This window comes from Capricornis sumatraensis, chromosome 15 (genome assembly GCF_032405125.1).
Source record: "Capricornis sumatraensis isolate serow.1 chromosome 15, serow.2, whole genome shotgun sequence".
Classification (NCBI taxonomy): domain Eukaryota; kingdom Metazoa; phylum Chordata; class Mammalia; order Artiodactyla; family Bovidae; genus Capricornis; species Capricornis sumatraensis.
Window position 1 is genome coordinate 77,138,085 of NC_091083.1, and position 288,358 is coordinate 77,426,442.

The window sequence follows — 288,358 nt, forward strand, 5'->3', positions numbered from 1 at the left end:
GTTGTTTCTAGAGACACCACATATTTGGTGTCAAGGAAACCCAACTCACTCTCCCTTGTGCTTTGGGAGCTCAGGGGATTGCTGGGCCAGGAGAGTAATGAAAGTGGGACACTGCACCCAGAAGCTGTTACCAGTTACCAGTATTTTCAGAGTTCCAGGCAGAATAGGATAGTATATCAAGTGGGTTGTGACAGGGTGTATCTTGTTTGGACCTTTTCACCCTCATACCATGTGTCCTCTGGCAAGTCATCTATAGTCCTCATCTGAACAGCAGATAAGTGCTGCATGAGTTCTTTGAACATGAAGTAAAGTTTCTTCAGTCGTGTCCAACTCTTTGCAACCCATGGACTGCTAGGTTCCTCTGTCCATGAGATTTTTAAGGCAAGAATCTGGAGTGGGTTGCCATTTCCTTCTCCACTGAACATATTATCAGTCATAAATATAAGCAGTTTATTCACATTTCAGGGCCATGTTTGGTCATTTTCCACAAGGATATGTTCATGAAATATTTCTCTACCTACTTACTTGGGGCCAGAAAGAAAGAATATTTATGGTCAAATAATGATTATCCCTCTGTTTAAAAATTAATCACACAGACCCTGACCACTCAGAAATGGAACTGCTGGGAAAGGATGAACACCAGCCCTTGGCTCATGGGACCAAGGCTTGAACAATATTAGCAAATTGTCCAGGCCTTCTCCTTTCTCCACTTTTCCCTATCATTTTATTTTTCATATGTGAATGTTGTTCTTGTTCATGGTCCAATAGTTGTGAAAATTTTGAAATGTTTGTCTTCCTTAGGTACCAAGATTTTCGGAAAAGGAGCCAGTATATTAACAGGATTGGCTGAAATAGTCAAGAAAGCACTTAAAGGTTAGAACTTTCTGCTCTTCTGGGGAGAGAGGAGGGCACTGAGCCTGAGGTCAGTCACCACTGGCTGACGATTCAACACATATGCCTATTGAGTGAAACTTCAATACAAATCCATAAATATTGGCTCAGAGAGCTTACGACATGGGAAGAAATGGTCATGAGGTGAGGGTGCTCTGCTCAGGAAGGCATGGAGACTCCGTTCACCTCCACTCCTCCCATGTCCAAAATATCTCCTCCATTTCATGGTTTCTGAGTTTTTTCCTGTACATTACTCTAAGAACAGTGATTAAGAGTCTTCCCGAGTTTGTTCGCTGGTTCAATTGACTTTTTGAGCATGGAGGTGGAGTCATGGAAATTTCGAGTTTTAATCACTTGGTCAGAAGCATGATAACTTGAGAACACATGGCTGGCATCTGCAGTCAGGGCATTCTTGATACCTCAACCTGTGGCATCGGCCCTGACTCCACAGATATGATATCAGAAGTCAGTGGACAGTGGGAGGGCTGTTGGGTGCTGGGAATTAGATGGTTGGTGGAAAAACCATGTATTTGGTGTCAGGAAAAATAGACTCAGCCAGGCTTACCCTCCCCTGTGATGTGAGGGCTCAGGTGAGGCTTGGGGAGAGGTGAGTAGTAAAAGTAAGACCCTGGACCTGGAAACGCTCACCCGTCATTTGTATTGTTGAATTCCTAGCCAATCAATTGTGTATCAAATGTGATGTGACATGACAGCATCTTGTCCTGACCAGGCCAGCCACATGCTTGTTTCCTGGGGCAAATAATCAGCAGTTTCCTCATGTGTATAGGGGAAACATGTTACATTAGTTCTTAGAAGAGATGACGAGTTATAAATAGAAAGACTTTATTCACATGTCGTGAACAGATTTGTCCATTTTCCATCAGAGTGTTTTAATCTGAAAAACGATTGCCTACCTTCATATTTTGGCCAAGCAAAAGTATTTCTCTATCAAATAATGTTTATTCCTGTGTTTTTAAGAGTAATCAAAAAATGTCGAACCACGGAGGAGGGCCACTGCAGGAAAAGCAAGAAACAGCCTTTGTGGGGTAGCCTGTGGGAGGAAGGCTGATACAATATAATGAAAGTCTCCAGGCCCTTTCCCTTGTTGTCTTTTGACTGGTATTATCTTATCCATGTTTGATCGTTTTCCTGTTTCATGGACCAGGCCTCCTGAAAGTCTTGAAATTTACTCTCCTTCATAGGTCAGGTGATGATTTCCCGAATCCAGTTTGAAAACCATATGCCAGAGGAATTGCCAACACTCAATATGGAATACTCAACAATCAATGAGGAGAATAAAGGTTTGTATTTTCTGGACCTCGGGGAAGAGGGAATGGCACTGAGATTCAGATCAATGACCAATGACCAATGATTCCTTCAATAAGCCTATTTATTGAAACCTGAACAGTGCATAAGTATTTGTGTTCAGAGAGTTTTCTGGGTGGTCAATACCATTGTGAGGTGCTGTACTCACTGGGGAATGGAGGCTCCACACACTTCCACTGCCCCCTGGCCCCACTCCTCTCCTCCATTTCACTGCGATGTTTCATGTATATTCATCTGGGAACAGTAGGTAAGTGTTGTCCAAAGTTTAGTCATCATTAACACTCAGCTGTTGAACATGGAGTTGGGATCATGGACCTCTCCATTTTAACCATTTGGTCATAAGCAAAACTAAGTGGGGACCTAAAGTGAGGACAGTCTTGGGTGCTCAACCTGTGGGATCTGCAGTAACTGCATAGATTTCATATCAGACATCAATTGACTGGGGAACACCCAGTGGGTGTCTGGAGAATTGCTTAATGTTGGTAGAGACACCACATATTTGTGATAGGATAAATCCAGGCTCAGTCTGCCCTTTGATTTGGGGGCTTAGGTTACCTTATGTACAAGGAAGTAATGAAAGTAGGTTGCCAGCTGCGGAAACTCTTATAAGTAAACCGTGTTTCCCGAATTCCTGGTAGAATCATATATTATATCAGATGCATTGTGACAGCATAGTAACTTGTTCTGACTCTACCATCCACAGGCTCTGTTTCATGGGAAAAGTTATCTTCAATTTCCTCATCTGAAGAGGGGAAATATATTACATACATCCTTTGAACAGAGTTCCAGTCATAAATATAAAGAATTTATGCCCTGCCTCCTTAGTGTCTCTAGCGTTTGAAAGTCGAGTGTCCTGACAAGGAACTGAACCTAGGACTACTTAATTGGAATACAGATTCTTAACCACTGGACCACCTTGGAAATCTTATAGATGTTCTTCAGCTTATCAAAGGCATTATACCTATCTTTCTTAGAAGACTTCATGATGAGATATACATTTGTAAATGGTTACTATATCATGTCATCCCTAGCAACATTCATATTCTGTCCCAGAAGGGGTGTTTTCAAATGGACATTTCAATTTGACCACATGCCACAACTTTAACATTCTCTCTTGCAACAAACCGGTGGTTCTAGTTGTCGTCTTTGTACAGAGCAGTGATGACCATCCTCATAACTGAGCCATTGCCTCTCTAGTTTCCCCAGCTTTTATGCCTGCTTTCTGCATGGAGCCTAAATTTGTGGGTGTCTGCAATGGCTCGATGACCAGGTACTTCTACAATGCCCAGACCGGACACTGTGAGATGTTTGTATACGGCGGTTGCGGAGGAAACGAAAACAACTTCCAAACATTGGAGGAGTGCATGAAGACCTGCTATCCAAAGGCAGGGTCCCTATGGTAAGACAGGGGGCAGGGCACAGGGGGAGGGGAAGGGCTGGGGAAAGGGGCGGAGCTCAGGGGGCCACACACCATTCACCCTGCACAGTGTCTTCCTCCTCCCTGCTGCCAAGAGAGGCTGCAGTGTCCTGTGAAACCACACACTGAGCGAGTTCTCCAGGGAGAAAATGGCAGAAGGTCAACCCCAGAGGCCTCTTTGTGATCATCTGAGCCTGATCACATGCTCCTCTTTCTCAGCTGGGAACACTGACTCAGCCACCCTCCAGGGCAGGTCTGCAGTGCTCCTAAGTGCCCCACCTAGGCTTGGAAAATTCATTTCCTTTTTGTTCGTGATTCGGGAATGTGGGTCCATATTTTTTTGAAAATATGGGATCTATTAAGTTGAACATTGTCTAGGTCTGGGGCTACACTGATGGCACTAACAAGTTCCTTTCTTTTTGCAGAGGACATGCGAAGAGTAGCCCCTGAAACTCTGATGTCCGAGGAGGACTCCTGCAGGATGGGCTGTGTCTACATCTGAACCTCTTCCGTCTCCTCACAGTCCTTCCCTCCCTACCCTCCTCGGCAGAGCCTGCCTATTTCCTTTCCTCATGTCTAATTCTATTCTATCCAGGTGGCTCTCATCACAGTGAGAGCATGTCTTCTTTTACCCCTAGCACTTCACACAGTTCCTGACACCAATGAGGCTGTTTATAATTATTTGAGTAAGGAAGGAGTAAGGTAGGAACACATTCCTCATGACCACATTAACTCAGAGCCTGCAGTGCAACACAGGATTTTTGTTTTCACCCCCATCCTCACGACATCTTCACCTTCATCCCTGACCCCACCATCACTGCCCTCCTTGTGGATGTCCAAGGTGGTATTTCCAGCATCCAGTTCTGAGCGTGAGTCACGAGAGAAGAGTTTCATTTACAAATGTTTCTGGACTGTACAATGATTTGTAATTTTCATTTCTGTAGCCTCAAGCACTATGGGTTATATTTTAATAAATACACATTCAAAATTATACTGACTGGAGTGGAGTCTGTTGTTTGTAACTACAAACCTTAACCAATAGGGTCCATGGAAATGGTGATCCTTTTCACTGTTCTGCAGACAGTGAGCACCTCCACTTTCCCTTTCCACAGACTGTGCTCTACCGGGTATAAGAAGCAAACTTATTATGTTATCAACGACTTCTTAATAGCTGCACAAGTTACACAGAATCCTGGGAGATACACACATCAACATGACAGCTTTTCTTCCTTACTTCTAAGTTCAGTCAAACTGGGGTGCAGGTTGTCCTTCTGACTTTCAGAAGGAGAATGGGCGTGAAATTCAGTTGTCCACTTTTCTAAGAAATCCGATTCCTTGAGGTCACACGTGGGGAGGGGGCTTCTAACTTCAGGTAAAGAAAGGGCAACTACCGTTTAGTATCCCTGGCTCTGTATTAGCATTTTGCCTGCATTTTTCTATTCATCATGCTAAGAATCCTTCAAGGGAGGAAATGGAGACATAGAGATGGCACTTAGGTGCTGTATTCATTTCCTAACATGGCAGGGAATCCCACTATCCCAAGCAGAGGGTCTTTGATGATGCTTTCTTGCTCAGCATCTTGGAAGATTTAGAATGGAGGCAACTTTGGAAACAGACAGTATCTGTTTCACTATGTCACAGAGACCAGAGCAAGTATTAGTATTTGAATAAAGGAGAATACACAGGGTGTTGGTGCTATTTTTCATAGCTTTCCAGTCCTGAGAAAACTGTCAACATCTCTGAGCTTTGCTTTCTTTATAAAAATAAGGAGAAGGCTTGTACTTATCAATGTTTCTAACCAGAGAACACTAAAATACTCCCGTTTCTAGTTGAACTCGTTGGGTTTATTACTCACTGCAGCAAGGAAGTGGTATTATCTTGGAAAACAATATGCAGTCCTCTTAAGACAATGTTAAAAAAAACTTATAAGATGTGGGCTTCTGAGTTGAATTTGGGGAAGATTTCAGATAGCTGGCTTTGTCTGGATGGATGATATTTAGGAAGTGTGATAGTTCTCTGAGTATCTTAATCTTAACTCTAAGACGCAAAGACTAGATAGGGTTAGAGTTGTACTTGGCCAAAATCTAACAGTCACTCAAGATAGGAAGGTGTTTGGTCATATTGATGGTTTGCGTAATGTTTCCTTTGCTCAGTGCTCAAACATGATTATCCAATGTCCTATTTTTGTGTAGATCTTTCACCAATCCAGAATGGTCTCATTGATGTGGAAGCATTGTAAAATGTTTATGTTGAGCAGGAGAAAAGAAGAGCCATTGTGGTACCAGCTCAGGTCTTGGAACTCAGAGATTGCTTTTCTCTTTTTCTATCAATCTCAAAGTGTTGTGATGAGAGTGAAAGAGATGCATTTGTTAAATGCTTTGTTCAAGTGTTATCAGAGTAACCGCTTGATGAATGTCAGACATGATAATAGTGATAGTAATACTATGTTGTTGCTGTTATTGTTGTTCAGTTACCGAGGCATGTCCCACTCTATGCAACCCCATGGACTGTAGCATGCCAGGCCTCCCTGTCCCCCTCCCAAAGTTTGCCCAAGTTCATGTCAGTTTCATCAGTTTTGCCATCCATCCATCTCATCCTCTGACACTCTCTTCTCTTTCTGGCCTCAATCTGTCCTAGTATCAGGGATTTTTCCAATGAGCTGGCTGTTCACATCAGATAATCAAAATTCTGGAACTTCAGCTCCAGCCTTACGCTTCCAATGAGTATTCAGGAATGATTTCCCTTAAGATTGACTAGTTTGATCTCTTTGCTGTCCAAGGGATCTACAGGAGTGTTCTCCAGCATCACAGTTTGTAAGTATCAATTCTTCGGGCCCCGCCTTCTTTCTGGTCCAGGTCTCAGAACCATACATGACCACTGAGAAGGCTTGAGTATATGGACCTTTTTGGGCAGAGTAATGTCTCTGCTTTTCAACACACTCTCTAGGTTTGTCATAGTTTTCCTAACAAGAAGCAATCATCTTCTGATTTCATGGCTGCAGTCACCATCCACAGTGGTTTTAGAGACAAATTAGAGGAAATCTGTCACTACTTCTGCATTTTCCCCTTCTATTTGCCATGAAGTAATGGGGCCAGATGCCATGATATTAGTTCTTTCAATATTTAGTTTAAGCCAGCTCTTTCATTCTTCTCCTTCACCCTCATCAAGCAGCTCTTTAGTTGCTCTTTTGCTTTCTACCATTAGGCTGGTATCATTCACATATCTGAGGTTGTTGATGTTTCTTTCATCTGTCTTGATTCCAATTTGTAACTCACCCAGCCTGGCATTTCTCATGATGTGTTCAGGGTATAGGTTAAACAAACAGGGTTACACCAGACATAGTTGATGAAACAGAGATACATAGTTTTATGAAATTCCCGTGCAATCTCTGTTATCCAGTGAATGTTGGCAATTTGGTCTCTGGTTCCTCTGCCTTTTTTAAACCCAGCTTGGACAGCTGGAAGTTATTGGTTCACATAACACTGAAGCTCATCATGCAAGATTTCAAGCATGACTTTACCAGCATGGGAGGTAGGTGCAATTGTCCGACAGTTAGCATATTCTTTAGCACTATCCTTTTTGGGGATTGGGATGAGGATCAACCTTTTCCTATCCTGTGACCACTGCTGAGTGTTCCAGATTTGGTGACATGTTGAATGCAACAGCTTGATTGCATCATCCTTTAGGGTTTTGCATAACTACTGGAATTCCATCGCATCCGCTAACTTCATTAACAGCAGTGTTTCCTAAGGCCCACTTGACTTGGCAGTGCGGAATGTTTGGCTCTGGGTGTCTGACCACACCATCATATTAATCTGGTTCATTAAGATATTTTTTATACAGTTCTTCCGTGTATTCCTTCCATCTTTTCTTGATCTCTTCAGCATCTACTAGGTCTCCACCTTTCTGTCTTTTATTGTGCCCATCTTTGGGTGAAATGTTCCCTTGATATTTCCAGTTTTCCTGCAGAGATCTCTGGTCTTTCTCCTTCTCTTGTTTTCTTCTAGTTTTATGCACCGTTCATTGAAGAAGGCCTTCTTGTCTCTCTGTGCTGTTCTTTGGAACTGTGTATTTAGTTGGATATACCTTTCCCTTTCTCCCTTGTTTTTTGTTTCTCTTCTTTCTTCAGCTGCTTGTAAAGCCTCCTCAGATAACCACTTTGCCTTCTTGTTTTTCTATGGAATAATTTTGTTTGCTTCCTCCTGTACAATAATAGGGAGGGAGCTCTGTTCACAGTTCTTCAGGCACACTGTTTGCAAGTTCTAATCCGTTGAATCCATTTGTTACCTCTGCTACATATTCATAATGGATTTGATTTAGTCAGATCTGGTTGGCCTAGTAGTTTCCCCTGATTTCTCTAGTTTAAGCCTGATATTTTCTATGAGAACCTGATGGTCTGAGCCACAGTTAGCTCCGGGTCTTGTTTTTGCTGACTATACACAGCTTCTCCATCTTTAGCTATAAAGAATGCAACTGGTTTGATTTCAGTACTGACCATTTGATGATGTTCATGTGTAAAGTTGTCTCTTGTGCTGTTAAAAGAGGGTGTTTGCTATGACCAATGCATTCTCTTGGCAGAGTTCAGTTAGACTTTGACTTGCTTCATTTTGTTCTCCAAGGCCAAACTTGCCTGTTACTCCATGTATCTTTTGACTTCCTATATTTGCATTCCAATACCCAAAGATGAATAGAACATTTTGTGTGTGTGTGTGTGTGTGTGTGTGTGTGTGTGTGTGTGTGTGTTAGTTCTAGGAGGTCTGTGATTGTGGTTTTCGTTCTGTCTGCCCTCTGATGGATAAGGATAAGAGGCTTCTGGAAGCTTCCTGATGGGAGAGACTGACTGTGGGGGAAACTGGGTCTTGTTCTGATGGGCGGGGCCATTCTCAGTAAATCTCAACTCAATTTTCTGTTGATGGGAGGGGCTGTGTTCCCTCCCTTTTTTTGACTTGAGAGTAAACTATAGTAGGGGTAATAAAGATAATGTGACCTCCTTCAAAAGGTTGTGCACACACTGTTGTATTCAGTGCCCCTGATCCTGCAACAGGTCCCTGTCAACCCATACCTCCACCTTAGACTCCTGGACACTCCCAGGCAAGTCTGGGTCAGTCACTTGTGGGGTCACTGCTCCTTTCTCCTGGGTCCTGGTGCACACAAGGTTTTGTCTGTGCCCTCCAAGAGTCTGTTTTCCCAGTCCTATGTAAGTTCTATAATCAAATCCCACTGGCCTCCAAAGTCAAATTCCCTGGGGATTCTCAGTCCATTTGTCAGACCCCCAGATTGAGAATTCTGTTACGGGTCCTAGAACTTTCTTAATAGTATAAGAATCTATTTGGTATAATTGTTTTGCAGTTTGTGGGTCATCTGTTCGGCAGCTGTATGGTGGGGTTAATGGTGACCTCCTCCAGGAGGGCTTATGCCACATGCTCTGTGACCCAGGTCTGCTGTGCACAGAGCCCTTGCCCCTGCAACAGGCCACTGTTGATCTGTGCCACCGCAGGAGACACTCAAACACTCGAAGAGGCCTGGCGCATTCTCTGTGGAGTCTCTGGGTTCTGGTGCACAAAAGGTTTAGTTTGAACCCTCCAAGTATCTCTAGTGGGTATGAAATTTGATTCTAAATGTGATTTTGCCCCTCCTATCAGGGAAAACTGCTAGACCATTCAGGTATGACCTAAATCAAATCCCTTATGATTATACAGTGGAAGTGAGAAATAGATTTAGGGGACTAGATCTGATAGAGAGAGTGCCTGATGAACTATGGAATGAGGTTTGTGACATTGTACAGGAGACAGGGATCAAGACCATCCGCATGGAAAAGAAATGCAAAAAAGCAAAATGGCTGTCTGAGAAGGCCTTACAAATAGCTGTGAAAAGAAGAGAAGCAAAAAGCAAAGGAGAAAAGGAAAGATATAAGCATCTGAATGTAGAATTCCAAAGAATAGCAAGAAGAGATAAAAAAGACTTCTTCAGCAATCAATGCAAAGAAATAGAGGAAAACAACAGAATGGGAAAGATTAGAGATCTCTTCAAGAAGATTAGAGATACCAAGGGAAGATTTCATGCAAAGATGGGTTTGATAAAGGACAGAAATGGTATGGACCTAACAGAAGCAGAAGATGTTAAGAAGAAGAGGTGGGAAGAATACACAGAAGAACTGTACAAAAATATCTTCATGACCCAAATAATCACTATGGTGTGATCACTCACCTAGAGCCAGACATCCTGGAATGTGAAGTCAAGTGGGCCTTAGAAAGCATCACTACGAACAAAGCTAGTGGAGGTGATGGAATTCCAGTTGAGATATTTCAAATCCTGAAAGATGATGCTGTGAAAGTGCTGCACTCAATATGCCAGCAAATTTGGAAAACTCAGCAGTGGCCACAGGACTGGAAAAGGTCAGTTTTCATTCCAATCCCAAAGAAAGGCAATGCCAAAGAATGCTCAAACTACCACACAATTGCACTCATCTCACATGCTAGTAAAGTAATGCTCAAAATTCTCCAAGCCAGGCTTCAGCAATACGTGAACTGTGAACTTCCCGATGTTCAAGCTGGTTTTAGAAAAGGCAGAGGAACCAGAGATCAAATTGCCAACATCCAGTGGATCATCGAAAAAGCAAGAGAGTTACAGAAAAACATCTATTTCTGCTTTATTGACTATGCCAAAGCCTTTGACTGTCTGGATCACAATAAACTGTGGAAAATTCTGAGAGAGATGGGAATATCAGACCACCTGACCTGCCTCTTGAGAAATCTGTATGCAGGTCAGGAAGCAACAGTTAGAACTGGACATGAAACAACAGACTGGTTCCAAATAGGAAAAGGAGTACGTCAAGGCTGTATATTGTCACCCTGCTTATTTAACTTCTATGTAGAGTACATCATGAGAAACACTGGACTGGAAGAAACACAAGCTGGAATCAAGATGACCGGGAGAAATATCAATAACTTCAGATATGCAGATGACACCACCCTTATGGCAGAAAGTGAAGAGGAGCTAAAAAGCCTCTTGAAAGTGAAAGAGGAGAGTGAAAAAGTTGGCTTAAAGCTCAACATTCAGAAAACGAAGATCATGGCATCCGGTTCCATCACTTCATGGGAAATAGATGGGGAAACGGTGGAAACAGTGTCAGACTTTATTTTGGGGGGCTCCAAAATCACTGTAGATGGTGACTGCAGCCATGAAATTAAAGATGCTTACTCCTTGGAGGAAAAGTTATGACCTACCTAGATAGTATATTCAAAAGCAGAGACATTACTTTGCTGACTAAGGTCCATCTAGTCAAGGCTATGGTTTTTCCAGTAGTCATGTATGGATGTGAGAGTTGGACTGTGAAGAAGGCTGAGCGCTGAAGAATTGATGCTTTTGAACTGTGGTGTTGGAGAAGATGCTTGAGAGTCCCTTGGACTGCAAGGAGATCCAACCAGTCCATTCTGAAGGAGATCAGCCCTGGGATTTCTTTGGAAGGAATGATGCTAAAGCTGAAGCTCCAGTACTTTGGTCACCTCATGTGAAGAGTTGACTTATTGGAAAAGACTGGGAGGGATTGGGGGCAGGAGGATAAGGGGAAGACCGAGGATGAGATGGCTGGATAGCATCACGGACTCGATGGACGTGAATCTGAGTGAACTCTGGGAGTTGGTGATGGACAGGGAGGCCTGGCGTGCTGCGATTCATGGGGTCGCAAAGAGTCGGACACAACTGAGCAACTGAACTGACTGACTGAACTCACTGATCATCTTGCTGGGGCTTTTCCTTTGCTCTTGGATTTGGGGTATCTTTTTTTGGTGAGATCCAACATTCTCCTGAGTCACAGAAAACCACAGTCACAGAAAACTAATCAAATAGATCACATGGACCACAGCCTTGTCTAACTCAATGAAACCATGAGTCATGCTGTGTAGGGTCACCCGAGACAGGCAGGTCATAGTGGAGAGTTCTGACAAAACACGGTCCACTGGAGAAGGGAATGGCAAACCACTTCAGTATTCTTGCCTTGAAAACCCCATGAGCAGTATGAAAAGACAAAAGGATATGACACTGAAAGATGATCTCCCCAGGTTTTTAGGTGCCCAGTATGCTACTGGAGAAGAGTGGAGAAATATTTCCAGAAAGAATGAAGAGACAGAACAAAAGCAAAAACAATGCTCAGCTGTGGATGTGACTGGTGATGGAAGTAATACCTGATGATGTAAAGAACAATATTGCATTGGAACCTGAAATGTTAGGTCCATGAATCAAGGTAAATTGGAAGTGGTGAAACAGGAGATGTCAAGAGTGAACATTGATATTTTAGGAATCAGTGAACTAAACATGGTAAATTGGAAGTGGTCAAACAGGAGATGGCAAGAATGAACATTGACATTTTAGGAATCAGAGAACTAAAGTGGACTGGAAAGGGTGTATTTAATTCGGATGCCCATTATATCTACTACTGTGGGCAAGAATCCCTAGAAGAAATGAAGTAGCCCTCATAGTCAACAAAAGAGTGTGAAATTCAGTACTTGGTTGCAATCTCAAAAATGACAGAATGATCTCTGTTTGTTTCCACAACAGATCACTCAGTATCACAGTAATCTAAGTCTATGCCCCAAGCACTGATGCCAAAGTAGCTGAAGTTGAATGGTTATGTGAAGACCTTCAAAACCTTCTAGAACTAACACCAAAAAGATGTCCTTTTCATCATAGGGGACTGGAATGCAAAAGTAGAAAGTCAAGAGATACCTGGAGTAGCAGGCAAGTTTGGCCTTAGAGTACAAAATGAAGCAGGGAAAAGGCTAACAGAGTTTTGCCAAGAGAATGCACTGGTCATAGCAAACAGCCTCTTCCAACAACACAAGAGAAGACTTTACACATGGACATACGAGATGGTCAATACCAAAATCAGATTGACTGTATTCCTTGCAACCAAAGATGGAGAAGCTATTTACAGTCAGCAAAAACAAGACTGGGAGCTGACTGTGGCTCAGATCATGAACTCCTTATTGCCAAATTCAGATTTACATTGAAGAAAGTTGGGAGAACTACTAGACCATTAAGTTAAGACCTGAATCAAATCCCTTATGATTATACAGTGGAAGTGACAAATATATTCAAGGGATTAGATATGATAGAGTGTCTCAAGAACTATGGACAGAACTTTGCGACATTGTACAGGAGGTAGTGATCAAGACCATCCCCAAGAAAAAGAAATGCAAAATGAGGAGGCTTTACAAATAGCTGAAAAAAGAAGAGAAGCTAAAGGTGAAGGAGGAAAAGAAAGATATATCCATGCAGAATTCAAAGGAATAGCAAGGAGATATACGAAAGCCCACTTAGTGATCAATGCAAATAAATAGAGGAAAACAATAGAATGGGAAAGGCCTGGGATCTCTTCGAGAAAATCAGAGTTACCAAGGGAACATTTCATGAAAAGATAGGCACAGTAAAGGGAAAAAATGGTATGGACCTAAGAGAAGTAGAAGATATTAAGAAGAGGTGGCAAGAATACACAGAAGAACTATAGGGAAAATCTTTTAACGACCTAGATAACCATGATGCTGTGATCACTCACCTAGAGCCAGACATCCTGTAATGTGAAGTCAAGTGGGCCTTAGGAGGCATCACTATGAACAAAGCTAGAGGAGGTGATGGAATTCCAGTTGAGCTATTTCAGATCCTAAAAGATGATGCTGTGAAAATGCTGCACTCAATATGCCAGCAAATTTGGAAAACTCAGCAGTGGCCACAGGACTGGAACAGGCCACTTTTTATTCCAATCCCAAAGAAGGGCACTGCTAAAAATGTTTGAACTACCACACAATTGCACTTATTTCACAAGCTAGTAAAGTAATGCTCAAAATTCTCCAAGCCAGGATTCAGCAGTATGTGAACCAAGAACCTCCAGATGTTCAAGATGGATTTAGAAAAGGCAGAGGCACCAGATATCAAATTGCCAACATCCATTGGATCACTGAAAAAGAAAGAGAGTTCCAGAAAAAAATGTCTACTTCTGCTTTATTGACTATGCCAAAGCCTTTGACTGTGTGGATCATGATGAACTGTGGAAAATTCTTCAAGAGAGGGGAATACCTGACCACCTGAGCTGCCTCCTGAGAAATCTGTGTGCAGGTTAGGAAGCAACAGTTAGAACCAGACATGAAACAAGAGACTGGTTCCAAATTGGGAAAGGAGTACATCAAGGCTGTATATTGTTGCCTTGCTTATTTAAATTCTATGCAGAGTACATGATGTGAAATGCTAGGCTGGATGAAGCACAGGCTGGAATCAAGATTTCCAGGAGAATTATCAATAACTTCAGATATGCAGATGATGTCACCCTTATGGCAGAAAGTGAAGCACTAAAGAGTCTCTTGATGAAAGTGAAAGAGGAGAGTGACAAAGTTGGCTTACATTCAACATTCAGAAAACTAAGATCATGGCATCCAGTCCCATCATTCATGGTAAATAGATGGGGAAACAATGGAAGAAGTGACAGATTTTATTTTGGGGGGTTTCAAGATCACTGCAAACGGTGAAATTAAAAGCCATGAAATTAAAAGATGCTTGCTTCTTGGAAGAAAATCTATGACTTATGTAGACAGCATATTAAAAGGTAGAGACATTACTTTGCCAACAAAAGTCCATCTAGTGATCGCTATGGTTTTTCCAGTAGTCATGTATGGATGTGATAGTTGGACTATAAAAAAAACTGAGCACTGAAGTATTGATGCTTTGAACTGTGGTGTTGGAGGAGACTCTTTAGAGTCCCTTGGACTGCAAGGGGATCAAACCAGTCAATCCGAAAGGAAATCAGTCCTAATATTCATTGGAAGGACTGATGAAGAAGCTGAAACTCCAAATTTGGCCACTTGATGTGATGAACCTTAGAAAAGACCCTTATGCTGGAAAGATTGAAGGCAGGTAGAGAGGGAGGTGACAGAAGATAAGATGGTTGGATGGTATCACTAGCTCAATGGATGTGAGTTGGTGATGGACAGGGAAGCCTGGCACACAGCAGTCCATAGGGTTGCAAAGAGACAGACATGACTGAGCAACTGAACTGAACTAGGTGGTCTTCCAGGTCTTCATAGAACTGATTAACTTCAGCTCCTTCAGCATCGATGGAAGGGGCATAGACTGGAATTACTGTAACATTAAATGGCTTTCCTTGGAAACAAACTGAGAACAGGCTGTCATTTTTGAGGTTGCACCCAATTACTGCATTTCAGACTCTTTTGTTAATTATGAGGGCTACTCCATTTTTTTCTATGGAATTCTTGCTTATACTAGTAGATACATTGGTCTTCTGAATTAATTATGCCCATTCCCATCCATTTTCATTCACTGATTCCTAAGATGTCAAAGTTTATTCTCATCATCTCCTGCTTGACCGTGTCCAATTTACCTTGCTTCATGGACCTAACATTCTAGGTTCCTATGCAGTACTGTTCTTTGCAGCATCAGAATTTACTTTCATCAACAGCCACATCCAAAACTGAGTGTCATTTCTGCTTTGGCCCAACCACTTCATTCTTTCTGGGGCTATTAGTAGTTCTCCTCTGCCCCTTCCCAGTAGTATATTGGACACCTTCTGGCCTGGAGGACTCATCTTTCAGTGTCATAGGCTTTTGTCCTTTTATATAGTTCATGAGGTTCCATGGCAAATATACTGGGGTGGTATGCCATTTCCTTCTCCAGTGGATCACGTTTTCTCAGAACTCTCCACTATGGCCCGTCCATCTTGGGTGGCCCTACACGGCATGGCTCATAGATTCTTTGAGTTACAAAAGCCCCTTTGCCACAACAAGGCAGTGATCCAAGAAGAGCAGCCATACTATATGTTATTTAATGTTTAATAATTACTATTTTGTAACTGTGTAATGAAAATGATTTGATATCAATGAAAAAAGTTTGGCTTCCGTAGCTCACTGTGTTTTGTGATCTTAGGCAAGTCATTTCATCTCCTTGCAACACAGATTCTTTTTTAGTAAAAAGAGGAAGATGTATCTGCGTTAAGAAATGCCCAGATTTGGGTACTTTGAGAGCCATGGTGACTTTGTTGCTAATGTATTTGAACACCTCAGACTAAAACGAAATTTCTAGAAGCACAGAATTATATTTTCCTCTGTTCCTGACTGTTCTTTAAACGTGCTGTCAACTGTAATAAAGAGAGTAGGAAATAAAATTGACTGTAGTAGTGTCATCTTCTAGAATTTCACCCTCAGGAAACTGCCTCAGTGATAGAGTGGGGTCATCGTCCCAATTCCAATCAGGTCTCCTTCTTTCTCAGAGGTAAGCAAAAGCCCTCTTGTTTCACTGATTGATCTCACCCACGTCCAGCTCTTTTCCCACTCCTTCTTGTATTTATTTGACTTTATTTATTTAAGTGTCAATTATCATAATTATTCATTATTATTATTTCAAAGGACTTTGATTTTGCAGGGAGAAGAATATATATCTAGGGCCTCTAATGATTTAGAACAGCCCCAGGATATGAGCAACATGCTATCACATTACAAGTGAAGAAGAGGGTAATTTCCAGCCTCAGGTCACATTGTTAGGAAAAGGAAGAACTGAGACTTAAACTGAGTTCCTCTGTTCCAAAAAACACTAAAGTTGAGTTCCAAGTTGTAGTGGGTGTATATGGGTGGTAGGTAATCTTCCAAGATCCCTGAGATCCACACTAGTCCCTGAGGTTCACTGTGGCAGATAGGTCTCCTGTTGGTGAAACTAGGTGAGGGGTAGTGGGTGGTCATGCTCTGGAGATGTGTTTATGTGTTTACTTCCCTTCTGCCCACTCCATTTACTTTAGTTCTACCCAGAATATCAGCGTTTGTGCCACAGATGGTGCTGCTCTTCCCCAGCTCAAAATCTCTTTGAACCAGTGCCAGAAAAGAGCTTGTGTGTTCCAGTAGAGATGCTGCCACAATGGTTGCAGGAAGCTTACCTGTGTCACACCTGTCTTCTGAAGCAGGTGGAGCTAATGTGAGAGGGAGAGCACTTACAGGTATATATGAAGCCTCCTCATGTGGATGTAAAGGAGGACCTGGGCTAACACACTGCTGGTCACCTAGCAGTCTTTGATCAGCTCTCATCCACCCATGGACTATCCATCATGTGCCATGCAGTGCTCTAGGTGCTGGAATGCCCCTTGAGTGACCATACTGGACAAAATTCCACATGGAGAATCACATTCTGTCTTCTCACAAGACCACAGACAGAGTCAAGTTTAGAATCATACTTCCTGGGCATCCTCACCAAAGCAGACAGAAGCAGGACAGAGGAACCTGGTGGTCTACAGTCCATGGGATCTCAAAGAGTCAGATCAGACTGAGTTACTGAGGAGACACACACATATAGGCAGAAGCAGGACAATAGAAGGTGATGAGATTACACATTGCACACAGCTGACCCCAAATCCTCCATTTCCACACTCCCTTTTTCGCGTTTATTCTTACCCACCAGCTGGGGTGTAAACATATCTGTCAGCACCCTTCTCTTCATAAATGCCATTCTTAAAGGCCAAAAACATGAGCACACTCTGACTTTCTGCAGCTCTTCTCGTCCTGCTGGGGACCCTTCTGGCTGGCATTCTGGGGGGTGAAAAAAGCAACTGGGTCTGAGGTATGTCCCAGCTCACCTGTCCTCTACAGACTGGAGGGAAAGGAGGGGAGTGCATGGAAGGGGCAGGAAGAGGAGTGTGGTGGATGCTGCCAGCCCTCTGAGGATTTCTTCTGGGAAGTGAGCAGTTGAACTCCAAGGACATTTCTTGACTCTCAGAAGTATCATTATGTGTTCTGCTTTAAAAAAAAAAATCCCACCTCATTTTACAAAATCATGAATTTCATCTCTGAGACTGTCTATTCCTGGTTTCTTCCTTTTCCCTAAACTCCACTTTGGAATAGTAAAAAGATCCAGTTTGATCCTTATCCTGGTTCATGCCCGAGGATGCTGGAAACTCTTGGAATTTATTGTCTTACTTTAAGCATTGAAATCTCTGAAGGAAAAAAAACTTAGATAGTATCTGTGTATGGCTGGACTCCAGAAATGCCATCAGATGTTTAGAGGGTTAGAATTATCAGTCCCCCTGGGGAGAAGAGAATAAATTCTGAATTCCGCCAATAATGGCCAAAGATTCAATCAAACTGAACACACCAAACCATCAATTAAAACCCAAGAACACTGGATTTAGAAAGCTTCAGAGGGTTGATAACATCAAAGGTTTGTAAGGGAGGAGTGTCTGGAGATGGTGTAAATGCTTGGCAATTCCTACTCCCTCTTTGCCTTATGCTTTTCCTCTCTCTAGCTGTCTCAGAGTTTTATAGTTTATAATAACTGGGACCATAAGTAAAGGGTCCCCAGTTCTGTGAGTGGTTCTGAATATTTGGAACTTGGTTAAGGACTCTCTGAATTGACAGCCAATTGGTCACACATGTAAGTGATCCTAGGACTTGTGATCAAAACTTGAAGGGTGGGCTGTGTTCACGGATGGACCCTCACCCTATAGGGTCTGGATCACCTCTGCAGGTTTAGTATCAGAAGTGAACAGACTCCTGGATGTCCAGTGGGTGTTGGAGGAACTGGTTGCTGTTGGCAAAGACCCCACATGTTTGGTGTCAGGGACAACACCCAGACTTACACTTTTCTTCCATTTCTGTCTGGGGTGAGGCTCAGGGACAGTTGACCATATTATGTTGAACAGAGCACTCAGAACCCCTCAGTAGTTTTCTGCATTTTCAGAATTCTTAGCAGAATCAGGGGCTTGATAAAATGGGTTCTGACAGATTGTGTCTTGTCCTCATCCTACCACCTACATGCTGTGTCTCTGGGGATATTCCCACCTACAGCTTTTTGATGAGAGCAGGGTCACCACGTTTCTAGAGATTTTTGAAAGGATTACTAGTCATGAGGACAAAGAATTTACACCTTTGTGGCCAGTGGTTTCCATTTTCCCCCAAAGCATTTTCATCTGAAAGACTTGTCAACCTACCTACGTTTACTTCTCCATGACATATGCAAAAAAACAAATGTGTCACAAAATGATCATTTCTTTGTGATGAAATTAATCAGAGAGTTGAGTGTCAGTGGAGAGTCATCAGTTCAGAGGCAACTGTAGGCAGAGCAAGAAATGAAGTACTTTGTTGAGTTTGCTCTTGGGGCCAAGACTGTTTTCCCAGGCTGGTATGATCTTAGTAAAGACTCAATGCCCTTCCTTTTGCTCACATATCAGACTATATTTTATCATTATACAATGATATTGATGACAGTTGCATTCATAATTATATAGATAGGCCTCATGATCATAGAGACTAATAGGAATATTACTCTATTGACTCTCTACAATGATGATGTACTTGGCATGAGTATGAAATATGAGTTATTTACTTGAGGATTATTTATCAAAATGGATTTTTCTGATTTGAGGGCATCGTTTTTTTTTAAGTAAGGAAACAGCTATAAACAAAATACAGTAAAATAATATACACATTAAGGAGGGAAACACACAATGAAGACTTGGGAATATCCTATGCCAGCTACGATGGGTGCTGTGAAGAAGGAGTTTTGGGGATTAGGAGTGTGGCAAGGGTCAGGGAAATACTCTGTGATAAGGAAGCTTTGGACAGAGCTGTGCAAAAAAGTGCCTGAGTGTTAGAGCTGCAACCAGGAACAGAGTGGCTGAGGCTGAGAGGGTTGAGCGGCAGGGGAGTGGACGGGATGAGACAGAGAGGGCCCGGGGACAAGTCATGAAGAGGCTTGTAGAATTTTAAGAATCAGAATTTAACTCTTAGAAAGCTAGGGGTTCACTGAGGGAATGGTCATGGGAGCCAGCGGAGAGGATTCGCTTTGAAATAGAACCACTGTGGCTGTAGTGTGGAGAGTGGCCTCTAGGGGGCGATGGGCAGAGACAGAGGCCCCTGGGCAGGCTGTTGTATTTTTCAGGGGAGCCATGATGAAGTGTGTATCCATATTGTTGCCTGGATTGATCTCACTTCATTAGAATAACATAAATAACTTGCTCTATTGAGACTTCTGTGGTAGCTTCATCACAAATCAGGATTCATTAAATCTTTAGGCATTTGTGATGTATTTACCCTTAAAACTCTCAACTCTCTGTGAGGTTTGGGGTCAGGGAAAAGCAGAAAGTGGGAACTAAAACCTGTATCTGTCACTGACTCATGTTGATGATTCACAGAGAATAACAAAATTCTGTGAAGCAATTTCCTACAAATAAAAAAATGTATAAATTTAAAAAAGCAAAGTACTCAACCACCAAATCAGGTGTTGGTTACCCAGGCAACAAACCTCCATTCTAAGGTTAGATTGAGGTTTTGCTAGTGACCTCCCTCACATTATGAAAGACTCCCTTGGTTCTGTCATCTCTTAGGAAAGCCAATCGTTTTAAAGCTCGTTTCCAAGAATGGTTAAAAGACCAATTAATACTTCTTATATAAGTCAAAGTATCAATATACCATCAATATTCCTTAATTCCAGTGTCCATTATGTGAACACAGTGGGGGATTTTCTTCCAAGTCTTCCTCCATTAAATCATAATGCCTTCACACTTTCTTTTTTTATACTGGAAGCTTTCAGCTACATACATGTACAGATATTAGTATTATAAACTCATGGACCAATGTCCAGCTCCAGTCATGATCAACATATGGAGAATATTCTTAATATGTATCTTTTACTCCTGGTCTATTAGCAGCTAATCAGTTGCAACATTCCAATTCGTGTAAAAACATCAGTAATGATATGAAATTATTTATATTACCCTGTCGATCTGAAGCCTAAAAACATGAATAATAATGTCCTACAAAGCAGGATATGAAACAGCCTTTCACATGCACCCCTACCAGTCTTTATTGCAAACAATATTTTCTGTATTGACCGTTTAGACCCACCTGTGATGACCATCTTCCTATTTCACTGAGATCCTCCCATCCCTACAGCCCTGTGGCTTGACGTGTGCCTGGAGCCTCCATACACAGGTCCCTGCAAGGCCAAACTAATTAGACACAGTTACAACGCCAAGTCCAGCTTCTGGGATATTTTTGTATATGGTAGCTAAAATGATAAGAATAAAGATTACAGTGGGGACCAGGCTGTGATAAGAGTGGGTGCTATCCTATCCTGAGTAAGATAGCAGGCATAGAATGGGGAAAGGGAAAGGGCTGGGAAAGAGGTGGAGCCCACGAGGGTACACACTTCTCAAAATCGCCCACAGTGACTATTTTCCTTGCTACCTCCTGGGAGAAGTGGCTGCAGTGCCCTTAGAAACCGTGTGCTGAGCGTGTCCTCCAGGTGCCAACTTGGCAAAAGATCAGCCCTAGAAGCACCATCCTGATAATCTGAGTTTACTCATTTTCCCTTCTTGCATGGGAAGAGTAAGTCTGCCATGCCGCAGAGCAGGTCTATAGTTCGACCCCTCCTCAGCTTGAACATTCACTTCCTTTGTGGTTGTCACTGTGATACTGAAAGCACTGTGGTTGCTCATCTCCAGGATGGCTTAGGTCCTGTCCAGGTACATAGTGTCCAGGTCTGGGGCTTCCGGGATTTAATCATCAAGTTCCTTTCCTTTTACAGAGGCCATGAGAACTGGGCTCCCCTGAGAAGCTGAAGTCCAAGGAGGACCGAGTCAGGGCTGAGCTCTGGCAGTTTAATAATCAGCCTTTCCCTCTTGCTTCTCAACCCTACCTTCCTCAGCAGAAATCTGCCTCTATCCTCTCTCTCCTATGACTACTTGTTTTGCTCCTGCCTCATCCAGTTGGCTCTATGCCCCATGAGAGCAGGACTTCCCTTTATCTATAGAACTTTGCACAGTTCCAGGTACATAGGATAGTCAACAAATATTTAAGGATGGAAAGAGTGCAGGAGAAAAACTCGTGAAGCAGTGAAAGTAGAGCCTGGGATGGGAATTCCTGATTCTGCTGTAGTCATCTTCCTCACTGTATCCTCACCTCCATCCTCCACCCATCAGCACTTCGAGAGCCTTGGGAACGTGGCTGCCTGAATGCTGCCAGAGAGGCTGGAACACCTCTTATTCTCGTAAATATGATGTGAACTCATGAAGTTATGTCCAATACCTTTGATGCATCATCTGTGTAATATCAAATAGATATGCATGGGTTGTGTTCATTTGTTTGTGTATTGTTGAAATTGAAATATCTGAAAACACATGAAAAACAGGCAAGTATCTTCCTCCTGATTTTCATCTGTTTGTCTTCCAGAAAGTCGCTTTTCCATAGCTGAGGTTCAGTATCTTCATCTCTAAAAAAGGACTAATGATACTTAATTGATAAGATTGTTAAAGAAGGGCAAGGTATCTTTTTGGCAACACTTACTGTGGGCCCACATCTCAGGTCACAATTTTAAATTCCCTCCAGGACAGGTGAGTAATGTAAATGGAAGTTCGGAGTGAGTGTGGAGGCAGGCGGACAATAAGGAATGGTGGAGATTATGGAAACTGAGAGAATGCTCCCTTCCTGAGAAGAGGGTTGCTCTTCTTAGCTTAGTTCATGGTTTTCAAAGTGTGGCCCCTTGAGCAGCACCCTCAGCACCTTGGGAACCTTGTTGGTGCAGCTATGCAGGTCCCAACCTTGACCTCCTGAATTGAAACTCTGAGGATGAGGATCTCAAATCTGTGTTTGACCAAATGACTAAGGAATTCTGATGCTCACTCACATTTGAGACCCATGGTCCTTGCTAAATACCAGGACTGTAATGCCAGTTTGTTTACTTGTCTTACATTGATAGAAATTTTTTAAATGAGATGTCCCACTGTGAAATCTTATAAATTCCTAAAATTGTAAAATGAACTCTGCAGTTAATGATTAATATATTTTAGCCAGATGTGCATACTGTGATTATACTCCCTTTTAATCTTCAATATAATCTGGAAAAAGATACTACAGGGTTCAAAAAGTCAGGTGCTCGTTTATCATGTAGCAGAAAGTAATCAGCCATTACTCGGATATGAACATACCTCTCTGATGGCACAGCATCTCAAGTACCTAAACATCTTCTGTCTGCCCCAGGTGCATTCCATCCATTTGAACATGTGACCTTTGATACCAAGGAGTCAAAGGTTCTCATTATTCAGATGGAGATACTCAGGAACAGAAGCAGAGTATGACCTGGGGTCCCAGAGGGTTGGGGTCACGTGTCTTCATCCAGTACACAGCAACTGTTTGTTCCTGTTCTTCAATTTCTCTAAAGAGGCCTGCAGGGGCCAGGGCGGTTTCTAATTAGAGACCAGACATCCATGAACACGGAGAGGGGAGCTGGAGTGAGAACTGGCCCATCAGAAGGCTTGTGGACCTGGGAGGCCTGTAATTAGGGCAAGAGTGAGGAGGATCAGGAGGGGAGGGTATTGGGAGAGAAAGACAGACTGATGAGAGATGAGAAGAGAGGAAAGAGGAGTTTTTTGTGGGGAGAGTCTCAGCTACTCCCTGGTCTCAGATGCAGAGATTGACTCAGAAAGAGGGGCAGGGCTGGAGCACCTCCTGAATACGACTCCTTGTTTTACCATCAACAGGTTGTGTGTCTTTAGTAAGTGGCTTTACCTCTGACTTCTGCTTTCTGCTTGACACAAAGGGCGAGAATCCCAGATGTAGGATTGACATGATGCTTAATGAAATCATGCACGTGGAATGTCTTAGAAGAGAGCAGACCCTCGACTCACAGTGGCTTGTTTTGTGAGTAACCCACTCTGATGCACACGTGTACTTAGCCAGCTTGGTACTGAGAGTGCCCGCCATCCTCAGCAGTGCTCTATGTTTGTAACTATAAGTGATAAACAAGAGTGACTGAAGGGCTGGTGGGTGTGGCGTGTGTGCACTCTAATTTACAGCTTGCAGTGCAGCAGAGTGCATGTACACAGACTCTAAGTCAGATCGCTAGGCCCAAATCCTCTCTACAAGCTATGATCTAAGCTAATTGCTTTATTTCTTTATACCTCGGGTCCCTCCTCAGTAACACGAGGATATGTCAACAGTTTCTCCCCCTTTCTTTAAAGACTTTTTAGGATTATCATTACCATCTTTCTAAATTTCATATATATGTGTTAGTACACTGTATTGGTGTTTTTCTTTCTGGCTTACTTCACTCTGTATAATAGGCTCCAGTTTCAGCCATCTCATTAGAACTGATTCAAATGTATTCTTTTAATGGCTGAGTAATACTCCATTGTGTATATGTACCACAGCTTTCTTATCCATTCATCTGCTGATGGACATCTAGGTTGCTTCCATGTCCTGGTATTGTAAAGCAAAATAAAGTAAAAATAAAAATTAAAAAAAAAAAAGATTTTTTAGGATTAGATGAACTACATATTTCACCTGTCTAGGATAATGCCTGTTATAATAAAGAATTGAAGTTTTGCCTGGAGAAGTTACTCATTACTGTTTTTATCACTACTAGAAAGGATTTGCCTTCTAGGGAGGAGGAACATATGCCTGTTGCATCCATTGCTTCCATGGCAACCACATGGGTACATAGCACATGTCTCATGTGACTCCTGAAGACACGGGGTTCTGAGAGGTTTAAATCCTCAGGCTAAAAGGTAGGACAATGCAGAGCTGGTACCCAAACTGAGGTCCTATGGCCCCATCGACAGAGAGGGAGAGAGCAGGAGGAAGTGGGTGGCCATGGTGTTCCGAGGTCTCCTGATGTCCACTCAGGGAGACCGCTCTCCTGTTGGTGAAACCAGGTGAGGGGTGACTGCTCGACATGCTGTGGAGAGAGATTCTGCTCCCTGTTTCCCCTCAGCCACCCTCCATTACTCATTTTTTGATGCATAAAGACGGTTATTTCCCAGGACAACATCACCTTCACCAGCTAAGCCCCTTCCTGGACCAATGTCTGGAAAAGTGCAAGTGTCCATCCACCAGAGAAGCTGTGGCAATGGCTGTAGGAAGGTGACCTGTGTCACAGTTGCCATCTGAGGTAGGGGAGGGGGGTCAGGACACTGAGGTCCAGGTGAGATGACACCTGCAGGAGGCTGGAATGGAGGACCTGGTTACCACACCGCTGGTCACTGATCTGTCCTCTGATCTGCCCTCATCAACGTACTTATCGTTCATCACATGCCAGGCACTGCTCTAGGGGCTGGGATGCTCCCTGACTGTCCATATAGGACACACTCCAGCTCTCTGATCACAATCTGTGTTTACAGGCATCATCAAGTGAGAAGTGCTCTTACTGGGCTTTTGAGCCCTGCAGACAGACGCAGGAGGCATGGTTAGGTAGGGAGATTACGCAATAAACAGGACTGACCCAACTCCTCCCCTTGCCCACTCCCCTCCTCATCACCTGATCCCACCCCTCAGCCAGGATATTAAAAGCTCAGTGTGTCCGTCCTCAGCATCCTCAGGAGCCCTCCTGCAAGGCCACCAAGATGAGACGGCTCTGCCTCTCTGCAGCCCTTCTCGTCCTCCTGGTTATCCTGGTGGACAGCACCCCGCTGAATATACACCATATCCAGGATGAAGGTAGGTCCAGCCTCACCTCTCCTCTACAGCTTCTGGGAAAATGACAGAAGTCCATGGAAGGGGGCGGGCAGGTGTGGAGTGGGTATTGCCAAGCATTTCTAGATATCTCCTGTCATGTTGGTCAGGATTACTGTCTGTTTCTTTGGTTTTGGCAGCATCGGTCTTCCTCCCATGAAAGGATATTCTCTAGTTCTGTGGTCTGCTCTCTGGTTGTGGTGTGTGGGCTTCTTGTAGGAGTGGCTTCTCTGGTTGCAGAGCAAGGGCTCTAGGAATTTGGGCTCATAAGTTTCAGTTTACCTTCTTAGTGGCCACAGGGCACCTGGAATCTTCCTGACCAGGGAGAGAACCCATGTCCCCTGCCTTAGCATGTGCTTTCTTATCTACTGGACCATCAGGGAGGACTTAAAGTTCAAAGATTTGACTCCACTGATATGTTGACTATCATGAGGATATATATTACAATTTTATTATATTTTATTACACACACACATATATATATGATATATATATATATATATCAGTTCGTTCAGTACAGTTTCTCAGTCATGTCTGACTCTTCACGACCCCATGAACCACAGCATGCCAGGCCTCCCTGTCCATCATCAACTCCGGGAGTTTACCCAAACTCATGTCCATTGAATCGGTGATGCCATCCAACCATCACCCCCTCTGTCGTCCCCTTCTCCTCCTGCCTTCAATTTTCCCAACATCAGCATCTTTTCAAATGAGTCAGCTCTTTACATCAGGTGGCCAAAATATTGGAGTTTCAGCTTCAACGTCTGTCCTTCCAATGAACACCCAGGACTGATTTCCTTTACGTTGGACTGATTGGATCTCCTTGCAGTCCAAGCGACTCTCAAGAGTCTTCACCAACACCACCACCAGTTCAAAAGCATCAATTCTTCGACACTCAGCTTTCTTTATAGTCCAACTCTCACATCCATACATGACTACTGGAAAAACCATAGCCTTGACTAGATGGGCCTTTGTTGACAGAGTAATGTCTCTGTTTTTTGAATATGCTATCTAGGTTGGTCATAACTTTCCTTCCAAGGGGTAAGTATCTTTTAATTTCATGGCTGCAATCAGCATCAGCAGTGAAATTGGAGCCCCCCAAAATAAAATCAACCACTGTTTCCACTGTTTATTCATCTATTTGCCATGAAGTTATGGGACTGGAGACCATGACCTTTGTTTTCTGAATGTTGAGCTTTAAGCCAACTTTTTCACTCTCCTCTTTCACTTTCATCAAGAGGCTGTTTAATTCTACTTCACTTTCTGCCATAAGGGTGGTGGTGTCATCCCCATATCTGAGGTTATTGATATTTCTCCTGGCAATCTTGATTCCAGCTTGTGCTTCTTCCAGCCCAGCATTTCTCGTGATGTACTCTGCATATAAGTTAAGTAAGCAGGGTGACAATACTTGCATATAAGTTAAATAAGCAAGGTGACAAGCCTTGATGTACTCCTTTTCCTATTTGGAACCAGTCTGTTTTTCCATGTCCAGTTCTAACTGTTGCTTCCTGACCTGCATATAAGTTTCTCAAGAAGCAAGCCAGGTGGTCTGGTATTCCCATCTCTTGTAGAATTTTCCACAGTTTATTGTGATCCACACATTCAAAGGATTTGGCATTGTCAATAAATCAGAAAGAGATGTTATTCTGGAATTCTGTTGCTTTTTCAATGATCAAGCAAATGTTGGCATATTGATCTCTGGTTCCTCTGCCTTTTCTAAAACCAGCTTGAACGTCTGGAATTCCATGGCTGACGTATTGCTGAAGCCTGGCTTGGAGAATTTTGAGCATTACTTTACTAGTGTGTGAGATGAGCACAGTTTTTCAGTAGTTTGAGCATTCTTTGGCATTGCATTTCTTTGGGATTGGAATGATTTTCCAGTCCTGTGGCCACTGCTGAGTGTATATATATATATATATATATATATATATATATATATATATGTATATATATATATAATAATTCTGCCAGATCAGAGTCCCCATTTCTGAGACTCTTTTCCTGTTCCCTGCTATGCCCCTGAACCTCGCTGAAGTGTAGTAATAAAATAAGTAAAGTGAAAGGCACTCAGTCGTGTCCAACTCTTTGCGACCCCTTAAACTGCATAGTCCATGGAATTCTCCAGGCTAGAATCCTGGAATGGGATCCCTTTGCCTTCTTCAGGGGATCTTCCCAACATAGGGATCAAACTCAGGTCTCCCACAAGGCAGGTGGTTTCTTCAACAGCTGAGCCACCAGGTAAGCCTTGCATAGTAATAGAAAGCCTCAAATTTGTACCATCTCTTAGTTAATGGCCTAGGTCTCCTAAAACTGTTGGAGTTTCCTGCTGTTAGATGTTATGAGATGAGACGAGGCAACTCAAGGGAACTTCAAGATGTGGTTGGTGTCCAAGAAATGACAAGCATGCCTTTACTGTTTACAGTTTTCAACAGCTGTCATTCCAGCACCTCTGAGGAGAAGGGAGGGAACTGAGAGTGAGATCAATCACAGTGACTGATAATCCAACCAACATGCTTGCTTAATGAACCCTAGGGAGAAACACATACAAACTGGGCTCAGAGAGCTTGTGGGTTGGTGAATACAGGAGGTTGAAGTGAGGGTGCTGTGCTCACTAGGGCGCAGAGGCTGGGCGCACCTCCCTCCTTCTTTGCCGGCACATCTCTTCTATTTTTCTGCCTTGAGTTCTATTTTGGGAATATAAGCAATGGTTTAGCCACTGGTTCTATTGAGTTGTTGAATTTGAAGATGGGGTCATGGACCCACAACCCCCTAGTTTAGTTATTTGGTCACAAGCATGATTGACTTGGAACCTCAATGCTGGCATCTGACCCTGCAGAATCTGCAGGAGCTCCATCAATTCCCATCACATGTAAATGGATTTGTTGCACATCCTGTGGCTGTTTGGGGAATTGAATGCTGTTGGTAGAGACACCACATATTTGGTGTCAGGGAAAAACACAGAATCACTCTCCCCTGTGATTTGGGGCTCAGGTGATGCTCCAAAAAGGAGGAGTAATGAATGTTCACATTGCAGCCAGAAACTGTTCTCAGTTGTCTGTATTTTCAGAGTTCCTGTGAGAATCAGGGAGTGTATCAAATGGGTTGTAACATGCTAGTATCTTGTCCTAGCCCTGCCACCCACATGCCTAGGGCAGGTCATCCACAATTTTCTTCTCAAACAGGGGATATGTGTTACATGGGTTTTGAACCCATTACCATTCGTATGTATAAGGAGGTGAATCAAATTTCATGCTGAATTTTGTACATTTTCCACCAATATGTGTTAATCAGAAAAATCTGAAAAAATTTACTTTACTACTTACTTTGGGCAAGAAAGAATATTTGCATGTCAAATAATGAGTGTTCTTCTATCATGAAAACTAATCAGAAAGACCTGCAATGAATGTGCTGTAGGGAATGTAAGAAAGAGCCCTCTGTAGGCTGACCAATGGATCAAGGGTGAGACAATATTAGGAAAGTGTCCAGGCCCTTTCCCATGTCTTCTTTGACTATAGTCAATTATCCATATTTGATTTCTTCCTTGTCCACTGTTGACTACTATTTCATTTGCATATTTCATCCTTACTTGCTTCATGCCCCAGGCTTGCTGAAACTATTGGAATTTCCTGTCTTTCATAGGTCTGGAGACAAGCCATAGAAGGGGACCTGAGAAGCGTTCAGTAATAGATGTGGCTACAAGTATCATCGACGGTATCGATACAGGTGTGAACTTTCTGCTACTCTGGGGAAGGAAGAGAGCACTGAAGTGGAGATTAGGCCCCGTTGGATAATGACTCAATCAAAATGCCTGTTTAGTGAAACCTCAAGAAGAATCCATCAACATGGCCATTCAGGGAACATTTGGGGTGGTAGCACACGGCAGGGTGTGTGTTGTCTAGGGTGTGGAGTCTCTCCACACATATACTTCCACTTTGCCCTGCAAACCTCACTCATTTCCTGTGCCTGGATTTATCCTTTTTGACAACGTGATATCCTGATGTGAGTGGGGTTCCTGAGTATGGTCATCATATTTGCTGAGTTATTGAACAAGGAGTGGGGTAATGGAAGTTCCCAGTTTTAGACACTTTGTCAAATCAGGAGTGACTCGGGAAAACATGGCTGGCATCTGAACTGACGACAGTTCTGAGCCCTCAGCTGGCACAATCATACTAACTCCCTGGGTTGGCTGTCAGAAATAAATTGCCCTGTTGGACACCCAGGGGGTGTTGGAGGAATTGGATATTGTTTCTAGAGACATCACAGATGTGGTGTTAGGGAAATCCAGCCTCAGTCTCCCTGTGCTTTGGGAGCTCAGGTGAGTCCTGGGGACAGGGAAGTAATGGAAGTAGGACACCGCACCCAGAAGCTCTCAGCATTTATCCATATTTTCAGTGTTCCTGGCCAAATAGAACAGTATATCAAGTAGTTTTTGACAGGGAAGTGTCTTTTTCGGAACCTATCATCCCCATGCCATGTGTCCGAAGTCAAGTCATCTATTGTCCTCATCTGAACAGTAGATCAGTGCTAAATGAGTTCTTTGAACCTTTACCAGCCACAAAAAGAAACTGCTCCTTCACATTTCACATCATGTTTGGTCATTTTCCTTTGGGATAGATTCATGAAAACATTCTCTACCTGCTTCCTTGGGCTTGTGGGACCAAGGCTGGTACAATATTAGCAAATTTTTCAGGCCTTTGCCTTTGTCCACTTTTTAAAAAAATATAAATTTATTTATTTTAATTGGAGGCTAATTACTTTACAATATTGTATTGGTTTTGCCATACATCAACATGAACCCGCCATGGGTGTACACTTTTGCCTATGACTTTATTTTCCATATTTGAAACTTGTCCTGGTTCATGGTCCAATATACCTGAAAACTTGAAATCTGTTCTTTCATAGGTACCAAGATTATCAAAAAGGGAGCTGGTATACTAACAGGATTGGCTGAAACAATCACTAAAGCCATTAAAGGTTTGAACTTTCTGTACCTGTGGGGAGAGAGGAGGGCACTCAGTGAGACTGAGATCAGCACCACCAGCTGAAAATTCAGTACTTATGCCTGTTGAGTGAAACCTCAGCACAAATCCATCAATATTGGCTGAGAGAGCTTAGGAAGGGGGAACAAATGGTCCTGAGGTGAGGGTTCTCTGCTCAGGAGGGCATGGATGCTCCACCTACTCCACTCCTCCCGTACCCTAAAAATTTCTCGTCCATTTCACTGTTTCTGAGTTTTCTCCTAGACATTAATTTGAAAACTTTGATTAAGAGTTTTCCTGAGTTTGGTCACCTGTTCCACTGAGTGTTTGAGCGTGGAGGTGGAGTCAGGGAATTTTCAAGTTTTAGTCACTTGGTCAGAAGCATGATAACTTGAGAACACATGGCTGGCCTCTGAAGTCAGGGCATTCTTGATACCTCAACCTTGGCATTAGCTCTGACTCCACAGGTATGGTATCAGAAGTTAGTGGGCAGTGGGCGGCTGGTTGGGTGTTGGGAACTGGGTAGTTGGTGTAAAAACCATCTATTTAGTGCCAGGAAAATAACCCAGACTCACCCTCTCCTGTGATTTGAGGGCTCAGGTGAGGCTTGGGGAGAGGTGACTAGTCAAAGTAAGACCCTGGACCTGGAAACTCTCCCCAGTTCTCTGTGTTGTTGAGTTCCTAGCCAATCAATAGTGCATCAAATAGGTTGTGACATGACAGTATATTGTCCTGACCAGGCCACCCACAGGCTTGTGTCCTGCAGCAAGTCATCTGCAGTTTCCTCATCTGAACAGCAGAAACATGTACATGAGTTCCTAGGACAGATGATGAGTTTATGAACCAAAAGACTTTATTCACGTGGCACAAACAGATTTCTCCATTTTTCACCACAATGTTTTAATCTGAAAATAGTTGTCTACCTACTTGCTTTGGCCGAGTAAAAATATTTCTTTATGAAATCATGTTTATTCCTGTATTATTAACAGTAATCAAAAGATGTGGAACCACGGAGGAGGGCAATTGCAGGGAAAGCAAGAAACGCAGCCCTTGTGGGGTAGCCTGTGGGAGGAAGGCTCCAGGCCCTTTCCCTTGTTGTCTTTTGACTGTTATTATCTTATCTATGTTTGATCCTTTTCCTGTTTCATGGACCAGGCCTCATGAAACTCTTGAAATTTACTCTCTTTCATAGGTCAGGTGATGATTTCCAGAATACAATTTGATAACCATACACTAGAGGAATTGCCAACACTCAGCATTGAATACTCAACACTCAGTGAGGAGAATAATGGTTTGTAATTTCTGTACCTCGGGGAAGAGGGAAGGACACTGAGGTTCTGATCAATGACCAATGCTTCAATCAATAAACCTATTTCTTGACACCTCAACGGCGCATAAATATTTCATGGTGAATTTTGTGCATATTTTTCCAAGGTGTGTTCATCTAAAATTTTTTCTTTAACTAGTTACTTTAGACAGGAAAGAATATTTAGGTGTCAAATAATGAGTATTCCTTTTTCATTAAAAATAATTAGAAATACCTGGGATGAATGTTCTGGAGGAATGTAAGAAAGAGCCCTGTGTAGGATGACTCCTGATACCAAAGCTGAGACATTATTCAGAAAGTTTCGAGGCCCTTTCCCATGTCCCCTTTTGATTATTATTTATTATCCATATTTGTTCCCTCCCTTGTTCACAGTAGACTACGATTTAATGTGCATATTTGATCCTTACTTGGTTCATGTCCCAGGCTTCCTAAAACTGTTGGAATTTCCTGTCTCTCGTAGGTGTGGAGACAAGCCACAGAAGGGGACTTGAGAAGCGTTCAGTAATAGATGTGGTTACAAGTATCATCAACGGTGTGGCTACAGGTGTGAACTTTCTGCAACTCTGGGGAGAGGAGAGAGCTGTGAGATTGAGAACAGGCACCACTGGGCTATGAATCAATCCCAATGCCTATTTAATGAAACCTCAATAAGAATCCATGAATGTGGGCATTCAGAGAGCGTTTGGGGTGGTAACACATGGCGGTGATGTGAGGGTCCTGTGGTCTCTAGGGCATGGAGCCTCCCCACACCTCCACTTCCACTTTGCCTTGCACTACTCATCTCTCTGTGGCTAGATTTATCCTTCATGAAAACATGACATTCTTAGGTGAATGGTCTTCCTGAGTATGGTCATCAGATTACTGAGTTGTTGAACATGGAGTTATTGAACATGGTAATGGAACTTCCCAGTTTTAGACACTTTGTCAAATCAGGAGTGACTCGGGATAACATGGCTGGCATCTGAACTGAGGATAGTTCTGAGCCCTCCACTTGCACAATCTATACTAACTCCCTGGATTTGCTGTCAGAATTAAACGGCCCTGTGGGGCACCCAGTGGGTGTTTGGAGGAATTGCATGTTGTTTCTAGAGACACCACAGATTTGGTGTCAGGGAAGCCCAGACTCAGTCTCCCAGTGCTTTGGGAGCTCAGGTGAGTCCTGGGGACAGGGGAGTAATGAAGGTAGGACACCGCACCCCGAAGCTCTCAGCATTTATCCATATTTGCAGAGTTCCTGGCCGAATAAGATAGTATATCCAGTGGGGTTTGACAGCGAAGTGTCTTTTTCAGACCCTATCATCCCCATGCCTTGTGTCCTCAGTCAAGTCATCTATTGTCCTCATCTGAACAGTAGATCAGTGCTAAATGAGTTCTTTGAACCTTTACCAGCCACAAAAAGAAACTGCCCTTCGCATTTCAGGTCACGTTTGGTCATTTTCCTTTGTGATAGATTCATGAAAAGATTTCTCTACCTGCTTCCTTGTGCTCGTGGGACCAAGGCTGGTACAATATTAGCAAATTTTCCAAGCCTTTTCGTTTGTCCACTTTTTCCTATGATTTTTTTCCCCTTATTTGAAACTTGTTCTGTTTCATGGTCCAATGTTTCTGAAAATTTTGGCATCTTTTCTTTCATAGGTACCAAGATTGTCGAAAAAGGAGCCGGTATACTAACAGGATTGGCTGAAATAATCAATAAAGCAATTAGAGGTTTGAATTTTCTTTACCTATGGGGAGAGAGGAGGGCGCTGAGACTGAGATCAGTACCACTGGCTGATGATTCAATACTTATGCCTATTGAGTGAAACCTCAGTAAAAATCCATAAATGTTGGCTCAGAGAGCTTATGAGGTGGGAACCCATGTTGACGTGAGGGTGCTGTGCTCACCAGGGCATGAAGGCTCCTCTCACCTCCACTCCCCCTTTGGCCTAAACGTCTCCTTCATTTCACTGTTTCTGATTTTATCCTGTAACTTAAAGTGAGGACAGTGAGTAAAAGATTTCCTGAGTTTGGTCGCTGGTTCTACTGAGCTTTTGAGCATGGAGTTGGGGTGACGGAAAGTTCAACTTTCAGTCACTTGGTCAGAAGCATGATAATGTGAGACCACATGGCTGGCATCTGAATTCAGAACAGTCTTTGTAACTCAACCTGTGGCATTGGCACTAACCCCACAGATATGGTATCAGATGCCAATTTACAGCGGGCTGCCCCTTGGCTGTTGGGAATTGGATGGTAGGTGGAAAAACCAAGTATTTGGTGTCAGGAAAAAGCTGAGACTCACCCTCACATGTGATTTTAGGGCTCAGGAGAGCCTTGGGGAGAGGTGAGTAATGAAAGTAAGACCCTGGACCTGGAAATTTTCACCATTTCTCTGTATTTTCAAGTTCTTAGCCAATCAGTAGTGTAGCAAATGGGTTTTGACATGAGAGTAATTTGTCCTGACACGGCCACTCACAAGGCTGTGTCCTGTGGCAAGTCATCTGCAGTTTCCTCATCTGTATAGTGGAAACATGTTACATGAGTTCTTCGAATAGATGACGAGTTATGAATGGAAAGACTTTATTCATGTGTCACGACCAGATTTGTCCATTTTCCACCCAATGTGTTACTTTGACAAAATTTCTGTGCCTACCTACTTGCTTTGGCCAAGTAAAAATATTTCTTTATCAAATAATGTTTATTCATGTATTATTCAATGTAATCAAAAGACTTTGAACCACAGAAGAGGACAAATGCAGGGAAACAAGGAACAGAGCCCTTGAGCGGTAGGATGTGGAACGATGGCTGAGGCAATATTACAAAAGTTTCCAGGCCCTTTCCCTTGTTGTCTTTTGACTGTTATTATCTTTCCCATGTTTGATCCTTTTCCTGTTTCATGAAGCAGGCCTCCTGAAACTCTTGAAATTTACTTTCTTTCAAAGGTCAGGTGATGATTTCTGGAATACAATTCGATAACCATACACTAGAGAAATACCAAACACTCAAGATTGAATACTCAGCACTCAATGAGGAGAATAAAGGTTTGTAGTTTCTGCCCCTCGGGGAAGAGGGACAGGCACTGAGATTCAGATCAATGACCAAACACCAATGCTTCAATCAATAAGCCTGTTTCTTGAAACCTCAACAGTTCATAAATATTTGGGTTCAGAGAGCTTTCTAGGTGGTGAATATGATTGTGAGGGTGCTGTGCTCACAAGGGAATGGAATCTCCATACACACACACACCCTTTGCCCTACACGTCTCCTCCATTTCACTCTTTGTGAATGTTTCATGTATATTCATCTAAGAACATCAAGTAAGTATTTTCCTCAGTTTGGTCATAAGTAACTGTCAGTTACTGAAAATAGAGGTGAGGTCATGGACTTCCCCATTCTAGCCATTTGGTCACAAGCCAAAGTAAGTGGGGACCACATGTCTGGCATTAAACTGGGGACAGTCTTGAGTGCTCAACCTGTGGGGTCTGTACTGACTGCTTGGTATTCATGTCAGATGTCAGTTGGGTGGGGGAAGCCCAGGGAATATTGGGGAATAGGTTGATGGTAGAGACATCACAGATTTGTGTTAGGAGAAACCCAGGCTTACTCTGGCCCATGACTGGGAGCTATTGTTACCTTGGGTACACGGGAGTGATGAACGTAGGACACTGACTCCAGATACTCTTACAAGTGCGCTGTATTTTCCGAATTCCTGGTAGAATCAGATATTGTATTAGATGGGTTGTGACATCATAGCAATTTGTCCTGACTCTACCACCCACATGCTCTGTTCCTGGGAAAGTTATCTGCAGTTTCCTCATCTGAAGAGGGGAAATGTGTTACATGCATCCTTTGAACAGGTTACCAGTCATGAATATAAAGAATTTATGCCCTGCCGCCTTAGTGTCTACTGCACTAGAGAGTTTAGTTTCCTGACAAGGGATTGAATCTAGGACTCCAGTACTGGGAGCCAGATTCTTAACCACTGGACGGCCTTGGATGCCTTACAGATGTTTTAAGGCTATTCAGGCACTGTACCAAACCTCCTTAGAAGACTTCATGAGGACATACACGTTTGTACATGATTACTATATCATGTCACCCCTGGCAACATTCATGATTCTGTCCCAGAAAGGAGGTTTTCAAATGGTCTTTTCAATCTGGCATTCCTCCACAACCTTAACATTCTCTATGGCAGACAAACTGGGGATTCTAATTTTTGTCCTTGTATGGAGCTTGATGAGCATCCTCATAACTGAGCCATTGCCCCTCTCCTTCCAGCAGCTTCTAAGCCTGCCCTCTGCCTGGAGCCTAAAGTTACAGGTGGCTGCAATGCCACGATGACCAGGTACTTCTACAACGCCCAGACTGGCCTCTGTGAGCAGTTTGTGTACGGTGGCTGTGAAGGGAATGGAAACAACTTCGAAAAGTTAGAGGACTGCATGAAGACCTGCTCTCAAGAGGCAGGGTCCCTGTGGTAAGACAGGGGCAGGGCACAGGGGGAGGGGAAGGGCTGGGGAAAGGGGCCAGAGCTCAGGGAACTACACACCATTCACCCTGCATGGTGTCTTCCTCCTCGCTGCTGCCAGGAGGAGAGGCTGCAGTGTCCTGTGAAAGCCACCCTGAGCGAGTTCTCCAGGGAGAGGATGGCAGAAGGTCAACCCCGGAGGTCTCTTTGTGATCATCTCAGCCTGATCACATGCTCCTCTTTCTCACTTGGGAACACTGACTCAGCCACCCTCCAGGGTGGGACTGCACTGCTTCTGAGTGCCCTATGTAGGCTTTGAAAATTCACTTCCTTCTTGTTCCGTACTTTCTTGAAAATATGGGGTCTATTAAGTTGGCCATCCTCATCTGGGGCTATACTGATGGCACTCAACAAGTTCCTTTCCTTTTGCAGAGGACATACAAATAGTGAATTCGGAAACTCTCAAGTCCGAGGAGGACCCCTGCAGGGCTGGGCTGTGGCTGCGTCTGAACCTCTTCAGTCTCCTGACAGTCCTTCTCTCCCCGACCATCCTTAGCAGAGCCTGCCTTCTCCTTTCCTCCACTGGTCAGCATGCCTAATTCTGTCTCATCCAGCTGGTTCTCAGCACCATGAGAGCATGTTTTCCCTTTACCCCTAGCTCTTCACACAGGACCCGACACCAATGAGACAGTTCAAATTTATTTGTGCAAGGAAGAAATGTAGGAACACATTCCTCATGACCAGAGTAACTGCAGAGCCTGCCGTGTAACACAGGATTTTTGTTTTCACCCTAATCCTCAAGGCATCCTCACCTTCATCTTCCTGCCCACCATCACTGCTCCCCTTGTGCATGGCCAAGGTGGAATATCCAGCATCTAGTTCTCAACAGTGTAATGAGAGAAGAGTTTGGTTTAAAAAGCCCCCCTTTCCACTCAATGATGTAGCAATTTTCATTTCTGTAGCTTCAAACACTATAGTTTATATTTCAGTAAATGTATATTCAAAATTAAACTGAAAGAAGTTTCTGTTGTTTGTAATTACAAACCTTAACCAATAGGGTCTATGGAAATCGCTGTCCTTCTAACTGTTCTGCAGACAGTGGGCACCTCCTGTTCCCCTTTCCAGAGACTGTGCCCTAATGGGTATAGGAAGCAAACCCACTATATCGTCATCAACTCCTTAATCACAACACAAGCTACATAGAATTCTGGGTGATACATACGTCAACATGACAGCTTTTCTTCCTTCCTTCTAAGTTCAGTCAAACCGGGGGGCAGGTTTTCCTCCTGGGCCTCAGAAGGAGAATGGGTATTAGAGTCAGTTGTCCACTTTTCCAAGAAATCCACATCCTTAAGGTCACATGTGGGGAGGAGGCTTCATATTTCAGTTAAAGAAATGTAAGCTACTGTTTAGCATCCCAAGCTCTGAGTTAGCATTTTGCCGACATTTTTGGATTAATTATGTTTAAAATCCATCAAGGGAGGAAATGGAGGCATAGAGATGGCACTTAGCTGCTGTATTCACTGCCTAACACAGCATGTCCTGGTTTCCCAAGCAGAGGAACTTTGATGATGCTTTCCTGCTCTGCTTCTGGGAAGATTGAGAATGGAGGCAAATTTGGAAACCGACAGTATCTGTTTCACCACAGATTAGTAAAGTTTGGCATGGAGACCACAAAAGTATTAGTATTAGTATTTGAATTAATGAGAATACACAGGGTGCTGGTGCTCTTTTTTCATATTTTTCCAATTGTGGGCAAATTCTCAACATCTCTGAGATTTGCTTTCTTTAGTATAAAATAAGGATAAGGCTTGTACTTGTTAATGTTTTCAGCCAGAAGTCACTGAAATACTCCCCTTTTCCTTCTTGCTTTTCTTTTTCTTTGGAGTAGTTTACTTTTCTGCTTCCTGTACAATATTGTGGATCTCTGAACACAGGTCTTCAGTCACACTGTTAGCAAGTTCTAAGCCTAATCTATTTATTACCTCCACTATGTATTCATGTGGATTAGATTTAAGTCACATGTGGTTCAGTTCAGTTTAGTTGCTCAGTCTTGTCCAACTGTTTATGACCCTGTGGACTACAGCATTCCATGCCTCTCTGTCCATCACCAACTCCCAGAGCATACTCAAACTCATGTCCATTGAGGTGGTGATGCCATCCAACCATCTCATCCTCTGTTGTCCCCTTCTCCTCCTGCCTTCAGTCTTTTGCAGCATCAGGTTCTTTTCAAATGAGTCAGCTCTTCGTATCAGGTGGCCATAGTATTGGAGTTTCAGCTTCAAGATTTGCCCTTGCAATGAACACTCGGGACTGATCTCCTTTAGGATGGACTGGTTGGATGTCCTTGCAGTCCAAGGGACTCTCAAGAGTCTTCTCCAACACCACAGTTCAAAAGCATCAATTCTTCAGTGCTTAGCTTTCTTTTTATTTTATTTTTTTAATTTTTATTTTTACTTTATTTTACTTTACAATATTGTATTGGTTTTGCCATATGTTGACATGAATTCACCACGGGTGTACATGCGTTCCCAAACATGAACCCCCCTCCCACCTCCCTCCACATAACATCTCTCTGGGTCATCCCCGTGCACCACCCCAAGCATGCTGTATCCTGCATCGGACATAGACTGGTGATTCGTTTCTTACATGATAGTATACATGTTTCAATGCCATTTTCCCAAATCATCCCACCCTCTCCCTCTCCCTCTGAGTCCAAGAGTCCACTCTACACATCTGTGTCTCTTTTGCTGTCTTGCATACAGGGTCATCATTGCCATCTTTCTACATTCCATATATATGTGTTAGTATACTGTATTGGTGTTTTTCTTTCTGGCTTACTTCACTCTGTATAATCAGCTCCAGTTTCATCCATCCCATTAGAACTGATTCAAATATATTCTTTTTAATGGCTGAGTAATACTCCACTGTGTATATGTACCACAGCTTTCTTATCCATTCATCTGCTGATGGACATCTAGGTTGTTTCCATGTCCTGGCTATTAAGCAAGGTGAAAAGACAGCCTTCTGAATGGGAGAAAATAATAGCAAATGAAGCAACTGACAAACAACTAATCTCAAAAATATATAAGCAACTTATGCAGCTCAATTCCAGAAAAATAAAAGACCCAATCAAAAAATGGGCCAAAGAACTAAATAGACATTTCTCCAAAGAAGACATATGGATGGCTAACAAACACATGAAAAGATGCTCAACATCACTCATTATTAGAGAAATGCAAATCAAAACCGCAATGAGGTACCACTTCACACCAGTCAGAATGGCTGCGATCCAAAAGTCTGCAAGCAATAAGTGCTCAGCCTTCTTTGTAGTCCAACTCTCACATCCACACTTGACTACTGAAAAAACCATAGCCTTGACTACATGGACCTTTGTTGGCAAAGTAATGTCTCTGCTTTTTAATATGCTGTCCAGGTTGGTTATAACTTTTCTTCCAAGGAGTAGGCATATTTTTATTTCATGGCTGCAGTCACCATCTGCAGTGATTTTGGAGCCTAGAAAAATAGTCAGCCACTATTTCCACTGTTTCCCCATCTATTTGCCATGATATGATGGGACCAGATGCCATGATCTTAGTTTTCTGAATGTTGAGCTTTAAGCCAACTTTTTCACTCTCTTCTTTCACTTTCATCAAGAGGCTCTTTAGTTCTTCACTTTCTGAAATAAGGGTGGTGTCATCTGCATATCTGAAGTTATTAATATTTCACTCAGCAATCTTGATTCCAGCTGTGCTTCTTCCAGTCCAGCATTTCTCATGATGTACTCTGCATATAAGTTAAATAAGCAGGGTGACAATATACAGCCTTGATGTACTCTTTTTCCTATTTGGAACCATCTGTTGTTCCATGTTCAGTTCTAACTGTTGCTTCCTAACCTGCATACAGATTTCTCAAGGGGCAGGTCAAGCAGTCTGGTATTTCCATCTCTTGAAGAATTTTACAGTTTGTTTTGGTCCACACAGTCAAAGGCTTTGGCATAGTCAATAAAGCAGACGTAGATGTTTTTCTGGAACTCTCTGGCTTCTTTGATGATCCAGTTTCCCCCAGTTCTTCTGGTTAAGCATGAATTTTGGTATGGCATCCTGATGATCTGAGCCACAGTCAGTTTCAGGTCTTGTTTTTACTGACTCTACTAAGCTTCTCCATCTTCGGCTACAAAGAACACAACTGATTTGATTTCATTATTGACTATTTGTTGATGTCCATGTGTAAAATCATCTCTTATGTTGTTGAAAAAGGGTATTGTTTATGGCCATGCATTGTCTTGTCAGAATTCATTTAGTCTTTGCTTTGCCTCATTTTGTTCTCCAAAGCTAAGCTTGCCTGTTACTCCACGTATCTCCTGACTTCCTACTTTTTGAATTCCATTCTCCAATGATGAACAGAACATTTTTTTTTTGTTGTTGTTAGTTATCAGAGGCCTTCTAGGTCTTCATAGAACTGAACAACCTCAACTTCTTCAGCAAAGGTGGTAGGGGGATAGACTTGAATTACTGTGATATTGAATGGCTTGCCTTGAAAACGAACCAGTTACAGCTGTCATTTTCAAAGCTGCAACCAAGTACTGCATTTCAGACTCTTTTGTTGATTTTGAGGGCTATTCCATATCTTTTATGGGATTCTTGCCCACAGTAGCAGATGAAATGATCATCTAAATTAAATTCAAACTTTTTTTTTTCCATTTCAGTTCACTGATTCCTAAGATGTCAATGTTTATTCTTACCATCTCCTCCTTGACCATGTCCAATTAACCTTGATTCATGGACCTAACATTCAGGTTCCTATGCAGCACTACTCTTTGCATCATCAGATTTTACTTTCATCACCAGACACATCCACAGCTGAGCATCATTTCTGCTTTGGCCCAGTGGCTTCATTTTTCTGGGGATATTAGTAGTTCTTCTCTGGTCTTCCCCAGTAGCATATTGGACAGTTTCCAAACTGGTAGGCTCATCTTTCAGGGCCATATCTTTTTGTCCTCTAATACAACTCGTGAGGTCCTCCTGGCAAGTATACTGGGGTGGTATGCCATTCCCTGCTCCAGTCGATCACGTTTTGTCAGAACTCCCCACTATGACCCATCTATCTCGGGTGGCCCTACATAGCATGGCTCATAGATTCATCGAGTTACACAAGCCCCTTTGCCACAACAAGGCAGTGACTCATGAAGAGGAGTAATGCTATAATACATGTTATTTAATTTTTAATAATTATTAGTATAACAGTGTAATGAAAATGACCTGATATTAATGAAAAGAGTTTGGCTTCAGTAACTCACTGTGTTTTGCCATCTTGGGCAAGTCATTTTATCTCCCTGAGATACAGGTTCTTTTTTAATAAAAAGGGGAAGGTGATATCTACATTAGAAATGTCCAGATTTGGGTACTTTGAGAACCATGGTGAACACTGTGCTAATGTGCTTTGACCAGTACAGACTAAAATAAATTGTCTCGAAACACAGCATTTTATTTTCTTCTGCTCCTGACGGCTCTTTAAATGTGCTGTCTACTGTAATAAAGGAAGGAGGAAAGAACACTGAGTATAGTAGTGTCATATTCTAGAATTTCACCCTCAGGAAATGGCCCCAGTGCTAGAGTGGAGTCATCGTCCCAATTCCAATTCGGTCTCCTTCTTCCTCAGAGGTAGCCGAAAGCCCTCTTGCTTCAGTGATTGATCTTACTCTAGTCCAGCCCTTTTCCCACCCCTCCTTGTCTTTATTTGACTCTCTGGACAATGTAGTTAAGTGTGAATTATTATAATTACTCATCATTATTATTTCAAAGGACTTTAACTTTGCAGGGGAAGAGTTGTGGTGGGGTTGGATGGGTAGTAGGTAATCTCCCAAGGTCCCTGAGGTCCACTCTGGCAGGTGGCTCTCCTACTGGCAAAACCAGGGAGGGACAGTGGGTGGTCATGGTCTGGAGATGTGTTTATGTCTCTGCTTCCCTTCTGCCCACTCCCTTTGCTTTATTTCTACCCAGAATATCAGGCTTTGTGTCCCAGATGGAGATGCTCTTACCCCAGCTCAACAACTGCCTGGGCCAGTGACAGTTAAAGAGCTTGTGTGTTCCAGTAGAGATTCTGCCACAGTGGTTTCAGGAGAGTTACCAGTGTCATACCTTCTTCTGAAGTAAGTGGGGCTAATGTGAGAGGGGGCGCATTGACACGAAGGTATGAAGACCCGTGAATGAGGCTGTAAAGGAGGAACTGGGCTAACACATGGCTGGTCACCTAGCAGTCCTTTAGTCTGCTGTCATCCACCCTTGCACCATCCATAACGTGCCGTGCATGGCTCTGGCTGCTGGGATGCTCTTTGCGTGACCATATCGGACAAATTTCCACCTGTAGCATCACATTCTGTGTTTTCACAAGAGCACTGACACAGTCAAGTTTGAGGACTGAAATCACTGGTCATTTTCCCTGAGCAGACAGAACCTGGACAGAGGAGCCTGGCATGCTACAGTCCATGGGGTCTCAAGGAGTCAGACCACACTGAATGACTGAGCAGGCACACAGGCAGAAGCAGGAAATGGAAGGTGGGGAGATTACCCATTGTACATGACTGACCCCAAATCCTTCTTTCCTCACTCCCCTCCTCCCCTGCTCTTACCCATCAGCTGGGGTGTAAACAGATCTATCAGCAACCATCTTTCTATAGACGCCCTTCTTACAAGGCCAAAAACATGAGCAGACTCTGCATTTCTGCAACCTCAGTCATCCTCCTGGGCACCGTGGTGGCTGGCATTCCAGGGGTCAAATCCAGCAACAGGCCCAGAGCATGGTCTAGCTCATCTCTCCTTTGCAGACTGGTGGGAAAGGAAGTGAGTCCATGGAAGGGGCAGGAAGAGGGTGTGGTGAATGCTACCAGCCCTCTCTGGATTTCTTCTGGGAAGTGAGCAGCTGGCCTGCAGAGACATTCCTTGACTCTCCAAAAGTGTCATTATGTGTTCTGCTTTTAATAAAAATATCCCACTCATTTTACAAAGCCATTAACTTCATCTCTGAGATTGTCTGTTCCTAGTCTCTATCTTGTCTCTCAACATCACTTTAGAATAGTAAAAAGATCCATATTTTATCCTTGTCCCGTTTCATGCCTGGGACTCTGGAAACTCTTGGAATTCATTGGCTTTCTATACATAATGAACTCTGTGAAGGATCAGACCTTAGATAGCCTTTAAGTGCACCTGGACTCCAAACATGCCATCAGATGATTAGAGAGTTAGAATTATCAGTCCCTTGTCCCTCTGGGGAAGAGAGAGTGGACACTGAGTTCCATGAAGAATGGCCAAAGTCAGTCAAAGAGACTACCTCAAACCCACAAATAAAACCCATGAAAACTGGATTCAGAGAGCTTCAGATGGTTTATAAATCAAGTGTTTGTAAGGGAGGAGTGTCTTGAGATGGCATGGAGGCTCAACATTTCCTATTCCCTCTTTGCCTTATGCTTTTCCTCACTTTTGCTATATCAGAGTTTTATCCTTTTTAATAACAAGGGACCATAATTAAAGTTCCCCAGTTCTGTGTCTGGTTCTGATAACTGGTTCAACATGAGAGCTGGTTAAGGAATCTCTGAATTTACATCGAGCTGGTTACACGTGTAAGGTATCCCAGAGTTGTGATCAACACTCGAATCATGGGCCATCTTCAGGAATGGAACCCTCACCCTGTGGGGCCTGGTCACATCTGCGGATTTAGTGTCAGAATTGAATTGACTCCTGGATGCCCAGTGATAGTGTGGGAACTGTTTGCTGTTGGCAGAGAGCCCACATGTTAGGTGTCAGGGACAAAACGCAGACTTACTCTTTTCCTCCATTTGTATCTGGGGTGAGGTTCAGGGACAGAGGCTTATATTATGTTGAACAGGGCTCTCAGAAGCCTTCAGTAGTTCTCTACATTTTCAGCACTCCTGGCAGAATCATGGACTTGATTAAATGAGTTGTGGCAGAATGTGTCTTGTCCTCATCCTACCATGTACATGCTGTGCTTCCTGGATATTCCCATCTACAGCTTTTTCATGAGGGCAGGGGCACCAGGTTTCTCTAGTTTTTTGAAAAGATTACCAATCACGAGTGCAAAGAATTTACACATTTGTAATCAGTGGTGTCCATTTTCCACCAAAACATTTTAGTCTGAACGACTTGCTGACCTACCTACATTTCTCCATGACATACCAGCAAAAGAGACACAGATGTATAGAACAGTCTTTTGGACTCTGTGGGAGAGGGCGAGGGTGGGATGATTCGGGAAAATGGCATTGAAACATGTATAATATCATATATGAAACGAATCACCAGTCCAGGTTCAGGGCATGATACTGGATGCTTGGGGCTGGTGCACTGAGATGACCCAGAGGGATGGTATGGGGAAGGAGGAGGGATAGAGGTTCAGGATGGGGAACACATGTATACCTGTGGTGGATTCATGTTGATGTATGGCAAAACCAATACAATATTGTAAAGTAATTAACCTCCAATTAAAATAAATAAATTTATATTAAAGAATAAAATAAAGAAAAAAAAGAAATCCATATATATCAAAAACTGATCATTCCTCTGTGATGAAATTAATCAGAGAGTTGAGTGACAGCTGAGGGTCTTCTCTTCAGAAGCAACTGCAGGCAGAGGAAGAAATGAAGTATTTTGATGAGGTTGCTCTTGGGGCCAAAACTGCTTTTCCCAGGCTGATATGATATTAGTCGAGTCAATGCCCTTCCCCTTGCTCCCCTATGAGAGTACATTTGAATTTCCTATAATGATATAAATGACAGTTACACCCATAATTATATAGACAGGACTCACCATCATAGCAACTAACAGGAATTTTAGTCTATCCACTCTCTTCAATGATGGTTCACTTGGCATAAATACAAAATAGGAGAGTCATTTACCTGAGACATATTTTTCTAAATGTCTTTTGGAAATATATTTGGAGATATATATCCAAATATATTTGGAGATATATTTTTTCAAAATATATCTTTTTGATACTGAGAGCATAGATTTTTTTTTTTAAGTAGGGAAACAGCTCTAAAAATATATAGTAAAATAATATACACACAATAAAGGAGGGAAACACAACAAGGTTGGGGAAAATCCTATGCCAGGTTTTTGAGTGTTGTGAAGAGAGAAAGCGATAGGGATATAGGTGGCTGGCAAGGGTGAGGGAAATGCTCTGTGATAAGGAGGTTTTGAGCAGAGTCTTCAAAAACTGTGCCTGAGTGTCTGAGCAGCAGCCAGGACCAGAGTGGCTGAGGCTGAGAGGGTTGAGGGGCAGGGGAGTGGAGATGAGACAGAGAGGCCCTGGGGACAAGTCAGGAAGAGGCTTGTAGAATTTTAAGAATCAGAATTTGACTCTCAGAAAAGCTAGGGGTCACTGTGGGAGCCATTGGGTATGTTTCACTCTGACACAGGATCCTGTGGCTGTAGTGTGGAGAATGGCCTCTAGGGGGCATGGGCAGAGACAGAGGCCCCTGGGCAGGCTGTTGCATTATTCAGGTGAGCCTGATCTCAGTTCGTTAAAGCAACATGAATAACCTGCTGTGTTGAGACTTCTGTGGCGGCTTCATCACAAATCAGGATTCATTAAATCTTTAGCCATTTGTGAGGTATTCACCCTTCAAACCCTAGCCTGTTTTGAGATTTGGGGTCAGGGAAAAGCAGAAGGTGGGAATTAAAACCTATATCTTCAGCCAATTCTTGTGGAGGTTTGACAGAAAACAAGAAAATTCTGTCAAGCAATTATCCTTCAATTAAAAAATATATAAATTTAAAAATAAAAAACACTCAACCACCAAATCAGGTGTTAGTTACCCAGGCAACCAACCTGCATTCTAAGTTTAGATTGAGGCTTTGCTAGTCACCTCCCTCACATCATGAAAAACTCTCTTGCTGCAGTTAACTCTCAGGAAATCCAATAGTTTTAGGTGCTCTGGTCCAGAAATGGCTAGAAGACCAAATTAATAGTTGTCATATAAGTCATGGTATCATTATTCCCTCAATACTCCTTTATTCCTGTGTGCATGACATAAACAAAGTAAACACAGTGGGGATTTTCTTCCAAGCCTCCTCCATGAGTTCATGGTGGCTTTACACTTTCTTTTTTATGCTGGAAGCTTTGGTGGCTCAGACGGTAAAGTATCTGCCTACAGTGTGGGAGACCAAGGTTCAATCCCTGGGTTGGGAAGATCTCTTGGAGAAGGAAATGGCAACTCACTCCAGTATTCTTGCCAGGAAAATCCCATGGATGGAGGAGGCTGGTAGACGACAGTCCATGGGGTTGCAAGGAGTTGGACATGACTCAGCGACTTCATGTTTTCCTTTTCAACTACATACATGTACAGATATTAGTATTATAAACTCATGGACTAATGTCCAGGTCCAGTCATGATCAACATATGGATAATATTCTTAATATATATCTTTTATGCTTGTTCTATTTGCAGCTAATCAGTGGCAACATGCCAATTCATGTATAAATATCCATAATGTATAGAACTATTACCCTGTCAACCTGAAGCCTAACAACGTTAATAATAATGTCTACAAAGCAGACTATCAAAGGGACCTTCCATTCACATTCCTGCACCCGTACCACTCTCTATTGCAAACAAACTGGTATTTTCTGTATTTTACCTTTTAGACTCAGCTGTGATGACCATCTTCCTATTTCACTGAGATCCTCCCACCCCTAAAGCCCTGTGGCCTGATGTGTGCCTGGAGCCGCCATACACAGGTCCCTGCAAGGCCAAAATAAGCAGAGACAGATAAAATGCCAAGTCCAGGTTGTTGGAGACTTTTGTATATAGTAGCTAAAATGTTAAGAACAAAGACTACAATGTTGGCTGTGCTGCATTAAGACCCCTGCTGGTGGTATCCTATCTTGAGTTACACAGTGTCAACTACAAATTGGCACTTACCAAGGGCATTGCCAATGAGTGAACATCAAAGGCATTTTCTGTCTGCTTCTAGGGAGATTGAACCCCATCCTTCTACAACTGTTGACCTTCAATAACCCTGAAGGGGGTTCAGGGTGTAGTGAGACCATCTATGCTCCAGGGAATCTGGTGCGATAGGCCTGTAGATAGTTGGATATTTTTAGGAACAGATTGTATGATGTCAATCCTTGCATCTCTTCATATCTAGAGCACTGAATCTGTTCATGGGGACATCAGATCCTCATGACTAACATAAAGATCTTTTGTAAAATGAGACCTTTAGGGTCTTGACCTCCCCCTTCACTCAAACCTTGTATATTGACCTTTCCCCACTGCCACTTTGGAGCAGTCTCTCAGAGCTATGTGAGATGCTGCCTCCCAGGCTGCAGTCCTCATTTTGCCCCAAATTAAGCTTAACTTGCAACTCTCAAGTTGTACAACTTTTTAGTCAACAGTTATGGCAACCAGCAACCCATAGTGGACTTCCTTCCTTTGACTGGACTTGATGAGGCACCAGAGCTTTGGTACCAGCAGTGACGCCTTGCACCCATCCGCTCCTCGGGGAGTGCAGGCAAATTTGGGTAAGTCTCTCCTGGTTCTTGAATTTCCTGTATTGGTTGAGATTCTGAGTTTTATTTGGCGGTGGAGCAGATTACCTGCCCCCTCCCAGTAGGAAAGATACTGGTGGGTGGGGGTAGAGAGTAGAGCATCCAGGGCATACCCAGTCATGATCTAGATGCTGAGAGGGGCTCAGTTGAAAGATACCGAGAAATTACCACCCAGTCAAAAGATACTGGGTGGGTGGGAAGGGGCATGGCTGAAAGATGCCAGGGGACTAGCCCACCCAGTGGAAAGGTACTGGCGGGGAGGGCTCGACAGGGAAAAAATTCGAGGAATACCTGGGGCTTGGCTGAATGAGGCCAAGGTCACTCTGTTTCAGGGGACTGAAGGGTCTTGGCTGAGTGGTTAGGTAAGAGACTGATCTGACACTTTTCCTTAATTTGACTGCCATTATCGATTTGTCAAGATAAAAGTGAGTAGGGTATATGGGAGCTTTGCTTTGAAGTAAGGTGACAAGACTCCTCCTGGCTGGTTTCCATTTTATCAGGTGATAGAGAAATTGATGGGAGTGGTGGAGGCCTAGTCCTCATTCCGTGCAGTGGTCCCATAGGGAAACCCACTCACTAATTAAAATACTTGCTCATCTGGGGTTTGCACATAAGAACTGGCCATGCAGCTACCTGAGCAGCCACGGTGTCTTAGATTGCTGGAGGCAGAATCCGAGACATGTAAGACAAGCTGAAACAACTCTGGGATAACTCCTGGAGGAGTTAAGCTCACAAATAGCACATTGGCCCACTATGCAAGTTAACTGGTGATTTTTACCCAGCTTAAAATGGAAACAGAATCTCTGAAAAACAGAAACAAAGGGGTATTAGGAAGCCAGCCTCTGACTAACTCTGCAACCAGATTCTTGTACAATATGTACGGAGCTCATACTTGTAAGTACCTAATTAATTGGAGAAATTATACTAAAAGAGATCTCAACCTAAAATGGCCAAATCAGGGTTCTTTTGATATTCCAAAACTGACATTTTGCACACACAATTAGAAAAGGCCGGCCGTGCTTACTTTGACTTGTATCTAGAAACTTTTAAGAGAGAAAATGATTGAGTAACTTCTTTGCAGGAAACCAACAAGAAATTGCCTGAAACTATATCATCAGTAAAAAAGGCTGCTAACGTTGACTCTGCCAGGTCTCAGGATTAGTGGACCTGGGAAGTCATGTTTGGCATTTATTCCGTTTGGCTTTTGATTTCTGGGTATCACTTTACCATCTTTTGGGGGACACTCTTGCCACTTGGCTTTTGATTTCTGGGCATCTCTTTGCCTTTTGTTTCATTTCAAGTTTGACTCCTGGCTGGTGAGGTTTTGGTTCCGTTTGGTTTGAGTGTACAGACAACTGGTGCAAACCGCTCGAACTAACATGGGAAGTGCTCACTCTAAGCTTCCACACCCCACTTTGGAACCCCTTGGGGAAAAACAAATTTTTTTTTGGACTGGTCAATCTATTGCAAATCATCCAATGACAAGAAAAATGGCCTAAAAATATTAGATCTTTATTGACATAGGATAGGAAAATGTACTGAAGTTCCCTTATGTCCAGGACTTTCTTCTGTAATCAATAGCCTGGAGCTGATCAAACTAAGACCCCCACTTCCACAGAGGGACAATCCCTGCTGGGACCAATCTTCCTTTGTTATCAGAGCCAAGCTGAGTACTATTTTTGCTATAAAACTATTATCACAGAAAAATACAATTTTTGACAACATGGTCACAATATTCTTTCAGTTCAGTTCAGTCACTCAGTCATGTCCAACTCTTTCTGATCCCATGGACTGGCAGCACACCAGGCCTCCTTGTCCATCACTAACTCCCAGAACTTACTCAAATTCATGTCCATCAAGTCAGTGATGCCATCCAACCATCTCATCCTCTGCATTTTTTCCAAAGAGTTAGTTCTTTGCATCAGGTGACCAAAATAGTGGAGTTTCAGCTTCAGCATCTGTCCTTCCAATGAATATTCAGGACTGATTTCACTTAGGATATACTGGTTGGATCTCCTTGCAGTCCAAGGGACTCTCAGGAGTCTTCTCCAACATCACAGTTCAAAAGCATCAGTTCTTTGGCTCTCAGCTTTCTTTATGATCCAACTCACATTTGTGTACGTGACTGCTGTAAAAACCATAGCTTTGTCTAAGTGGACCTTTGTTGGCAAAGTAGTGTCTGTGCTTATTAGTATGCTGTCTAGCATGGTCATAGCTTTTCTTCCAAGGGGCAAGCGTATTTTAATTTCATGGTTGTAGTCACCGTATGCAGTGATTTTGGAGCCCCCCAAAATAAAGTCTCTCACCATTTCCATTGTTTCCCCATCTACTTGCCATGAAATGATGGAACAGGATGACATGATCTTAAATTTTCTGAATGTCAAGTTTTAAGCCAATTTTTTCACTCTTCTCTTTCACTTTCATCGAGGCTCTTTAGTTCTTCTTCGCTTTCTACCATAAGGGTGGTGTAATCTGTGCATCTGAGATTATTGATATTTCTCCCAGCAATCTTGGTTCCAGCTTGCACTTCATCCAGCCCAGCATTTTACATGATGTGCTCTGCATAAAACTTAAATAAGCACGGTGACAATATACAGCCTTGATGTACTCCTTTCCTGATTTGGAACCTGTCTGTTTTTCCATGTTCAGTTCCAACTGTTGCTTCCTGACGTGCATATAGATTTCTCAAGAGGCAGGTCAGGTGGTCTGATATTCCCATCTCTTTCAGAATCTTCCACAGTTTATTGTGAACCACACAGTCAAAGGATTTGGCATAGTCAATAAAGCAGAAATAGATATTTTTCTGGAACTCTCTTGCTTTTTCCATGATCCAGCAGCTGTTGGCAATTTGATCTCTGGTTCCTCTGCCTTTTCTAAACCAGCTTGAACATCTGGAAGTTCACAGTTCACGTTGAAGCCTGGGTTGGAGAATTTTGAGAATTAGTTTGCTAGCCTGTGAAATGAGTGCAATTGTGTGGCAACTTGAACATTCTTTGGCATTGCCCTTCTTTGGAATGGGAATGAAAACTGATCTTTTCCAGTCCTGTGGCCCCTGTTGAAATTTCCAAATTGGCTGGTATATCGAGTGCAGCAATTTCACAGCATTATCATTTATGATTCGGAATAGCTCAACTGGAATTCCATCCCCTCCAGTAGCTTGGTTCCTAGTAATGCTTCCTAAGACCCACTTGACTTTGCATTCCAGGATATCTGGCTCTAATCCAGTGATCACACCATCATGGTTATCTGGCTCATGAAGATCTTTTTTGTACAGTTCTTCTGTATATTGTTGAGACCTCTTCTTACTATCTTCTGCTTCTGTTAAATCCATACCATTTTTGTCCTTTATTGTGCTCATCTTTGCATGAAACATTCCCTTGGTATGTCAATTTTTCTTGAAGAGAGAGGCGGTCCTAAGATGGCAGAGGAATAGGACGGGGAGACCACTTTCTCCCCAACAAATTCATCTAAAGAACATTTAAACGCTGAGTAAATTCCACAAAACAACTTCTGAATGCTGGCAGAGGACATCAGGCACCCAGAAAAGCAGCCCATTGTCTTTGAAAGGAGGTAGGAAAAATATAAAAGACAAAAAGAGAGACAAAAGAGGTAGGGATGGAGATCTGTCCCAGGAAGGGAGTCTTTAAAAGAGAGAAGTTTCCAAACACCAGGAAACACTCTCACTGCCGAGTCTGTGGCAAGCCTTGGAACCCCAGAAGGCAACATAACTGGGAGGAAAAATAAATAAATAATTAAAACCCACAGATTACATGCCCAGTGGTAAATCCCCCAAAAGAAAAGCAGTGCAGACACCTGCACCTGCCACTAGCAAGCGGGGGCTGGGCAGGGAGGTGTGGGCTGCATTGCTTATAGTAAGGACCAGGCCTGAATGCCCTGATGGCAATCTGAGGGAACTAACTTGGGCTAGCAAACCAGACTGTGGGACAGCTACCACGTGAAAAGCCCTAACCTAAGACACCCCCAGGCCTGCTCACAGAACAAAGGACTGAATAAAACTAGCCGGCTAGACCATTCCCCTTCAGTGACAGGCAGCCAGAGCCAGAAGGGGGCAATCACGGCCCCAGAGAGGTATTATCTACCAAACTGCAAGCAGGCTTCTTTGCTAACCAAGACTTCTTGGGGTTCTGGACGGTCAACATCTGCCTGAGAAGGCACGCTGGTTGTACACCCAGAAAACCGAGTGGCAGGGATGGGGGAGTAGATAAGTCGCAGTCACCACGCTCGCCAAACACCTCATCACCTCAGCTGCTTGGACCTGGGAAAGGCACAAAACGCAGGCCCAACTGAGTCTGTGCCTCTGAGGACTACCCGAGTGCCTGAACCTGAGCGGCTTAGACCTGGGATGTGCATGCAGCCCAGGGCTGGCCTTGGATGGTTCCTGGCAGAGCAACCTAGAGCCTGAGCAGTGTAGGCAGGGAGGGCACACACGCCATGAGTGGGGGAAGGCCCAGTGTGGCTGAGACACTGCGAGCACACGCCAGTGTTATTTGTTTGCAGCATCCCTCCCTCCCCACAGCACGACTGAACAAGTGAGCCTAAAAAAGTGTCCACCACCGCACCCTTGTGTCAGGGTGGAAATCAGACACTGAAGAGACCAGCGAAGAGAAGAAGCTCAAACAGAGGGAACTGCCTTGGAAGTGACAGGTGCAATAGATTAAAACCCTGTAGTTAGCACCGACTACATAGGAAGGGGCCTATAGATCTTGAGAAGTATAAGCCGGACCAAAGAACTAGCCAAAAATGAGCTGACCTGACACTGCCCACAACAACACTAGAGATAGTCCTAGATATATTTTTACATATCATTTTTAAAAATTTTAAAGTCCTCTATTACTCCTTTAATTTTCATTTTTATAACCTACTATTAGTTTGCAAAAAAAAAGACCCTATTTTTTAAAGCAAACTTCACATATATATGTATTTTTTATAATTTTTGTGGCTTTTTTTTTTGCTTTTCGTTTTTTCTGTTCTTTAATATTGTATTTTTGAAAATCCAACCTCTTCTCTAGATTTTTAATCTTTGCTTTTTGGTATTTGTTATGAATTTTGTACCTTTAAGAACCCAATCTTCAGTACCCATTTTTACTTGGGAGCAAGATTACTGGCTTGACTGCTCTCTCCCGCTTTGGACTCTCCTTTTTCTCCACCGGGTCACCTCTATCTCTTACCTCCCCCTTCTCTTCTCTACCCAACTTTGTGAATCTCTTTGTGTGTTCCAGACAGTGGAGAACACTTAGGGAACTGATTACTGGCTGGATCTGTCTCTCCCCTTTTGATTCCGCCCCCCCCCCTTTATCCTCCTGGCCAACTCTGTCTCCTTCCTCCTTCTTATCTTCTCTGTATAACTCCATGAACATCTCTGAGCAGTCCAGACTGTGCAGTGCACATAAGGAAGTGATTACTGGCTAGCTTGTTCTCTCCTCTTTTGATTCCACCTCATCTCATTCGGGTCACCTCTAACTCCCTCCTCCCTCTTCTCCATGTAACTCTGTGAACCTCTCTGGGTGTCCCTCACTGTGGAGAAACTTTTGATCTTTAACCTAGATGTTTTATCAATGATGCTGTATAGATGGAGAAGTCTTGAGGCTACTGTAAAAATAAGACTGAAAACCAGAAGCAGGAGGCTTAAGTCCAAATCCTGAGAACACCAGAGAACTCCTGACTCCAGGGAACATTAATTGACAAGAGCTCATCAAACACCTTCATACCTACACTGAAACCAAGCACCACCCAAGGGCCAACAAGTTCCAGAGCAAGATATACCACACAAATTCTCCAGCAACACAGGAACACAGCCCTGAGCTTCAATATACAGGCTGCCCAAAGTCACTCCAAACCCACTGACATCTCATAACTCATTACTGGACACTTCATTGCACTCCAGAGAGAAGAAATCCAGCTCCACCCACCAGAACACTGACACAAGCTTCCCTAACCAGGAAACCTTGATAAGCTACCCATACAACCCCACCCACAGCAAGGAAACTGCACAACTAAGAGAACTCTACAAACTGCCAGAATACAGACAGGCCACCCCAAACACAGCAATATAAACAGGATGAAGAGACAGGAGGTAAAGGAACAGGATAAATGCCCACCAAACCGAAAAAAAGAGAAAGATAGGGAATCTACCTGATAAAGAATTCCTGATAAAGAATCTACCTGATAATGATAGTGAAAATGATCCAAAATCTTGAAATCAAAATGGAATCACAGATAAATAGCCTGGAGACAAGGATTGAGAAGATGCAAGAAAGGTTTAACAAGGACCTAGAAGAAATAAAAAATAGTATATATTGAATAATGCAGTAAATGAGATCAAAAACACTCTGGAGAGAACAAATAGTAGAATGATGGAGGCAGAAGATAGTATCAGTGAAGTAGAAGATAGAACAGTGGAAATAAATGAATCAGAGAGGAAAAATGAAAAATGAATTAAAAGAAATGAGGACAATCTCAGAGACCTCCAGGACCATGTTAAATGCCCCAACATTCAATCATAGGAGTCCAGAAGAAGAAGACAAAAAGAAAGGCCATGAGAAAATACTTGAGGAGATAATAGTTGAAAACTTCCCTAAAATGGGGAAGGAAATAATCACCCAAGTCCAAGAAGGCCAGAGAGTCTCAAACAGGATAAACTCAAGGTGAAACACCCCAAAGACACATATTAATCAAATTAACAAAGATCAAACACAAAGAACAAATATTAAAAGCAGCAAGGGAAAAACAACAAATAACACACAAGGGGATTCCCATAAGGATAACAGCTGATCTTTCCATAGAAACTCTTCAGGCAGGCCAGGAGGGAATGGCAAGACATACTTAAAGTGATGAAAAAAATAACCTATAGCCCAGATTACTGTACCCTGCAAGAATCTCATTCAAATATGAAGGAGAAATCAAAAGCTTTCCAGACAAGCAAAAGCTGAGAGAATTCAGCACGACCAAACCAGCTCTCCAACAAATGCTAAATGATCTTCTCTAGACAGGAAACACAGGAAGGGTGTATAAACTCAAACCTAAAACAACAAAGTAAATGGCAATGGGATCATACTTATCAATAATTACCTTAAATGTAAATGGGATGAATGCCCCAACCAAAAGGCAAAGACTGGCTGAATGGATACAAAAACAAGAACCCTATATATATTGTCTACAAGAGACCCACCTCAAAACAGGAAACACATACAGACTGAAAGTGAAGGGCTGGAAAAAGATATTCCACGCAAATAGAGACCAAAATAAAGCAGGAGTAGCGATACTCATATCAGATAAAATAGACTTTAAAACAAAGGCTGTGAAAAGAGACAAAGAAGGACACTATATAATGATCAAAGGATCAGTCCAAAAAGAAGATATAACAATTATCAATATATATGCACCCAACATAGGAGTACCACAATATGTAAGACAAATGCTAACAAGTATGAAAGGGGAAATTAACTATAACACAATAATAGTGGGAGACTTCAATACCCCACTCACACCTATGGATAGACCAACTAAACAGAAAATTAACAAGGAAACAGAAATTTTAAATGATACAATAGACCAATTAGGCCTAATTGACATATATAGGACTTTTTGCCCCAAAACAATGAATTTCACCTTTTCTCAAGTGCACACAGAACCTTCTCCAGGATAGATCACATCCTGGGCCATAAATCTAAACTTGATAAATTAAAAAAAATCGAAATCATTCCAAGCATCTTTTCTGACCATAATGCATTAAGATTAGATCTCAATTACGGAGAAAAACTATTAAAAATTCCAGCATATGGAGGCTGAACAACATGCTGCTGAATAACAAACAAATCACAAAAGAAATCAAAAAAGAAATCAAAATATGCATAGAAATGAATGAAAATGAAAACACAACAACCCAAAACCTGTGGGACACTATAAAAGCAGTGCTAAGAGGAAAATTCATAGCAATACAGGCATACCTCAAGAAACAAGAAAAAAGTCAAATAAATAACCTAACTCTACAACTAAAGCAACTAGAAAAGGAAGAAATGAAGAACCCCAGGGTTAGTAGAAGGAAAGAAATCTTAAAAATTAGGGCAGAAATAAATGCAAAAGAAACAAAAGAGACCATAGCAAAAATCAACAAAGCCAAAAGCTGGTTCTTTGAAAGGATAAATAAAACTGACAAACCATTAGCCAGACTCATCAAGAAGCAAAGAGAAAAATCAAATCAATAAAATTAGAAATGAAAATGGAGAGATCACAACAGACAACACAGAAATACAAAGGATCATAAGAGACTACTATCAGCAGTTGTATGCCAATAAAATGGACAACGTGGAAAAAATGGACAAATTCTTAGAAAAGTACAATTTTTCAAAACTGAACCAGGAAGAAATAGAAAATCTTAACAGACCCATCACAAGCACGGAAATTGAAACTGTAATCAGAAATCTTCCAGCAAACAAAAGCCCAGGTCCAGACGGCTTCACAGCTGAATTCTACCAAAAATTTAGAGAAGAGCTAACACCTATCCTACTCAAACTCTTCCAGAAAATTGCAGAGGAAGGTAAACTTCCAAACTCATTCTATGAGGCCACCATCACCCTAATACCAAAACTTGACAAAGATGCCACAAAAAAAGAAAACGACATGCCAATATCACTGATGAACATAGATGCAAAAATCCTCAACAAAATTGTAGCAATCAGAATCCAAGAACACATTAAAAAGATCATACACCATGACCAAGTGGGCTTTATCCCAGGGATGCAAGGATTCTTCAATATCTGCAAATCAATCAATGTAATACACCACATTAACAAATTGAAACATAAAAGACATATGATTATCTCAATAGATGCAGAAAAGCCTTTGACAAAATTCAACATCTATTTATGATTAAAAGAGCTCTCCAGAAAGCAGGAATAGAAGGAACATTCTTCAACATAATAAAAGTTATATATGACAAACCCACAGCAAACATTATCCTCAATGGTGTGTGAAAAATTGAAAGCATTTCCCCTAAAGTCAGGAACAAGACAAGGATGCCCACTCTCACCACCACTATTCAACATAGTTCTGGAAGTTTCGGCCACAGCAATCAGAGCAGAAAAAGAAATAAAAGGAATCCAAATTGGAAAAGAAGTGAAACTTTCACATTTGCAGATGACATGATCCTCTACATAGAAAACCCTAAGGACTCCACCAGAAAATTACTAGAACTAATCAATGAATATAATAAAGTTGCAGGATATAAAATCAACACACAGAAATCCCTTGCATTCCTATACACTAATATTGAGAAAATAGAGAAATTAAGGAAACAATTTCATTCACCATTGCAACAAAAAAGGATAAAATACTTAGGAATATATCTACCTAAAGAAACTAAAGACCTATATATAGAAAACTATAAAACACTGGTGAAAGAAATCAAAGAGGACACTAATAGATGGAGAAATATACCATGTTCATGGGCCGGAAGAATCAATATAGTGAAAATGAGTATACTACCCAAAGCAATCTATAGATTCAATGCAATCCCTATCAAGCTACCAACGGTATTTTTCAAAGAGCTAGAACAAATAATTTCACAATTTGTATGGAAATACAAAAAACCTCGAATAGCCAAAGCAATCTTGAGAAAGAAGAATGGAACTGGAGGAATCAACTTGCCTGACTTCAGGCTCTACTACAAAGCCACAGTCATCAAGACAGTAAGGTACTGGCACAAAGACAGAAATATAGATCAATGGAGCAAAATAGAAAGCTCAGAGATAAACCCATGCACCTATGGACACCTTATCTTTGACAAAGGAGGGAAGAATATACAATGGAGAAAAGACAATCTCTTTAACAAATGGTACTGGGAAAACTGGTCAACCACTTGTAAAAGAATGAAACTAGAATACTTTTTAACACCATACACAAAAATAAACACAAAATGGATTAAAGATATAAATGTAGACCAGAAACTATAAAACTCCTAGAGGAGAACAAAGGCAAAATACTCTCCAACATAAATCACAGCAGGATCCTCTATGACCCACCTCCCAGAATATTGGAAATAAAAGTAAAAATAAACAAATGGGACCTAATTAAAATTAAAAGCTTCTGCAAACAAAGGAAACTCTAAGCAAGGTGAAAAAACAGTCTTCAGAATGGGAGAAAATAATAGCAAATGAAGCAACTGACAAAGGACTAATCTCAAAAGTATACAAGCAACTCCTGCATCTCAATTCCAGAAAAATAAACTTATAATAAAAAAGTAATAAATTGAAAAATATATAAATGAGATATGAGCTTTTAGATAAACTCTATTAAGATTCATTATGCTTTAGGAATATCTATCTAAAGTAGTCTCTCCAGATTTGGAAAACTTGAATTTCTAAGGGTTGTGCTAAACTAAGTGTTGGAAGTCTACTGAATAGCTAGGTCATTTCCAAATAAAATAAGATTTTGGAACATTTTTTACTGAACACTAATCGCCTCTTACAGAAAAATAAAGAGATTTGGGACTAAAAGTGAATGATGTCTGGTGCCATCCTAAAATGTGCTCTCTAAGAAAGCAAAGGTTTTAAAAACTATCACCGGTATTTATGCTCAGTTCAGTTCAGTTGCTCAGTCCTGTCTGACTCCTTGGGACCCCATGAATCACAGCACGCCAGGCCTCCCTGTCCATCACCAACTCCTGGAGTTCACTCAAACTCATGTCCATCGAGTCAGTGATGCCATCCATCCATCTCATCCTCTGTCATCCCCTTCTCCTCTTGCCCCCAATCCCTCCCAGCATCAGGGTCTTTTCCAATGAGTCAATTCTTTGTGTGAGGTGGCCAAAGTATTGGAGTTTCAGCTTCAGCTTCAGTCCTTCCAATGAACACCCAGGACTGATCTCCTTTAGGATGGACTGGTGGGATCTCCTTGCAGTCCAAGGGACTCTCAAGAGTCTTTTCCAACATCACAGTTCAAAAGCATCACTTCTTCAGCACTCAGCTTTCTTTATAGTCCAATGCTCACATCCACACATGACCACTGGAAAAACCATAGCCTTGACTAGATGGGCCTTTGTTGGCAAGGCTTTTTAATATGCTGTCTAGGATGGTCATAACTTTCCTTCCAAGGAGTAAGCATCTTTTAATTTCATGGCTGCAATCACTATCTGCAGTGATTTTGGAGCCCAGAGAAATAAAGTCAGCCACTGTTTCCACTGTTTCCCCATCTATTTCCCATGAAGTGATGGGACTGGATGCCATGATCTTCGTTTTCTTAATGTTGAGCTTTAAGCCAACCTTTTCACTTCTCTTTCACTTTCATCGAGGCTCTTTAGTTCTTCACTATAAGGGTGGTGTCATCTGCATGTCTGAGGATATTGATATTTCTCCCAGCAATCTTGACTCCAGCTTGTGCTTCTTCCAACCCAGCGTTTCTCATGATGTACTCTGCATATAAGTTAATAAGCAGGGTGACAATATACAGCCTTGATGTACTCCTTTTCCTATTTGGAACCAGTCTGTTGTTCCATGTCCAGTTCTAACTGTTGCTTCCTGACCTGCATATAGGTTTCTCAAGAGACAGGTCAGGTGGTCTGGTATTCCCATCTCTTTCAGAATTTTCCACATTTTATTGTGATCCACACAGTCAATGGCTTTGGCATAGTCAATAAAGCAGAAATAGATGTTTTTCTGGAACTCCTTCGCTTTTTCCATGATCCAGCAGATGTGGGCAATTTGATCTCTGGTTCCTATGCCTTTTCTAAAACCAGCTTGAACATCAGGAAGTTCATGGTTCATGTTTTGCTGAAGCCTGGCTTGGAGAATTTTGAGCATTACTTTACTAGTGTGTGAGATGAGTGCAATTGTGTGGTAGTTTGAGCATTCTTTGACATTGCCCTTCTTTGAGGTTGGAATGCAAACTGACCTTTTCCAGTCCTGTGGCCACTGCTGAGTTTTCCAAATTTGCTGGCATATTGAGTGCAGCACTTTCACAGCATCATCTTTCAGGATTTGAAATAGCTCAACTGGAATTCCATCACCTCAACTAGCTTTGTTCGTAGTGATGCTTTCTAAGGCCCACTTGACTTCACATTCCAGGATGTCTGGCTCTAGGTGAGTGATCACACCATCGTGATTATTCGGGTCATGAAGCTCTTTTTTGCATATTTCTTCTGTGTATTCTTGCCCCCTCTACTTAACATCTTCTGCTTCTGTTAGGTCCATACCATTTCTGTCCTTTATTGAGCCCATCTTTGCATGAAATGTTCCCTTGACATCTCTAATCTTCTTGAAGAGATCTCTAGTCTTTCCCATTCTGTTGTTTTCCTCTATTTCTTTGCATTGATCACTGAGGAAGGCTTTCTTATCTCTCCTTGCTATTCTTTGGAACTTTGTGTTCAGATGCTTATATCTTTCCTTTTCTCCTTTGCTTTTCGCCTCTCTTTTCACAGCTATTTGTAAGGCCTCCTCAGAAAGCCATTTTATACTCACCAATCTATAAAATGCTAATATAAAATTCAGATAATCCTATCTGATTGAGTGTTCTAAACCTTTTTGATATTTGTTAACCAAACTTCCTAAATCATCCTAATAACCAACTTGATTTCTAGCTAATTTTGGGATGCTTCAGAAGGAGGCATCCTGAAACATCTAAAGGGGTATATTACACTAATTAAGTTCATTTTGTTACAGAATGACATGGGAAGTGTCGTCAAGTGAGTAATAAGTCTCATGTTATACTGTGTGGTAAATATTACTAATATAGGTATCCTGGAAACTGTATGGAGTTCTTAAAATTCTGATGTGTTTGAGTAAAATGTTATCAGGCATAATTCTAGTTACTATCTCAAAATATTGTCACAGCATGAACCAAGTTTCACAAAAATGCTTCCTCCTCAAGAAGAGGTATAGAAAGGACTTTGGGATAAAAACCAGTTTCTGAACTGGGTAAGAATTCTAATGGAAAACCTGATGGCTTCAAAAAGGTTAACAAAAGGACTGAATGAACTGGTAACATGCTTATAACTTTTATGGGTTTTAATCTGAAAAACTACTGATTTGAATCTGTGTTTTCCAGGTATAAGATAAAAATCTTCCCTTCAAACTAATTTTGACAGTAATTTGGTAAAATTATATTTAGTAAACAAATTAAAACATTTATCTTCTCTCTCTATCTGAGTCCTCCAGAGATTGGAAACTCTTTGTTTCCAGTAACTTTATAAGATAAGTTAGGTAGGTTATCCCTCTCACCAGTACAGACATCTGGGAATTCACTCAGATCTGTTAGGCAAAATATGTGATAAGCCTGTGGCTCGACTTTCCTAGCCTTGAAAGGTTTTATTTTAAAAGTTCAGTCTTAGACTCTATAAAAAGTTTCAGCAAAGCAAAAAGATCTATGATCAATTATGACTGTATAATCATCAGGCCAAGTCTATTGATGCCAGATCTATGTCACAAACAAGTGATAATTTGGTTCTATTTAGTAAAAAAATGATGATGATTTTAGAGAGAAAAAGCAGTTTCAATGAATGTTAAACCCCACTTCGTTAATGGAAGTCTGTATCTACTAACACTCATTTCCTGGACAGTTCTTTGCTGTTAGGGTCTGGTGCTGCTGCTAAGTCGCTTCAGTCATGTCTGACTCTGTGCGACCCTGCAGACGGCAGCCCACCAGGCTCCTTCATCCCTGGAATTCTCCAGGCAAGAACACTGGAGTGGGTTGCCATTTCCTTCTCCAATGCATGAAAGTGAAAAGTGAAAGTGAAGTTCCTCAGTCGTGTCCGACTCCTAGCGACCCCATGGACTGCAGCCCACTGGGCTCCTCCGTTCATGGGATTTTCCAGGCAAGAGTACTGGAGTGGGTTGCCATTTCAATGCAAAATGTAATTGAGTTATTAAAGGACACTGTAGGTTTGTTTCTGAAGGTTATGTCAGTAATCTGTCTTTGGATGAAGATCGGATGCCTCACGCATGACCTGCAGCCAAGACTGGAAAAAGACAGAATTTAAGAAAGTGCCTCCAACCTAGATGGAAGGACCTTTCTATCAGGTACTCTTGACTAATTCATGCCCAGTGAAATTGAAGGGATATTAACTTCCAAAGACCCTGAAGCTGGACTGGTCTATAAAGAGGCCTGCTGACCTCAAAGTCACCTTAAAACAATGCCCAAGAAGAGGAAACTGCACTACACTGGAACGAGAAGATGACATCAAAAGTAGACAGCTGCCCAAGATGCTGGATCAGATTCATATGATCAATTATAATATTTTCTTGATTCCTTGGACCTGTACCTATCAATCAAATGTTTTATATTATAGACACGATTCTATGCTAGTTTAAAACTCAATCCAGTTGTTGGGTTGTGACCAATTACCTGTGTCTAGTACCTCTGGGTTACCTTGATGGATTTCCTTCCTTCATGGCTCTGATTGGATACCCCTAAGAAATTTATTTTAGATGAGTGTTCAGTCCTGTTCTCTCTATTCATGATATTACTAGTTGGGATCCTCTCACTAGGTCAATTAATAATACCTGTTTTGATGCTGGCCATAGATTCAAGTTTTCTCTTAGGGTTATTCAAACTCAATCAGAGTGACAAGCTAAGTCACAATAATAATTTTAAAAAGTTAGTCTCTCATCTTTAAAAGGAAAACTCCTACAATTATGGGATGGATCTATATGGTTAACACCAGGCTATAGTCATTTAAGTTTACAAGCTCCTTTTTGTTAGGATCAATTAAATCATACTGATAATGATCAACTTGGTAATATTGAGACAAGGCTGGGTGCTTTATGAACTATGCCTAATATTACCCTTAGAGAGAATGATTGGTATGAAACTCAATGGATTTGTGACACTAATTTATGGCCTTGACATCTACAGGGATGAATACAAAGGTGCAGCCTGGGATTCCCATGAACTTAAGGTCATGCATGTTAGCAAATTAGAGGTGATCACAACCAATCTAACTTTGGTATGATCCCAACGTGTCAAAGATCTGTATTCTACTGGTATGGCCATTTAGAAGCTTGTGTGTGTGTGCATGCCTTCAGTGGGGTTGGAGGATGTAACTGACCGTATTGAAGCCTTAGCAACTTTCATAAGCTTTAAACAATAGTAACCAGGCTATTAGCCTATTGAAATCTGAAATCTCTATAATGAGAAAGGCAGTGCTATGCAACTGCAAGGTGTTTGACACCTTATAGAATCTCAAGGAGCTATCCGTGCTCTAATTCCAACTGAATGGTCTATTTTCATACCTGATAAATTCTTAAATGTAACACACTTGATGAACCACATGAAAAATCAGATTTCTGATTTAAAGGACTCATTCCCCAGTCTTGATGATCTTTCTTTTTAAAGAAAAAAAAAAACTGGTTTGGTGCAGTAGGCACATGGCTAAAATATTTACTTTTAATTCCACTAATGTTATTAACTATACTCTGTATTTTGCCTGTTTCAAAGATCACTGCTTCTTGTATTACCAAGTGTATGACTGAGCCTCCAATGAAAATAATGATGACTAGACTTAAAGCAGTTGATGAAATGTATATCTCTCTATATGATCAATGATTGTGATAGTGTAACTCTATATATGGGAAGGTGCAACGAAGGAAATACTTTTCTGGGCCATAAGAGAAGACAGGTGTCCAGAGATCTTTGACTATGAAGACCTACTCCAGTAATAGCACATTGAGTGGCCTATCAGCAAAAACCTTCCTCAGACCTGGGAACGAACCTTCCCAGTAACGCCAGAAATTTGGTCATAAAATACCCCTCTCCAAAGTATGGTCAGATTGATGACCACAAGGGGGCTGTGTCAACTACAAATTGGCACTTACCAAGGGCATTGGGAACGAGTGAACAACAAAGGCATTTGCCATCTGCCTCTACGGAAACTGAACCCTATGCTGCTTGCTGTAGCTGTTGACCTTCAACAAACCCAGAGGGAGTTCAGGGTGGAGTGAGGCACTCTTGGGCTCCAAGATCACTGCAGATGGTGACTTCAGCCGTGAAATGAAAAGACACTTGCTCCTTGGAAGAAAAGCTATGACTGACCTAGACAGAATATTAAAAAGCAGAGTCATTACTTTGTTAACAAAGGCCTGTCTAGTCAAAGCTATGGTTTTCCCAGTAGTCATGTACACGAATGTGAAAGTTGGATCATAAAGAAAGCTGAGTGCTGCAGAACTGATGGTTTTGAACTGTGATGTTGGAGAAGACACTTGAGAGTCCCTTGGACTGCAAGGATCCAACCAGTCAATCCCAAAGGAAATCAGTCCTGAATATTCATTGGAAGGACTCATGTTGAAGCTGAAACCCCAATACTTTGGCCACCTGATGTGAAGAGCTGACTCTTGGAAAAGACCCTGATGCTGGAAAAGATTGAGGGCAGGAGGAGGGTATGACAGAGGATGAGATGGTTGGATGGCATCACTGACTCGATGGAGATGAGTTTGAACAAGCTCTGGGAGTTGGTGATGGCCAGGGAGGCTTGGTATGATGGAGCCCATGGGGTCGCAAAGAGTCAGACAAGACAGTGACTGAATGGAACTGAACTGAGTCACTCTGTGCTCCAGGGAATCTGGTGGGACAAGTCTGTAGATAGTTGGATGTTTTTAGGAACAGATTGCATGATCTCAATCCTTGCATCTCCTCATATCTAGAGCAATAAATCCCTTCATCTGATCCTCATGACTAACAAAAAAACATTTTGTAAAATGAGCTTTTCATGGTATTGAACTCCTCCTTTACCAAAACATTGTATATTGACCTTCCCCTACATCACTTTGGAGCAGTTTCTCAGAGCTATCTGAGATACTGCCTCCCAGGCTGCAGTCTTCATTTTGCCCCTAATAAAACTTAACTCACAACTTTCAACTTGTACACCTTATATAGTCGACAGCATCAGCCTGGGCATGGGGACATGGGGGAAGGGCTGAGGAAATAGGTGGAGCTCAGGAGGGTACACACTCCTCAAACTGCCCAAAGTGACTGTTTTCCTCGCTGCCTCCTGGGGGAAATGGCTACAGTGTCCTTGGAAATAATGGGTTGAGCATCTTCCAAGAGCCAGCTTGACAAAAGTTCAACCCTAGAAACACCATCCTGATCATCTGAACTTACTCTCATGCTTCCCTTTCTTAGGTGGTAAGAGTAAGTCAGCACTCCACAGAGCAGGTTGGTAGTGCTACTGAGTCCCTCACCTTGACTTCAAAAATTCACCTCCTTCTTGGTGGTCATTGTGATCCTGAGAGCACTGTGGTTGCTCATTTCTAGGAAGGTCTAGGTCCTGTCCAGGTACCCAGTGTACCGGTCTGGGGCTTCAGAGATTCAATAAGCAAGGTCATCTCCTTTTGTAGAGGCCATAGGAACTGGGCTCCCCTGAGAGGTTGAAGTTCAAGGGGCACCCAGTCAGGGCTGAGCTCTGGCTGCTTGTGATAATATTATAACATAATTCAATAACATTGAACCCAGTTATTGAACATGTCATTTAACTCCTCATTTTATCCATTTGGTCACAAGTAAAAGTAAGTGAGGACCACGTGGCTGGCACTAAATTGAGGACCGTCTTGAGTGCTCAGCCTGTGGGATCTGCCCTAACTGCATGGATTTCCTATCAGACATCAGTTGACTCAGGGATGCCCAGTGGGTGTCTGGGAAATTGATTGAATTTGGTAGAGACGTCACGTATTTGTGTTAGGATAAACCCAGACTCACTCTGCCCTGTGAATTGGGGGCTTAGGTTACCTTGGGTACAAGGTAGTAATGAAAGTAGGACACTGGCTCCAGAAATACTTGCAAGTAAATTGTTTTTTCTGAATTCCTGGTAGAATCAGATATTGTATCAGATGTGTTTTGACATCATGGAAACTTGTCCTGACTCTACCACACACGTGCTCTGTTTCTTGGGGAAAGTTATCTGCAGTTTCCTCATCTGAAGAGGGGAAAAATGTTCCATGCATTCTTTGAACAGAGTACCAGTCACAAATATAAAGAATTTATGCCCTGCAGCCTTAGTGTCTACAGCATTTGGGAGTTCATCTCCCTGACAAGGTATTGAACCTATGACTCCTTTATTGGAAGGTGGTTCTTAACCACTGGGCGTCCTCAGATCTTACAGACATTTTAAGGCTTATCTATGGCATTATAACAATCTTTCTTAAAAGACTTCATGAGAAGGTATACATTTGTACATGATTATATATCATGTAATCCCTAGCAACATTCATAATTCTGTCCCAGCAAGGAGGTTTTCAAATGGTCTTTTCAATTTGACCATCCTCCACAATCCTAACAATCTCTACTGCAAACAAACTGGCAGTTCTTGTTGTTGACCTTGTATGGAGCTGTGATGACCAGCCTCATAACTGATCCATTACCCTTCTCATTCCAGCAGCCTCCTGGAGCCTAAATTAACAGGTGGCTACAATGCCATGATGACCAGGTGCTTCTATGACACCCAGACTGGCCTCTGAAGAGAGTTTTTGTATGCTGGCTGTTAAGTGAATGAACATAACTTTGAAAATTAGTGGACTGCATGAAGACCTGCTCTCAAGGGGCTAGTTCCCTGTGGTAAGACAGGGGGCAGGGCACAGGAGGAAGGGAAAGGCTGGGGAAAGAGGTGGAGCTCAGGGGACCACACACCATTCACCCTGCATGGAGTCTTTCCTCCTTGCTGCTGCCAAGAGAAGAGACTGCAGTGTCCTGTGAAACCCACACTGAGAGAGTTCTCCAGGGAGAGAATGGCAGAAGGTCAATCCCGGAGGCCTTTTTGTGATCATCTGAGCCTGATCATGTGCTCCACTTTCTCAAATGGAACACTGATCAGCCACGCTCCACGCAGATCTGCAGTGCCTCTGATCACCACATCTAGGCTTGGAAAAGTCACTTCTTTCTTGTTGGCCATTCCAGTCATTGGGACTACAGTTCCATATTCTTTTAATATAAATTTATTTATTTTAATTGAAGGTTAATTACTTTACAATATTGTATTGGTTTTGCCCATACATCAACATGTATCCACCACAGGTATACATGTGTTCCCCATCCTGAACTCCCTCCTCCCCCCCCTGTACCATCCAGATGAGTGGATAAGAAAGCTGTGGTACATATACACAATGGAGTATTACTTGGCCATTAAAAAGAATGCATTTGAATCAGTTCTAATGAGGTGGATGAAACTGGAGCCTATTATACAGAATGAAGTAAGTCAGAAAGAAAAACACCAATACAGTATACTAACGCATATATATGGAATACAGTTCCATATTTTTTTTGAAAACATAGGGTCTGTCAAGATGATGGGTGGTGCACTGGGACAACCCATAGGGATGGTACAGGGAGGGAGGAGGGGGGTGGTTCAGGATGGGGAACACATGTATACTTGTGGTGGATTCATGTTGGTGTATGGCAAAACAAATACAATATTGTAAAGTAATTAACCTCCAATTAAAATAAATAATTTATATTAAAAAAATCATATTATGATCAGGTCTTCATCCATAGGCCGCAATGATTATTTTAATAAAGCACCTAAGTTACATTAACTTATTTCAGGAAATAATTTGACAATGGTTTACTTAGCTTGCAAAAAAAAAAAAAAGATGATGGATGTCAAGGTCTGGGGCTGCAATGATGGCACTCAACAAGTTCCTTTCTTTTTGTAGAGGACGTGTGAAGAGTGATTCCTGGAAACTCTGAAATCCGAGGAGGACTCCTGCAGGGCTGGGCTCTGGCTGCATCTGAACCTCTTCAGTCTCCTCACAGTTCTTCTCTCCTCTACCGTCCTCAGCAGAGCCTGCCTGTTTCCTTTCCTTTATTGGCCAGCTTATCCAGCTGGCTGTCAGCACCATGACAGCATGTCTTCCCTTTACCCCTAGCACTTCGCACAGCTTCTAGATGCATGAGATAGCTTATAATTACTTGAGGAAGGAAGGAAGGAATGTAGGAGCACATTCCTCATGACCAGATTAACTACAAGGCTGCGGTGCAACACAGGGTTTTTGTTTTAACCTCCATCGCCATGGCATCCTCACCTTTATCACCCTTTGCAACATCTCTACTCCCTGTGGGTGTCCAAGGTGGAATTTCCAGCATCCAGTTCTCAGCATCAGTCATGAGAGAAGAGTTACTTTTATAAAAGCTTCTTGACCACACAATAATGTTGCAATTTTCATTTTTGTAGCTTCAAAGACTATGGCTTATATTTAAATAAATGTATACTCAAAACTCAACTGACTGGCGCAGCGTCTGTTGTTTGTAATTACAAACCTTAAACAACAGGATCCATGAAAATTGTGGCCCTTCTCATTGTTCTGCAGATAGTGGGTCCCTCCCCTTTCCTTTTCCAGCAACTGTATCCTACCGAGTATAGGAAGCAAACCCATTATATCATCATGGACTCCTTAATAGCAACACAAGTTACACAGAAACCTGGGATTTACACATGTCAACATGACAGCTCTTCTTCTTTACTTCTAAGTTCAGGCAAACACGGGGCAGGTTATCCTCCTGACTCTCTGAAGAAGGGGTTGGAGCCTCAGTTGTCCAGTCCTCTAAGAAATCCGATTCCCTGAAGTCACAGGTGGGGAGGGGGCTCTTACTTCAGTTTAAAAAGTACAACTACTGTTTAGTATCCCTGGCTCTTTGTTAGCATTTTGCCACATTTTTGGATTAATCACACTAAGAATCCTTCAGGGGAGGAAATGGAGACGTAGAAATGGCACTTAGCTGCTTTATTCATCGCCTAACATGGCAGGTCCTTGCTCTCCCAAGCAGAGGGACTTTGATGAGGCTATAATGCTCTGCTTCTGGGAAGAGTTAGAATGGAGGCAACTTTAGAAATAGACAGTATCTGTTTCACACAGATTAGTCAAGTTTGGCATGGAAGCCACAGAAGTATTAGTATTTGATTGAATGAGAATACACAGGGTGTTGATGCTCTGTTTCATATCTTTCCAGTCTTGGGCAAATTCTCAACATGTCTGAGATTTTTTTTCTTTAGTATAAAATAAGGATAAGGCTTGTACTAGTTCATATTTCCAGCCAGAGATCACTAAAATCCTCCGCTTTACCTCCTTGCTTTCCTTTTTCTTAGGAATAGTTTTGTTTGCTGTCTCCTGTACCATATTACAGACCTCCACGCAAAGGTCTTCAGGTGCATGTTTACAAGTTCTAATCCCTTGAATCTATTTGTTACCTCTGCTACATATTCACAGTGGATTAGATTTAAGTTGTAGCAGTTTTAAATTGGATTAGTTTTAAGTTGTAGTAGTTTCCACCTTTCTTTAGTTTAATCCTGAATTTTGCTACGAGAACCTGATGATCTGAACCACAGTCAGCTCCTGGTCTTGTTTTTGCTGACTCTACACAGCTTTTCCATCTCTGCTACAAAGAATGCCACCAATATGATTTCAGTATTGACTGTTTGGTGAGGTTCATATGTAAGTCATTTTCTGTGTAGTTGATAAAGGGTATTTTACTATGATCAGTGCATTGTTGGCAGAATTCAGTGTGACTTTGCCTAGCTCTGTTTTGTTCTCCAAGGCCAAACTTGCCTGTTACTCCAGGTATCTCTTGACTTCCTACTTTTGTATTCCAATGCTCAATGATGAGTAGAACATATTTTTTTGGTGTTAGTTCTAGAAGGTCTTCTAGATCTTCACGGAAATGATCAACAGCAGCTTCTTCAGTATTGGTAGTAGCGGGATAGGCTTGAATTACTGTGATGTTGAATGGCTTGCTTTGGAAATGAACTGAGAACACGTGTTCATTTTTGAGGTTGCAACTAAGTACTGCATTTCAGACTGTTATGTTGAATATGAGGGTTACTCCATTTCTTCAATGGGATTCTTGCTCACAATAGTAGATAAAATGGTCATCTGAATTAAATTCACTCATACCCTGCCATTTAGGTTCACCAGTTCCTAAGATGTTCATGTTTATTGTTTCCAGTCCTGCTTGACCACATCCAATTTACCTTCATTCACCGACCTAACATTCCAGGTTGCAATGCAGTACTGTTCTTTGCAGCATCAGATTTTACTTTTCTTAACTGACACATCCGCAACTGAGCGTTGTTTCTGATTAGGTCCAGCTGCTTCATTCTTCTGAGGTTATTAGTAGCTCTTCTCTGCTCTTCCCCAGTAGCGTACTATTCAGCTTCCGACTGGGGGACTCATCTTTCAGGGTCATATCTTTTTGTCCTTTAATACAGTTCATGAGGTTCTCATGGCAAGTATCCTGGGGTGGTTTGCCATTCCCTGCTCCAATGGATCACATTTTCTTAGAATTCTCCATTATGACCTGTCCTTTTTGGATGGCCCTAAACGGCATGCCTCATAGATTCACTGTGGTACAAAGTCCCTTTGCCACGACAAGGCAGTGATCCATAAAGAGGAGTCATACTATAAATATATGTCATTTAATTTTTAATCATTCTTAGTTTATTACAGTGTAATTAAATGATTGATATTAATGAAAAGGGTTTGGATTCAGTAACTCAGTGTGTTTTTTGGTCTTGGGGAAGTCATTTAATCTCCCTAGAGACACAGATTCTGTTTTCCTAAAAAGAGGAAGATGACATATGCATTAAGATATGCCCAGATTTGGGTACTTTGAGAACCAGGGTGATTTCAGTGCTAAAGTGCTTTGAACATGACAGACTAAAGCAAATCATCTAGATTCACAGAGTTTTATTTTCCTCTCTTCCTGCCTGCTCTTAAATGTGCTGTTGACTGGAGTAAGAAGGGAAGAAATAACATTTACTGTGTTCGCGTAATCTTCTAGAATTTCACCCTCAGGAATCTCCCTCAGGGCCAGAGTGGAATCACCATCCCAATTTCAATTAGGTGTCTTTCTTCCTCAGCGATTACTGAAAACTCTCTTGCTTCAGTGATTGATCTCACCCAGGTCTATTCCTTTTCCCCGTCCTCCTTGTCTTTATTTGATTCTCTGGATAATGTAGTTAAGTTCTTGGTGCAGTTCAGTTGCTCAGTCTTGTCAGACTCTTTGCAACCCCATGCACTGTAGCATGCCAGTCCTCCCTGTCCATCACCAATGCCCGGAGCTTATTTAAACTCATGTCCATCGAGTCAGTGATATCATCCAATCATCTCATCCTCTGTCATCCCCTTCTCCTCCCACCTTCAGTCTTTCCCAGCAACAGGGTATAAACCAAGGAATCAGTTCTTCACTTCAGGTGTCCAAAGTATTGGAGTTTCAGCTTCAGCATCTGTTCTTCCAATGAATATTCAGGACTGATATCATTTATGAGTGACTGGTTGGATCTCCTTGCAGTCCAAGGGACTGTCAAGAGTCTTCGCCAACACCACAGTTTAAAAGCATCAATTCTTCAGTGCCATGCTTCTTTATAATCCAACTCTCACATCCATACATGACGACTGGAAAAACCATAGCTTTCAGTAGACGGAACTTTATTGCCAAAGTATGTCTCTGCTTTTTAATATGCTGTCTACATTGGTCATAGCTTTTCTTCCATGGAGCAAGCATCTTTTCATTTCATGGCCGAAGTCACCATCTGCAGTGATTTTGAAGCCCCCTCAAAATGAAGTCTCTCACTGTTTCCACTGTTTCCCCATCTATCTGCCATGAAGGGATGGGACCGGATCCTATGATCTTAGTTTTCCAAAGGTTGGTTTTAAGCCAACTTTTTCACTTCCTCTTTCACTTTTATCAAGAGACTCTTTAGTTCTTCTTCGCTTTCTGCCATGAAGGTGGGGTCATCTGCATATCTAAGGTTCACATTTCTCTGGGCAATCTTGATTCCAGCATGTGTTTCATAGAGCCTGGCATTTTGCGTGATGTACTCTGTATATAAGTTAAATAAGCAGGGTGACAATATACAGCCTTATGTACTCCTTTCCTAATTTGGAATCAGTCTGGTGTTCAGATCCAGTACTAACTGTTGCTTCTTGATTTGCATACAGATTTCTCAGGAGACAATTAGGTGATCTGCAATGCCCATCTCTTGAAGAATTTTGCACAGTTTGTTGTGATCCACACAGTCAAAGACTTTGGCATAGTCAGTGAAGAACAAGCAGATATTTTTTCGAACCTGTTGCTTTTTTGATGACCCAGTGGATGTTGCCAGTTCTATCTCTGGTTTGTTTGCCTTTTCTAAGTCCAGCTTGAACATCTGGAAGCTTACAGTTCACATACTGTTGAAGCCTGGCTTGAAGAATTTTAAGCATTACTTTGCTAGCCTGTGAGATGAGTGCAATTGTGTGTTAGTTTGAACATTCTTTTGTATTTCCTTTCTTTGGGATTGGAATGAAAACTGACTGTTTCCCATCCTGTGGCCACTGGTGAGTTTTCCAGTTTCGCTGGCATATTGAGTGCAGCACTGTCACAGCCTCGTCTGTTGGGATTTGAAATAGCTCAACTGGAATTCCATAGCCTCCACCAGCTTTGTTCATAGCTTGACAAGGTCCACTTGACTTCACATTCCAGGATGTCTGCTCTAGGTGAGTGATCATGCCATTGTGGTTATCTGGGTCATGAAGATCTTTTTTGTACTGTTCTTCTCTGTATTGTTGCCACTTCCTCTTAATATCTCTTGTTATGTTAGGTCCATACCATTTCTGTTCTCTATTCTGCCCATATTTGCTTGAAATGGTCCGTTGGTATCTCTAATTTTCTTGAGGAGATCTCTAGTCTTTCCCATTCTATGGTTTTCCTCTATTTCTTTGCATTGATCACTGAGCAATGGTTTCTTATCTCGCCATGATATTCTTTGGAACGCTGCATTCAAATAGGTATATCCTTCATTTTCTCCATTGCCTTTCCCTTCTCTTCTTTTCTCAGCTATTTGTAAGGCCTCCTCAGACAACCATTTTGCCTTTTCACTTTCTTTTTCTTGGGGATGATCTTGATCACTGCATCCTGAACAATAGGTTTTCAGGCTCTCTATCAGATAAACCTTGAATCTACTTGTTACTTCTGCTGTATAATCTTAGGGCTTAATTTAGATTATACCTGAATGGTCTATTGGTTTTTCCTTACTTTCTTCAATTTAAGTCTGAATTTGGCCATAAGGAGTTCATGATCTCTTCCCAGTTCGAGTCTTGGTTTTGCTGACTGTATAGAATTTCTTCAGCTGCAGCTGCAGATAATATAATCAATCTGATTTCAGTATTCATCATATGGTGATATCCATGTATAGAGTCTTCTCTTGTGTTGTCCCAAGAAGGTGTCTGCTATGACTGCCATAATGCCAAAGCTTAGTTAAGTGTTGTCCTAATTACTGATTATAATTATTTCAAAGCACTTTGAGTTTGCACAGATAAGAATATATGTCTATGGCCTCTAATGATTCAGAGAAGTCCCAGGATATGAACAACACGATATCATGTTACAAGTGAAGAAGAGGGTAATTTTCCACCCCAGGTCACATAGTTAGGAAATGGCAGAGCTGAAACTCAAACTGAGCTCCTCTGTTCCCAAAACCAGTAGTGGAGAGTTCAGAGCTGTGGTGGGGGTATATGGTAGGTAATCTTGCAAAGTCCCCGAGATCCACTCTGGCAGGTAGTTCTCCTGCTGGTGAAATCAGGTGCAGGGCAGTGGGTGGTCATGCTCTGGAGATGTGTTTATGCCTCTAGCTCCCTTCTGCCCACTCACTTTACTTTATTTCTACCCAGAATATCAGGGTTTGTGCCCCAGATGGACTTGCTCTTCTCCAGGTCAACATCTCTTTTGGCTAGAGCCAGGTTAAGAGCTTGTGTGTTCCAGTAGAGATGCTGCCACAATGGTCGTAGCAAGCTTACCTGTGTCATACCCGTCTTCTGATGTAAGTGGAGCTAATGTGAGAGGGGGAGCATTGATAGATAGATTGAAGTCTCCTCATGAGGATGTAAAGGAGGACCTGGGCTAACACACTGCTGGTCACCTAGCAGTCTTTGATCAGCTGTCTTCCACTCATGGACCATCCATCATGTGTCATGCAGTGCTCTAGGTGCTTGAATGCCCCTTGAGTGACTGTACTGCACAAAATTCCATACATAGGATCACATTCTGTTTTCTCAAGAGACCACAGACAGAATCAAGTTTGAGAATCCTACTTCCTGCATATCCTCACCAAAGCAGACAGAAGCAGGACAGAGGAATCTGATGGTCTAGAGTCCATGGGGTCTCAAAGAGTCAGATGAGACGGAGTTACTAAGCAGACACACACGCACAGGCAGAAGCAGGGCAATGGAAGGTGATGAGATTACACATTGCACATGGCTCACCCCAAATCCTCCACTTCCACACTCCCCTCTTCGCGTCTATTCTTGCCCATCAGCTGGGGTGTAAACATATCTGTCAGCACCCTTCTCTCCATAAATGCCATTCTTCACAGCCAAAACCATGAGCACACTCTGACTTTGTGCAGCCCTACTTGTCCACCTGGGTATTGTTCGGCTGGCATTCTGGGGGGTGAAGTCAGCAACCAGGTCCAGATTAAGTCCCAGCTCGCCTGTCCTCTACAGACTGGAGGGAAAGGAGGTGAGTGCCTGGAAGGGGCAGGAAGAGGGGTGTGGAGGATGCTGCCAGCCCTCTCTGGATTTCTTCTGGGAAGCGAGCAGTTGAACTCCAGGGACATTTCTTGACTCTCAAATATATCATTATGTGTCTGCTTTTAATAAAATTATCTCACCTCATTTTACAAAATCATGAACTTCATCTCTGAGACTGTCTATTCCTGGTCTCTATCTTGTCCCTAAACCCCACTATAGAATAGTAAAAAGATTCATATTAGATCCTTGCCCTGGTTCATGCCCCAGGACGTCAGAAACTCTTGAAATTTATTGTCTTTCTTTAAGCACTGAAATCTCTGAAGTATCAGAACTTAGAGAGTATCTGTGTGCAGCTGGACTCCAGAAATGCAGTCAGATGATTAGAGGGTTAGAATTATCAGTCCCTCTGGGGAGAAGAGAAAATAGATTCTGAGTTCTGTCAATAATGGCCAGAGATTCAGTCAAACTGAACATATCAAACCGTCAATTAAAGCCCTTGAACACTCGATTCAGAAAGCTTCAGAGGGTTGATAACATCAAGGGTTTGTAAGGGAGGAGTGTCTGGAGATGGTGTAGATGCTTGGCAATTCCCTCTTTGCCTTATGTTTCTCCTTTCTTTTGCTGTCTGTGAGTTTCATAGTTTATAATAACAGGAGACCATAAGTAAAGGGTCCCCAGTTCTATGAGTGGTTCTGATAACTTTTTCAACATGGGAATTGGGTCAAGGAATCTCTGAATTGACAGCCAGTTGGTCACACGTGTAAGTGATCCCAGGACTTGTGATCAAACTTGAAGGGAGGGTTGTGTTCACAGATGGAGCCCTCACCCTATAGGTTCTGGATCACCTCTGCAGATTTAGTGTCAGAAGTGAATTGACTCCTGAATGCCCAGTGGGTGTGGAGAAACTGGCTGCTGTTGGAAGATACCCACATATTTCGTGTCAGGGACAACACCCAGACCTACTCTTTTCCTCCATTTGTGTCTGGGGTGAGGCTCAAGGACAGGGAATATATTATGTTGAACAGAGCACTCAGAACTCCTCAGTAGTTTTCTGGCATTTTCAGAATTCCTAGCAGAATCTGGGACTTGATAGAATGGGCTGTGACAGGTTGCGTTTTGTCCCCATCCTACCACCTACATGCTGTGTGTTCTGGGATATTCCCACCTGCAGCTTTGTTATGTGTGCAGGGTCAGCACGTTTCTGAGGTTTTTCAAAGGATTGCTAGTCATGAGTATAAAGAATTTACACCTTTGTAGTCAGTGGTTTCCATTTTCCCTGAAAACCTTTTCATCTGAAGGAACTGTCGACCTACCTACATTTATTTTACCATGACATATGCAAAAAAAATATGTCAAGTAATTTTTGTTTCTTTGTGATGAAATTAATCTTCTCTTCAGAGACAACTGCAGGCAGAACAAGAAATGAAGTCCTTTGTTGAGTTTGCTCCTGGGGCAAAAACTGCTTTTCCCAGGTTGGTGTGATCTTAATAAAGACTCAATGCCCTTCCCTATAGCTCACCTATCAGACTATATTTTGTTTTCCTATAATGATATAGATGACAGTTGCACTCATAATTATATAGTTAGGCCTCATCATTATAGATGCCCTGGAGAAGGAAATAGCAACCCACTCCAGTACTCTTGCCTGGAAAATCCCATGGGCAGAGGAGCCTGATAGGCTGCAGTCCATAGGGTCGCGAAGAGTCTGACACGACTGAGAGACTTCACTTTCAATTCCAGTACTCTTGCCTGGAAATTCCCATGGATGGAGGAGCCTGGTAGGCTACAGCCCATGGAGGGGCAAAGAGTCAGATATGACTGAGCAACTTCTCTTTCTTCTTTCTTTCATCATCATAGAGAATAATAGGAATTTTACTCTATCCACTCTCTACAATGATGGTGCACTTGGCATAAGTATGAAATAGAAGAGCCATTGACTTGAGAAATATTTATCAAAATGTATCCTTCTGACTCTGAGAGCATAGCTTTTTGAGTAGGGAAACAGCTCTAAACAAAATACAATAAAAAATATACACATTAAGGAGGGAGGCACACAATGAAGACTGGGCAATATCCTATACCAGATATGATGAGTGTTGAGAAGAAGGAGTGTTGGGGTTTAGGAGGGTGGCAAAGGTCAGGGAAATACTCTGTGATAAGGAAGCTTTGGACAGAGCTGTGCAAAAATGTGCCCAAATGTTAGAGCAGCAACCAGGACCAGGGTGCCTGAATCTGAGAGAGTTGAGAGGCAGGGGAGTGGATGGGATGAGACAGAGAGGGCCTGGGGACAAGTCATGAAGAGGCTTGTAGAATTTTAAAAGTCAGAATATGACTCTCAGAAAACTAGGGGTTCACTGAGGGACTGGTCATGGGAACCATGTGATATGATTCACTTGGAAACAGGATCATAATGGCTGTAGTGTGGACAGTGGTCTCTAGGGGGTGAAGGGCAGAGACAGAGGCCCCTGGTCAGGCTGCTGCATTTTCCAGGTGAGCCATGACGATGTGGGTATGCATACTGTTGCCTGGATTGATTTCAGTTCATTAGAATAACATGAATAACTAGGTGTATTGAGACTTCTGTGGAGGAATCATCACAAATCAGGATTCATCAAATCTCTAGCCATTTGTGATGTATTCAGCCTTGAAACCCTCAAGTCACCGTGAAGTTTGGGGTCAGGGAAAAACAGAAGGTGGAAATTAAAACCTATACATATATCACCGATTCATGTTGATGTTTGACAGAAAACAACAAAATTTTGTAAAGCAATTATCCTACAAATAAAAATTGTATAAATTCAGAAAAAAAGAACGAACTCAACCACCAAATCATGTGTTGGATACCCAGGCAACCAATCCCCACTTTAAGGTTAGACTGAGGCTTTCTAGTCACTCTCTCACACCATGAGAGGCTCTCTTGGTGCTCTCCTCTCCTAGGAAATCCCATCCTCTTAGGAGCTCAGTTCCAGGAATGGTAAAAGACCAATTATATTTCTTATATAAGCTAAAGTATCAAAATTCTCTCCATATTCCACTATTCCAGTGCCCATGATGTAAATAAAGTGAACACAGTGGGGGATTTGCTTCCAGCCTTCTTCCATTAAATCATGATGGCTTCACACTTTCTTCTTTTTACTGAAAGCTTTCAGCTATATACATGTACAGATATTAGGATTATAAACTCATGGACCATTGTCCAGCTTCAGTCATGATCAACATACGGAGAATATTTTTATTATGTATTTTTAATTTTTGTTCTATTTGAAGCTAATCAGTGGCCACATGCCAATTCATGTATAATTATCAGTTCAGTTCAGTTCCATTGCTCAGTCATATCCAACTCTTTGCGATCCCATGAACTGCAGCATGCCAGGCCTCCTTGTCCATCACCAACTTCCAGAGTTTACTCAAACTCATGTCCATTGAGTCGGTGATGCCATCCAACCAACTCATCCTCTGTCATCCCCTTCTCCTCTTGCCTTCAAACTTTCCCAGCATCAGGGTCTTTTCTAATGAGTCAGCTCTTCACATCAGGTGGCCAACATATTGGAGTTTCAGCTTCTACAACAGTCATTCCAATGAACACCCAGGACTGATCTCCCTTAAGATGGACTGGTTGGATCTCTTTGCAGTCCAAAAGACTCTCAAGAGTCTTCTCCAACACCACAGTTCAAAAGCATCAATTCTTCTGTGCTCTGCTTTCTTTATGGTCCAACTCTTGCATCCATACATGACTATTGGAAAAACCATAGCCTTGACTAAATGGACCTTTGTTGACAAAGTAATGTCTCTGCTTTTTAATATGCTGTCTAGGTTGGTCATAACTTCCTTCCAAGGAGTAAGAGTCTTTTAATTTCATTGCTGCAATCACCGTCTGCTGTGATTTTGGAGCCCCCACAAATAAAGTCAACCACTGTTTCCATTGTTGAATACAAATATCAGTAATGATATGCAATTATTTACAATATTAGCCTGTTGATCTGAAGCCTAACAACATGAATAATAATGTCCTACAAAGCAGGATATGAAAGGGCCTTTTCACATGCACCCTTACCAGTCTCTACTGCAAACAAACTGGTATTTTCTGTATTTTACCTTTTTAGACTCAGCTGTGATGACCATCTTCCTGTTTCACCAAGATCCTCTCATCCCTACAACCCTATGTCCTGACATAGACCTGGAGCCTCCTTTCACAGGTCCCTGCAAGGCCACACTAAGCAGACACAGCTACACCAGTCCAGGTTCTGGGAGATTTTTGTGTATGGTAGCTAAAATGTTAAGAACAAAGACTACAATGGGGGCCAGGCTGTGTTAAGATCCCTGCATGTGTTATCCTATCCTGGGGAAGATAGCAGGCACAGTATAGGCAGAGCAGAAGGTCTGGGAAAAGAGTTGGACCTCAGGAGGATACACACACCTGTAAACCACCCATAGTGACTATTTTCCTTGCTGCCTCCCTGGAGAAGTGGCTGCAGTGCCCTTAGAAATCATGGGCTGAGCATGTCCTCCAGGTGCCAACTTGGCAAACAGTCAGCCCTAGAAGCATTGTCCTGATAATCTGAGCTTACTCTCATGCTCCCCTTTGTTACATGGGAATAGAAAGTCAGCCACGCCACAGAGCCGGTCGGTAGGTCTAATGAGCCCCCCATCTCAGCTCAAAAATTCACTTCCTTTTTGGTGGTCATTCTGATATTGAGAGCACTGTGGTTGCTCATTTCTAGGATGGTTTATGTCCTGCCCAGGGACTCAGTGTCCGGGTCAGGGCTTCAGAGATTCAATTAGCAAGTTCCTCTCCTTTGCAGAGGCCATGGGAACTGGTTTCTCCTGAGATGCTGAGGTCCAAGGAGAACCCAGTCAGAGCTGAGCTTTGGCTGTTTGTGATAATATTCAGCCATTCTATCTTGCTTCTATACTCCACCTTCCTTCGCAGAAATCTACCTCTTTCCTCTCTCCCATCTGACTGCTTGCTTTGCTCCTGCCTCATCCAATTGACTCTAAGCACCATGAGAGCAGGACCTCCTTTTATCCCTAGAGCTTTGCACAGCTCCAGGCACAGAGGATAGTCCATATATATTTAAGTAAGGATGGCAACTGTGCAGGAGAAAAGCTCCTCATGACTGCAGTGAAAGTAGAGTCTGGGATGTGAATTCCTGATTCTTGCTGTAATCGTCTTCCTCACTGCATCCTCAACTTGATCCTCAACCCACCAGCACATCAAGAGCCTTGAAATGTGGCTGCCTGAATGGTGCCAGAGAGGCTGGGGCCACCTCCTAGTCTTGTAAATATGATGTGAACTCATGAAGTTACATCCAATACCTTTGAGCATCATCTGTGTTAGTATCAATAGTTTTGCATGGGTTGTGTTTGTTTGTGTACTAGTGAAACTGAAACATCTGGGAACACTTGAAAAACAGGTGTCTTTCTCCTGATTTTCATCTGTTTGTCTTCCAGAAAGTCTGTTTTTCATAGCTATAGTTCAGTATCTTCACCACTAAAATAAGAATAATGGAACCTATGTGATAAGATTGTTAAAGAAGAGCAAGGTATCTTTTTATCAACACTTACTGTGGGCCCTCATCACAGGTCACAATTTTAAATGCCCTCCAGGACAGCTGAGCAATGTAAATGGAAATATTCAGAGTGGATGGGGAGGCAGGCAGACAACAAGGAATGGTGGGGATTCTGGAATCTGGAGAGAATGCTCCCTTCCCGAGAACAGGGTTGCTCTTCTTAGCTTAATTCATGGTTTTCAAAGGGAAGTCCATTGAGAAACACCCTCAGCACACTGGGAACCTTGTTGATGCAGCTGGTCAGGTAACCAACCTGTGCTACTGAATCAAAATTCTGGGGATGAGGATCTCAAATCTGTGTTTGACCAAATGACTAAGGAATTCTGATGCTCACTCACATTTGAGACCCATGGTCCTTGCTAAATACCAGGACTGTAATGCCAGTTTATTTACTTGTCTTATGCTGATAGAAAATTTTTTTAACGAAATGTCCTACTGTGAAATCTTATAAATTCCTAAAATTGTAAAATGAACTCTGTATTTAATGATACATATGTTGTAGCCAGATGTGCATCCTCTGGTTACACTCCTTTTTAATTCTGAAAATGATCTGGAAAAAAGATACTGCAGGGTTCAAAAAGTCAGGTGCTCTTTTATCATGTAGCAGAAAGTAATCAGCCATTACTCGGATATGAACATACCTCTCCGACGGCACAGCATCTCAAGTATCTAAACATCTTCTGTCTGCCCCAGGTGCATTCCGTCCATTTGAACATGTGACTTTTGATACAAAGGAACCTAAGGTTCTCGTTATTCAGACGGAGATACTGAGGAACAGAAGCAGAGATATGACCTGGGGTCCCAGAGGGCTGGGGTCACTTGTCTTGTTTTACCATCAGCATATCGTGTGTCCTGAGCAAATGGCTTTACCTCTGAGCCTATGCTTTCTGCTTAACAGAAAAGGCGAGAATCCCAGATGTTGTAGGATTGACATGATGCTTAATGAAATCATGCACCTGGAATGTCTTAGAAGAGAGTAGACCCTCGACTCACAGTGGCTTGTTTTGTGAGTAACCCGCTCGGATGCACATGTGTACTTAGCCAGCTTGGTACTGAGAGTGCCCGCCATCCTCAGCAGTGCTCTATGTCTGTAACTACAAGTGATAAACAAGAGTGAGTGAAGGGCTGGTGGGTGTGGCATGTGTGCACTCTAATTTACAGCTTGCAGTGCAGCAGAGTGTATGTGCACAGACTCTAAGTCAGATCGCTGGGCCCAAATCCTCTCTACAAGCTATGATCTAAGCTAATTGCTTTATTTCTTTATACCTCAGGTCCCTCCTCAGTAACCTGAGGATATGTCAACAGTTTCTCCCCCTTTCTTTAAAGATTTTTAGGATTAGATGAGTGACGTATCTCACGTGTCTAGAATAATGCTAGTTACATTAAAGAATTAAAGTTTTGCCTGGAGAAGTTACTCATTACTGTTTTTATTACTACTAGAAAGGATTTGCCTTCTAGGGAGGAGGAACATATGCCTGTTGCATCCATTGCTTCCATGGCAACCACATGGGTACATAGCACGTGTCTCATGTGACTCCTGAAGACACGGGGTTCTGAGAGGTTTAAATCCTCAGGCTAAAAGGTAGGACAATGCAGAGCTGGTACCCAAATTGAGGTCCTATGGCCCCATCGACAGAGAGGGAGAGAGCAGGAGGAAGTGGGTGGCTACGGTGTTCTGAGGTCTCCTGATGTCTACTCAGGGAGACCACTCTCCTGTTGGTGAAACCAGGTGAGGGGTGACTGCTGGACATGCTGTGGAGAGAGATTCTGCTCCCTGTTTCCCCTCAGCCACCCTCCATTACTCATTTTTTGATGCATAAAGATGGTTATTGCCCAGGACAACATCACCTTCACCAGCTAAGCCCCTTCCTGGACCAATGTCTGGAAAAGTGCAAGTGTCCATCCACCAGAGAAGCTGTGGCAATGGCTGTAGGAAGGTGACCTGTGTCACAGTTGCCATCTGAGGTAGGGGAGGGGGGTCAGGACACTGAGGTCCAGGTGAGACGACACCTGCAGGAGGCTGGAATGGAGGACCTGGTTACCACACTGCTGGTTACTGATCTGTCCTCTGATCTGCCCTCATCAACGTACTTATCGTTCATCACATGCCAGGCACTGCTCTAGGGGCTGGGATGCTCCCTGACTGTCCATATAGGACACACTCCAGCTCTCTGATCACAATCTGTATTTACACGAGACCTGCAGGCTTCAAGTGAGAAGTGCTCTTACTGGGCTTTTGAGCCCTGCAGACAGATGCAGGAGGCATGGTTAGGTAGGGAGATAACACAATAAACAAGACTGACCCAACTCCACCCATTGCCCACTCCCCTCCTCATCACCTGATCCCACCCCTCAGCCAGTATATTAAAAGGTCAGCCTGTCCATCCTCAGCATCCTCAGGAGCCCTCCTGCAAGGCCACCAAGATGAAATGGCTCTGCCTCTCCGCAGCCCTTCTCGTCCTCCTGGTTATCCTGGTGGACAGCACCCCGCTGAATATACACCATATCCAGGATGAAGGTAGGTCCAGCCTCACCTCTCCTCTACAGCTTCTGGGAAAATGACAGAAGTCCATGGAAGGGGGCGGGCAGGTGTGGAGTGGGTATTGCCAAGCATTTCTAGATATCTCCTATCATGTTGGTCAGGATTACTGTCCGTTTCTTTGGTTTTGGCAGCATTGGACTTCCTCCCATGAAAGGATATTCTCTAATTCCGTGGTCTGCTCTCTGGTTGTGGTGTGTGGGCTTCTTGTAGGAGTGGCTTCTCTGGTTGCAGAGCAAGGGCTCTAGGAATTTGGGCTCCTAAGTTTCAGTTTACCTTCTTAGTTGCCACCAGGCACATGGAATCTTCCTGACCAGGGAGAGAACCCATGTCCCCTGCCTTAGCATGTGCTTTCTTATCTACTGGACCATCAGGGAGGACTTAAAGTGCAAAGATTTGGCTCCACTAATATGTTGACTATCATGAGGATATATATTACAATTTTATTATATTATATATGTATAAACTGTACCAGATCAGGGTTCCCATTTCGGAGACTCTCTATTCCTGTTCCCTGCTATGTCCCTGAACCCCACTGTAGTGTAGTAGTAAAAGTAAATAAAGTGAAAGTTTCTCAGTTGGGTCCAACTATTTGTGACTCCATGAACTATATAGTCCATGGAATTCTCCAGGCTGGAATCCTGGATTGGGATCCCTTTGTCTCTCCAGGGGGTCTTCCCACCACAAGGATTGAAGCCTGGTCTCCAGCAATGCAGGTGGTTTCTTTACCAGCTGAGCCACCAGGAAAGCCCTGCATAGTAGTAGAAAGCTTCAAATTTGTACCATCTCTTAGTTAATGGCCTAGGTCTCCTAAAACTGTTGGAGTTTCCTGCTGTTAGATGTTATGAGATGAGATGAGGCAACTCAAGGGAACGTTAAGATGTAGTAGGTGTCCAAGAAATCACAAGCATGCCTCTACTGTTAACAGTTTTCAACAACTGTCACTCTAGCACTGAGAGTGAGATCAACTACAGTGGCTGCTAATCCAACCAACATGCCTGCTTAGTGAACCCTAGGGAGAAATAGATATGAACTGGGCTCAGAGAGCTTGTGGGTTGTTGAATACAGGAAGCTGATGTGAGGGTGCTGTGCTCACTAGGGCACAGAGGATGGGCAGAGCTCCCTCCTTCTTTGCTGGCAATCTCTTCCATTTTTCTGCCTTGAGTTCTATTTTGGGAATATAAACAATGGTTTTCCGAAGTTCAGCCACCGGTTCTATTGAGTTGTTGAATTTGAAGATGGGGTCATGGACCCACAATCCCCCTATTTTAATTATTTGGTCACAAGCATGATTGACTTGGGACCTGATGGCTGGCATCTGAACTGAGTTTTCAGCCCTCAACCTGCAGAATCTGCAGTAGCTCCATCAATTCCCATCACATGTAAATGGACTTGTTGCACACCCTGTGGGTGTTTGGGGAATTGAATGCTGTTGGGAGAGACACCATGTATTTGGTGTCAGGGGAAAACCCAGAATCACTGTGCCCTGTGATTTGGGGCTCAGGTGATGCTCCAAAAAGGGGGAGTAATGAATGTTCACATTGCAGCCAGAAACTGTCTGTATTTTCAGAGTTCCTGGGAGAATCAGGGAGTGTATCAAATGGGTTGTAACATGCTAGTATCCTGTCCTGGCCCTGCCACCAACTTGCCTGGGGCAGGTCATCTGCAATTTTCTTCTCAAACAGGGGATGTATGTTACATGGGTTTTGAACCAGTTACCATTCATATGTATAAGGAGGTGAATGACATTTCATGCTGAATTTTGTACATTTTCCACCAATATGTGTTAATCAGAAAAAATCTGAAAAATTTACCTTATTACCTACTTTGGATAAGAAGGAATATTTGCATGTCAAATAATGAGTGTTCTATCATGAAAACTAATTAGAAAGACCTGCAATGAATGTGCTGCAGGGAATGTAAGAAGTAGCCCTCTGTAGGCTGACCAATGGACCAAGGCTGAGACAATTAGGAAAGTGTCCAGGCCCTCTCCCATGTCCCCTTTTGACTATTCCTCATTATGCTTCTTTGTCTTCTCCCTCATCCACTGTTGACTACTGTTTTATTGACATATTTGATCCTTACTTGCTTCATGCTCCAGTTTGCTGAAACTGTTGGAATTTCGTCTTTAATAGGTCTGGAAACAAGCCATAGAAGGGGACCCGAGAAACGTTCAGTAATAGATGTGGTTACAGGTATCATCAACGGTGTGGCTACAGGTATGAACTTTCTGCTACTCTCGGGAGGGAAGAGGACACTGAGATTGAGATTAGGCAACACTAAATAATGATTCAATCAAAATGCCTGCTTAGTGAAACCTCAGTAAGAATCCATAAATATGGGCATTCAGGGACCATTCTGGGTGGTAATACACAGCGGTGATGTGAGGGTTGTGTGTTGTTGAGGGTGTGGAGTCTCCCCACACTTCCACTTTGCCTTGCAAATCTCACTGATTTTGCTGTGCCTAGATTTATCCTTATGATAACATGACATCCTGATGTAAGTGCTCTTCATGAGTATGGTCATCAGATTTACTGAGTTGTTGAAAATGGAACTTCCCAGTTTTAGACACTTTGTCAAACAGGAGTGACTTGGGATAATGTTGCAGGCATCCGAACTGAGGACAGTTCTGAGCCCTCCACTTGCACTATCTCTACTAACTCCCTGGATTTGCTGTCAGAATTAAATGGCCCTGTGGGGCACCCAGCAGGTGTTTGGAAGAATTGCATGTTGTTTCTTTCTTTTTCTTTTTTTTTAATTTTTACTTTATTTTACTTTACAATACTGTATTGGTTTTGCCATACATTGACTTGAATCCTTAAAAAATTGCAAATTGAACTGCCTTATGACCCAGCAATCCCACTGCTTGGCATACACACCGAGGAAACCAGAATTGAAAGAGACACACGTACCCCAATGTTCATTGCATGTTGTTTCTTGATGCATCACAGATTTGGTGTCAGGGAAACCCAGACTCACCCTCCCTGTGCTTTGGAAGCTCGGGTGAATCCTGGGGACAGGGGACTAATGAAAGTAGGACACTGCACCCAGAAGCTCTCAGCATTTATCCATATGTTCAGAGTTCCTGGCTGAATAGGATAGTGTATCAAGTGGGTTTTGACAGGGAATATCTATTTTGGACCCTATCAGCCTCTTGCTATGTGTCTTCAAGCTAGTCATCTATAGTCCTCATCTGAACAGTAAAGAAGTGCTAAAGGAGTTCTTGGAATGTTTACCAGTCATAAAACTAAACAGCTTATTCTCTTTCATGGCCAAGTTTGGTCATTTTCCACCAGGATAGATTCATGAAAAGATTTCACTACCTGCTTCCTTAGGCTCATGGGACCAAGACTGGTACAATATTAGCAAATTCTTCAGGCTTTTTCCTTTGTCCACATTTGCCTATGATTTTATTTTCCATATTTGAAACTTGTCCTGGTTCATGGTTCAATATTTCTGAAAATTTGAAATCTGTTCTTTCATAGGTACCAAGATTATCGAGAAGGGAGCTGGTATACTAACGGGATTGGCTGAAATAATCACTAAAGCCATTAAAGGTTTGAACTTTCTGCACCCTTGGGGAGAGAGGAGGGCCCTGAGACTGAGATCAGTACCACTGGCTGACAGTTCAATACTTAGGCCTGTTGAGTGAAACCTCAGCACAAATCCATAAATATTGGCTGAGAGAGCTTAGGAAGGGGAAACAAATGGTCCTGAGGTGAGGGTGCTCTGCTCAGGAGGGTGTGGACACTCTGCCTACTCCACTCCTCCCTTGCCCTAAAGATCTCATCCATTTCACTGTTTCTGAGTTTTCCCTTAGACATTAATTTGAAAACAGTGGTTGAGTTTTCCTGAGTTTGGTCACTTGTTCCAGTGAGTGTTTGAGCATGGAGGCAGAGTCAGGGAAATTTCGAGTTTCAGTTACTTGGTCAGAAGCATAATAACTCGAGAACACATGGCTGGCCTCTGAAGTCAGGGCATTCTGGATACCTCAGCCATTGGCCCTGACTCCACAGATACGGTATCAGAAGTCAGTGGACAGTGGGCGGCCCACTGGGTGTTGGTAATTGGATGGTTGAGGGAAAAACCATGTATTTAGTGCCAGGAAAACCCCAGATTCACCCTCTCCTGTGATTTGAGGGCTCAGGTGAGGCTTGTGGAGAGGTGAGTAGTAAAAATAAAATCCTGGACCTGGATACTCTCCCTAGTTCTCTGTATTGCTGAGTTCCTAGCCAATCAATAGTGCATCAAATGGGTTGTGACATGACATTATCTTGTCCTGACCAGGCCACCCACAGTCATCTGCAGTTTCCTCATCTGAACAGCAGAAACATGTACATGAGTCTTAGAAAAGATGAATAGTTATGAATAGAAAGACTTTATTCACGTGTCACGACCAGATTTGTTCATTTTTCACCACAATGTTTTTTCTGAAAATAATTCTCTACCTACTTGCTTTGGCAGAGTAAAATTATTTCTTTATCAAATAATGTTTATTCCTGTATTATTTACAGTAATAAAAAGATGTGGAATCACAGAGGAGGGCAATTGCAGGGAAAGCAAGAAACACAGCCCTTGTGGTACAGCCTGTGGGAGGAAGGCTGATACAATATAACGGAGGTCTCCAGGCCCTTTCCCTTGTTGTCTTTTGACTGTTATTATCTTATCCATGTTTGATCTTTTTCCTGTTTCATGGACCAGGCCTCCTGAAACTCTTGAAATTTATTCTCTTTCATAGGTCAGGTGATGATTTCCAGAATTCAATTTGATAACCATACACTAGAGGAATTGCCAACACTCCAGCTTGAATACTCAACACTCAGTGAGGAGAATAATGGTTTGTAGTTTCTGCACCTTGGGGAAAAGGGAAGGACACTGAGGTTTTGATCAATGACCAAGCTTCAATCAATAAGCCTATTGCTTGAAACCTCAGCAGTGCATAAATATTTCATTGTGAATTTTGTGCATGTTTCACCAAGATGTGTTCATCTAAAAAAATGTCTTTAACTATTTATGTGGGAAAGAATATTTGGGTGTCAAATGATGAGTATTCCTCTTTCATGAAAAATAGAAATACCTGGGATGAATGCTCTAGAGCAAATGTTAGAAAGAGCCCCGTGTAGGAACTCCTGATACCAAGGCTGAGACATTATTAGGAAAGTTTCCAGGCCCTTTCCCATGTCCCCTTTTGACTATTGTTTATTATCCATATTTATACCCTCTCTTGTTCACAGTAGACTACCATTTAATATGCATATTTCATCCTTAGTTGGTTCATGCCCCAGGCTTGCTGAAACTGTTGGAATTTCCTGTCTCTCACAGGTCTGGAGACAAGCCATAGAAGGGAACTTGAGAAGCGTTCAGTAATAGATGTGGTTACAAGTATCATCAACGGTGTGGCTACAGGTGTGAACTTTCTGCAACTCTGGGGAGAGGAGAGGGCACTGAGATTGAGAACAGGCACCATTGGCCAATGATTCAATCCCAATGCCTATTTGATGAAACCTCAATAAGAATCCATAAATAAGCGATTCAGAGAGCGTTTGGGGTTGTAGCACATGGCGGTGATGTAAGGGTCCCGTGCTTTCTAGGGAGTGTAGGCTTCTCAAACTCCACTACCACCCTGCCCTGCACTTCTCACTCATCTCTCTGTGCCTGGATTCATCCTTCATGAATACAAGACATCGCTATGTGAGTGGTCCTCCTTAGAATGGTCATTAGATTTACTGAGTTATTGCATATGGGGTGGGGTAATGGAACTTCCCAGTTTTAGACACTTTGTCAAATCAGGAGTGACTCAGGATAACATGGCTGGCATCTGAACAGAGGACAGTTCTGAGCCCTCAACTTGCACAATCTATGCTAACTCCCTGGATTTGCTTTCAGAATTAAATTGCCTAGTTGGACACCCAGCGGGTGTTTGGAGGAATTGCATGTTGTTTCTTGACACATCACAGATTTGGTGTCAGGGAAACCCAGACTCACCCTCCCTGTGCTTTGGAAGCTCGGATGAATCCTGGGGACAGGGGACTAATGAAAGTAGGACACTGCACCCTGAAGCTCTCAGCACTTATCCATATGTTCAGAATTCCTGGCTGAATAGGATAGTATATCAAGTGGGTTTTGACAGGGAATATCTATTTTGGACCCTATCAGCCTCTTGCTATGTGTCTTCAGGCTAGTCATCTATAGTCTTCATTGGAACAGTAAAGACGTGCTAAAGGATTCTTTGAACATTTACCAGTCATAAAACTAAACAGCTTATTCTTATTTCATGGCCAAGTTTGGTCATTTTCCACCAGGATAGATACATGAAAAGTTTCTCTACCTGCTTCATTGGGCTCGTGGGACGAAGGCTGGTACAATATTAGCAAATTCTTCAGGCCTTTTCCTTTGTCCACATTTGCCTATGATTTTATTTTCCATATTTGAAACTTGTCCTGGTTCATGGTTCAATATTTCTGAAAATTTGAAATCTGTTCTTTCATAGGTACCAAGATTGTTGAAAAGGGAGCTGGTATACTAACAGGATTGGCTGAAATAATCACTAAAGCAATTAAAGGTTTGAACTTTCTGCACCTGTGGGGAGAGAGGAGGGCACTCACTGAGACTGAGACAGTACCACTGGCTGACAATTCAATACTTATGCCTATTGAGTGAATCCTCAGCACAAATCCATAAATATTGGCTGAGAGAGCTTAGGAACGGGAACAAATGGTCCTGAGGTGAGGGTGCTCTGCTCAGTAGGGCGTGAACGCTTTGCCTACCTCTACTTCTCCTGTGCCCTAAAGATCTGCATTTCACTGTCTCTGAGTTTTTTCTGTACATTAATTTGAGAACAGTGATTAGGAGTTTTCCTGAGTTTAGTCACTTGTTTGATTGAGTGTTTGACCATGGAGGTGGAGTCACAGAACTTTTGAGTTTCAGTCTCTTGGTCAGAAGCATGAGAACTCTAGAACACATGGCTGGCCTCTGAAGTCAGGGCATTCTTGATACCTCAACGTGTGGCATTGGCCCTGACTCCACAGGTACGGTATCAGAAATCAATGGACAGGAGGCCTGTTGGGTGTTGGGAATTGGATGGTTGGGGGAAAAACCACATATGTGGTGTCGGGAGAAAACCCAGACTCACCCTCTCCTGTGATTTGAGGGCTCGGGTGAGGCATGCGGAGATGTGAGTAGTGAAAGTAAGACCCTGGACCTGGAAAGTCTCCCCAGTTCTCTGTATTGTTGAGCTCCTAGCCACCAATAGAGCATCAAATGGGTTGTGACATGACAGTATCTTGTCCTGACCAGGCTACCCACAGGCTTGTGTCCTGAAGCAAGTCATCTGCAGTTTCCTCATCTGAACAGCAGAAACATGTACATGAGTTCCTAGAACAGATGATGAGTTATGAATAGAAAGGCTTTATTCACGTGTCACGACCAGATTTGTCAATTTTCCACCACAATGTTTTAATCTGAAAATAATTCTCTACCTACTTGTTTGGCCAAGTAAAAAATTTCTTTATCAAATAATCTTTATTTCTGTATTATTGACAGCAATCAAAAGATGTCAAAGCACAAAGGAGGGCAATTGCAGGGAAAGCAAGAAACACAGCCCTTGTGTACCGCCTGTGGGAGGAAGGCTGATACAATATAACAAAAGTCTCCAGGCCCTTTCCCTTGTTGTCTTTTGACTGTTATTATCTTATCCATGTTTGATCTTTTCCTGTTTCATGGACCAGGCCTCCTGAAACTCTTGAAATTTATTCTCTTTCATAGGTCAGGTGATGATTTCCAGAATTCAATTTGATAACCATACACTAGAGGAATTGCCAACACTCCAGCTTGAATACTCAACACTCAGTGAGGAGAATAAAGGTTTGTAGTTTCTGCACCTTGGGGAAGAGGGACAGGCACTGAGATTCCGATCAATGACCAATGATTCAATCAATAAGCCTATTTCTTGACACTTCAGCAGTGCATAAATATTTCATGGTGAAAATTGTGCATGTTTCACCAAGATGTGTTCATCTATAATTTTTTCTTTAACTTTTTACTTAAGGCAGAAAAGAATATTTAGGTTTCAAATAATGTGTATTCCTTTTTCATTAAAAATAATTAGAAACACCTGGGATTAATATCTGGAGGAAATGTAAGAAAGAGTCCTGTGTAGGATGACTCCTGATACCAAAGCTGAGACATTATTCAGCAAGTTTCCAGGCCATTTTCCATGTCCCCTTTTGACTATTATTTATTATCCATGTTTGTTCCCTCCCCTATTCACAGTAGACTACTATTTAATGTGCATATTTGATCCTTACTTGGTTCATGTCCCAGGCTTCCTAAAACTGTTGGACTTTCCTGTCTCTCATAGATGCGGAGACAAGCCACAGAAGGGGACTTGAGAAGCGTTCAGTAATAGATGTGGTTACAAGTATCATCAACGGTGTGGCTACAGGTATGAACTTTCTGCAACTCTGGGGAGAGGAGAGGGCACTGAGATTGAGAATGGGCACCACTGGCCAATGATTCAATCAAAAAGCCTGATGGATGAAACCTCTATAAGAATCCATGAATGTGGGCATTCAGAGAGCGTTTGGGGTGGTAACACATGGCGGTGATGTGAGGGTCCTGTGGTCTCTAGGGCATGGAGCCTCCCCACGCCTCCACTTCCACTTTGCCTTGCACTACTCTCTCATCTCTCTGTGCCTAGATTCATCCTTCACAAAAACCTGACAGTCTTAGGTGACTGGTCTTTCCGAGTATGGTCATCAGATTACTGAGTTATTGAACATGGAGTGGGGTAATAGAACTTCCCAGTTTTAGACACTTTGTCAAATCAGGAGTGACTCGGGATAACATGGCTGGTGTCTGAACAGAGGACAGTTCTGATCTATACTAACTCCCTGGATTTGCTGTCAGAATTAAATGGCCTTGTTGGACACCCAGTGGTGTTTGGAGGAGTTGCACGTTGTTTCTAGAAACACCACAGATTTAGTCTCAGGGAAGCCCAGACTCAGTCTCCCAGTGCTTTGGGAGCTCAGGTGAGTCCTGGGGACAGGGGAGTAATGAAGGTAGGGCACTGCACCCCGAAGCTCTCAGCATTTGTCGATAGTTTCAGAGTTCCTGGCCGAAGAGGATAGTATATCAAGTGGGTTTTGACAGGGAAGTGTCTTTTTCTGACGCATCATCCCCATGCCATATGTCCTGAGTCAAGTCATCCATTGTCCTCATCTGAACAGTGGATCAGTGCTAAATGAGTTCTTTGAACATTTACCAGTCATAGAAAGATTCTGCTTATTCGCACTACATGGGCAAGTTTGGTCATTTTCCATCAGGATATATTCATGAAAAGATTTCTCTAGCTGCTTCCTTGAGCTCCTGGGACCAAGGCTGGTACGTTATTAGCCAATTTTCGAGATCTTTTCCTTTTTCCACTCTTGTCTGTGACTTTACTTTCCATATTTGAAACTTGCCCTGGTTCATGGCCCAATGTTCCTGAAAATTTTGAAATCTGTTCTTTCATAGGTACCAAGATTGTTGAAAAGGGAGCCGGTATACTAACAGGATTGGCTGAAATAATCACTAAAGCAATTAGAGGTTTGAACTTTCTGCACCTATGGGGAGAGAGAAGGGCCCTGAGACTGAGATCAGTACCACTGGCTGACAATTCAATACTTATGCCTATTGAGTGAATCCTCAGCACAAATCCATAAATCTTGGCTGAGACAGCTTAGGAAGGGGGAACAAATGTTCTTCAGGTGAAGGTGCTGTGCTCAGGAGGGCGTGGACACTCTGCCTAACTCCACTTCTCCCGTACCCTAAAGATCTCCTGCATTTCACTGTTTCTGAATTTTTTCTGTACATTAATTTGAGAGCAGTGATTAAGGGTTTTCCTGAGATTAGTCGCTTATTTGATTGAGTGTTTGACCATGGAGGTGGAGTCACAGAATTTTTGAGTTTCAGTCACTTGGTCAGAAGCATGAGAACTCTAGAACACATGGCTGGCCTCTGAAGTCAGGGCATTCTGGATACCTCAACGTGTGGTATTGGCCCTGGCTCCACTGATACGGTATCAGAAATCAGTGGACAGTGGGAGGCCTGTTGGGTGTTGGGAATTGGATGGTTGGGGGGAAAACCACATATGTGGTGTTGGGAGAAAACCCAGATTCACCCTCTCCTGTGATTTGAGGGCTCAGGTGAGGCATACGGAGACGTGAGTAGTGAAAGTAAGACCCTGGACCTGGAAAGTCTCTCCAGTTCTCTGTAGTGTCATGTTCCTAGCCAATCAATAGTGTATCAAATGGGTTTGGATGTGACAGTCTTGTCTTGACCAGGCCACCCACAGGCTTGTGTCCTGCAGCAAGTCATCTGAAGTTTCCTCCTCTGAGCAAGGGAAACATGTACATGAGTTCTTGGAACAGATGATGAGTTATGAATAGAACGACTTTATTCACGAGTCATGACCAGATTTGTCGATTTTCCACCACAATGTGCTAATCTGAAAAAAATTCTCTACCAACTTGCTTTGGCCAAGTAAAAATATTTGTTTATCAAATAATGTTTATTCCTGTATTATTAAGAGCAATCAAAAGATGTAGAACCACAGAGAAGGGCAACTGAAGAGAAACCAAGAAATAATGAAAATGTCCAAACCCTTTCCATTGTTGTCTTTTGACTATTATGGGGTCACAAAGAGTCGGACACGACTGAGCGACTGAACTGAACTGAACTGATCTTATCCATGTTTGATCCTTTTCCTGTTTCATGGACCAGGCTGCCTGAAACTCTTGAATTTTACTCTCTTTCATAGGTCAGGTGATGATTTCCAGAATACAGTTTGACAACCACACACTAGAGGAATTGCCAACACTCAGTATTGAATACTCAACACTCAGTGAGGAGAACAAAGGTTTGTAGTTTGTGCACCTCAGGGAAGAGGGAAGGGCATTGAGATTCTGATCAGTGATTCAGTTGATAAGCCTATCTCTTGAAACTTCAACAGTACATAAAAATATCATGGTAAATTTTGTGCTTGTTGCGCCTAGATATAGTAATTTTAAAAAATTCTTTACTTACTTTAGGCAGGAAGGAGTATTTAGGTGTTAAATAATGAGTATTCCTCCTTCATGAAAATAATCAGAAAAACCTGGGATGAATGTTCTGGAGGGAATGTAATAAAGAGCCCTGTGTAGGTTGAATCCTGATACCAAAGCTGAGAGATTATTAGGAAAGTTTCCAGGCCCTTTGCCATGTCTCCTTTTGACTATTGTTTATTTTCCTTACTTGTTCCCTCCCTTGTCCACTGTTGACTATTTTGTTTGCATATTTGATCCTTACTTGGTTCATGTAACAGGCTTCTTGAATCTGTTGCAATTTCCTGTCTCTCATAGGTGTGGAGACAAGCCACAGAAGGGGACTTGAGAAGCGTTCAGCAATAGATGTGGTTACAAGTATCATCAACGGTGTGGCTACAGGTGTGAACTTTCTGCAACTCTAGGGAGAGGATAGGACACTAGATTGAGAATGGGCGCCACTGGCCCATGATTCAATCAAAGTGCCTGTTTAGTGAAATCTCAATGAGAATCTATTAATATGGGCATTCAGAGAGCATTTGGGTGGTAACGCACGATGTGATGTGAGGGTCCTGTGTGGTCTAGGACATGGAGCCTCCCGACACCTCCACTTCCACTTTGCCCTGCACTTGTCACTCACTTTGCTGTGTGTAGGTTTATCCTTTATGATAGCGTGACATCCATGTGGAGTGGTCATCCTCGGTATGGTCATCAGATTTACTGAGTTATTGAACATGGAGTGGGGTCATAGAACTTCCCAGTTTTAGACACTTTGTCAAATCAGGAGTGACTCGGAATAACATGACTGGCATCTGAAGTGAGGACAGTTCTGAGCCCTCAACTTGCACAATCTATACTAACTCCCTGGATTTGCTGTCAGAATTAAATGGCCCTCTGGGGCACCCAGGGGGTGTTTGGAGGAATTGCATGTTGTTTCTAGAGACACCACAGATTTGGTCTCAGGGAAGCCCAGACTCACTGCCCCTGTGCTTTGGGAGCTCAGGTGAATCCTAGGGACAGGGGAGTAATGAAAGTAGGACACTACACCCCGAAGCTCTCAGCATTTATTGGTATTTTCAGAGTTCCTGACAGACAAGGATAGTATATCAAGTGGGTTTTGACAGGGAAGTATCTTGTTCAGACTGTATCACCCTCATGCCATGTGTCCTCAGGCAAGTCATCTATAGTCCTCATCTGAACAGTAGATAAGTGCTAAATGAGTTCTTTGAACATTTACCAGTCATAAAAATAAACAGTTTATTTGCATTTCATGACCACATTTGGTCATTTTCCACCAGGAGAGATTTAAAAAGATTTCTCTAGCTGCTTCCTTGAACTCCTGGGACCAAGGCTGGTACATTATTAGCCAAATCTTGAGGCCTTTTCCTTTGTCCACATTTGCCTATGATTTTATTTTCAAATTTGAAATTTATCCTGGTTCATGGTCCAATATTTCTGAATATTTTGAAATCTGTTCTTTCATAGGTACCAAGATTGTTGAAAAGGGAGCCGGTATACTAACAGGATTGGCTGAAATAATCACTAAAGCCATTAAAGGTTTGAACTTTCTGCACCTCTGGGGAGAGAGGAGGGCACTCACTGAGACTGAGATCAGCACCACTGGCTGACGATTCAATACTTATGCCTGTTTAGTGAACCCTCAGCACAAATCCATAAATGTTGGCTGAGAGAGCTTAGGAAGGGGGAACAAATGGTCTTGAGGTGAGGGTGCTCTGCTCAGGAGAGCGTGGACGCTCCCCCTAACTCCACTCCTCCCATGCCCTGAAGATCTCCCCAGTTTCACTCTTTCTGATTTTACCCTGTACCTTAATGTGAAGATAGTGAAGTAAGCGGTTTCCTGAGTTTGGTCGCTGGGTCGACTGAGTTTTTGAGCATGAAGTTGGGGTCATGGCAAGTTCAACTTTCAGTCACTTGGCAGAAGCATGATAACATGAGACCACATGACTAGCATTTGAAGTGAGAACAGTCTTGATAACTCAACTTGTGGCATTGGCACACACTCCACAGATATGGTATCAGAAGAAAATTGACAGTGGTCTGCCCCTTGACTGTTGGGACTCGGATGGTTGGTGGAAAAACCACATATTTGATGTCAGGAAAAAACCCAGACTCACCCTCCCATGTGATTTGAGGGCCCATGTGAGGCTTGGGGAGAGGTGAGTAGAGAAAGTGAGACCCAGGACCTGGACACTATCACCAGTTTTCTGTATTTTTGAGTTCCTAGCCAATCAATAGTGTATCAGATGGGTTGTGGCATGACTGTATCTTGTCCTGACCAGGCCACACACATGCTTGTGTCCTGGGGAAAGTCATCTTCAGTTTCCTCATCTGAACAGGGGAAACATGTTACATGAGTTCTTTGAATAGAGGACGAGTTATGAACAGAAAGACTCTATTCACGTGTCATGACCAGATATGTGTTACTCTGAAAGAAGTTCTCTGCCTAATTGCTCTGGCCCAGTAAAAATATTTCTTTATCAAATAATATTTACTCCTGTATTATTAAAAGAAATCAAAAGACGTTGAACCATGGAAGAGGGCAATGGCAGGGGACCAAGCAACAGCACTTATGAAGGAGAATGTGGGATGAAAGCAGAGAAAACTACAAAAGTCTCCGGGCCCTTTCCCTTGTTGTCTTTTGACTGTTATTATCTTTCCCATGTTTGATCCTTTTCCTATTTCATGAAGCAGTCCTCCTGAAACTCTTGAAATTTACTCTGTTTCATAGGTCAGGTGATGATTTCCGGAATACAATTTGATAACCATACACTAGAGGAATACCAAACACTCAAGATTGAATACTCAACACTCAGTAAGGAGAATAAAGGTTTGTAGTTTCTGCACCTCAGGGAAGAAGGACAGGCACTGAGATTCAGATCAATGACCAAACACCAATGCTTCAATCAATAAGCCTGTTTCTTGAAACCTCAACAGTTCATAAATATTTGTGTTCAGAGAGCTTTCTAGGTGGTGAATATGATTTTGAGGATGCTGTGCTGACAAGGGAATGGAATCTACACACACACACACACACACACACACACACACACACACATCCCTTTGCCCTACACGTATCCTCCATTTCACTCTTTGTGAATGTTTCATGTATATTCATCTAAGAACAGCAAGTAAGTATTTTCCTCAGTTTGGGCATAAGTAACTGTCAGTTATTGAAGATGGAGGTGAGGTCATGGACTTCCCCATTTTATCCATTTGGTCACAAGCCAAAGTAAGTGGGGGCCACGCGTCTGGCACTAAATTGAGGACAGGCTTGAGCACTTAAAGTGTGGGGTCTGCACAGACTGCATGGATTTCATATCAGGCAAATAAATGGGGGACGCCCAATGGGTGAAGGGGAATTGGTTGATGGTAGAGACATTGTGTTAGGAGAAACCCAGGCTTACTCTGGCCCGTGATTAGGAGCTATTGTTACCTTGGGTACACGGAAGTGATGAACATAGGACACTGACTCTAGATATTCTACAAGAGAACTATATTTTCCAAATTCCTGGTAGAATCAGGTATTGTATCAGATAGGTTGTGACATCATAGCAATTTGTCCTGACTCTACCACCCACATGCTCTGTTCCTGGGAAAGTTATCTGCAGTTTCCTCATCTGAAGAGGGAAAATGAGTTACATGCATTTTTTGAACAGGTTACCAGTCATGAATACAAAGAATTTATGCCCTGCCGCCTTAGTGTCTACAGCACCGGAGAGTTTAGTTTCCTGACAAGGGATTGAACATATGACTCCAGTACTGGAAGCCAGATTCTTAACCACTGGACGGCCTTGGATGCCTTATAGATGTTTTAAGGCTATTCAGGCACTGTACCAAACCTCCTTAGAGGACTTCATGAGGAGATATACGTTTGTACCTGATTACTATATGATGTCACCCCTGGCAACATTCATGATTCTGTCCCAGAAAGGGGGTTTTCAAATGGTCTTTTCAATCTGGCATTCCTCCACAACCTTAACATTCTCTACAGCAAACAAACTGGGGATTCTAGTTGTGGTCCTTTTATGGAGCTTGATGAGCATCCTCATAACTGAGCCATTGCTTCTCTCCTTCCAGCAGCCTCTAAGCCTGCCCTCTGCCTGGAGCCTAAAGTAACAGGTGGCTGCAATGCCACGATGACCAGGTACTTCTACAACACCCAGACTGGCCTCTGTGAGCAGTTTGTGTATGGTGGCTGTGAAGGGAATGGAAACAACTTTGAAAAGTTAGAGGACTGCATGAAGACCTGCTCTCAAGAGGCAGGGTCCCTGTGGTAAGACAGGGGCAGGGCACAGGGGGAGGGGAAGGGCTGGGGAAAGGGGTGGAGCTCAGGGGGCCACACACCATCCACCCTGCATGGTGTCTTCCTCCTCGCTGCTGCCAGGAGGAGAGGCTGCAGTGTCCTGTGAGAGCCACACTGAGCGAGTTCTCCAGGGAGAGGATGGCAGAAGGTCAACCCCGGAGGTCTCTTTGTGATCATCTCAGCCTGATTACATGCTCCTCTTTCTCACTTGGGAACACTGACTCAGCCACCCTCCAGGGCCGGTTTGCAGTGCTTCTGTATATCCCACATAGGCTTGGAAAATTCCCTTCCTCCTTGTTTGTTATTCGAAATGTGATTCCATATTTTTTTGAGAATATTGGATCTATTAAGTTGATCATTGTCCAGGTCTGGGCCTACACTGATGGCACTCAACAAGTTCCTTTCTTTTTGCAGAGGACATGTGAAGAGTGGATTCAGAAATTCTGAAGTCCGAGGAGGACTCTTGCAGGGCTGGGCTGTGGCTGCGTCTGAACCCCTTTAGTCTCCTCACAGTCCTTCTCTCCCCGACCATCCTCAGCAGAGCCTGCCTTTTCCTTTCCTCCATTGGTCAGCATGCCTAATTCTGTCTCATCCAGCTGGTTCTCAGCACCATGAGAGCATGTTTTCCCTTTACTCTTAGCTCTTCACACAGGACCCGACACCAATGAGACAGTTCATAATTATTTGAGGAAGGAAGGAAGGAATGTAGGAGCACATTCCTCATGGCCAGAGTAACAGCAGAGCCTGCGGTGTAACACAGGACTTTTGTTTTCACCCCCATCCTCAAGGCATCTTCACCTTCATCCCCATTCCTTCCATCACTATTCTCCTTGAGAGTGTCCAAGGTTGAATTTCCATCATCCAGTTCTCAACATCAGCAATGAAAGAAGAGTTTGGTTTAAATAAGCTCCTTTCCTACACAACAATGTTGCAGTTTTCATTCCTGTAGCTTCAAACACTATGGTTCATATTTCAATAAATATATATTCACAATTAAACTGACTCGAGTGGAGTCTGTTGTTTATAATCACAAACATTAACAAATAAGGTCCATGGAAATGGTGGTCCTTCTAACTGTTTTGGAGACAGTGGGCACCTCCTGTTCCCCTTTCCAGAGACTGTGCCCTACTGGATATAGGAAAACCCATTACACCATCATTGACTCCTTAATAGCAACACAAGCTACAGAGAATCCTGAAAGATACACACATCAACGTGACAGCTTTTCTTTGTTACTTGTAAATTCACTCAAACGGTGGGGGAGGGGGGTGTACAGGTTGCTAAGACATCAATGTTTATTCTTACCATCTCCTACTTGACCACGTGCAATTTACCTTATGCAGGACTATTTTGCAGCATCAGATTTTACTTTCATCACCAGACACATCCACAACTGAGCATCGTTTCCGCTCATTCTTTCTGAGGCTATTAGTAGAAGGCGATGGCAGCCCACTCCAGTACTCTTGCCTGGAAAATCCCATGGATGGAGGAGCCTGGTGGGCTGCAGTCCATGGGGTCGCTAGGAGTCGGACACGACTGAGCGACTTCATTTTCACTTCTCACTTTCATGCATTGGAGAAGGAAATGGCAACCCACTCCAGTGTTCTTGCCTGGAGAATCCCAGGAATAGGGGAGCCTGGTAGGCTGCCATCTATGGGGTTGCACAGAGTCGGACACGACTGAAGTGACTTAGCAGTTCTTCCCAAGTAGCATATTGGACAGCTTCCGACCTGGTGGGTTCATCTTTGGGGATCATTTCTTTCTGTCCTTTAATACAGTTCATGACGTTCTCATAGCAAGTGTACTGGGGTAGTACACCATTCCCTGCTCCAGTGGGTCACGTTTTGTCAGAACTCGTCAATATGACCTGTCCATCTTATGTGGTCCTACACGGTATGGCTCACAGATTCATCAAGTTACACAAGCCCCTTTGCCACAACAAGGCAGTGATCCATGAAGAGGAGTAACGCTATAATATATGTTATTTAATTTTTAATATTTATTAGTTTATAACAGTGTAATGAAAATGACTTGATATTAATGAAAAGAGTTCGGCTTCAGTAACTCACTGTGTTTTGTGATCTTGGGCAAGTCATTTTATCTCCCTGAGATACAGGTTCTTTTTTAATAAAAAGAGGAAGGTGATATCTACATTAAAAATGCCCAGATTTGGGTACTTTGAGAACCATGGTGAACCCTGTACCAGCACAGATTAAAACAAATTGTCTAGAAACACAGTGTTTAATTTTCCGCTGCTCCTGACTGCTCTTTAAATGTGCTGTCTACTGTGTTAAAGACAGGGGGAAATAACACTGACTGTAGTGGTGTCATCTTCTAGAATTTCACCCTCAGAAAACGGCCCCAGTGCTAGAGTGGAGTCATTGTCACAATTCCAATTCGGTCTCCTTCTTCCTCAGAGGTTACTGAAAGCCCTCTTGCTTCAGTGATTGATTTTCCCCAGTCCAGCCCCTTTCCCACCCCTCCTTGTCTTTATTTGACTCTCTCGACAATGTAGTTAAGTGTGAATTATCATAATAACTCATTATTATTATTTCAAAGGACTTTAACTTTGCAGGGGAAGAGTTGTGGTGGGGTTGGATGGGTAGTAGGTAATCTCCCAAGGTCCCTGAGATCCACTCGAGCCCTGAGGTCCACTCTGGCAGGTGGCTCTCCTACTGGCGAAACCAGGGAGGGACAGTGGGTGGTCATGGTCTGGAGACATGTTTATGTCTCTGCTTCGCTTCTGCCCACTCCCTTTGCTTTATTTCTACCCAGAATATCAGGCTTTGTGTCCCAGATGGAGATGCTCTTTCCCCAGCTCAACAACTGCCTGGGCCAGTGACAGTTAAAGAGCTTGTGTGTTCCAGTAGAGATTCTGCCGCAGTGGTTTCAGGAGAGTTACCAGTGTCATACCTTCTTCTGAAGTAAGTGGGGCTAATGTGAGAGGGGGTGCATTGACACGAAGGTATGAAGCCCTGTGAATGAGGCTGTAAAGGAGGACCTGGGCTAACACACGGCTGGTCACCTAGCAGTCCTTTAGTCTGCTGTCATCCACCCTTGCACCATCCATAACGTGCCGTGCATGGCTCTGGCTGCCAGGATGCTCCTGTGTGACCATATCGGACAAATTTCCACCTGTAGCATCACATTCTGTGTTTTCACAAGACCACTGACACAGTCAAGTTTGAGGACTGAAATCACTGGTCATTTTCCCTGAGCAGACAGAACCTGGACAGAGGAGACTGGCATGCTACAGTCCATGGGGTCTCAAGGAGTCAGACCACACTGAATGACTGAGCAGGCACACAGGCAGAAGCAGGAAATGGAAGGTAGGGAGATTACCAATTGTACATCTGATGCCAAATCCTCCTTTTCCTCACTCCCCTCCTCACCTGCTCTTACCCATCAGCTGGGGTGTAAACTGATCTGTCAGCAGCTGTCTTTCTATAGATGCCCTTCTTGCAAGGCCAAAAACATGAAGGGATTCTGCATTTCTGCAGCTTCGCTCATCCTCCTGGAAACAGAAGTGGCTGACATTTCAGGGGGTAAAACCAGCAAGAGGCCCAGTGTACAGCCTAGCTCACCTCTCTTTTCAGATTGGAGGGAAAGGAGTTGAGTCCATGGAAGGGGTGGGAAGAGGGGCGTGGTGGATGCTGCCAGCCTTCTCTGGATTTCTTCTGGAAAGTGAGCAGCTGAACTCCATGGACATTTCTTAACTCTCCAAAAGTATCATTACATGTTCTGCTTTTAATAAAAATATTCCACTCATTCTACACTTGTTCTCTGAGACTGTCTATTCCTAGTCTCTACCTGGTCCCTAAACCCCACTTTAGAGTAGTAAAAAGATCCATATTTGATCCTTGTCCTTGTTCATGCCCCAGGACTCTGGAGACTCTTGGAATTCATTGGCTTTCTCTAAGTAATGAATTCTGTGAAGGATCAGACCTTAGATAGCATCTGCATACACCTGGACTCCAGAATATGCCATCAGATGATTAGGGAGTTAGAATTATCAGTCCCTAGTTTCACTTTCATGCATTGGAGAAGCAAATGGCAACCCACTCCAGTACTCTTGCCTGGAGAATCCCAGAGACAGAGGAGCCTAGTGGGCTGCCATCTATGGGGTCGCACAGAGTCGGACACGACTGAAGTGACTTAGCAGCAGCAGCAGCAGTCCCTCTGGGGAAGAGAGAGTGGATACTGAGATTTCATAAAGAATCAAATTGACTACCTCAAACTCACAATTAAAACCCATGAACACTGTATTCAGAAAGCTACAGAGGGTTGATAACATCAAATGTTTGCAAGGGAGGAGTGTCTTGAGATGGCATGGAGGCTCGGCATTTCCTATTCCCTCTCTGCTTTATGCTTCTCCTCCTTTTTGCTGTCTTGCAGTTTTATCCTTTAAAATAACAAGGGACCATAATTAAAGGTCCCCAGTGCTGTGAGTGGTTCTGATAACTGGTTCAACATGAGAGTTGGGTTAAGGAATCTCTGAATTTACATTGAGTTGGTCACACGTGTAAGGGATCACAGACTTGTGAAAAACACTTGAATCGTGGGCTGTCTTCAGGAATGGAACACTCACCCTGTGGTTTCTGGGTCACTTCTGCAGATTTTGTGTCAGAAGTAAATAGACTACTGGATGCCCAGTGATAATGGAACTGTTTGCTGTTGGCAGACACAGTGCATGTTTGGTGTCAGGGACAGACTTACTCTTTTCCTCCATTTGTATCTGGGGTGAGGTTCAAGGACAGAGGGTTATATTATGTTGAACAGGGCACTCAGAAACCATCAGTTCTCTGCATTTTCAGAATTTCTTTCAGAATCAGGGACCTGATTAAATGAGTTGTGACAGATTGCATCTTGTCCTCATCCTACTGCTTACATGCTATGTATCCTGGAACTTTCCCATCTACAGCTTTTTCATGAGATCGGGGCACCATGTTTCTAGAGATTTTTGAAAGGATTGTCAATCATAAGTGCAAAGAATTTACACCTTTAAGATCAGTGGTGTCTATTTTCCACCAACACATTTTAGTCTAAAAGACTTGCTGACCTATTTACATTTCTCCATGACTTTTCAAAAAAAAAGGTGTCAAATACTGATCATTTCTCTGTGATAAAATTAATCAGAGAGTTGAGTGACAGCTGAGGGTCTTCTCTTCAGAGGTTACTGCAGGCAAACAAGAAATGAAGTACTTTGTTGAGTTTGCTTTTGGGGCCAAGACTGCTTTTCCCAGGCTCATATGATATTAATCGACTCAATGCCCTTCCCCTTGCCCTCCTATCAGAGTATATTTTAATTTCCTATAATGATATAAATGACTATTATATTCATAATTATGTAGACAGGCCTCACCTTCATAGCAACTAACAGGAATTTTACTCTATACACTCTCTTCAATGATGGTTCACTTGGCATGAGTACGAAATAGAATCATTTATTTGAGAGATATTTGTCTAAAGATATCTTTCTGATTCTGAGAGCATATTTTTTTTTGAGTAGGGAAACAGCTCTAAACAATATATAGTAAAATAATATAGACGCAGTCCCTTGGACTGCAAGGAGATCCAACCAGTTCATCCTAAAGGAGATCAGTCCTGGGTGTTCATTGGAAGCACTGATGTTGAAGCTGAAATTCCAGTACTCTGGCCAACTGATGCGAAGAGCTGACTCATTTGAAAAGACCCTGCTGCTGGGAAAGGTTGAGGGCTGGAGGAGAAGGCCATGACAGAGGATGAGACGGTTGGATGGCATTACCAACTCAATGGACATGGGTTTGGGTGGACTCTGGGTGTTGGTGGTGGACAGGGAGGCCTGGCGTGCTGTGGTTCATGGTGTTGCCAAGAATTGGACGATTGAGTGACTGGACTGAACTGAACTGAAGATCTGATGCTTTTGAACTGTGGTGTTGGAGAAGACTCTTGAGAGTCCCTTGGACTGCAAGGAGATCCAACCAGTAAATCCCACAGGAAATCAGTCCTCAATATTCACTGGAAGGACTGATGTTGAAGCTGAAACCCCAATACTTTGGCCACCTGATGCAAAGAGCTGACTCTTTGGAAAAGACCCTGATGCTGGGAAAGATTGAGGGCAGGATAAGGGGACGACAGAGGATGAGATGGTTGGATAGCGTCACCGACTTGATGGAGATGAGTTTGAGCAAGCGCTGAGAGTTGGTGATGGCCAGGGAGGCCTGGCGTGCTACAGTCCCTGGGGTCGCAAAGAGTTGGACAGGACAGTGACTGGGTGGAACTGAACTAAGTCACTCTGTGCTCCAGGGAATCTGGTGGGACAGATCTGTAGATAGTTGGATGTTTTTAGGAACAGATTGCATGATCTCAATCCTTGCATCTCTTCATATCTAGAGCACTAAATCCCTTCATGGTGACATCAAATCCTCATGACTAACAAAAAAAACATTTTGTAAAATGAGCTTTTCATGGTATTGAACTCCTCCTTCACCAAAACATTATATATTGACCTTCCCTAACTGTCTCTTTGGAGCAGTCTCTCAGAGCTCCCTAAGATGCCCCCAGGCTGCAGTCGTCATTTTGCCCCTAATAAAACTTAACTCACAACTTTCAGGTTGTACATCTTTTATGGTCGACAGCATCAGGCAGTCCACAGGGACAGGGGGAAGGGCAGGAAACGAGGTGGAGCTCAGGAGGGTACACACTTCTCAAAACCGCCCAAAGTGACTGTTTTCCTCGCTGCCTCCCGGGGAAAATTGCTACAGTGTACTTGGAAATCATGGGTTGAGCATCTTCCAGGAGCCAGCTTGACAAAAGGTCAGCCCTAGAAGCACCATCCTGATCATCTGAGCTTACTCTCATGCTCCCCTTTCTAGATGGGAAGAGTAAGTCAGCACCCCACAGAGCAGGTCGGTAGTGCTACTGAGTCCCCCACCTTGACTTCAAAAATTCACTTCCTTCTTGGTGGTCATCGTGATCCTGAGCATGGTTGTTGCTTCTTTCTCGGAAGGTCTAGGTCCTGTCCAGGTACACAGTGCCCAGGAGTGGGGCTTCAGAGATTCAACCAGCAAGGTCATCTCCTTTTGCAGAGGCCATGGGAACTAGGCTCCCCCGAGAAACTGAAGTCCAAGGGGCACCCAGTCAAAGCTGAGCTCTGGCTGCTTGTGATAATATTAGCCTCTCCATCTTGCTTCTCAACCCTTTCTTCCTCAGCAGAAATCTGCCTCTTTCCTTTCTTCCATACGACTGCTTGCTTTATCCTGTCTCATCCAGTTGGCGCTAAGCACCATGAGAGCATGGCTTCCCTTTATCCCTAGAACTCTGCACAGCTCCAGGCACAGAGGATACAGTCCATAGATACAGAGGTAAGGATTGAAACAGTGCAGGAGAAGAGCTCCTCATGACTGGAGTGAGAGTAGAGCCTGGGATGCGAATTCACAATTTTTCTGTAATCTTCTTTGTCTGCATGGAAACCAACTTCCTCCACCCCACCAGCACTTCGATAGCCTTTAGAATTTGGCTGCCTGGATGCTGCCAGAGGCTGGAACCTCTTCCTGTTCTTGCGAATATGACGTGACATTCATAATGTCATGTACAAAATCTTTGATGCTTCTTCTGTGTTAATATAAAATAGATTTGCCTTACTCAAAACAGTAAGGAAGTGTTTTCCTAAGTTTGGTGATCAGTAACACTCAATTGCTGAACATGGAGGTGGGTCATTTACCTCTCCATTTCATCCATTTGGTCACGAGTAAATGAAAGTGAGGACCACGTGGCTGGCACTAAAGCTGGCCCTTCTCATTGTTCTGCAGACAGTGGGTTCCCTTCCCTTTTCCTTTCCAGCAACTGTACCCTGCCGGGCATAGGAAGAAAACCCGATATATCATCATCAACTCCTTAATAACAACACAAGTTACACAAAAACCTGGAATTTATGCACGTCAGCATGATAGCTTTTCTTCTTTTTTTCTAAGTTCAGGCGAACAGGGGGCAGGTTATCCTGCTGACTCTCTGAAGAAGAAGGGATTGGAGCCTCAATTGTCCAGTCCTCTAAGAAATCTGATTCCCTGAAGTCACAGGTGGGGAGGGGGCTTCTTACTTCAGTTAAAAAAGTACAACTACCATTTAGTATCCCTGGCTCTTTGTTAGCATTTCGCCTACATTTTCGGATTAATCACGCTAAGAATCCTTCAGGGGAGGAAATGGAGACGTAGAAATGGCACTTAGCTGCTTTATTCATCGCCTAACATGGCAGGTCCTTGCTCTCCCAAGCAGAGGGACTTTGATGAGGCTATCCTGCTCTGCTTCTGGGAAGAGTTAGAATGGAGGCAACTTTAGAAATAGACAGTATCTGTTTCACATAGATTAGTAAAGTTTGGCATGGAAGCCACAGAAGTATTAGTATTTGATTGAATGAGAATACACAGGGTGTTGGTGCTCTGTTTCATATCTTTCCAGTCTTGGGCAAATTCTCAACATGTCTGAGATTTTTTTTCTTTAGTATAAAATAAGGATAAGGCTTGTACTAGTTCATATTTCCAGCCAGAGATCACTAAAATCCTCCGCTTTACCTCCTTGCTTTCCTTTTTCTTAGGAATAGTTTTGTTTGCTGTCTCCTGTACCATATTACAGACCTCCATGCAAAGGTCTTCAATCACTGTTTAAAAAATTCTAATCCCTTGAATCTGTTTGTTACCTCCAGTAACATATTCACATATTTACAGTGCATTAAGTTTAAGTCTTAGCTGGATGGCCTGGTAGTTTCCAACTTTCTTTAATTTAAGCCTGAGTTTTGCTATGCGAACCTGATGATCTGAGCCACAGTCAGCTCCTGATCTTGTTTTTACTGACTCTATACAGCTTTTCCATCCCTGCTATAAAGAATGCCACAAATATGATTTTGGTATTGACCATTTGGTGAGGTTCATGTGTAAGTCGTCTTTTGTGTTGTGGATAAAGGGTATTTGCTATGACAAGTGCATTCTTGGCAGAATTCAGTGTGTCTTTGCCTTGCTTTGTTTTGTTCTCCAAGGCCAGGTTCACCTGTTAAGCCAGATATCTCTTGACTTCCTACTCCTTCCAATGCTCAATGATGAGTAGAACATATTTTTTTGGTGTTAGTTCTAGGAGGTCTTCTAGATCTTCACAGAAATGATCAACATCAGCTTCTTCAGCATCGGTAGGGGGGAGATAGACTTAAATTACTGTGATGTTGAATGGCTTGCCTTGGAAATGAACCGAGAACACGCTTTCATTTTTGAGGTTACAAGTAAGTACTGCATTTCAGACTGTTATGTTGATTATGATGGTTACTCCATTTGTTCAATGGGAACCTTGCCCATAGTAGTAGATAAAATGGTCATCTGAATTAAATTTGCCCATTCCCTCCCATTTAGGTTCACCAATTCCTAAGATGTTCATGTTTATTGTTTCCAATCCTGCTTGACCATGTCCAATTTACCTTGATTCTCTGACCTAACATTCCAGGCTCCAGTGCAGTACTGTTCTTTGCAGCATCAGATTTTACTGTCATCAACCGACACATCCACAACTGAGCGTCATTTCCAATTAGGTCCAGCCTCTTCATTCTTCTGAGGCTACTAGTAGTTCTTCTCTGCTCTTTCCCAGTAGCATATTGTTCAGCTTCCAACCTGGCGAACTATCTTTCAGGGTCATATCTTTTTGCCCTTAACAGTTCATGAGGTTCTCATGGTAAGTATACTGGGGTGCTTTGCCATTCCCTGCTCCATTGTATCACATTTTGTTAGAATTCTCCATTATGACCTGTCCTTTTTGGATGGGAATCCCAGACCACCTGACCTGCCTCTTGAGAAACCTATATGCAGGTCAAGAAGCAACAGTTAGAACTGGACATGGAACAACAGACAAATGGGAAAAGGAGTACGCCAAGGCTGTATATTGTCACCCTGCTTATTTAACTTCTATGCAGAGTACATCATGAGAAACGCTGGGCTGGAAGAAGCACAAACTGGAATCAAGATTGCCGGGAGAAATATCAATCACCTCAGATATGCAGATGACACCACCCTTATGGCAGAAAGTGAAGAGGAACTAAAAAGCCTCTTGATGAAAGTGAAAGAGGAGAGTGAAAAAGTTGGCTTAAACCTCAACATTCAGAAAACTAAGATTGTGGCATCTGGTCCCATCACTTCATGGGAAATAGATGGGGAAACAGTGTCAGACTTTATTTTGGGGGGCTCCAAAATCAATGCAGATGATGATAGCAGCCATGAAATTAAAAGATGCTTGCTCCTCGGAAAGAAAGTTATGACAAACCTAGATAGCATATTCAAAAGCAGAGACATTACTTTTCCAACAAAGGTCTGTCTAGTCAAGGCTATGGTTTTTCCAATATTCATGTATGGATGTGAGAGTTGGACTATGAAGAAATCTGAGCACAGAAGAATTGATGCTTTTGAACTGTGGTGTTAGAGAAGACTCTTGCAAGTCCCTTGGACTGCAAGGAGATCCAACCAGTCCATTCTAAAGGAGATCAGTCCTGGGTGTTCTTTGGAAGGAATGATGCTGAAGCTGAAACTCCAATACTTTGGCCACCTCAAGGAAAGAGTTGACTCATTGGAAAAGACTCTGATGCTGGGAGGGATTGGGGGCAGGAGGAGAAGGGGACGACAGAGGATGAGATAGATGGATGGCATCACCGACTCGATGGACATGAGTTTGAGTGAACTCTGGGAGTTGGTGATGGACAGGGAGGCCTGGTGTGCTGCAGTTCATGGGGTCGCAAAGAGTCAGACACGACTGAGTGACTGGACTGAACTGAACTGAAAACAGCATGGCTCATAGATTCATTGTGGTACACAAAGTCCCTTTGCCACAACAAGGCAGTGATCCATGAAGAGGAGTCATACTATAAATATTTGTTATTTAATGTTTAATCATTCTTAGTTTATAACTGTGTAATTAAATGATTGATATTAATGAAAGGAATTTGGCTTTAGTAACTCACTGTGGTTTTTGATCTTGGGGAAGTCATTTCATCTCTAAAGACACAGATTCTGTTTTCCTAAAAAGAGGAAGATGGCATATGCATTAAGATATGCCCAGATTTGGGTACTTTGAGTACCAGGGTGATTTCAATGTTAAAGTGCTTTGAACACCACAGACTGAAGCAAATCGTCTAGATTCACAGAGTTTTATTTTCCTCTCTTCCTGCCTGCTCTTAAATGTGCTGTTGACTGGAGTAAGAAAGAAAGAAATAACATTTACTGTATTAGCATTATCTTCTAGAATTTCACCCTCAGGAATCTCCCTCAGGGCCAGAGTGGAGTCACCATCCCAATTTCAATTAGGTGTCCTTCTTCCTGAGCAGTCATCGAAAGTCCTCTTGCTTCAGTGATTGATTTCACCCAGGTCTATCCCTTTTCCCAGTCTTCCTTGTCTTTTTTTTGACTCTGAATAGTGTAGTTAAGTGTTCAGTTCAGTTGCTCAGTTGGGTCCAACTCTTTGTGACCCATGGACTGCAGCATGCTGGGCCTCCCTGTCCATCACCAACTCCTGGAGTTTATTTAAACTCATGCCCATCGAGTCAGTGATACCATCCAACCATCCCATCCTCTGTTGTCCCCTTCTCCTGCCCTCAATCTTTACCAGCAGCAGGATCTTTTCAAATGAGTCAGCTCTTCGCATCAGGTGTCCAAAGTATTGGAGTTTCAACTTCAGCATCAGTTCTTCCAATGAATATTCAGGACTGATTTCATTTATGAGTGACTGGTTGGATCTCCTTGCAGTTCAAGGGACTCTCAAGAGTCTTCTCCAACACCACAGTTCAAAAGCATCAATTCTTCAATGCCATGCTTCTTTATAGTCCAACTCTCACATCCATACATGATGACTGGCAAAATCATGGCTTTCACTAGATGGAACTTTATTGCCAAAGTATGTCTCTGCTTTTTAATGTCCTGTCTACATTGGTCATAGCTTTTCCTCCATGGAGAAAGCATCTTTTAATTTCATGGCTGAAATCACCATCTGCAGTGATTTTGGAGCCCCCCAAAATAAATTCTCTCACTGTTTGCACTGTTCCACATGTATCTGCCATGAAGGGATGGAACCAGATCCCATGATCTTAGTTTTCTGAATGTCAGTTTTAAGCCAATGTTTTCAGTCTCCTCTTTCACTTTCATCAAGAGGCTCTTTAGTTCTAGTTTGCTTTCTGCCATGAGGGTGGTGTCATCTGCATATCTGAGGTTCACGTTTCTCTGGGCAATCTTGATTCCAGCTTGTGTTTCATAGAGCCTGGAATTTCGCATGATGTACTCTGCATAAAAGTTAAATAAGCAGGGTGACAATATACAGCCTTGATATCCTGATTTGGAACCTGTCTGTTGCTCCATGTCCAGTTCTAACTGTTGTTTCTTGACCTGCATACTGATTTCTCAGGAGGCAGGTCAGGTGGTCTGGTATTCCCCTCTCTTGAAGAATTTTCCAGTTTGCTGTGATCCACATAGTCAAAGGCTTTGATGTAGTCAGTAAAGCAGAAGTAGATTTTTTTTTTTGAATTTTCTTGCTGTTTTGATTTTCCAGTGAATGTTGGCCACTTGATCTCTGGCTCCTCTGCCTTTTCTAAAACAGCTGGAACATCTGGAATTTCACAGTTCACGTATGTTGAAGGCTGGCTTGGAGAATTTTGAACATTACTTTGCTAGCCTGTGAGATGAGTACAATTGTGTGGTAGCTTGAACATTCTTTGGCATTGCCCTTCTTTGGGATTGGAATGAAAGCTGATCTTTTCCAGTCCTGTGGCCCCTGCTGAATTTTCCAAATTGGTTGGCATATTGAGTGCAGCACTTTCACAGCATCATCTTTTGGGATTTGAAATAGCTCAACTGGAATTCCTTCCCCCACTCTAGCTTTGTTCATAGTGGTGCTTCCTAAGGCCCACTTGACTTCACATTCCAGGATGTCTGGCTGTAATCCAGTGATCATACCATCGTGGTTATCTGGGTCATGAAGATCTTTTTTTGTATATTCTTCTGTGTATTGTTGCCACCTCTTCTTAATATCTTCTGCTTCTGTTAGGTCCATACCAATTCTGTCTTTTTTTCTGCCCATCTTTGCATGAAATATTCCCTTGGTATGTCAAATTTTCTTGAAGAGATCTCTAGTCTTTCCCATTCTATTGTTTTCCTCTATTTATTTGCATTGATCACTGAGCAAGGGTTGTTTTTTTTTTGTTTGTTTGTTTTCTAATATTTCTTTGCTGTTCTTTGGAACTCTGAATTCAAATGGGTATATTTTTCCTTTTCACCTTTGCCTTTAGTTTCTCTTCTTTTCTCAGCTATTTGTAAGGCCTCCTCAGACAACCTTTTTGCCTTTTTCTTTTTTTCTTCAGGGGATGGTCTTGATCCCTGCCTTCTCTACAATACCAAGAATCTCCGTTCATAGTTCTTCAGGTACTCTTATATCACATCTAATTCCTTGAATCTATTTGTCACTTCCATTGTATAATCATAAGGGATTTTATTTAGGTCATACCTGAATGGTTTAGTGGTTTTCCCTGCTTTCTTCAATTTAAGTCTGAATTTTGCAATATTGTTTAGACTGGAGAAAAAGCTTGAAGGAAAAAAATTATCTCTTTAAGAATTCATGCCCTAAGGAAATAACTCCTCCTATACCTTTAAACCAGAGCTCTCTGGATCACGTATCTAGACTATCTCTAATTCCTGAAACCAAAAGGGAAATAAAGGGGAAAGAGCCTTTTAAAATCTTATTCTGGTCATTATTTACAACTAGTGAGTTTTGTATTGTGATATCTGATTCATAACTAAGTTTGGAAAACAAAGCTATAGGATCTCTTGTGCCTATTTGGATATATGAATGTCTGTGTGTCTTTGTTTTCTGGATAATATTGCTGAATGCTGAGATCAGTTTGTAAATGAGCCCTAATCTAATTGTCCTGGGGGTGGGTGGGAGGAAACAACAGCTGTAAGCACTTACAAACCCAATAATTCTAAATAGAAAAGAAATTAACCGAAATGAATTTCAGGTTCATGTGAACTGGGAAATAATCAGTATTAAATACCTAATATTAATGTCTGTTGATCTGGCTAATACATACATGTCTTAGTATAATTAACATTAAGTAGAATATTTTCATTTTACCTAGGTTTAATACTAGTTCAATATTATTATATCTGTTACAAGTTTGTCAACAAGGAAATTATCTTGAGTAACTTCTAAAAAATATAAATGAGATATGAGCTTTTAGGTAAGCTCTATTATGAATCATTATGCTTTAGGAATGTCTGTCTAAAATAGTCTCTCCAGATTGGGGCAACTTGAATTTCTAAGGGTTATGTTAAACTAAGGGTTGAAAGTCTATTGAATAGGTAGGTCATTTCCAAATAAAATAAGATTTTGGAACATTTGTTACTGAACACTAATCTCATCTTACAGTGAAATAAAGAGATTTGGAACTAAAAATGAACCATGTTTGGTGCCATCCTAAAATGTGCTGTCTAAGAAAGAAAGATTTTAAAAATTGTCACTGGTATTTATGCTCACAAATCTATAAAATGCTAATATAAAATTCAGATAATCCTATCTGACTGAGTGTTCTAAAGCTTTTTGATATTTGTTGACAAAACTTCCTAAATCAACCTAATAACCAACTTGATTTCTAGCTAATTTTGGGATGCTTCAGAGGGCCCCTGAAACATCCCAAAGAGAGATATTACACTAACTAGGTTCATTTTGTTACAGAATGACATGGGAAATATTGTCAAGTGAGTAATAAGTCTCAGGTTATATTGTATGATTAATGTTACTAATCGGAGAAGGCAATGGCACCCCACTCCAGTACTCTTGCCTGGAAAATCCCATGGATGGAGGAGGCTGGTAGGCTGCAGTCCATGGGGTCGCTAACAGTTGAACACAACTGAGCAACTTCACTTTCACTTTTTACTTTCATGCATTGAAGAAGGAAATGGCAACCCACTCCAGTGTTCTTGCCTGGAGAATCCCAGGGACAGGGGAGCCTGGTGGGCTGCTGTCTATGGGGTCACACAGAGTCGGACACGACTGAAGCGACTTAGTAGTAGTAGTAGTAGTAATGTTACTAATACAGGTATCCTAGAAACTGTATGGAGTTCTTAAAATTCTGATGTGTCTGGGTGAAATGTTACCAGGCATAATTTTACTTACTATCTCAAAATATTTTCATAGCACAAGCCAAGTTTCACAGAAATGCTTCCTCTTCAAGAAGATATATAGAAAGGACTTTTGGATAAATACCAGTTTCTGAACTGGGTAAGGATTCTAATGCAAATCCTGATGGCTTCACAAAGGTTAACAAAAGGACTGAATGAACTGGTGATACACTTATAACTCTTGTGGTTTATAATCTGAAAAATCACTGATTCGAATCTGTGTTTTCCGGGTATAAGATAAAAACCTCCCCTTCAAACTAATTTTGACAGTAATTTGGTAAAATTATATTTTGTAAACAAATTGAAACATTTATCTTTTCTCTCTATCTGAGCCCTCCAGAGTTTGGAAACTCTTTATTTTCAGTAATTTTATTAGATAAGTTAGGGAGGTTATCTCACTCACAGGTACAGACATCTCAAGGAATTTTGGAGACCTTAAGAAGGGAGGAATTCACTCAGATTTGTCAGGCAAAATATGTGATAAGCCTTTGGCATGACTTTCCTAGCCCTGAAATGTTTCATTCAGTCTTAGACTCTATAAAAAGTTTCGGCAAAGCAAAAAGGTCTATGATCAATTATGGCTGTATAAATCACCAGGGCAAGTCAAGCGAGGCCAGACATATATCACAAACAAGTCTTAATTTGGTTCTGTTTTGTAAAAAATGATGATGATTTTAGGGAGAAAAAGAAGTTTCAATGAATGTTAAACCCCACTTCGTTAATGGAAGTCTATATCTACTAAGACTCATTTCTTGGACAGTTCTTAGCTGTTCAGTTCAGTTCAGTTCAGTTCAGTCACTTGGTCGTGTCCGACTCTTTGCGACCCCATGAATCACAGCACGCCAAGCCTCCCTATTCATCGCTATCTCCCGGAGTTCACTCAGACTCACGTCCATCGAGTCAGCTGTTTGTTAGGGTATATCAATGCAAAATTTAATTGAGTTATTAAAGGACACTGTAGGTTTGTTTCTGAAGCTTATCTCAATAATCTGTCTTTCAATGAAGATCAGATGCCTCATGCATGATCTGCAACCGAGACTGGAAAAAGACAGTTTAAGAAACTGTCTCCAACCTGGATGGAAGGACCTTTCTATCAGATACTCTTGACCAACTCATGCCCAGTGAAATTGAAGGGATAGTGACTTCCAAAGACCCCTAAGCTGGACTGGTCTATAAAGAGGCCTGCTGAACTCAAACTCACCTTAACAATGCCAAAACAGAGGAAACTGCACTACACTGGGATGAGAAGAAGACCTCAAAAGTAGATAGCTTGCCCAAGGTACTGGAACTGATTTGCATAATCAATTATAATATTTTCTTGATTCCTTGGACCTGTGTCTATTGATCAAATGTTTTCCATTATGGACATGATTCCATGCTAGTTTAAAACTCAATCCAGTTTTTGGGGTGTGACAAATTACCTGTATCTAGTATTTCTGGACAGTATTTCTGATAGTATTTCTACCTTTATAGATTTCCGTCCTTCAGGGCTCTGATTAGATACCCCTAGGAAATTTATTTTAGCTAAGTGTTCAGTCATGCTCTGTCTGTTCATGATATTACTAGTTGGGATCCTTTCACCCGGTCAGTTAATGATACCTGTTCTGATGCTGGCCATAGATTCAAGTTTTCTCTTATGGTCATTCAAACTCAGAGTGACAAGCTAAGTCACACACACACACACACACACACACACACACAAGCTAACCTCTTATCTTTAAAAGGAAAGCTCCCACAATTATGGGATGGATCTATATGGTTACCACCAAGAAGGCGATGGCACCCCACTCCAGTACTCTTGCCTGGAAAATCCTATGGACGGAGGAGCCTGGTAGGCTCCATGGGGTCCATGGGGTCGCACAGAGTCAGACACGACTGAGCGACTTCACTTTCACCTTTCACTTTCATGCACTGGAAAAGGAAATGGCAACCCACTCCCGTGTTCTTGCCTGGAGAATCCCAGGGACGGGGGAGCCTGGTGGGCTGCTGTCTCTGGGGTCGCACAGAGTCGGACATGACTGAAGTGACTTAGCAGCAGCAGCAGCAGCATAGTAATTTAAGTTTAAAAGCTCCTCTATATTGGGATCAATTAAATCAAACTAAAAATGATTAACTTGGTAATATTATGAGACAAGGCTGGGTGCTTTATGGACTATGCCTATTATTACCCTTAGAGAGAGTGATTGGTATGGAACTCAGTGGATTTGTGGCACTAATTTATGGCTTTGACATCTACAGGTATGGATACAAAGGTGTATCCTAGGAGTCCCATGAATTTAAGGTCATACATGTCAGCAAATTAGAGGGCATCACAACCAATCTACCATTCATATGATCCCAGTGGGTCAAAGATCTGTATTCTATTGGTATGACCATTTAGCAACTTGTGTGTGTGTGCATGTCTTCAATGGGGTTGGAGGATGTAATTGGCTATATAGATGCCTTAGCAACTTTCATAAGCTTTAAATGATAGTAACTGGGCTATTAGCCTATTGAATTCTGAAATCTCTATGATGAGAAAGGGGGTGCTATGCAACTGCAAGGCCTTTGACACCTTAGAATCACAAGGAGATATCTGTGCTCTCATTCAAAGTGAGTGCTCTATTTTCATACCTGATAAATCCTTAAATGTAACACATTTGATGAACCACATGAAAAATCAGATTTCTGCTTTAAATGACCCATTCCCCAGTTTTGATGATTAAAAAACAAAACAACAAAAACTGATTTGGTGTGGGAAGCACATGGCTAAAATATTTACTTTTAATTTCACTAATTTTATTAACTATACTCTTTGTATTCTGCATATTTCACAAGATTATTTCTTCTTGTATTACCAAGAGTATGACTGAGCCTCCAATGAAAATAATGATGACCAGACTTAAAGCAGTTGATCAAATGTATATCTCGATATGTGATCAATGACTGTGATAGTGCAACTCTAGATATGGGAAAGGGCAATGAAGGAAATACTTTCCTGGACCATAACTAGAAGATCTTTGTCTATGAAGACCTACTCCAGTAACAGCACATTGAGTGGCCTATCAGTAATAACCTTCTTCAGAACTGGGAACGAGCCTTCCCAGCAAAGCCAGACAAAATGGTCATGAACTGCCCCCAGGTTGGTCAGATTGATGACCACAAGGGGGCTGTGTAAACTACAAATTGGCACTTATCAAGGGCATTGGCAATGAGTGAACAACAAAGCCATTTGCCATCTGCCTCTATGGAGACTGAACCCCATGCTGCTTGCTGTAGCTATTGACCTTCAACAAACTCGGTGGGAGTTCAGGGTGGAGTGAGGCACTGTTGGGCTCCAAAATCACTGGAGACGGTGCCTGAAGCCATGAAATGAAAGACACTTGCTCCTTGGAAGAAAAGCTATGACCAACCTAGACAGCATATTAAAAAGCAGTAGAAGGAAATAAATCTCTAAAATTAGGGCAGAAATAAATGCAAAAGAAACAAAAGAGACCATAGCAAAAATCAACAAAGCCAAAAGCTGGTTCTTTGAGAAGGTAAATAAAATTGACAAGCCATTAGCTAGACTCATCAAGAAACAAAGGGAGAAGAATCAAATCAACAAAATTAGAAATGAAAATGGAGAGATCACAACAGGAAACACAGAAATACAAAGGATAATAAGAGAGAACTATCAGCAATTATATGCCAATAAATTGGACAACTTGGAAGTAATGTACAAACTCTTAGAAAAGTACAACTTTCCAAAGCTGAACCAGAAAATCTTAACAGACCCATCACAAGCACAGAAATTGAAACTGTAATCAGAAATCTTCCAGCAAACAAAAGCCCAGGACCAGACGGCTTCACAGCTGAATTCTACTGAAAATTTAGAGAAGAGCTAACACCTATCCTACTCAAACTCTTCCAGAAAATTTCAGAGGAAGGTAAACATAGAACACCCTAAAGACTACACCAGAAAATTACTAGAGCTAATCAATGAATAAGATAAAGTTGCAGGATATAAAATTAGCACACAAAAATCCCTTGCATTCCTATACACTAACAATGAGAAAAAATAAGATAAATTAAGGAAACAATTCCATTCACCATTGTAATGAAAAGCATAAAATACTTAGGAATATATCCACCTAAGAAACAAAAGACCTATATATAGAAAACTATAAAACAATGGTGAAAGAAATAAAAGAGGACACTAATAGATGGAGAAATATACCATGTTCATGGAGAAAATGAGTATACTACCCAAAGAAATCTATAGATTCAATGCAATCCCTATCAAGCTACCAATGGTATTTTTCACAGAGCTAGAACAAATAATTTTACAAATTGTATGGAAATACAAAAAACCTCGAATAGCCAAGCAATCTTGAGGAAGAAGAATGGAACTGGAGGAATCAATCTGCCTGACTTCAGGCTCTACTACAAAACCAGTCATCAAGACAGTGTGGTACTGGCCCAAAGACAGAAATATAGAACACTGGAACAAAATAGAAAGCCCAGAGATAAATCCACACACCTATGGACACCTTGATTAGACAGACCTTCATTGGCAAAGTAATGTCTCTGCTTTTGAATATGCTATGTAGGTTGGTCATAACTTTTCTTCCAAGGAGTAAGCGTTTTTTAATTTCATGGCTGCAGTCACCATCTGCAGTGATTTTGGAGCCCAGAAAAATAAAGTCTGACACTGTTTCCACTGTTTCCCCATCTATTTCCCATGAAGTGATGGGACCAGATGCCACGATCTTAGTTTTCTGAATGTTGAGCTTTAAGCCAACTTTTTCACTCTCCTCTTTCACTTTCATCAAGAGGCTTTGTAGCTCCTCTTCACTTTCTGCCATAAGGGTGGTGTCATCTGCATATCTGAGGTGATTGATATTTCTCCCGGCAATCTTGATTCCAGTTTGTGTTTCTTCCAGCCCAGCGTTTCTCATGATGCACTCTGCATATAAGTTAAATAAGCATGGTGACAATATACAGCCTTGACGTACTCCTTTTCCTATTTGGAACCAGTCTGTTGTTCCATGTCCAGTTCTAACTGTTGCTTCCTGACCTGCATACAGATTTCTCAAGGGGCAGGTCAGGTGGTCTGGTATTCCCATCTCTTTCAGAATTTTCCACAGTTTATTGTGATCCACACAGTCAAAGGCTTTGGCATAGTCAATAAAGCAGAAATGGATGGTTTTCTGGAACTCTCTTGCTTTTTCCATGATCCAGCGGATGTTGGCAATTTGATCTCTGGTTCTTCCTGTGGTCATGTGTGGATGTGAGAGTTGAACTGTGAAGAAGGCTGAGCGCCAAAGAATTGATGCTTTTGAACCGTGGTGTTGGAGAAGACTCTTGAGAGTCCCTTGGACTGAAAGGAGATCCAACCAGTCCATTCTGAAGGAGATCAGCCCTGGGATTTCTTTGGAAGAAATGATGCTAAATCTGAAACTCCAGTACTTTGGCCACCTCAAGCAAAGAGTTGACTCATTGGAAAAGACTCTGATGCTGGAAGGGACTGGGGGCAGGAGGAGAAGGGGACCACAGAGAATGAGATGGCTGGATGGCATCACTGACTCAATGGACATGAGTCTGAGTGAACTCTGGGTGTTGGTGATGAACAGGGAGGCCTGGCGTGCTGTGATTCATGGTGTTGCAAAGAGTCAGACACGACTGAGCAATTGAACTGAACTGATGGACACCTTATCTTCGACAAAGGAGGCAAGAATATACAATGGAGAAAAGACAATCTCTTTAATAAGTGTTTCTGGGAAAACTGGTCAACCACTTGTAAAAGAATGAAACTAGAATACTTTCTAACACCATACACAAAAATAAACTCAAAATGGATTAAAGATCTAAACCTAAGACCAGAAACTATAAAACTCCTAGAGGAGAACATAGGCACAACATTCTCCCACATAAATCACAGCAGGATCCTCTATGACCCATCTCCCAGAATATTGGAAATAAAAGCAAAAATAAACAAATGAGACCTAATTAAATTTAAAAGCTTTTGCACAACAAAGGAAACTCTAAGCAAGGTGAAAAGACAGCCTTCAGAATGGGAGAAAATAATTGCAAATGAAGCAACTGACAAATAATCTAAAAAATATGCAATTAACTCCTATAGCTCAATTCCAGAAAAATTAATGAACCAATCAAAAAATGGGCCCAAGAACCAAACAGAGAGTTCTCTAAAGAAGACATAGGGATGGCTAACAAACACATGAAAAGATGCTCAAGATGAAAACATTACTCATTATCACAGAAATGCAAATCAAAACCACAATGATGTACCATTTCAAGCCAATCAGAATGGCTTCTATCCAAAAGTCTACAAGCAATAAATGCTATAGATGGTGTGGAGAAAAAGGAATCCTCTTACACTGTTGGTGGGAATGCAAACTAGTACAGCCACTATGGAGAACAGTGTGGAGATTCCTTAAAAAACTGGAAATAGAACTGCCTTATGACCCAGAAATCCCACTACTGGGAATACACACTGAGGAAAACAGAATTGAAAGAGGCATGTGTATCCCAATGTTCATCACAGCACTGTTTATAATAGCCAGGACATGGAAGCAACCTAGATGTCCATCAGCAGTCGAATGGATAAGAAAGCTGTGGTACATATACACAATGGAGTATTACTCAGCCATTTAAAAGAATACATTTGAATCAGTTCTAATGAGGTGGATGAAACTGGAGCCTATTATACAGAGTGAAGTAAGCCAGAAAGAAAAACACCAATATAGTATACTAACACATATATATGGAATTTAGAAAGATGGTAGTGATAACCCTATATGCAAGACAGCAAAAGAGACACAGATGTATAGCACAGTCTTTTAGACTCTGTGGGAGAGGGAGAGGGTGGGATGATTTGGGAGAATGGCATTGAAACACGTATATTATCATATGTGAAACAAATCGCCAGTCCAGGTTCGATGCATGAGACAGAGTGCTCAGGGCTGGTGCACTGGGATGACCCAGAGGGATGGGATGGGGAGGGAGGAGGGAGGGGGGTTCAGGATGGGGAACACATGTACACCCATGGCTGATTCATGTCAATGTATGGCAAAACCAATACAATATTGTAATGTAATTAACCTCCAATTAAAATAAATAAATTTATATTTTTAAAAAAGCAGAAACATTACTTTGCTGACAAAGACCCATCTAGTCAAAGCTATGGTTTTTCCAGTAGTCATGTATGGATGTGAGAGTTGGACCATAAGGAAACCTGAGTGCTGAAGAATTGATGCTTTTGAACTGTGGTGTTGGAGAAGTCTCTTGAAAGTCCTTTGGACTGCAAGGAGGTCCAACCAGTCAATCCCTAAGGAAATCAGTCCTGAATATTCACTGGAAGATCTGATTGAAGTTGAAACTCCAATACTTTGGCCACCTGATGTGAAGAACTAGCTCCTTGGAAAGACCCTGATGCTGGGGAAGATTGAAGGTGGGAGGACAAGGGGACTCCAGATATGAGGTGGTTGGATGGCATCACCGACTCAATGGAGATGAGTTTGAGCAAGCTCTGGGATTTGGTGATGGACAGGGAGGCCTGGTGTTCTGCAGTCCATGGGGTTGTAAAGAGTTGAACTGAACTGAGGCACTCTCTGCTCCAGGGAATCTGGTGGACAGGTCTTTAGATAGTTGGAAGTTTTTAGGAATAGTTCGCATGATGTCAATACTTGCATCTCCTCATATCTAGAGCACTAAAGCCCTTCATCAGATCCTCATGACTAAGAAAAAAACCTTTTGTAAAATGAGTGCTTCATTGCATTGAACTCTTCCTTCACTAAAACCTTGTATATTGACCTTCCCCCACTGTCGCTTTGGAGCAGCCACTCAGAACTATTTGAGATGCTGCCTCTTAGGCTGCAGTCTTCATTTTGCCCCCAATAAAACTTAACTCACAACTCTCAATTGTACATCCTTTATACTCAACAGCAGCAGGCAGGGTATGGGGGAAGCGTTGGGAGGATACACACTTCTCAAAACCACCCAAAGTGACTGTTTTCCCCACTGCCTCCCAGGGGAAATGGCTGCAGTGTCCTTGGGAATCATGTTAAGCATATCTTCCAGGAGCCAGCTTGATGAAAGGTCAGCCCTAGAATAATCTGAGCTGACTAACTTTAATCTGAGCTAACTTTAATGCTCCCCTTTCTTAGATGGTAAGATAAGTCAGCACCCCACAGAGCAAGTTGGTAGGGCTACTGAGTTCCCCACCTTGACTTCAAAAATTACTTCCTTCTTGGTGGCCATTATGATCCTGAGAACACTGTGGTCGCTCATTTCTAGGAAGGTCTAGGTCCTGTCCAGGTACCCAGTGTACCGGTCTGGGGCTTCAGAGATTCAATCAGCAAGTTTCTCTCCTTCTGTAGAGGCCATGGGAACTGGGCTCCCCTGAGAGGTTGAAGTCCAAGGAGCACCCAGTCAGGGCTGAGCTCTGGCTGCTTGTGATAATATTCAGCTTTTCCATTTTGCTTCTCATCCCTACCTCCCTCAGCAGAAATCTGCCTCTTCCTCTCTCCCAAAAGAGTATGTGCTTTACTCCTGTCTCATCCAGTTGGCTCTAAGCACCATGAGAGTAAGAATTCCCTTTATCCCTAGAACTATGCACAGTTCCAGGCACAAAAGATACAGTCCATAAATATAGAAGTAAGGATGGAAACAGTGCAGAGAAAGAAAAGCTCCTCCAGGAGAGCCTGGGATGTGAATTCATGATTCTTGCTGCAATCTTCTTTGTCTCTGCATCACGACCTTCATCCTCCACCCCATCAGCATTTTGAGAGCCTTTGGAATTTGGCCTCCTGGATGCTGCCAGAGATGCTGGGATCCCCTCCTATTCTTGCGAATACACCCATGATGTCATATCCAAAATCTTTGATGCTTCTTCTGTATTAATAGATTTGCCATACTGAAAACAGTAAGGAAGTGTTTTCCTGTTCAGTAACACACAGTTATTGAACATGGAGGTAGGGTCATCTTCATCCCCATTTTATCCATTTGGTCACAAGTAGAAGTAAGTGGGGGCCACGTGGCTGGCATAAATTGAGGACAGTCTTGAGTGCTCAACCTGTGGGATCTATACTAACTGCATAGATTTTCTATCAGCCATCAATTGACTGGGGGACGCACAGTGGGTATCTGGAGAATTGCTTGATGTTGGTAGACACCACATATTTGGGTTAAAATAAACCCAAGTTCACTCTGTCCTGTAAATTTGGGGCTTAGGTTTTCTTGGATACAGGTAGTGTTGAAAGTAGGACACTGGCTCCAGAAACACTTGCAAATAAATTGTATTTTCTGAATTCCTGGTAGAATCAGAAATTACATCAGATGTGTTTTGACATCATGGGAAACTGTCCTGACTCTCCACACATGTGCTTTGTTTCCTGGGGAAAGTTATCTGCAGTTTCCTCCTCTAAAGAGGGGAAAAAAATGTTCCATGCCTTCTTTGAACAGAATACCAGTCAAGAATATAAAGAATTTGTGCCCTGCCACCTTAGTGTCTACAGCACTTGGGAGTTCATCTCCCTGACAAGGTATTGAACCTATGACTCCTTTATTGGAAGGTGGTTCTTAACCACTGGGCGTCCTCAGATCTTACAGACATTTTAAGGCTTAGCTATGTCATTATACCAATCTTTCTTAAAAGACTTCATGAGAAGATATACATTTGTACATTATTATTATATCATGTCACCCCTAGCAACAGTCATAATTCTGTCCCAGAAAGGAGGTTTTCAAATGGTCTTTTCAATTTGACCATCCTCCACAACGCTAACATTCACTATTGCAAGCAAATTGGCTGTTCTCATTGTCCTTCTACAGAGCTGTGATGACCATCCTCATAACTGAGCCATTGCTCCTCTCCTTCCAGCAGCTTCTAAGCTTCTCTTCTACTTGGAGCCTAAATTAAAAAGTGGCTGCAATGCCATGATGACCAGGTACTTCCATAATACCCAGACCAGATTCTGCAAGCAGTTTGTGTATGGTGGCTGTGAAGGGAGTGAAAGTAACTTTGAAAAGTTAGAGGATTGCATAAAGACCTGCTCTCAAGGGGCTGGTTCCCTGTGGTAAGACAGGGGCAGGGCACAGGAGGAGGGGAAGGGCTGGGGAAAGAGGTGGAGCTCAGGGGACAATACATACACCATTCACCCTGAACACTTTCTTCCTCCTCGCTGCTGCCAGGAGAAGAGGCTGCAGTGTCCTGTGAAACCACACACTGAACGAGTTCTTCAGGGAGAGAATGGCAGAAGGACAACTCCAGATGCCCTCTTTGTGATCATCTGAGCCTGATCACATGCTCCTCTTTTTCAAATGGAACACTGATTCAGCCATGCTACAGGGCAGGTCTGCATGCTCCTGAGCACCACGCCTAGGCTTGAAAAATTCACTTCTTTCTTGTTGGCCATTCGAGTCATGGGGACTACAGTTCCATAGTTTTTTGAAAACATAGGGTCTGTCAAGATGACGGGTGTCCAGGCCTGGGGCTACAATGATGGAACCCAACAAGTTCCTTTCTTTTTGCAGAGGACATGCAGAGAGTGGTTCCCGGAAACTCTGAAATCCGAGGAGGACTCCTGCAGGGCTGGGCTCTGGCTGCATCCGAACTTCTTCAGTCTCCTCACAGTCTTCTCTCCCCTACCCTCCTCAGCAGAGCCTGCCTGTTTCCTTTCCTCTATTGGCCAGCATGTCTAATTCTGTCTTATCCAGCTGGCTCTCAGCACCATGACAGCATGTCTTCCCTTTACCCCTAGCACTTCGCACAGCTTCTAGATGCATGAGATAGCTTATAATTACTTGAGGAAGGAAGGAAGGAATGTAGGAGTACATTCCTCATGACCAGATTAACTACAAGGCTGCGGTGCAACACAGGGTTTTTGTTTTAACTCCCATCGTCATGGCATCCTCACCTTTATCACCCTTCCCAACACCTCTACTCTCCTTGTGGGTGTCCAAGGTGGAGTTTCCAGCATCCAGTTCTCAGCATCAGTCATGAGAGAAGAGTTTCTTTTACAAAAGCTCCTTAACTGCACAATGATGTTGCAATTTTCATTTCTGTAGCTTCTAAGACTATGGTTTCAGTTCAGTTTAGTTCAGTCACTCAGTCGTGTCCGACTCTTTGCGACCCCATGAACTGCAGCACGCCAGGCCTCCCTGTCCATCACCAACTCCTGGAGTTCACTCAGACTCACATCCATCGAGTCAGTGATGCCATCCAGCCATCTCATCCTCTGTTGTCCCCTTTACCTCCTGCCCCCAATCCCTCCCAGCATCATACTCTTTTTCAATGAGACAACTCTTCGCATGAGGTAGCCAAAGTACTGGACTATGGTTTATATTTCAGTAAATGTATATTCAAATTTAAACTGACTGGAGCGGAGTCTGTTGTTTGTAATTACAAACCTTAACCAACAGGAACCATGGAAATGGTGGCCCTTCTCATTGTCCTGCCTATAGTGGGTCCCTCTGCTTTCCCTTTCCAGAGACTGTACCCTACCTGGTGTAGGAAGCAAACCCAATAAATCATCATGGACTCCTTAATAGCAACACAAGTTACACAGAAACCTGGGATTTACACACGTCAACATGACAGTTTTTCTTCCTTACTTCTAAGTTCAGGCAAACAAGGGGGCAGGTCATCCTCCTGACTCTCTGAAGAAGAAGGGGTTGGAGCCTCAACTGTGCCGTCCTCCCAGAAAGCTGATTCCCTGAAGTCACAGCTGGGGAGGGGGCTTCTTACTTCAGTTAAAAAAGTACAACTACTGTTTAGTATCCCTGGCTCTTTGTTAGCATTTTGCCACATTTTTGGATTAATCATGCTAAGAATCCTTCAGGGGAGGAAATGGAAGCATAGAAATGGCACTTAGCTGCTTTATTCATCACCTAACATGGCAGGTCCTTGCTCTCCCAAGCACAGGGACTTTGATGAGGCTTTCCTGCTCTGCTTCTGGGAAGATTTACAATGGAAGCAACTTTGGAAATGGACAGTATCTGTTCACCACAGAATAGTAAAGTTTGGCATCAGCTCAGTTCAGTCACTCAGTCGTGTCTGCCTCTTTGTGCCACCATGAACCACAGCATGCCAGTCCTCCCTGTCCATCACCAACTCCCACTGTTCACCCAAACCCATGTCCATTGAGCTGGTGATGCTGTACAACCATCTCATCCTCTGTCATCCCCTTCTCCTCCTGTCCTCTATCTTTCCCAATAACAGGGTCTTTTCAAATGAGTCAGCTCTTCACATCATGTGGCCAAAATATTGGAGTTTTAGCTTCAACATCAGACCTTCCGAGGAATAACCAGGATTGATCTCCTTTAGGATGGACTGGTTGGATGTCCTTGCAGTCCAAGGAACTCTCAAAAGTCTTCTTCAACACCACAGTTCAAAAGAATCAACTCTTCTGTGCTTACCTTTCTTTATAATCTGACTCTCACATCCATACGTGACCACTGGAAAAACCTTAGCCTTAACTAGATAGACCTTTGTTGACAAAGTAATGTCTCTGCTTTTTAATATGCTGTCTAGGTTGGTTATAACTTTCTTCCAAAGAGTAAGTGTCTTTTAAAATCATAGCTATGTTCACCATCTGCAGTGATTTTGGAGCCCAGAAAATGAAGTCAGTCACTCTTTCCACTGTTTCCCCATCTATTTGCCATGAAGTGATGGGACCAGATGCCATGATCTTGGCATGGAGTCCACAAAAGTATTAGTATTTGATTAAATGAGAACACACAGGGTGTTGGTGCTCTGTTTCATATCTTTCCAGTCTTGGGCAAATTCTCAACATGTCTGAGATTTTTATTTTATTAGTATAAAATAAAGATAATGCTTGTACTTGTTCATATTTCCAGAGAGAAACCACTAAAATCCTCCACTTTACCTCCTTGCTTTCCTTTTTCTTTGGAATAGTTTGGTTTGCTGCCTTGTGTACAATATTACAGACCTCCATGCAAAGGTCTTCAGGCACACTGTTTACAAGTTCTAATCCTTTGAATCTATTTGTTCCCTCTGCTACATATTCACAGTGCATGAGATTTAAGTTGTAGCTGGTTGGCCTAGCAGTTTCCACCTTTCTTTAGCTCAATCCTGAATTTTGCTATGAGAACCTGATGATATGAGCCACAGGCAGCTCCTGGTCTTGTTTCTACTGACTACACAGCTTTTCCATCTCTGCTACAGAGAATGACCATTTGGTGAGGTTCATGTGTATGTCGTCCTCTGTGTTCTTGATAAAGGGTATTCTGCATTCATTTTGATCAGTGCATTCTTGGCAGAATTCAGTGTGACTTTGCCTTGCTTTGATTTGTTCTCCAAGGCCAAACTTGCCTGTTGCTCCAGGTATCTCTTGACTTCCTACTTTTGTATTCCAATCCTCAGTGATGAGTAGCACATGTGTTTTTGGTATTAGTTCTAGGAGGTCTTCTAGGTCTTCACAGAAATGATCATCAGCATCAGTAGGAGGGGGATAGACTTGAATTACTGTGATGTTGAATGGCTTGCTTTGGAACGAACCAAGAACATGCTGTCATTTTTGAGGCTGCAACTAAGTACTGCATTTCAGACTATTATGTTGATTTTGAGGGTTACTCCATTTCTTCAATGGGATTCTTCCCACAGTAGTAGGTAAAATGGTCATCTGAATTAAATTTGCCCATTGCCTCCCATTTAGGTTCACGGATTCCTAAGATGTTCATGTTTATTGTTTCCAGTCCTACTTGACCACATCCAATTTACCTTCATTCACCAATGTAACATTCCAGGTTCCAATGCAGTACTGTTCTTCGTAGCATCAGATTTTACTTTCATCAACCAACACATCCAGAACTGAGCATTGTTTGTGATTAGGTCCAGCTGGTTCATTCTTTTGAGGCTATTTGTAGTTCTTCTCTGCTCTTCACCAGTAGCATATTGTTCAGGTTCCAAACTGAAGGACTCATTCTCAGGGTCATATCTTTTGTCCTTTAATACAGTTCATGAGGTTCTTATGGCAAGTATACTGGGGTGGTATGCCATTTCTTGCTCCAGTGGATCACATTTTGTCAGAACTCTTCACTATGACCCATCTTTATTCAGTTCAGTTCAGTTCAGTCGCTCAGTCGTGTCTGACTCTTTGCAACCGCATGAATCGCAGCACGCCAGGCCTCCCTGTCCATCACCAACTCCTGGAGTTCACTCAGACTTACGTCCATCGAGTCCGTAATGCCATCCAGCCATCTCATCCTCTGTCGTCCCCTTCTCCTCCTGCCTCCAATCCCTCCCAGCATCAGAGTCTTTTCCAATGAGTCAATTCTTCACATGAGGTGTCCAAAGTACTGGAGCTTCAGCTTTAGCATCATTCCTTCCAAAGAAATCCCAGGGTTGATCTCCTTCAGAATGGACTGCTTGGATCTCCTTGCAGTCCAATGGACTCTCAAGAGCCTTCTCCAACATCACTGTTCAAACGCATCAATTCTTTCATGCTCAGCCTTCTTCACAGTCCAGCTCTCACATCCATACATGACCACAGGAGAAACCAGAGCCTTGACTAGACGGACCTTAGTCGGTAAAGTAATGTCTCTGCTTTTGAATATACTATCTAGGTTGGTCATAACTTTTCTTCCAAGGAGTAAGCATCTTTTAATTTCATGGCTGCAGTCGCCATCTGCAGTGATTTTGGAGCCCCCAAAAATAGTCTGACACTGTTTCTATTGTTTTCCCATCTATTTCCCATGAAGTGATGGGACCAGATGCCACAATCTTAGTTTTCTGAATGTTGAGGTTTAAGCCAACTTTTTCACTCTCCTCTTTCACTTTCATCAAGAGGCTTTGTAGCTCCTCTTCACTTTCTGCCATAAGGGTGGTGTCATCTGCATATCTGAGGTGATTGATATTTCTCCCGGCAATCTTGATTCCAGCTTGTGTTCCTTCCAGTCCAGTGTTTCTCATGATGTACTCTACATAGAAGTTAAATAAGCAGGGTGACAATATACAGCCTTGACGTACTCCTTTTCCTATTTGGAACCAGTCTGTTGTTCCATGTCCAGTTCTAACTGTTGCTTCCTGACCTGCATACAGATTTCTCAAGAGGCAGGTCAGGTGGTCTGGTATTCCCATCTCTTTCAGAATTTTCCACAGTTTATTGTGATCCACACAGTCAAAGGCTTAGGCATAGTCAATAAAGCAGACATAGATGTTTTTCTGGAACTCTCTTGCTTTCTCCATGATCTAGTGGATGTTGGCAATTTGATCTCTGCCTTTTCTAAAACCAGCTTTAACATCAGGGAGTTCACGGTTCACGTATTGCTGAAGCCTGGCTTGGAGAATTTTGAGCATTACTCTACTAGCATATAAGATGAGTTGGGTGTCCCTAAATGGCAGGTCTCATCGATTCATTGAGTTACACAAGTCCTTTCACCACAACAAGGCTGTGATCTATGAAGAGGAGTCATACTATAAATATATGTTATTTAATTTTTAATTATTCTTAGTTTATAACAGTGTAATGAAATGATTGATATTAATGAAAAGAATTTGGCTTCTGTAACTCACTGTGTTTTGTGGTCTTCTGCAAGTCCTTTCATCTTCCTGAGACACAGATTCTTTTTTCATATAAAGAGGAAGGTGATATATGCGTTAAGATATGCCCAGATTTGGGAACATTGAGAACCAGGGTGATTTCAGTGCTAAAGTGCTTTGAACATGACAGACTAAAGCAAATCGTCTAGAATCAGAATTTTATTTTCCTCTGTTCCTGACCGCCCTTAAATGTGCTGTTGACTGGAGTAAGAAAGGAAGAAATAGCATTAACTGTATTAGCATAATCTTCTAGAATTCCGCCCTCAGGAATCTCCCTCAGGGCCAGAGTGGAGTCACCATCCCAATTTCAACTAGGTGTCCTTTCTCAGGGGAAACTGAAAGCCCTCTTGTTTCAGTGATTGATCTCACCCAGGTCCAGCCCTTTCCTTAGTCCTCCTTGTCTTTATTTGACTCTCTGGATAATGTAGTTAAGTGTTCTGTTCAGTTCAGTTCAGTTCAGTTGCTCAGTCGTGTCCGACTCTTTGCACACCATGGACTGCAGCATGCCAGGCCTCCCTGTCCATCACCAACTCTCGGAGCTTATTCAAACTCATGCCCACCGAGTCTGTGATACCATCCAACCATCTCATCCTCTGTCATCCCCTTCTCCTCCTGCCTTCAATCTTTTCTAGAATCAGGATCTAATCCAAGGAATCACATCTTTGCATCAGGTGTCCAAAGTATTAGAGTTTCAGCTTCAGCATCAGTTCTTCCAATGAATATCCAGGACTGATCTCCATTAGGATGGACTGGTTGGATCTCCTTGCAGTCCAAGGGGCTCTCAGGAGTCTTCTCCAACACCACAGTTCAAAAGCATCAATTCTTCCCTCTGTGATTCTTTATAGTCCAACTCTCACATCCATACATGATGACTGGAAAAACCATAGATTTCACTAGATGGAACTTTATTGGCATAGTATGTCTTTACCTTTTAATATGCCATCTGGATTGCTTCTAGCTTTTCTTCCAAGGAGCAAGCATCTTTTAATTTCATGATTGAAGTCACCACCTGCTGTGATTTTAGAGCCCCTCCAAATAAATTCTCTCACTCTTTTCATTGTTTCCCCATCTATCTGACATGAAGGGATGGGACCAGATGTCATGATCTTAGTTTTCTGAATGTTGAGTTTTAAGCCAACATTTTCACTCTCCTCTTTCACTTTCATCAAGAGGCTCTTTAGTTCTTCTTTGGTTCCTGCCATGAGGGTGGTATCATCTGCATATCTGAGGTTATTCATATTTCTCCCTATAATCTTGATTCCAGCTTGTGTTTCATAGAGTCTGGCATTTTGCATGATGTATTTTACATAAGAGTTAAATAAGCAGGGTGACAATGTACAGCCTTGACATATTCCTTTCCTGATTTAGAACCAGTCTGTTGTTCCACGTTCAGTTCTAACTATTGCTTTTTGACCTGTATACAGATTTTCAGGAGGCAGGTAAGGTGGTCTGCAATTCCCATCTCTTGAAGATTTTTCCACAGTTTGTTGTGATCCACACAGTCAAATGCTTTGGCATAGTCAGTGAAGAACAAGTAGATATTTTTCTGGAGTCTCTTGATTTTTCGATGACTCAATGGATATTGGCAGTTCTATCTCTGATTCTTTTGCCGTTTCTAAGTCCAGTTTGAACATCTGGAAGCTTACAGTTCACATACTGTTGAAGCCTGGCTTGGAGAATTTTGAGCATTATCTTGCTAACCTGTGAGATGAGTGCAACTGTGTGTTAGTTAACATTCTTTGGCATTTCCTTTCTTTGGGATTGGAATGAAAACTGACCATTTCCAGTCCTGTGGCCACTGGTGAGTTTTCCAAATTTGCTGGCATATTGAGTGGAGCACTTTCACAGCATCATCTTCTGAGATTTGAAATAGCTCAACTGGAATTCCATAGCCTCCACCAGCTTTGTTCACAGCGATGCTTCCTAAGGTCCACCTGACTTCACATTCCAGGATGTCTGCTGTAGGTGAGTGATCACACCATTGTGGTTATCTGGATCATGAAGATCTTCTTTTACTGTTCTTCTGTGAATTGTTGCCACCTCCTCTTAATATCTGCTGTTATTTTAGGTCCATACCATTTATGCTCTTTATTCTGCCCATATTTGCTTGAAATGGTCTGTTGGTATCTCTAATTTTCTTGAAGAGATCCCTAGTCTTTCCCATTCTATGGTTTTCCTCTATTTCTTTGCATTGGTCATTGAGCAATGCTTTCTTATCTCTCCTTGATATTTTTTGGAATGCTAAATTCAAATGGGTATATCCTTCATTTTCTCCTTTGCCTTTCCCTTCTCTTTTCTCAGCTATTTGTAAGGCCTCCTCAGACAATCATTTTGCTTTTTTAATTATTTTTTCTTGGGGATGATCTTGATCACTGCATCCTGAACAATAGTTTTCCAGGCTCTCTGTCTATCAGATCTAATCCTTGAGTAATTTGTCACTTCCACTGTATAATCATTAAAGTTTGATTTAGATCATACCTGAAGGGCCTAGTGGTTTTCCTTTCTTTCTTCAATTTTAGTCTGAATTTGGCCATAAGGAGTTCATGATCTGAGCCACCATCCCAGTCTTGCTTTTGCTGACTGTATAGTTTCTCCAAATTTGGATGCAAATAATATAATCAATCTGATTTCAGTATATACTATATAGTGATTTCCATGTGTAGAGTCTTCTCTTGTGTTGTTGGAAGAGGGTGTCTGTTATGACCACCATGACACCAAAGCTTAGTTAAGTGTTAGTTATCCTAATTACTGATTATAATTATTTCAAAGGACTTTGAGTTTTCAGAGATAAGAATATATGTCTTATCACCTGAAATGATTCAGTCCACTCCCAGGAAATGAGCAACACCATATATGTTACAAGTGAAGAAGTGGATAATTTCCCACCCCAGATCACATAGTTAGGTAATGGCAAAACTGAGACTCAAACTGAGCTCCTCTGTTCCCAAAACCAGTAGTGGAGAGTTCAGAGCTGTGTTGGGGGTATATGGCAGGTATGTAATCTTGCAAAGTCCCTGAGATCCACTCTAGCCACTGAGGTCCAATCCAGCAGGTAGCTGTCTTGTTGGTGAAACCAGGTGAGGGGCAGTGGGTGGTCATGCTCTGGAGATGTGTTTATGTCTCTACTTCCTTCTGCCCACTCCCTTCTCTTTATTTCTACCCAGAATATCAGGATTTGTGCCCTGCATGGAGATGCTCTTTCCTGGCTCAACATCTCTTTGGAACACTGCCAGGTCAGAGCTTGTATGTTTCAGTAGAGATGCTGCCACAACGGCTGCAGGAAGCTTACCTGTGTCACACCTGTCTTTTGAAGTAGGTGGAACTAATGTGAAAGGGGGAGCATTGACAGGTAGATATGAAGTCTCCTCATGAGGATGTAAAGGAGGACCTGGGCTAATACACTGCTGGTCACCTAGCAGTCCTTTGATCAGGTCTCATCCACTCATGGACCATCCATCATGTGCCATGCAGTGCTCTAGGTGCTGGAATGCCCCTTGAGTGACCACACTGGACAAAATTCTACACATAGAATCACAGTCATTTTCTCACGAGACCACAGACAGAGTCAAGTTTGAGAATTGTATTTCCTGGGCATCCTCGCCAAAGCAGACAGAAGCAGGACAGAGGAGCCTGGTGGTCTACAGTCCATGGGGTCTCAAAGAGTCAGATAAAACCAAGTGACTGAGCAGACACACACGTACAGGCAGGACAATGGAAGGTGATGAGATTATACATTGCACACGGCTGACCCCAAATCCTCCATTTCCACACTCACTTCTTCTTGTTTGTTCTTACACATCGGCTTGGCATAAACAGATTTGTAGGCATCCTTCTTCCCATAGATGCCATTCTTCAAGGCCAGAAACATGAGCACACTCTGACTTTCTGCAGCCCTGCTCATCCTCCTGGGCAGCTTTCTGGCCGGCATTCTGGGGGATGAAGCCAACACGGGTCCAGAGTAAGTCCTGCTGCTGCTGCTGCTAAGTCGCTTCAGTCGTGTCCAACTCTGTGTGACCCCATAGACGGTAGCCCACCAGGCTCCCCCGTCCCTGGGATTCTCCAGGCAAGAACACTGGAGTGGGTTGCCATTTCCTTCTCCAAGAGTAAGTCCTAGCTCACCTTTTCTCTACAGACTGGAGGGAAAGAAGGTGAGTCCATGGAAGGGGCAGGAAGAGGGGTGTGGAGGATGCTGCCAGCCCTCTCTAGATTTCTTCTGGGAAGTGAGCAGTTGAACTCAAGGGATATTTCTTGACTCTCCAAAAGTATCATTATGTGTTCTGCTTTTAATAAAAGTGTCCCACCTCATTTTAAAAAATCATGAACTTCATCTCTGAGACTGTCTATTCCTGGTATTTTCCTTGTCCCTAAATCCCACTATAGAACAGTAAAAAGATCCATATTTGATCCTTGACCTGGTTCATGCCCCAGGATTCCAGAAACTCTTGGAATTTATTGTCTTACTTTAAACACTGCAATCTCTGAAGTATCAGAACTTAGATAGTATCTGTGTTTAGCTAGACTCCAGAAATATCGTCAGATGATTAGGGGGTTAAAATTTTCAGTCCCCATAGGGAGAAGAGAACAGATTCTGAGTTACGTCAACAATGGCCAAAGAGTCAATCAAACTGAACACATCAAACCATCAATTAAAACCCATGAACCCTGGATTCAGAAAGCTTCAGAGGGTTGATAACATCAAGGGTTTGTAAGGGAGGAGTGTCTGGAGATGGTGTAGATGCTTAGCAATTCCTGCTACCTCTTTGCCTTATGCTTCTCCTCTCTTCTGTTGTCTGAATGTCATAGTTTATAATAACTGGGGCCTGAAGTCAAGGGTCCCCGTTTCTGTGAGTGGTTCTGTTAACTTGTTCACCATGGGAATTGGGTCAAGGAATCTCTGAATTGACAGCCAGTTGGTCACACGTGTAAGTGATCCCAGGACTTGTGATCAAAACCTGAAGGGTGGGCTGTACTCAAGTATGGAAACCTCACCCTATAGGCTCTGGATCCCTTCTGCAGATTTAGTGTCAGAAGTGAATTGACTCCTGGATGCCCAGTGGGTGTGGAGAAAATAGTTGCTATTGGCAGATACCCACATATTTGGTGTCAGGGACAACACCCAGACTTACTGTTTTCCTCCATTTGTGTCTGGGGTGAGGCTCAAGGACAGGGGACTATATTATGTTGAACAGAGCACTCAGAACCCCTCAGTAGTTTTATGCATTTTCAGAATTCCTACCAGAATCAGAGACTTGATAAAATGGGTTGTTACAGACTGTGTCTTGTCTCATCCTACCACCTGCATGCTGTGTCTCTGGGGATATTCCCACCTGCAGCTTTTTCATGAGAGCAGGGTCACCATGTTTCTAGAGATTTTTCAAAGGATTACTAGTCATGAGGACAAAGAATTTACACCTTTGTGGCCAGTGGTTTCCATTTTCTGCAAAGGCATTTTCATCTGAAAGACTTGTCGACCTACCTACATTTATTTCTCCATGACATATGCAAAAAAAAAAAAAGTGTCAAATAATGATCATTTTTTGTGGTGAAATTAATCAGAGAGTTGAGTGACAGCTGAGGGTCTCCTCTTCAGAGGCAACTGCAGGCAGAGCAAGAAATGAAGTCCTTTGATGAATTTGCTCTTGGGGCCAAGACTGCTTTTCCCAGGCTGGTATGATCTTAGTAAAAACTCAAAGGCCTTCTCTATGCTCACCTAACAGACTATATTTTGTTTTCCTATAATGATATAGATGACATTTTCTCTCATAATTATGTAGATATGCCTCATCATCATAGAAACTAATAGAATTCTTACTTTGTCCACTCTCTACAATGATGGTGCACTTGGCACAAGTATGAAATAGAAGAGCCATTGACTTGAGAAATATTTATCAAAATGTATCTTTTTGACTCTGAGAGCATAGCTGTTTCAGTAGGGAAACAGCTCTAAACAGAATACAGTAAAATAATATACAATTTAAGGAGGGACACACACAATGAAGACAGGAATATCTTATACCAGATATGATGAATGTTGAGGAGTGTTGGGGATTAGGAGGGTGGCAAGGGTCAGGGAAATACTCTGTGATAAGGAAGCTTTGGGCAGAGCATGCAAAAAAGCGCCTGAGTGTTAGAGCCGCAGCCAGGGCCAGAGTGGCTAAGGCTGAGAGGGTTGAGAGGCAGGGGAGTGGACGGGATGAGACAGAGAGGGCCTGGGGACAAGTCAGGAAGAGGCTTGTAGAATTTTAAAAATCAGGATATGACTCTCAGAAAGCTAGGTGGTCACTGAGGCACTGGTCATGGGAACCATGTGATATGATTCGCTTCGAAACAGGACCATGGTGGCTGTAGTGTGGAGAGTGGCCTCTAGGGGGTGAAGGGCAGAGACAGAGGCCTCTGGGCAGGCTGCTGAACTTTCCAGGTGAGCCATGAAGAAGTGTATATCCATGTTATTGCCTGGATTGATCTCAGTTCATTAGAATAACATGAATAACTTGCTGTATTGAGACTTCTGTGGAGGAATCATCACAAATCAGGATTCATCAAATCTTTAGGCATTTGTGATGTATTTAGCCTTAAAACTCTCAACTCTCCTTGAGGTTTGCAGTCAGGGAAAAGCAGAAGGTGGGAATTAAAACCTATACTTATCACTGACTCATGTTGATATTTGACAATAAACAATAAAATCTGTAAAGCAATTATCCTACAAATAAAGTATTTATAAATTCAGAAAAAAAAGAGAAAGAATTCAACCACCAAATCATGAGTTGGTTATCCAGGCAACAAATCCCCAGTCTAAGGTTAGACTGAGGCTTTGCTAGTCACTCTCTCACTTCATGAGAGACTCTCTGGGTGCTGTCCTCTCCTAGGAATTCCAATTATTTTAGGAGCTTGGTTTCAGGAATGGTAAAAGACCAGCTATACTTCTTATAATTTATATATATTATAAATTATATATCTTATAAATTATATATATTATATATTTATTTATATTTTCTTATTTCAAAATATCAGTCCTTCCTCAATATTCCATAATTCGAGTGCCCATGAAGTAAACAAAGTGTACACAGTGAGGGGTTTGCTTCCATGCCTTCGTCCATTAAATCATGATGGCTTCACACTTTCTTCTTGTTACCAGAAGCTTTCAGCTATATACATGTACAGATATTAGTATTATAAACTCATGGACCATTGTCCTGTACCAGTCATAATCAACATGAGGAGAATGTTCTTAATATGTATCTTTTATTCTTGTTCTACTTGAAGCTAATCAGTGGCAACATGCCACCTCATGTATAAATATCAGTAAGGATATGCAATTGTTTACAGTATCAACCTGTCGATCTGAAGCCTAACAATATGAATAATAATGTCCTACTACACAGGATATGAAAGGGCCTTTTCACACACACCCCTACCAGTTTCTATTGCAGACAAACTGGTATTATCTGTATGTACCTTTTAGAGCCAGCTGTGATGACCATCCTCCTATTTCACCAAGATGCTCCCATCCCTGCTGCCCTATGGCCTGACCTATGGCTGGAGCATCCATTCATGGGTCCCTGCAAGGCCAAACTAAGCAGACACAGCTAAAACACCAGTCCAGGTTCTGGGAGATTTTTGTGTATGATAGTTAAAATGTTAAGAACAAAGACTACAATGGGGGCCTGGCTGTGTTAAAACCCCTGCAGGTGCTATCCTATCCTGGGAAAGATAGCAGGCACAGTATAGGCAGAGGGGAAGGCCTGGGAAAAGAGCTGGACCTCAGGAGTGTACACATTCCTCTAAACCACCCATAGTGATTATTGCTGCCTCCTTGGAGAAGTGGCTGCAGTGCCCTTAGAAATCATGGGCTGAGCATTGTCCTCCAGGTGTCAACTTGGCAAACAGTCAGCCCCAGAAGCACCATCCTGATAATCCAAGCTTACTCTCATGCTGCCCTTGGTTACATGGGAAGAGAAAGTCAGCCATGCCACAGAGCAGGTCAGTAGGTCTACTGAGCCACCTCAGCTCAAAAATTCACTTTCTTTTTATTGGCCATTCTGATATTGAGAGCACTGTGGTTGCTCATTTCTAGGATGGTTTAGATCCCGCTCAGGTACTCAGTGTCTGGGTCAGGGCTTCAGAGTTTCAGTTAGCAAGTTCCTCTCCTTTGCAGAGGCCATGGGAACTGGGCTCTCCTGAGATGCTGAGGTCCAAGGAGGACCCAGTCAGGGCTGAGCTCTGGTTGCTTGTGATAATATTCAGCCTTTCCATCTTGCTTCTAAACCCCACCTTCCTTAGCAGGAATCTGCTTCTTTCCTCTCTCCCATATGACTGCATACTTTACTCTTGCTTCATCCAGTTCGCTCCAAGCACCATGAAATCAGGACTTCCCTTTATCCCTAGAACTTTGCACAGCTCCAGGCACAGAGGATAGTCTATAAATATTTAAGTAAGGATGGCAACTATGCAGGAGAAAAGCTCCTCATGACTGCAGTGAAAGTAGAGTCTGGGATGTGAATTCCTGATTCTTGCTGTAATCGTCTTCCTCACTGCATCCTCAACGTCATCCTCAACCCCACCAGCACATGAAGAAGCTTGGAATGTGGCTGCCCGGATGTTGTTAGAGAGGCTGGGGCCACCTCCTATTCTTGTAAATATGATGTGAACTCATGAAGTTATGTCCAATATCTTTAATGCATCATCTGTGTTAATATCAAATAGCTTTGCATGGGTTGTGCTTGTTTGTGTACTAGTGAAATCGAAAAATCTGGGAACAGTTGAAAAACAGGTAAGTGTCTTCCTCCTGATTTTCATCTGTTTGTCTTCCAGAAAGTCTGTTTTTCATAGCTGTAGTTCAATATCTTCATCTCTAAAATAGGAATGAAGTGAAGTGAAGTGAAGTGAAATGAAGTTGCTCGGTTTTGTCCGACTCTTTGTGACCCCATGTACTGTAGCCCACCAGGCTCCTCTATCCATGGTATTCTCTGGGCAAGAATACTGGAGTGGGTTGCCATTTCCTTTTCCAGGGGATCTTCCCGACCCAGTGATCGAACCCAGGTCTCCCACATTGCAGGCAATGCTTTAACTTCTGCGCCACCAGAGAAGCCCTTAAGAACAGCAAGGTATCTTTTTATCAACACTTACTGTGGGCCCTCATCACAGGTCACAATTTTAAATGCCCTCCTGGACAGATGAGTAATGGGAATGGAAGTATTCGGAGTTGGGGTGAAGGCAAACAGACAATAAGGAATGATGGGACTTCTGGAAACTGGAGAGAATGGTCCCTTCTTAAGAAGAGGGTTGCTCTTCTTTAGCTTAGTTCATGGTTTTCAAAAGGAGGTCCATGGAGAAACACCCTCAGCACATTGGGAACATTGTTGATGCAGCTAGTCAGGTCCCAACCTGTGCTACTGAATCAAAATTCTGGGGATGAGGATCTCAAATCTGTGTTTGACCAAATGACTAAGGAATTCTGATGCTCACTCACATTTGAGACCCATGGTCCTTGCTAAATACCAGGACTGTGATGCCAGTTTGTTTACTTGTCTTACATTGATAGAAATTTTTTTAATGAAATGTCCCACTGTGAAATCTTATAAATTCCTAAAATTGTAAAATGAACTCTGTAGTTAACGATACATATGTGGTAGCCAGATGTGCATCCTCTGGTTACATTCCTTTTTAATTTTGAAAATAATCTGGAGAAAGATACTGCAGGGTTCCAAAAGTCAGGTGCTCGTTTATCATGTAGCAGAAAGTAATCAGCAATTACTTGGATATGAACATACCTCTCTGACGGCACAGCATCTTAAATATCTAAACATCTTCTGTCTGCCCCAGGTGCATTCCGTCCATTTGAACATGTGACCTTTGATACCAAGGATTCGAAGGTTCTCATTATTCAGATGGAGATACTCAGGAACAGAAGCAGAGTATGACCTGGGGTCCCAGAGGGTTGGGGTCGCTTCTTTTCATCCAGTATACAGTGACTGTTTGTTCCTGTTCTTCAATTTCTCTAAAGAGGCCTTCAGGGGCCAGGGAGGTTTCTAATTAGAGACCAGACATCCATGAACAGGGAGAGGGGCGCTGGAATGAAAACTGGCCCTTCAGAAGGCTTGTGGACCCGGGGGGGCCTCTAATTAGGGCAAGAGTGAGGAGGATCAGGAGGGGAGGGTATTGGGAGAGAAAGACAGACTGATGAGAGACGAGAAGAGAGGAAAGAGGAGTTTCTTTTGGGGAGAGTCTCAGCTACTCCCTGGTCTCAGATGCAGAGATTGACTCAGAAAGAGGGGCAGGGCTGCAGCACGTCCTGAATATGAATCCTTGTTTTACCATCAGCGGGTTGTGTGTCTTTAGCAAGTGACTTTACCTCTGAGCCTCTGCTTTCTGCTTGACACAAAGGGTGAGAATCCCAGATGTTGTAGGATTGACATGAGGCTAAATGAAATCACGCACGTGAAATGTCTCAGAAGGGAGCAGACCCTCGACTCAGTGTGGCTTGTTTTGTGAGTAACCCACTCTGATGCACATGTGTACTTAGCCAGCTTGGTACTGAGAGTGCCCGCCATCCTCAGCAGTGCTCTATGTCTGTAACTACAAGTGATAAACAAGAGTGACTGAAGGGCTGGTGGGTGTGGCGTGAGTGCACTCTAATTTACAGCTTGCAGTGCAGCAGAGTGCATGTGCACAGACTCTAAGTCAGATCACTGGGTCCAAATCCTCTCTACAAGCTATGATCTAAGCTAATTGTTTTATTTCTTTATACCTCAGGTCCCTCCTCAGTAATACGAGGATATGTTAACAGTTTCCTCCCCCTTTCTTTAAAGATTTTTTAGAATTAGACTAATTACATATTTCATGTGCATAGGATAATGCCTGCTACAATGAAGAATTGAAGTTTTTCCTGGAGAAGTTACTCATTACTGTTTTTATTACTACTAGAAACGATTTGCCTTCTAGGGAGGAGGAACATATGCCTGTTGCATCCATTGCTTCCATGGCAACCACATGGGTACATAGCACGTGTCTCATGTGACTCCTGAAGACACGGGGTTCTGAGAGGTTTAAATCCTCAGGCTAAAAGGTAGGACAATGCAGAGCTGGTACCCAAATTGAGGTCCTATGGCCCCATCGACAGAGAGGGAAAGAGCAGGAGGAAGTGGGTGGCCATGGTGTTCCGAGGTCTCCTGATGTCCACTCAGGGAGACCGCTCTCCTGTTGGTGAAACCAGGTGAGGGGTGAGTGCTGGACATGCTGTGGAGAGAGATTCTGCTCCCTGTTTCCCCTCAGCCACCCTCCATTACTCATTTGTTGATGCATAAAGACGGTTATTGCCCAGGACAACATCACCTTCACCAGCTAAGCCCCTTCCTGGACCAATGTCTGGAAAAGTGCAAGTGTCCATCCACCAGAGAAGCTGTGGCAATGGCTGTAGGAAGGTGACCTGTGTCACAGTTGCCATCTGAGGTAGGGGAGAGGGGTCAGGACAATGAGGTCCAGGTGAGATGACACCTGCAAGAGGCTGGAATGGAGGACCTGGTTACCACACCGCTGGTAACTGATCTGCCCTCTGATCTGCCCTCATCAACGTACTTATCGTTCATCACATGCCAGGCACTGCTCTAGGGGCTGGGATGCTCCCTGACTGTCCATATAGGACACACTCCAGCTCTCTGATCACAATCTGTGTTTACACAAGACCCACAGGCATCATCAAGTGAGAAGTGCTCTTACTGGGCTTTTGAGCCCTGCAGACAGATGCAGGAGGCACGGTTAGGTAGGGAGATTACACAATAAACAGGACTCACCCAACTCCACCCATTGCCCACTCCCCTCCTCATCACCTGATCCCACCCCTCAGCCAGGATATTAAAAGGTCAGCCTGTCTGTCCTCAGCATCCTCAGGAGCCCTCCTGCAAGGCCACCAAGATGAGATGGCTCTGCCTCTCCGCAGCCCTTCTCTTCCTCCTGGTTATCCTGGTGGACAGCACCCCGCTGAATATACACCATATCCAGGATGAAGGTAGGTCCAGCCTCACCTCTCCTCTACAGCTTCTGGGAAAATGACAGAAGTCCATGGAAGGGGGCGGGCAGGTGTGGAGTGGGTATTGCCAAGCATTTCTAGATATCTCCTGTCATGTTGGTCAGGATTACTGTCCGTTTCTTTGGTTTTGGCAGCATGGGTCTTCCTCCCATGAAAGGATATTCTCTAGTTCCGTGGTCTGCTCTCTGGTTGTGGTGTGTGGGCTTCTTGTAGGAGTGGCTTCTCTGGTTGCAGAGCAAGGGCTCTAGGCTAGGAAGTTGGTCTCATAAGTTTCAGTTTACCTTCTTAGTGGCCACAGGGCACGTGGAATCTTCCTGACCAGGGAGGGAACCCATGTCCCCTGCCTTAGCATGTGCTTTCTTATCTACTGGACCATCAGGGAGGACTTAAAGTGCAAAGATTTGACTCCACTGATATGTTGACTATATGAGGATATATATTACAATTTTATTATTTTATTTTATATATATATATATATATATATATATATATATATGTCTCCAAGCTGGAATCCTGGAATGGGATCCCTTTGCCTTCTCCAGAAGGTTTTCCCAACACAAGGACTGAAGCCCGGTCTCCAGCAGTGCAGGTGGTTTCTTTACCAGCTGAGCCACCAGGAAAGCCCTGCATAGTAGTAGAAAGCTTCAAATTTGTACCATCTCTTAGTTAATGGCCTGGGTCTGTTGGAGTTTATAAAACTGCTGGAGTTTCCTGCTGTTAGGTGTTATGAGATGAGACGAGGCAACTCAAGGGAATCTCAAGATATGGTAGGTGTCCAAGAAATCACAAGCATGCCTCTACTGTTTACAGTTTTCACATCTGTCACTCCAGCACCTCTGAGGAGAAGGGAGGAAACTGAGAGTGAGATTAATTACCGTGGCTGCTAATCCAACAACATGCCTGCTTAGTGAACCCTAGGGAGAAATACATACGAACTGGGCTCAGAGAGCTTGTGGGTTGGTGAATACAGGAAGCTGATGTGAGAGTGCTGTGCTCACTAGGGCACAGAGGCTGGGCACAGCTCCCTCCTTCTTTGCTGGCACATCTCTTCCATTTTTCTGCCTTGAGTTCTATTTTGGGAATATAAGCAATGGTTTTCCAAAGTTCAGCCACTGATTCTATTGAGTTGTTGAATTTGAAGATGGGGTCATGGACCCACAATCCCCTTTTTAATTATTTGGTCACAAGCATGATTGACTTGGGACCTGATGGCTGGCATCTGAACTGAGGAGTTTTCAGCCCTCAACCTGCAGAATCTGCAGTAGCTCCATCAATTCCCATCACATGTAAATGGATTTGTTGCACACCCTGTGGGTGTTTGGGGAATTGAATGCTGTTGGGAGAGACACCACGTATTTGGTGTCAGGGGAAAACCCAGAATCACTGTGTCCTGTGATTTGGGGCTCAGGTGATGCTCCAAAAAGGGGGAGTAATGAATGTTCACATTGCAGCCAGAAACTGTGCTCTGTATTTTCAGAGTTCCTGGGAGAATCAGGGAGTGTATCAAATGGGTTGTAACATGCTAGTATCTTGTCCTGGCCCTGCCACCCACATGCCTGGGGCAGGTCATCTGCAATTTTCTTCTCAAACAGGGGATGTATGTTACACGGGTTTTGAACTGATTACCATTCATATGTATAAGGAGGTGAATCAAATTTCATGCTGAATTTTGTACATTTTTCACCAATGTGTTAATCAGAAAAAATCTGAAAAAATTTACTTTACTACTTACTTTGGGTAAGAAGGAACATTTGCATGTCGAATAATGAGTGTTCTTCTATCATGAAAACTAATCAGAAAGACCTGCAATGAATGTGCTGCAGGGAATGTAAGAAGTAGCCCTCTGTAGGCTGACCAATGGACCAAGGCTGAGACAATTAGGAAAGTGTCCAGGCCCTCTCCCATGTCCCCTTTTTACTGTTCCTCATTATGCTTCTTTGTCTTCTCCCTCATCCACTGTTGACTACTGTTTTATTGGCATATTTGATCCTTACTTGCTTCATGCTCCAGTTTGCTGAAACTGTTGGAATTTCCTGTCTTTCATAGGTCTGGAGGCAAGCCATAGAAGGGGACCCGAGAAACGTTCAGTCATAGATGTGGTTTCAGGTATCATCAACGGTGTGGCTACAGGTATGAACTTTCTGCTACTCTCGGGAGGGAAGAGGACACTGAGATTGAGATTAGGCAACGCTGAATAATGATTCAACCAAAATGCCTGCTTAGTGAAACCTCAGTAAGAATCCATAAATATGGGCATTCAGGGACCATTCTGGGTGGTAATACACAGCAGTGATGTGAGGGTTGTGTGCTGTCGAGGATGTGGAGTCTCCCCACACTTCCACTTTGCCTTGCAAATCTCACTGATTTTGCTGTGCCTAGATTTATCCTTATGATAACATGACATCCCGATGTAAGTGCTCTTCATGAGTATGGTCATCATTTTACTGAGTTGTTGAAAATGGAACTTCCCAGTTTTAGACACTTTGTCAAATCAGGAGTGACTCGGGATAACGTTGCAGGCATCTGAACTGAGGACAGTTCTGAGCCCTCCACTTGCACTGTCTCTACTAACTCCCTGGATTTGCTGTCAGAATTAAATGGACCTGTGGGGCACCCAGGGGGTGTTTGGAGGAATTGCATGTTGTTTCTTGACACATCACAGATTTGGTGTCAGGGAAACCCAGACTCACCCTCCCTGTGCTTTGGAAACTCGGGTGAATCCTGGGGACAAGGGACTAATGAAAGTAGGACACTGCACCCCGAAGTTCTCAGCATTTACCCATATGTTCAGAGTTCCTGGCTGAAGAGGATAGTGTATTAAGTGGGTTTTGACAGGGAATATCTATTTTGGACCCTATCAGCCTCTTGCTATGTGTCCTCAGGCTAGTCATCTATAGTCCTCATCTGAACAGTAAAAAAGTGCTAAAGGAGTTCTTTGAACATTTACCAGTCATAAAACTAAACAGCTTATTCTCTTTCATGGCCAAGTTTGGTCATTTTCCACCAGGATAGAGACATGAAAAGATTCTCTATCTGCTTCCTTGGGCTCATGGGACCAAGGCTGGTACAATATTAGCAAATTCTTCAGACTTTTTTCTTTGTCCACTTTTGCCTATGATTTTATTTTCCATATTTGAAACTTGTCCTGGTTCATGGTTCAATATTTCTGAGAATTTGAAATCTGTTCTTTCATAGGTACCAAGATTATTGAGAAGGGAGCTGGAATACTGACAGGATTGGCTGAAATAATCACTAAAGCCATTAAAGGTTTGAACTTTCTGCACCTGTGGGGAGAGAGGTGGGCACGCACTGAGACTGAGATCAGCACCACTGGCTAACAATTCAATACTATGCCTGTTGAGTGAAACCTCAGCACAAATCCATCAATATTGGCTGAGAGAATTTAGGAAGGGGGAACAAATGGTCCTGAGGTGAGGGTGCTCTGCTCAGGAGGGCGTGGACACTCTGCCTACTCCACTCCTCCCATGCCCTAAAGATCTCCTCCACTTCACTGTTTCTGAGTTTTCTCCTAGATATGTGAAAACAGTGGTTGAGTTTTCCTGAGATTGGTCGCTTGTTCCACTGAGTGTTTGACCATGGAGGTGGAGTCATGGAATTTTCGAGTTTTAGTCACTTGGTCAGAAGCATGATAACTCGAGAACACATGGCTGGCCTCTGAAGTCAGGGCATTCTGGATACCTCAACCATTGGCCCTGACTCCACAGATATGGTATCAGAAGTCAGTGGACAGTGGGCAGCTGGTTGGGTGTTGGGAATTTGATGGTTGAGGGAAAAGCCATGTATTTAGTGCCAGGAAAATCCCAGATTCACTCTCTCCTGTGATTTGAGGGCTCAGGTGAGGCTTGCGGAGAGGTGAGTAGTGAAACTAAGACCCTGGACCTGGAAAGTCTCTCCAGTTCTCTGTATTGTTGAGTCCCCAGCCAATCAATAGTGCATCATTCGGGTTGTGACATGACAGTATATTGTCCTGACCAGGCCACCCACAGGCTTGTGTCCTGCTGCAAGTCATCTGCAGTCTCCTCATCTGAACAGCGGAAACATGTACATGAGTTCCTAGAACACATGATGAGTTATGAATAGAAAGACTTTATTCATGACCAGCTTTCTCCATTTTTCACCACAATGTTTTAATCTGAAAATAATTCTCTACCTACTTGCTTTGGCCGAGTAAAACTATTTCTTTATCAAATAATGTCTATTCCTGTATTATTTACAATAATCAAAAAGATGTGGAACCACAGAGCAGGGAAAGCAAGAAACACAGCCCTTGTGGGGAAGCCTGTGGGAACAAAGCTGATACAATATAATGGAAGTCTCTAGGCCCTTTCCCTTGTTGTCTTTTGACTGTTATTATCTTATCCATGTTTGATCTTTTTCCTATTTCATGGACCAGGCCTCCTGAAACTCTTGAAATTTATTCTCTTTCATAGGTCAGGTGATGATTTCCAGAATTCAATTTGATAACCATACACTAGAGGAATTGCCAACACTCCAGCTTGAATACTCAACACTCAGTGAGGAGAATAAAGGTTTGTAGTTTCTGCACCTTGGGGAAAAGGGAAGGGCACTGAGGTTCTGATCAATGACCAACGCTTCAATCAATTAGCCTATTTCTTGAAACCTCAGCAGTCCATAAATATTTCATGGTGAAAATTATGCATGTTTCGCCAGGATGTGTTCATCTAAAAAATGTCTTTAACTATTTACTTTAGGCGGGAAAGAATATTTGGCCATCAAATAATGAGTATTCCTCTTTCATGAAAAATAAATAGAAATACCTGGGATGAACTCTCTAGAGCAAATGTAAGAAAGAGCCCCATGTAGGATGACTCCTGATACCAAAGCTGAGAGATTATTAGGAAAGTTTCCAGGCCCTTTCCCATGTTCCCATTTGACTATTGTTTATTATCCATATTTGTTCCCTCCCGTGTTCACAGTAGACTACTATTTTATGTGCATATTTGATCCTTACTTAGTTCATGCCCCAGGCTTCCTGAAACTGTTGGAATTTCCTGTCTTTCATAGGTCTGAAGACAAGCCACAGAAGGGGACTTGAGAAGCGTTCAGTCATAGATGTGGTTACAAGTATCATCAACGGTGTGGCTACAGGTGTGAACTTTCTGCAACTCTGGGGAGAGGAGAGGGCATTGAGAATGAGAACAGGCGCCATCGGCCAATGATTCAATCCCAATGCCTATTTGATGAAACCTCAATAAGAATCCATAAATATGTGATTCAGAGAGCGTTTGGGTTTGTAGCACATGGCAGTGATGTGAGGGTCCCGTGCTTTCTAGGGAGTGTAGGCTCTTCACACTCTACTTCCACCTTGCCCTGCACTTCTCACTCATCTCTCTGTGCCCAGATTCATCCTTCATGAATATAAGACACCACTATGTGAGTGGTCCTCCTTAGAATGGTCATCTGATTTACTGAGTTATTGAACATGGCGTGGGGTAATGGAACTTCCCAGTTTTAGACATTGTGTCAAATCAGGAGTGACTCGGAATAACATGGCTGGCATCTGAACAGAGGACAGTTCTGAGCCCTCCACTTGCACAATCTATACTAACTCCCTGGATTTGCTGTCAGAATTAAATGGCCCTGTGGGGTACCCAGGGGGTGTTTGGAGGAATTGCATGTTGTTTCTTGACGCATCACAGATTTGGTGTCAGGGAAACCCAGACTCACCCTCCCTGTGCTTTGGAAGCTCGGGTGAATCCTGGGGACAGGGGACTAATGAAAGTAGGACACTGCACCCCGAAGTTCTCAGCATTTATCCATATGTTCAGAGTTCCTGGCCGAATAGGATAGTATATCTGGTGGGTTTTGACAGGGAATATCTATTTTGAACCCTATCAGCCTCTTGCTATGTGTCCTCAGGCTAGTCATCTATAGTTCTCATCTGAACAGTAAAGACGTGCTAAAGGAGTTCTTTGAATGTTTACCAGCCATAAAACTAAACAGCTTATTCTCTTTCATGGCCAAGTTTGGTCATTTTCCTTGAGGATAGACTCCTGAAAAGATTTCACTACCTGCGTCGTTGGGCTCATGCGACCAAGGCTGGTACAATATTAGCAAAGTCTTCAGGCCTTTTTCTTTGTCCACTTTTGCCTATGATTTTATTTTCCATATTTGAAACTTGTCCTGGTTCATGGTTCAATATTTCTGAAAATCTGAAATCTGTTCTTTCATAGGTACCAAGATTATTGAGAAGGGAGCTGGCATACTAACAGGATTGGCTGAAATAATCACTAAAGCCATTAAAGGTTTGAACTTTCTGCACCTGTGGGGAGAGAGGAGGGCACTCACTGAGACTGAGATCAGCACCACTGGCTGACAATTCAATACTTATGCCTGTTGAGTGAAACCTCAGCACAAATCCATAAATATTGGCTGAGAGAGCTTAGGAAGGGGAACAAATGGTCCTGAGGTGAGGGTGCTCTGCTCAGGAGGGTGTGGACGCTCCACCTAACTCCACTCTTACCGTACCCTAAAAATTTCTCATCCATTTCACTGTTTCTGAGTTTTCTCCTAGACACTAGTTTGAAAACAGTGATTAAGAGGATACATGCTTGTGTCCTGGGGAAAGTCATCTTCAGCTTCCTCATGTGAACAGGGGAAACATGTTACATGAGTTCTTCGAATAGAGAACGAGTTATGAACAGAAAGACTATTCACGTGTCAAGACAAGATATGTGTTACTCTGAAAGAAGTTCTCTGCCTAATTGCTCTGGCCCAGTAAAAATATTTCTTTATCAAATAATATTTATTCCTGTATTATTACAAGAAATCAAAAGACTTTGAATCATGGAGGAAGGCAATGGCAGGGAACCCAGCAACAGCACTTGTGAAGGAGGATGTGGGATGAAAGTAGAGAATACTACAGAACTCTCCGGGCCCTTTCCCTGTTGTCTTTTGACTGTTATTATCTTTCCCATGTTTGATCCTTTTCCTGTTTCATGAAGCAGTCCTCCTGAAACTCTTGAAATTTACTCTGTTTCATAGGTCAGGTGATGATTTCCGGAATACAATTTGATAACCATACACTAGAGGAATACCAAACACTCAAGATTGAATACTCAACACGCAATGAAGAGAATAAAGGTTTGTAGTTTCTGCGCCTCGGGGAAGAATGACAGGCACAGATTCAGATCAATGACCAAACACCAATGCTCCAATCAATAAGCCTGTTTCTTGAAACCTCAACAGTGCATAAATATTTGGGTTCAGAGAGCTTTCTAGGTGGTGAATATGATTTTGAGGGTGCTGTGCTCACAATGGAATGGAATCTCCACACACACACACATCCCTTTGCCTTACACGTCTCTTCCATTTCACTCTTTGTGAATGTTTCAGGTATATTCATCTAAGAACAGCAAGTAAGTACTTTCCTCAGTTTGGTCATAAGTAACCATCAGTTATTGAAGATGGAGGTGAGGTCATGGACTTCCCCATTTTATCCATTTGGTCACAAGCCAAAGTAAGTAGGGACCACGTGTCTGGCACTAAATTGAGGACAGTCTTAAGTGCTTAACCTGTGGGGTCTGCACAGACTGCATGGATTTCATATCAGACAGCAATTAAATGGGGGATGCCCACTGGGTGTTGGGGAATTGGTTGATGGTAGAGACATCACAGATCTGTGTTAGGAGAAACCCAGGCTTACTCTGGCCCGTGATTGAGAGCTATTGTTACCTTGGGTACACGGGAGTGATGAACGTAGGACACTGACTCCAGATACTCTTACAAGTGCGCTGTATTTTCCGAATTCCTGGTAGAATCAGGTATTGTATCAGATAGGTTGTGACATCATAGCAATTTGTCCTGACTCTACCACCCACATGCTCTGTTCCTGGGAAAGTTATCTGCAGTTTCCTCATCTGAAGAGGGGAAATGTGTCACATGCATTCTTTGAATAGGTTACCAGTCATGAATACAAAGAATTTATGCCCTGCCACCTTAGTGTCTACTGCACTAGAGAGTTAGGTTTCCTGACAAGGGATTGAATCTAGGACTCCAGTACTGGGAGCCAGATTCTTAACCACTGGACGGCCTTGGATGCCTAACAGATGTTTTAAGGCTATTCAGGCACTATACCAAATCTCCTTAGAAGACTTCATGAGGAGATATATGTTTTTACATCATGTCACCCCTGGCAACATTCATGATTCTGTCCCAGAAAGGAGGTTTTCAAATGGTCTTTTCAATCTGGCATTCCTCCACAACCTTAACATTCTCTATGGCAAACAAACTGGGGATTCTAGTTGTTGTCCTTTTATGGAGCTTGATGAGCATCCTCATAACTGAGCCACTGCCCCTCTCATTCCAGCAGCTTCTAAGCCTGCCCTTTGCCTGGAGCCTAAAGTAACAGGTGGCTGCAATGCTACGATGACCAGGTACTTCTACAACACCCAGACTGGCCTCTGTGAGCAGTTTGTGTACGGTGGCTGTAAAGGGAATGGAAACAACTTCGAAAAGTTAGAGGACTGCGTGAAGACCTGCTCTCAAGAGGCAGGGTCCCTGTGGTAAGACAGGGGCAGGGCACAGGGGGAGGGGAAGGGCTGGGGAAAGGGGTGGAGCTCAGGGGGCCACACATCATCCACCCTGCAGGATGTCCTCCTCCTTGCTGCTGCCAGGAGGAGAGGTTGCAGTGCCCTGTGAAAGCCACCCTGAGCGAGTTCTCCAGGGAGAGGATGGCAGAAGGTCAACCCCTGATGCCTCTTTGTGATCATCTCAACCTGAATATATGCTCCTCTTTTTCAGTTGGGAACACTGATTCAGCCACCCTCCAGGGTGGGACTGCACTGCTTCTGAGTGCCCTACATAGTCTTGGAAATCTCACTTCCTTCTTGTTCATGATTTGGGAATGTGGTTCCATAATTTTTTAAAAATATGGGATCTATTGAGCTGATCATTGTCCAGGTCTGGGTCTACACTGATGGCACTCAACAACTTCCTTTCTTTTTCCAGAGGACACGCGAAGAGTGGATTCGGAAACTCTCAAGTCGGAGGAGGACTCCTGCAGGGCTGGGCTGTGGCTGCGTCTGAACCTCTTCAGTCTCCTGACAGTCCTTCTCTCCCAGACCAACCTCAGCAGAGCCTGCCTTTTCCTTTCCTCCATTGGACAACATGTCTAATTCTGTCTCATCCAGCTGGTTCTCAGCACCATGAGAGCATGTTTTCCCTTTACCCCTAGCTCTTCACCCAGTTCCTGACACCAGGGAGACAGTTTATACTTATTTGAGGAAAGAAGGAAGGAATGTAGGAGCACATTGCTCATGACCAGATTAACTGGAGAGCGTGCGGTGTAACACAGGATTTTTGTTTTCATCCCAATCCTCAAGGCATCTTCACCTTCATCCCGGTTCCCACTGTCACTGCTCTCCTTGTGGGTGGCCAAGGAGGAATTTCCAGCATTCAGTTCTCAACATCAGTAATGAGAGCAGAGTTTGGTTTAAAAAAGCCCCTTTTCCACACAATGATGTAGAATTTTCATTTCTGTAGCTTCAAATACTATGGTTCATATTTCAGTAAATGTATATTTAAAATTAAACTGACTGGAGTCTATTATTTCTAATTACAAACCTTAACAAATAGTGTCCATGGAAATGGTGGTCTTTCTAACTGTTCTGCAGACAGTGGGCACCTCCCATTCCCCTTTCTGGAGACTGTGCTCTATTGGGTATAGGAAGCAAACCCGTTATACCATCATCGACTCCTTAATATCATCCACAAGTTACAGAGAACCCTGAGAGATACACACATGAACTGGAAAACTTTTCCTTGTTACTTTTAATCTCAGTCAAACTGGGGGGCAGGTTGTCCTCCTGACTCTCAGAAGGAGAATGGGTATGAGACTCAGTTGTTCACTTATCCAAGAAATCTGATTCCCTGAGGTCACATGTGGGGAGGAGGGTTCATACTCCAGGCAAGAATACTGGAGTGGGTTGCCATAAGTGAAGTGAAGTCGCTCAGTCGTGTCAGACTCTTTGTGACCCCGTGGACTGCAGCCCACCGGTTCCTCTGTCCATGGGATTTTCCAGGCAAGAATACTGGAGTGGGTTGCCATTTCCTTCTCCAGGGGATCTTCCCGACCCAGGAATCGAACTCAGGTCTCCCACATTGCAGGCAGGCACAGGCAGACGCTTTAACCTCTGAGCCACCTGCATGCCACAATGAAGAATTTAAGTTTTACCCGGAGTAATTACTCATTACTGTTATTAATAACACTGCAAAGGACATTGACTTCTCAAGGAGAAGGAATATATGCCTGTTACATCCATTGATTTCACAGTAACCACATGATGTGGGCAGCGTGGATCTCATATGATACCTGAAGACACGGGATTCTAGGAGATTTAAATTCTCAGGAATAAAGTTAGGAAAATGCAGAGGTGGCCCCCACACTGAGGTTATGTGACCCAAAAACCACTGAGGGAAAGAGCAGGAGTAAGGGGGAGACTCCAGGTGATCATCCAAGGTCCCCTGAAGTCCACTTAGGCAGGCAGCTCTCCTGTTGGTGAAACTACATGAGGGGCAGCTATCGGTTATGCTGTGGAGACATGTTCAGCTCACCGGTTCCCCTCTGCCCCTCCCCTTGTTGCTTTTCCAATGCATAAACAGGCTTATATGCCAGAGCGAAATCACCTCCAGCTAAGTTCCTGCCCAGACCAATGCCTGGTGAAGGGCAAATGTCCATCCAGCGGGGAAGCTGGGGCAGTGATTGTAGGAAGGTGACCTGTGTCACACCTGTGATCTGAGGTAGGTGAGGGGCGTCAAGGCATGGAGGCCCAGATGTGGTGATACCTGCACGAGGCTGAAAAGGAGGACCTGGGCTAACACACTACTTTTCACTCACATGTCTTGTGATTTGCTCTCATCTACCCACTGACCATACATCGTGTGCCATGCACTACTGTAGGGGCTGAGATGCTCCCTGAGGGATCATATTGGACAAAACTGCATCTGTCTGACCACAATTTGTGTCTACATGAGACCATAGGCATAGGCAAATCTGAGAACTGCTGTTACTGGACATTTGGCCCCTGCAGACAGAAGCAGGAGGCATGCCTTGGAGGGAGATTTTGCAATAAACAAGACTGACCCAGCTCCTCCCCTTCCCCACTCCCCTCCTCATTGCCTGATCCCACCCCTCAGCCAGGATATTAGAAGCTCAATCCGTCCCCAGCATCCTCAGGAGCCCTCCTGCAAGGCCACCAAGATGAGCTGGCTCTGCCTCTCTGCAGCCCTTCTCTTCCTCCTGGTTATCCTGGTGGACAGCACTCCAGTGTATGAACACCATACCCAGGACCAAGGTAGGTCCAGGCTCACCTCTCCTCTACAGGTTCTGGGGAAATGATGGAAGTCCATGGAATGGGGAGAGCAGGTGTTAGGTGGGTGCTTCCAACCCTCTCTGGATTTCTCCTGTCACATTGGCCAGGATTTTTGTTTGTCTGGTTGGTTTTGGCAGCATTGGTCTTCCCTCCTATGAGAGAATATTCTCTAGTTACAGGGTTACTTTCTTACTGTGCTGTGTGGGCTTCTCATCGTGGTGGCTTCTCTTGTGCAGATCGGGGACTCTAGGCATCTGGGCTCACTAGTTGCAGATCACCTGCTTAGTTGCCCCAAGGCATGTGGAATCATCCCAAACCAGGAATCAAACTCATGTCCCCTGAATTGGCAGACCAATTCTTACCTCCTGGACCACCAAGGAAGTCTGAATTTGCAAACTTTTATCTCCAATGACATCATGATTCTCATAAGGATATATATTAAAATTTCATGTTAAATATGCATATATCCCACCCAAGTCTACCAGATCAGGGACCCCATTTCTAAGACTCTCTATTCCTGGTCCCTATCTTGTCCCTGAACCTCATTGTAGTGTAGTAATAGAAAGTTGCATATTTGATCCTTCTCTTGGTTAATGGTCCAGGCCTCCTAAAAATTCTTGGAACTTACTGACTTTATAGACAGAGTAAAAAAATGTGACTCAAGGTAACCTCAAGATGCAGTTGATCTCCAAGAAACCTCAAATATCCATTTTGAGGTTACAGTTTTCACCACCTCTCATTCTAGCACCTCTGAGCACAGGGGAGGGAACCAAGAGTGATGTCAATCACCAACAGCAGATGATCCATCCAATACGGGTGCTTGGTGAACCCTGGAAAGAAGTACATAAATACTGGTCTCAGAGGGCTTGTGAATTGGTGAATACAAGAAGATAAGATGAGTGTGCTCTGCTCCCTAGGGCACAGAGGCTGGGCACACCTCCCTCCCTCTTTGCCATATAAATTTCCTCCATTCTACTTGCCTGAGTTATATTTTGTATATTAATTTGGGAATAGTTAGCAAGGCATTTTCCAAAATCTAAGCAGGCAGTTCTATGGCGCTGTTGAATTTGAAAGTGAGGTCATGGATACCCCGATATTCCCTATTTGATCAGCATGAGTGACTCTGAACTTCATGGCTGGCATCTGAACTGAGGATGGTCTTGAGTCCTCAATCTGCAGAATCTGCAGTAACTCCACAGATTTCAAATCAGAAGTAAACTGATTTGCTGGACACCCAGTGGGTGTTTGGGAAACTGGTTGCTGTAGGTAGATACCACATTTTTGTTGTCAAAGAAAAACCCAGATTCACTGTGATTTGGGGATTCAGGTGATGCTCCAAAAGCAGGAGTAATGAAAGCAGGACATTGCACCCAGAAATTGGTCTCAGTTATCTGTATTTTCAGAATTCCTGGTAGAATCAGGTAGTGTACCAAGTGGGTTGCAACATGATAGTATCTTGTTCTGGCCCTACCACCCACATGCCATGTGGGTAAGTCATCTGCAATTTTCTCATCTGAAGAAGGGTACATGTTGTATGGGGTTTTGAACAGATTACCAGTTATGAATATAAAGAGTTGACTCACATTTCATGGTGAATTCTGCACATTTTCCACCAAGATGTGTTAATCTGAAAACAATTTCTCTACCTACTTGCTTTGGGCAAGAAAGATATTTAGGTTCAAATAATGATTATTCCTCTAATATGAAAAACAACCAGAAGGCCTGATGAATAAGCAGAGCCACTGCAGAGAAAACCCCTGGGACCAAGGCTGATACAATATTAGTAAAGTCTGGAGAAGGAAATGGCAACCCACTCCAGTGTTCTTGCCTGGAGAATCTCAGGGACAGGGGAGCCTGGTGGGCTGCCATCTATGGGATCACACAGAGTTGGACACGACTGAAGCGACAGCAGCAGCAGCAGCAGCAGTCAGGACCTTTCCTTTGTCCTCTTTTGACTATGATTTTATTATCCATATTTGTCCTATCCCTTGTTAACTGCTATTATTTTATAATGTATATTTGATCCTTGTCCTGGTTCATGGGCCAGGCCTCCTGAAACTCCTGGAATTTACTGTCTTTCATAGGTCTGGAGACAAGCCATGGAAGGAGACTTGAGAAGCGTTCAGTAATAGATTGATTTCAGTTTTCATCGATGCTGTGCACTGAGATTGAGAACAGTCACCTCTGGCCAATGATTCGTTCAGTATCCCTGTTTGGTGAAACCTCAATACAAATACATGAATGTGAGCATTCAAGGAGCTTTTTGGGTGGCAACACACTGCGATGATTTGAAGGCCCAGTGTTCTCTATGGCGTGGAGACTCCCCACACCTCCACTTCCACTTTGCCTTGCACATCTCACTCAGTTTGCTGTGCCTAGATTTATCCTTTATAATAATGTGAGATCCATATTTGAGTAGTCTTCCTGAGTTTGGTCATCAGATTTACTGAGTTATTGAACATGGAGTGGGGTAATGAAACTTTTGTGTTTTATATACTTTATCAAATCACTACCACTTCTCTGTCATCTGAACTGAGGACAGCTTTGAGCCCTCAACATGCAGACTCTGTGCTAACTCCTTCAGTTCATATCAGAATTAAATTGACTTGTACCTTTACTGGGTGTTTGGGGTATTGGATTTCTTACAGGAGACACCACATATTTGGTGCCAGGGTGACCCAGACTCACTCTCCCTATGCTTTGGGAGCTGGCGAGAGTCTTGGGAAGGGGAGTAATGAAAATAGCACGCTGCACCCAGAAACTCTCACAAATTATCGATATTTTCAGAGTTCCTGGCAGTATAGTGTAATATATCAAATGAGTTGAGACAGGGCAATTTCTTGTCCCAACCCTGCCACCCACATGCTGTGTGTTCTGGGACAAGTCATCTACAGTTTCCTCATCTGAATAGCAGGTACATGCTACATGGATTCTTTGAACATATTACCAGACATAAATATAAAGAGTTTATTTGCATGCCATGGCCAATTTCATCATTTTCCACCACAATATGTACATTTAAAAAAATTCCTCTACCTACTTCCTTGGGACCAGAAAGTATATTTATGTGTCAAATAATGATTATCCCTTATTATAAAAATTAATCAGAAAGACCTGGGACCCCCAGGCAGAGTAACTGCAGGGAAAGAATGAAACACAGCCCTTGTGTAGCTGGTTCATGGGACCAAGGCTGACACCATATTAGCAAAATCTCCAGGCCTTTTCCCTTATTCACTTTTGACTATCATTTTATTATCCATGTTTGATCCTTTCCTGGTTCATGGTCCAAGACTCCTGAAAATGTTGGAATTTTTGTCTTTTACAGTTGCCAAGCTTTTTAAAGGAATGGGATTTGATGAAATAAAAGGACTGGCTCAAACAATGAGTAAAGGTTTGAACTTTCTTTACTTGTGGGGAGAAGAGAGGGCTCTGAGATTGAGATTGGTCACCACTGGCCAATGATTTAATAAATATGTCTATTAAGGGAAATCTAAAAAAAAAAACCATCAATATAGGCTCAGAGAGCTTATGAAGTAGAAACCAATGGTGGTGATGTGAGGGTGCTGTGATCCCCAAGACATGGAGGCTCCACCCACCTCCACGCCTCTTTTGCCCTAAACATCTCCTCCAGTTCGTGGTTCCTGAGTTTTATCCTGTACATTAACCTTAGAACAATAAGAGTCTTTCTGAGCTCGTTTGCCTGTTCTATTGTTTGAGCATTGAGGTGGGGTCATGGAAACTCCCACCTTTAGTCACTTGGTCAAGAGCGTGAGTCACTCGAGAACACATGGCTGACATCTGAAGTCAGGACAATATTGATCCCTCAACCTGTGGAATCAGCACTAACTCCACAGATATGGTATCAGAAGTCAGCTGACTGTGGATCACCCGTTGGGTGTTGGGAACAACTGGATAGTGTTTGTGGAGAAACTGTATTTCATGTGAGGGAAAAAACCAGATTCACCCTCCCCTGTGATCTGAGGGCTCACATGAGGCAGATGGTGACTGCAGCCATGAAATTAAAAGATGCTTACTCCTTGGAAGAAAAGTTATGACCAACCTAGATAGCATATTCAAAAGCAGAGACATTACTTTGCCAACAAAGGTCCGTCTAGTCAAGACTATGGTTTTTCCAGTATTCATGTATGGATGTGATAGTTGGACTGTGAAGAAGGCTGAGCGCTGAAGAATTGGTGCTTTTGAACTGTGATGTTGGAGAAGACTCTTGAGAGTCCCTTGGACTGCAAGGAGATCCAACCAGTCCATTCTGAAGGAGATCAACCCTGGGATTTCTTTGGAAGGAATGATGCTAAAGCTGAAGCTCCCGTACTTTGGACACCTCATGCGAAGAGTTGACTCATTGGAAAAGACTCTGATGCTGGGAGGGATTGGGGGCAGGAGGAGAAGGGGACGACAGAGGATGAGATGGCTGGATGGCATCACGGACTCGATGGATGTGAGTCTGAGGGAACTCCGGGAGTTGGTGATGGACAGGGAGGCCTGGTGTGCTGTGATTCATGGGGTCACAAAGAGTCGGACATGACTGAGCGACTGAACTGAACTGATGAGGCTTGGGGAGAGGTGAGTAGTGAAAGTAGGACACTTCTCCCAGAAACTCTTACCAGTTATCTGTATTTTCAAGTTCCCAGCAAATCAGTAGTGTATCAAATGGGTTGTTACCTGACAGTATCTTGTCCTGATGAGGCCACCCACATGCTTGTGTGCTGGGGCAACACACAAGGAAATTTCATTTGCAGTTTCCTCATCTGAACAAGGGAAACATGTTACATGAGTTCTTTGAACAGATGATGAGTCATGAATACAAAGTTTATTCACTTTTGATGGCCAGATTTGTCCATTTTCCACCACAATATATTGATCTGAAAAGCATTTCTCTACCTACTTGCTTTGGACAAATAGAAAATTTTCTTTATCAAGTAATGATTATTCCTCTATTATTAAAAACTAATTAAAAGATGTGGAACCACGGAGGAAAGCAACTTCAGGGAAAGCAAGAAACAGCTCTTGTGTAGTAGGCTGTGGGACCAAAGCTGGTACAATATTATAAGTCTCCAGGCCCTTTCCCTTGTCCTTTTTTGACTGTTATTTTCCTACCCACGTTGATCCTTCCCTGTTTCATGGACCAGGCCTCCTGGGAACTCTTGTAATTTACTCTCTTTCATAGCTCTGATGATGATTTCTGGAAGGCAACTGGAGAACCATACAGTAGTGGTGTTCCCAGCACCAGTGCTCAAAGAAGAGAATAAAGGTTTGTAATTTCTGCACCTCTGGGGAGAGGAAAGTTCACTGAGAGTGACAGCAATCATCAATGGCTAATGATCCAACCACTATGCCTGTTTAATGAAATCTAGGAAGAAATACATAAATTCTGGGGTCAGGAAGCTTGTGGGTTGGTAAATACTGGAAGATAATGTAAGGATGTTCTGCTCACTAGAGGACAGAGGCTGGGCACACCCCCACCCCCACACATCTCTTCCATTTTACTGCCTTGAATTATATTTTGTATATCAGTCTGGGAAGAGTAAGCAAGGTTTTCCTCAGTTTAGCTGCAGATTCTATTTAGTTGTTGAATTTGAAGGTGGGATACGGATTCCCTGATTCTAGCCATTTGCTTACAAGCATGAGTGACTCAGGACCTCATAGCTGGCATCTGAACTGAGGACAGTCTTGAGCTCATAACCTGCAGAATCTGCAGTAACTCCATGAATTTCAAATCAGAAGTAAACGGACTAGCGGGACACCCAATGGGTGTTTGGGAAATTGGCTTGTGTTTGTAGGGACAGCACATATTTGTTGTCTGGGAAAAACTCAGACTCATTCTCCCTTGTGATTCAGGGGCTCAGAGATGCTCTAAAAAGGGAGAGCAATGACAATAGGACATTGCATCCAGAAACTGTTCTCAGTTATCTATTTTTCCAGATTTCCTGGCAGAATCAGGTAGTGTACCAGATGAGTTGTAATTTGGGAGTATCTTTACCTGGCCCTGCCACTCACATGCCATGTCCTGGGGCAAGACATCTGCAATTTTCTCATCTGAACAGGGGAAGCATGTTACATGGGTTTTTGAAGAGATTACCAGTCATGAATATAAAGATTTGAATCATAATTCATGGTGAATTTTGGGCATTTTCCACCAAGAAGTTTAATCTGGAAACAATTTCTCTACCTACTTGTTTTGAGTAAGAAAGTATATTTAGGTGCCATATAATGATTATTACCACTTCCCAGGTGGTGCTAGCAGTAAAGAACCCACCTGCCAAAGTGGGAGACCTGGGTTCAATCCCTGGGTCAGGAAGATCCCCAGGAGAAAGGCACAGAAACCCAGTCTAGCATTCTTGCCTGGAGAATCCCATGGACAGGGGAGCCTGGTAGGCTACAGTCCATGGGGTTACAAAGAGTCGGAAACGACTGAGTGACTTCACTTTCACTTTTCACTTTTCTGGGCTAATGAGGGTCTTCCAAACTCATCAACTTCACATACCAAAAGACACTTTTATTGTTCTCATCACATGAGAAATATTAAGATTTTTAGGAACAGTGTCAGGAAAAGGATGAAAAACAAATACATACATTTCTTCTTACAGTCACAATATCAATAGTATCAATATTCAATTTATAGAATCCCTGTGAGGTAACCAAAGTAAACACAGTGGTATGTTTTCTTCATGCCTTTTTCCATTATAGCATGATTACTTCAAAATTTTTATTAGTGGTTTTATTAAAATTTTATTAATAACCATATACATAAGTGCAGAGAATATTAATAGTATTATAAAACTCAGGCATCCAGACCCAGTAATTATTGACACATAAGGAATATTTCTTACCTGTAACCTGTTTATGTTGTAGAGTTGTGGGGTTTTTTTTTTTTTTTTTGAGCATTTATTTATTGGAATGAGTTAGTTATTAGTTGCAGACCCCAGGTTCAGTAGTTATGGTATACCAAATTAGTGCCTACAGTATTTGGGGTTTCGTTTTCTGACAATGGATTGAACTCAGAATTTCTTTCTTGGAAGGCAGATTCTTAACCACTGGACCACCAGGGAAGCCTTATAGAAGTTTAAAGGCTAATCAAAGGCATTATCCCAGTTTTGCTTGGTACTGCGTCCCTGGTGGCTCAGACAGTAAAGTGTCTACCTGCAATGCGGGAGACCTGGGTTCGATCCCTGGGTCCAATCCCTGGGTCGGGAAGATCCCCTGGAGGAGGAAATGGCAATCCACTCCAGTACTCTTGCCTGGAAAATTCCATGGACAGAGGAGCCTTGTAAGCTACAGTCCATGGGGTCACAAAGAGTCGGACACGACTGAGCGACTTCACTTCACTTCATGAGAAAGTACACATCTGTACATGATTACTGTATCCAGGAGATGGTAAAGGACAGGGAAGCCTGGCTGCAGTCCATGGGGTCGCAAAGAGTCCAACACGACTGAGCAAATGAACAACTACAACTGTATCATGTCACGCCTAGTAACATTCATAATATGTTCCAGAAAGAGGTTTTTCAATTTGGGCTTTCAATTCAAATGGGCCCTAACGTTCTCTATTCCAAACAAACTAGTGGTTCTAGTTGTTGACCTCTTACAGAGCTGTGATGACTATCCTCATAACTGATGATTCCCCTCTCATTTCAGCAGATTCTAAGCCTGCCTTCTGCCTGGAGCCTAAAGTAACAGGTCACGGCACGGCCTTGAGGCCCAGGTACTTCTATAATGCTGAGACCGGTGACTGTGAGCAGTTTACATATGGCGGCCTCGGAGGGAACAAAAACAACTTCCTAACGTCAGAGGACTGCATGAAGACCTGCAGTCAAGGGGCAGGGTACCTGTGGTAAGACAGGGGCCAGGGCACAGGGGGAGGGGAAGGGCTGTGGAAAGGGGCGGAGCTCAGGGGACCACACACCATTCACCCTGCACAGTGTCTTCCTCCTCTCTGCTGCCAGAAGAGGCTGCAGTGTCCTGTGAAACCCACACTGAGCCAGCTCTCAAGGGAGAGAATGGCAGAAGGTCAACCACAGAGGCCTTTTTGTGATCACCTCAGACTAATCACATGCTTCTCTTCTCAGTTGGGAACACTGACTCAGCCACCCTCCAGGGCAGGTCTGCAGTGCTCCTGAGCACCCCACCTAGGCTTGGAAAATTCACTCATCTTGTTCATGATTTGGGTCATGGGACCATAGTTCCATATTTTTTGGAAAATATAGGATCTGTCAAGATGACAGGCCTAGAATGATGTCTAGACCTACAATGTTGGCACTCAGCAAGTTCTTTTTTTGTTTTTTTTTTGCAGAGAACATGCAAAAAGTGGTCCCCAGAAACCCTGAAGTCTGAGGAGGACCCCTGCAGGGCTGGGCTTTGGCTGCTTCTGAAACAGTTCCGTCTCCTCGCAGTTCTCTCCTCTACCCTCATCAGCCAGACGCGTCCATTTCCTTTCCTCCATGGGTCTACATGTCTTAATTCTGTCTCATCCAGTTGACTCTCAGCACCATAAGAACATGTCTTCCCTTTATCCCTTGCACTTTACACGGTTCCTGGCTAAGGAGACAGTTCATAATTATTTGAGGAAAGAAGGAAGGGATGCAGAAACACATTCCCCATGACCAGAGTAACTATAGAGCTGGCAGTTTTATGGCAGGATTTTTGTTTTAACCCCCATCCTCACGGCATCCTCACCTTCAACCCCCTCCCAACCATCACTGCTCTACTTGTGCATGGCCAAGGTGGAATTCCCAGCCTCCAGTTTTCAGCATCAGTTATGAGAGAAGAGTCTGGGATCAAGAAGCTCCTTGACCCCACAATGATGCTGCATTTTCTTTTCTGTGGCTTTACCCACTGTGGCTTATATTTCAATAAATGCATATTCAAAATTAAACTGACTGGAGTTTGCAACTACAAACCTTAACCAATAGGGTCCATGGAAATGGCAGTCCTTCTCCCTGTTCTGCAGAGTAATGGGCACCTCCTGTTTCCCAGTCCACAGACTGTGCACTACTGGGTATAGGAAGCGAATCCATTATAGCATCATCGGCCTCTCAATAGGCCCCCATGCTACACAAAACCTGGGAGACAGACACCTCTACATGACAGCTTTTATTCCTTTCTTCTAAGTTCAGTCAAATTTGGGGGCAAGTTGTCCTACTGGACTCTCAGAAGGAGAATGGGCTTTAACCTCTATTGTCCACTTTTCTAAAGAATCCAATACCCCAAGGTGACTTGTGGGGAGGAGGTTTCTTAGTTCAGTTAAAGAAGAGCAAGTACCCTTTAGTGCCCCAGGCTCTGTGTTAGCCTGCATTGTTCTATTAACCATCCTAAGAGTCCTTCAAGAGAGGAAATGAAGGCATAAAGATGACACTTAGCTGCTGCATTTGTTTCCTAACATGGCAGCTTCCCACTCTCTTCCCACTCCCACTCTGAAGGGACTTCCGGCTCTGTGTGCTTGCTCCCAGACCTTTCTCTGTAGCGTGCCCTTCTGTAGAAGTAAAGACTACCTTGCGGAGCCATTTTTGATTGCCTGTTCTATTCCTGCAACACAGCTTTGACAGCATTTCCAACATCCACAGCAAAGTCAAATTCCTGAAACCCTCCCCCAAATCACTTAACACAGTCCACATTCTGTAAATTCTTTCTAACGTTGTCTTAATGAGACATTAAGTAGAGGCACGTTGATTATGTTTTCCTGCTCTGTGTCAGAGAAGATGTAGGACTGAGGCATTCTGGGGAAACAGAGTATCTGTTTCATGACAGATGAGTAAAGTGAGCCATGGAGACCACAGTAGGCACAGTATCTCAATAAACAAGAACACAGTTGGTGCTGATGCTATTATTCCCATGTAGTCTTGGGCAAATTTCTCAGCACCTCTGAGCTCTCTTTTCTTTAGTTATAAAATAAAGATAACAATCTTACTTGTTAATATTTCTAGCCAGAGACCAGTAGAAACACCCCATTCCTAGTTTAATGCCCCGTTCCCAGTTGAACTCGTTGGATTTATTACTCACAGCAGCAAGGAGCAGGAATCATCTTGGAACAATATGCTGTCTCATTAAGACAACGGTAGAAAGAACTTACAGGATGTGGGCTGTGTTAGGTGATTTGGGGGAGGGTTTCAGGAATTTGGCTTTGCTCTGGATGTTGGAAATGCTCTCAAAGCTGTGTTGCGGGAATAGAACAGACAATCAAAAATGGCTCCACAAGGTAGTCTTTACTTCTACAGAAGGGCACGCTACAGAGGAAGGTCTGGGAGCAAGCACACAGAGCCGGAAGTCCCTTCAGTTTTTATTCCTAAGACGCAGGTTCCCTCCTCTGGCTCCTCATAGTCCGAGAGTCACAGAGTTACAGTCTTTCTTGATGTTGCCTAAATTTTTGATTGGACGACTTATAGTAACTATTTTCCCCACCCTTTTAGTTCTTTGAGCATGTCCAGGCTAAAGCCCGCAAAATTAGTGTGCCAGGACAAAGCCTGCAAAATTAGCCCACCAAAACATTCTTGTGAGGAAGGAGAATCAGGAAGTGAAAAGAACAAAGGATTGCCAACTAGCCGCCATTTTAGGCTATATATCTTTCTGTTCAACTATTCTAAGAATGAATCACTTCTTTATTTCTTATAAATTCTTTGATAGAAAAAAATCATATCTTTCTTACATGGATGAAGGCTGTGAAGAAGTGGGACAGTTCTCTAAATGGGTATCTTGATTTTAACTCTAATAAGGGGAGACTAGATAGAGGTGAGAGCTGTACTTGGTCAAGAAGTAGCAATCATTTAAGATAGGAAGGTGCTAGGTCACACTGGTGCTTTGTGTAATTTAGCTCCTTTTGTCAGTGCTCAAACATGATAATCGAAAGTCCTGATTTAGTCTAGATCTTTCACAAATGCAGAATGGCCTCATCTGATGTTGAAATTTTGTAAAATATTTATGCTGAGCAGAAGAACATAGGACTATTGTAGTACCCAGCTCAGGTCCTGACACTCAGAGGTTGCTTTTCTCTTTCTCTATCAATCTCATACTGTTTGATGAGAATAAAAAAGTCGTATTTGTTAAATGCTTTGTCCAAGTCCTGGCAGAATAACCATTTAATGAATGTCAGATCTGATAGAAGTAATAGTAATACTATAAATATATGTTAATTTTTATTAACAGCTATTAGTTTATAGCAGCATCGTGAAAGGACTTTCATCATTAAATGAAATGACTTGAATTAATGAAAGATTAGCTTCAGTAACTCACTATGTTGTTGTGTGATGTTGGGCAAGCCACTTCACCTCTCTGAGTCATAGACTTTTTCTTTGTGAAATATAATGATGGCGTGTGTCTTAAGCAATAAGCAGGTTTGGGTACTTTTGAGAACCATGTTGACTTCACTGATAAAGTGCAAACCCCTGGACTGTAGCCCTCCAGGCTCCTCTGTCTGTGGAATTTCCAGGCAACAATACTGGAGTGGGTTGCCATTTCTGTCTCCAGGGGATCTTCCTGAATTCTGTATTGAGTTTTAAAAGGCTTTGAGGCTAAGAAAGCCTTGAAAACCTGCATCTCTGAGATTGGCCCTGTGTGGTCAGAGAGAGGGGATGGGGTGGGGTGGATTGAGATGAGGGGAAGCAGCCAGTCCTGCCTCACTGCCCGCTCCTGGCACCCAGCTTCTGAGTCTCCCACAGCTCAAGCTATTTCGTGAGTCTCTATTTGGAGCCTCTGCTGGTAAGCCTGCCCATGTCAGACTTCAGCATACCCTACAACGTCATCTGCCTCACATGCATAGTGGTGGTCGTGTACCATGGCTCTTCCTACAGCCTATTCACCCGCACCTTCCATATCAAAGAGCTGAGAAAGGGTGGCCTGGTCAAGTGGCTGGCCAACCTCATCCGACCAGCCTGAGGCATCTCCCCTCTCCCCACCCCGGAGACTTAGAGCTGTACTGTTCAGGACAGTAGCCATGAGTCAGACATGGTGTTTGAATTTAAATTAATTTAAACTGAAAGTGCATTTCCTCAGGTGTACTAGCCACATTTCAAGTGCTCAGTAGCCACATGTGATTAGTGGCTGCTGTACTGGGCATCCTGGGGACAAATGTTCCCACTACTGTAGAAAGTTCTGTTGGACAGCACTGGCCTGGGTAACAGGATTTGCTAAAATATTCATACCACTGTGTGGTAGGTGGAGATTACTGGTTGTGGCATAAAAAGTATCTAATTCCTTGATTCTTTGTCTCCTGTCCTTGAGGCCTGGGGAGAGCTGGGGCCTAGGGAGCGTTTGGCAGATACCGGAACTGGATTTCCTGTCTGATCCCCTCCACCATCAAGAAAACAACCAACCAACCAACCAAAGGCCCCTGCCTCCTCCTACCCCTGCCAGAAATTCCTTCTCATCTGCTTCTCTCCTCCCCCAGCATCCTCCTCTGACTGGTTCCCAGAACTCCCTGGGTTTGACGGGGAGTGTTTATGTCAGCATCTCCACGGCCATGAAAGTGAACCATCCTGTGCCTTTTAGAGCCCTGAGAGCCAGCCCCCTGTCACCAGGGGTCGCACTGGAGAGACGCTGGACACAGAAGAGCTTTAGGTGAGCATTTTCCAACCAGAAGCTGCATTGCAGCCATTTGGGGCTCTTGTGAAATAACGCAGGTTCCTGGAATCCAGACCCGTGAATTCAGTCAGTTTGGGCGGAGCCCAGCCCTCCAGTTTTTATGCTTTTATCTGACTCATTGAGATCTTGGGTTCTGGGTGGTCCTCAGACCACCCACAGGCTTTGAAGCCCTTGGGTTGAAGCCTGCCCCTGCCCACGTCCTGTCTGTGTAACCCCAGATTCCTGTGAAACAAGTCCTCGGGCAAGTGTCTGCCCTGCCCCCACCTTCGTTCTCTTCCTCTGACACGTTTGTCAAGTGTGTACACTACTTGCGGTCCGCCCCCCCGCCCTTAGTTTTCCCATCCTAGGCTTTTTTTGAATTACCCATCAAACAGAATGCCTTGCTCCACTAATCACCACGCTCCTCTCAACTGCCAAGTCTACTCTATTTACGAAACCAGGTGACATGTTGTTTCCTCCAGGAAGGCTTCCTTGACACACCAAGGTTCTGTAGGTACCCCTCCTTCCCTGGTCAGCTTTCATATTCCTTATCTCCCTGGTTGTTACTGTTCTTTAACTTCCATTAGACGAGGAGCTTCTTGGAGGCATAGTGGCTCTCCTCTACCTGAACGCGTCAGCACTCAGGACAAGCTGTCAGTGCTCAGTCAACAAACATAATTGTATGGATGGGTGTGGGCTACTGTGGCTTGGGGCCTGGGGTCTAGAGGTAGGGATGGGTAAGGCGAGGGGCTCTCTAGAAACCCTTCCAGTGTGAGTGCAGGGTCTTTAATACAGTGCACGCATCCAGTGTACAGCTAACAGAGATGGAACTGTTCAGGTTACCTCTGAAGGTTTTCCAAGAGCTTCTAGAATGTACAAACGATGTGTGTGCATGTGTAAGACAAGAGGTGGCATGAGTGAGCTAGTCTAGACCATGGGCAAAAGCAACTGGGTCAAGATGCTTTTACTCAAGGTTACTTGCAAGCAATAAACACCCCTTGTGTGACATAAGAATGCAGGTGAGTATGGGATTTCCCAGGTGAGTATGGGACTTCTTAGCCACTGGTGGTCCAGTGGCTAAGACTCTGAGCTCCCAGCACAAGGAGGCACAGGTTCAATCCCTGGTCAGAGAACTAAGATCCCAGAGCAGCCAAAACAAACAACTAAAAGAAATGAACCAATAAATAAATACATAAAAAGAACATAAATTTTGATATAGGCTACAACATGGTTGAAACTTGAGGACATGCTGCTATGTGAAACAAGCCAGTCACAAAAGGACAAGTACTGTATGCTTCCATGTATATGAGGTTTCTGAAGTAATTAAACTCATAGAGACAGAAATTAGAGTGGCGGCACCCAGGGATTGCAGGTAGGGAGAAAGAGAAGTTAATTCTTAATGGGTACAAAATTTCAGTTTGGGAAGATGAAAAAGTTCTGGAGGTGTGTGATGCTCACGGTAGCACAACAATGTGTGTTTATGTGATGCCACTAAATGGTGAGAGGTAACAGCCAGCCGTCTCCAAATGGAGGAAACAGCCTGCAAGTATCAGACATTTTTATCTATCTTAAGTGGCAGGAGGAAACAAACTAGCGATATTTTTTTTCTCTATGCAAATTTAAAAGGAGGTTTCTCTTAAAATATTGTGTTGCCATAATGACACCTAGTTTCACCTGAAGTTAACTATTTTCAAACCTTGAGATAACCAATGCATTTTTTATGGAAATGTTTGTCTTAAGCTATGTTAATGTACTATACATTTACCCCAAACTCTGTCTTCAAGTCGGTTCTGCCTAATGGCTCAGAACCTACTTGACAAACAAGTATGTTATACTCAGATATTGTTCCCCTCATCTATGTAAAGGAAACTATTTGTATGGTAATCTGCCCTTCTACAAGATTCAAGTTGATCATTTTATGGCCTGGGATGAATCGTCTGGTATCAAGATTATCCCAAACTGCATTTTATGGGTGAGGGGCCTGGTGCCATTCTGAGTTTTAAGACATTCTTCTTTCATTAACAGACTGCTAGTGACTATATAACATCCAGCTGAAGACTAGCGGGGGATACTCTTTCTGCCCCCTTCTGATGCCTATGTCAGAAGCTTTCTCTATCTCCTTTATACTTTAATAAAACTTTATTACACAAAAGCTCTGAGTGATCAAGCCTTGTCTCTGGCCCTGGATTGAATTCTTCTCCTCCAGAGGCCAAGAATCCTGGAGTCTTTTTGTTCAGCAACAACCTTTCAATGGTACACTTAGAAATGGTTAAAATGGTAAATTTCATGTAGTATATGTGTTGTGTGTGCTCAGTTGTATCTGACGCTTTTCCACCCCATGGATTTTAGCCTACCAGGTTCCTCTATCCAAGGGATTTTCCAGGCAAGACTACTTGAGCGGGTTGCATTTTCCTCCTTCAGGGGATCTTCTGGGCTCAGGGATTGAACCCACATCTCTTGGGTCTCCTTCATTGGCAGGCAGATTCTTTACCACTGCGACACCTCGGAAGCTACATGTTGTATATATTTTACTACAATTTTTAAAATATGTAAAAAAATTTTTCCAGTATTCTTCTGGGTGGAGAAGAGAAAACCAAGATTCCCTGAATTTGTACCCCTTCCACACTCCTCCAGGCCATGGTTCCTGCTGGATAGGAAGAACATTCTGGCTCATCATGTAGCCCTGGATAAGAAAGAGCAGCAGGCCAGGATCCAGGGACAGACATCCAAGGTCCCCAAATTTCCATTCAGTCTGGCTTCCTTGAGGACCCCCTGGTGAAAGGGGAACTTTTGTCCTTTGTCCTGTCTTCATTCTAGGAACACAGGACAGTGAGGACCTGGAAGGCTGGGCGTGGGGTGATGCAAGTTTGATCATCCCTGTGACTGTGAGCAATTTTTGAGGACAAGCCCAGGGACCTTGTAGGAAGGTTTCAGGCCACATGAACTTTGAACACTTTATTGACCCAATCCTGGAGGGTTACAGGATGGGTTCAAAATGGCCTCTGAGCAGGAAGAGCAGCCAAGCCAGCTTTTGGTCAATGCCTGGGAACATGCAGGTGTCATCGTCAGCAGTTCTTGTTCTCGGTCTCTGTGATGGAGACGACAGCCCGCTCCCTTCTTGGCTGGCCCATTGGCATCCTAGAGCCAGAGCCATCAAGCTGGACTCCTTATCCAACCCCTTCAACATCCACCAGCCCGGGGACCTCCTCACTTCTATCACGTTCCACCATGATCATTACTACAACCACGTTCATCACCTCCGCCAACAGGATCACCCATAAAGGTTACACTTCTGTCTTCACCTCTGCCAGCCCCACTACGTATTTTATTTACTTATTTTTATTTATCTGGTTGCACTGAGTCTTAGGTGTGCTGTGGGCTATCTTTTAGTTGTAGCATGAGGGATCTGGTTCCCTGATCTGGGATCAAATCCAGGCCCTCCACATTGGGAGGGTGGAATCTTAGCCACTGGACCACCAGGGAAGACCCCCTCACCACGTATTTTAAGAGGGCTTGCTACAATGACCGATCTTCCCTTCGTCTTTACTATCCGAGTCATCATCCACCAAAGCCATGCTGTCTACACCTCTAACACCTTCACACCCCAGCACTCAGTGACAGGTACTCTCATCATCACCAACTTTCATATTAACATAAACCCCTGCATCACCCTCAGCATCCTCACCAATACCCTCTCCCTTCACACCCAGCATCCTATCACCTCCATTACTCTTCCTGTGTCTATCAGAGGTTTCACTAGCGGACTGAAAAACCATCAAACACATCTCTGTGGTCTCAAAATTCTTATAATTGCCCTGATAACCACCATAGGTAAAGGGCTCACACACATTGGATGTAGAGGTATAGAAGTATTAGAACAAAGAAGCTTTACCTGGGACTCTGACTGGGGGGAAGCTGGCACATGGCAGGGGTGGTTTGAAATAACTCTTGGGAGGCCTCTAATTGAAGATTGTCTGCAAGGGTAAGAGAGAACAGAATGGTCACTGATGTGTCCTGTTAATGAACTGATCAACAGTTTTTCCCCAGCACCTGCTCTACACCAAGCACGCTCCTAGGTGTTTGCTATACTTGCCATTAGTTAAACAACCAAACAGAGAGGGTATTACTGTCTCCATTTCACAAATGGAGAAACCAACGCTTGGAGAGGTTTTGGAATCTTCCCCAAATCATAAAGCCTGTAAGTTGAGAGAGGCCTGGGGTTTAAACTCAGATCCAATTTCAAATCCCAAGTGCTGTATCCCCTCATAACTTGACATTAAGATGTTGGTTGGAGCACCATTTATAATGGGAAAACTTTCTAATTTGGAAAAAGTATACATGTTTACCAACAGGGGATATGTGGACCATTATGCAGTCACTAAAAAGCATAGAGTTGATATACAGCAACATGGAGACAGGCACTTACCTTTTGTTGAATAAAAAAACAAATTGTAAAATAAGACACCTGATGTGTTCCTATGGCTATAAAATATACATATAAGCCCATATAATGATGACATGAAGGTTATTCCTCAATATATTTAGAGCAGTTATCTCTGGGTGGTGGAATTTAAATGATTTTTATTTTCTAAAATTCTTTTTAGTGTCAGTTGAATGACAATTAGCAAGTGTCATTTTTCACTGCCAGGAAAAAGATATTCATATTAAATAATCTTTAATATCATGGGTAATCAGCAAATAAAGACACTGGCCTCTTTACTGAATTACTTGTGATTTTAACTCTTTTCACATCTAGCTCTGGGTATCAAACCCAGTGATTTATCAAATATGCACACACACACACACACACACACCCTCCCTCAACCATCTGCCTTGGACACTCAGGACCTCAGTGTATCTTTTTATGGATATAGCACACAGCACTTTGAGAATGACACTTTCCCTAATAAGGACAGCATTCCTCAAACTTATAAGCACATGGGCCAACTCAGCTCCACCAAACCATTTTGTGAATCCACAATGAGAGTGACCTTGACCATGCTGGATTTCCTAGGAGAAGTTTAACCTGGAATAGGGAAGAGGCATTGTAGAAAGGAACTTGAGATCTTCTATTTAGGCAGCAAATTCTCAATCATGGTTAGACTATTAGAACCTCTTGAGGGACTTAAAAAAAATCCTGATGCCCAGGCTTTGTCCCAGACCCATTAAATCAGAATTTTTGAATGTGGGACCCAGAGAGACCTCAGGGGACTTGCATGTACAGCCAAGTTTGAGAATCTGGCCTCCTGTTCAAAGCATCATCAATATCTCTTTTTTGCTTAAGAATTCTAGGGAGTAGGATTCTGGAGAGCAGGATTGTTGGGGCTGTGTGAAACAGGGGACCCACTTTTTAAACTTCACACATTTACATATGGTTTGTCTTTTTTAAACAAACATATGTCTTGCTTTTTAAGAAAAATTAAAATTTGCTGATGTCAAAGAGACATCTGGGAGGTCTAGCCCCAGATTTTTCTGAGACTGAAAGCTGACTACAGGGAACTTCTTCCCATGTCTAGGTCTTTGTTTTCTCTTGAGGTGGAAGTGACCAGATGGCTGGTTGGACCCACCAGGCTATGATCAGGGACCCTGTGTCCAGCACCTCAGCTGACCTGAGGTCTCTCCTGAGCTTGCCAAGCCCACCAGGCAGAGGGTGAGGCAAAGGGCAAGTAGGCAGCTGAGCTTCATGGTGTGAGTAGCTTCATGATCTGGGGTGAGGCTGGGAGGTTGGAACTTTTAGCTGCAGCTGAAAGAAAAGGCTCCCTGTTCCCCAGGGTTAAGGGAAGTATTATGCTTTTCGTTACTCAGAATAAGAAGCACCCTGGGCCAGAGGTGTTGGCTGCAAGAACTGGACTTCTTACCTGGAGGCAATGCCAATGTCCTTGGATGGATTCTTCCTGGACATTGGGCAAGTCCTCTAGGATGGTGCTTCTGTAGCATCTGGAAAGTGTTCCCCAGCTTCATCTACTGCAGACTTGAGTCCCTGTGACCTTGCACTAAAACGGGACTTTTGGAGACCTCAGCTTCCCTGTCTGTAAAACAGGTGGGCTGGACCACGTTGTCCCTGAAAGCCCAGCACAGCTCTTCTCCATTCTATTATTATTGGTTCCCATCCAGAGCCTCCTAGCTAGTGTCTCAACATCCCAAGGGAGAGAACACAGCTCTTTGTTCATTGGCTTATTTATTTCACTTTGGGATAATGAGTTTACTGTTTCATATGTATTGTCATGGGTTCCCCAGATGGTGCTAATGGTAAAGAACCTGTTTGCCAATGCAGTAGACACAAGAGAATTGGGTTCCATCCCTGGGTCAGGAAGATCCCCTGGAGGAGGGCATAGCGGCCCACTCCAGTATTCTTGCCTGAAGAATCCCATGGACAGAGGAGCCTGGAAGGCTATGATCCATAGGGTCTCAGAGAGTTGGACACAACTAAAGCAGCTTGGCACAGCATACATCATCATATTTATTTCTAAAAGATCAAGATATAGTGAATATGAATAGCATAAGTAAAAGGCAAAATCAACCCCCCCCCCCCAATCTACCATAGTGCTGTGCAGCAGAAACATAATGCAAGCCACAAAGAGACTTTTAAATTTTCTAGTACCAGCATTTTTTGGGGGCTGTGCTGCACATGGAATTACTTAGTTCTTCATCCAGTGATCTAATCCTGGGCCTCCAGGGCAGTGAAAGCACTGAGTTTAAACCACTGAACTGACAGGAAATTCCTAGCATTTTTTTAAGTAGCAATATTTTGAAGAGTAAAAAGAAAGATATAAAACTACTTTTTATAATAGTTTATTTAACCCAAGACAGAGAATGAGATGGTTGGATGGCATCATCTACTCAATGCACATGAGTCTGAGCAACTTCGTGAGATGGTGAAGTACAGGGAAGCCAGACATGCTGCAGTCTGTGGGGTCACAAAGAGTCAGACACTACTGAGCAACTAAAGAACAACTCAGTAAATCCAAAATAGGGCAATTTCAACATATAATCAACATGTAATAAAGAGTAATCTGATTTTTATTTTTCTTTATGCTGTCTGGAATCTCAGTGTATTTTGCACTTAGGGTACAGTCACATTTCCTGTCCTCAGTAATCACATGTGGCTGATGGCTACCATGGTGGACAGTCAAATCCCACCACGTGAAGTCATTGTCTTTACAAGGTATCCTCATATACATTCTGTTAGGTAGATTAAGCAATTCTACAAAAACAAAGGGTTTGTAGGTATTATTTTCCCTTAGATTTTGCATATTGCCTTTATACTTGAAGGACAATTTTTTTTAAACTTTCTATCTTGTTTGGGTTATAGCTGATTAACAAACAAAGTTGAAATAGTCACAGGTGAACAGTGTAGGGACTCACCCATATGTCAACATGTATCCATTTACCTCCTAACTCCCCCTTTCAGCCAGGCAGTTCAGGGACAATTCAAGGGGATAAAAAAACTCTTGATCAGATTCTCTTTCCCCAGAACAACTGTGGACCTTGACTGAATCCTGCCATGGAGTGTCCCCATTAAGTGGCCAGAATGTTTTTCTGCCTTAGAGATGACTTTTTCCCGCTACCTGAAAGCCTAAACAAAGACCTCTATGCTTATTCTCAAGATAACATATTTGGGGATCATTCTGTATCATTTTTGGTGGGGGGGGGGTGGGTACTGACATACGGAATGCTTTTTTAATCTACATATTTTTAAAGGGAAATTTTCTTGTACTGATTTCATTGGCCAGAAAGTTGTTTGGGTTTTTCTGTAACATCTTATGAGACTTTTTGGCCAAACCAATACTCTATCTTGAAATAAGTTTTCTTTTCCATTTGAATTTTCTATATGAGAAATGAGTTATGTTAGATTAGCTTCACATGTGGTTCAGTAGTTGTTAAAAGCATCATCATTGGTGATAGAGGAATTTAAATTCCAGCTTTGCTCATGATCTGTGTGATCCAGACAAATTATTTAACTTCTATGGATGTAATTTTTATTTGGGGAAAATAAGAGAAACTGTTGCTGAAAACCCTGCCTCTGTTCACCTGTACCAAACAGAAAACACAGAGACAGAGCATTGCAGGAGTAGAAAGAAGCAGCTTTACTACTTTGCCAGGCACAGCAGGCCAACACTCAAGACAGTGTCCCCCCTCCCTCCCCCCCTTCCTGGGAAGTAGGAAGGAGTCTTATAGTTTCTGGCTACAAAATAGGGCTGAAGATAAGGATGGAGCTGATGTCTTGCATTCTTCTTTTCTCTTGGAGACAATGAGATCGTTAGGTGGTTCTGGAACAGGTTCTGGTCATCTCAAAGTTATCATTCTGAGACATTTTTTCTGGATGGAGAATGCTCACAAAGGGCAAGTGTTAGGGAATGTTGTCTCGGAGAAGTAAACATCAGCTGCATAATACAGTTGTAGCTAGAGGACAATCATTTTCAGCATGCAATTAAGCAAGAAAGAGAGGGGGTAAACAACTGTCAGAGCCGACTTGAATGGGTGGAAAGCATAAGGGCTTCATAAGGACAAACATAATGAGGGGGCTTCAACTAGTTTGTGCTACAGCACAACTATTTGTGCTTAGAATCCCTAAGACCACCGTAGACTAAAAAAAAAATTCACAATTTTAAAGTTGAGAGTTATGCTTTATCCAGTGGGATTTTTTAGGACTTTAAGCCCAGGAAGCAGCATGTCAGGTAACCCTCAGGGAATTGCTATGAGGAGGCAAGTGTTGGGGTGGGGAGGGAGTCAGGTTATCTAGAACTTTTGCAACAAAGAGCAGGTAGTCTGAATGTCAAAGGATTATTGAAAATTAACGAAAACCAAGTATTCCAAATTAAGGAATTTAGCACTTTTCTATGTGTGAAAAGATGCAAGAATCTGGGCTCACTGAAACCATTCCTTTGATATGCATCTCAACTATCAGGGGCCAGTATTCTGTGTTTTTATATCATGAGTTTCATCAGGGCTCACCTTAGGAAGTGGCTGCTGTCATTTATCTGTTTAGATGGAGAGTATTCTTTCCTTACTGAGTTCCCTTAGGGCTCACCAGCTCACATTCCAGTGGTGGACAACTGTGACATCCTTTGTTTGCTGATATGGTAGGAAATATTCCATTTCTCAACACTCAGGTTTAATTCATGAAAGGACTCATAGGACACAAAGGTGTTTTTTAATACTTGAGTTAATAGCAAATGGATGCAGAGAAGAATCAATAAAGGGAGAAAGTGCAAGGGGTGAACTTGGAAGAACACAGGCCCAAGCTTTTGCTTGTTGGGTTCCCTCAACCCAACATGTCCTTGGTGTTACCAACTAGAGAAGCTCACTCCTGTCTGGGAGGTTTTACTGTGCTCTGGCACATGGACATACATTGCCTGTGCCCTAAACCTCAGGGAAGTCCCAGACCTCAGAAGAAAATAGGCATTTTCCACATTAAAAATGATTAAGGAAAAAAAATGATTAAAAAAGGTAGTTCAAACTTTTCTTAACACTTCATTAAGTGGGCAGTCTCCACTCCCAAGGACTCAAAGAACTGTAGATCATTTACAAAAACAGAATTATTTTTCAGTTTGCTGACCTGGCACCTTGGATAACTTGAGTCTAGATTTTTATTTCAACACAGGCATGAAATAGGATCCAGATGTTCCTACTGGGAGGTGGGTGTCATACTGATGATCATAGGAGGAGCCCTGAATCTTTGAGCATCTATCACCCAAGGGCACAGAGCAGAGCATTCTCTATTCATTCTCTCAAGTGCGTCCGCAGCATCCCAAAGTAATGGGCTTGATTTTGTAACTGGAAGGGTTAATTTTGAACTTATGCTGGATCTGCTTCTATGACTTTAACCCTCATCCTGCAGATTTCTTGTTATTGTAGGCATACATAATGGCCTGCCTCAGGGAGATAAGCTGAGTCACCCACCTGTAAAAGACTGTAAAGAGGTGAAACTAAACACTCCCCTGCCTGAGGCTTGTCATTCTAGGGGACATTTGCAAAGATTGAATAGTTTTTTGCTCTCTTTTCCTCACCTCCTCCCTTTTCTCTGATCCATAAAAGAACCTGGTAACCAGGCCCCTGTGCATGCTGACTCTTTTTGACTGTAGACCACCAGACTCCTGTCTGGGATGGGATTCTCCAGGCAAAAATACTGGAGTGTGTTGCCATGCCCTCCTCCAGGGGATCTTCCCTACCCAGAGATTGAAATGGCGTTTCATGTGACTCCTGCATTTCAGGCAGATACTTTACCCCTGAGCCACAGGGAAGTCCTAACAAGACCCTCAGTTCAGTTCAGTCACTCAGTCGTGTCTGACTTTTTGTAACCCCATGGACTACAGCACGCCAGACCTCCCTGACCATTACCAACTCCCGGAGTTCACCCAAACTCATGTCCATTGAGTCGGTGATGCCACCCAACCATCTCATCCTCTGTTGTCCCCTTCTCCTCCTGCCCTCAATCTTTCCCAGCATCAGAGTCTTTTCAAATGAGTCAGCTCTTTGCATCAGGTGGCCAAAGTATTCGAGTTTCAGCTTCAACATCAGTCCTTCCAATGATCATTGAGGACTAATCTCCTTTAAGATGGACTGGTTGGATCTCCTTGTAGTCCAAGGGACTCTCAAGAGTCTTCTCCAATACCACAGCTCAAAAGCATCAATTCTACAGCACTCAGCTGTCTTTATAGTCCAACTCTCACATCCATACATGACTACTAGAAAGACCATACCTTGACTAGACGGATCTTTGTTGACAAACTAATGTCTCTGCTTTTTAATATGCTGTCTAGGTTGGTCATAACTTTCCTTTGAAGAAGTAAGCGTCTTTTTGTTTCATGGCTGAGTCACTATCTGCAGTGATTTTGGAGCCCAAAAAATAAAGTCTGCCACAATTCCCACTGTTTTTCCATCTAGTTGCCATAAAGTGATGGGACCAGATGCCATGATTGTTGTTTTCTGAATGTTGAGCTATAAGCCAACTTTTTCACTCTCCCCTTTCAATTGTATCAAGAGGCTCTTTACATTTTGTTCACTTTCTGCCATAAGGGTGGTGTCATCTGCATATCTGAGGTTATTGATGTTTTTCCCAGAAATCTTGATTCCAGCTTATGCATCATCCAGCCCAGCATTTCTTATGATGTACTCTGCATAGAAGTTAAATAAGCACGGTGACAATATATGACCCTGCAGTACTCCTTTCCCTATTTGGAACCAGTCTGCTGTTCCATGTCCAGTTCTAACTGTTGCTTCTTGACCTATATACAGGTTTCTCAAGAGGCAGGTCAGGTGGTCTGGTATTCCCATCTCTTTCAGAATTTGCCACAGTTTATTGTGATCCACACAGTTAAAGGCTTTGGCATAGTCAATAAAGCAGAAATAGATGTTTTTCTGGAGCTCTCTTTCTTTTTTCGATGATCCAGGGGTTGTTGGCAATTTTATCTCTGGTTCCTCTGCCTTTTCTAAATCCAGCTTGAACATCTGGAATCTCACAGTTCACGTAATATTGAGGCCTGGCTTGGAGTATTTGAGCACTACCTTGCTAGTGTGTGAAATGAGTGCAATTATGCAGTAGTCTGAGCATTTTTTGGCATTGCCTTTCTTAGGGATTGGAATGAAACCTGACCTTTTACAATCCTGTGGTCACTGCTGAGTTTTCCCAAATTTGCTGGCATATTGAGTGCAACTTTCAGAGCATCATCTTTTAGGATTTGAAATAGCTCAGCTGGAATTCCCTCACCTCCACTAGCTTTGTTCATAGTGATGCTTCCTAAGGCCCCCTTGACTTCACATTCCAGGATGTCTGGCTCTAGGTGTGTGATTACATCATCCAGATTATCTGGGATAAGAGATACATATTAAGAATATTCTTCATATGTTGATCATGATTGGAGCTGGACAATGGTCCATGGGTTTATAATATTTTCTGTACATGTGTTTGGTTGAAAGCTTCCACTATTATAAAGAAAATGTGAAGGCATCATAATTTAATGAAGAAAGGCATGGAAGAAAACCCATCATTGTGTTCACTTTGTTTAGGTTATTGGCACTGGAATAAAGAAATATTGAGGGAATACTGATACTGTGACCTATCTGTGAAAATGAAAGTCACTCAGTTGTATCCGACTCTTTGCAACCCCATGGACTATACAGTCCATGGAATTCTCCAGGCCACAGTACCAGAATGGGTAGCCATTCCCTTCTCCAGGGGATCTTCCCAAGCCAGAGATCAAACCCAGATCTTGCACATTGCAGGTGAATTTTTTACCAGCTGAGCCACCAGAAGCCATCAGAAATACTAATTTAGTATTCTTCCTGTTCCTGGACCAGAGCTCCTAAAACCACTGGATTTCCTAAGAGATGACAGCACCAAGGGAACATTTTATCATGTGAGTGAGGTGACAAACAAAGCCTCAATCGAAGCTTAGAGTGGATGTTGGTTGCCTGGATAACCAACACCTGATTAGGGGATGGAGTTTTAACTTCCACCTTCACCTTTTCCCTGCCCCCATACCTCAAAGAGAGGTGAGGGTTTGAAAGGTAAACCCATCACAAATCCCTAAAGATTTAATGAATTGTGATTTGTGATAAAGCCTCTACAGAAACCTCAACAGAGCATGTTATCCATGGTATTCTAAGGAACTGAGATCAATCCAGGCAAAAATTTGGGTATACTCCATTATGGCTCACTTGGACCAGTGCAAAAGCCTTGCCAGAGGCCTCTGACTCTGCCTTTGCCCCCTAGAGACCACTCTCCACACTGCAGCCACAAGAATCCTGTTTCATGTGAATTCTATCCGTGAGTCTCATGACCAATTCCTCATTGCCTGAGAGTCAGATTCTGATTTTTAAAGTTTTACAAAGCTCTTCATGATCTGTCCCCGTGGGCTCTCTGTCTCATCCCTTTCCATTCTCCTTCCCCTCAACCCACTCAGTCCCAGATACCCTGGGCCTGTCTGCTGCTCAATCACACCAGGGACAATTTTGAGAGCCTCTCTTCAAGGCCTCCTTATCACAGAGCATTTCCCTGGCCCTTGCTGGCTTCCTTTATCCCCACCATTCTCCCTCTTCACAACACTCATCATGACCTGGTATATGATTTTCCCTTGTCTTTATTGTGTGTCTCCCTCCTAGAAGGATATTATTTTACTATATATATATATATATATATATATATATATATATATATATATATATATATATATATATATATATATTAAACAGCGGTTTCCCTACACAAAACACTATGCTTTCAGAACCAAAAGGATACATTTTGATAAATATTTCTAGGTCAATGACTCTCCTATTTTATACTCATGCTAAGTGCCTTGTCATTGAAGAAAGTGGATAGAGTAAAATTCTTGTTAGTCCCTATGATGATGAGGCCTGTTTCTAAAATTATGAATGTAACTGTCTTTAAAAGAAAATGAAATAAAGTCTGATAGGGGAGCAAGAGGAAGGGCATTGTGTCTTGAGTAATATCATAGCAGCCTGGAAAAAGCAGTCTTGGCCCCATGAACAAACTCAAGAAAGTAATGCCTTTCTTGCTCAACCTGCAGTTGCCTCTGGAGAGAAGGGGCTCATCTGACACTCAACTCTCTGATTTATTTCATAACAGAGAAATGATCATTATTTGACACATATTTATTTTTGGAAGTGTTGTGAGGAAATGTAGGTATGTTGACAAATCTTTCAGACTAAAACATTTGGTGGAAAACACACATCCCTGACAACAAATGTGTGAATTCTTTGTACTCATGACTGGTAATTCTTTCTAAAAACTCTAAAAACATGGACTTCCTGCTCTCATGAAAAAAACTGCAGATAGAATTGTCCCAGGACACAGAGCATGTAGGTAATATGATCAAGACAAGACAAACACAGTCTGTCACAATCTATTTAAATAAGTACCCAATTCTGCCAGGAATTCTGAAAGTGCCAAGAAGTGGTCAGGTTTTGTTTTGTTTTTTTAATTGGAGACTAATTACTTTACAATATTGTAGTGTTTTTTGCCATGCATTGACATGAATCAGCCATGGGTGTACATGTGTTTCCCATCCTGAATCCTCCTCCTAACTGCCTCCCCATCCCATCCCTCAGGGTCATCCCAGTACAACATCCCTGATCGCCCTGTCTCATGTATTGAACCTGGACTGGTGATCTATTTCACATATGGTAATATATATGTTTTAATGCTATTCTCTCAAATCATCTCACCCTTGCCTTCTCCCACAGAATCCAAAAGTCTGTTCTTTATATCTGTGTTTCTTTTGCTGTCTCATATATAGGGTCATCGTTCAGTTCAGTTCAGTTCAGTTCAGTCGCTCAGTCGCGTCCGATTCTTTGCGACCCCATGAATCACAGCATGCCAGGCCTCCCTGTCCATCACCAACTCCCGGAGTTCACTCAGACTCATTTCCATTTAATCGGTGATGCCATCCAGCCATCTCATCCTCTGTCGTCCCCTTCTCCTCCTGCCCCCAATCCCTCCCAGCATCAGGGTCTTTTCCTGTGAGTCAACTCTTCACATGAGGTGGCCAAAGTATTGGAGTTTCAGCTTTAGCATCAGTCCTTCCAATGAGCACCCAGGACTGATCTCCTTTAGGATGGACTAGTTGGACCTCCTTGCAGTCCAAAGGACTCTCAAGAGTCTTCTCCAACACTGCAGTTCAAAAGCATCAATTCTTCAGTGCTCAGCTTTCTTTACAGTCCAACTCTCACATCCATACATGACCACTGGAAAAACCATAGCCTTGACTAGACAGACCTTTGTTGGCAAAGTAATGTCTCTGCTTTTGAATATGCTATCTAGGTTGGTCATAACTTTCCTTTCAAGGAGTCAGAGTCTTTTAATTTCATGGCTGCAATCAACATCTGCAGTGATTTTGGAGCCCCCAAAATAAAGTCTGACACTGTTTCCACTGTTTCCCCATCTATTTCCCATGAAGTGATGGGACCAGATGCCATGATCTTCATTTTCCGAATGTTGAGCTTTAAGCCAACTTTTTCACTCTCCTCTTTCATCGTTACCATTTGCTAAATTCCATATATATGCATTAATATACTGTACTGGTGGCTTTCTTTTTGACTTACATCACTCTGTATAATAGGCTCAAGTTTCATCCACCTCATTAGGACTGATTCAAATGCGTTCTTTTTATTTGCTGAATATATGTACCACGGCCTTTTTATCCATTTGTCTGCCAATGGGCATTTAGATTGCTTCCATATCTTAGCTATTGTAAACAGTGCTCTGATGAACATTGGGGTAGATGTGTCACTTTCAACTCTGGTTTCCTCTGTGTGTATGCCCAGCAATGGGATTTCTGGGTCATATGGCAGTTCTATTTCCAGGTTATAAGGAATATTTGCACTGTTTTCCATAGTGGCTGTACAAGTTTGCATTCCCACCAACAGTGTAAGAGGGTTCCCTTTCCTCTGCACCTTCTCCAGCATTTATTGTTTGTAAAATTTTTGATAGCAGCCATTCTGACTGGTGTGAGATGGTAACTCATTGTGGATTTGATTGCATTTCTCTGATAATGAGTGATATTGACCATCTTTTCATGTGTTTGTTAGCCATCTGTGTGACTTCTGTGGAGAAATGTCTGTTTAGCTCTTCAGCCCATTTTTTGATTGGGTCGTTTATTTTTCTGGTATTGAGCTTCATGAGATGCTTGTATATTTTTGAGATTAATTCTTTGTCAGTTGCTTCATTTGTTATTATTTTCTTCAATCCTGAAGGCTGTCTTTTCACCTTGCTTAGAGTTTTTTCATTGCGCAAAAGCTTTTAAGTTTAATTAGGTCCCATTTGTTTATCTTTGCTTTTATTGCCATCTCTCTGGGAGGTTGAACATAAAGGATCCTGCTGTGATTTATGTCAGAGAGGGTTTTGCTTATGTTTTCTTCTTGGAGTTTTATAATTTATGGTCTTACATTTAGATCTGTAGACAATTTTGAGCTTATTTTTGTGTATGGTGTTAGAAAGTGTTCTAGTTTCATTCTTTTACAAGTGGTTGACCAGTTTTCCCAGCACCACTTGTTAAAGAGATTGTCTTTTCTCCATTGTATATTCTTGCCTCCTCTGTCAAAGATTAGGTGTCCATATGTGCCTGGATTTATCTCCAGGCTTTCTATTTTGTTCCAGGGATCTATATTTCTGTCTTTGTGCCAGTGCCATACTGTCTTGATGACTGTAACTTTGCAGTATAGTCTGAAGTCAGGCAGGTTGATTCCTCCCATTCCATTCTTCTTTCTCAAGATTGTTTTGGCTGTTTGAGGTTTTTTGCATTTCCATACAAATTGTGAAATCATTTGTTCTAGTTCTCTGAAAAATACCATTGGTTGCTTGATAGGGATTGCATTGAATCTATAGATTGCTTTGGAAAGTATACTCATTTCCACTATACTGATTCTTCCAGTCCATGAACATGGTATATTTCTCCGTCTATTTCTGTCATCTTTGATTTCTTTCATCAGTGTTTTATAGTTTTCTACATATAGGTCTTTTGTTTCTTTAGGTAGATTTATTCCTAAGTATTTTATTTTTTTCGTTGTGTTGGTGAATGGAATTGTTTCCTTAATTTCTCTTTCTGTTTTCTCATTGTTAGTGTATAGGAATGCAAGGACTTCTGTGTGTTAATTTTCTATCTTGCATATTTGCAATATTCATTGACTAGCTCTAGTAATTTTCTGGTGGTATCTTTAGAGTTTTCTATGTAGAGGACAATGTCATCTGCAAACTGAGAGTTTTACTTCATCTTTTCCAATCTGAATTCCTTTCATTTCCTTTTCTTCTCTGATTGCTGTGGCTAAAACTACCAGAACTATGTTGAATAGTAATGATAAGAGTGGGCACCCTTGTCTCATTCCTGACTTTAGGGGAAATGTTTCCAATTTTTCACCATTGAGGATAATGTTTGCTGTGGGTTTATCATATATGGCTTTTATTATGTTGATGTATATTCCTTCTATGCGTGTTTTCTGGAGGGTTTTTTTTTTTATCATAAATGGGTATTGAATTTTGTCAAACACTTTCTCTGCACCTATTGAGATAATCATATGGTTTTTAATCTTTCAATTTGTTAATGTGGTGTATCACATTAATTGGTTTGCCAATATTGAAGAATCCTTGCATCCCTAGGATAAACCCCACTTGGTCATGAAGTACGATCTTTTTAAATGTTGTTGGATTCTGTTTGCTAGAATTTTGTGAAGGATTTTTGCATCTATATTCATCAATGATATTGGCCTGTAGTTTTCTTTTGTGTGTGTGTGGCATCTTTGTATGATTTTGGTATTAGGGTGATGGTGGCCTCATAGAATGAGTTTGGCAGTTTACCTTCCTATGCAATATTCTGGAAGAGTTTGAGTAGGATAGGTGTTAACTCTTCTCTAAATTTTTGGTAAATTTCAGCTGTGAATCCATCTGGTCCTGGGCTTTTGTTGGTTGGAAGATTTTTTTTATTACAGTTTCAATTTTGGTGCTTGTGATGGGTCTGTTAAGATTTTCTATTTCTTCCTGGTTCAGTTTTGGAAGGTTATACTCTTCTAAGAATTCTTCCATTTCTTCCTAGTAATTCATTTTATTGGCATATAGTTCCTGACAGTAGTCTCTTATGATCTTTTGTATGTCTGTGTTGTCTGTTGTGATTTTTCCGTTTTCATTTCTAATATTGTTGATTTGATTCTTCTCCTTTTCTTTCTTTTTGAGTCTACCTAACTGTGTGTCATGAAATTAAGACGCTTACTCCTTGGAAGAAAAGTTATGACCAACCTAGATAGCATATTCAAAAGCAGAGACATTACTTTGCCGACTAAGGTCCGTCTAGTCAAGGCTATGGTTTTTCCAGTAGTCATGTATGGATGTGAGAGTTGGACTGTGAAGAAGGCTGAGAACTTTAGAATTGATGCTTTTGAACTGTGATGTTGGAGAAGACTCTTGAGAGTCCCCTGAACTGCAAGGAGATCCAACCAGTCCATTCTGAAGGAGATCAACCCTGGGTGTTCTTTGGAAGGAATGATGCTAAAGCTGAAACTCCAATACTTTGGCCACCTCATGTGAAGAGTTGACTCATTGGAAAAGACTCTGATGCTGGGAGGGATTAGGGGCAGGAGGATAAGGGGACGACAGAGGATGAGATGGCTGGATGGCATCATGGACTCGATGGACGCGAGTCTGAGTGAACTCCGGGAGGTGGTGATGGACAGGGAGGCCTGGTGTGCTACGATTCATGGGGTCGCAAAGAGTAGGACACGACTGAGTGACTGAACTGAACTGAACTGAACTGTGTGTCTATTTTATTTATCTTCTCAAAGAACCAGTTTTTAGTTTTGTTGATTTCTGCTATAGTCTCCATTGTCTCTTTTTCAATTATTTCTGCTCTAATTTTTATGATTTCTTTCCTTCTACTAACCCTGGGATACCTCATTTCTTCTTTTTCTAGTTGTTTTAGATGTGGTTAGGTTATGTATTTGATTTTTCTCTTCTTTCTTGAGGTAAGCTTGGATTGCTATGAACCTTCCTCTTAGCACTACTTTTACTGAATCCCATAGGTTTTGGGGTCTCATATTTTCATTTTCATTCATTTATATGGATATGTTGATTTATTTTCAGTGACTTCCCTGGTGGCTCAGACAGTAAATCGTCTGTCTACAATGCAGGAGACCCAGGTTCGATTCTTGGGTCAGGAAGATCCCCTGGAGAAAGAAATGGCAATCCATTCCAGTACTAGTGCCTGGAAAATCCCATGGACAGAGGAGCCTGGTAGGCTACAGTCCAAGGGGTTGCAAAGAGCTACAATTGAGTGGCTTCACATTTATTTTCTGATTTCTTTCGTGATTTGTTGGTTATTCTGAAGCATGTTGTTTAGCCTCCATATGTTTGTATTTTTAATAGTTTTTTTTTTCCTGTAGTTCATATCTAATCTTACTGCATTGTGATCAGAAAATATGCTTGAAATGATTTCAATTTTTTTTGAATTTACTAAGGCTAGATTTATGGCCCAGGATGTGATTTATCCTGAATAATATCCTGTGTGCACTTGAGAAAAAAGTGAAATTCATTGTTTTGGAGTGAAATGTCCTATAGATATCAATTAGGTCTAACTGGTCCATTGCATCCTTTAAAATTTGTGTTCCCTTGTCAATTTTCTGTTGAGTTGATCTATCCGTAGGTGTGCATGGGGTATTAAAGTCTCACACTATTATTGTGTTACTGTTAATTTCCCCTTTCATCAGTTCAGTCAGTTCAGTCGCTCAGTTGTGTCCGACTCTTTGCAACCCCATGAATCACAACACGTCAGGCCTCTCTGTCCATCACCATCTCCCAGAGTTCACTCAGACTCATGTCCATCGAGTCCATGATGCCATCCAGCCATCTCATCCTCTGTCGTCCCCTTCTCCTCCTGCCCCCAATCCCTCCCATCATCAGAGTCTTTTCCAATGAGTCAACTCTTCACATGAGGTGGCCAAAGTACTGGAGTTTCAGCTTTAGCATCATTCCTTTGAAAGAAATCCCAGGGTTGATCTCCTTCAGAATGGACTGGTTGGATCTCCTTGCAGTCCAAGGGTCTCTCAAGACTTGTTATCATTTGCCTTACATATGCAGTGCTCCTAAGTTGGGTGCATATATATTTATAATTGTTATATCTTCTTGGAATGAGCCTTTGATCGTTATGTGGTTTCCTTCTTTGTCTCTTTTCATGTCCTTTATTTTAAAGTCTATTTTATCTTATATGAGTATGGCTACTCCTGCTCTTAGTTGGTCACCATTTGCATGAAATATTGTTTTCCAGCCCTTCACTTTCGGTCTGTATGTGTTTCTTGTTTGGAGGTGAGTCTCCTGTAGGTGGGTCTCTTTTTTTGCATCCATTCAGTCAGTCTTTGTCTTTTGTTTGGGGCATTCAACCCATTTATATTTAAGGTAATTATTGATAAGTATGATCCTGTTGCCATTTAGTTGGTTGTTTTGGGTTTAAGTTAGAAACACTTTCTGTGTTTCCTGTCTAGAGAAGATCCTTTAACATTTGTTGAAGAGCTGGTTTGGTGGTATTGACTTCACTCAGCTTTTGCTTGTCTGTAAAGCTTTTGATTTCTCTTTCATATTTGAATGAGATCCTTAATGGGTATAGTATACTGGGATGTAGATTTTTCTCTTTCATCACTTTAAGTATGTCCCGCCATTCCCTTCTAGCCTGAAGAGTTTCTATTGAAAGATCAGCTGTTATCCTTATGGGAATCCCCTTGTGTGTTATTTGTTGTTTTTATTTTGCTACTTTTAATATTTGCTCTTTGTGTTTGATCTTCATGAATTTGATTAATATGTATCTTGAGGTGTTCCAGCTTGGCTTTAACCTGTTTGGAACTCTTGATTCGTTGGACTTGAGTGGCCTTTTCTTTCCCCATTGTACGGAAGTTTTCAACTATTATATCCTCAAGTATTTTCTCACACTCATTCTTTTTGTCTTCTTCTTCTGGGACTCCTATGATTTAAATGTTGGGGCATTTAACATTGTCCCAGATATCTCTTGAGGTTGTTCTCATTTCTTTTAATTCATTTTTCTTTTTTCCTTTCTGCTTCATTTATTTCCTCCATTCTATCTTCCACCTCACTTTTCCTATCTTCTGCTTCAGTTATTCTACTGTTGGTTCTCTCAGAGCAGTTTTTATCTCAGTTATTGCATTATTAATTATTGATTGACTTTTTTATTTCTTCTAGGTCCTTGTTAAACATGTCTTTTGTCTTCTCAATCCTTGTCTCTAGTCTATATATCTTTAACTCCACTTTGTTTTCAAGATTTTGGATCATCTTCCCTATCATTATTCTGAATTCTTTTTCAGGTAGACTCCCTATCTCCTCCTCTTTTGTTTGGTTTGGTTATCATGTTCCTTTACCTGCTGAATATTTCTCTGCCTTGTCATTTTGTTTAGATTGCTGTGTTTGGGGTGGCCTTTCTGTATGCTGGAAGTTTGTGGTTCCTCTTTATTGTGGAGGTTGCTCCCTGTGGCTGGGGTTGGACTATTGGCTTGTCAAGGTTTCCTGGATAGGGAGGCTTGAGGCGGTGTTCTGGTGGGCGGAGCTGAATCTCTCCTTTCTGGAGTGCAATGAAGTGTCCAGTAGTGAGTTTTTAGATGTCTATGAGTTTGGTGTAACCTTGGGCAGCCCGTATTTTAATGCACAGGGCTATGTTCCTGCGTTTCTGGAGAATTAGTGTGGTATGTACTGCTCTGGAACATGTTGGCTCTTGGATGGAGCTTGATTTCAGTGTAGGTATGGAGGCTTTTGGATGAGCTCTTGTCAATTAATGTTCTTTGGAGCCAGGAGTTTTCTGGGGTTCTCAAGTTTTGTATTTAAGCTTCTTGCCTCAGACTTTTTGTCTTATTCTTACAGTAGCCTCAATACTTCTCCATCCATACAGCACAGACAATATTCTCCACAGTGAGGGACACCCAGAGAGATTCAGAGTTACATGGAGGAGAGAGAAGGGAGCAGGGAAAGAGAGTTGACCAGAAGGACAAGAGAGGGACTCAAAAGGGGAGCAACCAATCTAGGCAGTAATCAGTTATTTAAGTGTTCTCCACAGCCCTCAACACCCAAAGAGATTCACAGAGTTCAGTAGAGAAGAGAAGGGAGAGGGAAGAGATAGAGGTGACATGGGGGAGAAAAGGGAGATTCAAAAGAGGAGAGAGCAATCAAGCCAAGAATCACACCCCTAAGTAAAAATGGGTACTGAAGATTAGATTCTTAATGGTAGAAAATTGATAACAAATACCAAAAACAAGACATTAAAAATCCAGAGCAGAGGTTAGACCCCAAAGATGCGATATTAAAAATACAAAACAAAACAAAAAATACCAAAAAAGTCAATCGCAAAAATTATAAAATATATGTATATGAAATTTGCTTTAAAAATAGGGTATTTTTTTGCAAGGTAGTAGTAGGTTATAACGGAGAAGGCAATGGCACCCCATTCCAGTACTCTTGCCTGGAAAATCCTATGGACAGAGGAGCCTGGTAGGCTGCAGTCCATGGGGTCACTAAGAGCAGGCATGACTGAGCGACTTCACTTTCGCTTTTCACTTTCATGCATTGGAGAAGGAAATGGCAGCCCACTCCAGTATTCTTGCCTGGAGAATCCCAGAGACAGAGGAGCCTAGTGTGCTGCCATCTATGGGGTCACACAGAGTTGGACACGACTGAAGCAACTTGGCAGCAGCAGCAGCAGTAGGTTATAAAAAGGAAAATTAAAGGAGTAATAAAAAACAAAAATAAAAAATTGTTTTAAATCAAAAAATGATAATAGTAAAAATATATTTAGGAATTTCTCTGGAGCGGTAAAGGGCAGTGTGGGGTCAGTTCAGTTTCAGATAGTTCCCTGTTCCAGCTTATACTTCTTCTCAAGGTCTATACACCGCTTCCAATGCTTAGTCAATGCTAACTACAGGGTTTTAATCTGTTGCACCGGTCACTTCCAAAGCGGTTTCCTCTTCTTTGTTTATTTTGGCTTCCTCTGTTTGCAAGTCTCTTCAATGTCTAATTTCCTCCCTAGCACAAAAGGGCGAAGGTGGTCACTTATTTAGGTTCACTTGTTCAGTTGTGCTGTGGGGAGGGAGGAACACTGCAAACAAATATCACTGGTTTGTGTAGGGAGTGCTTGCAGTGTATGGACCACACTTGGTTTGCCCCAGCTCATGGCTTGTGTGCCTTCCCAGTCTACTCTGCTCAGGCTCCTGGTGGTTCTGCAGGGGAACTATCCAAAGTGGGCCCTGGGTTTTGTGCACTTCCCAGGTCTAAGCTGCTCAGGTTCAGGTTCTCAGGTACTCCACAAAGGCACAGACTCGGTTGGGCATGCGTTCTGTGCCCTTCCCAGGTCTGAGGAGCTCAGGAGACCAGGTGCTTGGTGAGTGCACTGTCCCAGGTGGGTTGCATGTCTTAATCACCTCCCCAGTCCAAGCCTCTTGGTTTCCCAGATGTGCTGCAAAGCACTGTCTAAGGCATGCCCTGTGTCTCCTCTGGGGAGCTGATATCAGGCTTCGACCTTCTTGGCATATGTCAACTGTCCAGGATCCCAGGAAGACTTGGTTAGCAACTGGGAGCCTGCTCACAGTTAGGTGGAGGATGCCATCTCTGGGGCAGAGATTGCCCCTTGCCTTCTGGCTCTGGCTAGTGCCCACCTGCCTCTCTGCCTCTGGCAGGGGGATGGGCTGGTCCATTCCCGGTTAGCTCTCCTTTGGTATTCACTCAATCTTTTGTTCTGTGAGCTGGCCAGGCTGCGCCTTAGGTTAGAGTTTTTCATGGGAAAGTTCTCTCTCTCTCTCTCTCTCTCTCTTTTTTTTTTCTTTCTCTTTCTCTGGCTATCCCAAAGTTTCGGTTGGGATCACATTAGCTCCCTCATATTGTCCTCAGAGCATTCAGGCCTGGTCCTTAGCCTAAGCATACAACTCGTGCCTCCCTGCTCAGCCCCCGCTCTCTGGTGGCAGACACAGGCATCTGGATTATTTCTTCACTGGGACTTGCCATTAGCCGCCTATTCTGTATGTGTGTGTGTGTGTGTATGTGTGTGTGTGTGTGTTTCTTCTTCCAGTTATGTTATCCTCTGAAATTACAAAACTCCTCCACAGACCCTCTGGTGAGAGGGTTTCCTGGTGTTTGGAAACTTCTCCTCCATGACTCCCTCCCTGGGATGGGTCTTCATACCTAACACTTTTGTCTCTCTTTTTGTCTCTTATATTTTGTTCTACCTCCTTTCGAAGAGAATGGGCTGCCTTTCTGGGTGCCTGGTGTCCTCTGCCAGCATTCTAAAGTTGTTTTGTGGAAGTTGCTCAGCAGTAAAATTATCTTTTGATGAATTTGTGTGGAGAAATTGGTTCTGAGTTCTATTCCTCTGCCATCTTAGGACTGCCACACCCCCCATGGTGAGGGATTTTGAGTACTCGGCTCAACATAATATAGTCCCCAGTGGCTGTGGCCCAGACACAAATGGTAGAAAAGAGAGAATCTGAGTTTGTCCCAGACACCAAATAAGTGGGATCTCTACCAACAGGAACCAGTTCCCCCACACCAACTGGGCATCCAGAAGTCAATTCACTTCTGACGCTAAATCCTCAGAGGTGACCCTGTACCCACAGGGTGAGGACTCCATCTCTGAGAACTGCCCATAGTTCAGGAGTTGATCTCGAGCCCTGGGGTCATGCACATGTGTAAACAATTGACTATAATTTCTGAGATCCTTTGACTCACCTCCCATGTTGAACATCGGAACCACTCATTGAGTTCAGATAAGCCCTTTACATACTATTGCCACTCATTATCAATGATAAAACTCAGGGACAGCAAAATGGAGAAGAATAAGGCAAAGAAGGAGTAGGAAATGCTGAGTCTCCATGCCACCTCAGGACACGCCTCCCTTACAAACCCTTGATGTTATCACCTCCCTTGAAGCTCTCTGATTCTAGTGTTGGTGAGTTTCAATTGAGGATTGGATGGAGGCAAATTGACGGAATCTTTGACCATTGTTAATGGAACTCAGTATCAGTACTCACTCCTCTCCCCAAAGTAACTGGGGACTGACCACTTAACCCTCTAATCATCTGATGGCATGTTCTGAATCCAGGTACACACACTGTCTAAGGCCTCATCCTTCACTGATCTCATTACTTAGAGAATGACAATAAAATCCAAGTGTTTTAGGAGGCCTAGGGCATGAACCAGGGCAAGGATCAAATATGGATCTTTTTACTATGCTAAAGTGGTTTTTAGGGTTGGGTAGAGTCTAGCAATAGACAGTGTCAGAGATAAAGTTCATGATTCTGTAAAATGAGGTGGGATATTTTTATTTAAAACTGAACACATAATGACAATTTTTTGAGAGTCAAGAAATGTCCCTGGAGTTCAACTGCTTACTTTCCAGAAGAAATCCAGAGAGGGCTAGCAGCATCCACCACACCCCTCTTCCTGCCCCTTCCATGGACTCACCTCCTTTCCCTTCGGTCTGTAGAGGAGAGGTGAGCTGGAACTTACTCTGAGCCTCGTTGCTTGTTTCACCTCCAGGGATGATGCCCAGCATGGTGCCCAGGAGAATGAACAGGGCTGCAGAGGATCAGAGTCTGCTCATGTTTGTGACCTTGCAGAGGGTGTCTATGGAAAGACAGATGCTGAGAGATCAGTTTATATCCCAGCAGATGGGTAAGAACAGGTGAGAAGGAGGGGAGTGAGGAAATGGAGCATTTGGGGTCAGTCATGTACAACGTGTAATCTCCCCTGCTTCCATTGCCCTACTTCTGCTGGTGCATGCATGTCTGCTGAGTTACTCAGTCTGGTCTGACTCTGAGATTTCCATGGACTATACCACCAGGCTCCTCTGTCTTGTTTCTGTCTGGCGGGTCCAAATGCCAAGTACCCATATTCTCAAACTTGACTCTGTCTGTGGTCTAATGAAAACACAGAATGTGATTCTACAGGTGGAATTTTGTGCAATATGGTCACACAAGAAGCATCCCAGCTCCTAGAGCAGCACATGGCATTGGATGGCCAGTGAGTGGATGAGAGCAGATCAAAAGCCAAGTAAGTAAACCATAGTGTGTTAGCTCAGGTCCTCCTTTACAGACTCATGCATGTGTCATCACATGTGGGTACCAATGCCCCCTGTCTTACATTAACCCTACCTACTTCAGAAAACAGGTATGACACAGGTAAGCTACCAGCAATCATTGTGGCAGCATCTCTATTGGAAATATACCAGCTCTTTACCTGGCAATGGCCCAGTCAGATGTTGAGTTGGGGGGAGAGCATCTCCATCTGGGGCACAAAACCTTATATTCTGGGTAGAAACAAAGTAAAGGGAACCGGCAAAAGGGAGGAAGAGACAAACAGCGTCTCCAGAACTGACCATCCACTGTCCCTCACCGGGTTTCACCAACAGGAGAGCTACCTCCCTGAGTGGATCCCAGGGACCTTGGATATCGCTTGCAACACTACCCCACCACAACTGTGGACTCTGAAACAGTGGTTCTTAGAACAGAGGACCCAGTTCTTTCTTTTGCTAACTCTGAGATCTGGGGCCTTATTTTATAACTAAAAAAACCAACACTCAGAAATGTTGAGAATTTGCCAAAGATTTCAAGGAAGGGAGTAACAGCACCAGCACCCTGTGTGTTCTCACGTATTTAAATACCCTGCTTGCTGAGGTCCACAAGTCTAACTTCACCGATCCGAATTGAAACAGATACTCTCTGTTCTCCAGGTGCATCCATCCTAAATCTTTTAGAAGCAGAGCAGGGTCATGTCATCAAAATCCCTTTACTTGGGAGAGTAGGGACCTGCCATCTTAGAAAATGAATAAAGGAGAAAAGTGCCATCTCTATGCTGCCATTCTCTTCCTTGAAGGATTCTAAGCATGATTAATAGAATAATGCAGTCAAAATGCTTGCACAGAGCCTGGGATACGAAATGGTAATTGCCCTTCTTTAACTAAAGTAAGAATTCCCTCCCGCCTATGACTTCAGGGAATGAGATTCCTTAGAAAAGTGGACAACTGAGCCTCATGCCTAGTCTCCTGAGTCTCCTCCTTATCCAGGAGGACAACCTTCCCCCAAATTTGACTGAACTTAGAAGGAAAGCTCATATGGAGATTTGTATCTCCCAGGTCTAGGTGTGGCTTGGGATGGCTATTAAGAGGTCGATGATTCTGTCATGTGTTTGCTTCCTATACTTGGTGGGGCACAGTCTTTGGACAGTGAACTGGGAGGTGCCCACTGTCTGGAGAACAATGAGAAAGACCAATATTCCCACGGACCCTCTTGATTAAGGTTTGCAGTTTCAAGCAAAAGACACCAATCCATTCAGTTTAATTTAGTATATGCATTTATTGAAATGCATTATTGAAATATTTTTAAAAATGCATTATTATTGAAATATAGCCACAGTGTTTGAAGCTATGGAAAGGAAAATTGCAACATCATAGTAGGATCAGGAAGCTTCAACATCACAAACCCTTCTCCCATTACTGATTCTGAGAACTGGTTGTGAGAAATTCCACTTTGGACACCGACAAAGAGAGCAGTGATGGTAGGGAGGGGGATGAAGCTGAGGATGCAGTGAGGATGTGGGTGAAGACAAAAATCCTTCATCAAACTGCAGGCTCTGTCGTTACTCTGGTCATGACGAATGTGCTCCTACATTCCTTCCTTTCTTTCTCAAATAATTAGGAACTGTTGCCTTGGTGCCAGGAGCTGAGCTAAGTGCTAGGAATAAAGGGAAGACATTCTCATGGTGCTGAGAGCCATCTGGGTGAGACAGAATTAGACATGTTGACCAATAGAAGAAAGGAATTAGACAGGTTCTGCTGAAGAGGGGAGGAGAGAGGACTGCGAGAGACTGAACAGTTTCAGAAGCAGCCATGGCCCAGCCCTGCAGGGGTCCTTCTCGGGTGTCACATTTTCTGGGAACCACTCTTCACATATCCTCTGCAAAAAGAAAGGAACTTGTTGAGTGCCATCATTTTAGCCCCAGACATGGACACCTATCATCTTGACAGAGCCTAGAGTTTCCAAAAAATATGAAACTATAGTCCCCATGATCCAAATGGCCAAAAAGAGGGAAGTGAGTTTTCTATGGCAAGGTGGGGTGCTCAGGAGCACAGCAGACCTGCCCTGGAGGGTGGTTGACTCAGTATTCCTCTCTAAGATTGAAGAGCATATCATTAGGCTTAGAGTGTCATACAAGACATCTCGGTTTGACCTTCTGCCAAGCTGACCCCTGGAGAACTTGCTCAGTGTGTGGTTTCACAGGACACTGGCGTCTCTTCTGGGAAGCATTAAGGAGGAAGACACTGGGCAGGTGTGACTGGCGTGTGGTCCCCTGAGCTCCACCTCGTTCCCCAGTCCTTCCCCTGCCCCTGTGCCCTGCCCCCGTCTTACCACAGGGACACTGCCACTGGAGAGCAGGTCACTAAGCAGTCTGATAACGTCTGGAAGTTGTTCTTGTTCCCTTCGCAGCCGCCATATACAAATGGCTCGCAGTACCCGGCCGTGGCATTGTAGAAGTACCTGGTCATCTGGTCCTTGCAGGGGCCCTTTAATTCAGGCTCCAGGCAGAATTCAGGCTTAGAAGCTGCTGTGAAAGGAGGGTCAATGGCTCAGTTATGAGGACAGTCACCACAGTTCATACAAGGACAACAGCTAGAACTGCCAGTTTCTTTGCGACAGAGAATGCCAGGCTTGTGGAGGATGGTCAGATGGAAAAGGCCATTTGAAAACCTTCTTTCTAGGACAGAATTAGGAATGCTGCTAAGGGTGACATGATATATTAATCATGTACACTTCTGTATCTCCTCATGAAGTATTTTAACAAAAATTGATAGAATGCCTTTGCTTAGCCTCAAAAACTTCTAGGGGACTTCACTGGTGAAGAATTAGCCTTCCAATGCAGGAGTCCTGGGTTCAATCCCTTTGTAAGAGAACTAAAGTCCCACATCCTGAGGGACATCTAGGTCAGCAGGCCACAACAACTGTGCCTATGGCCTGCAACTAACACCAAAAGCACCAAATAAATGCTCAAAAAAAAAAAAAAAGAAAGAAAGAAAATAAAACCCAGAAATACACAACTCTATAGCAATGAAAACAGGTCACAGGTGAAAATCATTCCCTATATGTCAATAATTACTAGGTCTGGGTACCTGGGTTTTATAATACTGTTCTCTGCACCTTTGTATATGGCAAAACTTTCCACTGTGAATAAATAATGTGAAGGAATCATGCAATAATGAAAAAGGGCGTGAAGAAAACATACAAGTGTGTTACTTATGATCCCTCAGGAGGATTGAATAAATCGAATGTTCAACTATCAATATGTTGATACTGTTATTATAAGAAGAAATATATGTGATTTTTTTGGGATCCTTTTTCTGACACTGAGTTCCTAAACATCTTGGTATTGCTAATGTGATGAGAACAATAAAAGTGTCTTCTGGTATGTGAAGTCAGTGATTTTGGAAAGACCCTCATAAACCATAATGGGCTCCTATTGCACAGGAAAGGACTGTCTACAGGATGGTGGGCACTGGGCAATGAAGCAGGAAAAGGATCAAATATGGATCAAATATATGAATAATAAAATAATAGTCAAAAGAGGACAAGTGAAAGGGCCTGGAGACTTTGCTCATATTGTCTTAACCTAGAGCCCATGAGACAAAGACTGTGTTTCTTGTGTTCCTGCAGTTTCTCTGCTCTGTGGTCCTATGCCTTGTAGTAAAAAATCACCTTGATGATGGGGCACATCAACATAATGGTCAATCTCCCTCTCACATCCAGTCTCCTTCCAGGATAGTAAAATAGTCTGTATGGGTTATAATTAACCTCAAAACGTCTCTTAAATGAAATATTTATGGATTTGTGAGGAGGTTTTCAATAAATAGCCATGTTGACTCAGTTAGTGACCATTGCTGATTGATCTCAATCTCAGAGTCTTCCCTCCTCCCTAGAGGTGCTGGCAAGAAAGTGGTGAAATCTCCAACCTCTAAATGGGTGTTTGAGTTCTTTGGAAGACCAACCCAGACCTGAAGGTTTCCTAGGTTGCTTTCCCTGAGTGGTCTCGTGACTTAACAAAGAAAGGAAATTCCAAGAGTTTCAGGAGGCCTGGGCAATGAAGCAGGACAAGGATCAAATATGGATCAAATATATGAATAAGAAAATAAGAGTCAAAAGAGGACAAGTGAAAGGGCCTGGAGACTTTGCTCGTATTGTCTTAACCTAGAGCCCATGAGACAAAGACTGTGTTTCTTGTGTTCCTGCAGTTTCTCTGCTCTGTGGTCCTATGTCTTTCTGCTTATTTTAATATTAAAGGAATAGTCGTTACTTGACATATTAATATTTTCTCTTGACCAAAGGAGCTCAAGGATCATGTTCTTCAGATTAACACACTGGTGGAAATGGACAAAATTGGTCATGAAATGTGAATAGATTATTTATATTCATTACTGATGATCTGTTAAAGAATGCTTGCATATTTTTCCACTAGTCAGTTGAGGAAATTGAATATGACTCACCCCAGAACACAGAGCATAGGGTGGTAGAATCAGGATAAGATACTATCATGTCATAACCCATCTGATACAATACCTGGTTCTACCAGGAATCCTAAAAATACTGTTTACTTATAAGAGTTTCTGGATGCAGCATCCTACTTTCATTACTTCCCTGTCCGCAAAGCTTACCTTACCTCACCTAAGCTCTCAAATCACAGCAGAGAGTGAGTTTGGGTTTCCCTTGACACCAAATATGTGGTATCTAGACTAACATCAACCAATTCCCCAAAAGACTCCTAGGTGTCCCCCAGTCACTTAACATGTGATATGAAATCCATGCAGTTAGTACAGATTCCGCCCATTGAGGGATCACAACTGTTCTCATTTTAGTATGAACCATGTGGTCCAAAGTTACTTATGCTTGTGACCAAATGGCTAAAGTTTGGAGGTTCCATGACCACATCTCCATGTTCAATAACTGAATGGAACTAATGACCAGACTAAGGAAAACCCTTACTGACTGTTCTCAGATTAAGTAAGAAAGTAAGTGTTAGTCGCTCAGTCGTGCCGAACTTTTTGCAACCCCATGGACTGCAGCCCACCAGGCGCCTGTGTCCATGAGATTTTCCAGGCAAGGATATTGGAGTAGGTTGCTATTTCCTTCTCCAGGGGAATCTTCCAAACCCAGGGATCAAACCCGAGTCTCCTGTACTGCAGGCAGAGTCTTTACTGACTGAGCTAGAGGGAAGCCCATTCTCAGATTAATAGAAGTGAAAATTCAGAAAGAGTGAAATGGAGGAGGTGTGTAGGATGAAGGGGGACTGTAGGTTGGCAGAGCCTTCACGCCCTAGTGAGCACAGCACTCTCACATCATGTATTTGTATTTACCACCGAAAAACTCTCTGAATCCCAATATTTATGCAGGTTTGAGGTTTCAAAGCAAAAGAGATCTAAAGAGCCTCTTGATGAAAGAAGAGAGAGAAAAAGTAAGCTCCCGTAGATGGTGATGGACAGGAAGGCCTACCGTGCTGCAGTCCATGGGGTCACAAAGAGTCAGACATGACTGAGAGACTGAACTGAACTAACTGAAATGAGGTTTCAAGAAACAGGCTTATTGGTTGAATCATTGGCCATTGGTGATTGATCTCAATCTCAGTGACCTCCCCAGAGGTGGAGAAAATACAAAACCTTTCTTACCGTTTTTGAGTATTTGTGTTAGGAACTCCTCGACTATATGGTTCTCGAGTTGGGTTCCGGAAATCATCACCTGACCTATGAAAGAGAGTAAATTGCAAGAGTTTGAGGAGGCCTGGTCCTTGAAACAGGGAAAGGATCAAAAATGGACAAGAAAATGACAATCAAAAAGGACGAGGGAAGGAGCCTGGAGACTTTAGTAATATTGTCTCAGGCTTGTTCACACAGCCTACCACACAAGGGCTGGGTTCCTTGCTTTCCCTGCAGTTGCTCTCCACAGTGGCTCCACATCTTTAAATTTGTTCTCTTAATAGAGAAATAATCATTATTTGATAAATAAATAGTTTTAATTGTCCAAAGTAGATAGAGAAAGTGTTTTCAGATTAACACATCGTGGTGGAAAATGGACAAATCTGGTTATGAAGTGGGAAGAAACTGTTTATATTCATGACTCATCATCAGTTCAAAGACCTCATGTAAGAAATTTCCCCTATTCAGATGAGGAAACTATAGATGACTTGCCCTGTGACACAGACATGTGGGTGGTGGGATCAGGACAAGATACTGTCATATCACAACCCATTGATACACTATTGATTCTGCTAGGAGCTTGAAAATATAGATAACTGGTAAGAGTTTTGGGTGCAGTGTCCTACTTTCACTACTCACCTCCCCAAGCCCCATATGAGCCCTCAAATCACAAGGCAGGGTGAGTCTGGGGTTTTCCTGACTGCAAAGATATGGTTTCTGCACCAATCCCATCCAATTCCCGATACCCAGTGGGTGCCCCACTGTCAATTGACTTCTGAGACCATACCTGTGGAGTTATGCCCATGCCACAGGTTGAGGTATCAAGACTTTCCTGACATCAGATGCCAGCCATGTGGTTCGATACACTCTTACTTCTGACCAAGTAACTAAAAGTGCTCAATATCACATCAAACCGGCGACTGAACTCAGGAAAACCTATGCTTACTGTCCTCAGAATAATATACAGGAGAAAACTCAGAAACAGTGCAATGCAAGAGACATGGAGGGCAAAGAAAGAGTGGAGGTGTGGGGAGCATTCATGCCCCAGAGCACAGCACCCTCACATCACCAGCATTGGTTCCCATCCATAAGCTCGCTGAATGCCAGAATTTATGGAGTTTTATTTTTATTTTTTAACTTTAATAGAGGTTTCCATCAACCGGGGTATTGACTGAATCTTTGGGCAGTGATGACTGATCTCAACCTCAGTGCCCTCCCTTCTCCCTACAGGTGAAGGAGTTTCAAACCTTGAATTCCATTACTGATTATGTCAGCCAATCCTTTTAGTCCACGAAATATCTTGGTACCTATGAAAGACAAAAATACCAAAATTTTCAGGAGTCTTGGACCATGAACCAGGAAAAGGATCAAATATGGATAATAAAATGATATTCAAACATGGACAAGGGAAAGGGCCTGGATACTCTGATCATTTTTCCAAGTCATTCTGATTAAATTTTATAAGAGAAAAAAAATCATTACTTGGCACATAATTATTCTTTCTGGCCCCAAGCAAGTAGGCAGAGAAATTATTTCAAATGAACATATCCACAGGAAAATAACCAAAATTGGCCATGAATGTAAATAAATTTTTTATATTTATGACAGGTAATATATTCAAAGAATCCCTGAAGCAGATATCTGCTGTTCAGATGAGGAAGCTCTAAACGACTTGCCCCAGGACACACAGCATGTGTGTGGAAAGTCAGGACAAGATATGGTCATGTCACAAGCCATTTGATATACTATCCTATTCTCCCAGGAACCCTGAAAATATCAATAACTGCTGAGAGCTTCTGGGTGCAGCGTCCCACTTGCATTACTCCCCTGTCCCCAGGACTCACATGAGCTCCCAAAGCACACAGAGAGTGAGTTTGGGTTTCCCTGAAACAAATACATGGTGTCTCTAGCAACAACATCCAATTCCCCAAACACCCCCTGGGTGTCTGCAAGTCAATTTTATTCCAATACAAAATCCGGGGAGTTAGTACAGATTCTGCATGTTGCGGGTTCAAAACTGTCCTCAACTGAGATGACAGTGAAGTGGTTGTGATTTGACAAAGCAGCTAATGCTTGGAAGTACTATTACCCCACCCCATGTTCAATAACACAATAAATCTGAGGACCAGACTCAGGAAGACCACTCACATACGGATCTCACGTTATTATTAAGGATAAATCTAGGCACAGCATAAATGAGTGAAATATGCAGGGCGAAGTGGAAGTGGAGTTGTGAGGAGCCTCCAGGTCCTAGAAAACATTGGATCCTCACATCACTGTCGTGTGATACCAACCCGAAAGCTCCCTGAATGCCCATATGTATGGATTTTCATTGAGGTTTCACTAAATAGGCATATGATTGAATCATTGGTCAGTGGAGATTGTTTTCAAACCCAGTGCCCTCCCCTCTCCCCAGAGGTGGAAAAAGTTCAGACCTTTAGCCACACCATCGATGACATGGGAAATCACATCTATTATTGAACGCTTCTCAGGTCCCCTTCTATGGCTTGTCTCCAAACCTATGAAAGACAGTAGATTCCAAGAGTTGCAGGAGGCTGGGCTCATGCACCAGGACAAGGATCAAATATGCATAATAAATAGTCAACACTGGACAAGGAAGGGGACAATATTGATAATAAAATAGTAGTCAAAATAGGACAAAGGAAAAGCCCTGGAGGCTTTACCTTGGTCCCAGAGGCAAACCCACACTGGGCTCCGTGTGTTTCTTGTTTTCTCTGCAATGGGTTTTCTCACTCATCCCAGGTTTTTCTGGTTATATTCGTAATAGAGGAATAATTGCCTTTTGACACCTAAATATACTTTCTTGCCCAGAGTAGTAGATAGAGAAATCATTTTCAGATGAACACATCTTGGTGGAAAATGCACAAAATTCACCATAAAATGTGACTCAACTCTTTATATTCATGACTGGTTTCTGTCCAAAAACCCATGTAACATGTATCCCCTGTTTCAATGAGAAAATAGCAGATGACTTGCCCTAGGACATGTAGGTATCTGGATCAGGTCAAGACACTGTCACATTACAACCCATTTGATACAGTACCTGATTCTGCCAGGAACTCTGAAAATACAGATAACTGAGAATAGTTTCTGGGTGCAAGGTCCTACTTTCATGAATCCCCCCTTTTGGAGCATCACCTGAGCTCCCGAATCACAGGGGAGAGTGAGTCTGGGTTTTACTCTGACAACAAATATGTGGTCCTTTAAGAGCAACCGAGTCCCCAGACAGGTGTCTAGCAAGTTAATTTACTTCTGATTTTTAATCTGTGGAGTTAGCACAGACTCTGCAGGTTGAGGACTCAAGACCGTCCTCAACTCAGCTGCCAGCCCTGAGGTCCTGAGTCACTCATGCTTGTGATCAAATAGCAAAAATTGGGATGTCCATGACCCCACCTTCAAAATCAACAGCTCAATAGAATTGGTGGGATGAACTTAGGAAAAACACTTGCTTATGCTTCCCAGATAACTGTACAAAGTGTAACTCAAGGCAGTAAAATGGAAGAGATGTGCGTGCAAAGGGGGAGGGAGGTGTTCCCAGCTTCTGTGCCCTAGTGAGCACAGCACCCTCACATCAGCTGCCTGTATTCAAAAACGCACAAGCTCTCCAAGCCGTTTTCATGTATTTCTTCCTAAGGTTCACTAAACAAGCATATTGGTTGGCTCATCAGCCACTGGTGATTGATATCATTCTCAGGTCCCTCCCCTCTCCACAGAGGTGCTGGAATGAGACTTGGTGAAAATTGGAACTGTGAAATGGATGTTTGATGTTTCTTGGAGACTAGCCCCATCCTGAACGTTCCTTGAGTCTCCTCTTGTGACTCATCTTATAATCTATAAAGTCAGTAAATTCCAAGTTTTAGGAGGCCTGGGCTATTAATCAAAACAAGGATCGAATAGGCAGCTTTTTGTTACTACACTATAGCAAGGTCCATGGACAAGGCAGGGACCAGGAATACAGTCTCAGAAATGGGGCCTGATCAGTAGAGTTAGGTGGGATAGGTATATATTTAATATAAAAATTGAAAGATAGCCTCATGAACTTCATGATGTCATCTGAGTTAAATGTTTCCAACGTAAGACTTCCCTGGTGGTCCAGTAGGTAAGAATCCACATTCTAATGTGGGGGACATGGGCTCTATCCCTGGTTGGGAGGACCCACATGCCTTGGGGTAACTAAGCAGGTGATCTGCAACTACTGTGCCCAGATGCCTAGAGTCCCTGCTCTGCACAAGAGAAGCCACCCCAACGTGAAGCCCACACACCACAACCAGAGAGCAGCCCTGCTAACTAGGGAATATCCTGGCATATCAGGAAGACCAGTGCTGCCAAAACCGAACAAACGAACACCCTGCCCAACATGACAGGAGAAATTCAGAGAAGACTGGTAGCAGTGTGGTCACAACTGGCCCCCAGCCCTTCCATGGACTTCCATCATTTCCTTCCAGTCTGTACAGGAGAGGTGAGCATGGACCTACCTTGGTCCTGGGTATGGTGTTCATACACTGGGGTGCTGTCCACCAGGATAACCAGGAGGAAGAGAAGGGCTGCGGAGAGGCAGAGCCGGTTCATCTTGGTGGTAGCCTTGCAGGAGGGCTCCTGAGGATGCTGGGGATGGACAGACTGAGCTTTTAATATCCTGGCTGAGGGGTGGGATCAGAGGATGAGGAAGGGAGTGAGGCAGGGGAGGAGCTGGTTCAGTCCTGTTTATTGCGAAATCTCCCTCCTAACCATGCCTTCTGTCTGCAGGGGCCAAGTCTGAGAACTAGTCGGAGAATAGTAGTTATCAAGCTTGATTATGCCTGTGGGTCTAAAGTAAGGAAGATTATGATCAGACAGATGGAGTTTGTCCAATATGGACTTTCAGAGAGCACCTGAGCACCTAGAGCAGTGCGTGGCATATGGTGGACGGCCAGTGAGGGGATGAGACGGATCAAAGGACATATCGGTGAATAGCAGTGTGTTAGCCCAGGTCCTCCTTTTCAGCCTTGTGCTACTTTCATCACATCTGGGCCTCAATGCCCTGACCCCCCTCACCTACCTCAGATGACAGGGGTGACACAGGACAGCTTCCTGCAATCATTGCCACAGCTTCTCCACTGGATGGACACTTGCTCTTTCTCAGGCATTGGTCCAGGCAGGAACTGAGCTGGAGAAGGTTAGGCTGTCCTGGAGTATAAACCTCTTTGTGCATTGAAAAACGAGTAAGGGGAGGGGGCCATAGGGAAGCAAGGAAGTGAATACATCTCCACCGCATGACCACTTACTGTCCCTCTCCTGGTCTTGCAAACAGAAATGCTGCCTGCATGAATGGACTTCAGGGGACCTTGGAAGACTGCCTATAGCCACCTTCATCCTCCTGCTCTCCCTCATTAGTGATAGGGCTATAGGACCTTAGTTAGGGTACCAGCCCTTGTAATCCTAACTTTGTGCCTCAGGATTTAAATCTCCCAGAACCAAATGTCTTCTGCTGTCATGTGAGATCCATGCTTCCCACATCATGTGGCTGCCATGGAAGCAATGGAGGCACCTGGCATGTATAGGAGAAGTGAAAGTCCTTTGTAGTAGTAATAATAGCAGTAATGAGTAATTACATCAGGGAAAACATAAATTCCTCATTGTGGCAGGCATTACCCTAAGCACCTAATACATAAAACTCAATGAATCCTCAGAAATTTTTAAAGAAAGGGGAGAAACTGTTGATATTTCCTCATGTGATTGAGGAGGTACCTGAGATAACTGGAAATAAAGTAATTTACTTAGATCATAGGTTGTAGAGAGGGGACTGGGACCCAGGGATCTGACTTGAGAGTGTGCGCACATGCACTCTGCTGCGGTAGAAAGCTGTAAATCAGAGTGCACACATCAGGGGTGACACACCCACACTCCCTTTGCTCATCTTTGTGTGTTTACTTGTAGTTAAAACCACGTAGCACACTTTAGAAGAGCAGTACGTCTTAATTTCGAGTTACCCCAGGACAGAAGGACATCAGTAGCCAGTTACACACAGAAGAGCCAGTGTGAGGGGAGGGTCTGCTCTCTCTTGAGATATTTCACATGAATGATTTCATTTAGCCTCAGGTGACCCCAAAACATCTGGATCCTCATCCCATTGCGTCAAGGAGAAAGCCGTGGCTCAAGAGGGGAAGCCACTTGCTCAGGACACACAACTTGCAGGTCAAAAAATAATTAATAGTCTGTAGTTCAAGAGGCCCTCTGGCCCTTCCCCTCTTCCTGCCTCAATCTGTCCACCTGAGACCAGGGAGCAGTAGACTCCCTCTAAGAGCACAAACTCCTCTTATCTCCCCCCTCTTCTCTCATCTTTAGAGAAATCACAAGACAGGAAAATCACAAGGTATATATCTGGATAAACCAGAGAACCCAAAACTCTGATATCAGGTCATATCTCTGCTCAGTCATATCATGTTCAGTAATTACCTCTAAAAAATGAGAAATTTGAATTCCACGCTATCTAATGCCACATCCGGAAAAGATGGAATGTATCCAGGGCATGCAGAAGATGTTTAGATTTTTCTTAGGCTTTGTCCAGTGAGCATTATTTATATTCAAAGCATGTGGTCAATTTCAGGCTAATGGATAAAGTAGCCCCTGGCTCTTTGGAAATAAGTAGTTTACTTTCTTAAAATGGCGTTGTAAATACTATTTTTATTAGAATTATTTTCAGGCTTAAAAGGGAAAACACAAAGCAGAGATTGCAAATGTGGCTAGCATCTAAGTATTCTTAACCCACACAGTATCATTTACAATTTTGAAACATTTCCAGGATTTAGCAGTGGGAGATTTTATAAAAAAAAAATGAACGTCTCACATTGTAGGAAAAAGTAAGCGATCTGACAACACATTCCTGCCATTTAACAAAAACCCTCTTCTGTCCATGGCATTCTCCAGGCAAGAATACTGGAATGGACACACGTCCCTTCTCCAGGTGATCATCCCAATGCTGGGATCAAACTCGGGTCATCTGCATTGCAGGCAAATTCTTTACCATATGAGCCACTAGGGACAGTGGGTCTCAATGCTGAGCGAGCTTCAGAATCCATTAGACATTTGTTGAAACACAGGTCTGAGCCCTCCACTGTCTGAGGTTTGATTTGGTAAGACATGGTTGGGACCTGAGTATCTGCACCTACCAGGTTTCTGGGACTGAGGGTGCTGCTCAAGGGACCATTTTCTGAAAGCCATGAACTAAGCTAAGGAGAACTGCTCTCTTCTCAGGAGGGGAGTGTTCTCTCCAGTTTCCATAATCCCTGCCATTCCTTATTGTCTCTCCAGCCTCCACCCCCACTCTAAATATGTCCAGCCATATTACTCACCTGGTCCAAGGTCATTTAACATTGTGACCTATGAGATGGGCTCACAGTAAGTGTTCAGGAAAAGGTGTTAGTTTATTTTTAGCCACTCTGTCATGTACATGATCACCACGTGTCTGGGACAGACCTCCCTGATCTTGACACTGTTATTCTTTGCTTTGCAGCTGCCAAATACAAATGTCTTCAAGAACCCAGACCGGGCCTTGTAGAAGTACCTGATTATTTTGGCCTTGCAGGGACCCTTGTATGGAGATAGCAGGCAGAAGTTCAGTCACAGGGCTGCAGAGATGGGAGGATCTTGGTTAAATAGGAAGGTGATCCTCACTGTTTGTCTACCAGGTGAGCGACTGAAACCACCAGTTTGTTTGCAATAGAGATGGTAGGGGTGCAGGGGGGTGACTGTGAAAAGGCCCTTTGATATCCTTCTGTCCATGGCATTACTACCAATGTCATTAGGTGTCACAGTGAGAGGATAATATTGTAAGTAATTACGTATTGTTACTTAATATCTATAGATTTATTGACATTATGCCACTGATTAACTCCAAAAGAACAAAAAGGGAGGATACTTATTATGAATATTCTCCACATGTTGAGAATGATCAGAGCTGGACAATGGCCAGTGAGTTTATAATACTATTTACTGGACATATGTGTGGTGGAAACATTTCACCACTGGAAAAGAAAGTGTGACATTGGATAACCAAGAGTAGAGCACATGCAACGCTGCTCAGTGCTATGCGGCAGCCTGGATGGGAGCAGTTTGGGGGAGAATGAATACATTTATACATGTGGCTGAGTTGCTTTGCTGACCACCCAAAACTATCACAATATTGTTAATCAACTGTGTTGTTAGTCACTCAGTCATGTCCAACTCCTTGGGACCCCATGTACTGCAGGCTACCAGGTTCATGGAATTCTCCAGGTAAGAATACTGGAGAGGGCTGCCATTTCCTTCTCCAGTCATGACTGCTACTCCTTTCAAAATATTCATGTAAGCTGGTCAATTGTTCATGTGAGGACACTGCAAATGACTTGCCCCAGGACACAAAATATTTGAGTGTTAGGATCAGGACAAGTCACAACCCATTTAATCAAGCAACTTTTCTCCAGAATTTCTGAAACTGCAGAGACCGGGAAGGGGTTCTGAGTGCTCTGTTCAACATAATATCTTCCCCTGTCCCTGAGCCTCACCCCAGACGCAAATGGTAGAAAAGAGGGAGTCTTCATTTTGTCCCTGACACCAAACATGTGGATCTCTGTCAGCAGCAACCAGTTCCTCACACTCACTCTAGGACATCCAAGAGTCAATTTACTTCTGACACTAAATCCACAGAGGTGGCCCAGACATCACAAGATGAGGGCTCCATCCCTCAGGATGGCCCACACTCTCAAGTGTTGATCACAATTTCTACTGTCACTTACATGTGTGACCGACTGGCTATAAATTCGCAGGTTCTTTGATCCACCTCCCATGTTCAGTAACTTATTAGAAATTTTCAGAGAACTCTGGAAAGCCATTTACTTACTGTCCCGAGGTATTATAAAACATTAAAACTCAGGAACAGCCTAATGGAGGAGAAGCATCAGGTAAATGGGGAGTTGGGGGTGAAAGCCTCAAGCCCTCTCAGGACTCTCCCCCTTCTCAATCCCTTGATGGTATCACCTTCCCTGAGGCACTCTGAACCCAGCATTCATGGGTTTTAATTGAGGGTGGAGCCAGGCAAGTTGATAGAATCATTGGCCATTTGTGATTAAACTCAGTATCAGTACGGTGTATGGTCCTCAGAGGGACTGAGGGGTGATAGTTTTAACCCTATCATCAGCTGATGGAAAATTCTGGAGTCCAGTCCCATCCAGACTCTATCTCAGGTCCCATCCTTCACTCATCTCATGATTTATAAAAATACATAAAATTCCAAGACTTCAGGTTGCCTGGAGCATAAACAGAGACAGGAATCAAATATGGATCTTCTTATGACACTACAGTAGGATCAGGGGCAAGGCAGTGACCTGGAATATTGCATCAGTTATGAGGTCCCTGATCTAGTAGAGTCAGGCCAGGCACTCACTTTTCATAACTAAACACATAACGTGACCTTCTGAGAGTCAAGAAACGTCCCTGGAGTGAAAACTGCCCAATTTACCAGAAGAAATCCAGAGAGGGTTTGCTGCAGCCACTTGCAACCCCCTACTCCCTCCCTCCAACCCTGGTCTCACCACCTGTGGTTTTGGGATGAGAGGACCTCAGTTTGTGTCCCAGTTCTGCCTTTTCTTAACTGTCTGATCTGTGGCCTGAAATGTCTCTTGTCTTCGTTTGTTACATGAGATCATGTTGCTGACATCCTGGGGCTGTTTTTAAAGCACTGACTATGGCCTCCCTAAACATATATTATTTTCCAGGCAAAGCCAAAGTCCTTTGAAATGATAATAATAATGGGTAATGGTGATAGTTAACACTTAACTCTTTTGACCAGAGAGTCAAATAGTGGCATAGTAGGGTGGAGAAAGGCCTGGACCTGGGTGAGGTCATTCACTGAATAAGAGGGCTTTCACTTACCTCTGAGAAAGAAGGAGACATATTTGAAGGAGAGACTGTGACTTCACTCTGGCACTCGAGGAACTTCCTGATGCTGAACTTCTTTAATAGAATGTGAAACTATAATATCCAGTCTTATTTATTCCTTGTATTTATTGCACATTTAAAGAACATTTAAAGAACAGTCAGGAGCAAGGCAACTAAAACTCTATGGGCTTCTTGACAATTTGCCTTGTTCCATGGTTTTCAAAGCATGTTGTGGTTCTCAAAAGGAAACAAAGCTGGGGATTTCTTAATGCAAACACCATCATCCACTTTTATAAAGAACAAATAAGGGTTTCTGAGAGTGGAAATGTCTTGCCCAAGTCTACACAGCAGCATAGTGAGTTACTTAAGACAATCTCTTTTCCTTAATACCAAGTCTTTATCCCATCATTGTTGTTCAGTCCCTAAGTCCTTTCTCACGCTTTTGTGACCCCATGGACTGTAGTCCTCCAGGTCCTCTGCCCATGAGATTTCCCAGGCAAGAATACTGGAGAGGGTTAGGATTTCCTTCTCCAGGGTCTTCCCAAACTGAGTATCTACCCTGTCCTCCTGCACTGGCAGAAGAACGCTTACCACTGAGCTACTAGCGATGCCATCAGGAAGAGTTTGTTGGAGTTCAGTCGCTAAGTCATGTCCAACTCTTTGGGACCCCACGGACTGCAGATGCCAGTCTTCCCTGTCCTTCACTACCTCTCAGAATCTGCTCAAACTCATGTTCATTGAGTCAGTGATGCCATCCACCCATCTCATCCTCTGTCATCCCCATGTCCTCCTGCTCTCAATCTTTCCCAGCATTAGCATCTCTTCCAATGAGTCAGCTCTTCTCATCAGGTGACCAAAATATTGGAGCTTCAGCTTCAGCCTCAGTCCTTCCAATGAATATTCACTGTTGATTTTCTTTAGGATTGACTGATTTGATGTCCTTGTAAACCACAGAGCTCTCAAGTGTCTTCTCAGCACCACAATTTGAAACATCTATTTTGGGGGCCTCTACCTTCTTTATGGTCCAACTCTCACATGCTTATATGACTACTGCTTAAAACCATAACTTTGACTATATGGAATTTTTTAAATCATAGTGTGTTTACAATATTTTCCCTACCCCAAGAAAGATGACTTCTGGGACAAAACATAAGTACTTATTAATATTTTTCATTAAATGAATCTCCCATTTCATACTCATGCCAAATGCACAGTTATTGAAGAGACTGGAGATAATAAAATTCCTAATAATCTGTTTGATAATGAGGCCTGTCTATATAATTTTGAGTCTCCTCTAACACCAAAATCACTGCAGATGGTGACAGTAGCCATGAAATTAAAAGACATTTACTCCTTGGAAGAAAATTTATGACCAGTCTAGATAGCATATTGAAATGCAGAGACATTACTTTGCCAACAAAGGTCCATCTAGCCAAGGCTATGGTTTTTCCAGTGGTCATGTAAGGATGCAAGAGTTGGACTGTGAAGAAAGCTGAGTGCCAAAGAATTGATGCTTTTGAACTGTGGTGTTGGAGAAGACTCTTGAGAGTCCCTTGGACTGCAAGGAGATCCAACCAGTCCATTCTAAAGGAGATCAGCCCTGGGTGTTCTTTGGAGGGAATGATGCTAAAGCTGAAACTCCAGTACTTTGGCCACCTCATGCGAAGAGTTGACTCACTGGGAAAGGCTCTGATGCTGGGAGGGATTAGGGGCAGGAGGAAAAGGGGACGATAGAGGATGAGATGGCTGGATGGCATCACTGACTTGATGAACATGAGTTTGAGTGAACACCTGGAGAAGGTGATGAACAGGGAGGCCTGGCATACTGCAATTCAGAGGGTCACAAAGAGTTGTATATGACTGAGCGACTGAACTGAACTGAACTGAACACCCTGTATCCTGATTGGAAAATGAAATAATACTTGAACACGACAGCAAAGCGAATCACCTTCACTTGACAACTATTGTACCATCTGCATAGAACAACCTGCTGTCTTGAATAAGCTCCCAGAAGTACTGCATTTCCTGTTCTTCCTACAGTTGCCTCTGGAGGGAAGATCAGCTGACTCTCAACATTCTGATTAATTTCATAACAGAGAAATGATTATATTTGACAAATAAATTTTTTAGAGGGATGGTGAGGAAACATAGGCAAAGGAGTCTTTTCGACTAAACCAAATTGGTAGAAAATGGACACCTTTGACAACAAGTGTGTAAAATGTTTTAGTAATGACTGATAAACTTCCAAAAAGCTCATGTAACCTGGTCTCTGGGCTCATGTAAGGAAAGTGCAGATGACTTGCCCCAGGACACACAGTATGTGGGTGGTGGGATCAGGATAAGACGCCATGCTGTCACATCCCATTTAACCAAGTACCTGATTCTGCCAGATATTCTGAAAATGCAGAGAACAGGAATGGGGTTCTGAGTGCTTGGCCCCACATAGTATAGTTACAGGGCCCTGACCCTCACTGCAGAGACAAATGGTAGACAAGAGTGAGTCTGGGTTTTTTCCCTGACTCGAAATATGTGAGGTCTCTACTGACAGCAACCAGTTCGCCACACCCACTGAAATCTCAGGAGCCAATTCACTCTGACTCTAAATCCATAGAGGTGACCCAGACCACAGACATCAGGGGCTTGGTGCTTAGGTCAGCCCACATTTCAAGTGTCCAACACAAGTCCTTCCATCCCTTACACCTGGGATCAACTGGCTATAAACTCAGAGGTGTCATGACCAAACTCCCATATTCAGAAACTTATTGGAACCACTCACAGAGCTCAGGAAATCCCTTTACTTACTGTCCCCAGTTATTTTAAGCAAAAAACCCAGGGACAGATAAATTGTACGGCAAATGGGTAGTCAGGGCTGCTGAGCTCCCAAACTCTCTCAGGACTCTCCTCCCCTCACAATCTCTTGATACCTCATGTCCCCTGAGGCTCTCTGAACCAAGTATTTATGGGTTTTAATTGAAGACGGGAGGTAGGCAATTTGATAGGATCATTGGCCATTGGTGACTGAACCCTGTATCAGTGGCCTCTCCTCTCCCCAGAGGGACTGAGAGTTGATAGTTCTAACCCTCTAAGCACCTGATGGCATGTTCTGAGTCAGTCTCATCCAGATGCTATCTAGTTTTCCATTCTAGACTTATCTCAGGACTTACAGATAGACAGTAATTTCCAAGAGTCTCAGGAAGCCTGGGCATGAACAAGGACAGAGAACAAAAGTGAATCTAGTGATTACACTACACTGATGTGTACATAGAAGGCTGTGTCCAGGAAGGAAGAGTTGCAGTGATGGGGTCCCTCATCTGCTAGAGTTAGTTGAGATACTTTTGATTAAAAGCTGAACACATAGTAATATCTTTTGAGAGTCAAAAATTGTTCATGGTGTTAAACTGCCGACTTCCCCAAAGATATCCAGAGATGGTTGGCAGCACTCACCCCACCCATGCAACCCAACCCCTTCTATGGACTCCCCTCATCCCCCACCTCCAGAGAGGAGAGATGAGCCCAGACTTGCCCTGGGCCTTGTTGCTAGTTTCACACCCTGGTATACCAGCCACAAGGGTGCCCAGGAGGGCGAGATGGGTTGCCAAAAAGCAGAGCTGGCTTATCTTCATGGTTTCAGAAGGCCTACTGAAGAAAGATGGCAGCTAACTGAGCTTCTCACACCCTAGTTCAGTGACTGCAAGAGAGACAAGAGGAGGGTGAGGAAGAGAAGGGCCCGGGGCCAGTATTATAGAGTGTGTACACCCCCATTACCTATTGTCCTGCTTTAGCCTCCCGGGGTAAAATGTCCAGTATCAATGATTCTTCAATTTGACTTTGCTTGTGGGTCTCATGGATACATGTTTTGTAGTTGTACATGTGGAATTTAGTCCACATGTACATGGTCAATCAGGGAGGATTTTAGCATCTAAACCAGTGCATGACATGTGAAGGACAATCAGTGAGTGGATGAGAACAAATCACGGGATGAATAAGGGAACAGGAGTGTATGAGCTCAGGTCCTCCTTTCAGCCTCTGTGTTGTCATCACGTTGGGCATCATTACCAACCCCCGCCCCCCACTCCGTCACCACCCTCACCTAGCTCAGAAGTCCAGTGTGACACACACATATTCCCACAACCATTGCCATAGCTTCTTGACTGGATGGAACCTACTCTTTACCTGGCTGTTCCCTGCAGGAACTTAGCTAGGAAGCTGATGTTCTTCTGAGACAGTAACCCTGTTTTCTGTTTCGAATAAGGAGTAAGGGAAGGGGGCAGAGGGGAAGTAGGGAGCCAAATATATCTCCACAGCCTGACCACCTGCTCTCAATCACCTGATTTCACAAACCAGAGAGCTCTCTGCCTGCGTGGACTTCAGGGGACACTGGAAGATTGCCCGCAACCACCCACTTCCTCCTCTTCTCCCCCCAGTGGTTTTGAGGTCACACGACCTCCTCTTTATGACCAGCTCTGCCTTTTGCCATCTTTGTGTCTGCAGATGGAAATCTCCCAGAGTCCTCCAGTCTTCAGATGTCAGGTGACATCAGTGCTGCCCACATCAGGAATTGCTGTGGAAGCAACAGACACAGCAGACAGATGTTCCTTCTCCCTGAGAGGTCAGAGTCCTTTGTAGTATTAATAATAATAGTATGAGTAATCACAACAGATAAAATGTGAATTAATCTATATGTCAGTCTTTATCCAAGCACTTGACATATATTTACAGATTTAATTCTCAAAAACCCTAAATTACGGGGTGAGGTAGCATTGATAATTCCTCATGTTACAGAGGAGGAACCTGAGCCTCAAAAATAAAATAAGCTCATTACAGTCATCCAGTGGTTCAAGAGGTTTTGAGCCCAGGGATCTGGCTGCAGAGTTTGTGCACATGCACTCTGCTGCATTGATAGCTGTTATCTATAGGGGAGGTGTGAGGCATGACACACTCACAATCTCTTCATTCACTAGTGTCTATTCACTCCCAGGTGAAATCAGGTAGCACTAGCCTCCCTCCAACTCAACTACATTCAGATAAGTATTTCCATTTAAACACACACACATGCAACACAGAGGCACAAAGTGTGCTCCACTCCAGCTCAAGGAGAGGGCAGCTGGGTTCCTTGCCCAGAAGCCCAAGGTGCAAGTCCAGCCAAATGTCAAGCAGGCACAGAGCTGGATGATGAGCTGCAGAAGACATGAGGGGCTGCCTTCCTGGCACAGACACCCTTTCCCTTGAGAAGGGCAGCAGCTCTCAGTACTGAGCCGCCCCAGGACAGAAGGACATCAGTAGCCTGTAATTCACATTGCAAGGCACTGAGAGTGGAGAGTCTACTCTCTCCTGAGACATTCTATGTGTGCCACTTGATTTAGCCTTGTGTCACTCTTACAACATCTGAGATTTTCATCCCATTGTGTCAAGGAGAAAATAGAGTCTCAGAGGTAAAACCACTTGCTCAGGAAACACAATTTGAAGATGGTAGAATGAGGATTCTAGTTCAAGAGGCCTTCTGGCCCTGCCCCTATTTCTGTCTCAATCTATCCACCTGAGGCCAGGGAGCAACAGGGACTCCCCCTAATACCAGAAACTCCTCTTTTCTCCCCACTCCTCTCTCATATGTCTGTCTTTTTCTCCCCATGTCCTCCTCTCCTTGTCGTCCTTTAGTCCAAGTCAGAGGCTTCCAGATCCACAAGCTACCTGATGGGCCAGTTCTCCCTCCATCTCCCCTGTCCCTGCTCATGTGTAAAGGTGGGCTCTAAATCCCGTGCATTCCTATACACTAACAATGAAAAATCAAGAAGAGAAATTAAGGAAACAATCCCATTCACCATGGCAACAAAAGGAATAAAATACTTAGGAATAAGTTTAACCAAAGAAGCAAAAAACATGTATAGAGAAAACTAGAAAACACTGATGAAAGAAATCCTCAGTTCAGTTCAGTCACTCAATCCTGTCCGACTTTTTGCTACCCCATGAATTGCAGCATGACAGGCCTCCCTATCCATCACCATCTTCTGGAGTTCACTCAAACTCACATCCATCGAGTCAGTGATGTCATCCAGCCATCTCATCCTCTGTCGTCCCCTTCTCCTCCTGCCCCCAATCCCTCCCAGCATCAGAGTCTTTTCCAATGAGTCAACTCTTCACATGAGGTGGCCAAAGTACTGGAGTTTCAGCTTTAGCATCATTCCTTCCAAAGAACACCCAGGACTGATCTTCTTTAGAATGGACTGGTTGGATCTCCTTGCAGTCCAAGGGACTCTCAAGAGTCTTCTCCAATACCACAGTTCAAAAGCATCAATTCTTCAGTGCTCAGATTTCTTCACAGTCCAACTCTCACATCCGTACAAGACCACTGGAAAAACCATAGCCTTGACTAGACGGACCTTTGTTGGCAAAGTAATGTCTCTGCTTTTGAATATTCTATCTAGGTTGGTCATAATTTTTCTTCCTAGATGACACAAATACATGGAGATATATACAATGTTCTTGGATTGAAAAAATCAATATCGTGAAAATGAGTGTACCACCATAAGCAGTCTGTAGATTCTACACAATCCCTATCAAACTACCAATGGTATTTTTCACAGAACTAGAACAAATAATTTCACAATTTATATGGAAATGTAAAGGAGCCCAAATCAACCTTCTTGACTTCAGACTGTACTACAAACCTACTTTTGAAAAGACCCTGATACTGGGAAAGATTCAAGGCAGGAGGAGAAGGGGATGACAGAGGATGAAATGGTTGGATGGCATCACCAACTAAATGGACATGGGTTTGGGTGGACTCTGGGACTTGGTGATGGACAGGGAGGCCTGGCATGCTGCAGTTCACGGGGTTGCAAAGAGTCAGACATGACTGAGCGACTGAACTGAACTGAACAAAACTACAGTCATCAAAACAGTATGCACTAGCACAAAGACACAAATATAGAGAATGGAACAAAATAGAAAGTCCAGAGGTAAATCCATGCCTCTACAAACACCTTATCTTTGAGGCAAAAAATATATGCTAGAGAAAAGACAGTGTCTTCAACAAGTGGTACTGGGAAAACTTGTCGACTACATGTAAAAGAATGAAACTAGTCCACAGCTCTTAGAGGAGAACATATGCAGAACACTCTAACATAAATCACAGCAATATCTACTATGACCCACCTCCCTGAGTAATGGAAATAAAAATGAAACTAAACAAATGGGACCTAATTAAGCTTAATGCTTTTTGCACAATGAAGGAAACTGTAAGCAAGGTGAAAGACAGCCCACGGAATGGGAGAAAATAATAGTAAATGTTTTGAAACAGCTGACAAGGAATTAATCTCCAAATGTACATGCAGCTCATGCAGCTCAACACCAGAAAACAAACAACCCAATCAAAAAGTGGGCAAAAGAGCTAAACAGACATTTCTCCAAAGAAGACCTACAGGTGGCTAATAAGCACATGAAGAAATATTCAACCTCACTCATTATTAGAGAAATGCAAATCAAAACCACAATGAGGTATCATTTCACACCAGTCAGAACGCCATCATCAAACATCTACAACAATAAGAGACACATGTACCCCAATGTTCACTGCAGAACTATTTACAATAGCTAGGACATGAAAGCAACCTATATGTCCAGTGGCAGATGAGCGGTTAAGGAAGTTGTGGTACATATACACAATGGAATACTACTAAACCATGAAAAGGAGAGCATCTGAGTTAGTTTAATGAGGTGGATGAACCTGGAGCCTAGTATAGAGAGTAAAATAAATCATAAAAAGAAAGAGAAATACTGTATATTAATACATATATATGGAATTCAGAAAGACAATACCAACGATCCTACCTGCAGGACAGCATAAGAGACACAGATGTAAAGAACAGACCTTGGTACTCAGTGAGAGAAGTCAATGAGGGATGATTTGAGAGAATAGCATTGAAACATGTACAAGGCCTCAAGTAAATGCATGACCAGTGCACATCGATGCATTAAGCAGGGCACCAAAAGACAGTGCTCTGACACAACTCGGGTGGACGGAGTGGGGAGAGAGGTGGAAGGGGTGTTCAGGAGCGGGGACACATATATGCCTGTGGCAGTTCATGCTGATGTATGTCAAAAGCTAACACAATATTGTAAAGTAATTATCCTCCAACAAATTAAATAAACAAATAAAAAAAGAAATCTTCCTGGCTCCTGCAGGTCTCTTTAGAGAAATTACAGGACACGAACAAAACCGTGATTGCATTCTGGATGAAGACACGTGATCTAACCCTCTGGGACCTCAGATCATATCTCTGCTTCTGTTCCTCACTATCTCCTTCTGAAAAATGACACTCTTGGATTGCCTACTATCTAAGGCCATATTTGAAAATGGATGGAAGGCACCCAAGGCAGACAGAACATGTTTAGATATTTGAGATGCTGTGCCCTCTGAGAGGTATGTTCATACCTGAGTAATGGGTGACCATTTTCTCACTCAGTTCAGTTCAGTTCAGTCGCTCAGTCATGTCCGACTCTGCGACCCCATGAATCGCAGCACACCAGGCCTCCTTGTCAATCACTAACCCCTAGAGTTCACTCAGATTCACGTCCATCAAGTCAGTGATGCCACCCAGCCATCTCATCCTCTGTTGTCCCTTTCTCCTCCTGCCCCAAATCCCTCCCAGCATCAGATTCTTTTCCAATGAGTCAACTCTTCGCATGAGGTGGCCAAAGTACTGGAGTTTCAGCTTTAGCATCATTCCCTCCAAAGAAATCCCAGGGCTGATCTTCAGAATGGACTGGTTGGATCTCCTTTCAGTCCAAGGGACTCTCAAGAGTCTTCTCCAAAACCACAGTTCAAAAGCATCAATTCTTCGGCGCTCAGCTTTCTTCACAGTCCAACTCTTGCATCCTTACATGACCACTGGAAAAACCAGAGCCTTGACTAGATGGACCTTTGTTGGCAAAGTAAAGTCTCTGCTTTTCAATATGCTATCTAGGTTGGTCATAACTTTCCTTCCAAGGGGTAAATGTCTTTTAATTTCATGGCTGCAATCACCATCGGCAGTGATTTTGGAGCCCAAAGAAAATAAAGTCTGCCACTGTTTCCACTGTTTTCCCATCTATTTCCCATGAAGTGATGGGACCGGATGCCATGATCTTCATTTTCTGAATGTTGAGCTTTAAGCCAACTTTTTCGCTCTCCTCTTTCACTTTCATCAAGAGGTTTTTTAGTTCCTCTTCACTTTCTGCCATAAGGGTGGTGTCATCTGCATATCTGAAGTTATTGATATTTCTTCCAGTAATCTTGATTCCAGCTTGCGCTTCTTCCAGCCCAGCATTTCTCATGATGTACTCTGCATATAAGTTAAATAAGCAGAGTGACAATATATAGCCTTGACCTACTCATTTTCCTATTTGGAACCATTCTGTTGTTCCATGTCCAGTATACATGATGATAAAACAATACCCCACTTTTGGTACCACATAATATTTTTGGCACAGTCCATGGGGTCACTAAGAGTTGGAAACAACTAAACATTTTCACTTTCATACATTGGATAAGAAAATGGCAACCCACTCCAGTGTTCTTGCCTGGAGAATCCCAGGGATGGGAGAGCCTGGTGGGCTGCTGTCTATGGGGTCGCACAGAGTTGGACATGACTGAAGCGACTTAGCAGTAGCAGTAGCAGCAGTAGTAAAGCACCAGTCTGCCAATGGAGAAGACACAGACATGTGGGTTCAATCCCTGGGTCATAGATTTCATATAAAAAATTTTTTGATCAATACTGAAAAAGTAAACACTGGCATCAAAGTCCTGTAATTTAACAAGTCTGTGGACCTCACACTTGTGTGAGCATTAGAATCCTATAGCCATATGATCAAAGACAGAGCTCAGATCTCTACCACCAGAATGCTGATTCAGTAGCATAGGGTGGACCCTGAGTATCTGCTTCAACAAGGTTCCCAAGGCATTGATGGTGCTGCTCAAGGGACCACACTTTGAAAAACATGAACTAAGCCAAGGAGAGCAGCTGTCTTCCCAGGGGCGATGTGTTCTGTCCAGTTTCCATCATCCCACCATTCCTTATTGTCCCCGTGCCTCCATCACCATCCCAAATACTTCCATTCACATTACTCACATGTCCTGGAGGGGATTTGAAATGGTGACCTGAGAGTGGGCTCAGAGTAGGTGTTGATAAAAGATAGCTTGCTCTTCCTTAACAATCTAATCACTTAAGTACTATTCCTTTTTTAGAGAGGCAGATACAGAACTTCAGTTATGGAAAAGTGACTTGATGGAAGAGAAACAGCTGAAAATTAGGGAAAAGACGCTAGCCTGTTAATCAAGTGTCCCCAGATATTTCAACATCACTAATACACAAGCGTACAAGCCCCTCCCAGGCAAATCTATTTGATAGCAACACAGATGATGCAGCAGAGACTTTGGACATGACGTCATGGGTCTCAATCTCATTTACAAGAATGGGAGTTGGGTGCCAGCATTTCCAGCAGCATTCAGGCAGGCCAGGTTCCAAAGACTCGCAAAGTGGGGGTGGTGTGGAGGATTAAGATGAGTCATGTATGGATGGTAGAGCTGAACTGTAAAGAAAGCTGAGTGTCAAAGAATTGATGCTTTTGCACTGTGGTGTTGGAGAAGACTCTTGAGAGTCCCTTGGACTGCAAGGAGATCCAACTAGTCCATCCTAAAGGAGATCAGACCTGGCTGTTCACTGGGAGAACTGATGTTGAAGCTGAAAGACCAATACTTTGGCCAGCTGATTCAAAGAGCTGACTCATTTGAAAAGACTGTGATGCTGGGAAAGGTTGAGGGCAGGAGGAGAGGGGACAACAGAGTATGAGATAGTTCAATGGCATCACTGACTCAATGGACGTGAGTTTGGGTAAACTCTGGGAGTTGGTGATGGACAGGGAGGCTTGGCTTGCTGCAGTCCAAGCGGTCACAAACAGTCGGACACGACCGAGTGACTAAACTGAACTGAACTGAACTGCGCTGAGGAAGATTACCACATGTGAAGCCTGATTCACATCCCAGGCTCTAGAGTCACTCCAGTCATGAAGAGATTTTCTTCTGCATTCTTTTCTTCATTTCTCCAATATTTATGGACTGTATCCTTTGTGCCTGGAGTTATGCAAAGTTCGAGGGATAAAGGGAAGACTTGCTGTCATGGTGCTTAGAACCAACTGGAAGAGACAGAAGTAAAGCAATTAGACCCATGCAGGGAAGGGGAGACATAGATTTCACTGAAGAGGATAGTGTTGAAAGTCAGAGGGAAAGGCTAAATGTAATCACAAGCAGCCAGAGTTCAGCCCTGATTAGGTGCTCCTTGGACTTCAGCATCTCAGGGGAGCCCAGTTCCCATGCCCTCTTCAAGAGGAGAGGAACTTGCAGATTGAATCTCTGAAGCCCCAGACCTGGACAAGGTATCCCTGGACAAGACCTAGATTATCCTAGAGGTGAGCAACCGCAGTGCTTTCAGGATCACAATGACAACCAAGAAGGCAGTGAATTTTCCAAGCCCAGGTAGGGTGCTCAGGAGCACTACAGACCTCCTCTATGGGGAACTGACTTACTCTTCCCATCTGAGAAATGGGAGCATGAGAGTAAGCACAAATTATCAGGATGGTGCTTCTGAGGGTGACCTTTTTTCCCATCTGGTCCCTGGGGGGCATGCTCAGTCCATGATTTCAGAGGTCACTGCAGCTACTTCCCCTGGAAGGGAGAAATGAAAATAGTCACTGCAGGCAGTTTTGAGGAGTGTGTGGCCTCCAGAGCTCTGTCTCTTTCTCCAGCCCTTCTCCTATCCCATGCCCTGCTTGTTTTCTTACCCAGGATAGGACAGCACCAGCAGGGGTCTTAACACAGCCTGGCCCCCAGTTGAAGTCTTTTTTCTTAACATTTTAGCTGCCATATAAAAAGATCTCTGAGAACCTGGACTTGCCATTGTATGTGTCTGCTTGTTTTGGCATTGCAGGGACCCATATATAGGGGCTCCAGGCAGAAGTCATGCCACAGATCTGTAGGGACAAAAGTAAATTAGTCAAATAGGAAGATGGTCATCACAGCTGGGTCTAAAAGGTGAACAATCAAATATACCAGCTTGTTTGGAAGAGTGTGGTAGGGGTGCAGAGATGTGAATGTGAAAAGACCATTTCAAGCTTTGTAAGGCATTATTATAAGTGTTTTTAGGCTTCAGACTGACAGGGTAATAGTGTAAATAATGACATATCATTACTGAATATTTATAGATGAATGGACATGAGGCCCTGATTAGCTGCAAACAGAACAAGAATAAAGGTTCAGATCAGTTCAGTGCAGTTCAGTTGCTCAGTCGGTTCTCACTCCCAGAGACCCCATGGACTGTAGTACACCAGGCTTCCCTGTCCATGACCAAATCCTGGAGTCTACTCAAACTCATGCCCAGTGAGTCAGTGATGCCATTCAACCACCTTATCCTCTGTCATCCCTTCTCCTCCCACTTTCAATATTTCCCAGAATCAGAGTCTTTTCAAATGAGTCGATTCTTCATATCCAGTAATCAGAGTATTGGAGTTTGGCTTTAGCATCAGAACTTCCAATGAATACTCAGCACTGATCTCCTTTAGGATGGACTGGTTGGATCTCCTTACAGTCCAAAGCACTCTCAAGAGTCTTCTCCAACACCACAGTGAAAAATAATCAATTCTTTCATTTTCAGCTTTCTTTATGGTCCAACTCTCTCATGCATACATGACTACTGGAAAAACCATAGCTTTGACTCGATGGATCATCATTGGCAAAGTAATGTCTCTGCTTTTTACCATGCTGTTTAAGTTGATCATAACTTTCCTTCCAAGGAGCAAGTGTCTTTTAATTTCATGGCTGTGGTCACCATCTGCAATGATTTTTGGCGCCCCAAAGAATAAAGTCACTCACTGTTTCCATTCTCTCCCCATCTACTTACCATGAAGTGATGGGACTGGATGCCATGAACTAATGTGTTCTGAATGTTGAATTTTAAGTCAAATATTTCACTCTCCTCTTTCACTTTCATCAAGAGGCTCTTCTGCCATAAGGGTGATGTCATCTGCATATCTGAGGTTATTGAAATTTCTCCTAGCAAATTTGATTCCAGCTTGTGCTTCTTCCAGTCTGGCATTTCTCATGATGTACTCTGAATATAAGTTAAATAAGCAGAGTGACAAAATACAGCCTCCGTGTACTCCTTTCCAATTTGGAACCAGTCTGTGTTCCATGTCAAGTTCTAACTGTTGCTTCTTAACCTGCATACAGATTTCTCAGGAGGCAGATCAGATGGTCCCATCTCTTTCAGAACTGTCCACAGTTTTTTGTGATCCACACAGGCAGAGGCTTTGGCATAGTGAATAAAGCAGACATAGATGCTTTTCGGAGCTCTCTTGCTTTTTCAATGATCCAGTGGAAGTTGGCAATTTGATCTCTGGTTCCCCCTGCCTTTGCTAGATGCAGCTTGAACATGTAGAAGCTCACGGTTCACCTACTGTTGAAGCCTGGTTTGGAGAATTTTAGAATTACTTGCTTGCATGTGAGATGAGTGCAATTGTGTGGTAGTTTGAGCATTCTTTGGCATTGCCTTTCTTAGGGATTGGAATGAAAACTGACCTTTTGCAATCCTGTGGCCACTGCTGAGTTTTCCAAAATTTGCTAGCATATTGAATGTAGCCCTTTCACAGCATCATCTTTTAGGATTTGAAATAGCTCAACTGGAATTCCATCACCTCCACTAGCTTTCTTCATAGGGATGCTTTCTAAGGCCCACTTGACTTTTCATTCCAGGATGTCTGGCTCCAGGTGTGTGATCACACCATCCTGATTATCTGGGATAAAGGATACATATTAAGAATACTCTCCATGTGTTGATCATGATTGGAGCTGGACAATGGTTCACGGGTTTATAATCCAATTTTCTGTACATGTGTTTGCTTGAAAGCTTCCACTATTAAAAGGAAGGAGTAATGGCATCATGATTTAATGCAGAAAGGCATGGAATAAAACCCATCATTTTGTTCAGTTTGTTTAGGTCATGGCACCAGAATAAAGAAATATTGAGGGAATACTGACTGTGACCTACATGTGAAAATGAAAGTCCCTTAGTCGTGTCTGACTCTTTGCAATCCCATGGACTATACAGTCAATGGAATTCTCCAGGCCAGAATACTGGAATGGGTAGCCACTCCCTCTTCCAGGGGATTTCCCAACCCAGGGATCGAACCCAGGTCTCCCACATTGCAGGAAATTCTTTACCAGCTGAGCCACTAGAAGCCATCAGAAATACTAATTTAGTATTCATCCTGTTCCTGCACCAGAGCTCCTAAAACCATTGGATTTCCTAACAGATGACAGCACCAAGAGAACCTTTTACCATGTGAGTAAGGTGACAAACAAAGCCTCAATCGAACTTTAGAATGGAGGTTGGTTTTTTGGATAACCAACACCTGATTAGAGGGTGGACTTCTAACTTCCAACTTTGCCTTTACCCTGCCCTCATACCTCAAGGAGAGGTGAGGGTTTGAAAGGTAAATCCATCACAGATGCCTAAAGACTTAATGAATTGTGACTTGTGATGAAGCCTCCACAGACCTCAACAGAGCATGTTATTCATGGTATTCTAAGGAACTGAGACCAATCCAGGTAAAAATATGGGTATACTCCATCATGGCTCACTTGGGCCAATGCAGCAGCCTGCCCAGATGCCTCTGACTCTGCCTTCACCCCCTAGAAACCACTCTCCACGCTGCAGCTGCAAGAATCGTGTTTCAAAGTGAATTCTATCCCATGGGTCCCATGACCAATCTCTCATTGACTGAGAGTCAGATCCTGATGTTAACGTTTTACAAAGCTCTTCATGACCTGTCCCCATGGCCTCTCTTTCTCATCCCTTTCCATTCTCCTCCCCCAAACGCACTCAACTCCAGTCACCCTGGTCCTGTCTCCTGCTCAGTCACACCAGGCACGTTTTTTGGAGCCTCTCCTCAAGGCCTCCTTATCACAGAGCATTTCCCTGGCCTTTGCTGGCCCCCTTATCCCCATCAATCTCTTTCTTCACATCATTCATCACTACCTGGTATAGGATTTTTCCTTGTCTTTATTGTGTGTCTCCCTCCTAGAAGGATATTAGTTTACCTATATATATATGTATATACTTCACAGCTGTTTCCCTGTGCAAAAAAACTATGCTCTCAGAAGCAAAAGGATACATTTCGATAAATATTTCTAAGTAAATGACTCTCCTATTTCACCTCATGCTAAGTGCCTTGTCATTGAAGAGAGTGGATAGAGTAAACTTCTTGTTAGTCTCTATGATGTAGAGGCCTGTCTATAAAATTATGAGCGTAACTGTCATCTATATCATTATAGGAAAATGAAATATAGTCTGATAGAGCAAGAGGAAGGGCATTGTGTCTTTACTAATATCATAGCAGCCTGGGAAATGCAGTCTTGGCCCCAAGAGCAAACTCAAGGAAGCACTAGCATTTCTTGCTTGACATGAAGTTGCCTCTGAAGGGAAGATGCTCAGCAGACACTCAATTCTCTGATTAATTATATAAAAGAAAAATGTTCATTATTTGACACATATATATTCTTGGAAGTGTCATGAGGAAATGTAGGTATGTTGACAAGTCTTTCAGACGGAAACGTTTGGTGGAAAACAGATGCCACTGACCACAAATGTGTAAATTCTCTGTACTCATGACTGGTAATTCTTTCAGAAAACTCTAGAAACATGGACTTCCTGCTCTCATGAAAACCCTGTAGATGGAACTGTCCCAGGACACAGAGCATATAGGTAATGAAATCAGGAAAAGACAAACACAGTCTGTCACAATCGATTTAAATAAGTACCCAATTCTGCCAGGAATTCTGAAAATACCAAGAAGTGGTGAGGGTTTTTTTTAAAAATATTAATTTATTTTAACTGGAGGCTAATTACTTTATCTATCCTGGAGAATGTCCCATGTATACCTGAGAAAAGGGTGAAATTCACTGTTTTGGAGTGAAATGTCCTATAGATAAAAGCTAAGTCTAACTGGTCTATTGTAGCACTTAAGGTTTGTGTTTCCTTGTTCATTTTCTGTTTAGTTGATCTATCCATAGGTGTTCATGGGGTATTAAAGTTTCTTACTATTATTATGTTCCTGTTAATTTCCCTTTTCATACTTGTTTTCATTTGCTTTACATATTGTGGTGCTCGTATGTTGGGTGCATGTATAGTTATAATTTTGATATTTTCTTCTTGGATTGATCCTTTGATCATTCTGTCCTTCTTTGTCTCTTCTCACTGCCATTATTTCAAAGTCTACCTTATCTGATATGAGTATTGCTACTCCTGCTTTCTCTTGGTCCCTTTTGAATGAAATATCTTTTTCCAAACCTTCACTTTCAGTCCGTATGTGTCCCTTGTTTTGAGGTGGGTATCTTGCAGACAGCATATATAGGGGTCTTGTTTCTGTATCCATTCAGCCAGTCTTTGTCTTTAGCTGGGGCATTCAACCCATTTACGTTTAACGTAATTATTGATAAGTATGATCCTGTTGCCATTAGCTTGGTGCTTTGAGTTCGAGTAGAAACATTTTCTGCAGCTGTTATCTTCACGGGAAGCCTCTTGTGTGTTTTTTGTTGTTTTTCTCTAGCTGATTTTAATATTTGCTCTTTGCGTTTGATCTCCGTTAATTTGATTAATATGTGTCTTGGGTGTTTCAGCTTGGGTTTATCCTGTTAGGGGCTCTTTGGGTTTCTTGGACTTGGGTGGCTATTTCCTTCCTAATTTTAGGGAAATTTTCAACTATTTTCCCTTCAAGTATTTTCTCATGGTCCTTCTTTTTTTCTTCTTCTTCTGGGACTCCTATTATTGGAATGTTGGGGCATTTAACATTGTCCCAGAGGTCCCTTTGGTTGTACTCCTTTAATTCTTTTTTTTTCCCCTGCTCTGCTTAACTTATTTCCACCATTCTGTCTTCTACTTCAGTTATCCTATCTTCTGCCTCAGTTGTTCCATTGTTGGTTCCTTCCAAACTGCTTTTTATCTAACTTATTGCTTTATTCATTATTGAATGACTCTTCTTTATTTCTTGTAGGTGCTTATTAAACATTTCTTGCATCATCTCAATCCTTGTCTCTAGTCTATTTATCTGTAACTCCATTTTGTTTTCAAGATTTGGATCATCTTTACTATCATTATTCTGAATTCTTTTACAGGTAGACACCCTATCTCCTCCTCTTTTGTTTGGTTTGGTAGGCAGTTATATTCCTTTACCTGCAGAATATTTCTCTGCCTTATCACTTTGTTTAGATTGCTGTGTTTGGGTGGCCTTTTTGTATGCTGGAAGACTGTGGTCCCTCTTTAATGTGGAGGTTGCCCCCTGTGGGTAGGGTTGGACGAGTGGCTTGTCAAGGTTTCCTGGTGAGGGCAGCTTGTGTCAGTGTCCTGGTGTGTGGAGCTGGATCTCTTTGCTCTGGAGTGCAATGAAGTGTACAGTAGTGAGTTTTGAGGTGCCCTTGGGTTTGTTGTGACTTTGGGCAGCCTGTATTTTAATGCCCAGGGCCGTGTTCCTGCATTGCTAGAGAATTAGCATGGTATGTCTTTCTCTGGAACTTGTTGGCTCTTGGGTGGAGCTTGGTTTCAATGTAGTTATGGAGGCTTTTGGATGAGCTCTTGTTGATTAATGTTTCCTGGAGTTAGGAGTTTTCTGGTGTTCTCAAGATTTGGAGTTAAGCCTCCTGCCTCTGGCTTTCAGTCTTATTATAATAGTAGCTTCAAGACTTCATCCATACAGCACCAATGATAATAAATCTAGGTTAATGTTGAAACAATTCCTCACAGTGAAGGACACCCAGGGGGGTTCACAGAGTTACATGAAGAAGAGAAGAGGGAAGTGAGATGGAGGTGACAGAGGAGAAGAGGGGGAATCAAAAGGGGAGAGACCAGTCTAGCCAGTAATCAATTTCCTATGTGGGAATTGATTACTCCACAGTCTGGAATACAAAGAGAGGTTCACAGAGTTACCTAGAGGAGAGAATAAGGAGGAGGCAGATAAAGGTGACCAGGAGAAGAAGAGGGATAGTGAAAAGGAGAGAGAACAATCTAGCCAGTAATCAGTTCCCTAAGAGTTCTTCACAGCCTTGAACACCCAGGGAGAGACACAGAGTTAAGCAGAGAAGAGAAGTTAGAGGGATGAGACAGAGGTGACCTGAGGGAGAAAAGGGAAAACCAAAAGAGGAGACAGCAATCAATTCAGTAATCACACCCATAAGTAAAAATGGGTACTGAAGATTAGATTCTTAAAGGTACAAAATTGATAACAAATTCCAAAAAGCAAAGATTAAAAATCTAAAGTGTAAGTTAGACTCTCAAAAATACAATATTAAAAATACAAAACAAAATCAGACTATATATATATATATATATAATAAATTTTCTTTAAAAAAAGAGTCTTTATTTTGCAAGGTGATAGTAGGTTATGAAAAGGAAAATTAAAAGAGTAATCAGTTGAGTTCAGTTGAGTTCAGTTGCTCAGTCTTGTCTGAGTCTTTGCAATGCCATGCATCGCAGCACACCAGGTCTCCCTCTCCATCACCAACTCCCAGAGTTTACCCAAACTCATGTCCATTGAGTCAGTGATGGCATCCAACCATCTCATCCTCTGTTATCCCCTTCTTCTCCTACATTCAATCTTTCCCAACATCACGGTTTTTCAAGTGAGTGAGCTCTTCACAGCAGGTGGCCAAAATACCGGAGTTTCAGCTTCAACATCAGTCCTTCCAATGAGCACCCAGGACTGATTTCCTTTAGGATGGACTGGTTGGATCTCCTTGCAGTCCAAGGGACTCTCAAGAGTCTTCTCCAACACCACAGTTCAAAAGCGTCAATTCTTCAGCACTCAGCTGTCTTTATAGTCCAACTCTCACATCCATACATGACTACTGGAAAAAAACACAGCCTTCACTAGATGGACCTTTGTTGATAAAGAACTGTCTCTGCTTTTCAATATGCTGTCTAGTTTGGTCATAACTTTCCTTCCAAGTAGTAAGCATCTTTTAACTTCATGGCTACAATAAGAACATAATTTTTTTTAAAACAATTAGAAAATGAAATAGGAAAAATACATCTAGGCATTTCTCTGGAGCTATTCAGGGCTGTGTGGGGTCAGTTCAGTTTCAGATACTTCCCTGTTCCAGCTTATACTTCTTCTCAGCCTCTATTGGCCCTTTCAAAAGCTTAGTCATTGCTAACTACAGGTTCTAATCTGCTGCACCTGTGACTTCCAGAGCAGTTCTCTCTTCTTGGTTTATTTTGCTTTCCTCTGTTTGCAAGTCTCTCCAGTGTCTAATTTCTTCCCTGACACAAGGAGAAGAAGGTGGTCACTTATTTAGGCTCACTTGTTCAGTTCTGCTGTGGGGAGGGTGGAACACTGCAAAATATATCATTGGCATGTGAGGGGAGTACTTGCAGTGCATGGACCACACTGGGTTTGCCCCAGCTCATGGCACATGTGCTTTCCTGGTCTACACTGCTCAAGCTCCAGGTTGCTCTGCAGAGGAGCTTTCCAAAGTGGGCACATGTGTTCCTTCCCTTCCCAGGTCTAAGCTCCTAGGGTTCAAGTTCTCGGGTACTCCACAAAGGCACAAACTCTTTTGGGTGTAGGTTTTGTGCCCTTCCCAGGTCCAAGGAGCTCAGGTGACCAGGTGTTTAGTGAGCACACTGTCCAAGGTGGGCTGTGTCTCTTAATCACCTCCCCATTCCCAGGCTCTTGGTTTCCTACATGCTCTGCAAGAGCATCGTCTCAAGTGTGCCATGTGTCTCTTCTGATAGCTGATCTCTGGCTGCGGCCGTCCTGGCAGATGTCAACCATCCAGAATCCCAGGAAGACTTGGTTAGCGACTGGGAGCCAGCCTAAAGTTTGGTGGGCGATGCCGTCTGTCGACCCGAGATTGCCCCTTGCCTTCCAGCTTTGGCTGTCACCCATCTGCCTCTCTGCCTCTGGAGGGGAATGAGCCAGTCTGCACCCACCTAGCTCTCCTTTGGCATTCACTCAATCCTTTGTTCTGTGAGTGAGCCAAGCTGCACCTTAAGTTAGAACTTTTCATGGGAAAGTTCCCTTCACTCTCTCTCTCTCTCTTATTTTCTTCTCTGGCTATCCCACTGTTTGGGTTGCTATCTCACATTAGCTTCCGCAGATTGTCCTCAGGGAATTCCGGCCCTGTCCTTACTCTAAGCATGCAACCCGCACTTCCCTGTTCAGCCCCTTGCCGGCTGGTAGCAGACCCAAGCGTTGTGGTACTCCAAGTGTGCTTGGAGTTGCAATTAGGCCCATATTTTGTGGGGTTTTGTTTTTTTGTTTGTTTGTTTGTTTGTTTCCTTCTGGTTTTGTTGCAGAAGAGTGAGAAAGACCAGTATTCCCCTGGACCCTTTTGGGTAAGGTTTGTAGTTTCAAGCAAAAGATGCTAAGCCAGTCAGTTTAATTTAGAATATGAATTTATTGAATTATTTATTTAAAAATGCATCACTATTGAAATATAAACCACAGTATTTGAAGCTACAGAAAGGAAAAATTGCAACATCATTGTTGGGTCAAGAAGTTTCTTCATCACAAGCCCTTCTCTCATTACTGATTCTGACAGCTGGATGCAAGATATTCTACCTTGGACATTCACAAAGAAGCAATGATGGTAGGGAGGGGGATGAAGCAGAGGATGCAGTGAGCATATGGGTTAAGGCAAAAATCCTGTCAAATTTCAGGCTCTATAGTTACTCTGGTCATGACAAATGTGCTCCTACATTCCTTCCTTTCTCCCTCAAATAACTAGAAACTGTCTACTTGGTGCCAGGAACTGAGCTAAGTGCTAGGAATAAAGGGAAGACATTCTCATGGTGCTGAGAGCCAGCTGGATGAGACAGAATTAGACATGTTAACCAACAGAGGACAAGAAACAAATAGGTTGTGCTGTGGAGGGTAGGGGAGAGAAGGACTGCGAGAGACTGAACAGTTTCAGAAGCAGCCATGGCTCAGCCCTGCAGGGGTCCTCCTCGGGCATCACATTTTCTGGGAACCACTCTTCACATGTCCTCTGCAAAAAGAAAGGAACTTGTTGAGTGCCATCATTGTATCCCCAACGAGGACACCCATCATGTTGACAGAGGCTAGATTTTACAAAAAGTATGAAACCATAGTCCTCATGAGCAGAATGGCCAACAAGAAGGAAGTGAGATTTCCATGGTAAGGTTGGGCACTCAGGAGCACTGCAGACCTGCCCTGGAGGGTGGTTGACTCAGTATTCCTCTCTAAGATGGAAGAGCATGTGATTAGCTTAGATTGTCATAAAAGACATCTCGGTATGACCTTCTGCCAAGCTGACCCTTGGAGAACTTGCTCAGTGTGTGGTTTCACAGGACATTGCCGCCTCTTCTCCTGGGAAGCATTAAGGAGGAAGACACTGTGCAGGTGTGACTGCTATGTGGTCCCCTGTGACCCACCTCATTTCCCAGTCCTTCCCCTGCCCCTGTGCCCTGCCTCCATCTTACCACAGGGCACTGTCACTGGAGAGCAGGTCACTATGCAGTCCGATAACGTCTGGAAGTTGTTCTTGTTCCCTTCGCAGCCGCCATATACAAATGGCTCACAGTACCTGGCCGTGGCATTGTAGAAGTATCTGGTCATCTGGTCCTTGCAGGGACCCTTTAATTCAGGCTCCAGGCAGAATTCAGGCTTAGAAGCTGCTGGGAAAGGAGGGTCAATGGCTCAGTTATGAGGACGGTCACCAGAGCTCGTTCAAGGACAACAGCTAGAACTGCCAGTTTCTTTGGGATAGAGAATGCTAGGCTTGAGGAGGATGGTTCAATGGAAAAGACCATTTGGAAACCTTCCTGTGACATAATTAGGAATGTTGCTAAGGGTGAAATAATATATTAATCATGTAAATTTCTATATTTCAACATGAAGTATTTTAACAAAAATTGATATAATGCCTTTATTTAGCCTCAAAAACTTCTAGAGGACTTCCCTGGTGGGTCACTGGTTAGGAATCTGCCTTCCAATGCAGGAGTCCTGGATTCAATCCCTTTGTAAGAGAACTAAAGTCCCACATCCTGAGGGACATCTATGTCAGCAGGCCACAACTACTGAGGCTGTGGCCTGCAACTAACAACAAAAGCACCAAATAAATGCTGAAAAAGAAGAAATACACAACTCTATGGCAATGAAATGAGGTCACAGGTGAAAATCATTCCCTATATGTCAATAATTACTGGGTCTGGGTACCTGGGTTTTATAATACTGTTGTCTGCATTTTGTATATAGTAAAAACGTTCCATTGTGAAAAAAAAAATGTGAAGGAATCATGCTATAATGGGAAAGGGCATAAAGAAAACATACCAGTGTGTTTACTTCTGATCCCTCAGGAGGACTGAATAAAATGAATGTTGAACTATCAATATGTTGACATTGTAATTATAAGAAGAAATACCCGTGTAGTTGTTTTTCTTTGATCCTATTTCTGACACTGAGTTCCTAAACAGCTTGGTATTTCTCATGTGATGAGAACAGTGAAAGTATCTTCTAGTATGTGAAGTCAGTGATTTTGGATAGACCCTTGTAAACCAGAATGGGCTCCTAATGCACAGGAAAGGATTGTCTACAGGGAGGTGGGCACTTTCATTCACACCCTCCACTGTGGTCTTCTATCCACTATCCCTTTGCCTTCCTTCAGTCTCAGGGAAGATAATGGAGTTGTCTGTTGCACACTCTGCCATGGCTAAAGATTTAATGCATCATGACTAGGTAATTAAGCCTCCATAGAAACCTCAACAGAGCAAGACATTCATGTGATTAGAGAGACCTGGGATCCACCCAGGGAGCAACATATATCACGCTGCCTGTGGACCACTGCAGCAGCCTGCTCACCGGCACTGGGCCTCTGTCTCTGCTCTTTCCCCCTAGAGGATACTCTGTGCACTGCAGCCTCAGACATTCTGATATTGAGCCCTATCCCATTGCTCCAAAGATCACCTCCTCAGTGACTCCCCTTTTCTCTGAGAATCAAACTCTGATTCTTATAAAGGCCCACAAGGCTCCTCACGACCTGCCCCCATGACATCTCTGCCTCATCCCGTTCACCTCCCCTTCCCTCCACCCACTCGGCTCCAGCCAGCCAGGTCCCAGTGGCTGCTCAAACAGACCAGACACGTTACTTCTGCAGACTCTACTCAATGCCTCCTTATCAAAGAAGGTTTCTTTGAAACTGAAGAAAAAGCACAGCATCCTTTCTACGCACCACTCTCTACTTTCTAAGCACTTATTACCTACCATAGGTTTTCTCCTCTTTCCTATTGTTTGTCTCCCTACTACAAGGCAAGCTAGATTGCCATATTTTTTCACGGCTTTTTCTCCACCTCAAGAACAATGCACTCTAGCAACATAATAACTCCCACTATCATTCTCTCCACAAGTGCACAGTCATCAAATAGAACGGATATAATTGATTTCCTTTTAATAAGAAATCACCTTGATGATGGGGCACATCAACATAATGGTCAATCTCCCTCTCACATCCAGTCTCCTTCCAGGAGAGTAAAATAGTCTGCATGGGTTAACATTAACCTCAAAACATCTCTTAAATGAAATATTTATGGATTTGTGTGGAGGTTTTCAATAAATAGCCATATTGACTCAGTTAGTGGCCACTGCTGACTGATCTCAATCTCAGAGTCTTCCCTCCTCCCCAGAGGTGCTGGCAAGAAAGTGGTGAAATTTCCAACCTCTAAGTGGGTGTTTGAGTTTTTTGGAGGACCAGCCCAGACCTGAAGATTCCTAGGTTGCTTTCCCTGAGTGGTCTCGTGACTTAACAAAGAGAGGAAATTCTAAGAGTTTCAGGAGGCCTGGGCAATGAAGCAAGACAAGGATCAAATATGGATCAAATATATGAATAAGAAAACAAGAGTCAAAAGAGGACAAGTGAAGAAGCTTGGAGACTTTCCTCATATTGTCTTAACCTAGATCCCATGAGATAAAGACTGTGTTTCTCGTGTTCCTGCAGTTTCCTGGCTCAGTGATCCTATGTCTTTCTGCTTATTTTAATAATAGTAGAATCATCATTACTTGACATATTAATATTTTTTCTTGACCAAAAGAGGTCAAAGATGATGTTCTTCAGATTAACACACAGGTGAAAAATGGACAAAATTGGTCATGAAATATGAATAGATGATTGATATTCATGACTGATAATCTCTTAAAGAATTCTTGTATATTTTTCTGCTATTCATTTGAGGAAATTGCAGATGCCTGGCCCCAGAGCACAGAGGATAGGGCTGATGGAGTCAGAACAAGATACTCTCACGTCATAGCCCGTCTGATACAATACCTGATTCTACCAGGAATTCTGAAAATACCATTTATTTGTAAGAGTTTATGGAGACAGTGTCCTACATTCATTACTTCCCTGTCCACAAACCTTACCTAAGTTCCCAAATCAGAGCAGAGAGTGAGTTTGGGTTTCCCTTGACACCAAATAGGTGGTATTTAGACTAACATCAACCAAGTCCCCAAATGACACCTGGGCATATGCCAGGCACTTAACATCTGATATGAAATCCACGCCGTTAATACATTTACCGCCCATTGAGGGATCACAACTGTCCTCACTTTAGTACCAACCATGTGTTCTAAGTCACTTATGCTTGTAACCAAATGGCTAAAATCTGGAGGTTCCATGACCACATCTCCATGTTCAATAACTGAATGGAAGTGATGACCTGAATGAGGAAAACACTTACTGATTGTCGTTAGATTAATAGACATGAAAATTCACAAAGTGTGAAACAGAGGAGGTGGTAGGACGAAGGGGACTGTGGGTTGACAGAGCCTTCCTTCCCTAGTAAGCACAGCACTCTCGCATCATGTATTTGTATTAACCACCCCAAAACTCTCTGAATCCCAATATTTATGCAGGTTTGAGGTTTCAAAGGAAAGAAGAACTAAAGAGCCTCTTGATGAAAGTGAAAGAGGAGAGTGAAAATGTAAGCTCCAATAGATGGTGATGGACAGGAAGCCTGACGTGCTGCAGTCCACGGGGTCGCAAAGAGTCAGACAGGACTGAGCGACTGAACTGAACTGACTGAACTGAGGTTTCAAGAATCAGGCTTATTGATTAAATCATTGGCCATGGGTGATTGATCTCAATCTCAGTGACCTTCTCTCTCCCCAGAGGTGCAGAAAATACAAAACCTTTCTTACCATTTTTGAGTATTTGTGTTAGGAACTCCTCGACGGTATGGTTCTCGAGTTGCGTTCCGACTGTATGGTTCTCGAGTTGCATTCCGGAAATCATCACCTGACCTATGAAAGAGAGTAAATTGCAAGAGTTTGAGGAGGCCTGGTCCTTGAAACAGGGAAAGGATCAAAAATGGACAAGAGAATGACAGTCAAAAATGACGAGGGAAGGAGCCTGGAGATTTTAGTAAAATTGTCTCAGGCTTGTTCCCACAGTCTACTACACAAGGGCTGTGTTCCTTGCTTTCCCTGCAGTTCTCACCACAGTGTCTCCACATGTTTCAGTTAGGTTTCATAATAGAGAAATAATCATTATTTGATAAAGAAATAGATTTAATTGTCCAAAACAAGTAGGTAGAGAAAGTGTTTTCAGATTAACACATTGTGGTACAAAATGGACAAATCTGGTTATGAAGTGGGAAGAAATTGTTTATATTCATGACTCATCATCAGTTCAAAGGCCTCATGTAAGAAACTTTCCCTATTCAGATGAGAAAACTACAGATAACTTGCTGTGTGACACAGGCGAGTGGGTGGTGGGATCAGGACAAGATACTGCCATATCACAACCCGCTGATACACTATAGATCTGCTTGGAGGTTGAAAATATACATAACTGATAAGAGTTTCTAGATGCAGTATCCTACTCTCACTACTCACCTCCCCAAGCCTCCTGTGAGCCCTCAAATTACAAGGCAGGGTGAGTCTGGGGTTTTTCCTGACTGCAAAAATATGGTTTCTGCACCAAACCCATCCAATTCCGGATACCCAGTAGGTGCCCCACTGTCAATTGACTCTGATACCATATCTGTGGAGTTAGTGCCAATGCCACAGGTTGAGGTATCAAGACTCTCCTGACATCAGATGCCAGCCATGTGATTCGAGTCACTCATACTTCTAAGTAACTAAAAGTGGGAGTTTCCATGGCCCCACCTCCATGCTCAATATCTCAATCAATCCGGTGACTGAACTCAGGAAAACCTATACTTACTGTCCTCAGAATAATATACAGGAGAAAACTCAGAAACAATGCAATGCAAGAGACATGGAGGGCAAAGAAAGAGTGGAGGTGTGGGGAGCGTTCATGCCCCAGAGCACAGCACCCTCACATCACCAGCATTGGTTCCCACCCATAAGCTCTCTGAATGCCAGAATTTATGGAGTTTCATTCTTTCACTTTATTGAGGTTTCCTTCAATAGTGATATTGATTGAATCTTTGGGCAGCGATGACTGACCTCAACCCCAGTGCCCTCCCTTCTCCCTACACATGAAGGAGTTTCAAACCTTGAATTCCATTACTGATTATGTCAGCCAATCCTTTTAGTCCATGAAATATCTTGGTACCTATGAAAGACAGAAATACCAAAATTTTCAGGAGTCTTGGACCATGAACCAGGAAAAGGATCAAATATGGATAATAAAATGATAATCAAACGTGGACAAGTGAAAGGGCCTGGATACTCTGATCATTTTTCCTGATCGCTCTGATTAACTTTCATAACAGAGAAATAATCATAACTTGGCACATACTTATTCTTTCTGGCCCCAAGCAAGTAGGTAGTGAAATTATTTCGAATGAACATATTCACAGGAAAATCACCAAAATTGGCCATGAATGTGAATAAACTCTTTATATTTATGATCAGTAATATGTTCAAAGAATCCATGTAGCAGGTATCTGCTGTTCAGATGAGGAAGTTCTAGACAACATGCCCCAGTACACACAGCATGTTTGTAGCAGGTCAGGAAAAGATATGGTCATGTCACAACCCATTTGATATACTATCCTATTCTGCCAGGAACTCTGATAATACCAATAACTGCTGAGAGCTTCTGGACGCAGTGTCTCAGAAGTGCATTGTCTTTTGCATTACTCCCATGTCCCCAGGACTCAACTGAGTTCCCAAAGCACACAGAGTGTGAGTTTGCGTTTCGTTGACACCAAATACGTGGTGTCTCTAGCAACAATATCAAATTCCCCAAACACCCACTGGGTGTCTTCAAGTCAATTTTATTCCAATTCAAAATCCGGGCAGTTAGTATAGATTCTGCAAATTGAGGGCTCAAAACTGTCCTCGATTCAGATGACAGTGAAGTGGTTGTGATTTGACAAAGTAGCTAAAACTTGGAAGTAACATTACAGCACTCCATGTTCAATAACTCAATAAATCTGACGACCAAACTCAGGGAGACCACGCACATACAGATCTCAGGTCATTATTAAGGATAAATCTAGGCACAGCAAAAATGAGTGAGACTTGCAGGGCAAAGTAGAAGTGGAGGTGTGAGGAGCTTTCATGTCCTAGAGAACACCAGACCCTCATATCACTGTCGTGTGATACCACCCCAAAAGCTCCCTGATTGGTCATATTTGTGGATTTTCATTGAAGTTTCACTAAACAGGCATATTGACTGAATTGTTGGCCAGTGAAGATTGTTCCCAATCCCAGTCCCTCCCCTGTCCCCAGAGGTGGAAAAAGTTCAAACCTTTAACCACACCATCGATGACATGGGAAATCACATCTATTATTGAACGCTTCTCAGGTCTCCTTCTAAGGCTTGTCTCCAGACCTATGAAAGACAGCAGATTCCAGGAGTTTCAGGAGGCTGAGGTCATGCACCAGAACAAGGAACAAATATGCATAATAAAGTAACAGTCAACACTGGCCAAGGAGGGGACAATACGGATAATAAAATAATAGTCAGAAGAGGACAAGGGAAAGGGCTTGGAGACTTCTCTAATATTGTATCAGCCTTGGTCCCAGGGGCAAACCCACACTGGGCTCTGTGTGTTTCTTGTTTTCTCTGCAGTGGCTCTGCTCACTCATCCAGGTTTTTCTGGTTATATTCATAATAGAGGAATAATTGCTCTTTGACACATATACTTTCTCACCTAGAGCAAGTAGGTAGAGAAATCGTTTTCACATGAACACATCTTGGTGAAAAATGCACAAAATTCACCATGAAATGTGATTCAACTATTAATATTCATGACTGGTTTCTCTTCAAAAACCCATGTAACATGTATCTCCTGTTCCAATGAGAAAATAGCTGATGACTTGCCCTAGGACATGACATGTAGCTATCTGAGTCAGGACAAGACACTGTCACATTATCACCCATTTGATACAGTACCTGATTCTGCCAGGAACTCTGAAAATACAGATAACTGAGAACAGTTCCGGGTCCTTTTGGAGCATCACCTGAGCTCCCGAATCACAGGGGAGAGTGAGTCTGGGTTTTACTCTGACAACTAATATGTGGTCTTTTAAGAGCATCGAGTCCCCAAACACCCATTGAGTGTCAGGCAAGTCAGTTTACTTCTGATTTGAAATCTGTGGAGTTAGTGAAGACTCTGCAGGTTGAGCACTCGAGACCATCCTCAACTCAGCTGCCAGCCCTGAAGTCCCGAGTCGCTCATGCTTGTGACCAAATGGCAAAAATTGGGATGTCCATGACCCCACCTTCAAAGTCAACAGTTCAATAGAATCGGTGGCTGAACTTAGGAAAAACACTTGCTTACACTTCCCAGATAACTGTACAAAATGTAACTCAAGGCAGCAAAATGGAAGAGATGTGTGTGCAAAGGGGGAGGGTGGTGTGCCCAGCCTCTGTGCCCTAGTGAGGACAGCACCCTCACATCAGCTTCCTGTATTCAAAAACATACAAGCTCTCTGAGCCCAGTTTTTATGTATTTCTTCCTAAGCCAGTGAATTCGCTCAGTCGTGTCCAATCTGCGACCTGTGGACTATAGCCCACCAAGCTCCTCCGTCCATGAGATTCTCCAGGTAAGAATACTGAAGTGGGTTGCCATTTCCTTCTCCTAGGGTTCACTAAACAAGCATGTTGGTTGGACCATCAGCCACTGGTGATTGATCTCATTCTCACGTCCCTCCCCTCTCCACAGAGGTGCTGGAATGAGACGTGGTGAAAACTGAAACCACGAAATGGATGTTTGAAGTTTCTTGGAGACCAGCCCCATCCTGAAGTTACCTTGAGTCTCCTCTTGTGACTCATCTTATAAGCTATAAAGTAGTAAATTCTAAGTTTTAGGAGGCCTGGGCTATTAACCAAAACAAGAATCAAATATGCAGCTTTTGTTACTACACTATAGCAAGGTTCACGGACAAGGCAGGGACCAGGAATAGAGTCTCAGAAATGGGCCCTGATCTGGTAGAGTTAGGTTGGATAGATATATATTTAATATAAAGTAATTAACCTCCAATTAAAATAAATAAATTTATATTTTAAAAAAATAAAAAAAAATAAAACCAGGCAGAAGATAAAAAAATAAATAAATAAAGATATCCTCATGAGTGTCATGATGTCAGCTGAGTTAAAAGTTTCCAACATACAATATTTTAAAGTAATTAGCCTCCAATTAAAATAAATAAATTTAAATTAAAAAAAAAATGTTTCCAACATAAGACTTCCATGGTGGTCCAGTAGATAAGAATCCACATTCTAATGTGGGGGACATAGGCTCTGTCCCTGGTTGGGAGGATCCACATGTCTTGGGGTAACTAAGCAGGTGATCTGCAACTACTGAAACCAAATGACTAGAGTCTCTGCTCTGCAACAAGAGAAGCCACCCCAACGTGAAGCCCACACACAACAACCAGAGAGCAGCCCTGGTAACTAGGGAATATCCTGGCATATCAGGAAGACCAATGCTGCCAAAACCGAACAAACAAACACTTTGCCCAACCTGACAGGAGAAATTCAGAGAAGACTGGTAGCAGTGTGGTCACAACTGGCCCTCAGCCCTTCCATGGACTTCCATCATTTCCTTCCAGTCTGTACAGGAGAGGTGAGCATGGACCTACCTTGGTCCTGGGTATGGTGTTCATACACTGGGGTGCTGTCCACCAGGATAACCAGGAGGAAGAGAAGGGCTGCGGAGAGGCAGAGCCGGTTCATCTTGGTGGTAGCCTTGCAGGAGGGCTCCTGAGGATGCTGGGGATGGACCGACTGAGCTTTTAATATCCTGGCTGAGGGGTGGGATCAGAGGATGAGGAAGGGAGTGAGGCAGGGGAGGAGCTGGGCCAGTCCTGTTTATTGTGAAATCTCCCTCCTAACCATGCCTTCTGTCTGCAGGGGCCAAGTCTGAGAACGAGTCAGAAAACAGTAGTTATCAGGCTTGATTATGCCTGTGGGTCTAATGTAAGCACGATTGTGATCAGACAGATGGAGTTTGTCCAATATGGACATTCAGAGATATCTCAGAACCTAGAGAAATGCGTGGCACATGATGGACAGTCAGTGAGGGGATGAGAGTGGATCAAAGGACACATCGGTGAATAGCAGTGTGTTAGCCCAGGTCCTCCTTTTCAGCCTCGTGCTACTTTCATCGCATCTGGGCCTCAATGCCCTGACCCCCCTCACCTACCTCAGATGACAGGGGTGACACAGGACAGCTTCCTGCAACCATTGCCACAGCTTCTCCACTGGATGGATGCTTGCTCTTTCTCAGGCATTGGTCCAGGCAGGAACTGAGCTGGAGAGGGTTAGGCCTCCTGGAGTGTAACGCTGTTTATGCATTGAAAAACGAGTAAGGGGAGGGGGCCAAAGGGAAGCAGGGAACTGAATACATCTCCACCACATGACCACTTGCTGTCCCTCTCCTGGCGTTGCAAGCAGAAGTGCTGCCTGCATGAGTGGACTTCAGGGGACCTTGGAAGACTGCCTATAGCCACCTTCATCCTCCTGCTCTCCCTCGTTGTTGATAGAGCCACAGGACCTCAGTTAGGATACCAGCTCTGTGTATTCCTAACTTTCTGCCTGATGATTTAAATCTCCCAGAACCTCATGTGTTCACGTTTCATATGAGATCTGTGTTTTCCACATCATGCAGCTACCATGGTAGCAGTGGAGGCAACTGGTATGTATTCCTTCTCTGGAGAAGTCAAAGTCCTTTGTGGTAGTAATAATAGCAATAATGAGCAATCACATTAGGTAAAACTTAAATTCCTCATTTTGGCAGGCATTATCCTAAGCACCTAACACATAAAACTCATCAAATCTTCATTAATCTTTAAAGAAAGGGGAGAAACTGTTAATATTTCCTCATGTGACTGAGGAGTTACCCGAGATAACAAGAAATTAAGTAATTTGCCTAGGTCATAGCTTCTAAGAGGGGATTAGGACCCAGGGATCTGACTTCAGAGTTTGTGCATATACACTCTGCTGCATTGCAAGCTGTAAAGTCAAGTGCACATGTCAGAGGTGACACACCCACAGTCCTTTCACTCATCCTTGTGTGTTTCCTACTGCTACTGCTAAGTCACTTCAGTCGTGTCCGACTCTGCAACCACATAGATAGCAGCCCACCAGGCTCCCCCATCCCTGGGATTCTCCAGGCAAGAACAGTGGAGTGGGTTGCCATTTCCTTCTCCAATGCATGAGAGTGAAAAGTGAAAGTGAAGTCGCTCAGTCGTTTCTGACTCTTCAAGACCCCATGGACTGCAGCCTACCAGGTTCCTCCATCCATGGGATTTGCCAGGCAAGCGTACTGGAGTGGGGTGCCATTGCCTTCTCCACCTTGTGTGTTTACTTGCAGTTAAAACCATGTAGCCCCCTTGAGAAGGGCAGGGGCTCTTAATACCAAGTTACCCCAGGACAGAGGGACATGAGGGAAAGTTATCCACAAAATAACCATTGTAAGGGGAGGGTCTGCTCTCTCCTGAGATATTTCACAAGAATGATTTCATTTAGCCTCAGATGAATGCACCAACATCCGGATCTTTATCCCATTGTGTCAAGGAGAAGGCCAAGGCTCAGAGAGGTAAAGCCACTTGCTCAGGACACACAACCTGCAGATGGTACAAGTCAATAATAGACCTGAGTTCAAGAGGTCCCCTGGCCCTTCGCCTCTTCCTGCTCAATCTGTCCACCTGAGACCAGGGAGCAGCAGAGACTCCTGCTAAGAGCACAAACTCCTCTTACCTGCCCCCTCCTCTCTCATCTGTCTGTGTTTCTCAACCAGTGTCTTCCTGTCCTGTCCTCACTTTTGCCCACTTACAGCAACTCCCCACCCGGGTCCCCAGAAACAGATGCTTCCTTATGGGCCAATCCTCTCTCCACATCTCCCCTCCTTGTGTCATGTATAACTGAGATCTTTGATTAGGAAGCTTCCTCATTCCTGGGGGCATCTTCAGTGAAATCACAAGACAGGAAAATAACTGGGTTTATATCTGGATAAACCAGAGAGCACAAAACTCTGAAATCACATCATATCTCTTCTTCTCATGCTCAGTATCTCCCTCTAAAAAATGAGAAATTTGAATTACATACTATCTAATGCCACATCCTGAAAGGATGGAATGTATCTGGGATATGTAGAAGATGTTTAGAATTTTATGAGGTTTTGTCCAGTGAACATCATTCATATTCAAAGCATGAGGGGTCAGTTTCAGTCTAATTGATAAAACAGCACCTGGCTTTTTCAAAATAAGTAGTTTACTTTCTTAAAATGGTGTTGTAAATACTATTTTTATTAGAATTATTTTCAGGCTTAAAAAGCAAAAAACACAAACAAGAGATTGCAAATTTTGCTAGCATCCAAGTATTATTAACCCACACAATTACAATTACCGTTTACAATTTCAAATCATTTCCGGAATTTAGCAGTGGGAAATTTTATAGAAAATGAACAGCTCACATTGTTGGAAAAACTAAACCATCTGACAACACAGTCTGTCCATTTAACAAGAACCTTCTTCTGTCCATGGATTTCTCCAGGCAAGAATACTGGAGTGGACACACATTCCCTTCTCCAGGTGATCTTCCCAATGCTGGGATCAAACTCAGGTTGTCTGCATTGCAAGCAGATTCTCTACCATCTGAGCCACCAGGGAGCAGTGGGTCTCAACTCTAAGCGACCTTCAGAATCCATTAGACATTTGTTTAAACACAGATCTGAGACCTCTAATTTCTGAGGATTGATTTGGTAAGACATGTTTGGGACTTGAGTCTGCATCTGCCAGCTTTACAGGACTGAGGGTGCTGCTCAAGAGATCACATTCTGATAGCCGTGAACTAAGCTAAGGAAAGCTGATCTCTTCTCAAGAGGGGAGTGTTCCCTCCAGTTTCCATAATCCCTGTCATTTCTTGTTGCCCATCCTGCCTCCACTCCCACTCCAAATATCTCCAGCCATATTACTCACCTGCTCCAGGGGCATTAACATTGTAACCTATGAGATGGGCTCACAGTAAGTGTTCAGGAAAAGGTGTTAGTTTATTTCTAGCCACTAAGTCATGTCCGGGATCACCGTGGGTCTGGGACAGTCCTCCCTAATCTTTACATTGTTATTCTTTGCTTTGCAGTTGCCAAATACAAATGTCTTCAAGAACCCAGACCTGACCTTGTAGAAGTATCTGATTATTTTGCCCTTGCAGGGACTCGTGTATGGAGATAGCAGACAGAAGTCAGGTCACAGGGCTGCAGAGATGGGAGGATCTTGGTCAAAAAGGAAGATGATCCTCACTGTTTGGTCTACCAGGTGAACAACTGAAACCACAAGTTTGTTTGCAATAGAGATGGTAGGGGTGCCGGCAGTGAATGTGAAAAGGGCCTTTGATATCCTGCTGTCCAGGGCATTATTACCAATGTCATTAGGTGTCACAGTGACAAGATGATACTGGAAATAATTACGTGTTGTTACTGAATATCTATAGATCCATTGACATTACACCACTGATTAACTCCAAAAGAACAAAAAGGGAGGATATTTATTATGAATATTCTCCATATGTTGAGAATGATCAAAGCTGGAAAATGGCCTGTGAGTTTATAGTACTATTTTCTGGACATATGTGTGGTAGAAACATTTCACCATTGGAAAAGAAAATGTGACATTGGATAACCAACAGCAGAGCACATGGAACGCTGCTCAGTGTTATGTGGCAGCCTGGATGGAAGGAGAGTTCGGGGGAGAATGAATACATTTATATATGTGGCTGAGTTGCTTTGCTGACCACTCAAAGCTATCACAATATTGTTAATCAACTATGTTGTTAGTCACTCAGTAGGTTCCGACTCCTTGCAACCCAATGGACTGCAGCCTACTAGGCTCCTCTCTTCATGGAGTTCTCCCAGCAAGAATGTTGGAATGGGTTGCCATTTCCTTCTCCAGTCATGACTGCTAATCCTTTCAAAAAAACTCATGTAACCTGGCCAATTGTTCACGTGAGGACACTGCAAATGACTTGCTCCAGGACACAAAATGTTTGAGTGTTAGAATCAGGACAAGTTACAACCCATTTAATCAAGTAACCTCTTCTCCAGGAATTCTGCAACTGCAGAGAACTGGGAAGTGGTTCTGAGTTCTTTGTTCAACATAATAGCTTCCCCTGTCCCTGAGCCTCACCTCAGACACAAATGGTAGAAAAAATGAGTCTGCATTTTGTCCCTGACACCAAACATGTGGATCTCTGCCAATAGCAACCAGTTCCCCACACCCACTGGGCATCCAAGAGTCAATTTACTTCTGACACTAAATCCACAGAGGTGGCCCAGACGTCACAAGATGAGGGCTCCATCCCTCAGGATGGCCCACACTCTCAAGTGTTGATCACAGTTTCTACTGTCACTTACTTGTGTGACCAACTGGCTATAAATTTGCAGATTCACCTCCCATGTTCAATAACTTATTAGAAATATTCAGAGAACTCAGGAAAGCCATTTACTTACTGTTCTCAGGTATTATAAAACATTAAAACTCAGGAACAGCCTAATGGAGGAGAAGTGTCAGGTAAATGGGGAGTTGGGGTTGCCAAGCACCCAAGCCCTCTCAGGGCTCTCCCCTTCTCAATCCCTTGATGGTATCACCTTCCCCGAGGCACTCTGAACCCAGCATTCATGGGTTTTAATTGAGGGTGGAGCCAGGCAAGTTGATAGAATCATTGGCCATTTGTGATAAAACTCTGTATCAGTACGGTGTATGGTCCTCAGAGGGACTGAGGGGTGATAGTTTTAACCCTATAATCAGCTGATGGAAAATTCTGGAGTCCAGTCCCATCCAGACTCTATCTTTGGTCTCATCTTTCACTCATCTTATGATTTATAAAAATGCATAACGTTCCAAGACTTTCAGGTTGCCTGGAGTATGAACAGAGACAGGAATCAAATATGGATCTTCTTATGAAACTACAGTAAGATCAGGGGCAAGGCAGTGACCAGGAATAGTGTATCAGTTATGAGGTCCCTAATCTGGTAGAGTCAGGTCAGGCACTGATTTTTCATAATTGATTCATAACATGACCTTCTGAGAGTCAAGAAACGTCCCTGGAGTGAAAACTGCCCAATTTACCAGAAGAAATCAGAGGGTTTGCTGCATCCACTTGCAACCCCCTACTCTCTCCCTCCAACCTTGATCTCGCCACCAGTGGTTTTGGGATCAGAGGACCTCAGTTTGTGTCCCAGTTCTGCCTTTTCCTAACTGTGTGATCTGTGGCCTGAAACTCCCTTGTCTTCATTTGTTACATGAGATCATGCTGCTGACATCCTGGGCTGTTTTCAAAGCACTGTCTATGGCCTCCATAGACATATATTCTTTTTCTGGCAAAGCCAAAGTCCTTTGAGATGATAATAATAATGGCTAATGATGATAGTTAACACTTAACTGTTTTGACCAGAGAGTCAAATAATGGCATGGTGGGGTGGAGAAAGGCCTGGACCTGGGTGAGCTCACTCACTGAAGTAAGAAGAGGGCTTTCAGTTACCTCTGAGGAAGAAGGAGACATATTTGGAAGAGAGATTGTGACTTCACTCTGGCACTCGAGGAACTTCCTGATGCTGAACTTCTTTTAAAGAAGGTAAAACTACAGCATCCAGTCCTATTTATTCCTTGTATTCTCTACCCTTGACAGCACATTTAAAGAGCAGTCAGGAGCCGAGGAAACTAAAACTCTATGTGCTTCTCAATAATTTGCCTTGTTCTGTGGTGTTCAAAGCATGTTAAGTTTCTCAAAAGGAAACAAAGCTGGGGATTTCTTAATGCAAACACTGTCATTCTCTTTTATAAAGAACAAATATGTGTTTCTGAGAGTGGAAATGTCTTGCCCAAGTCTACACAGCAGCATAGTGAGTTACTTCAGACAATCTCTTTTCTTTAATACCAAGTCATTATCCCATTGTTGTTGTTCAGTCCCTAAGTCCTGTCTGACTCCTTTGTGACCCCATGGACAGTAGCCATCTAGGCGCCTCTGCCCATGGAATTTCCCAGGTAAGAATATTGGAGCGGATTGGGATTTCCTTCTCCAGGGGATCTTCCCAAAATAAGTATCTACCCTATTCTCCCGCACTGGCAGGAGAACTTTTATCGCTGATCCACGAGGGATGCCCTCAGGAAGAGTCTGTAGTTGTTCACTCGCTAAGTCGTGTCCCATTCTTTGGGACCCCATGGAGTGTAGATGCCAGTCTTCCCTGTCCTTCACTATTTCTCAGAAACTGCTCAAACTCATGTTCATTGAGTTAATGATGCCATCCACCCATCTCATCCTCTGTTATCCCCATCTCCTCCTGCTCTCAATCTTTCCCAGCATTAGCATCTTTTCCAAAGAGTCAGCTCTTTGCATCAGGTAACCAAAGTATCGGAGCTTCCAATTCAGCCTCAGTCTTTCCAATGAGTATTTACTGTTGATTTTATGTGGAATGACTGATCTGGTGTCCTTATCAACCACAGAACTCTCAAGTGTCTTCTCCAGCACCACAATTTGAAAACATCAATTTTGGGGGGCTCAGTCTCCTTTATGGTCCAACTCTCACGTGCCTACATGACTACTGCTTAAAACCATAACTCTGACTATATGGAACTTATATATTTTTATGATAGTTTGTTTACAGTGGTTTCCTTACACCAAAAAAGATGCCTTCTGGGACAAAAAGCTTTAAAAAAAAAAAAAGGTCACTCAGTCGTGTCTGACTCTTTGTGACCCCGTGGACTGTAGCCCACAAGGCTCCTCTGGCCATGGGATTCTCCAAGCAAGAATGCTGGAGTGGGTTACCATTTCCTTCTGCTGCTGCTGCTGCTGCTGCTGCTACTGCTAAGTCACTTCAGTCGTGTCCGACTCTGTGAGACCCCATAGACGGCAGCCCACCAGGCTCCACTGTCCCTGGGATTCTCAAGGCAAGAACACTGGAGTGGGTTGCCTTTTCCTTCTCCAATGCATGAAAGTGAAAAGTGAAAGTGAAGTCGTTCAGTCGTGTCTGACTCTTAGTGGCCCCATGGACTGCAGCCCACCAGGCTCCTCTGTCCGTGGGATTTTCCAGGCAAGAGTACTAGAGTAGGTTGCCATTGCTTTCTAGTATTTGTTAAATATTTTTTTAAGTAAATGAATCTCCCATTTCATCCTCATGCCAAGTGCACAGTTATTGAATAGACTGGATATAATAAAATCCCTTTTAATCTATTTGATAATGAGGCCAGTCTATATAATTTTGAGTCTCCTCTAACATCCTGTATCTTGAGAGGATAATGAAATAATTCTTGAACAGGACAGCAACTAAGTCACTTGACTAATATTGTACCATCTGGATGGAACAGCCTGCTGTCTTGAACAAACTCCTGGAAGTACTGCATTTCCTGCTCTCCCTATAGTTGCTTCTAGAGGGAAGAGATCAATATTCCTCAACATTGTGATTAATTTCATAACAGAGAAATGATCATATGTGACAGAGAAATTTTTTAGAGGGTTGGTGAGGAAATGTAGGTAGAGGAGTCTTTTGGACTAAACAATGTACAAAATGGACACCTTTGAGAAAAAATGTGCAAAATTTAATAGTAATGACTGGTAATCCTTTCAAAAAGCTCATGTAACCTAGTTTCTGTGCTAGTGTAAGGAAAATGTGGATGACTTGCCCCAGGACACACAGCATATGGGTGGTGGGATCAGGACAAGATGCCATCCTGTCACAACCCATTTAATCAAGTACCTGATTCTGCCAGATATTCTGAAAATGCAGAGAACTAGGACGGGGTGCTGAGTGCTTGGTCCCACATAGTATAGTTCCAGGGCCCTAACCCTCACTCCAGAGACAAATGGTAGACAAGAGTGAGTCTGGGTTTTTTTCCCTGACTCGAAATATGTGAGGTCTCTTCCAACAGCAACCAGTTCCCCAATATCCACTGAAATCTCAGGAGTCAATTCACTCTGACTCTAAATCCATAGAGGTGACCCAGACTACAGACATCAGGGGCTTGGTGCTTAGGTCAGCTCACACTTCAAGTGCCCAACACAAGTCCTTCTGTCCCTTACACCTGGGATCAACTCAGAGGTGTCATGACCAAACTCCCATATTCAGAAACTTATTGGAACCTCTCACAGAGCTCAGGAAAGCCCTTTACTTACTGTCCCCAGTTATTTTAAAGCAAAATACCCAGGGACAGAGAAATTGTAGGGCAAATGGGTAGTTACAGTTGCTGAGCTTCCAAACTCTCTCAAGACTCTCCTCCTCTCACAATCTCTTGATGCCTCATGTCCCCTGAGGCTCTCTGAACAAAGTATTTACGGATTTTAATTGAAGATTGGAGGTAGGAAACTTGATAGACTCATTGCCCATTGATTCTAAACTGAACTCTGCATCAGTAACCTCTCTTCTCCCCAGAGGAACTGAGAGATGATAGTTCTAACCCTCTAAACACCTGAAGGTATGTTCTGGAGTCCAGTCTCATCCAGATGCTATCTAGGTTTCTATCCTAGACTTATCTCACGACTTACAGATAGACAGTAATTTCCAAGAGTCTCAGGAGGCCTGGGCATGAACGAGGACAGAGAACAAAAGTGAATCTAGTGATTACACTACACTGATGTGTACACAGAAGGTTGTGTCCAGGAAGGAAGAGTTGCAGTGATGGGGTCCCTCATCTGCTACAGTTAGTTGGGATACTTTTGATTCAAAGCTGAACACATAGTAATACCTTTTGAGAGTCAAAAATTGTTCATGGAGTTAAAGTGCCCTCTTCCCAGAAGAAATCCAGAGATGGTTGGCAGCGCTCACCCCATCCATGCAACCCAATCCCTTCCATGGACTCCCCTCATCCCCCACCTCCAGAGAGGAGAGATGAACCTGGGCTTGCCCTGGGCCTTGTTGCTAGTTTCACACCCTGGTATACCAGCCACGAGGGTGCCCAGGAGGACGAGAAGGGTTGCCAAAAATCAAAACTGGCTTATCTTCACGTCCTTGTAGGTGGACTCCAGAGGAAAGATGGTAGCTGACTGAGCTTCTCTCACCCCAGTTCAGTGACTGGAAGAGAGTCAAGGAGGACAGTGAGGAAGAGAAGGGCCTGGGGTCAGTATTGTACAGTGTATACTCCCCCGCTATCCATGGTCTTGCTTCAGCCTGATGGGGATAAATGTCCAGTATAAGTGTTTCTTAAACTTGACTTTGCTTATGAGTCTCATGGAAACATGTTTTGTGTGGAACTTAGTCCAATATGGTCACTCATGGAGGTTCCTAGCACCTAGAGCAGTTAATGGCAATTGATGGACAATCAGTGAGTGGATGAGAGCAAATCACAGGATGAATAAGTGAATAGCAGTGTATAAGCTCAGGTCCTCCTTTTCAGCCTCCTGTAGGGGTCATCACGTCTGGGCATCAATTTCCAGCACCCCCCTGCCCCAACGCTCTCACCTAGCTCAGAAGACCAGTGTGACACAGACACGTTCCCTCAACCATTACCATAGCTTCTCTACTGGATGGAGACCTGCTCTTTACCTTGCTGTTCCCTGCAGGAACTTACCTAAGAAAGTGATGGCCTCCTGGGGCAGAAACCTTGTTTTCTGTTTCAAATAAGAAATAACGGAAGGGGGCAGAGGGAAAGGAGGGAGCTGAACACATCTCCACAGCCTGACTACCTGCCGTCCCTCACCTGGTTTCACAAACAGGAGAAATGCCTGCCTGAGTGGACTTCAGGGGACCTTAGAAGATTGTGTGCATCCACCCACTTCCTCATCCTCTCTGCTCCAAGGGTCTTCTGGTCACATGACCTCATTTTTATGACCATCTCTGCCTTTTACCACCTTTGTGTCTGCAGATGGAAATCTCCCAGAGTCCTCATGTCTTCAGGTGTCAGGTGAGGTCAGCGCTGCCCATATCAGGGGTTGCTATGAAAGCAACAGACACAGCAGACATATGTTCCTTCTCCCTGAGAAGTGAGAGTCCTTTGTAGTATTAATAATAATAGTATGAGCAATCACAACAGATAAAATGTTAATTCTTTTATATGTCAGTCATTATCCAAGCACTTGACATATAATTACAGATTTAATTCTCAAAAACCTTAAATCAGTGGCATAGGAAGTAGTAATAATTCCTCATGTTACAGAGGAGGAACCTGTGCTACACAAAAGAAAGTAAGTTGCTTACAGTCATCGAGTGGAGAAAAAGGTTTTGAACCCAGGGATCTGGCTGCAGAATTTGTGCACATGCACTGTGCTGCATTGATAGTTGTTATCTACAGGGGAGGTGTGAGGGGTGACATACCCACAGTCCCTTCACTCACTCCTGTATATTCACTCCCAGGTGAAATCATGTAGCACTAGCCTCCCTCCAACTCAACTACACTCAGAAAATCACTTCCATTCACAAACACATACATGCACACACAACACAGAGACACAAAATGTGCTCCACTCCAGGTCAAAGAGAAGGGAGCTGGGTTCCATGCCCAGAAGCCCCAGGTGCAATCCAGCCAAATGTCAAGCAGGTGCAGAGCTGGATGATGAGCTGAAGAAGACAGGAGGGGCTGCCTTCCGGGCAAAGACACCCTTTCCCTTGAGAAGGGCAGGAGCTCTCATTACTGAGCTGCTCCAGGACAGAAGGACATCAGCAGCCTGTAATTCATATCGCAAGGCACTGTGAGTGTCTACTCTCTCCTGAGACATTCCACATGTGCCACTTTATTTAGCCTCATGTCACTGTTACAAAATCTGAGATTCTCATCCCATTGTGTCAAGGAGAAATCAGAGTCTCAGAGGTAAAACCACTTGCTCAGGAAACAAAACTTGCACATGGTAGAATGAGGATTCTAGTTCAGGAGATCTTCTGGCCTTGCCCCTATTTCTGCCTCAATCTGTCCACCTGAGGCCAGGGAGCAGCAGAGACTCTCTCTAATAGCAGAAGCTCCTCTTTTCTTCGCCCCCCACCTCTCATCTGTCTGTCTTTTTCTTCCCATGTCCTCCTCTCCTTGTCCTCCTCTAGTCCAAGTTAGAGGCTCCCAGATACATAACCTACCTGATGGGCCAGTTCTCCTTCCATCTCCCCTGTCCCTGCTCATGTGTAAGGGTGGGCTCTAAATCCCTTGCAGCCTATACAGTTACATTGAAAAATCAGGGAGAGAATTTAAGGAAATAATCCCATTCACCATGGCAACAAAAAGAATAAAACATTTAGGAACAAATTTACCTAAAGAAGAAAAAGACCGGTATAGAAAAAACTATAAAACATTGATGAAAGAAATCTTAGATGACACAAACAGATGGAGATACATACCATGTTTTTGGATTGGAAGAATCAATATAGTGAAAATGACTTACTACCAAAAGCAATCTATAGATTCAACACAATCCTTATCAAATTGCCAATGATTTTTCACAGAACTAGAACAAGTAATTTCACAAATTGCATAGAAACATAAAAGACCCCAAATCAACCTTCCTGACTTCAGACTATACTACAAAGCTACAGTCATCAAAACAGTAATGCACTGGCACAAAGACAGAAATGTAGATCAATGGAACAAAATAGAAATCCCAGAGATAAATCCATCCATCTATGGACCCCTTATCTTTGGCAAAGGAGGCAAAAATATACAGTCGAGGAAAGACAGTGTCTTGTACAAGTGGTGCTGGGAAAACTGATCAACTAGGGAATGATGCTGAAGCTGAAACTCCAGTACTTTGGCCACCTCCTGCGAAGAGTTGACTCATTGGAAAAGACTCTGATGCTGGGAGGGATTGGGGGCAGAAGAAGGGGACGACAGAGGATGAGATGGCTGGATGGCACCACCAACTCGATGGACGTGAGTTTGAGTGAACTCTGGGAGTTGGTGATGGACAGGGAGGCCTGGTGTGCTGCGATTCATGGGGTCACAAAGAGTCGGACACGAATGAGCAACTGAACTGAACTGAACATGTGAAAGAATGAAACTAGAACACTTTCTAACACTGTACACAAAAGTAAATTCAAAATGAATTAAAGACCTAAATGTAAGACCAGAAACTATAAAACTCTTAGAGGAAAACATAAGCAGAACACTCTCCAACAGAAATCACAGCAAGATCCTGTATGACCCACCTCCCTGAGTAATGGAAATAAAAATGAAAATAAACAAATGGGATCTAATTAAACCTAAAACCCTTTGCACAATGAAGGAAACTATAAGCAAGGTGAAAAGACAGCCCTCAGAATGGGAGAAAATAATAGTAAATGAAACAGCTGACAAAGAATTAATCTGCAAAATATACAGGCAGCTCATGCAGCTCCACACCAGAAAAATGAACAGCCCAATCAAAAAGCGGACAAAAAGCCTAAACAGACATTTCTCCAAAGAAGACATACAGATGGCTAATAAACACTTGAAGAGATGTTCAACCTCACTCATTTTTAGAGAAATGCAAATCAAACCACAATGAGGTATCATCACAAACCGGGCAGAATGGTCTTCATCAAAAATCTAGAAACAATAACAGACACATATACCCCAATGTTCATTGCAGCACTATTTACAATAGCTAGAACATGGAAGCAACCTAAATGTCCATTGGCAGATGAATGGGTAAGGAAATTGTAGTACATATACACAATGGAATATTACTCAGATGTAAAAAGGAGCCCATCTGAGTCAGTTCTAATAAGGTGGATGAACCCGTAGCCTATTCTACAGAGTGAAGCAAGTCAGAAAGAGAAAGAGAAATACTGTATATTAATACATATATATGGAATTTAGAAAGACAATACTGACGATCCTACATGCAGGGCAGCATAAGAGACACAGATATAAAGAACAGACCTTTGTACTCTGGGAGAAGGCAATGGAGGGATGATTTGAGAGAATAACATTAAAACATGTACAAGGCCATATGTAAAACACATGAGCAGTGCAAACTGATGCATTAAGCAGGGCATAAAAAGACAGTGCTCTGGAACAACTTGGGTGGACATATTAGGGAGGGAGGTGGGAGGGTTATTCAGGGAGACACATATGTTCCTCTGGCCAATTCAAACTGATGTATGTCAAAAACCAACACAATATTGTAAAGTAATTACCTCCAATCAAATTAAACATACAATTGAAAATGTCCTGGCTCCTGCAGGTCTCTTTAGAAAAATTACAGGACAGGAACAAAACCATGATTGCATTCTGGATGAAGACAAGTCATCTAACCCTCTGGGACCCCAGATCATATCTCTGCTTCTGTTCCTCAGTATCTCCTTCTGAAGAATGACAATTTTGGATTTCCTGCTATCTAAGGCCATATTCTGAAATGGATGGAATGCACCCAGGGCAAACAGAAGATGTTTAGACATTTGAGATGCTGTGCCCTCTGTGAGGTATGTTCATATCTGAGTAATGGGTGACCATTTTCTCACTACATGATGATAAAAGAGCACCTCATTTTGAGAGCACATAGTATATTTGGCACTAGTAGTAAAGAACTGGTCAGTCAATGAAGAAGACATAAGAGATGTGAGTTCAATCCCTGGGTCTCAGATTTCATATAAAAAAAATTCTAACAATGCTTCAAAAAGTAAAACACTGGCACCACAGTCCTGTGATTTAACAAGGCCTTGGGTCTCACACTTGAGTGAGCATCGGAATCCCTTAGTTATTTGATCAAACACAAATTAAAGATCTCTACCACCAGAGTGCTAATTCAGTAGCACAGGGTGGGCCCTGAGTATCTGCATCAACAAGGTTTCCAAGGCATAGATGGTGCTGCTCAAGGGAAAACACTTCAAAAAGCTAAAATTAAGAAAAAGGAGAGCAGCTGTCTTCTCAGGGGGAAAGTGTTCTGTCCAGTTTCCATTATTCCCACCATTCCTTATTGACCCCGTGCCTCCACCTCCACCCCAAATACTTCCATTCACATCACTCACTTGTCCTGGAGGAGACTTAAAATTGTGACCTGTGAGTGGTCTCAGAATAATTGTTGATAAAAAGATAGCTTGCTCTTCTTTAACAATTTTATCACTAAAGTATTATTCCTTTTATAAAGGTGAAGATACTGAACTTCAGCTACAGAAAAATGACTTGATGGAAGACAAACAGCTAAATATTAGGGAGAAGACGCTTGCCTGTTAATCAAGGGTCCCTAGATATTTCAACATCACTAATCAAAAAGCATACAAACACTGTCCAAGCAAGTCTATTTGATAGTAACACAGATGATGCAGCAATGACTTTGGACATGACTTCATGAGTGTCAATCACACTTATGAGAATAGGAGTTGGGTGCCAGCATTGCCCTGCAGCACTCAGGCAGGCCAAGTTCCAAAGGCTCTCAAAGTGCAGGTGGGGTGGAAGATTCAGGTGAGTATGCATTGAGGAAGAAGATTCCAACAAGATTACATGTGAATCATGAATTCACATCCCAAGCTCTATAGTCACTCCAGTCATGAGGAGATTTTCTCCTGCATTCTTTTCTTCCTTCCTCCAGTATTTATGGGCTGTACCTTTTGTGCCAGGAGTTATGCAAGTTATGCAAGTATAAAGGGAAGACTTTCTCTCATGGTGCTTAGGGCCAATTGGAAGAGACAGAAGTAAAGCAATTAGACCCATACAGGGAAGGGAAGAGGTAGATTTCACTGAGAAGGGTAGTGTTGAAAGTCAGAAGTGAAGTGAAGTGAAGTGAAGTCGCTCAGTCGTGTCCGACTCTCTGCGACCCCATGGACTGTAGCCTACCAGGCTCCTTGGTCCATGGGATTTTCCAGGCAACAGTACTGGAGTGGGTTGCCATTTCCTTCTCCATGAAAGTCAGAGGGAAAGGCTAAATATGATCACAAGCAGCCAGAACTCAGCCCTGACCGGGTGCTCCTTAGACTTCAGCATCTCATGGGAGCCCAGTTCCCATGGCCTCTGCAAAAGGAGAGGAACTTGCAGATTGAATATCTGAAGCCCCAGACCTGGACAAGGTATCCCTGGACAAGACCTAGACTATCCTAGAGGTGAGCAACCACAGTGCTCTCAGGATCACAATGACCACCAAGAAGGCAGTGAATTTTCCAAGCCCAGGTAGGGTGCTTAGGAGCACTACACACCTCCTCTATGGGAAACTGACTTACTCTTCCCATCTGAGAAATGGGAGCATGAGAGTAACCTCAGATTATCACGATGGTGCTTCTGGGGATAATGTATTGCCAATCTGGTCCCTGGGGATGCATGCTCAGTCCATGATTTCAAAGGTTACTGCAGCTACTTCCCCTGGGAGGGAGAAATGAAAATACTCACTGCAGGTGATTTTGAGGAGAGTGTGGCCTCCTGAGCTCCACCTCTTTCTCCAGCCCTTCCCCTATCAATGCCCTGCTTGCTGTCTTACCCAGGATGGGATAACACCAGCTAGAGTCTTAACACAGCCTGGACCCAGTAGAAGTCTTTTTTCTCAACATTTTAGCTACCATATAAAAAGATCTCTGAGAACCTGGGCTTGGCAGTGTACCTGTCTGCTTGTTTTAGCCTTGCAAGGACCTATATATGGAGGCTCCAGGCAGAGAAGTCAAGCCACGGAAATCAGGTCTGTAGGGATGAAAGTAATTCAGTCAAAAAGGTAGATGGTCATCACAGCTGGGTCTAAAAGGTGAACAATTGAATATACCAGCTTGTTTACAAGAACATGATAGGAGTGCAAAGATGGGAATGTGAAAAGACCATTTGATGCTTTGTAGGGCATTATTTGGAGAAGGCAATGGCAACCCACTCCAGTACTCTTGCCTGGCAAAACCCATGGATGGAGGAGCCTGGTAGGCTGCAGTCCATGGGGTCGCTAGGAGTCAGACACGACTGAACGACTTCATTTCACTTTTCACTTTCATGCATTAGAGAAGGAAATGGCAACCCAACTCCAGTGTTCTTGCCTGGAGAGTCCCAGGGATGGGGGAGCCTGGTGAGCTGCCATCTATGGGGTCGCACAGAGTCAGACATGACTGAAGTGACTTAGCAGCAGCAGCAGGGCATTATTTGAATGCAGAGTTTCAAAGAATACCAAGGAGAGATAAGAAAGCATTCCTCAGCGATCAGTGCAAAGAAGAGGAAAACAATAGAATGGGAAATACTAGAGATCTCTTCAAGAAAATTAGAGATACCAAGGGAACATTTCATGCAATAATGGGCTCAATAAAGGACAGAAATGGTATGGACCTAATAGAAGCAGAAGATATTAAGAAGAGGTGGCAAGAATACACAGAAGAACAGTACAAAAAAGATCTTCATGACCCAGATAATCACGACGGTGTGATCATTCACACTCACCTAGAGCCATATATCCTGGAATGTGAAGTCAAGTGGCCCTTAGGAAGTATCACTACATACAAAGCTAGTGGAGGTGATGGAATTCCAGTTGACCTACTTCAAATCCTAAAAAATGATGCTGTGAAAGTGCTGCACTCAATATGCCAGCAAATTTGGAAAACTCAACAGTGGCCACAGGACTGGAAAAAGTCAGTTTTCATTCCAATCCCAATGAAAGGCAATGCCAAAGAATGCTCAAACTACCACACAATTGCACTCATCTCACATGCTAGTAAAGTAATGCTCAAAATTCTCCAAGCCAGGCTTCAGCAAAACATGAACCATGAGCTTCCAGATGTTCAAGCTGGTTTTAGAAAAGGCAGGGGAACCAGAAATCAAATTGCCAACATCCACTGGATCATGGAAAAAGCAAGAGAGTTCCAGAAAAACATCTATTTCTGCTTTATTGACTATGCCAAATACTTTGTGTGGATCACAAGAAACTGTGGAAAATTCTGAAAGAGATGGAAATACCAGACCACCTGACCTGCCTCTTGAGAAACCTATATGCAGGTCAGGAAGCAACAGTTAGAACTGGACATGGAACAACAGACTGGTTCCAAATAGGAAAAGGAGTACGTCAAGGCTGTATATTGTCACCCTGCTTATTTGACTTTTATGCAGAATACATGATGAGAAATGCTGGGCTGGAGGAAGCAAAAGCTGGAATCAAAATTTCTGGGAGAAATATCAGTCACCTCAGATATGCAGATGATACCACCCTTATGGCAGAGAGTGAAGAACTAAAGAGCCTCGATGAAAGTGAAAGAGGAGAGTGAAAGGTTGGCTTAAAGCTCAACATTCAGAAAACGAAGATCATGGCATCTGATCCCATCACTTCATGGGAAATAGATGGGGAACAGTGGAAACAGTGGCTGACTTTATTTTTCTGGGCTCCAAAATCACTGCCGATGGTGATTGCAGCCACGAAATTAAAAGATGTTTATTCCTTGGAAGGAAAGTTATGACCAAACTAGACAGCATATTGAAAAGCAGAGACATTACTTTGCCAACAAATGTCCATCTCATCAAGACTATGGTTTTTCCAGTAGTCACGTATGCATGTGCGAGTTGGACTATAAAGAAAGCTGAGCACAGAATTCATGCTTTTGCACTGTGGTGTTGAGAGGACTGTTGAGAGTCCCTTGGACTGCAAAGAGATCCGACCAGTCCATCCTAAAGGAGATCAGTCCTGGGTGTTCATTGGAAGGACTGATTTGAAGCTGAAACTCCAATACTTTGCCATCTGATGAGAACACCTGACTCATTTGAAAAGACCCAGATACTGGGAAAGATTGAGGGCAGGAAGAGACGGGGATGACAGAGGATGAGGTGGCTGGATGGCATCACCAACTCAATGGATATGGGTTTGGGTAGACTCCAGGAGTTGGTGATGAACAGGGAGGCCTGCCAAGCTGTGGTTCATGGGGTCACAAAGAGTCAGACATAACTGAGCGACTGAACTGAACTGAACTGAGGCCATTTTTATTAATGTTGTTAGGCTTCAGATCAACAGGGTAATACTGTAAATAATTACGTATCATTCAGTTCAGTTCAGTTCAGTTGCTCAGTCGTGTCCGACTCTGCGACCCCATGAATCGCAGCACGCCAGGCCTCCCTGTCCATCACCATCTCCCAGAGTTCACTCAGATTCACGTCCATCAAGTCAGTGATGCCACCCAGCCATCTCATCCTCTGTCGTCCCCTTCTCCTGCCCCCAATCCCTCCCAGCATCAGAGTCTTTTCCAATGAGTCAACTCTTCGCATGAGGTGGCCAAAATACTGGAGTTTCAGCTTTAGCATCATTCCTTCCAAAGAAATCCCAAGGTTGATCTCCTTCAGAATGGACTGGTTGGATCTCCTTGCAGTACAAGGGACTCTCAAGAGTCTTCTCCAACACCACAGTTCAAAAGCATCAATTCTTCGGCACTCAGCCTTCTTCACAGTCCAACTCTCACATCCATACATGACCACAGGAAAAACCATAGCCTTGACTAGATAGACCTTAGTCGGCAAAGTAATGTCTCTGCTTTTGAATATACTATCTAGGTTGGTCATAACTTTTCTTCCAAGGAGAAAGTGTCTTTTAATTTCATTTCATTTAATTTTAATTTCATCTGCCCTTTTTCAAGATTCAAGTTAATCATTTTATGGCCCAGGATGAACCATTTGGTGCCAAGATTATCCCAAAATGCATCTTATGGGTGAGGGGCCTGGTGCCATTCTGAGTTTTAAGACATTCTTTTCTTTCATTAACAGACTGCTGGTGACTATATAACATGCAGCTGAAGACTAGCAGGAGGGTACTCTTTCTGCCCCCTTCTGATGCCTATGTCAAAAGCTTTCTCTATCTTCTTTATACTTTAATAAAACTTAATTATACAAAAGCTCTGAGCAATCAAGCCTCGTCTCTGGCCCTGGATTGACTTCTCCTCTGGGGGCCAAGAATCCCAGCATCTTTGCGTGATTCAAAAACAACCTTTCAATGGTTCACATACTGTTGAAGACTGGCTTGGAACATTTTGAGGATTAATTTGCTAGTGTGTGAGATGAGTGCAATTGTGCAGTAGTTTGAGCATTCTTTGGCATTGCCTTTCTTAGGGATTCAAATGAAAACTGATCTCTTCCAATCCTGTGGCCACTGCTGAGTTTTTCCAAAATTTGCTGGCATATTGGGTGCAGCACTTTCACAGCATCATCTTTTAGGATTTAAAATAGCTCAACTGGAATTCCATCACCTCCACTAGTTTTGCTTGTAGTGGTGCTTCCTAGGGCCCTCTTGACTTCACATTCCAGAATGTCTGCTTCTAGGTATGTGATCACACCATCTTTAGTATCTGGGATGAAGGATACATAGTCAGAGTATTCTCCATATGTTGATCATGATTGGAGCAGGACAATGATCCAGGGGTTTATAATACTATTTTCTGTACATGTGTTTGCTTGAAAGCTTCCACTATTAAAAAGAATGTGTGAAAGCATCATGAGTTAATGGAGAAAGGCATGGAAGAAAACCCATCATTGTGTTCACTTTGTTTAGGTCATGGGCACTGGAATAGAGGAATATTGAGGGAATACTGATATGTTGACCTACTTGTGAAAAGGACATCACTCGGTTGTGTCTGACTGTTTGCAGCCATGGACCGTACAGTCCATGGAATTCTGCAGGCCGGAATACTGGAATGGATAGCTGTTTCCTTCTCCAAGGGATCTTTCCAACCCAGGGATCGAACCCAGGTCTCTCACATTGCAGGCAAATTCTTTACTAGCTGAGCCACCAGAAGCCATCAGAAATACTAATTTAGTATTCTTCCTGTTCCTGGACCAAAGCTCCTATAACCATTGGATTTCCTAAGAGATGACAGCACCAACGGGACCTTTTACCATGTGAGTGAAGTAACAAGCAAAGCCTCAATCAAACCATAGAATGGAGGTTGGTTGTCTGGATAACCAACACCTGATTAGGGGGTGGAGTTTTAACTTCCACCTTTGCCTTTTCCCTGCCCCCATACCTCAAGGAGAGGTGAGGGTTTGAAGGGTAAATCCATCACAAATGCCTAAAGATTTAATGAATTGTGATTTGTTGTGAAGCCTCCACAGAAACCTGAACAGAGCATATTATTCATGGTATTCTAAGGAACTGTGATCAATCCAGGCAAAAATATGGGTATACTCCATCATGGCTCACTTGGGCCAGTGCAGCAGCCTGCCCAGAGGCCTCTGACTCTGCCTTTGCCCACTAGAGACCACTCTCCACACTGCAGCTGCAAGAATCGTGTTTCAAAGTGAATTCTATCCCATGGGTCCCATGACCAATATCTCATTTACTGAGAGTCAGATTCTGATTTTTAGAGTTTTACAAAGATCTTGATGATCTGTCCCCATGGCCTCTCTGTCTCATCCCTTTCCATTCCCCTCCCTGTCAACCCACTCAGTTCCGGTCACCCTGGGCCTGTCTGCTGCTCAATCACATGGGCATGTTTTTGGGAGCCTTTGCTCAAGGCCTCCTTATCACAGAGCATTTTCCTGGCCCTCACTGGCCCTCTTATCCCCATCAATCTCTTTCTTCACAACACTCTTCACGACCTGGTATAGGATTTTCCCTTGTCTTTATTGTGTGTCTCCCTCCTAGAAGGATAATATTTTACTATATAATTTTTTTTACAGCTGTTTCCCTACACAAAAAACTATGCTCTCAGAACCAAAAGGATACATTTTGATAAAATTTTCTAAGTAAATGACTTTCCTAGTTCATACTCATGCTTTGTGACTTGTCACTGAAGAGAGTGGATAGAGTGAAATTCTTGTTAGTCTGTATGATGATGAGGCCCATCTATAAAATTATGAGTGTAACTCTCATCTACATCATTATAAGAAAATGAAATATAGTTTGATAGGGGAGCAAGAGGAAAGGCATTGTGTCTTGACTAATATTATACCAGCCTGGGAAAAACAGTCTTGGCCCCAAGAGAAAACTCAAGGAAGTACTGAATTTCTTGCTTGACCTGCAGTTGCCTCTGAAGGGACTATGTTCAGCTGCCACTCAACTCTCTGATTAATTTCACAACAGAGAAATGATCATTATTTGACACATATGTATTCTTGGAAGTGTCATGAAAAAATGTAGGTAGGTCGACAAATCTTTCAGACTAAAACCTTTGGTGGAAAACAGACATCACTGACCACAAACGTGTAAATTCTTTGTACTCATGACTGGTAATCCTTTCAGAAAACTCTAGAAACATGGGCTTCCTGCTCTCATGAAAAAACTGCAGATGGAACTGTCCCAGGACACAGAGCATATAGGGAATAAGATCAGGACACAGTCTGTCACAATCCATTTAAATAAATACCGAATTCTGACAGGAATTCTGAAAATGCCAAGAAGTGGTCAGGGTATGTTTCTTTTTTAATTGGATTCTAATTACTTTACAATATTGTAGTGGTTTTTGCCATACATTGACATGAATCAGCCATGGGTGTACATGTGTTCCCTATCCTGAATCCCCCTCCCACCTCCCTCCCACTCCCATCCCTCTGGGTCATCCCAGTACACCAGCCCTGAGCGCCCTGTCTCATGCATCAAACCTGGACTGGCGATCTATTTCATTTATGGTAATATACATATTTCAGTGCTATTATCTCAAATCATCCCACCTTCACCTACTCCAACAGAGTCAAAAATTCTGTTCTTTACATCTGTGTCTCTTTTGCTATCTTGCATATAGTGCCATCGTTCAGTTCAATTCAGTTCAGTTGCTCAGTCGTGTCCGACTCTTTGAAACCCCATGAATCGCAGCACGCCAGGCCTCCCTGTCCATCACCAACTCCCGGAGTTCACTTAGACTCACGTCCATCGAGTCAGTGATGCCATCCAGCCATCTCATCCTCGGTCGTCCCCTTCTCCTCCTGCCCCCAATCACTCCCAGGATCAAAGTCTTTTCCAATGAGTCAACTCTTTGCATGAGGTGGCCAAAGTACTGGGGTTTCAGCTTTAGCATCATTCCTTCCAAAGAAATCCCAGGGCTGATCTCCTTCAGAATGGACTGGTTGGATCTCCTTGCAGTCCATGGACTCTCAAGAGTCTTCTCCAACAGCACAGTTCAAACGCATCAATTCTTCGGCGCTCAGCTTTCTTCACAGTCCAACTCTCACATCCATACATGACCACAGGTAAAACCATAGCCTTGACTAGACGGACCTTAGTTGGCAAAGTGATATCTCTGCTTTTCAATATGCTATCTAGGTTGATCATAACTTCTTCCAAGGAGTAAGCATATTTTAATTTCATGGTTGCAGTCACCATCTGCAGTGATTTTGGAGCCCAAAAAAAAAAAAGTCTGACACTGTTTCTACTGTTTCCCCATCCACTTCCCATGAAGTGATGGGACTGGATGCCATGATCTTCGTTTTCTGAATGTTGAGCTTTAAGCCAACTTTTTAGCTCTCCTCTTTCACTTTCATCAAGAGGCTTTTTAGTTCCTCTTCACTTCCTGCCATAAGGGTGGTGTCATCTTCATATCTGAGGTTATTGATATTTCTCCCACAATCTTGATTCCAGCTTGTGTTTCTTCCAGTCCAGCATTCTTTTTAAACTCCATATATATGTGTTAATATACTGCAATGATGGTTTTCTTTCTGACTTACTTCACTCTGTATAATAGGCTCCAGCTTCATCCATCTCATTAGAACTGATTCATGAGTTCTTTTTAATGGCTGAATATATGTACCACAGCTCTTTTATCCATTCATCTGCCAATGGGCACCTAGGTTGCTTCCATGTCCTGGCTATTATAAACAGTGCTGTGTAAACAGTGTTGGGTACACGTGTCTCTTTTAATTTTGGCTTCCTCGGTGTGTATGCCCAGCAGTGGGATTGCTAAGTCATATAGCAGTTCTATTTCCAGTCTTTTAAGGATCCTTCACACTGTTCTCCATAGTGGCTGTACTAGTTTGCATTCCTGCCAACAGTGTAAGAGGGTTCCCTTTCCTCTCCTCCCTCTCCAGCATTTATTGTTTGTAGACATTTTCATAGCAGCCATTCTGACTGGTGTGAGATGGTACCTCACTGTGGCTCTAATTGGCATTTCTCTTATAATGAATGATGTTGAGCATCTTTTCATGGGTTTGTTAGCCATCTGTATGTCTTCTTTCGAGAAATGTCTGTTTAGTTCTATGGCCCATTTTTTAATTGGATTGTTTATTTTTCTGGTATAGAGCTACAAGAGCTGCTTGTTTATTTTTGAGACTAATTATTTTTCAGTTGTTTCATTGGCTATTATTTTCTTCCATTCTGGAAGCTGTGTTTCACCTTCCTCATAGTTTCCTTAGTTGTGCAAAAACTTTTAAGTTTAATTATGTCCCATTTGTTTATTTTTGCTTTTATTTCTATTGCTCAGGGGGTGGGTCATAGAGGATCCTGCTGTGATTTATGACAGAGAGGGTTTTGCGTATATTTTGCTCTAGGAGTTTTATAGTTTCTGGTCTTACATTTAGATCTTTAATTCATTTTCAGTTTATTTTTGTATATGGTGTTAGAAAGTGTTCTAGTTTCATTCTTTTACAAGTGGTTGACCAGTTTTCCCAGCACCACTCTTTAAAAAGGGATTGTCTTTTCTCCGTTGTATATTCTTGCCTGTTTTGTCAAGGATAAGGTGTCCATAGGTGCATGGATTTATCTCTGGGCTTTGTATTTTGTTCCATTGGTCTGTATTTCTGTCTTTGTGCCAGTACCATACTGTCTTGATGATTGTAGCTTTGTGGTGTAGTCTGAAGTCAGACAGGTCGATTCCTCCAGTTCCATTCTTCTTTCTCAAGACTGCTTTGACTGTTCGAGGTTTTTTTGTATTTCCATACAAATTGTGAAATTATTTGCTCTAGTTCTCTGAAAAATACCAGAGAACTTGATAGGGATTGCATTGTATCTATAGATTGCTTTGGGTAGTATACTCATTTTCACTATACTGATTCTTCCAATCCATTAACTTGGTATATTTCCCCATCTGTTTGTGTCATCTTTGATTTCTTTCATCAGTATTTTATGGTTTTCTATATATAGGTCTTTTATTTCTTTAGGTAAATTTATTCCTAAGTATTTTATTCTTTATGTTGCAATGGTGAATGAAATTGTTTTCTTAATTTCTCTTTCTGTTTTCTCATTGTTAGTGTTTAGGAATGCAAGGGACTTCTGTGTTAATCTTATATCTTGCATCTTTACTGTATTCATTGATTAGCTCTAGTAATTTTCTGGTGGTGTCCTTAGGGTTTTCTATGTAGAGGATCATGTCATCTGCAAACAGTGAGAGTTTTATTTCTTCTTTTCCAATATGGATTCCTTTCATTTCTTTTTCTTCTCTGATTGCTGTGGCTAAAACTTCCAAAACTATGTTGAATAGTAGTGGTGAAAGTGGGCGCCCTTGTCTTGTTCCTGACTTTAGGAGAAATGGTTTCAATTTTTCACCATTGAGGATAATGGTTGCTGTGGGTTTATCATATATGGCTTTTATTATGTTGAGGTAAGTTCCTTCTATGCCTGCTTTCTGGAAGGTTTTTATCATAAATAGATGTTGAATTTTGTCACAGGCTTTCTCTGTATCTATTGAGATAATCATATGGTTCTTATCTTTCAATATGTTAATGTGGTGTATCATGTTCATTGGCTTGTGAATATTGAAGAATCTTTGCATCCCTGGGATAAAGCCCACTTTGTCATGATCTATGATCTTTAAAAATGTTGGATTCTGTTTGCTAGAATTTTGTTAAGGATTTTTACGTCTATATTCAAAAGTTTTCTTTTGGGGGACATCTTTGTCTGGTTTTTATATCAGAGGAACGATGGCCTCATAGAATCAGTTGGGCAGTTTACCTTCCTCTGCAATATTCTGGAAGAGTTTGAGTAGGAGAGGCATTAGCTCTCCTCTAAATTTTTGGTAGAATTCACCTGTGAAGCCATCTGGTCCTGGGCTTTTGTTTGTTGGAAGATTTTTTTATTACACTTTTCATTTTGATGCTTATGATGGTTCTGCAAAGATTTTCTATTTCTTCTTGGTTTATTTTTGGAAAGTTATACTTTGCTGAGAATTCATCCATTTCTTCCAAGTTGTCCATTTTATTGGCATATATTTCCTGATAGTAGTCTCTTATGATCTTTTGTATTTCTGTGTTGTCTGTTGTGATTTCTCCATTTTCATTTCTAATTTTGTTGATTTGATTCTTCTCCCTTTTTTCTTGATGAGTCTGGCTAATGGTTTGTCTATTTTATTTACCTTCTCAATGAATCAGCTTTAAGTTTGGTTGATTTTTGCTATAGTCTCCTTTTTTTTTTTTTAATCCATTCATCTGTCCAGGGACATTTATTTATATATTTATTTATTGCGACAGAAATTTTTTTTTTTTTTTTACTTTACAATATTGTATTAGTTTTGCCATGCAGCAACATGAATCCACCACAGGTATACACATGTTCCCCATCCTGAACCCTCTTCCCTCATCCCTCCCCATACCATCCCTCTGGGTCATCCCAGTGCACCAGCCCCAAGCATCCACTATCATGCATCAAACCTGGACTGGCGATTCATTTCATATATGATATTATACATGTTTCAATGCCATTCTCCCAAATCATCCCACCCTCGCCCTCTCCAACAGAGTCCAAAAGACTGTTTTATATATCTGTGTCTCTTTTGCTGTCTCGCATACAGGGTTATCATTACCATCTTTCTAAATTCCATATATATGCGTTAGTATATTGTATTGGTGTTTTTCCTTCTGGCTTACTTCACTCTGTATAATCGGTTCCAGTTTCATCCATCTCATTAGAACTGATTCAAATGTATTCTTTTAAATGGCTGAGTAATACTCCATTGTGTGTATGTACCAGAGCTTTCTTATCCATTCATCTGCTGATGGACATCTAGGTTGCTTCCATGTTCTGGCTATTATAAACAGTGCTGTGATGAACATTGGGGTACATGTGTCTCTTTCAATTCTGGTTTCCTCGGTGTGTATGCCCAGCAGTGGGATTGCTGGGTCGTAAGACAGTTCTATTTCCAGTCTTTTAAAGAATCTCCACACTGTTCTCCATAGTGGCTGTACTAGTTTGCATTCCCACCAACAGTGTAAGAGGGTTCCCTTTTATCCACTCTCTCTCCAGCATTTATTGCTTGTAGACTTTTGGATCGCAGCCATTCTGACTGGCATGAAGTGGTACCTCATTGTGGGTTTGATTTGCATTTCTCTGATAATGAGTGATGTTGAGCATCTTTTCATGTGTTTGCTAGCATCCTTTGTTTTTTATTCATCTATTTCTGCTCTAATTTTTTATGATCTCTTTCATTCTACTAACCCTGGGGTTCTTCACTGCTTGTCTTTCTAGTTGCTTTAAGTGTTAAGTTAGGTTATTTGTTTGATTTTTCTCTTGTTTCCTGAGGTAAGCTTGTAGTGCTATGATCCTTCCCCTTAGCATTACTTTTACTGAATCCCATAGGTTTGGGGTTGTCATGTTTTCATTTTCATTCTCTATGCATATTTTGATTTCTTCTGTGATTTTTTGGTTATTCAGAAGCATGCTGTTTAGCCTCCATATGTTTGTATTTCAATAGTTTTTTTTCCTGTTCAGTTCAGTTCAGTTCAGTCACTCAGTTATGTCCGATTCTTTGCGACCCCATGAATCGCAGCACGCCAGGCCTTCCTGTCCATCACCAACCCCCGGAATTCACTCAGACTCACGTCCATTGAGTCCATGATGCCATCCAGCCATCTCATCCTCTGTCGTCCCCTTCTCCTCCTGCTCCCAATCCCTCCCAGCCTCAGAGCCTTTTCCAATGAGTCAACTCTTCCCATGAGGTGGCCAAAGTACTGGAGTTTCACCTTTAGCATCATTCCTTCCAAAGAAATTCCAGGGCTGATCTCCTTCAGAATGGACTGGTTGGATCTCCTTGCAGTCCACGGGACTCTCAAGAGTCTTCTCCAACACCACAGTTCAAAGGCACCAATTCTTTGGCACTTAGCTTTTCTTTTTTCCTGTAGTTACATCTAATCTTACTGCATTGTGATCAGAAAAGATGCTGGAAATGATTTCGATTTTTTTTAATTTACCAAGGCTAGATTTATGGCCCAGGATGTGATCTATCCTGGAGAATGTTCCATGTGTACTTGAGAAAAAGGTGAAGTTCATTGTTTTGGAGTGAAATGTCCTATAGATATCAATTAGGTCTAACTGGTCCATTGTATCATTTAAAGTTTGTGTTTCCTTACTTATTTTCTGTTTAGCTGATCTATCCATAGGTGTAAGTTGGGTATTAAGTTTCCCAGTGTTATTGTGTTACTGTTAATTTCCCCTTTCATACTTGTTAACATTTGCCTTACATATTACAGTGCTCCTATGTTGGGTGCATTATATATTTATAAATGTTACATCTTCTTCTTGGATCGATCCTCTGATCATTATGTAGTGTCCTTCTTTCTCTCTTTTCACGGCCTTTATTTCAAAGTCTATTTCATCTGATATAAGTACTGCTACTCCTGCTTTCTTTTGGTCTCCATTTGCATGAAATATCTTTTTCCAGCCCTTCCACTTTCAGTCTGTATGTGTCCCTTGTTTTGAGGTGGGTGTCTTGCAGACAGCATATATAGGGGTTTTCTTTTTGTATCCATTCAGCCAGTCTTTGTCTTTTGGTTGGGGCACTCAACGTATTTACCTTTAAGGTAATTATTGGTAAGTATGATGCCATTGCCATTTACTTTGTTGTTTTGGGTTCGAGTTTATAAACGTTTTCTGTGTTTCCTGTCTAGAAACAATCCTTTAGCATTTGTTGAAGAGCTGGTTTGGTGGTGCTGAATTCTCTCAGTTTCACTTGTCTGTAAACTTTTTGATTTCTCCTTCATATTTGAATGAGATCCTTGCTGGGTATAGTAATCTAGGTTGTAGATTTTTCTGTTTCATGACATGAAGTATGTCCTGCCATTCCCTTCTAGCCTGAAGAGTTTCTATTGAAAGATCAGCTGTTATCCTTTTGGGAACCCCCTTGTGTATTATTTGTTGCTTTTCCCTTGCTGCTTTTAATATTTGCTCTTTGTGTTTGATGTTCATTAATTTGATTAATATTTGTCTTGGAGTGTTTCACCTTGGGTTTATCCTGTTGAGAATTGCTGGGTCTCTTGGACTTGTGTGGTTGTTTCCTTTCCCACTTTAGGGAGGTTTTCACCTACTATCTCTTAAGTATTTTCTCATGCCCTTTCTTTTTGTCTTCTTCTCCTGGGACTCCTATGATTCGAATTTGGGGGTGTTTAACATCGTTCCAGAGGTCTCTGAGGTTGTCCTCATTTCTTTTAAATCATTGTTCATTTTTCTTCTCTGCTTTGTTTATTTCCACCATTCTACTTTCCACCTCACTTATCCTAATTTATGACTCAGTTATTCTACTGTTGGTTCCCTCAGAGTGCTTTTGATTTCATTTGCTGCATTATTTTCATTATTGATTGACTCTGTTTTATTTCTTCTAGGTTCTTGTTGAACATTTCTTCCATCTTCTCAACCCTAGTCTCTAGTCTATTTATCTGTAACTCAATGTTGTTTTCAAGATTTTGAATCATCTTAGCTATCATTATTCTTAATTTTTTTGCAGGCAGACTCCCTATCTCCTCCTCTTTTGTTTGGTTTGGTGGGCAGTTATCATGTCCCTTTACCTGTTGAATATTTCTCTGCCTTTTGATTTTGTTTAGATTGCTGTGTTTAGGGAGGTCTTTCTGTATACTGGAAGTTTGTGATTCCTCTTATTCTGGAGGTTCCTCCCTGTGGGTGGAGTTGGAAGAGTGGCTTGTCAAAGTTTCTGGGTTAGGGAAGCTGTGTCAGTGTTGTGATGGGTGGAGTTGGATCTTTTCTCTCTGGAGTGCCACAAAGTGTCCAGTATTTAGTCTTGAGGTGTCTCTGGGTTTGGTGTGACTTTGGGCAGCCTGTATTTTAATGCTCAGGGCTATGTCCCTGTGTTGCTAGAGAATTTGTGTGATATGTCTTGCTCTGGAACATGTTGGCTCTTGGGTGGAACTTGGTTTCAGTGTGTGTATGGAGGCTTTTGTGTGAGCTCTTGTAAATTAATGTTACCTGGAGTCAGGAGTTTTCTGGTGTTCTAAAGTTTTGGATTTAAGCCTCCTGGCTTTGGCTTTCAGTCTTATTCTTACAGTAGCCTCAAGATTTATCCATCCATACAGCAAAGATGATAAAACATCTAGGTTAATGATAAAAAGATTCTCCACAGTGAGGGACACCAGAGAGGTTCACAGAGTTACTTAGAGAAGAGAGAGGGAGGAAGGAGATAGAGGTGACCAAGAGGAGAAGATGGGGAATCAAAAGGAGAGTGACCAATCTAGCCAGTAATCAGTTCCCTAAGTTTTCTTCACAGTCTGGGACACCCAGAGAGATTCACAGATTAAATAGAGAAGAGAAGGGGGAGAGAGGAGATAGAAATGATGTGGGGGAGAAAAGGGAGAGTCAAAAGGGGAGAGAGCAATTAAACCAGTAATTGAACCCCTAAGTAATAATCGGTACTGGTGATTAGATTCTTAAAGGTATAGAATTGATAACAAATACCAAAAAGCAGAGATTAAAAATCTAGAGTAGAGGTTAGACTCTCAAACATACAATATTAAAAATACAAAACAAAATCAATCACAAGAATTACAAAAAATATATACATGAGACTTGCTTTAAAAATAGGGGTTTTTTTGCAAGGTAATAGTAGGTTATAAAAAGGAAAATTAACAGAGTTATAAAGAACTTTAAAATTAAAAAATTTTTAAATGATATCAAAAACAATCTGGAGGGAACAGTGAATAGAATAACAGAGGTAGAAGATAGGATTAGTGAGGTAGAAGATAGAATGGTAGAAATAAATGAATCAGAGGGGAAAAAAGAAAAACGAATCAAAAGAAATGAGGACAATCTCAGAGACCTCTGAGACAATGTTAAACGCCCCAACATTCGAATCATAGGAGTCCCAGAAGAAGAAGACAAAAAGAAAGACCATGAGAAAATACTTGAGGAGATAATAGTTGAAAACTTCCCTAAAATGAGGAAGGAAATTATCACCCAAGTCGAAGAAAACCAGAGAGTCCCAAACAGGATAAATCCAAGGCGAAACACCCCAAGACACATATTAACCAAATTAACAAAGATCAAACACAAAGAACAAATATTAAAAGCAGCAAGGGAAAAACAACAAATAACACACAAGGTTTTTTTCATAAGGATAACAGCTGATCTTCCAATAGAAACTCTTCAGGCCAGGAGGGAATGGCAGGACACACTTAAAGTGATGAAAGAAAATAACCTACAGCCCAGATTACTGTACTCAGCAAGAATCTCATTCATATATGAAGGAGGAATCAAAAGCTTTACAGACAAGCAAAAGCAGAGAGAATTCAGCACCACCAAACCAGCTCTCCAACAAATGCTAAAGGATCTTCTCTAGACAGGAAACACAGAAAGGGTGTATAAACTCTAACCCAAAACAATAAAGTAAATGGCAATGGCATCATACTTATCAATGATTACCTTAAATGTAAATGGATTCAATGCCCCAACCAAAAGACAAAGACTGGCTGAATGGATACAAAAACAAAACCCCTATAAATGTTCTCTACAAGAGACCCACCTTGAAACAAGGGACACATACAGACTGAAAGTGAAGGGCTGGAAAAAGATATTCCATGTAAACAGACCAAAAGAAAGCAGGAGTAGCAATACTCATATCAGATAAAATAGACTTTAAAACAAAGGCTGTGAAAACAGACAAAGAAGGGCACTACACAATAATCAAAGGATCAATCCAAGAAAAAGATATAACAATTATAAATATATATGCACCCAACATAGGAGCACTGCAATATGTAAGACAAATGCTAACAAATATGAAAAGGGAAATTAACAGTAACACAATAATAGTGGGAGACTTTAATACCCCACTCACACTTATGGATACATCAACTAAACAGAAAATTAACAAGGAAACACAAACTTTAAATGATACAATGGACCAGTTAGACCTAACTGGTCTCTATAGGACATTTCACCCCAAAATAATGAATTTCACCATTTTCTCAAGTGCCACGGAACCTTCTCCAAAATAGATCACGTCCTGGCCATATATCTAGCCTTGGTAAATTTAAAAAAAATTGAAATCATTCCAAGCATCTTTTCTGACCACAATGCAGTAAGATTAGATCTCAATTACAGAAGAAAAACTATTAACAATTCCAACATATGGAGGCTGAATGACACGCTGCTGAATAACCAACAAATCACAGAATAAATCAAAAAAGAAATCAAAATATGCATAGAAACAAATGAAAATGAAAACACAACAACTCAAAACCTGTGGGACACTATAAAAGCAGTGCTAAGGGGAAGGTTCATAGCAATACAGGCATACCTCAAGAAACAAGAAAAAAGTCAAATAAATTCTACACCTAAAGCAACTAAAAAAGGAATAAATGAAGAACCCTAGGGTTAGTAGAAGGAAAGAAATCTTAAAAATTAGGGCAGAAATAAATGCAAAAGAAACAAAAGAGACAATAGCAAAAATCAACAAAGTCAAAAGCTGGTTCTTTGAAAGGATAAATAAAATTGACAAACCATTAGCCAGACTCATCAAGAAACAAAGGGAGAAAAATCAAATCAATAAAGTTAGAAACGAAAATGAAGAGATCACAACTGACAACACAGAAGTACAAAGGATCATAAGAGACTACTATCAGCAATTATATGCCAATAAAATGAACAACTTGGAAGAAATGGACGAATTCTTAGAAAAGTAAAATTTTCCAAAATTGAACCAGGAAGAAATAGAAAATCTTAACAGACCCATCACAAGCACAGAAATTGAAACTGTAATCAGAAATCTTCCAGCAAACAAAAGTCCAGGTTCAGACAGCTTCACAGCTGAATTCTACCAAAAATTTCGAGAAGAGCTAACACCTATCCTACTCAAACTCTTCCAGAAAATTTCAGAGGAAGGTAAACTTCCAAACTCATTCTATGAAGTCACCATCACCCTAATACCAAAACCTGACAAAGATGCCAAAAAAGAAAGAGAAAACTACAGACCAATATCACTGATGAACATAGATGCAAAAATCCTTAACAAATTCTAGCAATCAGAACCCAACAACACATTTAAAAGATCATACATCATGACCAAATGGGCTTTATCTCAGGGATGCAAGGATTCTTCAATATCTGCAAATCAATCAATGTAATACACCACATTAACAAATTGAAAAATAAAAGCCATATAATTATCTCAATAGATGCAGAGAAAGCCTAGACAAAATTCAACATCCATTTATGATTAAAAAAAAAAAAAACTCCAGAAAGCAGGAATAGAAGGAACATACCTCAACATAATAAAAGCTATATGTGACAAACCCACAGCAAACATTATCCTCAATGGTGAAAAATTGAAAGAATTTCCCCTAAAGTCAGGAACAAGAAAAGGGTGCCCACTTTCACCACTACTATTCAACATAGTTTTGGAAGTTTTGGCCACAGCAATCAGAGCAGAAAAAGAAATAAAAGGAATCCAAATGGGAAAAGAAGAAGTAAAACTCTTACTGTTTGCAGATGGCATGAACCTCTACATAGAAAACCCAAAAGACACCCCCAGAAAATTACTACAGCTAATCAATGAATATAAAGTTAGTAAAGTTGCAGCATATAAAATCAACACACAGAAATCCCTTCCATTCCTATATACTAACAATGAGAAAATAGAGAAATTAAGGAAACAATTCCATTCACCATTGCAATGAAAAGAATAAAATACTTAGGAATATATCTACCTAGAGATGCTAAAGACCCATATATAGAAAACTATAGAACACTGGTAAAAGAAATCAAAGAGAACACTAATAAATGGAGAAATATACGGTGTTCATGGTTCAGAGAAATCAATATAGTGAAAATGAGTATACCACCCAAAGCAATCTATAGATTCAATGCAATCCCTATCAAACTACCAATGGTATTTTTCACAGAACTAGAACAAATAATCTCACAATTTGTCTGGAAATACAAAAAACCTCGTATAGCCAAAGCAATCTTGAGAAAGAAGAATGGAACTGGAGGAATCAACCTGCCTGACTTCAGACTCTACTACAAAGCCACAGTCATCAAGACAGTATGGTACTGGCACAAAGACAGAAATATAGATGAATGGAACAAAATAGAAAGCCCAGAGACAAATCCGTGCACCTATGGACACCTTATCTTTGACAAAGGAGGCAAGAATATACAATGGAGAAAAGACAATCTCTTTAACAAGTGATGCTGGGAAAACTGATCAACCACTTGTAAAAGAATGAAACTAGATCACTTTCTAACACCATACACAAAAATAAACTCAAAATGGATTAAAGATCTAAACATAAGACCAGAAGCTGTAAAACTCCTAGAGGAGAACATAGGCAAAACACTCTCCGACATATATCACAGCAGGATCCTCTATGATCCACCTCCCAGAATACTGGAAATAAAAGCAAAACTAACAAATGGGGCCTAATTAAACTTAAAAGCTTCTGCACAACAAAGGAAACTCTAAGCAAGGTGAAAAGACAGCCTTCAGAATGGGATAAAATAATAGCAATGAAGCAACTGACAAAGAATTAATCTCAAAAATATACAAGCAGCTCCTGAAGCTCAATTCTAGAAAAATAAATGACCCAATCAAAAAATGGGTCAAAGAACTAAACAGACATTTCTCCAAAGAAGACTAACAGATGGCTAAGAAACACATGAAAAGATGCTCAACATCACTCATTATCAGAGAAATGCAAATCAAAACCACAATGAGGTACCACTTCACGCCAGTCAGAATGGCTGCGATCCAAAAGTCTACAAGCAATAAATGCTGGAGAGGGAGTGGAGAAAAGGGAACCCTCTTACACTGTTGGTGGGAATGCAAACTAGTACAGCCACTATGGAGAACAGTGTGGAGATTCCTTAAAAGACTGGAAATAGAACTGTCTTATGACCCAGCAATCCCACTGCTGGGCATACACACTGAGGAAACCAGAACTGAAAGAGACACATGTACCCCAATGTTCATCACAGCACTGTTTATAATAGCCAGAACATGGAAGCAACCTAGATGTCCATCAGCAGATGAATGGATAAGAAAGCTGTGGTATATATACACAATGGAGTATTACTCAGCCATTTAAAAGAATACATTTGTATCAGTTCTAATGAGGTGGATGAAACTGGAGCCGATTATACAGAGTGAAGTAAGCCAGAAAGAAAAACACCAATACAGTATACTAATGCATATACATGGAATTTAGAAAGATGGTAACGATATCCCTGTATGCGAGACAGCAAAAGAGACACAGATGTATAGAACAGTCTTTTGGACTCTGTGGGAGAGGGCGAGAGTGGGGTGGTTTGGGAGAATGGCATTGAAACATGTATAATATCATATGTGAAATGAATCGCCAGTCCAGGTTCAATGCAGGATACAGGATGCTTGGGGCTGGTGCACTGGGATGACCCAGAGGGATGGTATGGGGAGGGAGGGGGGAGGGGGATTCAGGATAGGGAACACGTGTATACCCATGGTGGATTCATGTTGATGTATGGCAAAACCAATACAATATTGCAAAGTAATTAGCCTCCAATTGAAATAAATAAATTTATATTTTAAAAATACTTTAAAAAAACAGGAAAAAACAAAATAAAAGAAATGAAGCAAAATAGAAATAAATTTCTTAACAAGTATAATAATAAATATGCAAAATAAATAACTATGAAAATCCAAAAAATAATAAATGTTTTTATTATAATCACATGATGAATGGGTTCTGTAGGGAGGTTTCTATGACATAGCAAGCTAATAAAAAAGAACAATATGCTGTTAAAAATATTTTTTTAATGATAATAGAATAAATGTATCTACAAATTCCTCTGGAGCTGTAGAGGGCAGTGTGGTTCAGTTTCAGTCAGTTCAGTTTCAGATAGTTCCCTGTTCCAGCTTATACTTCTTCTCAAGGTCTATACGCCCCTTTCAATGCTTCAGTTCAGTTCAGTTCAGTTCGGTTCTGTCGCTCAGTCATGTCCGATTCTTTGCGATCCCATGAATCGCAGCACGCCAAACCTCCCTGTCCATCACCAACTCCTGGAGTTCACTTAGTCAGTGCTAACTACAGGGTTTTACTCTGTTGCACCTGTGAACAGTCTGCAATCAAGACTTCCAGAGCAGTTGCCTCTTCTTTGCTTATTTCAGCTTCCTCTGTTTGCACGTCTCTTCAGTGTCCAATTTCCACCCTGACACAAGGGGGCCAAGGTGGTCACTTATTTAGGCTCACTTGCTCAGTTCTGCTGTAGGGAGGGAAGAACACTGCAAACAAATATCACTGGTGTGTATGGGGAGTGCTCACAGTGTGCGGACCACACTGGGTTTGACCCAGCTAACAGCGTGTGTGCTTTCCTGGTCTACACTGCTCAGGCTCCAGGTTGTTCTGCATGGGAGCTGTCCAAAGCAGGCCCTGGGTTTCGTGCACTTCCCAGGTCTAAGCTGCTCAGGTTCAGGTTCTCGGGTACTCCACAATGGCACAGACTCGGTTGGGCTTGTGTTTTGTGCCCTTCCCAGGCCCAGGGAGCTCAGGTGACCAGTGCTTGGTGAGTACACTGTCCCAGGTGGGTTGTGCATCTTAATCACCTCCCTGGTCCCAGCCTCTTGGTTTCTCAGGTGTGCTGCAAGAGCGCTGTCTCAGGTGTGCCATGTGTCTCCTCTGGGTAGTTGATATCTAGCTGCAACCCTCCTGGCAGATGTCAACTGTCCAGGGTCCCAGGAAGACTTGGTTAGCAATTGGGAGCCTGCTCACAGTTTGGTGGAGGATGCTGTCTCTGGGGCCAAGATAACCCCTTGCCTTCTGGCTCTGGCTATCCCCTGCCTGCCTCTCTGCCTCCAGCAGGGGCATGGGCCAGTCTGCACCTGGCTAGCTCTCCTTTGCTATTTGCTCAATCCTTTGTTTTGTGAGTGGGCAAGGTGGCGCCTTAGGTTAGAGCTTTTTGTGGGAAACTCTCTCTCTCTCTCTCTCTCTCTCTCTCTCTCTCTCTCTCTCTCTCTTTGGCTATCCCAAAGTTTGGCTTGGTATCTCATGTTACCTCCCTAAGATTGTCCTCAGGGCATTCAAGCCCAGTCCTTACCCGAAGCATGCAACCAGAGACTCCTTGTTCAGCTCCCTCTAGTGGTGGCAGACTGGAGAAGGCAATGGCACCCCACTCCAGTACTCTTGCCTGGAAAATCCCATGGATGGAGGAGCCTGGTATGTTGCAGTCCATGGGGTCGCTAAGAGTCAGACACGACTGAGCGACTTCACTTTCACTTTTCACTTTCATGCATTGGAGAAGGAATGGCCACCCACTCCAGAGTTCTTGCCTGGAGAATCCCAGGGACAGGGGAGCCTGGTGGGAGGCCGTCTATGGGGTCGCACAGAGTCGGACACGACTGAAGCGACTTACCAGCAGCAGCAGCAGTGGTAGTGGACAAGAGCGTCTGGACTGCTCCTCTTCTGGGAGTTGCAGTTAGGCACATATTCTGTGGGGTTTTTTTTTTTTTTTTCCCTCCCAGTTATGTTGCCCTCTGAGATTCCAAAACTCCCCCACAGACTGGCTAGTGAGAGAGTTTCCTGGTGTTTGGAAACTTCTCCTTCATGACTCGCTCCCTGAGATGGGTCTCCGACCCTAACTCATTTGTCTCTCTTTTTGTCTTGTATGTTTTGTCCTACCTCCTTTTGAAGAGAATGGGCTGCCTTTCTGGGTGCCTGATGTCCTCTGCCTGCATTCAGAAGTTGTTTTGTGGAAGTTGCTCAGAATTAAAATGAACTTTTGATAAATTTGTGGGGGAGAAAATGGTCTCCCTGTCCTACTCCTTGACATCTTATGACCTTCCCCCCATGGTGAGGGGTTTTGAGTGCCCTCAGTTCAGTTCAGTTCATTTCAATCCCTCAGTTCTGTCTGACTCTGCAACCCCATGAACTGCAGCATGCCAGGCCTCCTTGTCTATCACCAACTCCTGGAATGTAATCAATCTCATATCCATTGAGTCAGTGATGCCATCCAATTATCTCATCCTCTATCGTCCCCTCCTCCTCTTATCTTCAATCTTTCCCAGCATCAGGGTCTTTTCAAATAAATCAGCTCTTTGCATCAGGTGGCCTAAGAATTGGAGTTTCAGCTTCAACATCAGTCCTTCTGATGAATATTCAGGACTGATTTCCTTTAGAATGGACTGGTTGGATCACCTTTCAGTCCAAGGAACTCTCAAGAGTCTTCTCCAACACCACAGCTCAGAAGCATCAATTCCTCAGTGCTCAGCTTTCTTTATGGTCCAAATTTCACATCCATACATGACTACTGGAAAAATAATATCCTTGACAAGACTGAGTTTGTTGGCAAAGTAATGTCTCTGTTTTTTAATATGCTGTCCAGGTTTGTCATAACTTTTCTTCCAAGAAGTGTCTTTTTATTTCATGGCTGCAGCAACCATCTGCAGTGATTTTTGAGCTCCCCCCCCCAAAAAAATAAAGTCTTCCACTGTTTATCTATTTGCCATGAAGTGATGGGACAGGATGTCATGATCTTAGTTTTCTGAATGTTTAGCGTTAAGCCAATTTTTTCACTCTCTTCTTTCACTTTCATCAAGAGGCTCCTTAGTTCTTCTTCACTTTCTGCCATAAGGGTGATGTCATTTGTATATCTGAGGTTATTGATATTTCTCCCAGCAATCTTGATTCCAGCTTGTGCTTCTTCCAGCCCAGGGTTTCTCATGATGTACACTGCATATAACTTAAATAAGAAGGGTGACAATATACAGCCTTGACATACTCCTTTTCCTATTTGGAACCAGTCTGTTGTTCCATGTCCAGTTCTAACTGTTGCTTCCTGACTTGCATATAGGTTTCTCAAGAGGCAGGTCAGGTGGTCTGGTATTCCCATGTGTTTCAGAATTTTCCACAGTTTATTGTGATCCACACAGTCAAAGGCTTTGGCATAGTCAATAAAGCAGAAATAGATGTTTTTCTGGAACTCTCTTGCACTTTCCATGATCCAGTGGACCTAACACATAAAACTATCAAATCCTCAAAAATCTTTAAAGAAAGGAGAGAAACTGTTGATATTTCCTCACGTGACCAAGGAGGTACCTGAGAAAACAAGAAATAAAGTAATTTGCCTAGGTCATAGCTTGTAGAGAGGGGATTAGGACCCAGGGATCTGACTTCAGAGTTTGGGCATATGCACTCTGCTGCATTGCAAGCTGTAAAGTTGAGTGCACACGTCAAGGGTGACACACCCACAGTCCTTTCGCTCATCCTTGTGTGTCTACTTGCGGTTAAACCCATGCAGCACACTTGAGAAGGGCAGGAGCTCTTAATACCGAGTTACCCCAGGACAGAGGGACATGAGGAGAAAGTTACACACAAAATAGCCATTGTAAGGGGAGGGTCTGCTCTCTCCTGAGATATTTCACAGGAATAATTTCATTTAGCCTCAGGTGAATCCAACAACATCTGGATCCTTATCCCCTTGTGTCAAGGAGAAAGCTGAGGCTCAGAGACGTAAAGCCACTTGCTCAGGACACACAACCTGCAGATGGTACAAGTCATTAATAGACTTGAGTTCAAGAGGCCCCCTGGCCCTTCGCCTCTTCCTGCTCAATCTGCCCACCTGAGACCAGGGATCAGCAGAGACTCCCGCTAAAAGCACAAACTCCTCTTATCTGCCCCCTCCTCTCTCATCTGTCTGTCTTTCTCAACCAGTGTCTTCCTGTCCTGTCCTCACTTTTGCCCAGTTCAAAGCAACGTCCTCCCACCCCCACTCAGTCCCCTGGAACAGAATCTTCCTGATGGGCCGATCCTCTCTCCACATCCCCCCTCCCTGTGTCATGCATAACTAAGATCTCTGATTAGGAAGCATCCCCGTTCCTGGGGGCATCTTCAAAGAAATCACAAGACAGGAAAATCACAGGGTTTATAACTAGATAAACCAGACAACACAAAACTCTGAAATCACATCATATCTCCTCCTCATGCTCAGTTTTTCCCTCTGAAAAATCAGAAAATTGAATTCCATGCTATCTAATGCCGCATTCTGAAAGGATGGAATGTATCCGGGGCATGCAGAGTATGTTTAGAATTTTCTGAGGCTAAGTCCAGTGAGCATCATTCATATTCAAGGCGTGAGGGCTCAATTTCAGGCTAATTGATAAAACAGCACCTGGCTTTTTGGAAATAAGTAGTTTACTTTCTTAAAATGGCGTTGTGAATACTATTTTTATTAGAATTATTTTCAGGCTTAAAAGGGAAAAAAACGCAACAAGAGATTGCAAATTTGACTAGCATCCAAGTATTATTAACCCACACCATTTATAATTTTGAAACATTTCCAGGATTTAGCAGTGGGAGACTTTATAAAAAATAAACTTGTCACATTGTTGGGAAAAGTAATTGATCTGACAACACAGTCCTGCCATTTAACCAGAACCCTCTTCTGTCCATGGGATTCTCCTGGCAAGAATACTGGAGTGGACATACATTCCCTTCTCCAGGTGATCGTCCCAATGCTGGGATCAAACTCGGGTCGTCTGCATTGCAGGCAGATTCTCTACCACCTGAGCCACCAGGGAGCAGTGGGTCTCAAGTGAGAGTGAGCTTCAGAATCCATTAGACATTTGTTGAAACACGGATCTGAGCCCTCCACTGTCTGAGGTTTGATTTGGTAAGACATGGTTGGGACCTGAGTATCTGCATCTACCAGGTTTCTGGGACTGAGGGTGCTGCTCAAGGGACCATTTTCTGAAAGCCATGAACTTAGCTAAGGAGAGCTGCTCTTTTCTCAGGAGGGGAGTGTTCTCTCCGGTTTCCATAATCCCTGCCGTTCTTATTGTCCCTCCTGCCCCCACCCCCACTCTAAATATGTCCAGCCATATTACTCACCTGGTCCAGGGGCATTTAACATTGTGACCTATGGGACGGGCTCACAGTAAGTGTTCAGGAAAAGGTGTTAGTTTATTTTAGCCACTCTGTCATGTACATGATCACCATGTGTCTGGGACAGACCTCCCTGATCTTGACACTGTTATTCTTTGCTTTGCATCTGCCAAATACAAATGTCTCCAAGAACCAAGTCCCGGCCTTGTAGAAGTATCTGATTATTTTGGCCTTGCAGGGACTCGTGTATGGAGATAGCAGGCAGAAGTTCAGTCACAGGGCTGCAGAGATGGGAGGATCTTGGTCAAATAGGAAGGTGATCATCACTGTTTGGTCCACCAGGTGAACAACTAAAACCACCAGCTTGTTTGCAATAGAGATGGTAGGGGTGCAGGGGAGTGAAAGTGAAAAGGCCCTTTGATATCCCTCTGTCCAGGGCATTATTATCAATGTCATTAGGTGTCACAGTAACAGGATAATACTGGAAATAATTGCATGTTGTTACTGAATATCTATATATTTATTGACATTATGCTACTGATTAACTCTAAAAGAACAAAAAGGGAGGATATTTATTATGAATATTCTCCACTTGTTGAGAATGATCAGAGTTGGACAATGGCCTGTGAGTTTATAATACTATTTTCTGGACATATGTGTGGTAGAAACATTTCACCATTGGAAAAGAAAGTGTGACATTGGATAACCAACAGTAGAGCACATGGAATGCAGCTCAATGTTATGTGGCAGCCTGGATGGAAGGAGAGTTTGGGGGAGAATGAATACATTTATATATGCGGCTGAGTTGCTTTGCTGACCACTCAAAGCTATCACAATATTGTTAATCAACTATGTTGTTAGTCACTCAGCTGGTTCCAACTCCTTGCAACCCAATGGACTGCAGCCTACTAGGCTCCTCTGTTCATGGAATTCTCCAAGCAAGAATAATGGAGTGGGTTGCCATTTCCTTTTCCAGTCATGACTGCTAATCCTTTCAAAAAAAATCATGTAACCTGGCCAATTGTTCATGTGAGGACACTGCAAATGACTTGCCCCAGCACACAAAATATTTGAGTGTTAGGATCAGGACAATTCACAACCCATTTAATCAAGTAACTTTTTCTCCAGGAATTCTGAAACTGCAGAAACTGGGAAAGGGTTCTGAGTGCTCTGTTCCACATAATATCATCCTGTCACTAAGCCTCACCCCAGACACAAATGGTAGAAAAGAGTGAGTCTGAGTTTTGTCCCTGACACCAAACATGTGGATCTCTGCCAGTAGCAACCAGTTTCCCACACCCACTGGGCATCCAAGAGTCAATGTACTTCTGACACTAAATTCGCAGAGGTGGCCCAGACATCACAAGATGAGGGCTCCTTCCCTCAGGATGGCCCACACTCTCAAGTGTTGATCACAATTTCTACTGTCACTTACATGTGTGACCGACTGGCTATAAATTCGCAGATTCACCTCTCATGTTCAATAACTTATTAGAAATATTCAGAGAACTCAGGAAAGCCATTTACTTACTGTCCCCAGGTATTATAAAACATTAAAACTCAGGAATAACCTAATGGAGGAGAAGCGTCTGGTAAATGGGAAGTTGGAGGTGCCAAGCCCCCAAGACCTCTCAGGACTCTCCCCCTTCTCAATTCCTTGATGTTATCACCTTCCCTGAGGCTCTCTGAACCCAGAATTCATGGGTTTTAATTGAGGGTGGAGGCAGGCAAGTTGATAGAATCATTGGCCATTTGTGATTAAATTCAGTATCAGTACTGTGTACAGTCCTCAGAGGGACTGAGGGGCAATAGTTTTAACCTTGTAATCAGCTGATGGAAAATTCTGGAGTCCAGTCCCATCCAGACTCTATCTCAGGTCCCATCCTTCACTCATCTCATGATTTATAAACATACATACAATTCCAAGACTTCAGGTTGCCTGGAGCATGAATAGAGACAGGGATCAAATATGGATCTTCTTATGACACTACAGTAGGATCAGGGGCAAGGCAGTGACCAGGAATATTGGATCAGTTATGAGGTCCCTGATCTAGTAGAGTCAGCTCAGGCACTGATTTTTCATAATTGAACATATAACATGACCTTCTGAGAGTCAAGAAACGTCCCTGGAGTGAAAACTGCCCAATTTACCAGAAGAAATCCAGAGAGAGTTTGCTGCAGCCACTTGCAACCCCCTACTTTCTCCCTCCAACCCTGGTCTCGCCACCTGTGGTTTTGGGATCAGAGGACCTCAGTTTGTGTCCCAGTTCTGCCTTTTCCTAACTGTGTGATCTGTGGTCTGAAATTTACCTCATCTTCATTTGTTACATGAGATCATGCTGCTGACATCCTGGGGCTGTTTTGAAAGCACTGACTATGGCCTCCATAGACATACATTCTTTTTCTGGCAAAGCCAAAGTCCTTTGAGATGATAATAACATTGGGTAATGATGATAGTTAACACTAACTCTTTTGACCAGAGAGTCAAATAATGGCATGGTAGGGTGGAGAAAGGCCTGGACCCGGGTGAGCTCACTCACTGAAGTAAGAGGGCTTTCGGTTACCTCTGAGGAAGAAGGAGACATATTTGGAAGAGAGACTGTGACTTCACTCTGGAACTCAAGGAACTTCCTGATGCTGAACTTCTTTTACAGGTAAAACTACAACATCCAGTCCTATTTGCTCCTTGTATTTACTACTGTTGACAGCACATTTAAAGAGCAGTCAGGAGCCAAGGAAACTATAACTCTATGTGCCCCTCGACAATTTGCCTTGTTCTGTGGTGTTCAAAGCATGTTAGGGTTCTCAAAAGGAAACAAAGCTGAGGATCTCTTAATGCAGAGACTTTCACCCTCTTTTAGAAAGAATCTGTGTTTCTGAGAGACAAAATGTCTTGCCCAAGTCTACACAGCAGCATAGTGAGTTACTTAAGACAATCTCTTCTCATTAATACCAAGTCATTATCCCACTGTTCTTGTTCTGTCCGTAAGGCCTGTCTGACTCTTTTGTGACCCCATTGACTGTAGCCCTCCAGGCTCCTCTGCCCATGGGATTTCCCAGACAAGAATACTAGAGTGGATTGAGATTTCTTTCTCCAGGGAAACTTCCCAAACTAAGTATCTACCCTGTTCTCCTCCACTGGCAGGAGAACTTTTACCACTAAGCCATGAGGGATGCCCTCAGGAAAAGTTTGTTGTTGTTCAGCCACTAAGTCGTGCCCCACTCTTTGGGACCCTACGGAGTGTAGATGTCAGTCTTCCCTGTCCTTCACTATCTCTCAGAATTTGCTCAGACTCATGTTCATTGAGTCAATGATGCCATCCACCCATCTCATCCTCTGTCATCCCCATCTCTCCTGCTCTCCATCTTTCCCAGCACTATGGTCTTTTCCAGTAAGTCAGCTCTTTGCATCAGGTGACCAAAGTATTGCAGCTTCAGCTTCAGGCTCGGTCCTTTCAATGAATATTCACTGTTGAATGTCTTTAGAATTGACTGATCTGGTGTCCTTGTCAACCACAGAACTCTCAAGTGTCTTCTCCAGCACCACAATTTGAAAACATCAATTTTGTGGAGCTCAGCCTTCTTTATGGGCCAACTCTCACATGCCTACATGACTACTGCTTAAAACGATAACTCTGACTATATGGACCTTTCTTTAAAAAAGATATTTTGTTTACAGTAGTTTCCCTACACCAAGAAAGATGCCTTTGGGCACAAAAAACATAACTATTTGTTAAATAATTTTCATTAAATGAATCTCCCATTTCATACTCATGCCAAGTGCACAGTTATTGAAGAGACTGGAGATTATAAAATTCCTGTTAATCTATTTAATAATGAGGCCTGTCTATATAATTTTGAGTCTCCCCTAATAACCTGTATACTGATAGGATAATGAAATAACACTTGAGCAGGACAGCAAAGTGAATCACCTTCACTTGACTTACATTGTACCATCTGGATAGAACAGCCTGCTGCCTTGGAAGTACTGCATTTCCTGCTCTTCCTACAGTTGCCTCTGAAGTGAAGAAGATCAGCTGTCCCTCAACATTGTGATTAACTTCATAACAGAGAAATGAATCATATTTGACAGATAAATTTTTTAGGCAGTGATGAGGAAATGTAGGTAGAGGAGTCTTTTGGACTAAACCAATTTGGTACAAAATGGACACCTTTGACGACAAATGTGTAAGCTTTTATACTAATGACTGGTAAACCTTTCAAAAAGCTCATGTAACCTGGTCTCTGGGCTCATGTAAGGAAAGTGCAGATGACTTGCCCCAGGACACACAGCATGTGGGTGGTGGGATCAGGACAAGACGCCATGCTGTCACACCCCATTTAATCAAGTACCTGATTCTGCCAGATATTCTGAAAATGCAGAGAAGTAGGGCGGGGTGCTGAGTGCTTGGCCCCACATAGTATAGTTCCAGGGCCCTGACCCTCACTCCAAAGACAAATGGTGAGTGAGTCTGGATTTTTTTCCCTGACTTGAAATATGTGAGGTCTCTACCAACAGCAATCAGTTCCCCAACACTCACTGAAATCTCAGGAGTCAATTCATTCAGACACTAAATTCATAGAGATGAACCAGACCACAGACATTAGGGGCTTGGTGCTTAGGTCAGCCCACACTTCAAGTGTCCAACACAAGTCCTTCTGTCCCCTTTTTTTTAAAATTTATTGTATCACTGTTTTTATTTACAACTTTATTGGCAAAAAAGAAAAAGGAGTAGTTTCAAACAGTTTAACACAGGGCATTGCAGTTGATCCTGTCAGATTAATGAAGTTTCATTTTAAATGTCCATCTAATTGTCCAAAGATATACAATACTGAATCTGCATATGCAGTTTCCTTGATGAAGTACAGGCTCATATCTTAGGCAGTCTTTTAAACATATAAATACAAAGGAAATAGAATCACTCATTAAAAATTGCATTAAATGAAGGGTAATTTAAATTTATGTTGTCCTTGTAACAACACATGCCCAGTGAAAATCAAAAGCTGGAAAAGTAGTTTACACTTTCTATTTGAGTGGACAATTACAATTAATCATTTCCTACAATGACCATTTATCTTTAATTTATCATGAACTACTCTGAACTTACTATGAGATGTAGCCAAAGTCAGAAAACAAGACGTAGGGAGAATATTCCTTTTTTGGAGGAACTAAGCACTCCAGAATCAGCATGGGAAACAAACATCCTGTTGAGAGTTTTAGGTGGAAAAAAATTAATGTAGTCAATTTCAACTCCTGCTGAGCTGGCTCAGCTTTTTCATTGACTTGTTTGGTGTCATTCTGCTAAATCAAGTGTGTTTAATTCTTATTCTAGTTCATCCAAATCTTCCCCAGTAAACAGATTTTCATCAACAGAAACAGCATCGATGGCTCCATTTTCCTGTCCTTCCCCTTCATTGTCCTCTTCCAAATCACTTCTCTTACCATTTTCATCCCTACCTCCAGAAGCGTCACTTAATTTGTTTTCATCCTTTTCTGAAGTATATGTGCTGAATCTTTCAAGACTGGCTACAGTAATACCTGTCTCATCTACATCTCTTGGGATGTACAGGCTTACATCTATGTCGTTTACACTCACTGAATCATCAACCTCATCACCACCTGTTCCCTGGGTGTAACAGATATCATCTGCTTCCTCATCATCATCGTCAACCAGTTCAGGATGAAATTCAAACACCTCACGACCACCGATCTCTAATGCTTTCCCAGCTTTGAAGTCTGCTTTCCTACTTTCTATATCTTGCTCAAGTTTATCCATCTTTTCTTGTCTTTTTCTTTTCTTCCATGCAAGAAAAGATTCTAGAGTGGTTTTGGTAACATTTGGACCTAGGGCAGAACGCTCCCTTTCAATTAAATCTTCAAATGAAATTTCATCTTCTTTCTCTTCTTTCTTTTTATCTTTTTTCAAGACAAATCCAGGAGGAAGTGCATGACAATACATGCAAATATCACCCCTTCCAGGACGTACCCCAAACCAGCCCTATTTGTTGTTTTCAATAGCTTCAAGGAAATGCTTGCACACTATTTGAGTTTTTGGTTTTTTCTTTTCCATCTCACCGTGCTTCTTGTTCACTTGTTCCATTTTTTTCTCATCCCAATTATCCATAGTATCTTTTTCAAGTTCTTCATCTCTTGCATTAGTGTAAACACTTCGCTTTTCAGATTTTCTCTCCAGTCAAGTCATGAGAGAACTTACACTTATCTCCTTTAGTACACTGTCCTTGCTTGAAGAATGCACATACTACAGATTTGGGATCTGCACCTTTACTTATTTTTTGAGCAGCAACTACAGGTTTGAACAACTCATTTAGCTCTTGCAATTCTTTCTTCTTGTCATCTTTCTTCAACTTCTTTTCAGCTTCACTTTGTGCTACGTGACATGGATTCTGTTGACCAAATTTAACTTGATGAGCGACAGCCTTGATAAACTTCTGTTGCTTTGCTCCTTTCTTATTCTTCAGACGAAAAGTTTTGTCTTCAATAATCTTCTTCTTTTTCTGTTCTGCCTTTTTGCTGTCCCCGGACTAAGCCTGTTTCTTGGGGGGCATTGCAGAGACAGGTCGTGCTGGCCAGACTTAAGCGCAGCTGGACTCCCTCAGGGACTCTGGCCCCACAGTAGGAAGAGGAGGAAGACGCGCCCTTCTGTCCCTTACACCTGGGATCAACTCAGAGGTGTCACGACCAAACTCCCATATTCAGAAACTTATTGGAATCTCTCACAGAACTCAGGAAAGCCCATTACTTAGTGTCCCCAGTTATTTTAAAGTGAAAACCCCAGGGACAGAAAAATTATAGGGCAAATGGGTAGTTAGGGCTGCTGAGCTCCCAAACTGTCTCAGGACTCTCTTCCCCTCACAGTCTCTTGATGCCTCACTCCCCCTGAGGCTCTCAGAACCCAGTATGTATGGGTTTTAACTGAAGATCAGAGGTAGGCAATTTGATAGAATCATTTGCCATTGGTGACTGAACTCTGCATCAGTAGCCTCTCCTCTCCCCAGAGGGACTGAGAGTTGACAGTTCTAACCCTCTAAGCACCTGATGGCATGTTCTGGAGTCCAGTCCCATCGAGATGCTATCTAGGTTTCCATCCTAGACTCATCTCATGACTTATAGATAGACAGTAACCCAACCCAACCCCTTCCTGCAACCCAATCCCTTCCATGGACTCCTGTCGTCCCCCACCTCCAGAGAGCAGAGATGAGCCTGGAATTGCCCTGGGCCTGGTTGCTAGTTTCACACCCTGGTATACTGGCCACAAGGGTGCCCAGAAGGGTGAGAAGGGTTGCCAGAAAGCAGAGCTGGCTTATCTTCATGGCCTTGCAGAAGGGCTCCTGAGGAAAGATGGCAGCTGGCTGAGCTTCTCACACCCAACCTCAATGAATGGAAGAGAGACAAGGAGGGGAGTGAGGAAGAGAAAGGGCCTGGGGTCAGTATTGTACAGTGTGTACTCCCCCAACTACCCATTGTCCTACTTTAGCCTGCTGGGGAAAAATGCCCAATATCAGAGCTTCTTAAACTTGACGTTGCCTGTTGGTGTCATGGAAACATGTTTTGTAGTTGTACAGCTGGAATATAGTCCAATATGGTCACTCAGGGAGGATCCTAGCACCTAGAGCGATGCATGGCTGTGATGGATAATCAATGAATAGATGAGAGCAAATCACAGGATGAGTAAGTGAAGAGCAGTGTATGAGCTCAGGTTCTCCTTTTCAGCCTCCTGTAGGTGCCATCACATCTGAATATCAGTTACCTCACCCAACACACCCTCCCCTAGCTCAGAAGACCAGTGTGAAACAGACACCTTCCTGCATCCATTGCTACAGCTTCTCTACTGGATGGAGACTTGCTCTTTGCCTTCCTGTTCCCTGTAGGAACTTAGCTGTGAAGGTGCTGTCCTGCTGGGGCAGCAACCCTGTTTTCTGTTTCAAACAAGGAGAAAGGGAAAGGTACAGAGGGGAAGGAGGGAGCCTGACCACCTGCTGTCCTCCACCTAGTTTCACAAACAGGAGAGATGCCTGCCTCAGTGGACTCCAGGAGACCTTGGAAGATTGCCTGCAACAACCCACTTCCTCCTCCTCCCATAGTGGTTTTGGGTCACACAACCTCATTTTTATGACCAGCTTTGCCTTTTACCATCTTCATATCTGCAGATGGAAATCTCCCAGAGTCCTCCTGTCTTCAGATGTCAGGTGAGGTCAGCACTGCCCACATCACAGGGTTGCTATGGAAGCAATGGACACAACAGACATATGTTCCTTCCCTCTGAGAAGTCAGAGTCCTTTGTAGTATTAATAATAAAAGTATGAGTAATCACAACAGATAAAATGCAAATTCTTTTATATATCAGTCATTATCCTAGCACTTGACACATATTTACAGATTTAATTCTCAAAAACCCTAAATGAGGGGATGAGGAAGTATTGATAATTGCTCATGTTACAGAGGAGAAACCTGGGCTACACAAAAGAAAGTAAGTTGGTTACAGTCATCAAGTGGAGAGAAAGGTTTTGAACCCAAGGTTCTGGCTGAAGAGTTTATGCACATGCACTCTGCTGCATTGATAGCTGTTATCTACAGGGGAGATGTGAGGGGTGACACACCCATGGTCCCTTCACTCACTCCTCTATATTTACTCCCAGTTGCAATCATGTAGCACTAGCATCCCTCCAACTCAACTACACTTAGACAAGTATTTCCATTCACACACACACATGCAACACAGAGACACAAAGTGTGCTCCACTCCAGCTCAAGGAGAAGGGAGCTGGGTTCCATGCCCAGAAGCCCCAGGTGCAAGTCCAGCCTAATGTCAAGCAGGCACAGAGCTGGATGATGAGCTGAAGAAGACATGAGGGGCTGTCTTCCTGGTACAGACACCCTTTCCCTTGAGAAGTGCAGGAGCTCTCAATAGTGAGCTGCCCCAGGACAAAAGGACATCAGTAGCCTATAACTCACTAAACAAGCAACTGTGAGTAGAGGGTCTATAATCTCCTGAGACATCTCACATGGATGATTTCATTTATCTTCATATCCATCCTACAATATCTAGGATTCTCTTCCCATTGTGTCAAGGAGAAAACAGAGTTTCAGAGGCAAAACCACTTGCTCAGGAAACACAACTTGCACATGGTAGAATGAGGATTCTAGTTCGGGAGGCTTTCTGGCCCTGCCCCTATTTCTGCCTCAATCTATCCACCTGAGGCCAGAGAGCAGCAGAGACTCCCCCTAATAGCAGAAACTCCTCTTTTCTCCCCACTCCTCTCTCATCTGTCTGTCTTTTTCTTCCCATGTCCTCCTCTCCTTGTCGTCCTTTAGTCCAAGTCAGAGGCTACCTGATGGGCCAGTTCTCCCTCCATCTCCCCTGTCCCTGCTCATGTGTAAGGGTGGGATCTAAATCCCTTGCAGCCTATACACTAACAGTGAAAAATCAGGAAGAGAAATTAAGGAAATAGTCCCATTCACCATGGCAACAAAAAGAATAAAACACTTAGGAATAAATTTACCTATAAAGCAAAAGAACTGTATAGAGAAAACTATAAAACACTGATAAAAGAAATTCAAGATGACACAAACAGATGGAGATATATACCATGTTCTTGGGCTGGAAGAATCAATATAGTAAAAACAAATTACTACCCAAACAATCTATAGATTCAACACAATCTCTATCAAACTACCAATGGTATTTTTCACAGAACTAGAACAAATAATTTCACAATTTATGGAAACATAAAAGACCCCAAATCAACCTTCTTGATTTCAGACTATAGTACAAAGCTACAGTCATCAAAGCAGTAATGCACTGGCTCAAAGACAGAAATATAGATCAATGGAACAAAATATAAAGCCCAGAGATAAATCCACACATCTATGAACACCCTATCTTTGGCAAAGGAGGTGAAAATATACAGTGGAAAAAAGACAGTGTCTTCAACAAGTGATGCTGGGAAAACTGGTCAACTACATGTAAAAGAATGAAACTAGAAGACTTTCTAACACCACACACAAAAATAAACTCAAAGTGAATTAAAGACTTAAATATAAGACCAGAAACTATAAATCTCTTAGAGGAAAACATAGGCAGAATGCTCTCCAACATTAATCACAGCAATATCCTCTATGACCCACCTCTCTGAGTAAGGAAATAAATATGAAAATAAACAAATGGGACCTAATTAAACGTAAAAGCTTTTGCACAATGAAGGAAACTAAAAGCACAGTGAAAAGAGAGACCTCAGAATGGGAGAAAATAATAGTAAATGAAACAGATGAAAAAATTTAAACTCCAAAATATACAGGCAGCTCATGCAGCTCAACATCAGAAAAATGAACAACCCAATCAAAAAGTGGGCAAAAGACATAAACAAACATTTCTCCAAGGAAAACATATGGATGGCTAATAAACACATGAAGAGATATTCAACCTCACTCATCATTAGAGAAATGCAAATCAAGACCACAATGAGGTATCATTTCACACCAGTCAGCACAGCCGTCATCAAAAAGTCTACAAACAATAAGAGACACATGTACCCCAATGTTCATTGCAGCACTATTTACAATAGTTAGGACATGAAAGCAACCTAGATGTCCATTGGCAATTAATGGTTAAGGAAACTGTGGTACATATACACAATGGAATATTACTCAGCTATAAAAAGAAGTGCACTTGAGTCAGTTCTAATGAGGTGGATGAACCCAGAGCCTATTGTACAGAGTGAAGCAAGTCAGAAAGAGAAAGACAAATATATATGTATATATATGTATATGGAATTTTGAAAGACAATACCAATGATCCTACATGCAGGGCAACAAAAGAGACATAGATGTAAAGAACAGACCTTTGTACTCAGTGGGAGAAGGCAACAGAAGGATAATTTGAGAGAATAGCATTGAAATATGTCAAGGCCATATGTAAGATACATGACCAGTCCAAATTGATGCATTAAGCAGGGCACCAAAAGGCAGTGTTCTGGGGCAACTTGGGCAGACAGAGTAGAGAGGGAGGTGTAAAGGGTGTTCAGGAAGCGGGGGGACACATATATACCTGTGGCCAGTTCATGTTGATGTATGTCAAAAACCAACACAGTATTGTAAAGTAATTACCTCCAATCAAATTAAACAAACAAACAAAAGAGAAATCTTCCTGGTTCCTGGAGGTCTTTTCAGAGAAGTTACAGGGCAGGAAAAAAACAGTGGTTGCATTCTGGATAGACAAGTGATCTAACCATTGGAGACCCCAGGTCATATCTCTGTTCCTCAGTATCTCCTTCTGAAAAATGACCATCTTGGATTCCATGCTATCTAAGGGCATATCTTGAAATGGATGGAATGCACCCAGGGCATACACAAGATGTTTAGATATTTGAGGTGCTGTGCCCTCTGAGAGGTATGTTCATATCTGAGTAATGGGTGATCATTTTCTCACTACATGATGATAAAACAGCACCTCACTTTTGGAACCACATAGTATGTTTGGCACTGCTAGTAAAGAACCAGCCTGCCAATGCAGAAGGCATAAGATATGTGGGTTCAATCCCTGGGTCAGGGATTTCATATAAAAAATTTTTTCTATCAATGCTGCAGAAAGTAAACACTGACATCACAGTCCTGTAATATAATAAGGCTGTGGGTCTCACACTTGAGTGAGCTTCAGAATCCAATAGCCATAAGATCAAACACAGATTTCAGAACTCTACCACCGGAGTGCTGATTCAGTAGCACAGGATAGGCCCTGAATATTTGCATCAAGAGTTCCCAATACATTGATGGTGCTGCTCAAGGGACCACACTTCGAAAAGCATGAACTAAGCTAAGGAGAGAAGCTGTCCTCCCAGGAGGGAAGTGCTCTGTCCAGTTCCCATCATCCTCACCATTCCTTATTGTTCCCGTGCCTTCGCAGCCACCCCTAAATACTTTTATTCACATTACTCAGTTGTCCTGGAGGGGATTTTAAAATGTGACCTGAGAGTGGGCTCAGAAAAGTGTTGATAAAAAGATAGTTTGCTCTTCTTTAACAATCTTATCAGTTTTTTAGAGATGAAGATATAGAACTTCAGCTATGGAAAAGTGATTTGATGGAAGAGAAAGAGCTGAAAATTAGGAGGAAGACATTTGTCTGTTAATCAAGTGTCCCCAGATATTTCAACATCACTAAAACACAAGCATACAAACCCCTCCCAGGCAAGTCTATTTGATAGTAACACAGATGATGCAGCAAAGACTTTGGACATGACGTCATGAGTGTCAATCTTATTTACAAGAATAGGGGTTGGGTGCCAGCATTGCCAGCAGCATTCAGGCAGGCCAGGTTCTAAAGGCTCTCGAAGTGTGGGTGGAGTGGAGGATTAAGGTAAGGCTGCACTGAGGAGGAAGATTACAACAAGATTACAAGATGTGAATCATGAATTCCCATCCCAGGCTCTACAGTCACTCCAGTCATGAGGAGTTTTCTCCTGCATTCTTTCCTTCCTTCCTCCAATATTTATGGACTGTATCCTTTGCGCCAGGAGTTATGCAAAGTTCTAGGGATAAAGGGAAGACTTGCTGTCATGGTGCTTAGAGCCAACTAGAAGAGACAAAAGTAAAGCAATTAGACCCATGCAGGGAAGGGAAAAGGTAGATTTAACTGAGGAGGGTAGTGTTGAAAGTCAGAGGGAAAGGCTGAATATAATCACAAGCAGCCAGAGATCAGCCCTGACTGGGCTGATTTGCCTCTGCAAAAGGAGAGGAACTTGCAGATTGAATCTCTGAAGCCCCAGACCTGGACAAGGTATAGCTGAACAGGACCTAGACCATCCTAGAAATAAGCAACCAAGTGCTCTCAGGATCACAATGACCATTCAGAAGGCAGTGAATTTTCCAATCCCAGG

At 42.7% G+C, this 288,358-nt stretch overlaps 5 protein-coding genes and 1 pseudogene across 5 annotated transcripts; 3 read left to right on the forward strand and 3 right to left on the reverse strand.

Annotated features, from left to right (window-relative positions):
- Positions 1–25,013: 25,013 nt before the first annotated feature.
- Positions 25,014–37,008, forward strand: LOC138091188 (trophoblast Kunitz domain protein 1). The gene is made up of 9 exons (XM_068986825.1): positions 25,014–25,107; positions 28,762–28,845; positions 30,025–30,096; positions 31,294–31,392; positions 31,889–31,972; positions 33,064–33,135; positions 34,347–34,445; positions 35,683–35,878; positions 36,927–37,008. The coding sequence occupies exons 1-9, from the start codon at positions 25,014–25,016 to the stop codon at positions 37,006–37,008; spliced, it is 882 nt and encodes a 293-aa protein (XP_068842926.1).
- Positions 37,009–81,923: 44,915 nt separating this feature from the next.
- Positions 81,924–148,708, forward strand: LOC138091189 (trophoblast Kunitz domain protein 1-like). Its single transcript, XM_068986826.1, is given in 22 exon segments — positions 81,924–82,017; positions 84,174–84,257; positions 85,524–85,595; positions 86,777–86,875; positions 87,361–87,444; positions 88,529–88,600; positions 89,803–89,901; positions 90,398–90,481; positions 91,552–91,623; positions 92,837–92,935; positions 93,417–93,469; positions 93,471–93,500; positions 94,584–94,614; positions 94,617–94,655; positions 95,848–95,946; positions 142,205–142,288; positions 143,354–143,425; positions 144,610–144,708; positions 145,205–145,288; positions 146,374–146,445; positions 147,185–147,283; positions 148,512–148,708. Coding segments are annotated over 22 exon segments (1,818 nt in total).
- A 2,692-nt stretch (positions 148,709–151,400) lies between these two features.
- Positions 151,401–159,821, forward strand: LOC138091330 (trophoblast Kunitz domain protein 1-like). Its single transcript, XM_068987079.1, has 5 exons — positions 151,401–151,494; positions 154,838–154,897; positions 156,698–156,781; positions 159,166–159,361; position 159,821. Coding segments are annotated over exons 1-5 (435 nt in total).
- An 8,217-nt stretch (positions 159,822–168,038) lies between these two features.
- Positions 168,039–199,886, reverse strand: LOC138091190 (trophoblast Kunitz domain protein 1-like). The gene is made up of 10 exons (XM_068986827.1): positions 199,793–199,886; positions 197,732–197,815; positions 196,544–196,603; positions 195,270–195,344; positions 191,968–192,163; positions 191,042–191,134; positions 190,224–190,309; positions 189,026–189,139; positions 184,405–184,532; positions 168,039–168,053 (listed from the first exon to the last, which is right to left on the reverse strand). The coding sequence occupies exons 1-10, from the start codon at positions 199,884–199,886 to the stop codon at positions 168,039–168,041; spliced, it is 945 nt and encodes a 314-aa protein (XP_068842928.1).
- Positions 199,887–201,078: 1,192 nt separating this feature from the next.
- LOC138091191 (trophoblast Kunitz domain protein 1-like) lies at positions 201,079–235,401 on the reverse strand. The gene is made up of 6 exons (XM_068986828.1): positions 235,308–235,401; positions 232,969–233,052; positions 231,766–231,825; positions 230,445–230,546; positions 226,736–226,927; positions 201,079–201,158 (listed from the first exon to the last, which is right to left on the reverse strand). Exons 1-6 carry the CDS (start codon positions 235,399–235,401, stop codon positions 201,079–201,081), a joined length of 612 nt encoding a protein of 203 aa, XP_068842929.1.
- A 45,361-nt stretch (positions 235,402–280,762) lies between these two features.
- On the reverse strand, positions 280,763–282,035 carry LOC138091696 (zinc finger CCCH domain-containing protein 15 pseudogene; annotated as a pseudogene).
- Positions 282,036–288,358: the final 6,323 nt, after the last annotated feature.

Excerpts from the sequence above, each read along its gene's own strand:
- LOC138091188 (XM_068986825.1), top strand. The coding sequence starts at position 25,014 with ATGAGACGGCTCTGCCTCTCTGCAGCCCTTCTCGTCCTCCTGGTTATC. Across the intron at positions 31,393-31,888 it reads ACTCAGTGAGGAGAATAATG|GTGTGGAGACAAGCCACAGA; the intron begins GTTTGTAATTTC and ends TGTCTCTCGTAG. Across the intron at positions 31,973-33,063 it reads CATCAACGGTGTGGCTACAG|GTACCAAGATTGTCGAAAAA; the intron begins GTGTGAACTTTC and ends TTTCTTTCATAG.
- LOC138091330 (XM_068987079.1), top strand. The coding sequence starts at position 151,401 with ATGAGCTGGCTCTGCCTCTCTGCAGCCCTTCTCTTCCTCCTGGTTATC. Across the intron at positions 151,495-154,837 it reads ACACCATACCCAGGACCAAG|TTGCCAAGCTTTTTAAAGGA; the intron begins GTAGGTCCAGGC and ends TGTCTTTTACAG. Across the intron at positions 156,782-159,165 it reads GCTCAAAGAAGAGAATAAAG|CAGATTCTAAGCCTGCCTTC; the intron begins GTTTGTAATTTC and ends CTCTCATTTCAG.
- LOC138091190 (XM_068986827.1), bottom strand. The coding sequence starts at position 199,886 with ATGAACCGGCTCTGCCTCTCCGCAGCCCTTCTCTTCCTCCTGGTTATC. Across the intron at positions 191,135-191,967 it reads CCAGTGGCAGTGTCCCTGTG|CTTCATCCCCCTCCCTACCA; the intron begins GTAAGACGGGGG and ends CTGCATCCTCAG. Across the intron at positions 184,533-189,025 it reads ACAGACCGAAGGGAAAGGAG|GAGTCCCAGAAGAAGAAGAC; the intron begins GTGAGTCCATGG and ends TTTAAATCATAG.
- LOC138091191 (XM_068986828.1), bottom strand. The coding sequence starts at position 235,401 with ATGAACCGGCTCTGCCTCTCCGCAGCCCTTCTCTTCCTCCTGGTTATC. Across the intron at positions 230,547-231,765 it reads AATCAGTAATGGAATTCAAG|GTCAGGTGATGATTTCCGGA; the intron begins GTTTGAAACTCC and ends TCTCTTTCATAG. Across the intron at positions 201,159-226,735 it reads TCCAGTGACAGTGCCCTGTG|CTTTCTACCGCAGCAGAGTG; the intron begins GTAAGATGGAGG and ends TCTGATTTACAG.